The 259,574-nt window shown below is 42.8% G+C and overlaps 6 protein-coding genes and 1 pseudogene across 20 annotated transcripts; 4 read left to right on the forward strand and 3 right to left on the reverse strand.

The window, feature by feature from the left end:
- Nucleotides 1–44,020: 44,020 nt before the first annotated feature.
- On the reverse strand, nt 44,021–59,626 carry FUT10 (fucosyltransferase 10). Of its 3 annotated transcripts, none has more exons than XM_035097329.2 (5): nt 59,352–59,626; nt 56,981–57,289; nt 55,289–55,583; nt 51,181–52,016; nt 44,021–49,922 (listed from the first exon to the last, which is right to left on the reverse strand). In XM_035097329.2, exons 2-5 carry the CDS (start codon nt 57,059–57,061, stop codon nt 49,698–49,700), a joined length of 1,437 nt encoding a protein of 478 aa, XP_034953220.1. In that variant the 5' UTR covers nt 57,062–57,289; nt 59,352–59,626; the 3' UTR covers nt 44,021–49,697. The 3 variants fall into 3 exon arrangements, with proteins under 3 accessions (XP_034953220.1, XP_034953221.1, XP_034953222.2); XM_035097330.2 differs by having other exon boundaries at nt 56,981–57,286; nt 59,352–59,442; XM_035097331.2 differs by lacking the exons at nt 56,981–57,289; nt 59,352–59,626 and having other exon boundaries at nt 55,063–55,427.
- Nucleotides 59,627–66,214: 6,588 nt separating this feature from the next.
- On the forward strand, nt 66,215–86,310 carry FNTA (farnesyltransferase, CAAX box, alpha). Its single transcript, XM_035097122.2, has 9 exons — nt 66,215–66,517; nt 67,523–67,608; nt 69,308–69,422; nt 72,381–72,485; nt 74,621–74,747; nt 75,653–75,801; nt 76,911–76,973; nt 80,115–80,286; nt 83,882–86,310. The coding sequence occupies exons 1-9, from the start codon at nt 66,384–66,386 to the stop codon at nt 84,011–84,013; spliced, it is 1,083 nt and encodes a 360-aa protein (XP_034953013.1). The 5' UTR covers nt 66,215–66,383; the 3' UTR covers nt 84,014–86,310.
- A 2,464-nt stretch (nt 86,311–88,774) lies between these two features.
- KCMF1 (potassium channel modulatory factor 1) lies at nt 88,775–137,594 on the forward strand. The gene is made up of 7 exons (XM_035097014.2): nt 88,775–88,881; nt 119,368–119,535; nt 123,668–123,807; nt 127,326–127,427; nt 129,127–129,301; nt 130,051–130,333; nt 132,831–137,594. Exons 1-7 carry the CDS (start codon nt 88,866–88,868, stop codon nt 133,090–133,092), a joined length of 1,146 nt encoding a protein of 381 aa, XP_034952905.1. The 5' UTR covers nt 88,775–88,865; the 3' UTR covers nt 133,093–137,594.
- On the reverse strand, nt 133,970–197,362 carry HOOK3 (hook microtubule tethering protein 3). Of its 2 annotated transcripts, none has more exons than XM_035097011.2 (22): nt 197,039–197,362; nt 186,463–186,548; nt 180,608–180,680; nt 175,466–175,516; nt 173,012–173,144; nt 172,489–172,556; nt 167,672–167,734; nt 166,329–166,412; nt 164,513–164,676; nt 162,869–163,009; nt 162,083–162,284; nt 160,560–160,670; nt 157,811–157,898; nt 156,867–156,936; nt 156,470–156,610; nt 155,079–155,166; nt 151,878–151,912; nt 151,236–151,318; nt 150,064–150,164; nt 149,538–149,642; nt 147,176–147,247; nt 133,970–145,052 (listed from the first exon to the last, which is right to left on the reverse strand). In XM_035097011.2, exons 1-22 carry the CDS (start codon nt 197,093–197,095, stop codon nt 144,912–144,914), a joined length of 2,157 nt encoding a protein of 718 aa, XP_034952902.1. In that variant the 5' UTR covers nt 197,096–197,362; the 3' UTR covers nt 133,970–144,911. The 2 variants fall into 2 exon arrangements, with proteins under 2 accessions (XP_034952902.1, XP_060125026.1); XM_060269043.1 differs by lacking the exon at nt 197,039–197,362 and adding an exon at nt 194,503–197,021.
- Nucleotides 197,363–197,439: 77 nt separating this feature from the next.
- Nucleotides 197,440–221,516, forward strand: RNF170 (ring finger protein 170). 12 transcript variants are annotated; one of them, XM_060269048.1, is made up of 9 exons: nt 197,440–197,534; nt 198,856–200,258; nt 207,532–207,621; nt 209,740–209,883; nt 211,014–211,089; nt 213,112–213,220; nt 213,836–213,909; nt 215,344–215,448; nt 216,776–221,516. In XM_060269048.1, the coding sequence occupies exons 3-9, from the start codon at nt 207,617–207,619 to the stop codon at nt 217,043–217,045; spliced, it is 783 nt and encodes a 260-aa protein (XP_060125031.1). In that variant the 5' UTR covers nt 197,440–197,534; nt 198,856–200,258; nt 207,532–207,616; the 3' UTR covers nt 217,046–221,516. The 12 variants fall into 12 exon arrangements, with proteins under 12 accessions (XP_060125031.1, XP_034953336.2, XP_034953344.2 ...); XM_035097445.2 differs by having other exon boundaries at nt 198,856–198,905; nt 207,527–207,621; XM_035097453.2 differs by having other exon boundaries at nt 198,856–198,905.
- Nucleotides 211,855–211,973, forward strand: LOC118075501 (5S ribosomal RNA; annotated as a pseudogene).
- Nucleotides 221,517–244,740: 23,224 nt separating the features above from the next.
- Nucleotides 244,741–252,948, reverse strand: LOC118075260 (transcription factor Jun-like). Its single transcript, XM_035097162.2, has one exon. It carries the CDS (start codon nt 249,533–249,535, stop codon nt 248,261–248,263), a length of 1,275 nt encoding a protein of 424 aa, XP_034953053.2. The 5' UTR covers nt 249,536–252,948; the 3' UTR covers nt 244,741–248,260.
- Nucleotides 252,949–259,574: the final 6,626 nt, after the last annotated feature.

Consider the following 259,574-nt stretch of genomic DNA (forward strand, 5'->3'; position numbering starts at 1 on the left):
ATGTTGTTGTTGTTCTTGTTTAGTCGTTTAGTCGTGTCCGACTCTTCGTGACCCCATGGACCATAGCATGCCAGGCACTCCTGTCTTCCACTGCCTCCCGCAGTTTGGTCAAACTCATATATATATATAACTGGGCGTGTGTGTTCCTCTCCAATGTTCAACAAAACCGCTGGACTGATTGCGTTCAGATTTTAACACAAAGTCAAATGTGACTGGAATAGCAAGCTAAGACCGTTTTCAAAGACAAATGTCACACCTTGACCACATAAAACCTCAAAAACACACAACTCACCCCAAAGTGCATGCTGGGAAATAGAATCAGGAGACCTTTGCACAGCAGCAGCCTCTAGCGGTGGCTACACTGGTACTGCAGGTAGGAAAGCTTCCCACTCCACAACAGCTTGGCTCGCCTTTGCAGACTAGGCCGAGTAGAGGTTTGAAGACTAGGCCAAATAGAGGTGGGGGCTCCCCTAGGTGGGGAATGGGGGGAGGAGGGGGCGGGAAAGGTCATGGATCGGGACAGGGTGGGACCAATCACAGGGATGAGCCACGGGGGGTGGGGAGAGGAGTCTGAAGGGGGACTCTGAGGGCCCATTTAACAGACTAATCCACAGCAACGTGTGGCAGGACCGCTAGTTAAAAATAAAATTACTTGCTAAGATTGCATGCCTAGTCAGGCTTGTTGAAACAAAAAGGAAGGTTTTAGCTGGCACCAAAAACAATACAGTGAAGACCTTTCTGGGAAATGATATATAATAAGCTAAAGAAAATGTTTAAAAAATGCATTTGTTAAAAAACCAGAAGCCTTTTTACTAGGTATTATAGGTGAAGAGTTTGCAAGAGAAGATAAAAGACTTTTTATCTAACAACAATGGCAGCAAGAATGCTACTAGCCCAGAGATGGAAGGAAGGAAGAACAAAAGTAGAATAAAAAGTAGAATAAAAGTAGAATGGCAGATGAAATTGATGGAATATGCGGAAATGGTGAAACTGACGGGGAAGATCCAAAACCAGGAAGATCAAGTATTTTCTAAAGACTGGAGTAAATTTGTAATTTACTTTTTTAAAAAACACTGTAAACAGTTAAAATCTTTGGCAGGGATGTAAAGACACTTGTAATGTGGAATTGTTTAAATGGTAATTAATGGTAATTATAATAGCTAGGTAAAGGGACCCCTGATCGTTGGGTCCAGTCGCAGACAACTCTGGGGTTGCAGTGCTCATCTCGCTTTACTGGCCGAGGGAGCCAGCATACAGCTTCCGAGTCATTTGGCCAGCATGACAAAGCCGCTTCTGGCGAACCAGAGCAGCACATGGAAACGCCATTTACCTTCCTGCTGGAGCGGTACCTATTTATCTACTTGCACTTTGACGTGCTTTCGAACTGCTAGGTTGGCAGGAGCAGGGACTGAGCAATGGGAGCTCACCCCGTCGCGGGGATTCGAACTGCCGACCTTCTGATCGGCAAACCCTAAACTCTGTGGTTTAACCCACAGCACCACCCACGTCCCATATTATTACGTATTATGTTATTATAGCTAGATAGAGGTAAAAAGATGCAGTAAATTTAATCTTAAAGATGGAACCCATGGAGGGATGGAAGGAGGTCTAAGAGTTCGAAAGAACTCTGTATTTTAATGTTTGAAATCGCTATGTTTTATACGTATAAAAACTTGTTGAAACTTAATTTAAAAATTATAATTAAAAAAACAATACAGTGAAGACATCTGCCTAATATCAACGGGCAGGGAGTTCCAAAGAGCACAAGCAACCACCCCCTTACGCAGGGGTTTTGTTCTGGGCCTCTGTGGACACAAATGGTAAACAAACAGGTGGCAGCTGTGATGCAGCAGTTGGACAATGGCAGTGAGGAAGCATATTCATGAAGGAGGGAAAGTTAGAGGTGGTGTTTTGCTAAGGGACTACAGAAGCCAGAGCCTTCACTGGAAATTAAGCCTTTTTTTGTCCCATATTCTCCATTGTCTCCTGAGACAGACGGATGCCAACAATAAGAGTGGCTGGGGAAACCCAGCCAGGTAGGTGGGGTATAAATACTAAATTATTATCATTTTTATTATTAAATATTTTCAAAACGTGGTTTATTTGCCATGCATCTGGGCACGTCTTATGAGACTGTCACCCAATTTTGCACAATGGCTCCTCAGATCACAGAGCAGATTTCTGTCTATGCTTGGATACAGTTGGGTGCCATTTTGAATCAAGATGGCGGCAGACAGAACCTTTCGAAAGTGCACAGATTTTAACCACCAATATCAAAACTTTTTGGCTTCATAGAATACCTGAGCAACAGCAGGTATGAAGCGGCTAGAAGTCTATACAGATGACACTCAGGCAGTGTTGCTGACCAAAACCTGCATGGTCTGCACGGTACTGCACGGTACTGCCATACAACGGAAAGCTGGTATTTGCAAAGTCCAACACGTCCTGCTTACTGCAATTTGTCAGAAAATGGGATGTTTCCCCACCTCTCCTTCAACATGAGACCTGACCCACAAAAACCACAACACAGATGGAACAGAATGCTGGGCTCTGCCAGTTTCACTCTCACCTTCAACAGACTCCAGAAGGGTGCCAAACACAGACTCGGAGGGGTGTCAGAGGTCCAGCAGGAGGAGAGGCAGCTGAACAGCTGCGTTCCTTCAGACTGCAGACGGAAAACTGCATGCTCTTGAAATACTCTCCGCATGTCAAAAGCTAGCAGAGGACGACAGAAAGACAAACCTATTTCCAGTGCAACTAGAGGAATGAGCTGTATTGAACGTTTGTCTCACCTGCGATTACCGTATGTTATTATTTGGCTTTTGAGAAATGCACAGGTGACAAGCATTACCTGTTAAGCGTTAAGTCACAACTAAGGCCTGGTGTGTGAATGCAGCAAAACGTGGCAGTAGAAATACTGAGGTAGGAGAATGGACCAGGGTGCTTTTCATTTTAGAATAAATTCATGTTAAGAGTTCTCTGCAAGATGCATTGTTGTTTGTTGTTGTTTTTAAAAGCCTAGCATGTAAGGGAGAGAGGTTCCAGCAAAGCCCACACCCTGCTATGCTAGTTTTCTACATGTAGCGAGTTTTCATACAAAAAGCAACCACAACCAAACCGTTCTGTTGTGTACGTAAACCAGGCCTGCGTTCCACGCAATTGCTTTCAATGGGATATAGATCATGGCGAGTCTTTGCTGCGTTTGTACTTTTGCAACTAAATGCCTCATTTCTTTGCAACTAAATGTCCTTCAGCTCAACTTAAAGCGCTGCAACAGTTGGCTGTGTTTAAAAATGTACCAGTCTTCCTATTCATAAAATCAGGGCTTAATCAGTTGTTTCTCAGTAGCTTAATTTCTCTTAAGATTCATGTTTGACCTCTAGAAAATCTTTTCCCAATCTTAGACAGCACACTTACCTGAGAGAAGCTTTTAGGCAAGACCTTCCAAAGTACATACGGCCTGTCACAGTCTACACTACCGGTCAGTGTCTCCTTCAGCGTTAAGTGACCCCTCTCCAATTCAGAGGTGGCATTTTCAGCCCTCCACAACTCATTTATGGTTGTTTTTCAGCTGCTTCCTGTTTCCTGTGGTTTCACAGGACTATTTCTCCCAACACAGCAGAACCAGACAACTAAATTGCATCAAATCATTACTGATTTGCTCAACCTGAGCTGGCTCAAGTCAGCTGAAACATTTCATTCAACCTGAGCAATCACTCCTGTAATAACACTTTTAATGGAATTTGTAATTTTGACCAAAAAAACCCACAGCATTTCTTGTTTAATAAGCTCACTTACCCATGGTTTAATAGTGTGTGTATTAAAACTTCATTGATCCAGATCACCCATATCAGAATCTCTTTTTTTATAAGCTATGAGTGTTTTATGTCTTCACTTACATGGATTTTTATATGCCTTATTTTCCCTTTCTGTTTCTGAACCACACAACACAAACCATAAGAGCAGGCCTAGGGCTCAAGTGTGTCTGACCTGTTAGGGTCCTTCGTAACACAGAAACAATTAAATTCTGTGCTTACCATGTTTTATTTGCAAACACAATCTTTCTAACACACAACAGATACACTTAATCCATAGATGGGATCACCATTAACAGACCCCCTCAAAGATCCACAGAGGCCTAGGGCTCACTTCCAACTTTTCGGGCTCCTGGCCATGATAAATATTTAAAAATGACAACACACACACACAAAAAAAATACTGTAAGGCACCATAAAGGGTGTGGAGCATAAGGCAGCTGTCACTAGTTGTGGCTTGTTTATATCAGGTGTGGAGAACCTTCAGCTCTCCAAATGTTGCTGAACTACAATACCCATCAGCCTCAGTAGGCAAGCTCAATGGGCAGGAATGATGGAAGTTGTGGTTCAGCTACACATAGAGGGTCAAAGGATCCTCACACCTGGTTTATATAATCAGTTGATCTGAAAGGACACAGTCGTCATAGCCTGCTGCTGTGCCATCAGAATTGATATGTTTTTATATCAATTTAGACCTGAAGGAGTATCTCCACCCCCATCGTTCAGCCCAGACACTGAGGTCCTCCTCCGAGGGCCTTCTGGTGGTTCCCTCACTGCAAGAAGTGAAGTTACAGGGAACCAGGCAGAGGGCCTTCTTGGTAGTGGCGCCCTCCTTGTGGAACGCCCTCCCACCAGATGTCAAAGAAATAAACAACTATCCGACTTTTAGAAGACATCTGAAGGCAGCCCCGTTTAGGGGAATTTTTAATGTTAGATGTTTTATTGTGTTTTTAATATCCTGTTGGGAGCTGCCCAGAATGGCTGAAGAAACCTAGCCAGATGGGTGGGGTATAAATAATTTTATTGTTATTTTTACTTACCTACTTACAATATTCTTTATGGAAAAACCTACATCATTTACCAAAAATCTGTGCCTGTCATCACACATCTTATTTGCAGCTCTAAGCAAAGAGTTTATGTCACATTTTGGTCCACTGCCCATAAGAACAAGTTATTGAATGCAAAAGCATTAACAGGTCTAAATTTGAGGCCCACTTTGAACATAATGTGCAGGCCACACCCCCACCACCAGGGGACCCCTGTAATTGGCCCTGATCACAAAGCTCTCTGCAGAAGAGATGCTTAAGTGTTGAATAATTTCTGAGGGAGAAGCAAGGACTCAAAGCCCACACCGAATTTTGTTCACATTCAGCATTGATGCCTGTAGCAAGGGGGGCTGGTAGATGTGCCAATGCACAGATGCCAAGGAGCAAAGGGAGCTGGCGCATGTGGTGTTAAGGGAGGGGCCATATAGCACAGTCCCATTCCCTGCTGATTCAACAATTCAAGCATTGCTTCTCAAGAAGGCTGCAATGTCAGCTACAGATCGTGGCGACATTTATTCATCTAAGTCAGGCATCCCCAAACTGCGGCCCTCCAGATGTTTTGGCCTACAACTCCCATGATCCCTAGCTAACAGGACCAGTGGTCAGGGATGATGGGAATTGTAGTCCAAAACATCTGGAGGGCTGAAGTTTGGGGGTGCCTGAAGTGGTGAGGAGGATTCTACAACTCTTCTGCATACCCTCCAACATTTCTCCAATGAAAATAGAGATGCCCTGTTTAATAATAATAATAATAATAATAATAATAATAATAATAATAATAATAATCCCCCGCCCATCTGACTGGCTTGCCCAAGCCACTCTGGACGGCTTTCAACATATATAAAAAAATCATAAAACTTTTTTTTTAAAAAAAAAATTCCCAATGCAAGACTGCCTTCAGATGTCTTCTAAAGGTTGTATAGTTACTTATCACCTTGGCTCAAGGGTTGCATAACTCCATACCCTCCAACATTTCCCCCGATGAAAATAGGGACATCCTAAGGAAAAGTGGGACATTTCAGGATCAAATCAGAAACCGGGACAGTTTCTGTAAATCTGGAACTGTTCCTGGAAAATAGGGACACTTTGAGGGTCTGCAATGGGAGCAGTGTTACAGCTAACCAGGTGCTTATATAATAATGAATTCTTGCAGTTTCTTTTGATTCATGTTTGGGGCAGTTGTGCAGTGAAATTATCCTGAGCAACTGGAGGGCGAAACAGGTGATCTACCTGGCATGTGGTTGCATGAGCACTACGGTAAGTTACCTTCCAGGTGGATGGAAGTGGACATTCCAGAGTGAGAGAGCTCCACTCTTACCATAACTGGCCTCCTGGTAAGGGATCTTTGTACACAGCCGCCCGAGTCAGCAGCAGAATGGCATGCGTGCTGAGAGAAATATGCAGTGCTCAGCACCTACCAAGCTTCACATCTGCAGCAGAAAGAGCTGCATAGCTCTCCGAGACTGCAGCAAAAAAAAAGGATGGACAGTCCTCCTGCCAACTGCTAAAAGCTTTTCTCCAGCAGTAACAGACTGCCAAGCACTATCCTTCTGGGATATGGCTAAGTCATGTCAGGGTCAACTGCTCTGACAAATTACTGGAATTCTGTCAAGGTACGGAAACTCAGTACTTCCCCTCCTCCCCTCAGCCCACTTGCGCTACAAGAATCCCCTAGGCTAAACAGTGGCTGCTCTGCTGAATGAATGAATGAATGAATGAACTAATCTAGGAGTTAACACCAGGAGTATGACTGTGTGCGCTGCCGTCAATGGTACTGGATTATAACCACATCCAATAAAGAGGTGGCCTGCAGCATAATCTGGGTTTGTTTGTGTAGAAGAAAATACTATGGAGTTCAGTGGCACTAAACTCCCCCTAGTAAGTAAGGGCACATCCTTAAGACCTTAGCCTTCACAGCGGTTTTTCAGGCACACAATATATTTTCCCCCCAATAGTGCAAATGTAAACGTGTCTACTCAGGAGTAAAAACCCATTGAGTTCAGTGGGGTTTATTCCTAGGTAAATAGTAAAATCATAATATTAAAACAACAAAAATGTAATAAAAATAATAATAACAGACAGCATAATAATGGAATAATCATAATAACAGTCCCCGTCCCCCCACCAAGCTTTAACAGACCTGTATCGCATAAAAATAAATAGTAGTAAAAATGCCCTGGACCCTTTTAGAGTCTAAGTCAGGCATAGGCAAACTTGGCCCTCCAGATGTTTTGGGACTACAACTCCCATCATCCCTAGCTAACAGGACCAGTGGTCAGGGATGATGGGAGTTGCAGTCCCAAAACATCCGGAGGGCCGAGTTTGGCTGTGCCTGGTCTAGGTGAAGGCTCATATGACTGAACCCTTGTTCCATACAAGATTAAGTTCTAGATTAGAGATGGAATCCCCCCCACCCCATACACACTTTCATACGGGTATGCATTCAGTCACACAATTCCCCACCAACCAGTATACAGTACTGTAGATCCAGTCTTGTCAGGTTTTAGGAGGAGGTACAAATATCACTTTGGAAGGTACATGGTCATGGCTCGTAATGCACAGGCTAATAATGGCCGATACAGAATTTCAGCACAGCAAGGAGAAAAACAAATTGGTATTACTCTACACTTCCCCATGGTAACGATGTGGTGGTTGCTTTCACACCCCTTGCCAGACCATCACATCCATCAGTGATTCCTTAAACTACATTCAGATATGCAGTATAGCCAGAATCTATTAATTGTTTCTTTCTGTCTATTTTCCTGAAGCTTCTAACATCACATAGTGTAAAGAATCACTTACTGAAACAATTCTCACATCGCCAGTGAATTAGAGCCTTGAAATTTAGCACTTTATTGCCCTTTCATTATTTTAAGTACTGGGGAGAAGGGGAGGGAATTCAGCATTGAAGACATGACCTGCCCACCAAACATTATTCAAAGATCAATGTAATTTTTTATCGGACTGCCGTCGCAACTGCTTGAATGGCCTTACATGTTCATTACAGAAGGAACAATTCTTCAAAAATTATATTGGTTTCTTCTATTGACTGGTTGTCTGGATAGCATTTCTTCAATTTGGAAACATAAAGGTCACCTAGAATTACAGATATATTTTAGACGAGGAAAGTATCTGTAAAAATATTTATCTGAAAGCCAATTGTAATCAACCCCAGTGACTTGTTTGCGCTAATCCAGATTTTTGCTAGTGAAAGCCCTCTATGCACACAATACAGGCCAGGGAATGTGGTATGCAATCACAATTCTCTATATAACCTGCAAAACTGAGCCAAAAAACTATAGCTCTGCGAGAAGGCTGGGGAGGGGCATAGAGCCCACCTCTCCTAACACTGTGTACAAGGGCACACAGCAATGTCAGAGAATTCCAAAGGAAATGGGAGCAGAAATTGCCAAGGTTTGCTTATTTGCCCCATGCTCAGAAAGGAAATCAATCCAGCGAATACAATCAATATTCACTGTTGCTGTTGTTTTCAATCCATAAATAATATTGATTGAATTTGCACTGCATTTCCTTTGCAGTTAAATAAATGGTGTGGAATAACATGGGAACCCTGTAAGTAATTATGTAGAATTGTGTCACACCAGGCAGTGAGTCAAATAACATGGCTTTTGTCAGAAGCCAAGCTGCAGTGGAATGGAAACAGCGCTGCACGCCACCGGTATGACATGGCACGGAAATCAGTACCTTTTACACCTCCATTAAATGAACTCCCCGTCCTAAGTAGCCCAGTCTTTTTTTCAATTTTGGTCACAGTGGCCACCGTTTCCCTCTCTTTCCTGTTGGGATTGCATGTTGGGAAACAGGCATGCCATTGCATGTTTCAGTAAGGGTCAGAGATCCTTTGGAGTGTGTGACTAGAATGAAGATTCCCAGCAAAGGGCAGAGGATGGTTTTCTGATACATTCAACATTAAACTGCAAAAAGCAGCACAATGTAAGAACATTTATTCTGGTTATATTTTTTTTATGCTACCCAATAACCAGAAACATAGCTACCTATGAAGAACGGGCATACATGATCTGTGAAAGAATGAGAAGTGTTGCTTTCTGTTTAGAGGCTGTTATCCTAATTGCGCTTATGATTAACTGCTAAACTGTTTTTTCCCTTTAGAAACATATTCCTTAGAGAAATCTTAAATTGTTGGTGATTAAACCTTGATGCCTCGATTTCCGTACCATGCATAACTGCCTTAAACAGATTTATCCCTTCACAGAGCTACAATTCCCAGCACCCATAGCAAACTGCAGTTCCCAGGATCCTTTGGGGAGTGTTTTAAATATATGGTAAGTACATGGCCAAAAGCTGGGATAAGTCTGCATGTGTCCGCTTTCAAAACAGTTTTGGGGATTGGAATTTATGACCTCAAATCACTTAAGTTGAGCCTACTGGGGGTCTCGCTCGAAGCTGTGTGCATAGCCCTAAAAATATCTACATGTCAACCCCCTAATTGTAGGTTTATAAATGTGGCCTCTACCACAAGGCAATATAAATCTATAGAACAATTTCATTTATATGAATTAACTGGGCTGACATCCAAAACATTACGAAAAGTGGAATTATTGGGAAATTGGAAGTTGCTTCTCTATAGTACAATCCAGCAACGCTAAGCAGTTTTAGGTCCCATTTAATTTAGAGTTAGGACGCAGGTGGCGCTGTGGGTTAAACCACAGAGCCTAGGGCTTGCTGATCAGAAGGTCGGCAGTTCGAATCCATGCGACGGGGTGAGCTCCCGTTGCTCGGTCCCAGCTCCTGCCAACCTAGCAGTTCGAAAGCACGTCAAAGTGCAAGTAAATAGGTACAGCGGGAAGTTAAATGGTGTTTCCGTGTGCTGCTCTGGTTCGCCAGAAGCGGCTTTGTCATGCTGGCCACATGACCTGGAAGCTGTACGCCGGCTCCCTCGGCCAATAATGTGAGATGAGCGCGCAACCCCAGAGTCGGTCACGACTGGACCTAATGGTCAGGGGTCCCTTTACCTTTACCTAATTTAGAGTTAAGCAGGTGCAGGGCTAAGGAATCGTATGCTAATATTGTAGTACAAGGAAGAGAGGCTGTCACTAAATGGATGCAATGGCTGCCATGTTTTATACTTGCCTAAGATGGGAAACCCATGGCTAGGAAATTCTCAGACTTACAGGAAAAACAGCATGCTCACTGTCCCTAGAAAACGGCCAGTCTCCTCCACAATCAGCAATGTCCAAGCAGCACATGGGCAATAAGAGATCCAGTCTGGAGGATCCAAGCCTCTCAAACCCCCAAACCTCCAACACAAAAAGAAACCAGACTACCAGGTGGCTGCCACAGGTACAACCAGGTAGGACTGGGAGGGACTCCTGCCTTGAAATTCTGGAGAGCCGCTACCAGCCAGTTACATGTTGGAAACCTCTGGAGAAGTCCTCTTTTCATACTGCTTTCAGTTCCCTCGTCACAGCAGCTTGGACGTGTGAAATGTTGGGAAATCTGTGCCTTTCCGGTGCAGATTAGTGTTTTGGAAAAAGAAAGAAATCCGGTGGGGCTGGATCGGGAGAATATGGAGGGTGGGACAACTCAGTAACCTCAGTAACAATTTCATGCAGAATATGCGATTTGTTGTTGAGAAAGGACAGCTGGACATTTAAAGGGCCCCATTACCTTCAGTAGCTTAGGGCCTCATCAAACCTAAATCCGGCCCTGCCAACAACTAAAGAGACTTTATGTGATGTGCCCAAACTAAAGCACGGACCTAAAGCACAACCACTGGCCCAGAATCAACGCTTCAAAAACGCACAAGGGATATTTGCTCCATTCACTTCATGTGAAGTTTTCAGAAAAGTTAATAGCACATTGTTCCATGTCATTAATTCTGGGTCCCACAATGTCTTGTTTGCCTGTCTGTTTACCGTTACTAGGTATTGGGCTGTTGAAGTCAGTCCCTTTCGCATGGACCCCTTCCCATTTGCTGCTCCATCCATCAATTATTCCCTCGACTGCTTCTTTAATTTCAGGCAAATAATTATTTTATCATTTTGCAATGATTTGTGCCATCTGCTAGCCCAGACACTTCGGTAATCCAGTCTTGGCGACATTGTCTCTTAGTATTTGTGCCTGCTTTGCTTTTTTGCTTCCGTGTGTTGTGTGTGTGTGTGTGTGTGTGTGTGTGTGTGTGTGTGTAGGAGGTTTAACTATAAATTCAGAGACCAACTCCACCTTCAGCCATACCAGTGTTTTCGAAACAATTATCTGGCATGCATTTTCAACACCTCTATCCAAGAAAAAGAGGGCTGCGTTTTTATATGTCGGTAATTTACACGCTGTGAACAACAGATGTCCTAAATTTAACAGCGAGGGAAGTGTTTCTGAAACAATCAATACCTGAGGCAGAGGGGCCCCCCTCTCCACTGCCTCGCAGGATATCTTCAGGAGAAGAAAAGGCTAAGGACAAACCCCTACGCAAATCGGAAGTGGAGTCCCTAGGATGGTTGAATGGCACCTCCTTCCGGCAACTCCTGCAGCCAAGCTGGTGCGAAATGCGTTGCTCTGCTTTCCTTTGGACCACATCAGCGAAGCTGAGAGAGGGGTCTTGTTGTCTGGGCAGCCCGAGATCCCCATATTCACTGCCTTGACTTGTGCCCCAGGGAGGTCACTGCTAATACAGCAGTTTTACTTCACCCTTGGAAGTGCACTCCATTCTCTCTTGAGACAGACGGATGCCAACAACATGGCTGCATCATGCATGTTGTTTGATTCCAGCACAGGTTTTGATGCTTAGCAGAAGCCTGAGTTCATTTAATGCTCAGTTTTCCCGCTGATGGAAAGTATATAGCAGTACATAATACAACACTGTGACATGTGTCCAGGAATGACAGTTTATGGCACTTTGTGGAATAAACTGTAAAAAAATCCTGGGAAGCCATCAGTTGCGTTTTGCTGGACAATTTATGCCGGGGTGCCGGGAAAATGAAAGCAGCATTGTTAAATAGTAACCGGCCCCCCTCATCTCCTGTGAGAAATAGCAGTTGGGGGGGGGAGAGAGGAAGCAATCCAACACATTTCACCACAGCACTCCTTATTCTCCTATTTCAACGAAGGTGCCAAAAGTTACAGCCCGGTGTATTTTTATTTTTTTTACCCGTGAATGTGAATGGGCCCGAATAAATGAAGAAACCATGGAGACGAGGCATGCTCAGGATTTGGGGCAATCCATAAGAACTGCCAGAGTTTTACCCCCCCATCAAAGCTGCTATGCGTTTTTAGCATCTGGGTGACAAATCGGGTCCTCCCTAACAAGAGGGCACGCATTGCGGTGGGGCCCAGCAATCAGGTCTAAGTGTTGGGGCGGGGACCATTGGAGCAGCCACAATACCCTATTGGTGGTCCCTCTGACGGGGTGCAATTGGGCTAAGGGCATGCCAGTCATAAGAGTGAGAGGGACCACTATTTAAGCGTGGCACGTTACCCTAAAGATCCTCTTTTCAGGTCATCGTACACTGGAACACCCGCCCACCTCTCCCTAATTTGAGGGCTTTCGCTTGACCTTGCTATGCCATCGTGTGTCGCCTTTCTTTGGGCACGGCAGGAATTTTCCCCATTTGGCTGATTGGCTGGTGCCACTTGGGTTTCAACTGCCACGTAGCAAATCGTCACAAGTTGTAAGGTTGGCAGATAGGCTCTGGTTCCAGTTGATAGGGGTGGCAGGATTCCTAGCCAACCCTATGCATGGGGATTCCTGTAAAAGGACTTCTGGTTGGTCTTCCCCGGTCGAGGTTGTGCCCTAAGCCAGAGTTCAGGGCGCATCTGGGTGGAACCCGGGCTTCTGTCATCTGACGGCTCCCATCCCAGGTGTTCACCCAGGCTGACTTCTGGGTGCTATCCAGAGTCAGAGCTACCTTAGGTAGCTTTTGAACCAGAGCCTATGCAACCACTCACTAGTAGGGTTGCCAGACTCAATAGTGGACAGGACTTCTGTGCCTTTAATTGCCCTGCTCTCTTCTGAGTCTGGAAACCTTAAAGAGAAACCAGCAGACCCTTTCTTTAATTTCCAAGCAAAGGGTCTGCTGGTTTCTCTTTAAGGTTTCCAGACTCAGAAGAGAGCAGGGCAATTAACGGCACAGAAGTCCTGTCCACTATTGAGTCTGGCAACCCTACTCACTAGATTTGTAATCAATAAAGTTGTGGCCTAAATTCTGCCAGAAACCAAACCAAAATTTGAGTCCTGTCTGAATTTATTTCTAGGCCAGGTTAAAGGGTCTCCACACGCAAACTGATACTTGGGCTTTTCTCCTCACAAAGGCCCTGTGAAGTAAGTTAAGTTGAGGGTCAATCATTGCGCCAAGAAGTCCACCCAGTGAATTTGACTGACCTAAAAGAGACGGGGGGGGGGAGATAAGATACAGGGAAAGAAGAATGGATAAATGTGTCAATTTCAGTTTCTTACTTTTCCAATCTTTTTTTTTATAAAGATTTTTATTGAAGTACGAGAATTTTTACATACATTATATTCTCTCCTTCCAATGTTTAATTTCCCGTACCATTTTTTTCTTTCCCTTCCCACCCCCTCCCTCATCCATAATCCATTGGAAGGGTTCAAGCAGTTGTCCTCAGCCACGGGCACAATGTCTTTAATTTCCACTGAATGTCTTCTGGTCCAGTAGTTGTTATCCATTGAAGATAGGGGTTCCATCTGGTCCTTATCACAGTAGACTTGGCCTTCCATGTTATATCCTGTGACGTTACTGCCACGATGTCTGACTGAATAAATTCAAACAGATAATTAGTCCAGACCTCTACTGTCCATTTTTCTCTATCTTTCCAACCTAAAGCTATTGTTGCCTTTCCTGCTAGCATCATTGCTTTGAAGGTATGCTGGTCACCTTTCTCTATGGCCGTGTTTCCTAGTATACCCATTGTCATAAGATTGAAGTCTATAGGTAGCTTCACTTTAAAAACTTCATTAATAACCTTAAGGATTTTATTCCAAAATCCCCCTACCTCTGGGCATTCCCAATACATATGGGAGAACCATCCCTTGGCTTGTTCACAGTGCCAGCAGTTAGGGTTCAATCCTGGTATCATATTAGCTAGCTGGGCTTTACTTTTCCAATCTTAAATTAAGTTCTCCTTGATCCTGAAACCATTACCGGTAGTGACTTTTTTTTAAAGGCTCATTAAATGTTGTCAGCATTTTAGTGTCAATTTCTCCTAACGTATTTTTGCTATGGAGTTTCAACTAATATACAAGCAGGTCCTGCTATCTGCCCACTCATTATCACCCTCAAATTCACTTATGCAAACATAAAGAATTATGCCCCTGGCCAAACCTCACTATACACTCTGGAGATTCAAATAATATCCAAACAGCTGAAGATTGCCCACGTCTTTCCTTGTTAGTGCTTTGCTGGACAGCAGCAGCTATTTTGGGGCAGAAAACTTGGAAAGAGAGCCAGGAGAGAAATTGGACAAATCAGAGAGCAGGAGAGAACAGACAAATCATTTTTTCCCTTTGTCTCTCTTTTGCTCATTGGCCACAGCAATATTAGGAAGAAACCATTTCAGGAGCGGGGGGAGATCACTGATTCTCATTGGAATCAATTGAAATTTTGGGCTCATTAGGCAAATGGGACCCATGTGTACATTTTTGCAACTACCTTTCCCTAAAATAACACATTTTTGTAAGTTATTTTCAGTAATATATGATGTTTTGTGCACTCTTTACCATAGTATATGTGGGTTTTTGTCCACATTAGTTAGCTGGAGAACTGCATTGCAAATTTTAGAGTATTTCAAAGGATGGTCCTCATATTGTTTTGGAAAGTGAGAATTTGGTAGGTTTGCCTTTAAATGTGAACTGAGTTGAACGTCTGCCCCCTCCTAATAATAATAATAATAATAATAATAATAATAATAATATATTATTTATACCCTGCCCATCTGGCTGGGTTTCCCCAGCCACTCTGGGCGGCTTCCAACAGAAAAATGAAATAAAATAATGGATTAAACATTAAAAGCCTCCCTAAACAGGGCTGCCTTCAGGTGTCTTCTAAAAATCTGGTAGCTGTTTTTCTCTTTGACAGCTGATGGGAGGGCGTTCCACAGGGCGGGCGCCGCCACCAAGAAGGCCCTCTGCCTGGTTCCCTGCAACTTGGCTTCTCGCAACGAGGGAACTGCCAGAAGGCCCTCGGTACTGGATCTCAGTGTCTGGGCAGAACGACGGGGGTGGAGACGCTCCTTCAGGTATACTGGACCGAGGCCATTTAGGGCTTTAAAGGTCAGCACCAACACTTTGAATTGTGCTCGGAAACGTACTATGGGGTAATAAGCAGTGGAAAAGGAAAGGTTCAGCTCTTTAAAAAAACAAAACATATATCATATGTGATTGGGACAGACAACGTATCTGCAAGATTGATCCTGACACAGCAAGAAGAAACCCGTTTTGGAAAAAAAATTAAGAATATATCTTTATTGTTGACAATTTATACAACAGACACACTACATATATACATATTACACACCTACCAACATAAAAAACATAACATTCGCCTCATAATAACACAAATCTAAAGTCAAACATAAAAACATAAAAAACACATTTGTTCTATAGTTTTCTAAATTATACTCCGTTTATCAAAATCTAAAAGAAAAAACCTTGAATTCCTTAGTACTGTAACGCTTTTCTGTTGCCGTTCCAATTGATAAATTTACTCATCCACGGCTTACCGCTGCAGGCTTCAACACAGAAACCCTGGACACGTATCTGTCAGTGTTAATAAGTATACATGCTGTGTAGGTCTTTCAGTGCATATAAAGTCCAAGTAAACAAATTGCAGTTCCATCTGGTCATCTCCAAGGCAGGTTGCCATTGGCAAAGTGGTCCATGTGACTAGCAGTCCTCAGAAAAGCTTTCGATTATATGAGTCACACTTTCCACCAATCAGTGCAGTCTATGATGTGGGCGATTGTGTAAGAAAATGTCTGGAATGCAATTCACCTAAGTTTAGAATTGCGTCGCAGGGCATGACTAGGTAAAAATAACAACCTTTGCTCTATAATGGACATGGGAGAGAGAACATTCATTCACACTCACATCCTCTCTCTCTCTCTCAAACACACACTATACCTGCTTTAGTTCTGAACAGCTGAAAGCTCTCTTTAAAAAGTTCTTATAACTATATTTCCAATCTTCCTTATGCCTGTAAGTGGCCCTTAACGGCTGAAATTCCCTGGCATTTTGCAACTTGAACCAGCATGGAAAGAAGCCCTTAGTACAGCAGGTTACACTTAAAGGTTTTTGTTTCCAGTGAATTCTTCTTTCATTTGCTTTATGTGGCTGTATCTAGCATCTTGGACTGCCTCTGGCTCCTCTTCTTCCTTCCAGTTTCCCTTCAACGGCATCTTGAACCAGGCCCTCTTTTCTTAGGATATGTCCTGTCCTGTCCTCATGCTTTGCACAGGTCATAAAAACGCAATTAAAATAATCAAATTCAGTTCAGCCTCTTATCATGCTACTTTCAGGTTTCCGGCAGCCGATTGTCTTGTCTCCGAACCTGCAGCTCCCTCCACCACCGTGCTGCCTTTAAGCAGATCTCTATCAAACCTAAAGCACACAGGGCTTGATTATACTGAACCATTCCTTTATCAAATTGCAACCATAAACCATTTCGGCACATAGCAAACCACAGCCATCCTTGATTCAAATCCCCTCGTCTCCCCTGGCTCTCTAATACTCCAGAAGCTTCTTGGAGTCATGTCATGCACACACAAGTGCCCCTGCTTTCCTCTCTCCCCACCCCACAAGCACTTCGATCCCACATGCCATTAAGTGCTGTCAGAAATAGAACTGACTGGGCTGATCACCATTTATTTCTCATCCTGCAGCAAGATCAAGGAACAAGGTCAAGAGGTTTCTCTTGACATCTTAAAGAAAGGGGGGGAGGGAGGCACATAAAAATCTGTTTGCAAAACACCAGGCATGTTTGTGTCCTGTAGCAAGAACAACAAAAATCCCCGTGGCCCGCTAGAAAAGACTTGAGCAAATTTATCGCTACATGAACGGCTTCAGGATGGAGCCTCTGCCTTGTCAGATTCCTGATAAAGGAGTCTAGAAGATGGTAGGGAAAGGGATGGAGATCTGTAATTTGTTTGTATTTATTTATTTATACATTTACAGAGCAAACCTATATAAGTCTACTCAGAAGCAGGGCTAGGGGAGAAATTAGATTCAGTTTGCATTTACCTGCCCGCACACTTTCTCGCCAGAATGGTACATGCCCTGGTTATCTCCCACTTGGAATACTCCAATGCGCTCTACGTGGGGCTACCTTTGAAGGTGACTCAGAAACTACAACTACAGTGGAACCTCGGAAGCCGAATGCCTGTAAACGTGTACATTTGGGCTCCTGAACGATTGGAAACCGGGAGTGATTGTTCTGGTTTTCGAATTATTTTTGGAAGCCGAACGTCCGGCACAGCTTCCGCGGCTTCCGATTGGCTGCAGTACGCTCCTGAAGCCAATCGGAAGTCGCACCTTGGAAGTCGAATGTTTTGGAAGTCGAACGGACTTCCAGAATGGATTCTGTTTGACTTCCAAGGTATGTCTCTTATCCAGAATGCCGCAGCTAGACTGGTGACTAGGAGTGGTCTGTGGGATCACTGGCAAATTTGCTGTATTGGGTCTTAAAAACCAGGGGTACTTGGGAGAAGCTGCTCCTTCAGATATGGTGATAAATGTCCTAGTCTGGTGCCTGTTCTATGGCTTGTCTGGGATTTTAGCCTGGAACACTTTTTATGTCCTGCTGATTTCAATGGGAGACTTGCCCTAACCTTTGCTGTCAATGGTATTTTTTAAAGGTTTGTTTTGCCTAGACAGTGCCCTGAAAATTAACCTTGTTTAATTGTTTCTCACTGCACAGTTGTTTTCTGCATGAATAATCTGCAATTTTTAAATATAGCTGATTTGTAACACATCCCTAAAATTATTGGTGTGTAGAACCGAATTTTGAATGGCATTAGTTAATGCATATCCATTGCACATAATGCTTTCTGCCGATTCCCTCTATAAACCAGCCTATAATTTTGTGAATATAAATACCTTAGCACTTCATGGGTAGCAATTAACCTTTCCCCAGCAAGCTCATTTATCACTTTAGGTTGCCCATGAAGAAACATCTAGATTCTACTGCTTTCAAATAATTCTGAACGTAAATGAGCCCAGAAATTTGCAGTATGGCATATAAACACTGGGAACAATATAGAGACGTTCAGCATGCTTGCATCTTACTGATTTTACAGGGAAGTATTGAAGACCTATTGATTCGATGGGACATAAAACTTGTTCAACATGTTTCAAGGGCAGCTTTGAGCAATTGTGTGGGAAGGGACCCTATGTCTGAATTGGCCAACTTTATAAATTTGATTTTGCATCAACAGTTCTGTGTGAAACAGGAGTATCAAACACACACACACAAAAATGTATCACTGTATTGCAAACGTGCCTTCAGCAGCTGGTGAAAATAGGCACAGTCCTATCCTTTGGGTTGCCAGAAATGAAATAACTGGGTATTGCACAAGGTGCGGCGACAGAAAGTCCCCAACAGAAAAGGTAAAGGTAAAGGACCCCTGACAGTTAAGTCCAGTCACAGGCGACTCTGGGGTTGTGGTGCTCATCTCACTTTACTGGCCGAGGGAGCTGACGTTTGTCCACAGTTTTTCTGGGACATGTGGCCAGCATGACCAAGCTGTTTCTGGTGAAACCAGAGCAGTGCACGGAAACGCTGTTTATCTTCATAGCTGCCAAGTGCCCCGTTTTCCCCGGGAAACCCCCGTTTTATCTTACCTTTTCCCGGCGGTCCCCCGTATCACTTCGTCTCCCGTTATTCTCCCTTATATTCTCCTGCCGGCTTCGAAAGTCGCATCTACGCACTTCCGGACATGTGTAGATGCGGCTTTCAAAGCCGGCGGCAGCCATTTTTGGTGCCCATAGATGGGCAAAGCAACACCGGAAGTTGCGTCTACGCAACTTCCAGTGTCACACGGCTGCCGGTCCCGGATTCTGCAGTCCGGGACTTGGTGGGTATGGTTTACCTTCCCGCCATAGTGGTACCTATTTATCTACTTGCACTGCGTGCTTTCGAACTGCTAGGTTGGCAGGAGCTGGGACAGAGCAACAGGAGCTCACCCCCACATGGGGCCTCGAACCGCCGACCTTCCAATCGGCAAGACCAAGCGGCACAGTGGTTTAAACCGCAGCACCACCCGCGTCCCCAACAGAAAGCCACCACAAACTCATAGTGAACCTCCCATTGAAGAATGAAGGCACAATGCACTGAAGCACATCTACAGTTGGACAAAGTATGAATTTGCACAAGAGGTGGATCCAATGTCAAGAAAATGCAGGTTGGCCCTTGGATGAGGACGTTAAGCAGATGTCGGGGAAAGCATGCAGGCGTAAGTAGCTCCAGATCCACCGCCATGCGGATGTGCTCCTGGTTCAGGAGGCAAGGGAGATGGACTTGCAGGCATCTCAGAAATCCTCGAAGAGCTGCTGCCAAGAGGGTGCAATGCTGTCTGGGCAGAAAAGCCAGTAAAATATAAACTGAGAATGGCACCTCAGTGATCTGTAGGCTTGCCGCATTTTTCCTGGTCTCGAAAGACGACTCAACCCACTGTTCCAGAAATGACTCTCCTTTCCCCACTTGGATCTGTACTAATTTGCTGACGGTCTTATACAAAGCATCTCGTAAAAGCTTGGGAATTGCTAAGAGACGTTCATAGCATTGCCACCAAGTGGCCAGAAGCCAAATTCATTCCATTAGAAAAGTTGAGACTGAACATTCTTCAGAGGTCGAACACCTTTTCCAATATGGATGCCACAGGCTTGGGGCCTGTGTGAACAGAGAGCAAAATGAAAACCAGTCATTACCTCAGATTGCTGGCCTTGCCTCAATAAGTTATAACTGACACAAGGCATTAACCAAGTTTTCATTTTAATGTGACATCGTATACCAGTTTGTTTCCCCAAAGTTTTATATAGTATAGTGGTACCTTGGTACTCGAACAGCTTGGCTCCCAAACAAATCGGCTGCCAAACGCCGCAAACCCGGAAGTGAGTGTTCCAGTTTGCGAACATTTTTCGGAAGCTGAACATCTGACGCAGCTTCCTCGGCTTCCAATTGAGTGCAGGTAGCTCCTGCAGCCAATTGGAAGCCGCGCCTTGGTTTTTGAACTGTTTCAGTAGTCGAACGGACTCCAGGAGTGGATTTAATTCAAGAACCAATGTACCAACTGTACCTACCATATAATGACTACTCATTCTGATTTGTCTCTACAGAGGTTATATGACACTGTATCAATCAATTGTTATCCTGCACTTTCCAGTGCTCCCCCCACCTGAGACTTTTGCTACTGCGAAAAGTTCCGTTTTTCTTAGCATTGAGTTTGCTGCTCAAGAGTGTCAAATCTATTTTTGTGCACCCTAAACATGCAGTGTATTATTTAATCCCACCTGCCAAAAACAGGCAGCCTGAAAGTGGATTTTTATTGTCTGAAAACGTAACCTCTTATTGTGTGGTGTGAGAATAACATTGTTAGAGCCACAGCCCTTTTCTGTTTCACTGCCTTAATCTTCCATATTTCATTTACATCGTTAAGAATCAAAGCTTTTTTTGGCTGTCCAAGCTTTCGAACTTTCTAACATGCTCACACTAGTGAGTCACAGTTTACCAAGCTGCTTCAGAGCCCACAATTGCTTTCCTTGCAGTAAATAACGGGAAATGGGAGGGGGTAAGAGAAAATATTTGCTTGAGTTATGCATGCACGAAGCAAACGGGGATTAAGAGGCAGAGGCAGTGAGGAAAGAATACAGGCTGGCATTAGGATTTCTACCATGAACCCCCCCCCCCCCCCGCTTTAAAACATACAATGGAACAGGCACTCTGTCAAAGCTTGTGGGGTTTTCCAGTGTCGAGTGGGATCAATGCTTCCTTCCCAAATGCTCGGGGAATGAGTCACTAATCAAATGTCAGCTACAATTTCTTCATTGTGCAACATACCAATTGCTCTGCAAAACTTCACAGAGATGTCATTTTGTAGGAGCGGGTATTCTGGAATGGGTCCCCCTCCCACCAAATCTAGGTCTCCCCCCCCCCCCCCCGCTCCCAAATCTAAGTTTGTTCTTAAATGTCACTTTAAAATATTGACAGATTCTAGGTTTGCCATACGTCCTGACATATCCGGAATACTGCAGTCGTAAGCAGTGTCCATGCTACCAACTACCATATGTGAACCACCAGTGGCTTTTCTGCCTGACTGGATCTGCAGAAACAGGCAGTGTTGGTTTGGTGGCTTATGAACTGTGCAGGCCTATACTAGAAGAAGCAAGAAATCCACTAAATGTTTGGAATCTGTATTTTTAAATGGGTGAGAGGTGGGTGGTGTTGGAGGGAGGTTTGGGAGAGAGAGCCTTACTCTCTTGTGGCTGAAGTACAATGGCAATTGCTCTTAGCACATTAAAACTTGGTTAGACTTACAGTTGCCCTCTCCCACCTTTAAACAAATGTTCCCCACAAAAATACTTAGGCTAGAATAAATCACAGACACTTAGCTTTGCACATAGGTGAATATTTTACATGTGAAGTTTCCAGATGTTATGGCAAACAAGCCTCCATGCTGGCAGTAAAACAAAGATGAAAAAGGTTCCGAACAACTTTTAAAAAAGATAACGTGGTTTCCTTGCAAAAGGGATCCTGCAATCTTTGGGTTGGCAAAGATGCAGGCTTTAAAAGCTCCCTTTGGGGGAGATCCAGTTCACTTGGTTTTTGTTGCAGTTGGGAGCCATAGCCACATGGCTCCTTGCTTACTTGTTCCTGGAAGTTACCTTAGCAAGGATCATGCCACTCTGACTTGTGGCTAGATAATACCTCCAGTACCACCTTTTGGTTGACTGCCTAACTGTCACCAGAATTAACCCTTAAATTACTAACTCAATAATGCCTTCCATTGTATTTCCAACACTTCTCCTTCTTGGCTTCTTTAAAATGTGATAGCTGTGTGTGTGTGTGTGTGTGTGTGTGTGTGTGAGTGATAACTTTCAGGAACCACAGAACAAGTTCTGTATTTATCATTTTCTTACTGCATTATTGCAGAAAATTGCTTGGCACCTGTAGAGCAATAGGAGGGCATGTATAGGTGATAGAAGTTTAAGCACCAGCAGAGGCTCCATTTTAATTTCATTAAAAGCTTCTTGTAAAGTTCTCATTAATCACTTGGTAATGCTTTCACATTAATCTTCCCACTGTGAAGCAACTGCAGCTTTGTGCCTTGTCTTTAAGATGCAGGGAATATAATACTGCCACTGCTTTGCAAAGAATAGAACTTGGAAGATATGATAGGCTGGCCAGGATAGCCCGCCAAAGTCACTTGAGCCAATCAGAAGGCTGCTAGGCCTCCCTATTTAGGCCAGCAGTCCCCGGGTGGCTGAAGAACAACCCTCACATTATGTTGTGCTATGTGTGTCTATTCTTTCACGTTCAAGGTAATGCAATGCCTGATGTGTGTAGTTGTATACTAACCCCTTTCCTTTCCTGCACTACTCAAATGACCTTTGGTGAAATGGTGCGATATCCCTATCCCAAACAGTGTGATCTCAGGGTCTCTGTCCAGAAGCCAGGTGTGGGGCAGATGGACCAAAGAGCATTCAGTGGCAGCCTCAGAGGGCCACCTAGGTAGACTCTCATCTTGAGATGGTCCTTCCATTCCAGGTTTGACCAACAGGGGCTGAAAATGGATATACACCCAATGCCTGAGCCAAAGGCTACCTACATATGGAATCAGTAAAGTTGATACCACACCCTTAGAAACTCTTGGCCCTTCTGCATATTTTTTTTCCTAGGTACTTGCATAGATGTTTGTGCTGTGCTTGGGCTCTGTGCCTCTTTGCCTGAAGGTTATTATTTATTTCATAGCTGTCAAGTTCTCCCTTTTTAAAGGGAAATTCCCTTATGCTGAATAGGCTTCCTCACAAGAAAAGGGGAAACTTGACAGCTATGATTTATTGGTAAAGACTGCAGGCATCACTCCTTAGCCAATTGTATGCCTACATGAGCTGCACTTGATTTTGAAGAAATGCACAAATTTACACTACTGGAGAATCTACTCCATTATGTGAACTGCGTGCGACTCAGTGACAGAAGACATCAGCAATGCAGCAATTTGAAAATGAAATAGTTACTGAGAGAGAGATTTACTAATGGAAAGACCATTTAAAGCAAACTAATGATCTTTTATCTAGACTTTTGTCAGTGTGGTGTAGTGGTTAAGAGTGGTGGACTCGTAATATGCTGAACCAGGTTCACTTCGCTCCTCCACATGCAGCTGCTGGGTGACCTTGGGCTAGTCACACTTCTCTGAAGTCTCCCAGCCTCACTCACCTCACAGAGTGTTTGTTGTGGGGGAGGAAGGGAAAGGAGATTGTTAGCCGCTTTGAGACTCCTTAAGGGAAGTGAAAGGCGGGATATCAAGTCCAAACTACTCTTCTCCTTCTCCTTCTCCTTCTCTTCTAATACCTTGGAATGTCCCTTAATTACCTCTGGTGACTATTTAGTAGTTGCTTAAATGAGAATTTATTGCTGATGGCTACTAGCTAGTGAGCACCACACCACACTCAGTACTTACTTTTAAAAGTTATTAAATTTAGTTACAGGAAGGAATCAAGTGCTTACTGGAAATTTAGCTGAGTAAGTGGATTAAAAGCCCTTTGCCACATTTGTGCAACAAGTCCACTTTTTATTTTTTAAAAAAATCAGCCTTTTTGCTGTTAGGAAAGTGATGGGGAAATGCTCTGAAAGGTGTGGGGTCAACAAACAATTAACAGGAGGCTATATTAACACCCCACAAGCAAAGCAAGATGAAAGCAAGATGAATGCTCTTTGTTGTATAACCCTCTGCAAACAAATCAGAATGAATAAAGACCGGACAAAGTCTAAACTTCCGTTTAAGCTTTGCAAATCAGGATGAATGCTCAATAAAGAGGTTATCTGGAGGACCCTCATGTCCCCCCAGCTTTGGAAGAAGAAGAAGTGATATTGCACTTGATGCTTCAGTTTGTGCAGCACCTCACTTGCTGGCACCAATACGAAATGATCTCACTGCTGCTTTCAAGCAACCCGCTCCTAAATTCACAAAAGCAATCTCTTTTTACGACTCTCCGGTGCCAGATATCTTTGTCATGTCAGAGTGTATGTTTGTTCTGGTTGTTACTTTGATTGATCTTTACAGCTTAGCATTTTCGCTTTTTATTCACCAGCCTTACAATCCCATGTCACGGGAACTTTATAAATGCTCTGCACGACAGCACTCCAAATTCAGGCGGTCTCTCCCAGGAGACCGGCAGCGTCAGCCCTGCCATTCTCCTGCCTCTTCAAGCCAAAGGCTTGTTCCGTCTTGACAGCCAGTAGGTAGGTATGTGGGTGTTCATATCCCCACATTTCCTCCAAGGAGATCAAGGTGGCAAAGATGGTTCTCCCACTTCCCATTTTATCCAGCCCAAGGTTGCTCCATGAGCTTCATGGATGAGTCAGGATTTTAACCTGGGTCTCCCAGGTCCTGCATGGACACTCCACTTTTGGTGCTTCATTCTGCACACAAACTCATTTGGGTATCATGGTGCACATAGGCACCTAAAAACTTCGATGCAAACTCCAAAAAACTTCAATCCTGACTCAGGCGTGGTCACTTTCTATACTGTATTATAACAGGCATACAGAGGCTGCATCTTCCGAGGAGCGTCCTTCCATGGTTCAATCCTGTCCTTTCCACGAGTGAACACACCTAAGAAAGCCAGTGTGGTGCTGCTGGGTGACCTTGGACTAGTCACACTTATTTGAAGTCTCTCAGCCCCACTCACCTCACAGAGTGTTTGTTGTGGGGGAGGAAGGGAAAAGAGAATGTTAGCTGCTTTGAGACTCCTTCGGGTAGTGATAAAATGGGATATCAAATCCAAACTCTTCTTCTTCTCTTCTAAGAAAGGCATCTTTGGGCAAGTTGGGCAGCTCCAGGTAACCAACTTCATCTGAGAATAGCCCTCTAAGGTGTCCTAATTAGGTGCTTAGTTAATAAATGATGGGATGGAGAGGCTGCAAGGATGAGCACCAAATGCCACGCATGCCTGTCTTCACCTTTCACAAGTTATAAGGCGACTGTCTGAAGTGGAGTGCCACTTGTACTTGTGGAGGCTCTCTGCTTGTTTTGGAACACTGAATCACATACTACTACTACTACTACTACTACTACTACTACTACTACTACTAATTAATTTATAGCTTGCCCATCTGGCTGGTTTTCCCCAGCCACTCTCGGAGGTTCCCAACAGGATATTAAAAACACTATAAAACATCAAACATTAAAAACTTCCCTAAACAGGGCTGCCTTCAGATGTCTTCTAAAAGTCAGATAGTTGTTTATTTCCTTGACATCTAATGGGAGGGCATTCCACAGGGTGGATAGTTGTTTATTTCCTTGACATCTAATGGGAGGGCATTCCACAGGGTGGATAGTTGTTTATTTCCTTGACATCTAATGGGAGGGCATTCCACAGGGCAGGCGCCACCACCGAGAAGGCCCTCTGCCTGGTTCCCTGTAACCTCACTTCTCGCAGGGAGGGAACCGCCAGAAGGCCCTCGGAGCTGGACCTCAGTATCCAGGCTGAACGATAGGGGGAGAAGCTCCTTCAGGTATATGGCGGAGCATCCATGAGTACAGAAGGAGCTCTTCTTCAGATACCCTCCAACTCACAGAGGGTGACCAAAGTGGCAACAGTGTTGGGTGGAGCTGGAACTTTCAACTGTCCATACATACACTTGCTTGTTAAGGTCTAATCAGAACTAATCACATCTTGTGGGTTTTCCTCTTTTCTCACCAGCATTATTGTATAAGCCTGGGCAATGGATACTGCTGAATCCTGGATCTCAACCCAAATCAGGCCAAGCTGGGTTGATTGGATGGGGTTGAGGACCATTAGGTCACCTTAGGTTAACCTAGAGTTATCATGGGGGGTGTCAAAATGGGGGGGCAGTCTGCCAGTGTGGAGGAGAGCCTGCTTGTGTCTCCTCGACCCCTCCATCCACATGTTTTATTTGGATTTAAAATCCTGATTAAACATAGGAGGGGGTAGGAGAGGCATGCCTCGTCCCCCTCCCTCTCACCTGACTATGGAAGGCCCCCTAATTGGTTTGGGGCCTGGATCCAGGTAGGATAGGGGCCACTTTGAAGTGCTGGACCGGATCCTGAGACAGGGGTGCAAATGTGCTTTACTGTGCCAGGCTGCAGCCATGGAAGTCAGTGAGGAACTGCAACAGTGTGGAGTTTCCTCTGAGCAAGCTGTTACACCTGGCTGAAAGACAAGCTCGAATATATGGCCTATTGAAAATAAAACATAATGTAGTTTAATATAATTTTAACAGCTGTCAATATATGACACAATCTATGATGCCCATGTTGGGTCCTTTTCCGCATTGCACCCGTGCTAGGTCTGGTGGACCGTTTACGCAGAGTTCCCCTGTTCTTCTCTGCCCCTGCATCTTATTAGCATGCGACAAAGCATTTTTAGAACTGCCGAGTCATCAGATGTCAGCCTCTAATATTGAAACAAATCAATTGAGTGCTGCAGCGAGCGTGCATTTCTGCCAGTTTATGTCACGTCCCCGAGCTTAATGCTGTTGCTACTTTCAAGGCATATTACATTATTGTGCCTGCCGTTTTCATGTCTGCGTCTATTTTTGGATTTCAGAAACACATTGTTAAAGACATTGCCCTCCCATTGAATTACAGCGTTGTGAGATGTTAGCTGTGAATATATGCCCAAGTGTGTTTTCTCTCTCTCAAAATCAAAACAAGACACAGTGCTTTGCATGTAATGACAGACACCTAGATAAAGGTAGGTGTACTCTGTAAAGGTGTAAAAGGTAAAAGGTAAAGGACCGCTGGACAGTTAAGTCCAGTCAAAAGCGACTATGGGGTTGCGGTGCTCATCTCACTTTCAGGCCGAGGGAGCTGGCGTTTGTCTACAGACAGCTTTCCGGGTCTTGTGGCCGACTAAACCGCTTCTGGCTCAAAGGGACACCATGAAAGAAACCAGAGCACACGGAAACGCCGTTTACCTTTCAGCCGCAGCGATACCTATTTATCTACGTGCACTGGCATGCTTTCAAACTGCTAGGTTGGCAGGAGCTGGGACAGAGCAACGGGAACTCACCCCATCACGGGGATTTGAACCGCCAACCTTCTGATTGGCAAGTCCAAAAGGCTCAGTGGTTTACTCGCATCTCTCTGTAAAGGACAATGACCTCAGTGGCAATCTAGCCAGTGGGATGTAGTGGTTAGAGTATTGCACCAAGGCCTGGAAAACCAGGTTTGTTATAAACAAGCAAACAAACCCATTTGCAAACTTGATGCAAAAACATGGAGAGACAAGCTTCAGAATGGAAAAATTGGAAACTGAGAGGAACAGAAATTGACAGATTATAAGGAAAGCCCTGGAGAACAGGAACTGAATTACCAATTGAGTTCCCCAGGCGTCAGCACTCAGAAACTGGTGCCTAGATAGTCACAGTGGGCTATGTCATAGGGCATGCTGAATTTTTCAGCTGTCAAATTCCCAAAATGAGGGTTGCTAGAAAGCTGCAACATGACTTGGGATTCAAAAGGTATTTCGGTTAAATCAACACAATTTAGTTTTGCTTGGTAAGTAAAACACGTGTAAAATTGCATAGGAATCGTTAAAAGTGATTGCCAAGTATTTGCCATTATGTATTCATATTAATATTATTATTTAGCATTGCTTGACATTTTCAGAAGGTAAAATTAAAATTCTTTTTGTTTCCCAAAAGCAGATTATGTGCTTCTTCTTCAAACGTATGCTTACCAAGCTAAATGTTGTCCAGTCCACAAAAAACAATAGCAGGTTCAAATTCCTCACAACCATATTTTTAAAGAAATCTGTCTTACTGAAGAAATGTACAAAAACTAACCCCCGCCCCGTGAAAATGGCACATGCCCTACTGTGTCATTTTGACTCCCCACTATTTGCCTGCAAGGGCACAGGGTCTCTAAGGTGGGTTTAGGCCTGATTCCGTAAACATCTGACCTTGTACATGTACTAGCTAAGTCTAGGAGTAAGCTATACAGCCTAGGCTTTCAGCTACCTGGGAGGTCTGAACTTATTGGTGCGGCCAACTACCGATGCTGAAAATACAGATGATATATTGCAACAGCCCTGAGAAAGTTGCTGTTGTGAGAGGCACACTAACTGCAGAAATGTGCCGAGGTTGATGTGTGCCCAGCAGCTGTTGAGTTTTACATGACCCTTTTCATGAGAGTGTCAAGAAAAACAGCCCCCACCCCAATGACTATAACAGACCCCCCAAAGGCCGCAAGAACCAAGCATTTCATTTCAGGCAGTTAAGGGTGATGCTTAGGCAAGCCAGGCAAGTGATGGAAGGAAATACGCTGTATTGGGCTTGATAAAACTCATTCCGAGTCAACCAAAAGACAGCAGCTCCAGTGGGCTCAGAGAGTCATGAGGTTGCTCCTCTTATTTTAGCATAATTAGGGATTTATTTATTTATTTATTTTTAAAATAGTCTCATAAGTTGTTTCTCAATATGATCCTTTTACATGGTTTTGCATGCATTGTGGCATTTTATGCATTGTGGCTTGCAGTTATTTTTATTGAACATGTTGTTGTTCAGTCGTTTAGTCGTGTCCGACTCTTCGTGACCCCATGGACCAGAGCACGCCAGGGACTCCTGTCTTCCACTGCCTCCCGCAGTTTGGTCAAACTCATGTTGGTAGCTTCGAGAACACTGTCCAACCATCTCATCCTCTGTCATCCCCTTCTCCTTGTGCCTTCAATCTTTCCCAACATCAGGGTCTTTTCCAGTGAGTCTTCTCTTCTCATGAGGTGGCCAAAGTATTGGAGCCTCAGCTTCAGGATCTGTCCTTCCAGTGAGCACTCAGGGCTGATTTCCTTCCGAATGGATAGGTTTGATCTTCTTGCAGTCCATGGGACTCTCAAGAGTCTCCTCCAGCACCATAATTCAAAAGCATCAATTCTTTGGCGATCAGCCTTCTTTATGGTCCATCTCTCACTTCCATACATCACATAGTTTAATAATTTATTTATTGTAATTGTTAAAGAGTGAATTTCTGTTTAATTGTTCTCCGCAGGTGTTTTGAGGGTTAATTTTATTGTGTACTATTATATTCTAATAGATTATTGAATATAACTTGCATTGATATAAGTCATTCCATTTTAAAGTTATGTTTTATTATGACTTTTTGCAGTGGGTCAGATTATTACAAGGGGTTCATGTGGAGTAATATAGAAAAGTGGTATACAAATAAAAAGTGAAATGAAAGAAATGAAATGCCTGTGTTTGGAAATGGCAAAATGCGTGTGATGAAGGCTTTAACGTGCAGGCTTGCCATGGGGAGTGTGGAAACTTCAGTGCAGTTGGAAAGTGCCTTTGATATGTTGTGACTGCCACCGTGGCTATTACAAAACCATTGTAATTTCTGGCATTGCTTGAGGTTTGTATGCTGAATGTCAGAAGAGACAAAAAAGAGTCTGAGTGTACCACTGGCTGGTAAGAAGCTACTCTTGGGGGCTCCTTTTGTTTTTCAGGACTGATGCTACTTCACGAATTAGCAGTGTCCGCAATGGCTTTTCAGCCTACACAGATAAGGTAAAGGTAAAAAATAAAAGACTCCTGAATGGTTAAGCCCAGGCAAAGGCAGCTATGAGGTTGTGGCGCTCATCTCGCTTTCAGGCTGAGGGAGTGGGCATTTGTCCACAGACAGCTTTCCAGGTCATGTGGCCAGCATGACTAAACCACTCCTGGCACACAGAAACACCATTTACCTTCCCGCCACAGTGGTACCTATTTATCTACTTGCACTGGCATGCTTTCGAACGGATAGGTTGGCAGGAGCTGGGACAGAGCAACGGGTGCTCACCTCGCTGTGCAGATTCGAACCGGCGACCTTCTGATCAGCAAGCCCAAGAGGCTCAGTGGTTTAGACCACAGCGCCACCAACCTACACACACACGTATATACAGTGTTCTACAAAAGGTGCCACTAAGCACCAGCATTCTGTCCTCACAAGGAAACTGACCCTGTAAAAGTTTGCCCTTGGGATTTCCTGCTACTTGGGCAGCTGCAAAATGACGTGAGTGGGTTATATTTCACAGAGTTGCAGGGAGGACTTTTAAGCAAAATGAAAGCTAAGTTTTCAGCATGATAAGCTGCTGCTGCTGCTTCTTTTGTTTGCAATCTAGTCACCATTTCATCCGAATCATGGAACCGTGCAAACAAAACCAAGACAAAAAAGGAAAGTCTCTAATCAACTCTGCCTATAATGCCAGCCCTATAAATTGGAGATTGGCTTGCAGACCAAATGTGCTATGATGTTTGCAGATACAGATTATTTGTCTCTTTCATTACGGTTTTCGAATGATTCATTTGTGGTGTATGGCATGAAAATCTCCCTGTCCTATTAAGTGGAATACCAGCAGCCTTAGGCCAACCAATCTCTCTCTCTCTCTCTCTCTCTCTCTCTCTCTCTCTCTCTCTCTCTCCCCTCGGGTTACAGACGCTTCAGGTTACAGACTCCGCTAACCCAGAAATACCATGTTTCTCCAAAAATAAGACACCATCTTATATTTATTTTTCCTCAAAAAAACCACGGTGGCTTATTTTCAGGGGATGTCTTATTTTTTTATTAAGTATGGTACAGTTTAACCTACAAGGTTAAACTGCCTATCACTATGGCTTATTTTCGGGGTGTGACTTATTTTCGGGGTATGGCTTGTTTTCGGGGTATGGCTTGTTTTCGGAGAAACACGGTAGTACCTCGTGTTAAGAACTTTACCTCAGGATGAGAACAGAAATCGTGCTGCAGCGGCGTTTCGGCAGCGGGAGGTTCCATTAGCTAAAGTGGTACCTCAGGTTAAGAACAGTTTCAGGTTAAGAACGGACCTCCAGAATGAATTACAGTAAGTTCTTTACCCGAGGTACCACTGTATTGCCTTCCAGATTTCTATCTTTTTTATTTTATTTTTTTTAAAAAAAACTAAATAAATGCACAATGAAGAAATGTGTGTTCTTCAGCCACCTTAAAAGGATTAGCTGCATCTTTATCTGTAGATCTGGCAAAAAAACAGAAAAAGCTGTTGCAGGGACTGAATACAGTATATATATTTTTAGCAGAATAGGGACCCAGGTAGCGCTGTGGGTTAATCACAGAGTCTAGGGCTTGCTGATCAGAAGGGCGGCGGTTCGAATCCCTGCAACGGGGTGAGCTCCCGTTGCTTGGTCCCAGCTCCTGCCCACCTAGCAGTTCGAAAGCACATCAAAGTGCAAGAAGATAAATAGGGACTGCTCCGGCGGGAAGGTAAACAGCGTTTCCGTGTTGCTGCTCTGGTTCGCCAGAAGCAGCTTTGTCATGCTGGCCACATGACCCGGAAGCTGTCTGCGGACAAACGCTGGCTCCCTCGGCCTATAGAGCGAGATGAGCGCCGCAACCCCAGAGTCGGACACGACTGGACCTGATGGTCAGGGGCCCCTTTACCTTTACCCTTTATTTTTAGCAGATAGGAATGGGCAGATAGGAATGGGCAGGGGGGGGGCTTGCAGGGGAGACACTCAACCAAGTCCTGGCCTGGCACCCAGCAGGCCAACTGGGGACAAACTGGGGACAAACTAGACATTTGTGTGATTGGATCAGTCTGTGTTAAATTGTTTTGTTCTCCTAAGAGGAGCTGGAGGGGTGTTCCTGCTTTCAGTCAGATCAAAGCATGGAGGCTCTAAACCAGTGTTTTTCAACCACTGTTCCGCGGCACACTAGTGTGAGATGTTGCCTGGTGTGCCGTGGGAGAATTACTTTATATATAGTCAATATTGGCACAGAGTTAAATTTTTTAACATTTTCTAATGGTGGTGTGCCTCCTGATTTTTTTCATGAAACAAGTGTGCCTTTGCCCAAAAAAGGTTGAAAAACACTGCTCTAAACAGTGGGCGCTGTTCTGTTAGGGCAAATGGGACACAGCCCCACCTACCTCGTCTGCTTGCCATTCTACTTACAACCAGTCCAGGGGGTAGCACTGGCTGTCAGCTTCCTCCTCCTTGGTTTCGGAGCTACCCTTGCAGAACTCAGCAAGGAGGGCGATGGGGATAAAACTAGAATTACTCAACTCTGCATGTCATTGGCTCTGGTGACTGGCCCCACCTACTGTTTGGCTTCCTTGCCTTTTGCCCTACCAGCCCCAGTGGACACTAAACACTATTCTGCATGAGGCATAGGCAACCTTGGCTCGCCAGAAGGTTTGGAACTACAACTCCCATGATCCCTAGCTAACAGGGCCAGTGGTCAGGGATCATGGGAGTTGTAGTTCCAAAACATCTGGAGAGCCAGGGTTGCCTATGCCTGGAGACGTTGGGGAGGGGGGTGGAAAACATGTGTTTATGAGGTGGAAAGAGTTATGTCCGGGAAAACTGGGTCAGGGGGAGTTTTGAAGCTTTGCCCAGCTCAGAACAAAATTATCATCATCATCATCGTTGTTGTTGTTTTGTTTTCCTGAATATTTACCTGACAGTAAGAGATTTCAGCGGCACCGTTTCTTTTCACACAGTATTTTACATCAAAAAGTAACCACTGCAAGGCCCATTCTCATAATTATTTTTTTTAGTGTGTGGCAAAACTTGTGGTTTTGAGACAATCTGCATGTTTTCTGTGGAGAGGCAGAATCAAACAGACATTCTCTTCCATCTTCAAAGGCCACAAGCAAAAGTGGTTGCATGAATGTGGATAATCTACACAGAAATCAGATGCTAGGATTTTTCGTGCTGAGATTATAACCCTTCCAAATGTAATGAAAGCTTAAAGCAGTGACTGCTCTCCAATTTCTTATAGGCACACTTTTTTCCTGAGTTAAAATTTCTGGTACACTTCACTCTTAACAACCCATGAGAAAGTCATGTCAGCTCCAGGTTCTCTCGGTTTTTCTGTCTTAAAAGTTACCTGTGAGTTTTTGTTCTAGGTCTGGTGTGCCTTCTGAAGGTGGCACATATAGAGCTGTGTGTGTTTCATGCAGAGACACAGTAGGAAGCCATTTTGGAGGGCAGGTAACTATTTGTTTAAGAGGTAGCAGAGCAACTCATTTGGACCTGAGTGAGGCTGAATGGAAGGATAGCAGGCTGGAGCAATAAGCCATGCATAGACGCAGCAGGCAGAAATGAAGACAGAGAACCCATCTCCAGTGATGGTTACCTTAAGTTCACGCAGGAACTTTTAACTATTTTTATTTTATTTTTCGCAGCACACAATCTGGCCTAGAGAGAAGGCCAAGCTTGCAATAAAACTACTGTTTCACATAACGGCTGAAATTGAAGCACTTCTCTCTCTCTCTCTTCAAGACAGCATGTCTTTTTAATGTGTTTTTAGAGGAAACTGTGAAATACAAGTTTTATGTATTATTACACACCGCATCCCTCCTGCCAATCACATGCCTTATAAATGGCAACAGGCATAAAAAAGCAAACCTGTGATGAAAAGTTATGATCAGGATGCTGAGTTTCACGGGGAGCCGTTTTCAAGGCCTTAAGTTTGCCTCCATCTGTTTAAACGCTCCATAAATCTCACCAAGTACACAGATGTACCCGCTGAAGCAATAATTATGTGTGTGAGGTTTGATCCTCAGCTGGTAGAAGCAGAAGTTAACCAATTTACCTCAACTATAGAATCAGCCTTGTCCTGGGAAGGACAATACACCGTATCATGATAAATAAATAAAAAGCACAGTACAGTGAGAAAATGACCTAGAACAAAATAAGGTGCTTCCAGATTGTCATATTCAGTGCTTTTTCCGGGGGGGGGGGGTGGCGCGAAGGGGTACGCATAACCCTACACATTTTGTGAATCTTTGTACTTTGGTCCATTTTCTGTATTTATTTCCGATTTGAACTAGAAAATGGTGATTTTCTTGAGTCAAAAGGAGAGTACCCCTAAACATTTTTAAAGGAAAAAAGCACTGGTCATATTTACATACAATCCTATATTGTTATCCATATCATTATTGTTACATTTCTTTTATTCATACACACCCTTTCCTGCAAAGAGCTCAAGGTGGCACACAGCATTATCCCGGTTTACCTTCTTGACAACCCTGCAAGGTAGGCTGGCCCAGGGTCACCAGGTGAGTCTCATGAGATCTGAACCCAATTCTCCCTAGCCCCAGATCCAACATTTTATCCACAACAACCACAATAAAACTTTTTTTAAAAAAAAAAGTTTTTATTTATACTTTTCAGGTTTATACATTTCATCAATTTTACAATCATTTTAACATTTCAAAGTTTAACTTCCTTCCCCCACTTTCTGCGGTTCCTTAAATTTATTTTTTTAAGTATCTTCCACATATCCAAATTCATTTAATTTGCTCATTTAATTATCTTTTAAATATATACTCTTATGAAACTGCAGGTTATTACAATAATCCTGCCAATGTTTTTATCTGTTTGCAATTTATCTGTAAATATTCAATAAACTATTTCAATTCTTTTATAAAAAGTTTGTTATCTTGATTTCTTTGTCTTCTGGTAAGTTTCGCCATTTCTGCATATTCCATAAGTTTTTGTATCCATTCTTCCTTTGCTAGGACTTCTGCTTCTTTCCACTTTGGGGCGAGTAGCGTTCTTACTGCTGTAATCGCATACATAAATAAATTTCTGTACAATTTAGGTAGTTCTGTTCCTCTAATTCCCAAAAGAAAACCTTCTGGGTTTTTTTTTTTTACAAAGGTTATTTTGAACATCCTTTTCAATTGATTATACTGTATATCATTTTTCGGTAAGTTTTAACCTTACTACAACACCACCACATATAAAAGAACCTTCTTTCTCTTTACATTTCCAACAACCACAATGAAACTTCGGAGGGCATTTCCCCCAAACCTCCCCTGCACTCCTCTTCCTCCCCCTGTGAGTGGAAGTAATGTTTTGATTTGGGATTTCAAGAAAGGCCCGTGAAATTGAGTGGGACTTACAGCGCATGTCCTCTCAGAAGAAATTGTGTGGCGATACCCCGAACCCGGAATAAATAAAAACACAGGACACATTGCATAAGGTTAATGGGCGTAGAAGGCCACAACTTTATTGATTATGGATGTAGAGAGGTATTGGCTTAGGCATTGGATCTAACCGTCTATATCTGACTCCAGCCCGCTCTGCTGGCAGTCTGTGAAGGGTTAACCACCATTGGGTGAGCCCTGTGATGCAGATCAACTAGGAACTCACCCCGGGGCCACCACTAGGGGGCGTGCCTTAGGCCCTCACCTACCACGGCTTCGGACATGGCCACGCCCCGGACTCCTTAAGGGAGTACCCTTCAGCATTTTGGGGGAGGTGATGGCAGCGACCTCCCCCCCCCCACCTGTAACCTTTCAGAGATAATCAAATGCCTACCGCCAAAAATGAAAGTTGTGACAAGTTGCTACGGGGTAGGTGAAAACCACAAGGCCAGAGCCAATTTGCCAAGTGGGAAAATTCCTACCAGGCCCCTCAACGGCGACCCTAGCAATGTCAGAAGGAGAGACCTGCCTAATGGGAGGGTGGGCAAGAAAAAATGCAGCAGCTGGGGGGTCCTGCAAGAAAGAGAGGCTGATTCCCTGCTGCACGCTCACTTAAATCAGCGAGCCGCGCCCCCTTGGTGCGTTCTGATTGGACACGCCAAGGGAGCGCCGTGGCCGGGAGCCGGCCAATGGGCTGGGGGGGAATGGCAACCATTCCCCCATCATGAGTAGGCTTCGTGGTGCCCACAATCTCCCCTCCTCCTACAGCGGAAGGGAATGTGCTGCGGAATTCAGTGGTGACTTACTCTCAGGTGAGGAGGGTTTGGAATGCATCTTAGTCACCAATAAACATGCATAGGTGCAGATCACAACATTCTCAAACACGGCAAGTTGTATGAAGGTGTTTTGTATTTTTTTTAGAGAGAGAGAGGCGCTCACTGTCCCTTTTTAAAACACCAGCCTTAGGTCAGGCCATGCAAAAGCTGCTGGACCAATGCAGCTGAGCTAATCTGAGCCTTCTGTTTATTCACAGAGGAGATAAAAGCAGACTGCGCAAGCCCTGCCAGCTTCCTTAACGCTCCTATGAGCTTCAGTGAAAGACTTGCTTGATGGGAAGAGAAGGAATTTCCGTCTAAAGTAACTCATGGGTCACTGACCTTCCGACTAACGTCGCTTGCAAGCCACATACACACCGCCCAGATTGCTCCTGAATCTTCCATCGTAAGTTTAACTGGTGTGAGACTGGGAAGGGATGGCACAGACAGTGAGAGAAACCCCATTTCGAAAGCGCTGTTCTAATTCTTTCACTTTTCCTGAAGAGCTGTCTCTTCCGGACTAAGAAAATGCCTGTAAAGCTGCGCGTGCATCGTGTTAAAAGTCAAAGCCATTTTTCAAAACTGATCAGATGACAAGGCTGCAAATTGTGCTTCTATGCCCTACACCACAGTGACCCCTGGTGGTCTAGATCCAGACAGCCTCACCTGCGATGTCGAAAAGACCGGGGGAAGTTATATGCCATGAGACCACTTAAAGGCGGAAAAAGCCATGGTAATTTCATTTCAATATTGATCCTTAGGATGCGGTTGGAAACTTTATGAGGAGGAGTATATATATTGTAAGAGCTAATAAAAACCTCTGGAATTAAAATGTTGTTTTAAACATCTAGGTCGCTAAGTCGCTGCTCGCAAGAGATGCAGCTGGCACTATACTGCTAAGTAACATTCTGCTTCGTCCCCAGGTTTGTCTGTGTTAAGAATTTACTCATGCTGAGTTCCAGGAATTGATGACAAGATGCATTTGCACAATTTAGGATGTGCCCTTCCGAAGAAGAAGAAGAAGAAGAAGAAGAAGAAGAAGAAGAAGAAGAAGAAGAGTTTGGATTTGATATCCCGCTTTATCACTACCCTAAGGAGTCTCAAAGCGGCTAACATTCTCCTTTCCCTTCCTCTCCCACAACAAACACTCTGTGAGGTGGGTGGGGCTGAGAGACTTCAAAGAAGTGTGACTAGCCCAAGGTCACCCAGCAGCTGCATGTGGAGGAGCGGAGACGCGAACCCGGTTCCCCAGATTAGGAGTCTACCGCTCTTAACCACTACACCACACTGGCTCTCAAGAAGGTAATATTTTCATCTAAAATTATGCAGAAATATTGTGAGGAGCCAAAATAGTTTTTTCCACAAACATTTTTAGAGTGTTGAAAAACACACACTGTTTTGATGTTCAGGTTCCCTGCCCCCCCCCCCTGATTGTTGTGAAAAGGTATCTGTCCATTTAGGAAGCTCTCAACTGCATTTGTTTCTCCTCGCCGACTTTGTCTCATAGCTAAATCTGGTGATGGCTGGTTCCCATTGGAAATAGCAGTTTAGAAGTCAGGGAGGCCAACAGTAGGCAGAGGCAGGGCCAATGACACCTACAAAGGCAACATTGAGACTAAGGATGTCACAGGAGCGTGCCAATCAGTGATTATGCAGTTCAAAGTTAACTGTATTCGCAAAAACACAATCTTCATAGACTTGGCTGAGTGTCAGGCCAAATGAGCACCGCAGCACATTCCTGGTAGTCCTACTCCATGAAAATAAGTTGCTGAGACTGATAATCCCTGCTCCCTCAGCCATCTATGCCCCCTCTTCTCCAGGGCTTTTCCCAAGCAATTGGAGACTGTGCCTGTGTGCAGCCAACCTCTCTTCCACCCTTTTTATGCCTCTTCTGGTTCTGGGAGACAAGGAGGAAGGGGATATTGTTGCAACAAGAGGGGAAGATACCTATGATGCTTCACCAGCCTGACTCACCTCTGCTTCTTGGCCTCCCTTACCCCACTTTCATGCTTCAGCTTCTGATTCTGGACTTCTCTCTGCCACAGACTCTCCCAGCTCACTAAGCCCTGTTACCCCTTCAAGCTTCCAACACCTCCTCTTCCCAGCCTTCTCCTTCTGACCAATTGTTGTCGTCCCACCACCACTCCCCTGGGTCTGAGACTTTTCCCCCTTGGTGGTTCCCCAGCTGGTTCCTCCCACCATTCCTTTGTGTCCAACCAGTCCATGCCAAAGGAGGAGGAAGCTGGCAGCCAGGGCCATCCCCTGCCCTGGTTGTATGTAAGAAGGTACTGACTGAGCGCAGACTGAGGTAGGCGGGACAGTGCCCCACTCGCCCTAATAGACCAGCCTCTCTGGTCAAATCTGATTGGCTGCAGAGCATCATAACATTCTACCAACTCTGCAGTGTTCGAAACTCCCATTGTTCTAGGCGCATTTTGTGATGGGGGATTTCATTAGTGCGAGCAATTTCTGAGCTCTGGGTGCAGTACTGAGCCTAAGATTTCAGATTAAAACTGCAGAGTGGAAGGAAAGGAGGACCTTTTTCTGCCTCCCCACTTCCAGCTATTCTCTGGCCTCTCTTTTAGAAGAGACCCTCTTAAGAATATTAGTGGGGTGGGCAGGAGAAGGACTGGACCATGTGAAAAATGAACAGAATATTGTAGCTGCAGTTCATTCACTTTCAGCTTTGTATTCTTGTTATATTTTTTAAAAAAAAGTTTGCCTAGACATTCCATTGTTGCGCCCATAACCCAGGTTTAAGGTGCCATTTAGCTCCTAACTTTCATATCTCAGGTTCTAACTCTGCAACTCTGTGGTTCCTGTGTGGCTGAGACTGGCCATGCTACTTTTCCCAGGAAAAGGAGACTCTAATAATTATAGGGGGGAAAGTGGTTCCAGGACAGCAGTAGGTAGATAACAAAAAGCATCAATGAAAGTTGTACCATCGCACCATTTCATGGGGAGCAGGAAACATTTCTGAGCTGTTTTGACCCCAGTGTGCAAGAACATCTGGCACAGCTCTAATTCTTCATCAATCCCCTCCCCTCCCCAATCAGTCGTCTTGATTGCTATGGATTGCTGAAAATATATACCGCAACCCAGAGCCAGCTGTCAAATATCAAAAATATAGATCAAAGTATGTAACGCAGTGAAAACCATGTTTTCATAAATGTAAACCTCCAGAGGTCAACCTTCATTTTAAAACAAAGTGTCCTCATGCAAGATGCTATTGTTTGTAATGCAACCAACAACAACAACAAAAGCTGGGGATCCATATTACATGCGGCTGCACACATGGAGTGAATAAGGCGATGATGCACTAATAATGTGCCGGTGTCAAGTGGCTCTCCATTGGCCCCGCAGTGTGATCAGCCTGGCCAAAACTAAGCTGAGGAAAGCCAGAAGTGTGGCAAGATTGCCAATGCAGGCGTCACCTCATATAAGATGATGCTGTGGTGAGAGCAGTGGGTCGCTGGAGGATGAGGCAGCAGCTGGTTAGAGGGAGTGGAAGGGTTACGTTTCCCAGCCACTTGGCCTTAAGAACAAGGTGAAGGCAGAGCTAAACGGCTTTGCAAAAAGATAAGCCAGGATCCTAAGGACAAGCTTCGATAAAGGCACTTTTCCCCACTCCGCCCTGCCAGGAATAGAAGGTGGGTCTGCTACCTACATTCAGTGGTGTGAGCACTTGCTGGTGGAGCACAGTAGTGGCAGCAAGAAGCAAACATTTGTTACAGTTGCAATCAAAAATATTCAAACCAAACATTGCAAATCAGGGGTAGAATAATAGTGAGACTGGAGAAACCAGTACAGTCATACCTTGGTTGCTGAACGCCTTGGAACTCGTACGTTTCGGTTCCCAAACGATCGGAAACCGGAAGCGAGTGTTCTTGTTTTTGAACGATTTTCGGAAGCCAAACGTCTGACGTGGTGTCAGGAGTATGGGCAGGAGTCAGGCTCTGGGGCCTGTAGTGCTTTGCAGGACTGGGGCATGCCTCAGCTTGTGCTGGAGAAGCAAGGGGTGGCCACACAGGTGAAGTCCTCAGCTTGTGCTGGAGAGGCAAGGAGTAGTCACCCAGGTGAGGCCACTTGAGATTTCACTGCACCTGGTGGCAGGAGCTGGGAGGGATAAAAGCCCAGCATTTCCCTTCAGCTCTTTGCCACAGCAACGCTATCCCTGCCTGGTTGTATCTGGCCTCTTGATCCTTGCTCCGTGGACCCTTGCCTTGCCGACGTCTTGATCCTTGCTCCGTGGACCCTTGTCTTGCCGACGTCTTGATCCTTGCTCCGTGGACCCTTGCCTTGCCGACGTCTTGATCCTTGCTCCGTGGACCTTTGCCTTGCCGACGTCTTGATCCTTGCTCCGTGGACCCTTGCCTTGCCGACGTCTTGATCCTTGCTCCTTGGACCCTTGCCTTGCCGACGCCTTGATCCTTGCTCCTTGGACCATTGCCTTGCTTCTTGTTCCTTGAACCTTCGCCGTGCTTCCTGTTCCTTGAACCTTCGCCGTGCTTCTTGTTCCTTGAGCCTTCGCCTTGCTCCTCGACCCTTGGACCTTCGCCTTTTCAATGCCTTGCTCCTTGACTCCCAGACCTTCGTCTTCGCCTCTGCCTTGCTCCCTGACCCTGTGACTGCCTGCTGCTGGACCCTCAGCCCTGCACCTGTTCCTGCTTCTACACCACCATCTTGCCTCTGGTCCTGACGCCCGCCGACCGGACCGTGACACGTGGCTTCCGATTGGCTGCAGGAAGCTTCTGCATCCAATCGGAAGCCGTATCTTGGTTTTCGAATGGTTCTGGGAGTCGAACAGACTCCCGGAATGCATTCTGTTCAAGAACCAAGGTACAACTCTATAAGTTGCAGTTTCAGCTGAATTTGGAGAAACCACTTGAAACATCCATTGTGTTAAGCTCTTTCAATTGCTTTTGTTTGATTTGCTCATTGCAAACAGCTGAACGTCTGTAAATTTTGATAATAAACCTGATTTGCAATTGGTGGGGTTGAATAGTTTTGATTGCAACTGTATCTCAAGGTCGTAGTATTTAAACTTTTTCTTGTGTTGGGTAGAGAGAAAACAAAAGAAATGCCTACCAAATTATCTTTCAGTTCATTTTGTTTTTTGTGTGTTTGCAGCCCTTTTGGAGGAAGAGTGGAATACAGTTTTAATAAATAAAGTAAAATGTTAAATAGACTACAGCAAGCTCCAGAACACTTCCAGCTTTTTTGGGGGGGGGTCCTATGTTTGTTTGACTCACATCTTGGCCTGGGTGTTTCATGCCAAATACTGAGAAATACAAATTCTGAAAACTGGCTGTGTTTCGGGTCACATATTGCTTCGGGAAGTGTGAATTAGGTGCGTTCACTTTCTGATGTGAACTGCATTGATTCCTCCCCCCCCCCCCGACCCCAGCTTCATCTGTACCTCTCAGTTCCTGCAGAGCAATAAAGGTAAAGGTACCCCTGACCATTAGGTCCAATCGCGGACAACTCTGGGGTTGCTGCACTCATCTCGCTTTACTGGCGGAGGGCCGTACAGCTTCCAGGTCATGTGGCCAGCATGACTAAGCTGCTTCTGGCAAACCAGAGCAACACATGGAAACGCTGTTTACCTTCCCGTCAGAGCGGTACCTATTTATCTACTTGCACTTGATGTGCTTTCGAACTGCTAGGTGGGCAGGAACTGGGAACGAGCAATGGGAGCTCACCCCATCCGGGGATTTGAACTGCAAACTTTCCGACTGGCAAGCCGTAGGCTCTGTGGTTTAGACCACAACACCACCACTCAGGGACAATAGACCCGGCCACCACCATGGATGTGAACTCTCTAGAACAGAACCTTCTGCAACCACACATAAACACACACCATTCTAAGGCAGATGGCTTTGGTCCTCCTGCAGATACCTCAGTTCAGAAAGTATATTAAAAAAATCTTGCTGCAGGAAAGGAGCATTCCACAACTGAAAGATCTCTGTGTGTTTGGAAATCATTTCCCTAAAAGCATTTTTCAGCAATTAGCACACACATGTGAATGTCGTTAAAATGGGAGAGAATGCAGAAGAGATTTTTAAGATCAGGTGTATGTTCCAGGGATTGTAGGTTTCACGTTCCCGTTGTAGAAATGCAAGAAGCGATTTTCCTGGTGCGCGTGAAAGGTGCATATGAAACCTTTCACAGAGTTACAGGAGACTGGAGACAGACTAAGCTTTCTTTTGGGAGAGTAGAACGTGAGGCAGTGAGAGATTTTACTTTCTTGGGCTCCTTGATCACTGCAGGTGGTGACAGCAGTCACGAAATTAAAAGACCCCTGCTTCTTGGGAGAAAAGCAATGACAAACCTAGACAGCATCTTTAAAAGCAGAGACATCACCTTGCCAACAAAGGTCCGTACAGTATAGTTAAAGCTATGGTTTTCCCAGTAGTGATGTATGGAAGTGAGAGCTGGACCATAAAGAAGGCTGATTGCCGAAGAATTGATGCTTTTGAATTATGGTGCTGGAGGAGACTCTTGAGAGTCCCATGGACTGCAAGAAGATCAAACCTATCCATTCTGAAGGAAATCAGCCCTGAGTGCTCACTGGTAGGACAGATCCTGAAGCTGAGGCTCCAATACTTTGGCCACCTCATGAGAAGAGAAGACTCCCTGGAAGAGACCCTGATGCTGGGAAAGATTGAGGGCACTAGGAGAAGGGGACGACAGAGGATGAGATGGTTGGACAGTGTTCTCGAAGCTACGAACATGAGTTTGACCAAACTGTGGGAGGCAGTGGAAGACAGGAGTGCCTGGCGTGCTCTGGTCCATGGGGTCACGAAGAGTCAGACATGACTAAATGACTAAACAACAACACAGAACGTGATTTGAAACAGCCATCACACTGTTTCTGCTCTCGCCCCGTTCTTGCCTTTGGTAGGTAGTAGACAGGCTGCAGGTTTGTGCATTGTTTCAAAAACCTGAATAATCCCTTTGATCGAATGTGACAATCAAACAAAAGAAGTGTGTCTGTGTGCATGTGCACTTGCATGTGTACAAGGGAAGCAAAATGACTATTGAACTGTTTTCAGTTCCCTCTTAAAAACTATTGTCCATCTTATTCAATGTTGGATCAGATGGATGATCTACTCCAAACCCCCTGTTCTAAAACAGGATATTCTATACTTAAGCCTTTCCTGGCAGGTATCTGCCAAACTATCCAAGAAAGATGCTGTACTGACTCATAGGAAGCTTGTTCCATTCACTGCTCACTGGTTTTTGTAGCTAGAAAGCTTTTCTGTGTCTTGTTCATTCATATGCATAAAAAGGGTATACTGACCATGAGTTGGATTTGTGGGCCTGCGCTTGATCACACTGTCTGCATCCCTTTGCAGACCTTTGTTAAGGATGCTGAGAGTTGTTAAAGGTAAAGGGACCCCTAACCATTAGGTCCAGTCGTGACCGACTCTGGGGTTGCGGCGCTCATCTCGCGTTATTGGCCGAGGGAGCCGGCGTACAGCTTCCTGGTCATGTGGCCAGCATGACAAAGCCGCGTCTGGCGAACCATAGCAGCACACGGAAATGCCATATACCTTCCCGCTGTAGCGGTACCTATTTATCTACTTGCACTTTGACATGCTTTTGAACTACTAGGTTGGCAGGAGCAACGGGAGCCCACCCCATCGTGGGGATTCAGACTGCCAACCTTCTGATCGGCAAGCCCTAGGCTCTGTGGTTTAACTCACGGCGCCACCCGAGTTGTTAGGAGACCTCTATTCCCCTGGCACAGCTACAGAGTGGTTTAAAGATCAAACTCTTCTTCCCAGGGTACTCTGAGAATTGTAGGTCTGTGGTGGGAATAGGAGTCACCTAACAAAGTGCCCTTAACATACTACAGCACCCAAGATTCTTTGAGGGAAGCCATGAATGACTGTTTAAACTGCTGAAAAGGATAGTACAGATGAAGCAATGTATCTGCTGAAGATATTAATGTACAGACAGGCACACGTGGAGAGAAACGATTCTTCAGTGTCAGGAGCAAGCCAGCAGTAAATCACATGGAATAAGTAAAGTTAACTCCTTATTAGAAGGGGGGGAAACCATGATTGTACAGGAGTGTCAGGCCTAATGAACACAGCAACTTTTCTTTGGTATGTCTAGCCTCAGCCCAGTATACCTGAAGGAGCGTCCCCACCCCCATAGTTCAGCCCAGACACTGAGGTCCAGCTCAGAGGGCCTTCTGGTAGTTCCCTCACTGCGAGAAGTGAGATTACAGGGAACCAGGAAGAGGGCCATCTCAGTAGTGACACCTGCCCTGTGGAACGCCCTCCCATCAGATGTCAAGGAAATAAATAACTATTTGACTTTTAGAAGATATCTGAAGGCAGCCCTGTTTAGGGAAGTTTTTTATGTTTGACGTTTTATTGTGGTTTTAATATATTGTTGGGAGCTGCCCAGAGTGGCTGGGGAGACCCAGCCAGATGGGCGAGGTATAAGTAATGAATAAATTATTATTATTAGTAGTATTATTAGTATTAGTATTATTAGTAGTAGTAGTATTATTAGCAGTTGTGGAGACTGAAGGTCCCCACCTTTCTAAAGCAATCTGAGACTCTGCAGAAGCACCTGTCATCTGCTCCTCCCTCTTCATACCACTTCTGGTCCTGGGAGATCAGTGGGGAGAGGAGCTTGTCACAGCATGGCCTGGTCTCCATGGGGGAATGTGAGATGCTAAGGAGTTAGAATTTTCGGTAGCAGAGTCAAAGCAAGGCAGGACATGTGCATTATTCCAGGAGGCTATGCCAGGATCAAGGGGAAGCAGGGGACCATGGGAAGAGCCATTCCTCAGAAGACCTATAGACCTACCAAAAAAAAAGTAGACCTGTAAACATTGCAGCAAAAGTGTAGAGCTGGTTGGAGTGAGACATGATTCTTCTGCCCTTCTATGCATCATCAAGCTTACCCACATTTCTCATCTTGCTCCTTCCGTTTCTGCTGCATAGTCTCATCTTTCCAAATCATAAATGTGCCACAAAAGCTCCCCTTCAGTAGAATTCAATTTTTCATGGACACTAAATTATTCATGCCCTAATGTGTCCTCCTAGCAGTTGCTTGCAATTTAAGCTATTTGTTCCTCCAACCCCAACCCTCCGGCCAACACACAATAACTCTGCCATTTTGACTGAGCCAGCAAAAACATATCCTGGGCCTTCCATCTCGATGTACATGTTTACAGTTACCACAAGTGTTCATGCAGCAGCTAGAGCTTTACACTGGTTATTTTACTACCCAAAGTCAAATGGATATTCTTGGATATGTCCTTCAACAAAGATCTCCATTTGTCCTGCTTTTTTTCTTTTTCTTTTACACAAATGACTCAAACATAGAATAGGTTAAAATACAGATTCTGTCACAAAGATTCATTTAAGTGCATCTCAGTAGATGACTCATGCAACGCTGCCTACAGAAAATTACCCGAATTATCATTTGGATCCTAGCACAGAATCTTCCTTTTTCACAACTGCTGCACACTGGGTTGACATCTTCATCAAGCTATCCACCTCAACCAAAGTCAAATTCCTGGTAAATCATTGCCAGTTCAGACCTCACGAGTGTACATGTGAATTTAAGATTATTGTTATTTTGCCTTGATATGCTTTGCTGTGCCCAGCTTTACATTGAATTGCACTTGCCATTTTAGAAAGCCACAGAATTGTAGAACTGGAAGGGGCCATGAGGCTCATCTCGTCCAACCCCCTGTGATGCAGGAATCTTTTTGCCCAACATGGGGCTCGAACCCATGACCCTGAGATTAAGAGTCTCATGCTTATACTGACTGAGCTATCCTACCCTTTAACTACCCATTCACTCAGTTTGGAGGGATCACCATCCTTTTTTGTTTTGTTTTAACTACCCTGAACAATTTAGTATCAGCAAACTTGGCTACCTCACTGCTCACCCCTAACTCTAGATCATAGAATTGAAGGATTAGAAGGGACCCTGAGAGTTGACCAACCCCCTGCAATGCAAAAATATCAACATGCAGTTCCCCACCCAATCTGAAACCATACCAGACCCTGCTTAGCTTTACAAATGTACTAGCAGTTTTACTGCTGCCCACCTGTCAATCAACCAATACCATGATGCCAGATGAGCTGGTCTTGTGTCAGCCATGAAACCATCAGCTCTCCCTTAGCAGAGCAAATTTCAAAGTTTAAATAAACAGTGAGAGAAAGCTTTTCTTTTTCTTTTTAAAGAGCACCCAGAAAACCCTACAGTGAATAAACTGAGAAGTGGGGTGCGGGGTTGTTGTTGTTGTTTAGTCGTTTAGTCGTGTCCGACTCTTCGTGACCCCATGGACCATAGAATATACACCCTGCCTGGAATAGGTGGAAACTTCTTGTGATCCAAAGTCTGTGTTTGTGGCCAGGGGAGCCAACTTGAATAAAATATTCAAAATCAATCAATCAATAAAATATTCAAAATCAAAAAAATATTCAAAATCAAAATATTCAAAATCAATCACAAGACATGGCATGCACACACCATTTGAATGGTGGTGCCCATTCTGAAGAAGTGTGCGTGCACACGAAAGCTCATACCAATGACAAACTTAGTTGGTCTCTAAGGTGCTACTGGAAAGAATTTTTTAATTTTGTTTCAATGCCCATAACGTTGCAGTTTATTTTATTGGAAGGCGAAGGGACCTCGGCCCCTAGGAGTTGGCTCCTATGTTTGTGGCAATTGAGGAACAATGAAAGGCAACAGAGCTCACTCACACTGCTGTTGAAAAAACCCATTCCTCTTTGAGCCGTCTGTGTGAATTTTAATGACGATACACATCGCAATCCCTCCCTCTGTAGATGGAAAGCTTTTTTACAATGGCAGTCTGACTGTCTGCACTCAGAAGCATTCCTGCCTGGACGAAGGATACAGCTTTCACTTGAATTTATAGGGAGCCCTTTGCTAAGCGTTATGGTTGCCAGCTTGTTCTTGAGGTTCTGAGAAATGTCAAGGACCACATCAAAGATGGAAGAGCATCAGCAAACACTGGATCAATGAAACTGATGGATGCTGGAAAGGAGTCCGATTGAAGCCCAAGAGGGGACTGGTTTTGTTTTGTTTTGATAAAAGTACGTAAAGTTAAGATAACCAAACGAAATGTAGTGAGAACAAATGGAAGCATTGCTCCTTTTTTTAAAAAAAAATACTATGGTGGGATTTGGTCTGCATAGACTGGCTAGGAAACCTGTGGGTCTCCAAATGTAGCTGGGCGACAATTCTCATCACCCCTGAGCATTAATGTGCAGGCCTGTGTTAGTGGCAAAAAATTCAAGGCTGCAGTCCCAGGCATTTACCTAGCAGCAAGCTCCACTGAGTACTTCTGAGTAGGAATGCCTAGGGTGCTGTTGTAAACATGCTACCAAGGATATTTGGAATGATGCCCGAGAATCTGGAATGCAGGCCCTGTCTTTGGATGCTTCCTTTTTAAACACTAGATGGTGGGTAAATCTGTCTCTGGATGTCAGCATTTGGGTGCCAAGTGCTAATGCATTTTATATTCTTCCTCCATATCAGGAAATTTCAGCCTGCCAAGTAACAACAAAAACTGCTGATGCTGGGGGTCGGGGTGGGAACGGGTGATGCATAAACATGCTGAGCAAAGGAGCACTCTGGTAGATCCACCCACCTGCTATGAGGTGGTGTTTGGTCAGAGAGGTCATGCCTGCAGTGCAATCGATGTTCTTGCCGCCCAGCATGGCCTCCATCGCTCACCACAAACAAAATGCGCGATCGAGAGCGACAAGCTGTGTGTTTGTGAGCCTTGATTATGCCTTGTCAGGTCTTGATGCTGCAAATAATGATGTAGTTCTAAATTGCCCCCAGTTCCACATGCATAGCTGCCAAGTACCACGTTTTCCCTGGGAAACCCCCGTTTTTACTTACCTTTTCCCGGTGGTCCCCCGTATCACTTCGTCTCCCGTTTTTCTCCGTTATTTTCTCCTGCCGGCGGCCATTTTTTTCTTTCCGATTTGCCCTTCTATGGGCACCAAAAATGGCCGCCGCCGGCTTCAAAATTCGCATCTACGCATGTCCGGAAGTGCATAGACGCGACTTTCGGTGCCGCCGGCGGCCATTTTTGGTGCCCATAGATGGGCAGAGCGACACCAGAAGTTGCGTCGATGCACTTCCGGACATGTGTACAAGCGACTTTCGAAGCCGGCGGCGGCAATTTTTGGTGACCATAGAAGGGCAAATCGACACCGGAAGTTACGTCGACGCAACTTCCGGTGTCACACAGCTGCCGGTCCCGGATTCTGCAGTCCGGGACTTGGAAGGTAAGCACATGCAGTGGTGGGAACATGTTGGCGCCACACCCACAGCGAGAGGAGCAGAGGGGATACCTCTATCAGCCCAATTTGCACTTGTTTACCACAGCTGTTAATAAACAAAACAACCAAGAGTCCTAGCAGGAAAAAATGGTGGCAACACCTGTAGGTACCTGCATATATACAGTTGCCTTTTTTTTTCCCTGGTGGGGATGTTGTACTTTTTTCACAGCTGGGTAAAGAAAACCAATTCTGGCTGATAAAAGGATTTCCCCCTCTTTTATTTCCCCCTGGAATCAGCATGTTGGGAAGAGCTACACTTACTGTGCGTGAAGAATACTTTCGGCCCCGTACTTCCAGTCCGAAGTAGTGAAAACCATAAAGATATATTCAAATTAAACCCCCAATCATCTGATATTGTGCAGGTCTTAATAAAACAAAATCCCTGCCTCCATGAGCCTCTGCACAGTCAGCTCCTAAGGGAAACACTTCAGACATTATCAGAGCATGGACATAGCGCTGTGCCATTGCTGTTTATAATGCTGTTCAATAGATGACATTTGGATTGGGAGAACAGTGGTGTCATTTCCCACCCTTCACTACCTCTTCTTCTCCCGCCATCATCTCCATCACCCTGGCCCAGCCAGAAATGAAAAGAAACAAGGTCCTTCATTCAAACCACAAAGTGGCTCTTTACAGAATTTACCAGAGTGGCACAGAATCCAGTCTCCAATAACACGGACCATACTTAGGTGAGACTTTATTTCTGAGGCCTGCTTTCTGTAAACCAGGGGTCAGCAAACTTTTTCAGCAGGGGGCCGGTCCAATGTCCCTCAGACCTTGTGGGGGGGCCGGACTATATTTTGAAAAAAAAATATGAACGAATTCCTACGCCCCACAAATAACCCAGAGATGCATTTTAAATAAAAGGACACATTCTATTCATGCTGATTCCCGGACTGTCCACGGGCCAGATTTAGAAGGCAATTGGGCCACATCAGGCCCCCGGGCCTTAGTTTGGGGACCCCTGCTGTAAACCATCCCCCGCCCCCCGCCCCCCAGCACAATAGGCACACTGCCCCTGAGGTTGCTCCTCCTACGCTGCTCTGCAATTTATCTACAATGGTCTTCCTTTCTCCTGCGTGGCTTGGCTTCCTGTCAGGTGCAGAAATGACATAAGCAGCAAGGCAAACCCTTTAGACAAGGCCCTTTGCTTGAGAGATGCCAGGAAGCCAAAGCATCTGGATGGAAGACTTGACTCGTATCCAACTCAAGGGTGGGAGCAACTGCAGAGGCAAAATAAACCACACACACACTGGGAAAGTAAAATGCAGATGGCTGCATTTTGCTGTGAATGCTCCAATGTTAATTACACTAATAATTTATATTAATAGTTTATCCTGAACGTTAGTATAAAAAATATAAGATGACCCAATTGGGTCCTTCGTCTTCTGGATTAGTATTCGCTGAATACGATGATTTCTCATCATCTCCATGGTTAAAATTGCTTCCTATCTTATTAAGGCAACCTACAAACAACCGTTCCTCATAGAGGCTCCTCTGTGTTAGTTTGTTTCCCCCTCTAGCTTGAGTCAAGGGCCTATTGTCTCCCTCTAGGCTCATTCTCTAAACACCATAGTCCAAAACTCCTGAGCTGTGAAATTTCTGTTCCTTTCGACCAGCTGCCTCAGCGCGTGAGCTTCTCTCTTGGACTGCTCAAAACTCGGTATCCACATCTCTCGCAGAGCCGTTCTGTGCATATTACGCGACGGAAAAACAAATGCTTGAGGTTTGGGGCAGCTCAGGTGGCTTGCTTCTGCATTCCACTTTTTTGGTAACATTCCCTGGTAGAGAGAGAGAGAGAGAGAGAGAGAGAGAGAGAGAGAGAGAGAGAGAGAGAGAGAGAGGTGGGGGGACACAATCTGAATTTTAACAACCACCACGTAAGTAGGGACGAATATACACTCCCTTCCACTTGAATGGGGGGGGGTATTTGGGAGGAATTCAATGAAGCACTAAGTTAAGGTCCCTTGGGAGTGTAGCCAGTTATGTTAGTGGAATGGCTTGCAGGAAGCCGGAATGGTTCTGATGGCTAGTTGCACAACAGACTGTTATAGGCACAACCTGTTGCACAGCCATCTTCCACTAGCACAACTGTTGCACAGGTATTATCACCATCATGTATTTATTTATGTGTGCATGGCTCCACATTGCGAATGTAGCCCTCCATCTGAAAAATACTCCCCTCCTCACTGAGCTAGACATGAGGTCTACATTTTTCGCTCCATGTAGCTTCGAACGGCTGAAACATGCTTGATGCATTTAATTATTATTATTATTATTATTATTACTGTATTTGTTACTGTATCCCGCCCTCCCAGGCCAAAGCTGGGGATGCAAGCTTGAATGAACGCCTTGCCCGAAATGCTGCCCCAAGGAGGACTTGAATGAAAATGTCCCTGCCACTTCTTACAGTCTTTTTTAATGCTGTGGCAATTCTGTAAACAAGCATTATGTTTCGCTCAAGAGGCTGTGAAATATTGCAGTTTAATCAACTGTGGGCTGTCATTCGATCTAATCATTGCTTGATGTGTGCAACCCACTCCGTAGGTCAGCCTTGACTGCCAACTGAAGACCAAGTCAGCAGCAATTTCACTCAAGGCAATGCCTTATGAATTATTTCGCTGAGAGATTGTAGGCAGCTGGAGAAGAGTTGAACTCACAGAATATGAGACGGGGGGATTAGAAAGCAAAGAACCTGTGGCCCTGCAGATGTTGTTGGACTCCAACTCCCTTCCACCCATGACCATGTCTGTGCTGTTAAGTCTGATAGGGGTTTGAAATACTACCACAGCTGATACTACCACAAGGTCCTTATTCCTCTTATAAAGACTCATATAGACTCGGGAACAACATCTGCCTTCCTTTCCTTGGGAGCTCTCCTTGGTCCTGCAGAGCTAGTCTCTGGCCCTGCTTCTATCTGTCAGAACTCAAACATCACACCTTGCACAAAGTGACTCCACTTGACAATTAGTACCTGGCAAGTCTGACCCAGAGACGGTGCAAGCCTGGCTATAACAGGGCAGATGGCTTTATAATTACCTTTGCTTGTCTCCTCATATTCCCCCATATTCTAGTGCACACCAGGCATTCAAAGGCATCTATGTAATTGTCCTTCATGATATCTTGCACTCCCCATGTGCGTTCCTTTATAGCAGCAAGCAGGTGTTTGTTGGAGATGTCCCCTTTCAGCTTCCATTCAAGGTAGGCCTCATATTTCTCATCATCTGCATCCAAAGCTTTGATGTACTGTGCCAGGTCCTTGGGGTGTGAGAATCCTGTGACCAGGATTGCACTCTTATTGCTGGGAAGCCAGTCTTTGACGCTAGGAGAGCCGTAATAAACCGGTACCACGCCCAGCTTCAGTGGCCTCCAGAGCTTTTCAGTGATATAATCTTCACAGACAGCATTCTCAAAGGCAAGGACAAATTTGTACTGAGCAAGTATCTTGTAGAAGTTATCGTTATCCATGGAGGCAGGGTTTTCAAGCTGCTCCGGCAGATCTCTGTTATGCAAGCAGGCACCATAGGAGTCTACCTCAATGTGAGCCATAAGCTCCTGTACATAGCTGTCCCGGTCAGAGGGAGGATCGCAGTCAGACTGTACATATACGAGGGGCGCGAGCCTTTTCCTCAAGCTGTTCTTGTTTTGCAAAGAAATCATGTACCTCAGGGACTTTAAGGCCTCAATGCTTTCAAGGTACTGTGTGGTGAGTGGCAGATGTGAGTGGCGGCTGAACGTTGCCGTGTGGTTGAACAGGGTGATGGCGGGTCTCTGGAAGAGTTTGTAATTGTTTTTGGGTGACTCCTCATGGAAAAGGGCCCAGTCATGGTGGTCTTTTCGGGGGAGAGGTAAGCTATCTATGCTGAAGTCGGTACCTAGAGGTTGAAAATACAAACGGAAGAGAAAGAAACCAGTATTGCTCCCAGTGAAAGAAATATTGGAAAACATTGTTCAATCTGGCTGTGCTTCCATGAATAATATGAACAGCACATTACCAAGGTAGTATAGTATTTACGACCATCACCACCCCTCTCTTGCCTATGGCTCCTCCCCACAACATCTTACTAACATGCAAAACAAGTGGGACCCACAATGGAATGTTGTGCTTCTGTTGAGAGTGCCATTTTCCAGGATACTCCATTCCGTTCCCCTTTCTCCCTCCCCAAGGTTGCCATTCCACACACACCCCAACAGTTGGACAGCATTTCATGCCTGTTGAGGATGCTCAGTTGTCAGAAGCAAGCCAGCGGCAAGTCACACTGTGCAAGCTGGAGTTAATTAGCAAAAACATGATCACTTGATGGAGTGTCAGACCTAATGAGCACAGCACCCTCTGACCATTCATCATTGTACCACCACCACTCCCAGAGCATTGAGCCTTCTTCCCTTGGTGGTTCCCCAGCTGGTTCTTCCCACCATTCCTCTGTGCCCAACCAGTCCATGACATCCATCCTCAGTGAGCTATATTGTACACAGATATACACTTAGGGGTTCTTCTTAAAGCTTTTTTTTGTACTTCTAGTCCTTGGAGTTCCTCCAGATCTGCTGAGAACTCCCAGTTCTGTGTGGGTGATGCCATTTTAGCTACAAATGGGATCCTGATTCTGCTTCTAAGCAGGTAATCAACAAAGGCTGCAGCAAGGCAGTTCCTAATGGGTCTTCGCAATATAAAACAGTTAACACTGCATTCCTATACACAACTGTAAGACCCATTGAATTCAACAGGACTTGTTTCTGAGTAGACATTTATAGCACTGCACTGTAAGTTTATGCTAGTTTTCTATTTGGACTTCATAAAACATTGTAGAGGACTAGGGCTTGCCGATCAGAAGGTCGGCAGTTCGAATCCCTGTGACGGGGTGAGCTCCTGTTGTTCGGTCCCTGCTCCTGCCAACCTAGCAGTTCGAAAGCACGTCAAAGTACAAGTACAGTGGTACCTCTGGTTAAGAACTTAATTCTTTCCGGGGGTCCGTTCTTAACCCTAAACTGTTCTTAACCTGAAGCACCACTTTAGCTAATGGGGCCTTCTGTTCTCATCCTGAAGCAAAGTTATTAACCTGAGGTACTATTTCTGGGTTAGCGGAGTTTGTAACCTGAAGCGTTTGTAACCTGAGGTACCACTGTAAATAAATAGGTACCGCTCCGGCGGGAAGGTAAACGGTGTTTCCGTGCACTGCTCTGGTTCTCCAGAAGCGGCTTGGTCATGCTGGCCACATGACCCGGAAACTGTACGCCAGCTCCCTCGGCCAGTAAAGCGAGATGAGCGCCACAGCCCCAGAGTCATCCGCGACTGGACCAAATGGTCAGGGGTCCCTTTACCTTTACCTTTACAACATTGTAGGATAAAAAGTGCTGTGACAGGTATCTAAAGTTATATATAAAAAGGATGCTATACATTCTGGGAAAAGCTCAATAAAACTTGATTCCCTTAAACTTCCAGTGTTCAGGTCTATCTGAATAATAAATCTCTCTAGATGTGGTTTTGAATTATAAAGGGAATATCCTGCGGACATGTATTGTGAAAATAATATTTTTATTACAGCTCTGAGGAGAGAGATAATAAAGTCAGTTTTGTGCTTGACAGCCAAAATAATTCAGACCAAGAATCACCAGCTCCGTGGGAATCGTAAAACTTGTTTCAAAACTTTTATCTACTTTTCCTGCTCCTGGATTTGAGTTGCATCCATTGGGGGCAGCTGCATGTTTTTAAAGACAGTAGCTGCATGTTGTGACTTGGGTTTCAGAAACGGAGGCTTTGACAAAATTTGCAGCAAAAAAATTGCAGCGCACCCTCTAGAGAAGTACTGAATACAATTTTTAAAAGCGCATTAAACTGGGGAACTATGAGCACCCTCGAGTGGATATTACAACTTTTAGGTGATATTGTAAACAGACAGAGTCCAATTCTTGCTGAAAAAATAAAGTCAGAGCTGTCTACTAATGGTGAAGATAAAGGATATGTAGAGAGAAGCCTATAAAAGGATACTTCCAAGGTGAAACAATAGGATGACTGATTGATTCGATACACTGCATTAATCTTAGCCAAGCTGATAGACAATATGTCTTAAAGGATGCAAGAGATGATAAAAAATATACTTCAGACCAGAAAAAGATGGAGAGGCATTACAAGGTTTATGATGAGAAAATGAAGAATAAGATTGCAATTATGAGGATATTTCATACTTTAATGTATGTGACAAAATAAATAATGGTCTAAAGCTCTAAGCTATGGATGGGCAACATACAGGTCACTGACATAACTGAAGTTTTCTTTTGTTCCCCATAGGTATTTTTCCAAGACCTTTTATTAAAGAAAGTAGCCAGTCCTTATTTAGTAAGAAGCCAGTCCATTTAGGCTTGAACTGAGATCATGGTTTCCTGTCCCCCTTAAGGTTTAATTAAGATTTGCAATGCTAGGATGATTGTGTTACAACCAAATAGTATTGTTGTGAAAGGTACATAGATTTTTCACAGGCTGTACTTTTTGCATCTTGTTGCCATTTGTCCTCGTTGTTTGCAGCAAAAAAAAAATCCTCTAAAAGTGTGTACGTACATATGTACGTACGCATGCACGCACACATACTTTACAACTGAGGATAACAATTCATGCACCTGAGGAAGTGAAACATAGTTTATGCCCAAATAAATCTGTTGGTCACATAGTAACGATAAAATTGGTTATTTTTGCTTGAAACTAATATGGCTACCTCTCTGGAAACTGACTATTTACATTAATTCTCTGCATTTCCAATGTTCAGCTGTGAGTGCCAATCTTTATATAGCCAAAATGGCACTGTCTCCACATTAAAGGGAGGTTTCAGCAGACTTGGGGAAATCTCAGGGTTTGCAAAAGTACAGAAACATCCTTTGGGAAGGGGGACTTAAGGCAGTAAGATCAATGGCCATAGCATGCTCACTGACCATGGTGGGGAACGGAAAACCCAGAAGAAAGGAGGACTGAAATGGAGTGGCTGGAATCCCAAACAGCAGGCCCTGAAAAGCAGCAGGCCACGCTGCAACATTCTGTTGCAGGCTCCACTTCTTTTCTCTGTTGACGCTTGGCAGCTACAATATAAATGAACCATGTGAGCAAGGGGGAAAGGCAGTCACTCATCATCTTGAAGAATAAAATGAGCCAGCCTCTTACCATAAAACAGAAATGCTTTAGTCATAGAGTTGTGCTGATAGGTCCTGTTGATAGTAAAGAAGCAAGCGTCTTGTCCGCACCGACCAAGCCGCCCTGTCTCTCCTGTCAGCGGAGACCACCACAGCAAGATAGGGTATCGCTCATTGCTCAAAATGGTCTTTGTATCGCTGGGGAGTTGCGGTTTCTTTACAAACAGATAGGTGTATTTCTGCCATTCTCCATCTTTCAATGCGCTGTTTTGTGAAATGGAGGTTTTCGTCATCTTCCTTTCAGACTTTCCAAGCTCTACAACCACCTTTCAAAGGGGGAAGAGAAATCTATCCTTATTGAAGTCTCATTATACATGGCATGAACTATCCTTCTGTATAACAGAGCACCCACTGAGGCCTGCTTTGAAATGGAGAAAATGATAGGCCCTGGTCTCTGTGGTATTTAGTTCCAGTAGATAGTAGTTGGGGACATTATTCAAGGATTGTGACCTTACTATTCTCATGTGATTTATGATGTTGGGTTGGTTGGATTATTGTTTTCATTGTTAGGCTGCCATCCCTGAGAAGGCATTAGCTCATAATATTTACCTCCATACTGCTAAAGGCTTCACATGTTCATATCATGCATGCATCAAATTCCTTTACTAATGAAAAATGGGGGAAGCTCATCAGCAGAGGGCAGAGGTTGGGAGAGTTGCCTCAGGGAAGGGATGTTGCAGCTCCCATCAGCCCTAACCACTGGTCATGCTGGCTGGGGCAGATGAGAGTTGGGAGTCCAACATCCATGGCACCAATAACGGCCCTAGTATTTTGGAACACTGTTCCCATTGGATGTAATGCAATGTAGTGCTAACTGTGGCATGCAGGCAAGGTCTGCTCACGCAATAAGAATCCCCCCCTCCGCCCCCTTTGTCTGGGTATTCCCCCAACCCTCCAGAGCAGATTTAGGGGGGCATGGGTAAAGGAGACAGTGGGGAAATCCTTAGTTCAATCCCAATGAAATCAGTCAAGCACCTACAATTTTGATGCTCTGTCATCTGCTGTTTTTGTTTTGGTCTTGTCGGGAGTTTTTATTTAGAGAAATCTATTGTTGGTCATTTGCTTTGGTGTCTTATTATATTTTAGTCCGTTGTGTTTTGGGTGCACACAGCCACAATATTTTTCTTATATGAGTTGATGCCTTATAAATAAATATACTGTATATTCCTAAGTATAAGACTACTTTTTAACCCAGGAAAATCTTCTCAAAAGTCAGGGGTCGTCTTATACACTGGGTCGTTTTTCTTATACGGCGAGTATATCCCAAACCCTTTATTTTAACTGGAAAAGTTGGGGGTCGTCTTATACGCCCAGTTGTCTTATACGCTGGAAGGTAAATACACAATCTGGGTGGTCACAGAGATGTTGAAAGATAGGCAAAAGAGGATCTTCCTTAGGACCTGGGAACCCAGGAAAAGGTTACGTGGGACTGTGCTGAAGCTGTCTGGGTGTGCAAGCCTACCCTCACTTCTCTTCATGCCAACAGTCCCGCCATAGAATCATAGAGCTGGAAGGGACCACAAGGGTCATCTAGTCCAACCCCCCTGCAATGCAGGAATTCTTCGCCCAATGTGGGACTTGAACCCACGGCCCTAAGATTAAGAGTATGGCATGTTTCAACCTAAATCACTGCTCAACTCCTGACCCTGAGTATCTGTAGTACCTGTAGGGTGACAAGCAGAAAAAAGATGGCCATCAAGCAGAAGCAGGATGCCCAAAATCTCTTCTTCCTCATTGCATTCATGCCTTACGTTTGGGCATAGGAAGCAGGTGTTGCCTCTTCAGAATTGCTGCAACATACTCCACAGATGGTCTTAACTGCTGTTTCCCTTCACCTCCTGGTCCTTCTCCATTGCCACCGATGATGCAGGAACCGATGCCATCAAGGGCAGTGATTAAAAATTGGCCGCATTTCTGATCTTCTACCATGCAGCTTCTTGAACCAATGGTTTCTTGGAAGCGAATGCATCTGCTAAAGGAAAACAGTGCAGAGGTGTGTTTTAGAGGCGCTGGTACAGCCAGTTTGATATACTGCACTTCACTTTATATCAGAAAAGATATTGGACGCAAATGTTATTTCATCGTAATCAAGGCTTTGTGTGTTTTATGTCTGTCACCATACAAGTACAAAAGAGAACAGGCTTTCATTTTAGGAATGGAATTCTGCAGTGCAAGAACTTCAGCTTTCTTTATATATATACTAGTATCATGAAGCCCGTTAAAATAACGGGTGTTAGAGCAGACCTGTTGCTCTAGCAACCTCGGGGACATGCGCAGAGCTGATGAAGTGGCGGGTCTGCGCTCCAAGTCCCAACGGATAGAACTGACCCGATGGGGTGGGAGTTAGGAGAAGGCCTCGCTTTCTTTCCTCCTCCACCGAGGCCAGCAAGCGGCCCTACGAATTCCCTTCCTGGACCTCCTACCTCAGCCTGGCTCGAGCGCCGCAGCGGCCTGCCCGCCTCATTCTCTCGCGCGGATGAGCCGCGTCAGGGCCTACAAAGAAGCAGCAGCAGCGGAATGAGTGGTCCTCGTGCCCGCCTCGCCGCCTCAGCCTGGCTCGTCTCCCTGCCGGGCCGAGCGGGCACCAAGCTCCCCTCTCCAAAGTGTCTCTGCGCTCCAAGTCCCAACGGCTGTCCGTGGGGCACATGCGCAGTAGCGCAATCCCATGGACACACGGACTGGACGCAGAGACACTTGCATATTATTATATAGGATAGATATCAGAGTTTCTACTAATAACCAGTTTATAGCCCATATGGGCATGGGATTATATTTGAGATTGTGCAGGCAGCCCCTTTTTAAAAACTGGTGTTCCACTGACCGCTTTCTAGTCTGCAGGTATGGAGGCTCATCTAAGTGCCAAGATATACATACTTTTGTTAGAAGACTAGTAACTTCACATTTTGAGGCCTTTAGGAACTCTCAACAGAGTGCTGTCTGAGTCCAGTGATATGTCAGTATTTAATTTGTCAGTAAGGCCTAAAACCTTGTCACCACTCACTTCTTCAGGTTCCCTTTCCAAAAAAAAGTTAGTTCAGGCACAGGACTGCCCTCCAACTTCCAGTGTGAACAACTCATTCAATTTCTCTGCCATCTTGTTTGCCTCTTTTAGCAAGTATCTGACTCAGGTCATTGCTTAAAGCCCCCTATCTCATTTCCTGCTAATGCTGTACTTAAACATTTTCTATGGTTGACACTTACATTTTTAGGCACATGCTCCTCAAGCTTCTTGTTGCCCTCATCATTGTTTGATTGCATTTATGTTAACAAAAGTCTGTATTCTTTTTTAATTTGTATTTTCATTTGCCCAAGTCTTCCATTTTCTGGAGGATGGCTTCTTCTTGCCTTAAATAGTTTCATTGACTCTGCTTATTAACCAAAAAGCAGAGTACTGGCATCCTCTTGTCCCTGGATTAACTGTTTGGGACAAAAAACCTGAAGCAATTTGTTTCCTTTTCATGGGATACTCTGGCACAGCACTACTGTTCACCAGCTAAGGCTCACAAGACCCCTCACTTTAAACAGGGTAGTGCGAGGATCGCTTTGAGTAGAGGAAGTTTCCAGGGTCAAAGTTGCCAACTTTCCTTTACTGGCCCTGCTCCTCTACCTTGAACAGTAGTGACAAGCATAACTACTACTACTTTTTAAGTAAAGCTGTTCCTGGCACAAGGATAAAATTAAATGTGAAAATTAAGCAAGCAAACGTTTCCCCATCAGCCTTCTGTTACTGGCACAAGGGACCAGGCAGCAAAACACGATTAGAAATCTGAATTCATATCCTTGTTTCCCGATGGACTGAAAGACTCAAACGGCCCTTTTATCAGGGCAGCTGGGAGGGCGGGGGAACCAAGAAAGTCTTTCTTTTCTCTCTTTCCCCCAGCCCTTTAAAACATACAACAGCCTCAAGCGGCTCCTTCATCTTTCATAGCATTGTGTAACATCCTAGACTGCAGGAGATCTTTCTTTCTCTCCTTCTGTGTACGGTATGTTTAAATATCGATATTTATAGTATATATTTTTTAAAAAAAACTCACCCCGGATAACAGCTCTTCCGTCTTGTTGCTGCTAGGCTGTTTTTTTGTGGTTTGGTTTTTTGTTTTTTACTTTCAGTTTGTACTTTTTTTTTAACCGCCCTCGGGATTACGACAAAACCTGGAGAAGGATCGGAGAGCTACAGTGCTAAGTAAAAACCGTCCGTTTGGGAAAGCGCCTGGGAAATCCAGTTCACGAATTTCCACCTTCCGGGTTTCACTTAGGAGCCAGCTTTGGGAAGCAGAGCCGGAGCCAGGAATTGCGGGGAGAGGCGACGTCGTCTCTCTTTTTCTTTAGATTTTTTTAAAGGAAAGTTAGTCTGATTGCACTAATAGTATCAGCATTTTAGCGAAGTAATTCCCTTCCTGGAAGAAACACACACACACACCGCCCGCAGCCAGGCGATCTCGGCAAGCGGGGTAGGAAACAACAACAACAACAACACGCAATTAAATAAATTAAGCATCAGCGGCAATCTGGGTTTTTTGGAGAGGAGGGTTTCGGGCTTCCCATTAGAAAGAGCGCGTTTAAAGGAACCTGCGGCTGCGGCAGCGGCTCTCGCCTTTGCAGGGTGGACGGCTGCTGCATTATGCTAAAGCGAGTTGCCAGCGGGAGAACTGAGCTGCGTCGGGGAGACATACATATATCTTTACAGGAGCGCTAAAAAGCCCTTTAAGATCATTCGTCACGAACCAGCTGAGGATCACACACCCATCCGAATCATTTAAGGCGGGGAAGTTCCGAATTTTATCGGAAATCATGCTTAGCATGTCTTTATTTTAAGATAATTTGTGCATCTCAGGGAAAGTTCACATAAAACTGAAAATAAGAAATTCAGCAGCCAGCAAATTATCTATCTTATCAACTCTTCAAATATATCTCCATATGCATGGATAATTTGAAATATGTATACTCTTCAAATAGATATTTCAAATTATCTTTGCATGTGAATATATATCTACTCTTCAAATATATATTCATATGCATAGACTATTTGAAATATGCATGATTCATGGAATCAAGGAATTGTAGAGTTGAAGGGGCCACAAGGGTCACCTAGTCCAACCCCCTGCAATGCAGGAATCTTTCACCCAGGGGTGCAACTTGAATAAAATATTGGGAGGAGGGTAAGCCCCGCCCTGCATAATTGATCACATGATGTGGCACACACTATTCGAATGGCAATGCTCATCAACTTGAGGGAGCGGGGGCGGGGGCGGGGGCGGGCCCTCCCTCAAATATTTTATTGGGGGGAGTTGGCACCAATGCTTTCACCCACCATGGGGCTCGAACCCATGACCCTGGAATGAAGAATCTCATGCTCTACCAGCTGAGCTATCCAGCCACTAATGTGGCATTGTGGTGTGCCTAGGAGAACAGGTTCAAATCCCCACTCAGCTATTGAAGACACTCGGTGGCTTAGGGCAGCGTTTCTCAACCACTGTTCCGCGGCACACTAGTCTGCCGCGAGACGCTGGCTGGTGTGCCGCGAGACGCTGGCTGGTGTGCCGCAACGTGCGGCGACGAGAAGGGCGATTTGCATTGTCATGTGCCTGGCGGCCGCCAATAACCAACACTAACCTGCCGGAAAGCAATATTTCTCCTCCTCTTTCCCAAAACTCAGTGCAAACGAGCCTGGCGGCCGCCAATACACAGCGCTAACCCACCGGAAAGCAATATTTGGCAAGTGTTTCTTACAGTCATAATTATAATATAGGGCGGCACAGAGTTAAATTTTTTAACTTTTTTAATGGTGGTGTGCCTCGTGATTTTTTTCACGGAACAAGTGTGCCGTGGCCCAAAAAAGTTGAGAAACACTGGCTTAGGGCCAATCACAGTCTCACAGCCTAACAGGAAGGTCATTGTGAGGATGGCTTGGGGATAGCTCATGTATGTCATTTCGAGCCCTTTGGAGAAACGGTGGGATGAAAATAATACACATTGTCTCTGGGGACAGAAAGGTGCCAGCAACAATATACGCACACATACACCAAACACTCAGGACAGATAGCAGTACACAGGTGTGCTTTTTTTTTTTACTCTGAACTTGTCTCATACCTCCCCATCCCACTTTAAGGGACATCCTTGAAGCTGACGCAGAAAATCCAGCTACTGCAAAATGCAACGACTTGGCAGACTATCAGCACCATGTTACGCCTGCTGCCAATTAGCTACCAAACTACTGAGCAAAATTCAGAGTGTTGGATCTACTGTACAAAGCCCTATACAGTGTGGGGTTGGGATCCTGAGAAAATCCTCTCACCCCTTATGTACCCAGCTGTGCTCTGCAGGAGAGGGCATCCTGCACATAGGATCTTCTCAGCATAGCTGTCAAGTTTTCCCTTTTCTCCCAAGGAAGCCTATTCAGCATAAGGGAATTTCCCTTTTTTAAAAAAGGGAGAACTTGACAGCTATGCTTATCAGGAGGCCCATTACAGGGATCAGGCCTTTAGCCTGTCAGCACCTCCCAGCTTAGGAATTCCCTCCATTATATATCAGGGGTCTCCTTTGCTAATTAATTGTTATTACTTTTCAATTTTTAAAAATGAATTAACATCCAATTAATTCAATTTAATACAAATTTAAAGTTGACTTCCCACCTTGTTTTCTGTTGTGTTGCCCTTCTCTCCGCACCCCACCCCCATTCTGGCTGCATCATACTTTACTCTACTTAAAATAAAAAACTTTTGATAGCACACTGCTTCTGATTGCTTTTAAATTATTTTTAGTTTTCACTTAGATTTTATTAAAGATTTTTTTGTGAAACGCAAACAATAAGTACATATAGCATCGCCACTTTCAATTCATAAGAGTCTTTTTTCACAGTTTGTTTACATTCTACATGAGACACCATTGTCATAGACTTTGATTTTTGAAGATGATTTGATGTTAGGTATTGGTTGATGATGTGATAATGAGATGGAATTCAGGTAACTTACAACCATGTTACTTGACCTGCTCTGCCATCCATAGGAATCAAGAAGTTACTACATTCTCACTATCGAGAAAGTTGAAGTAACATGAACTAAATTTCAAAATTTAATGTATGGAGGGCAGTGTTGAGACAGCCTACAGCAGGGGTCAGCAAACTATTTCAGCAGGGGGGGCGGTCCACTGTCCCTCAGACCTTGTGGGGGGGGGGTTAGACTATAGTTTGAAGGGGGGGAAATGAATGAATTCCTATGCCCCACAAATAACCCAGAGATGCATTTTAAATAAAAGGACACATTCTACTCATGTAAAAACACGCTGATTCCCGGACCGTCCACGGGCTGGATTTAAAAGGCGATTGGGCCACATCCTGGGCCTTAGTTTGGGGACCCCTGGCCTACAGGCTATGAGCTCTTCTTCATGGTACAGTAGTAGAAAAAAATACATAGCATCTGATGTGTGTTCAATGTTAACACTTCAGGGATCTGACAACAATGTTAAACCTTTATTGCAAGCTTGTAGTCAGGGCTTTTTTCTTATTCTATAATGTTTAGAGTTGAGCAGAAATGGAAACATTTTGCATGGCCACAAAAGTGGTCCTTTGTCTCCAGGGTTTTTCCCAGACTGCTAGTTTAACAAGAGGCACAGAACACAAAATCACTCCTCCCAGCTTTTCTCCACTGCCACCCCACATTTCTTATTTCTCACAAATCCCCATTTGCTCTAGGGCAGTGTTTCCCAAACTTGAATCTCCAGCTGTTTTGGACTACAGTTCCCATCACCCCTGACCTGCTAGTTAGGGATGATGGGAGTTGTAGTCCAAAAACAGCTGGAGACCCCAATTTGGGAAACCCTGTTCTAGGAAATAAAAGAGGAGATCCCAGCAAACTCCAGAATTCGGCAATTCAGGTCAAATTGCCGGCCTTTAATAACAGCAGCCCAGCACTATTTTTATTTTATTTTATAGTGAACTATGCCTTGCTTTTTAAGGCGTTTAGGAAATCATTGTTACTGCTTGTTTATTAAACTTCCAGTAGAGGAGATCACAGGGCACAATAATAATAAAAACCACCACTCCCCTGGCAGCGTCTCCTGCCCTGTAAACTAGTTCCAAGTCTAGTCATTGCAAAACTTGTGAGCTCAGATGCAGATGTGCAGAGCTTTATTACATGAGCACAAAACTCATGTAATCCCCTCGTTATTACATGAGCACAAAACTCATGTAATCCCCTCGTTTGGAGGGGATCCCAAAATCTGGGGGTCTGTCTGTGTGCAGGTATGTAAAAAGCCACATGCAGTTCAGCAGGGGTTTGATCTGCATGAGCAGTGTGATGAGCAATCCAGATGTGACTCTGCATGTGTGCATTGTCTGAAGACTACTGCTCTCCCACGGAGATCTGTCTGGACTGGGTTGTAAGGATCTATTTTAGCTTACAGAGAAAACCAAAGCAATGATATAGAAATGCAACATGTATAGATAGCCCAGCTCTGTGCATGTTTACTTGGAAATTCAGGCTGCAGACTAAACCTCATTTGCACTGGGTAATGTTTGTATTGGGCAGAGGCGGCCAGGTGCAAATGAGGGCAGGGGTCCTGCAACCTAACAGCAGGTACAGTGCTGAAATTTCCCTTTTCTGTTGTTTGCATTTATGCAGCCTCTGAGAGGAGTGGATAATCTGTGGTCTTCCTAATGCTGCTGGACTACAACTTCTACTGTTCCTAACCATTGGCCCTCTTTTATGAGACTGATGGGGAGTTAAGGGTCCAGCAACATCAGGATCACAGATCCATCCCCACCCCACCCCGCAACTGTGTTGCAAACCAAAAATAGCCTCTGTTATAAATGCCACCTCACCAACCTCAGACACGTTGCACTCTTGTAAACTCAACTCCTGCATTTGTACCAGTACTTTCTCTATTGAATTCTGTTTAAAATATCAGTCCTCAAAGATATGACACCATGCTAAAGAAGAAAATCTCTCTGTAGGGATGGGATTAACATGAATCTGCCTAATTCACACTTCTTGAAGCAGTATGTGCTCCTAAATGCAGCTATGCTCCAAAATTCACACAACTCTGAATTGTGCAGTGCAGTTCTCCAACCCAAAAATGTGTACAAAATCATGTAAATGAGTTTTTCTTCTTAAAGTTGTATTACTATGCTTGAAAGTAAGCCTCATTGAACTCACTGGGGACTTCCTCTTGAGTACACATGCCTAGGGATCAGGTTGTAAGTGTCAGAATGTGCTCCTGGGGGGGGGGGAATGGCAGACCCCCAGTACCTCTGAGAGTATCTGGGAAGGCACCTCTCTGGAATGGCATTCCCCTTCACTCCAGAGTGCCTCTCTGTGACTCCTCCTTGGAAAAGTGCACACAGTTCTTCTGGCATGTCGCAGCAAGAAGAAAAAGACATCCATAGGTCTACTCTAAACTATGTTTTATTTACAATATACAGTACAGGTGAAACTCAGAAAATTAGAATATTTTCAAAAAGTGCATTTATTTCAGTAATTCAACTTAAAAGGTGAAACCAATATATGAGATAGATGCATGACATGCAAAGCAAGATATGCCAAGCCTTTATTTGTTGTAATTGTAATTATTTGTCGTTAGGCGGGTCAATTATAAATGGAATGTAATTAATGAAATGTAATAGCGATGCTTATTTTTGTATTATTGTAACTATTTGTCTTATTACTGTGGAATTTCCAAAAGAAAGCATTTGTGAAAATTTAAATTAAAAATAACAATAAGTTGCATTACTGAAATAAATGTACTTTTCGACGATATTCTAATTTTCCGAGTTTCACCTGTATACAGAGGATCCACAAGCACGTCTGTGTTCTCCAGCTTCGGCAGAACAGGACTGTTGCATACTGCAAAACTGAAAGTACAGTAATAGGTAACAATAACAGGCCAAGACGGAAGAGATAAAACAGCCTTCCATTTCCACACTCTTCTCAGACATCTCATGTGATTTATACCAATCACACTGCCCAGCATCGGGTACTCAAAATCCTAACAGTAAGAAGCAGGCTGGGAGTAGACCCCATTGATCTTGCTCCTCTTGTCAGTTAGTATTTGGTCATCTCCACAGGTCCTCACTAGCAATGCTGTGCATTCGCCCCCGCCCCCCCCCCGACCTAGAGACAAGCGGCACCACTTGAGCACCTCCAGCCTGTAGGAGGAACCATAAGCCAGAGAAAGAGACGGATTCAACACTTTCCTACCAAGAGACGCGGTTAAAAACATCTTCACAGGCATAATTTCTGGCTCCGACTTAGCAGCCCTCCGATTACTCCACACCTTGGGGGGGGGGATTTTTTTTAAAAGGGTAAATAAAGCAGGTATTTGCAGTGCATTGAAATAATCATGCTCTTCATCTCCCATCCACAAAATTATTTATTCTCAGGAGGGTGATCCTGTTCCCTTGCGAGACATGTAGCTATACTGTATACAATACATGTATGTATATATAATGTACACCTAAATCAGTGGTTCCCAAACTTTTTTGGCCATGCCCCACCTAAGTATCTCTAAAATCCTGAATCCCCCGGAGTGACATTTAATTCTTATTATTCAAAAAGTGAATTCCTATTCACGTGGAGGAAGCCTAAGAGGCCATTAACTGTTAATAACTCATTCTCAATTTGCCCCCCCCTAAAAATCAAATTGCCCCCCTGGGGGGGCGTGTGCCCCACATTGGGAACCACGGATCTAAGTATGCTATTTATCAATATATATATTAAAGGTACAGAAGATGAAAAGCCCTACGATGCCTTGCACATGGCAATGAAGGAGTTCAACTGAGTGCCCGAAGTGGAAGAAGGAGTGCAAAGCTCTTTGGGCATCTTGCTCTTCCTGCACTTCCGGTGCGGCGACTTCCGCTTTCCTATCTCTATGGCAAAAGCCTGTCCTGTTGGCGGAGAGAGAAAGGAGAGCGCTGCGGCGTCGAATCCCTCCCGTTCCTTCCGCGCGGCTCTTTCGTCGTGGAGGCGCTCTGGGCCCAACAGCTGCGCCTCTATGGCGCGGGGCGGAGCTTGTTCCTCATAGGGAAGCCTCCGCCGCTTCCTCTCTTCCGGGGTGGGCGGGAGGCGGCTGTGATGATGGCGGACGGGGAAGGCGGCTTAGACCCGGAGCCCTGTGCTCCTCACCTGGAGGCGGAAGGAGAAGCCGCTGGGGACAGCGAGCTGGACTCCGGGCTTCCCCTAGAGACCGACGGCTACGTGCTGTACAGGTATGTACGAATGTAGGGGCTTTTATACATACAGGTGAAACTCGGAAAATTAGAATATCGTCAAAAGTGCATTTATTCCAGTAATGCAACTTTTTATTTTTATTTTTACAAATGCTTTCTTTTGGAAATTCCACAGTAATAAAAAAAATAGTTACAATTATACAAAAATAAGCATAACTATTACATTTCATTAATTATTGCATTTATAATTAACCCCGCTAACGACAAATAATTACAATTACAACAAATAAAGGCTTGACATATCTTGCTTTGCATGTCATGCATCTATCTCATATATTGGTTTCGCCTTTTAAGTTGCATTACTGAAATAAATGCACTTTTCGACAATATTCTAATTTTCTGAGTTTCACCTGTATATATATATATATATATATATATATATATATATATATATATATATATATATATAATGTTTTGGAGCGCAGTCCTTTGCACGTCTACTCATAAGTAAGCCCCATGAAGTCCAATGGCATCGGCCCCTAGGTAAGCATGCTCAGGATGCCTCTTTTAAGAAAGCCCAAAGCCCCAAACATGTTTGGTTTATTGCTAAGTTTGTGTGTTTTTTGAGTTTGGTTTTTTTTTAGTAAGTCGGGGTGTAAATGTCCAGATAAATGAATGAAACAGATTCGCCTAAGCAAGGCTTGGGTTTGTAAAAGGAAGGATGCCCAGGTCTGTTTGGAAATAGCCTCATCCACTTTCCTGGGCCTCCTTATTCCGGAGAGGGGCTGATCGCTGTGCTTAGCATAGATGGAAAGACACTCTGAATTACTTTTATAATGCTGTCATGAAACATATGGTTGAAAAAAGGGAAATTGTGGATGGGGTGCAGGGCAGTGGGGAAATTGCCTGAAAGGAATCATGCAGTGCTGCTCACATGTGCGAACCAACCTTGGTCTTTAGGCAGTAGCTATGAACTATATATGTCCTAGCATTTCATACTCTTCCCCCTTCTTGTCAAATTATGTTGTTGGTTTTTTTTTACAGGGATAGGAAGGAATGGGCTGATGTTGAGCCAGTACCTCAAGACGACGGGCCAAATCCCGTAGTCCAGATCATATATAGTGAAAAGTGTAAGTTTCAAGTTCTTCAGTTAAAATCAGTAGGCCCACCTAACTAGAAGTGTGGCCACAGAAAGGTGGTTCCTTCTTCATTACTATTGCCTTTATGAGAATTCAGAAGTAGAACTGACACAGTAAGGCAATTAGGATGATTCAGGTCATGAAAGAGGGTGTGAGATTAGAACTGCACTTGCTACTAGCACTTAGGTGGGGCTGAAGATTGTTTACAACCCCATCCACATATTAGAAAGCTATCATTAAAGCTTCGTGTATGTGAGAAGCTGGGACACACATTTAAACCTTATTTGATGCTTGATTGCCCTGGGTTTCTTCAGAAGAAAATAAACAAACAGGTGTCAGAGTTGTTGTTTTTAGTAGATAATCTAGATGCAGATAAATCAGTAGCTTTAATGCTAGTTAATGCTACTGTTTCAGCAAGAAAAAGCAAGCTGCATTAGGTACTTCTCTGTTTGATACACAAACATACCAAAAGAGTATTTACATTTTAGGTGCATTTTCCAGATTACGTAGCTTCAGTGGGTGGGGGTGGGTTTAAAACAATATTTCTGTAAGCTGCTTAGAGGTTTGTTTACAATCAAGCAGTATATAAGTTTTGTCAAGTAAGTAAATACAACACAATAAGGGGGGTGGGGAAGAGGGGATAAGTTCCTTCCTCCTCCGAGCCTTCAATCCAAGTGCCAACAGTGGGAGTGACAAAGGAGGAGGAGGGGGAGGCAAAGTTAACTCACGACAAACGTTAACAAGTTAACTGCAGCTGAAAATGGTACCGTAATTAAAGGTTAAAGCCATTTGAAGGAGGATTTAAAGGAAGAGGCTGGGAGGTGACCCAAGAGAGAGACTCAAACTGTGTTGGTTTTCTGAGAAAGAGTTCCAAGCATAAGGGTGAACAGGCAGAGTTGATGAAGAAAGCAATGTGGACTGTGTGGCACTTCCCTTGCTCTTGATCTGGAAGCCGCAGTTAGTGCAGAATTAGTGCAGAATGCAGCAGACCAAGACCCTATCAGCATATAGCACCTGTGCTGAGAGACCTGCGCTGCTTGCCAGTATGCTAGCAGGCCAAGTTCAAAGTGTTACTATTATTATAGAAAGCCCATAACAACTTGGGACCAGGTTACCTGCAAGGTGGCCTTGCCCCATATAGACCCCACTTGGCTGCTTCGAACTGCGGAACTGGCACTGTTACAGGGGTTGCATCATACTGGAAACGGCTTAGGGTGCCAAGAGTTGGAGAAGGGAAGATCACAGGCAAAGACATGGCAGGTAATAAGGGCAGGGAAAGGGTGGGGCAAAGCTTTGGAGAGCTCTAAAAGGCCACAGGGCGCTTATGCTGGATAGGGAGCCAGTCTAGGGAGGGCAGGGTCTGAGCCATCAGGGATGTGAATGGTTTTGGCAGTAGAACTTTGGGAAGAGATGAGAAGATCTTTGTCCTTTGAGGAGGATAAGACAATTGATGGTCATGGTGGCTGGTGTACTGCCTCCAGCAATGGCAGTGGTATGCCTCTGAACACCAGTCGCTGGGGAAGACTGTTGTTGTATTCATAGCCAGCTTGAGAGATTCCCAAAAACATCTGGTTGGCCACTGTGAGAACAGGATTGTGGACTAGATGAGTATTTTGGCTTCTTCTGACCAAGAAGGAAGGCCAGAGAGTGATTTGACATAAAGCAATTTTTTTTCTCTCTCTCTCTCTAGTTAAAGATGTATATGATTACTTCCGAGCTGTTCTGCAATGTGATGAAAGGAGCGAAAGAGCTTTCAACTTAACGGGGGATGCCATTGATCTTAATGCTGCGAACTACACTGTGTGGTATGTATTGATGATGAAGCTGTAATTTATTGTTAGTTGGGAATTGCTGAGTCTACATGAAGAAAACCAGAGGAAGTTGAGTCTGAATTTCTATTATTTTTGTGTGGAATCTCTAATATTTGGGTAATTTTTATCTGAATGTTGTTGTTGTTGTTTAGTCGTTTAGTCGTGTCTGACTCTGTGACGCCATGGACCATAGCACGCCAGGCACTCCTGTCTTCCACTGCCTCCCGCAAATTGGTCAAACTCATGTTCGTAGCTTCGAGAACACTGTCCAACCACCTCATCCTCTGTCGTCCCCTAGTGCCCTCAGTCTTTCCCAGCATCAGGGTCTTTTCCAGGGAGTCTTCTCTTCTCATGAGGTGGCCAAAGTATTGGAGCCTCAGCTTCAGGATCTGTCCTTCCAGTGAGCACTCAGGGCTGATTTCCTTCAGAATGGATAGGTTTGATCTTCTTGCAGTCCATGGGACTCTCAAGAGTCTCCTCCAGCACCATTTATCTGAATAGCTTGATTTAAAATGCGTTTTAAACTAAGCACAAAAAACTAGTAGTGAAACTGTGCTAAAATGCTACTTCTCCATGCCTTGTTGCAAAATAAATGAGTAGACTTTTTCCTTGCAGAAAATTATTGCTCATGTGAGACTTGTATACCATGAGACATGACTGCCATTAATGCATGGCATTGTAACCTCTAGGTTGAGGTTGGATTACTGTCATGAGCTCTGGGTTTGGCTGTCTTCTTTAAAAAAGAAATGTCCAGAAACTGCAGGTGACCCAAAATGTAATGGCTAGACTCTCTTCTGGAAGAAGCTGGGGGAGAACCATGCAATATCTGTCCTTCAACAGCCAATGCTTGCTGGCCTCAATGAAAAGAAGCGGACACGGTGCAATGGATTCAAACTACCCGTGTTTCCCCTTTTTTAAGACACCGTCTTATAACTTTTTTCCCTTAAAAAAACACAGGGTGGCTTATTTTTGGTGGGGTGTCTTATGGTCTCCTCGGCCGGGCCAGGCCGCTGGCTCAGGGTGCTGCTGGGCGCTACGCGCAGCGCTGCTGAGCTCTGTCCTACCTGACAAGGCTGTTGTATTAGAACAATACAATGTATGCACAAAGATTTCAGCGCTCTGAGGTGCTATTGAGCTTGGACTCTCCTACATGGGAGGTTTTTAAACCCAGGTTTGGATGGCCAAGGCTTCTCCAGCTGTGACTGCCATCTGATGGGAATTATTTTAGCTGTGATTCCTGCATTATTGCAGAGGGTGGGACTGGATGGCCCTTAGGGGACCCCTTCCAGCTGTACAGCACTATATTCCCAGGTGTTCAGGTTCACAGGTCTTCTCCATCGGTGACGGGAAAACCTGTGTCCCTTCAGATGATCATAGAATCGAAGAGTTGGAAGGGACCCCAAGGATAATCTAGTCCAACCCTCTGCAATGAAGAATCATCAGCACCATGCTCTAACCAATGGAGCAAATATAGATATAAATAGGGTTGCCATGTCTCCTATTTTTTCCAGGACACGTCCTCTTTATCACAGGCAGTGTCGTCATAGCGATCCATAATTAAAAACAGGAGTTGCCAAATGCGTCCTCTTTTTTGCTTTTGCAAAATAAGGCAACCCTATTAAATAATGAAATAGAAAGCCCCCATCGGGTGCGCGCTCCAGTCTTCCCACCGCATCCCCCTCCGATCGCCCTTTAAAGGCGTTTTCTCCGCTGCGCCCCTTTTAAGACAGGCCTGACGGAAGAAGAAAGGGGCAAGGGCTCTGCTGGGTGCTCCGAGCTGCTGAGCGCTCCGCGCGCTCCAGCAGCTAGTTCTGGGCAGTGGGACGGCAAGCCTCCTCCTTGGCCGGGCAGAGGCGAGGCCGCTGGCTCCGGCACTCCGTCCGGCGCTGCCGGGTGCTCTGAACTGCTGAGCGCTCTGCCAGGCGGAGGTGAGGCTACTGGCTCTGTCGCTCCGCCCGGTGCTGCTGGGCGCTCCGAGCACTCGGCGCTGCGGAGCGCTCCGAGCACTCGGCGCTGCGGAGCGCTCCGCTCTGCAGCAGCCGGTTCCGGGCGGCGGGGTGGCAGGCCTCCTCAGCCGGGCGGAGGCGAGACTGCTGGCTCTGTCGCTTCGCTCAGCGCTGCAGAGCGCTCCGCAGCAGCCGGTTCCGGGCGGCGGGGCGGCAGGCCTCCTCAGCCGGGCGGAGGCGAGACTGCTGGCTCTGTTGCTTCGCTCGGCGCTGCGGAGCACTCCGCTCTGCAGCAGCCAGTTCCGGGCATCGGGGCGGCAGACCTCTTCGGCCAGGCGCTCTGCGCGCTCACCACTACGGTACAACAGCAGCCGCTTCCAGGCCCCGCTGGCTGGCTGGGTCTCGCTGGCTGGCGCGCTCGGCGGTCGCGCTTTTAAAATCCAGTCACTTAAATAGGATCTCAGTCTAATTCAGCAACATCTTACTGCCAGTAGTGGCCATAAGGAGGGTGTTAGTTTTCATACACGGCATAGAGGTATGTCTTATTTTCGGGGTATGTCTTATCTTTCGCAACTGCTTAAAAATGCTGCCATGGCTTACTTTATGACTACGCCTTAAAAAAGGGGAAACACGGTACAAGAAAGAAGATTCCACCTAAACATTAGGAAGTATTTCCTGACAGTAAGAGCTGTTCGGCAGTGGAATTTGCTGCCAAGGAGTGTGGTGGAGTCTCCTTCTTTGGAGGTCTTTAAGCGGAGGCTTGGCGGCCATATGTTAGGAATGCTTTGATGGTGTTTCCTGCTTGGCAGGGGATTGGACTGGATGGCCCTTGTGGTCTCTTCCAACTCTAGGATTCTATGAAAAGTGCTGGTGTTCACATTTAAATCTCTGAATAGCTGCACCAAGGCCACCTGAAGGAGCAGGTCCTCCTGAGTATTCTTCTTTGGGTCTCGCATTTTGCTGGAGAATATTTTTCTTGTCTGATTTATTGTTTTTTCTTCTGCAGGCATTTCCGAAGGGTTCTTCTGCAGTCCCTGAACAAAGATCTACATGAGGAACTCAATTATATCACAGCTATCATTGAAGATCAGCCAAAGAATTATCAAGTCTGGTAATGTCTGGCTCCTTTTTGATAAGGAAAGTTATTTCCCTTGAAAGGAAATGTCTACTTGCTTGGTCTTGCCTGTCTTTTCTAAATTATAAGTGCAGAATGCTTACATGGAGACCATTGTCCATGGCAAGAATGCTTAAGATAAGATGAGGAGGGTTTTGTTTATGTGATGACACGACATACAGAACACATTTTGCACAAATGCCAGTATTGTAAATGCTTATAGAAAAGCGAGAAGAAAGTAGGAGAGTGTTTGCAAACATGCACAAACAGCAACAGAAAGAAAGGGGGGGGGACCCAAAGCAACATTTCATTGGCCATTTTCTGTATATAATGTGAGAAGAATTACAGTGGCGTGTGTTAATATATTACTTCACATTTTTGCTGTGAAGAAGAGGCAGGTGATCTCTGCTGAGTCAAATTCAGTTTTGAGAACTGCAAAAGTAAACCAAGCATCTGTGATAATATCTTGTAGGCAGAGAAACTGCCCAATAATGTTACAAAAACCTCTAGAAGAGCATGACATTGTGAATGAATTAATGGAATTCATTTACCAAAAAAATTAAACATATACAACCTTATTCTACATCATTAAAAAACTAATCTTTATTTCATGATTACCTTTGGATGGTAATATGTTTTCCTCAAAAAGCATTTTATTTTAAAAAAAACCCCGATTTAAATTTTAAAAAATCTGATTTTTTTTATTTTTTAAAAAAATCATTGATTTTTATCCACCCTGCCATCAAGAATTACTAGTCTATGAAAATCATTAAAAGCCTGCTTACTATTTTTTTATAGCATAACAAATAACATTACCTGTGTAAACTTCCCTGTCTGATCACCTTTGTGCAGTTTGTGCTCGCCATAGATAACTAAAAAAAGAGGCAACACGTCGACCAATTCCACGGGCGAAATATATCTGTTTTTATCTTTGTAAACTATAACAACATGCGAGGAGGTTCCACCGTTTGCAACACAGGGGTTGTTTCATCGCCATAGATAACTACTGTAGGCTGATGGCTGTTTTTATGGCTGCCTTGGTCCCTCTTTATTTGCCCTTGGTTTGACTATGGCAGGCTGGAAGATGCTTTTTGACTGGGTTCTCAGTCTGTTTCCTTTCCCACCCCATGCTCGGTTTAACACAACAGCCTGCATTTCTTTTGTTTCCTCATTTGCTAACGGTGCAATGATAACTCAAACCCAGAAGGGCAGCCTAAGCCCAATGAGGCTGCTTTATAGTCCAGCAGTAGAACTGGTAGCTTACACTGTTACAGCTGCAGCAGCTTCTGGTACTTGACAAAGCAAGACAGTGCCATGTGGGTCTTGTAAAGTGTCTGAAAATCCTTTTGCTAGCAGGAAAGCTGTAGGCAAGAGTCTGTTGGTTTTCCTGAGATACCAACAGATTGCATGCATTGGGATGTTGCATCTCTGGGTTTGACTGTGTGCCTCATCTGATAAACTTAATACTTTGCACAGAAAACATGGCAAATTCAGACATGTACATCACTTGCATGGTGGCTGTGCCATCAAATGATGAAATTGTGCACATGAATAAGCTAAGCGCATTAATCACTGCAAGGGCAGCTTTCTTTCTGCCTCGTATGAACTCAAAACACAATGCTCGTCAATGGGTGCAACTCGCACTTTCAGCAGGAGAGTTGCCGAGCGGTGTGATAGAACATTGCGACCTCTAATGAGCTGTCTCGCACTACAAGATCAGAAACAACCAAATGTGACGATGTGCCACTCATTCAATTACCGTTCCATTGAACGTTTTTGTTTTTGAGTGCAACGTTTTCCAACGTTACGCTACTGAGTTAGATTTGTGGCACTGCAGGGGGGTTATTTTGTACTTGTTGGTGCAGCACTTTGGTTTTTTGGGTGTTGAGTGATAGGCCAAGCTTTTCATAAGCTTCTGCAAAGGTATTTAGGATGGTTTGGAGGTCATCCTCTGAGCGTGCGCACACTACGTTGTCGTTTACGTTGTCATTCCGAGTGCAAATGACCATTATCCATCACTCTTGGCAGGATTGCATTTCAATTAAAAAACGACTAAACAGTAAACAGACACTGAAGGGATGCTAGGTTTTTTTTAAAAGTTTTGTTTAAATAAGGATTTCTTCATGTTTTAGGCACCACAGGCGAGTGTTGGTGGAGTGGCTGAAGGATCCATCCCAGGAACTTGAATTTATAGCAGACATTCTTAACCAGGATGCCAAGAACTACCACGCATGGCAGCACAGGCAGTGGGTCATTCAGGTATTTTGATCTTGCTCTTAGCGGGGGACCTTTTACAGTTGAAACTCAGAAAATTAGAATATTGTCGAAAAGTGCATTTATTTCAGTAATGCAACTTACTATTATTTATTTTTCTTTTAATTTTTACAAATGCTTTCTTTTGGAAATTGCACAGTAATAAAACAAATAGTTACAATAATACAAAAATAAACAAAAATAAACATCGCTATTACATTTCATTAATTACATTCCATTTATAATTGACCCGCTTAACGACAAATAATTACAATTACAACAAATATAGGCTTGACATATCTTGCTTTGCATGCCACGCATCTATCTCATATAGTGGTTTCACCTTTTAAGTTGCATTACTGAAATAAATGCACTTTTTGACGACATTCTAATTTTTATTTCCAAACCCTGGGAATGAATGGCAACCACCCATTGACCCAAACTGCTAAGGAAGCAAAAAGGTGCCCCAAATTTGGGGTTCAGTTTCTTGGTCATACTAGAGTGTGGCAGAATGTAGGGAACTGTCGTTTATGTATATGGGTTATTACTGGTTTGAAATAATAAATCCTAAGTCAAGGTTGCATTGCAGGGGGTTGGACTAGATAACCTTTGGGGTCTCTTCCAACTCTATGATTGTAAGTAATTAATCGCATGATTAATGGCATCCTCACGACATAACTCATGACATTCTCCTGTGTATGGTATTCAAGATGCTATACCATGTCTATCGTTGCTTTTCTCATGGGCACCTTGGCTTGCTAAAAACTGGCTTGTTGTCCAGACATTGTTCTATTCATTCAAGAGTTAACTCTTAAAATCTAGAATTGCTTCAGTTGCGGCTGTGGAAATGAGGCTATTTCGCAAATGTACTTCCTCCTTCCAGCTTTTCTCCTTTATTGTTGTGCTTTTAGGAATTTAAACTGTGGGATGATGAACTGGAGTATGTGGAACAGCTGCTGAAAGACGATGTCCGAAACAATTCTGTCTGGAACCAAAGATACTTTGTCATTTCAAACACAACTGGTTATAACGATCCTGCTGTTTTAGAGAGAGAAGTCCAGTAAGTACAATAAATACTCAACTTCATTTGAGGCCATTTACACTTGTCAAAGGCAAAAGGGTACATCATAGAGGCTTGCTTATATATCCTTGCATGGTTTTTCTTCTGTTTTAGTGTACAGTGGTACCTTGGTTTGCATACATCTTGGTTTGCATACGTTTTGGATTACAAACATGTCAAACCCGGTAGTGCGTGTCCCGGATTGCAACCTTTTTTTGGATTACAACCCATTTTATTTTTATTTTTGGATTACGAACAATTTTTTTTGGAGGCCCCATTGGTAAAAGCGCGCCTTGGGTTACAACCTGTTTTGGTTTACAACCGGACTTCCGGAACGGATTATGGTTGTAAACCAAGGTACCACTGTATTGGGTTTTACCATTAGATAAGGTAGCCTCTGCCAATCTGTCGCCTCCAGATGTTTGGGACTACAATTCCCATCAGCCCCAAACAGCACAGTAGAGTTTGAGAGTTGTAATCCTCAAAATTTGGAAGGCACCAAGTTGGTTAAAGCTGAGCTAAGGACATAAAAACTCATGCTCTTGGATTATTTCTGCCTTGTGAATAAATCTTTCTACGGTATTAGCTTGAGGTATTCCCCACTATTTTCTTTTTCTGTTTTTTAAAAAATAATCTGTGGAACATTTTTTCCTTGGTATGAAATTTATTTACTGGAGAGAAGACATTTTTAGTTGTGTTCAGCTAAGTCATACTTGGAGTAGACCCACTGAAATTAATGAGCCTGCCAGTCATGTCCAGTGGATTTACTCTGAGTAGGACTGGTGTTGAATACCACCTACTCCATGTTGAACGCTGTTTACTCTCTGCTATTTGGGAAAAAATGAATACTTTGATATGCATAAAATATGACTCCATATTTATACTCTTCTTTATCAAATACAGTGGTACCTCGGTTTAAGTACACAATTGGTTCCGGAAGTCTGTACTTAACCTGAAGCGTACTTAACCTGAAGCGAACTTTTCCATTGAAAGTAATGGAAAGTGGATTAATCCGTTCCAGATGGGTCCGTGGAGTACTTAAACTGAAAGTACTCAAACCGAGGCATACTTAAACCGAGGTATGACTGTACTCTGCTTTTCTTTTTCAGGTTTACCCTAGAAATGATCAAGATGGTGCCCCATAATGAAAGTGCTTGGAACTATTTGAAAGGGTGAGATACATTTGTTAGCGGCTTTGGCTACTCTGAAGTGCAGAATATGCTAGTACAGTGGTGCCTCGCTTAACAAATGCCCTGCTTAACGAAATTTCCGCTTAACGAAAGGATTTTTCGAGCGGAGGTTGCCTCACTAGACGAATTCGTTTTATGAAAAATTCGTCTAGCGAATCGCGGTTTCCCATAGGAATGCATTGAAATTCAATTAATGCATTCCTATGGGCAAAAAAATTCAGTGCATTCCTATGGGATTCGCTAGACGAATTTTTCGTTATAAGAAAAGACCCGTGGAACGAATTAAATTCATCTAGCGAGGCACCACTGTATTTGTTATTATTTATTACATTTATATACCACCTTTATCTTCTAAGGATCTCTAGTTGGTGTTCATGATTCTCCTCTTCCCCATTTCATCCCCACAACAACCCGGTGAGGTAGGTTAGGCTAAGAGATGGTGATTGGCCCAAGGTCACCCAGTGAGTCCAACACTCTAACCTAGGAGTTAGCAAACCTTTTCAGCAGAGGACCGGCCCACTGTCCCTCAGACCTTGGGGGCGGGGGGCGGACTATATTTTGAAAAAAATAAAATAAAAAATGAACGAATTCCTATGCCCTACAAATAACCCAGAGATGCATTTTAAATAAAAGCACACATTCTACTCATGTAAAAATTCCAGGCAGGCCCCACAAACAACCCAGAAATGCACTGATGGGCCAGATTTAGAAGGTGATTGGGCTGGATCCAGCCTCTGGGCCTTTGTTTGCCTACCCATGCTCTAACCATTATGCCACACTGGCTTGTTGTACTAGTAGTAGGCCCAGGGTTCAGCTTCCTGAAAATTTTTCCTTTCATTTTTAAAACAAGTTTCCAGTCTTTCACTGTAGAGGTATTTGTGAAAGTACATGGGCAGTGCCTATTGCAACTGATGCAGTTGCGGAATAAGATTTCCTATGGTTGGTTATGGAGCTCTAAGTGCTTAGCAAAGCCAGCTAAGAAATTGTGCAAAAGAAGACAGAAAACTTAAAACTATTCAGTTTGCCTAATTGTTATAAGATGCAGAACCTATGCTTTTCCATTTGTTTTTGATTGCATAACTTCTGCATTTTTAGCATGGTGTACATGGAGCCCTGGATATTTTGTAATTCCAGAGACTGTAAGAGTTATTCGGAATGATTTTCTTCTCCTGGTTTTGGCAGGGGTAGCAAACTGTAACACAAGTAGAGGATGACTAAGTTGCAAAAGGGAGTGCAGAGACAAAATGGCTTGCAGAAGGGCTGTGTCTTCCGCACAGCTTTGCTACAGGGGTGGAAGTTCTTCAAGTGCTTCAGGCGCTGTTGCATGTGCAGAGTGAAATTGATCAGCTTTGGGTACCAGAAAAAGACTTTAACTACCCAGCTCTGGAGGCTTTGCGTTTAAGATCAGAAAAGAAAATGTCAGGTGACACATGGCCTAAAGAGTCACATTGTAGATGATGCACATTAGGGTGGGTCATAAAAAAACTTTTTTTTGGAAAATGTTTCCTCCCTTGATCTTATATCAGGCGTATGGTATAAACATAGTCAAATTTCAAATTTGGGACAAATCGGTTAATATTTAGACCCTGCTCCTACAGATTGAAATTTTGCCTCACTACGAGTGATGAAAACATCGGAATTTGACTCATTTACTCTCAGTATGAATATAATTTGTTCAAAACCATTGGTTTTTCATGTAAATTATCAACATGTTTTATCTTAAATAAATATTGCAGAAAATAATAGTATGCAACTATTATTGCTCTACATAAAATCTAAAATTTATGTTTATTAGTTCACAATTTAACATACTGAGAATAAAAGAGTCAAATTCCTATGTTTTCATCACTTGTAGTGAGGCAAAATTTCAATCTGTAGGAGCAGGGTCTAAATATTAACCGATTTGTCCCAAATTTGAAATTTGACTTTGTTTATACCATACGCCTGATATAAGATCAAGGGAGGAAACATTTTCCAAAAAAATGCACATACTGGAGAGGATGTGGTTGTCTTCAGGGTTTGTTTGTTTTTTTAAAAAATTAAAATCATGTAATTTTTCGAGCTGCCCTTAGCATTCAGGGATAGAAGTTGAGAAGAACTGTTGTACATGGTGTGTGTGTGTCTTACGTAATGTAAATGGCTTACATAAACATATTTATATTGATGTAAGCCATTTTATTACATAGAGCAAAGTGGTTTGCAGTCAACATAGTCTTCTTCTTTTTTTAAGGCTACAAAAAATAGAACGAGACCAGGAACCACAGGTCCAAAAGAGCCTAGAGCCTTGTTTGTTTGTTCTTAAAAATAATTTTTATTAAATATTTTCTTGGTTTACAAAAGTACGTGCAATGTGTCTTTTTTCAGGTTGTAAAGTCTTTTCTGCAGATCAGTTTTGAGACATTAGTGTTGTATACAGTATAAGGTTGGGGAAGAAGAGGAGGAGGAGAGGAGGGGTGGGGTGGTGAAACTTTTATTCTGTTAATATAGTGCATGTGTGGGATTTGTGTGTCAACTGAGTAGGTTCTCCTTCTGACTTGTTGAATTAAAGTTGTACCTGGTGCCCAGATGACACCTGGGAGGAGGCCAGTTGGATTGCACACGCCACGGAGTTCCAGATGTTGTTGGACTCCAGGTCTCCCAACCTCAGCCAGTATAAACTGTGGTCTGAGATGATGGAAGGTAGGGTCCAACAATGTCTGTAGGGCCACAGGTTGGTTCCCCAGCCATAGTGTAGACTTTGGTGCTGAGCAAATTGCTGAATCCTGCTAGGTCTGTTGAGGCGCTTTCCTGTGCCTTGTTTCATTTTCCAGGACTTTCTCAGCTGTGCACATTTCCTTTTGCACTTACCTCATTGCCGTATTTCAGGGGCAGGGGGATCTTGCCGCTTGTCCTCTGGATATCCGGCACTGATTCATGATACTGGTTGAGATGGGTTGCAGGTTAATGATACCTGACACTATTTATACTGTACAGTAGTTGCTTGCTTGCTTGCTTATCACTCTATACAGTATAGGCTTTAGGAGATTTCCACGTTCTGTAGGAAGCGTCAGATTCGTAAATGTACAGCAAATGGCATGGTGACCGCATGCAAAGTGTGGCATTCACAGCTGCCTTTTATTTCAGGATCCTGCAGGATCGTGGCCTTTCGAAACATCCAAACCTCTTAGGACAGCTACTGGAATTGCAGCCAAGTCATAGTTCCCCCTACCTGATTGCCTTTTTGGTGGACATATATGAAGACATGCTGGAAAACGAGTGTGAAAACAAGGAAGAAACTCTCTGCAAAGCATTAGAGGTTAGTTTTTAAAAGTTGTTCAGCCTCTGTGTTACCCTTTTAATAGACTGGTTGCAATAAGCAGATGGGGAACTTGATCTCTTTCTCCAGTCTTCTGTAGAATTTAATCTCGCATGTGGATAAATAATCTGTCAGTTTGAATGTGGTAGCACCAACTTTTGGTACCACAAACAAATTTTAAGGAAAGGACAGTGATGTTTAAATTAACATAATTGCATAATGTTATCCATTTTTGCAGAATTAAAAATTGGACAGAAATGCCACAAACCACTTGTTTGCCATGCACTGCAGCCTGGAAGTTATAATTCTGAGGAAAATGCTCGTTTAAGATGCAGTATTAATATGCTGTATCACTGCTGTCACTATTACTTTCATGCATGCTGATTATCGGATTGCCAACTATTTAATGCCAGCTACAAAGGAAATGTAAAAATTAAAGGGGTTTCACTTTTTATGTAACCATTTTGCCTCTTTCCATATATGCTGTTCTGTGTAGCAGCTGACTCCCATGTCATCCCTAAAATATGCCGTCAGAACGTCTTATTGTTATGGGCTTTCAGCCAGCTGCTATCAGTCAACACATGAGGGACAGGATTTGCCTTCCTATCTAGATTCAGCACTATTTATTATTATTATTATTTTGGTTAGAACTTTTTTTTAAGGCTTGGTTATAACCTGTGGTACATCAAGAAATGCACAGTCTTCGGTTGACAAAAAAAAAACTAGACTGGAAGGGTTGGAAAGCTGTATTTTAGTGTCCATTAAGAGAATTAGGCTTGTATTTTATCCTGCCATGTAGGCGAGAGAGAGAACTTTGTGTATTTCATTTGCTTTGCCAAATCTTAAAAGCCAGGCTGAGCTGCCAGATTATCTGGATAGAGTATTTTGCTTTGAGAAAAGGAAAGTTTTTTTTTACATGCTGATAAAGCCCTGTACCAACTTCATTTGCACTCCAAAAGATACATTTTAATTATTATACTATTATTACGATATTGTATAAACAGTGAAAGGGCAGGTCCCTGCCCAGTGGTGCTTACAATTTAGAAGTAGAGAAAAGGGAAGCAACAGAAGGTTAGGAAAACTGAAACTGGTAGGGGAATAATGTGAATGAATACTCCAGTTGTACATTATTCCACTTCATTGTTGATGTGTATGGACTTGGAGCACATGCTAAAGGTTATATTCAAATTAGGTGACAAAATAGTGAACTGCCCCGCTTCATTCTGCAAGAGGTGGGATGGGGTATATATAAATTTAATTTCTTGCTGCATATACTAAGCCTTCTCCTTTCTTTTGGAGATAACAATTGCTTTGCCATTTCAGGATGTTGTCACTGGTACTCTGTGTGTGATGTTTCCAAAGGAATATGAATTACTGCTAACTATTTTCTTTCTAAGCAAAATAAATAAATGTTGTTGTTGTTGTTGTTTAGTCGTGTCCGACTCTTCGTGACCCCATGGACCATAGCACGCCAGGCACTCCTGTCTTCCACTGCCTCCTGCAGTTTGGTCAAACTCATGTTCGTAGCTTCGAGAACACTGTCCAACCATCTCATCCTCTGTCGTGCCCTCAATCTTTCCCAACATCAGGGTCTTTTCCAGGGAGTCTTCTCTTCTCATGAGGTGGCCAAAGTATTGGAGCCTCAGCTTCACGATCTGTCCTTCCAGTGAGCACTCAGGGCTGATTTCCTTCAGAATGGATAGGTTTGATCTTCTTGCAGTCTATGGGACTCTCAAGAGTCTTCTCCAGCACCATAATTCAAAAGCATCAATTGTTCGGCAATCAGCCTTCTTTATGGTCCAGCTCTCACTTCCATACATCACTACTGGGAAAACCATAGCTTTAACTATACGGACCTTTGTCGGCAAGGTGATGTCTCTGCTTTTTAAGATGCTGTCTAGGTTTGTCATTGCTTTTCTTCCAAGAAGCAGGTGTCTTTTAATTTTGTGACTGCTGTCACCATCTGCAGTGATCAAGGAGCCCAAGAAAGTAAAATCTCTCACTGCCTCACGTTCTACTCTCCCAAAAGAAAGCTTAGTCTGTCTCCAGTCTCCTGTACCTCTGTGAAAGGTTTCATATGCACCTTTCACGCGCACCAGGAAAATCGCTTCTTGCATTTCTACAACGGGAACGTGAAACCTACAATCCCTGGAACATACACCTGATCTTAAAAATCTCTTCTGCATTCTCTCCCATTTTAACGACATTCACATGTGTGTGCTAATTGCTGAAAAATGCCTTTAGGGAAATGATTTCCAAACACACAGAGATCTTTCAGCTGTGGAATGCTCCTCTCCTGCAGCAAGATTTTTTTTTTAATATACTTTCTGAACTGAGGTATCTGCAGGAGGACCAAAGCCATCTGCCTTAGAATGGTGTGTGTTTATGTGTGTTTGTAGCTTCGAGAACACTGTCCAACCATCTCATCCTCTGTCATCCCCTTCTCCTAGTGCCCTCAATCTTTCCCAGCATCAGGGTCTTTTCCAGGGAGTCTTGTCTCATGAGGTGGCCAAAGTATTGGAGCCTCAGCTTCACAATCTGTCCTTCCAGTGAGCACTCAGGGCTGATTTCCTTCAGAATTGATAGGTTTGATCTTCTTGCAGTCCATGGGACTCTCAAGAGTCTCCTCCAGCACCATAATTCAAAAGCATCAATTCTTTGGCGATCAGCCGCCTTTATGGTCCAGCTCTCACTTCCATACATCATTACTGGGAAAACCATAGCTTTAACTATACGGACACATACAATCTACTCCATAAAACAATTTGTTTTTCTCATTTGGGGTAAGTTTGCACCCTGCTCAGTGTTATATTTTAAGGTGTAAAAATACCCTAAATATGTTTACTTTGTGTTGCCCTGCTGACTGTCATTTCATCACCTCGGCTAAATTTCTGTTCTTTGCTGTACCTTAAGATTTCTTTCTTTCTGCTGGAAAAGAATTCTAAATCAGTTAGTAGTGTTGAGTGGGATGGAAATTGGAATATTGTTGGGTATTTGCTACTGGAGAATCAATAGTGATTTCAATTACCTGTCTCTCTTGAATATTTTAAAATAAATATCACTGGTGAATACTACACATACCTAACTACGTCAGGCTTTCTAAAGGCACTGATGAGTCATTCCCCAGGGAAACGACAGCAGAGGATTCATTCCTTTTTGGGTCAAAAAATATTATAGAAACTTTTTTATAAATCATTGGCTTAAAAACAATCCCTGTAGAATTGGTCTCGATAAATCTTGGTAAGGTTACGATTCCACTGCTGAGAAATAGAAAACAGTCCTGGCAGGGGCTGGTGGGAGTTGGAGTCCAAAACATCTAGAGGGCTACCAGGTTGTGGCAGGCTGGGCAACATTAAACCCATAGTTTGACTTGGCAGACTGTAGCTTCAGATCCATGCACCTGCTGACCCAGCAAAGTTCTTCCAGTTCCACTATCTGTGTTGTCTTCTGGTCTGGAAGTTTCCAGAGCAAGGAACTGCCTTTCTGCTTATAATATTTGGCAAAACACCATGAGGGTTTGGGGTGCTATAGAATAAACCAAATGGTGGGTATAAACCATGCAAACTGTTCAAACTTGTAATTTTCCTTTCTATAGCTATGTGAAATCCTGGCTAAAGAAAAAGACATAATCCGGAAGGAATACTGGAGATACATTGGACGGTCCCTTAAGAGCAAACACAGCCCAAGTGAGGAGCAGAATGTGCCAACTTACAATGATCAGGAGTAACTCCATGTAAAGCAGGAAGGAATATGGCATTCGGCTCTGGATTAACTACAAGAACTTTTGAGAGTGGAGATAGCTAGGCAGGCAATTAAACAGAGTGATGTTCTCCACCCCTTCCCAAAATATGTTGCAACTGTACATTACTACAGAGGTATTGCTTTTAATCTCACCAGAAGTGTAAACCACTCTCCGTAACATACTGACCCCTGGTTACTGCTGCTGTACAGATTAACTGTGGGGGTGGTCCAAAGCACTGTGCATTTAAAAAAACACTTAGCAGTTACTTGAATTGTACCAAATAAAGGAATTGTTTTCTTCATTTTATGTGAATAATGCTGTACTAGTGATTTTAATGCCCTAAATTGGTTCCCAGTCTTGGCCTCCACAGGTTCTCATAAAGCAAGCGCATGTAAGATTCTGAAAGTATTTGAGTTGGATTGCAGAGTCCTCGTTTACAGTGGCTATATAGAGTACGGTAACTTAATTTCAGTTACTTGAAAGGAGGGAATGAAGTTGTATATCTGAGCAGCTATGCAACACTGACGTGTGTTTTCATTGTATTCAACTAATGCCATCAATAATTTGTATTAAAAGATATAGAACTTGTACAAGGACTTGATGTGTGTTTTGAGATTTGGATGTTTTTTTAAAAAAAGAAAGAAAGAAAGAAAGAAATGGTGTCCCATACGAAGTGGGAATGGCGATGCTGTTGTGAACTCACTGCTAGCTTTGCAGTGCAGGGAAAATGCCTGATCTTGCCACCTCGGAGGCCAGCCTTGCAGCAAACCCACTCAGTACAGTCAAACCTCAGCTCCCGAACGGCTCCATTTTTGAACGTTTCAGCTCCCAAACACTGAAAACCTTTGAACATTTTTTGGAAGCCGAACATCCGACGCAGCTTCTGTTTGAGTGCAGGAAGCTCTAGCAACCAATTGGAAGCCGTGCCTCGGTTGTCGAACGTTTTTGAAGCCGAACGGGCTTCTGGAACGGATTACGTTCGACAACCCAGGTTTGACTGTACTCTGTAAAGACCTGAGCCATTGTTTACAAAGCCTGTGTGTTCTCTTGAATAATCGGGTCACAATTTAAAAAAAAACTTAGGCAAGTCAATTTTCTTTTAGCCTCAATATTCCATTTGCAATATGGAGATGATAATACTGATTTAGTTTGCAGAGTTCTAAACATCATGATGTGACACTAAAGAATTACAAAAATGCTAAATATTAGTATTCCTTTCCCTAGAGTGCTTCTATTAATCACAGACAACGGAGTTACTTTCATTTCATGAAGCTATTATTATTTCTTAAATTTATATACCACCGTTCATCTGAGGATCACAGAAGCTAAATCAAGAACAATTCTGGATTATTCCACCTCAAACCCAATATGAGTTTGCAAACCATGATTCTCTATCTGGGGCAAAATCAACATTTTCTTTTGCTGGTGTATGGGACTTCCCCTCCATTTAATCTTAATAATATCCTAGAACTGGCTATTTCTGTGTAATCTTCCTTCCAAACATCCTAATTTTAACGGAAGCATCTTGCCACTTAAGTTAATGAAACCAAGGGGCATGAGAATATTTCACTCCAGCATGTGGAATTTGAGAGTACTTTCAGCTTCTAATACAGTGGTCCCTCGACTTACGAACTTAATCCGTTCCGAATGCACATTCGTAGGTCGAGAAGTTCGTAAGTCGAAAAGTGGTTTCCCATAGGGAAAAAATATTCAGAAAAATTCATAAGTTGAGGAAACCACATTTAAAACATTTAAAACCGCCAACGGTTTCTGTTCGGATGTAGAAAAATTTGTAAGCGTGCGGCCATTTGTCCCGTTCGTAAGTCGAAAACTTCGGATGTCGAGTAATTCATAAGTCGAGGGGCCACTGTACTCCTATATTTTGTCTTCCCAAAGGGCCATGGTAACGGAGCCATAAAGCTGCCCTTCGTAAAAATGGTTGGCCACTTTCCTCTATTCTTTCTTTGAGGTCAGGCTGCCACTAGCAAAGATGGCCACTTTTTTGTTGCTTCCAAGAGGACCAGATCAAAAAAGAAGAAAAGTGTCACAATTTGGTCAGGGGAAACTGGGTAGAAAATCTCTGAAGGAAAAGAGTAGGCAGTGAAATGCGGGAAAGGAACAACAAGTACTGTGGCATCTTAATGACTAACTCTTATGGCATAATACAGTAGTCCGCAAAAGTTTATGCATTGGTATAATAAATTTGTTAGCTCTAAGACACCATAAGTCTGGTTTTTATTGCAAGACGCTAACACACAGCTACCCCACTAGAAAAAGAGATGAGCGTTGGAAAGGATACAGGAAATGGGTAACAGGTCTTAAGAGGTGTGAAGAAAAATGAGTGGGGTCGATGAAAATTTTGGGGTAAACTGGGACAATAAGAATCAAAGCATGGTGCTAAAAATACGTAAATTTAGCCTATTTGAATTATTTGTAAATAAATCAAAAGATGCCTCGTGCCTCAGCCCTTGAAGGGCCTCCAAGACGTACGTGACAAGGGCAGCCACAGACGCACAGTGACACCAGCAGCCTCCAAGTAGGATGGGGAGAATGGAAGGTGATGGGTGCCCTCGTGTGCAAAGGTATACCTAGGGATTGGTTAGATTGGCCCCTACCAAAGGCGCAGGCCCAGGGGGTTGCAAAAATGGTGCCTCTCACTCTGGCTCGGATTGACTAGGAGCCCGCCCACCCACCATCCAATCACTCCATGGACTGCTTTGCTGCTTTGGGTGGCCAACATCTCCTTGCCAAGGGTGCAAGGGACCGGGTGGGGGGATAATCTTGCCAAGGGCCCAAGGGAACCTAAATACGCCTCTGGTCATGTGCCAATATATAAGCTTTTTTTAACTACCTATTCATTTTCAGCAGTTGATGTGGGCTATTAAAACAGAATAATATAATACTCATAATAATATATTTATACCCCGCCCATCTGGCTGGGCTTCCCCAGCTACTCTGGGCGGCTTCCAACAGCAGAATAAAATACAATAATCTATTAAACATTAAAAGCCTCCCTAAACAGGCAGGGCTGCCTTCAGATGTCTTCCAAAAGTCTGGTAGTTGTTTTTCTCTTTGACATCTGATGGGAGGGTGTTCCACAGGGTGGGCGCCACTACCGAAAAGGCCCTCTACCTAGTTCCCTGTAGCTTTGTTTCTCACAGCGAGGGAACCACCAGAAGGCCCTCGGCACTGGACCTCAGTGTCCCGGCAGAACGATGGAGGTGGAGACGATCCTTCAGGTATACTGGACCGAGGCCCCAAGAAGTACTTTATCTATCACTGTTGCCGCTCCCCCCCCCCACATATTAATCTTACATAAAATCTATGTTTATTTAGTATTGATATTACCTTAGTAATTTGTGTTCTCTAGTGCTCACATACATTATTTTGTAATAAATAATGGCAAATAAAAAAATGGGGCAATACTAAAATGGAGATTCCTATGGCAAAAATATCAATACAGTCGTACCTTGGAAGTCGAACGGAACCAATGGATTCAAGCTACCAGAAAAAGGAGATTCCTACTAAACACCAAGAAGAGCTTTCTGGCAGTAAGAGCTGTTCAAGAGCGGAACAGACTCCCAAAAGAGGTGGCAAGACTTAGATTGCGATCCGCCATGCCTAATTTATCTGACATCCTTGCATTGCAGGGGGGTTGAACTAGATGACCCTCAGGGTCCCCTTCCAAGCATTCTCTGATTCCAAGCCAAGCCTCCCGGGTTTACTCAGAAACAAACCCTACTGTGTTCAAACCATGCCTTCCTGAGATGTAAATTAACGTGGTAGCCCAGTGTGTGCTGCTGGGACCCCCAAAACTGCAAGGAGAAACCAGAGCTTGGAGTTTGGACCGGAGTCCTAGTAAAAATAAAACCCCTAAGCGATGTAGGAGTTCCCCACCCCCACCCCCAAATTCTGCACATCTCCCAAGCTGTACATCTATGGGGAGTGCTGTGGGGCCTGGTCTTCCAAGGCTGAAGCCCAGCTTCACTATTATTATTATTTTTTCAAACGAACGGTTGTTGTCGCCGCCCAGAGAGGGAAAGCGCGTTTTGTGAGGGAAAAGAAGCCGGTTTTGTGAGGGGAAAGGATTGAGAGCCGAGAGCGGGGCTGAGGTGCGTGAGGGGAAGGCGAAACCCTCCTCTCCTCAGCTGCCCGGCCGGCTCTTTCCTCCCTCTCTGGCCCGCTGTGTTATTTCCTCTTCCTCTCGGCGGGCGGGAGGAGAGACAGAGAGAGAAGGGGAGGCAGGCCGGGCTAGGAGGAGGAGGAGGAAGAGGCAGCGGCGGCGGCGCTGTTACCGCCGAGCGTGGTGGTAGGACGACGACGACGACGGACGACGTGGGGAGGGGAATAGACCAGGGAGACCGACGAGACCCGCCGCCGCTGCTGTCGTCGTCGGGCGGGAGGGCGGCGCTAGGAGCTGGCGGGGCCCTGAGCGAGCTTACAGAGTCACCGTGTCACGGCGGCGGCACCCGCCCGCTTGCTGCCTCCCGGGAAGGCGGGGAGGGAGGAACTGCAGCCGCCGCCGCCCCCATCCCGGAGAGGCCTCACCATCACTACTACTACGAGCGCCGCTGCCGCCAGAGTCGATTCGCCTCCCTCCGCCCGCCCGCGCCGAAGCGAGCCGCCTCCTGCACTCGGAGGGGGTGACTTGGGAGAGGCTAGGCCGAGCCTCGAGCCTCGCCCGGGCCCAGGCTGCGGAGCCGGTGCCGGACAGCCAAGACCGGGGGTGGGTGGGTGGGTGGGGAGGGAAGTGGGGGGGGGAAGGGAACTGGAGCCCGGGACGGGCCTGGGCTGGGCCGGGCCGGGCCGCTGCCGCCGCCTTCTCCTCTGAACTAGGATGTCCCGACATGAAGGTGAGTGAGTGCGGGGCCGCTGCTGCTGCTGCTGGCCGGGCCTGGGCGACGGCGGGCGGGCGGGGGATGGGGAGAAGGAAGGGGAGCCAAGGAGAGAGCGAGAGGTGGATCATCATGGCGCCGCCGATGCTGCACTAGGAGGGGTGGCGGTGGCGGTAGTTCGTAAGTCGGCAGCGGAGCCGGCGGCTGAGCCGGGCCTCGGGTAGCAGCCGCAGCCGGCGGTGGCGGGAGAAGGGCGGGCCGGAGTTGCTTTGCATTGTCATGGGGCCTGTGCCCGTTACGGCTCCCTTTTCGTCCCAGACCAGGAGGTGGCCTGAACTGCGGCCTAAAAAAAACGAGGCCCAGGCGGTTGTGGGCGCCTCAGAGCCTGGCCTGGCTTTGGCCCCGCCCTAAGGGGGGGATATAGTAGTTATGGGGCGAATGAATGTTGCCCCGTTTCCCGGGACGATCTGCGCCTTTATGGCGGGCGTGATTTGATACGGAGGGGAAGAGTGGACGTGAGGGAGCAAGGCCCAGCTGGCAGGGGCAGGAAAGTCCACGTCTTGGCGGGTTTGAGGGGAGAATAGGAAGGGTGGGTTTTAGGGGCAGGCTTGCATTGCCGGACAGGGTTGGGGGTTGTTGTGGGGCACGTGGGAATGGCGTACATAAGGCTTCAGGGTTAACGGCAAGTGAGCGTTTGGGACTGAAGCCGGAGGGGGAAAGCTACATTTTGGTGTACAGTAGAGGCTTGGTGAACCAAGAGGAAGGGAGAATGGCAGGTAGGGGTGGCTATGCGCAAGGAGAGGATGTTGGGAAAGAAGTGGGGGCAACGCAGAGTGAGGACAAATGTAGTTTGGCACTGTATTGCCAAAGGAAAATGGATGCATGCTCGTCAAAGTTATGGGTGGGGTGGACGATGATTAAATGGTGGAGAAAAACTGGCAGCAGTACCAGTGGGGATATATGCCTGGCCAGGAGGGTAATGTATGGGTACCAGAAGCCTGAAGAGTGCACAGGGGGCACTTTGTGTATGTGTTAATTTGGTAAGAGAAATGTGTATACAGAGTTGTGCCGAAGTGAAGTGTGGACATGTGAGGAAGTGAGTTTTGAAGAGGAAGTTGAAATTGGGAACACTTCAGAGTTGGTGTGACTTGCAGCATATGCTTCAGGAAATTCTTACTTTGGATGGCAGAGAAAGGCTTGCGATGGGTGGTAGCCACGAAGAGCAGAAAATAATGTAAAGTTGAAAAGGTTACCTAAGGGAGAGGGAATATTGTTGATGTAGATAAGCCAGGGCTTGGATGATATTCTAAGGTGGTTGAATATACATTTTCATACTTGTTTGCTGTAAAGTTGTGCCTTTTTCTTCAAGTTGCCCAATGTGGTTCTCCCCCTCCTCATTTAATCCCCACAATAGCCCTGTGAGGTAGGTTAGTCTGAGAGGCAGTGGCTGGCCCAAGGTCAGCCAGTGAACTTCATGGCCAAGTGGGAATTTGAACTCTGGTCTCGCAGGTCCTAATTTGACCCTAATATACCACACTGGCTGACCATTCAAGTATATATCTATTCAAGTGTCTTTGTGGCACATAGGTGCATATGGGCTGATAAATTCACAATAACTATTTACAATATGACACCTTAAAAAATAAGTGTCTAATGTGTGGTCCTCCTGATGTTGCTCCACAACAGGCACCCCCAAACTTTGGCCCTCCAGATGTTTTGGACTACAGTTCCCATCTTCCCTGACCACTGGTCCTGTTAGCTAGGGATCATGGGAGTTGTAGGCCAAAACATCTGGAGGGCCACAGTTTGGGGATGCCTGCTCTACAAAGACCTCCATCTTCCTTGATCATTTACAGTTCTGGTGGCACTTATGGGAATGGTAGTTCACCAAGTTCTGGAGGGCCACACATTAGCCACACCTAACTTGAAACTTTCTTTCTTGGATATAATTGTATGCTGCCTTCCTCCTTTTGTTTACTCACATTTTGCAGCACCTTAGAAGGCAACACGGACAATAGTTCAGTTTACACTTGATACTCTTTTTTGTTGTTGATGTGGAAGTAAATGGATGATCAATAATAAACAGTGAGAGGAACTGAAAACTTGGAAAAGGTTTGTGGGTAATAGGAAGAATTATGTGTGACTATTGGACCATATTTTGTTTTGTTTTCATTTTTCTGGTGATGTTAATTAGCAATAACCGTGTTTCTCATATTTTAAGGCATCCCCAAAAAATAAGCCATGACAGGATTTCTAAGGGTTGGTGAAAAATAAGACATACCCCGAAAATAAGCCATGTCGTGTAGCCCTGACCGAGCGAGAGGCGAAGGCGCGGGACCCAGCAGGAGCTCCCTGCCTGCTTCCCCGAGCCGTCGCGCATCGGGGGACAGAGCCGAAGATCGGCGGGCGCTCCTTGCTGGGCTTGACAAGCCCGGCAAACAGCGCCCGCCGATCTTCGGACCTGTCCTGTGTGACAGGCGGGGGTGGGGGGGGAAGCGGAGATCGTTCTCCGCTCTCCCCCCACCCCCGCCTGTCACCAAAGATCGGCGGGCGCTGCTTGCTGGGCTTGACAAGCCCGGCAAACAGCGCCCGCCGATCTTCGGACCTGTCCTGTGTGACAGGCGGGGGTGGGGGGGGAAGCGGAGATCGTTCTCCGCTCTCCCCCCACCCCCGCCTGTCACCAAAGATCGGCGGGCGCTGTTTGCTGGGCTTGACAAGCCCGGCAAACAGCGCCCGCCGATCTTCGGACCTGTCCTGTGTGACAGGCGGGGGGGAAGCGGAGATCGTTCTCCGCTCTCCCCCCACCCCCGCCTGTCACCAAAGATCGGCGGGCGCTGTTTGCTGGGCTTGACAAGCCCGGCAAACAGCGCCCGCCGATCTTCGGACCTGTCCTGTGTGACAGGCGGGGGTGGGGGGGAAGCGGAGATCGTTCTCCGCTCTCCCCCCACCCCCGCCTGTCACCAAAGATCGGCGGGCGCTGTTTGCTGGGCTTGACAAGCCCGGCAAACAGCGCCCGCCGATCTTCGGACCTGTCCTGTGTGACAGGCGGGGGTGGGGGTGGGGAAGCGGAGATCGTTCTCCGCTCTCCCCCCACCCCCGCCTGTCACCAAAGATCGGCGGGCGCTGTTTGCTGGGCTTGACAAGCCCGGCAAACAGCGCCCGCCGATCTTCGGACCTGTCCTGTGTGACAGGCGGGGGTGGGGGGGAAGCGGAGATCGTTCTCCGCTCTCCCCCCACCCCCGCCTGTCACCAAAGATCGGCGGGCGCTGTTTGCTGGGCTTGACAAGCCCGGCAAACAGCGCCCGCTGATCTTCGGCCCTGTGCTGTGTGACAGGCGGGGGTGGGGGAGAAGCGGAGATCGTTCTCCGCTCTCCCCCCACCCCCTCCTGTCACCAAAGATCGGCGGGCGCTCCTTGCTGGGCTTGACAAGCCCGGCAAACAGCGCCCGCCGATCTTCGGACCTGTCCTGTGTGGCAGGCGGGGGTGGGGGAGAAGCGGAGATCGTGCTCCGCTCTCCCCCCATCCCCGCCTGTCACCGAAGATCGGCGGGCGCTCCTAGCTGGGCTTGACAAGCCCGGCAAACAGCGCCCGCCGACCTGTGCTGTGTGACAGGCGGGGTGGGGGAGAAGCCGAGATCGTTCTCCGCTCTCCGCCCACCCCCGCCTGTCACCGAAGATCGGCGGGCGCTCCTAGCTGGGCTTGACAAGTCCGGCAAACAGCGCCCGCCAACCTGTGCTGTGTGACAGGCGGGGGTGGGGGAGAAGCGGAGATCGTTCTCCGCTCTCCCCCCATCCCCGCCTGTCACCGAAGATCGGCGGGCACTCCTAGCTGGGCTTGACAAGCCCGGCAAACAGCGCCCGCCGACCTGTGCTGTGTGACAGGCGGGGGTGGGGGGGAAGCGGAGATCGTTCTCCGCTCTCCGCCCACCCCCGCCTGTCACCGAAGATCGGCGGGCGCTGTTTGCTGGGCTTGACAAGCCCGGCAAACAGCGCCCGCCGATCTTCGGACCTGTCCTGTGTGACAGGCGGGGGTGGGGGGGGGAAGCGGAGATCGTTCTCCGCTCTCCCCCCACCCCCGCCTGTCACCAAAGATCGGCGGGCGCTCCTTGCTGGGCTTGACAAGCCCGGCAAACAGCGCCCGCCGATCTTCGGACCTGTCCTGTGTGACAGGCGGGGGTGGGGGGGAAGCGGAGATCGTGCTCCGCTCTCCCCCCACCCCCGCCTGTCACCAAAGATCGGCGGGCGCTGTTTGCTGGGCTTGACAAGCCCGGCAAACAGCGCCCGCCGATCTTCGGACCTGTCCTGTGTGACAGGCGGGGGTGGGGGGGAAGCGGAGATCGTTCTCCGCTCTCCCCCCACCCCCGCCTGTCACCAAAGATCGGCGGGCGCTCCTTGCTGGGCTTGACAAGCCCGGCAAACAGCGCCCGCCGATCTTCGGACCTGTCCTGTGTGACAGGCGGGGGTGGGGGGGAAGCGGAGATCGTGCTCCGCTCTCCCCCCACCCCCGCCTGTCACCAAAGATCGGCGGGCGCTGTTTGCTGGGCTTGACAAGCCCGGCAAACAGCGCCCGCCGATCTTCGGCCCTGTGCTGTGTGACAGGCGGGGGTGGGGGGGGAAGCGGAGATCGTTCTCCGCTCTTCCCCCATCCCCGCCTGTCACCGAAGATCGGCGGTCGCTCCTAGCTGGGCTTGACAAGCCCGGCAAACAGCGCCCGCCGACCTGTGCTGTGTGACAGGCGGGGGTGGGGGAGAAGCGGAGATCGTTCTCCGCTCTCCCCCCATCCCCGCCTGTCACCGAAGATCGGCGGGCGCTCCTAGCTGGGCTTGACAAGCCCGGCAAACAGCGCCCGCCGATCTTCGGACCTGTCCTGTGTGACAGGCGGGGGTGGGGGTGGGGAAGCGGAGATCGTTCTCCGCTCTCCCCCCACCCCCGCCTGTCACCAAAGATCGGCGGGCGCTGTTTGCTGGGCTTGACAAGCCCGGCAAACAGCGCCCGCCGATCTTCGGACCTGTCCTGTGTGACAGGCGGGGGTGGGGGGGAAGCGGAGATCGTTCTCCGCTCTCCCCCCACCCCCGCCTGTCACCAAAGATCGGCGGGCGCTGTTTGCTGGGCTTGACAAGCCCGGCAAACAGCGCCCGCCGATCTTCGGCCCTGTGCTGTGTGACAGGCGGGGGTGGGGGAGAAGCGGAGATCGTTCTCCGCTCTCCCCCCACCCCCTCCTGTCACCAAAGATCGGCGGGCGCTCCTTGCTGGGCTTGACAAGCCCGGCAAACAGCGCCCGCCGATCTTCGGACCTGTCCTGTGTGGCAGGCGGGGGTGGGGGAGAAGCGGAGATCGTGCTCCGCTCTCCCCCCATCCCCGCCTGTCACCGAAGATCGGCGGGCGCTCCTAGCTGGGCTTGACAAGCCCGGCAAACAGCGCCCGCCGACCTGTGCTGTGTGACAGGCGGGGGTGGGGGAGAAGCGGAGATCGTTCTCCGCTCTCCGCCCACCCCCGCCTGTCACCGAAGATCGGCGGGCGCTCCTAGCTGGGCTTGACAAGTCCGGCAAACAGCGCCCGCCAACCTGTGCTGTGTGACAGGCGGGGGTGGGGGGGAAGCGGAGATCGTTCTCCGCTCTCCGCCCACCCCCGCCTGTCACCGAAGATCGGCGGGCGCTGTTTGCTGGGCTTGACAAGCCCGGCAAACAGCGCCCGCCGATCTTCGGACCTGTCCTGTGTGACAGGCGGGGGTGGGGGGGGAAGCGGAGATCGTTCTCCGCTCTCCCCCCACCCCCGCCTGTCACCAAAGATCGGCGGGCGCTCCTTGCTGGGCTTGACAAGCCCGGCAAACAGCGCCCGCCGATCTTCGGACCTGTCCTGTGTGACAGGCGGGGGTGGGGGGGAAGCGGAGATCGTTCTCCGCTCTCCCCCCACCCCCGCCTGTCACCAAAGATCGGCGGGCGCTCCTTGCTGGGCTTGACAAGCCCGGCAAACAGCGCCCGCCGATCTTCGGACCTGTCCTGTGTGACAGGCGGGGGTGGGGGGGAAGCGGAGATCGTGCTCCGCTCTCCCCCCACCCCCGCCTGTCACCAAAGATCGGCGGGCGCTGTTTGCTGGGCTTGACAAGCCCGGCAAACAGCGCCCGCCGATCTTCGGCCCTGTGCTGTGTGACAGGCGGGGGTGGGGGGGGAAGTGGAGATCGTTCTCCGCTCTCCCCCCATCCCCGCCTGTCACCGAAGATCGGCGGGCGCTCCTAGCTGGGCTTGACAAGCCCGGCAAACAGCGCCCGCCGACCTGTGCTGTGTGACAGGCGGGGGTGGGGGGAAGCGGAGATCGTTCTCCGCTCTCCGCCCACCCCCGCCTGTCACCGAAGATCGGCGGGCGCTGTTTGCTGGGCTTGACAAGCCCGGCAAACAGCGCCCGCGTGCACTTTATTAAAAAATAAGACATCCCTCAAAAATAAGCCATGTCGTGTTTTTTTGAAGAAAAAATTAATATAAGACATGACTTATAATATGAGAAACACGGTAAGATGACGTGCAGCAGTTATATGTAGTAAAACTTTTAAACAAGCAAGTACGAATTTAACAGCCAATGGATATGGAACATTGTCATGGTGGCAGATTGTATATATTAATGATACTGAGGAATAAGTAATCTATGACAACCAAAACTTTTGTATTTAAATGTTAAATGTTGCTGAAAGTGTTAACTTCAATTACATGAAAAATAATCTTCCATTTTTTTTTACTAATGGTTGGTGTCTTTTTGATAGTTGGAACTCCATTAGCAAATTCCATTAGCAAATTCCAACTATCAAAGGGCACGACTAACCCAACAGTAAAAGATAGAAGATAGTTTTTCAGTGTTATGTAAAGTCCAGTCTTCCATATTTACTATTGGTTAGTGCCTTTTGACAGTTGAAATTTCATTAGCTAATGGAATTTGCTGCCAGATGTGTCAATGAACACAGCTTAAATAACTTTACTAGGGGATTTGATGAATTCATTGAGAGGTATGCCTATCATGGAACTTCCCTGTTCATAGACAGTAAGCCACTGAATACCATTTGCTAGGGGCCAAATGATATGGGAGTGTTGTTTCCTTTGTGCTCTGCTTGTTGGCTTCCTGCAAGTCTCTGATTGAATACTGTTGGGGACAGACTGTGGACTAGATGAATCCTTGGTCTGACCCAGCAGAGCTGTTGCTTTTAAAATAGTGACTAGTAAGTTATTTTACTGTTGTCCTTTTGCGGCTGAATGGTTCTTACATTGTTGTTCAAGGGCTGCAATCCAGTTGTGTGCAGGCTTCAGGTATTGTAGCGGAATAAAGATCCATTGTAGCTGTGCTAATTAAAATTATAACGGAGAGATGCAAAGTACCGTACGTCTGAGGTTTATATGTATCCTGTAGGTGCCAGCTCTTCAAAGTGTGAGCACTTCCTACTATAAATGACGGTAATAATAGCTGATTTCAAAGTATTTGCTTAAGTGTGGGATCTTGGGAGATTCTGCAACCACACAATCAACTTGGTGCATGTGCACATGTCCTTGTAATTTGGGAACTTCTGCTGTTTTATAGCCTGATTCTGTGCACTTTTACTTGGAAGCCCCAGTTCAATGTTCAAAGGGCTGCAGCCTTAAATTCAGTTTTAGTTCCTGCAATGAGATGTCAGTGATGAAGAGAGATAACTTTTTTAAAAAATTAATGTGGATCAACCTAAACTAGATGCTCTAAAAAAATGTGAAAGAAGTGTGATAATCTGGAGTGTTGTTGTTTTGCAAATTATGGATATTATTCTTAGCTGCATCTTGTTTTAGTGTTTGCTGTGTAAGTGTTTTGGCTGTTGTTTTTGTTGTGGTCAGTCCATAAGAGAGGACACTAAAATACGATGCAACCACGGCTACAATGCTTGTTTTAGCACCTTCTGAGTTCCATGACCTTTCTGTCCTCTAATAAATCTACATCAGCCGTGAAATTACCTGAGTAACTCCTGCTTCAGTGAGTAATGTTGATTTTCTCACAAGTAGCTATCTGGACACAAACTGTGGACACACAGTTTGAGTCTTAGCAGGAAGCAAGTAAGAAGACAAATGGAAATGCAGTAGAAAGTTTGTGTGTATCAGACAGCTGTTTGAGAGAACTATGTGTTAATAATCTGAGAAGCCTTGGGTTACCAGGGTCCTGTTGTTCAGGAGTACGGTTTGGGGTATATTAACTGGTGGCAAGGACTTGGGAACCAAAACTGGAGTTCCAGCCTACTTAACTTGTAGCTGATCTGATATTGGATGTGGCCTCAGTGCCTACTAGAGCATGCTGACAGTTTATGTAGTGTGGCTGCTCAGATCCCTGCTGGTAGCTTGGTAAAGGAAAGCTTTGATTCTGCAACTAGTTACTGTATTGGCTTTCAGTGAAACTGCTTGCTGAACAGTTGTATTTGATATATTTTTCAGTGCTCAGACCATATTTTTTGTGGCTCCCTCTTTGGGTTATGGCAGCTGAGCAATCTTGATCCTGGCTGTAGGTTTGTGGGAACATTTGTTGAGGAAAAGTATATATCTGAAAGGCAATTTCTCTGTTTTATGATAGTTCTGATCTACATCATGACATTGCCATTGTTTTTAAAGAAATTGTTCTCTTCATTCTTCAGTGATGGTGGGAGTTCAGGAGGATGCATTGTAGTAGGGATGGCTTGTACTTAGCTTGATTCCACACTTATTTTGGCATTCTTTGGCTGGTACCCGGTTTTGGCACTTAGGATGCACAACTCCAGAAATAAGTAGATAACAAGTTTGAAACAATGTCTGTAATAATGTGTGACATTGCAGGTTTGCTTATTGCTCCAAATATTGTACAAATTGGTCTCTGTAATGTATGGATGTTGAGAATTGCAAAAAGCCTATCTCATCCAGAATTCTATTTACAACAGCAGTTAACCAGATGACCGTGGGACAAACAGGGCGTCAAGCTAGCAGGGGTATACTGCCTTTGAATAGGAGGAGGTTTGTTTTTAATTCTCATGGCTCATAATCAGTGAGATTCTTGATGCTCCATGAATTCTTCTCATTCTCTTTTAAAACCATTAAGTTAATGGAAACTACATCTTGAAGTAGTGGGTTCCTTTTGATTGTGCTGACCCTGTCCTAATATAATGAAAAAGAGGAATAACTTGATTCAATTTATTCTGTGTACAGTGCATAACAGAGTCTGGATCCCCCGTCCCTGGCCCCTAGTGCATAGGCACTCACAATTGGGCTGTTGCAGGGGATGGGAGACATTGTAAGCAGTTTACTCTGCTTGCCCTCTTGTAGCCACACTGACATTTGACATCACAGTATATAAACAATCTATAACTAAAAAAAATGAAATAACAGAGGTGAGGGGTGGAAGTGAAGGCAGGGGTTAATAAAGGAATAATGTTTTTTCAGTTATACACATTTAGGTTGATTAGTTACAGGTAGGTAGCCATGTTGGTCTGACGCAGTCAAAACAAAATAATCCTTCCAGTAGCACCTTAGAGACCAACTAAGTTTGTCATAGGTATGAGCTTTCGTGTGCATGCACACTTCTTCACATAGTTTCAGGTTGAGTTATGGAGGGGATCGTGAGTCGTGTCAAAGTCTTAACAGAAAAGCTTGGTTTTGAAGGAAAAGAGAGGGAGGGCACCATGAAGTTTTTCTGGAAGGCAGTTCCAGGGGAGAAAGTAATTTCAAGGAACAGGGGATCTTGGGCACCTGCAGGTAGTGGAGCTGGTGGAGCAAAGGTCACGGGCAGTCATATATAGACATGTAAAAATCAGAGATAAAGGAGGTTAAGGCTATGGAGAGGTTTGCAGGTAAGGACAAGGAGGTTATACCGGAGACTGGAAACCAGTGTAGGAATATAATGAGGGGAAATATGAGCTTATTATCCACGTGCCTAAGCAGGAGGAGGAATACTGATCAAGGAATGCTGATCAATTTCCTAGACTAAGCAGAGTGAGGAGGGCTGCTAGGGAATTAGTTGTATCATCATACCTCATGTTACGTCTGCTTCAGGATGCGTCTTTTCAGGATACGGATGCTCCGAACCCAGAAGTCCCGAAATGGGTTACTTCCGGGTTCGGCGTGCACACATGTGCAGAATCGTTAAATTGCGCTTTGCGCATGCGCAGAAGCGCTGAAGTACGTCACGCGCCTGCGCAGATGCAGCGCTTCAGGATGCGGCCTTTTCATGTTGCGAATGGGCCTCCGGAACGGATCCCGTTTGCAACCAGAGATACCACTGTATTAATAAAACCCACTTTTCTGTTAAAACAATAGAAACAGTTTACAGTAGGAGTATAAAAACACATTAAGGTAATAAAATGAAACAACTTCAGAAACACACATTATAACAATATAACAGCAGCAATTAAAACTATCAAAAAGCGAGCTAAAAACTCCAGGAAATAACAGTTCATATATTGAACCAACCTGGGATTTTAAAAGGCTTTACTGACTATCTGAAAGTAGGAGGAGATAAGCATGGTGGATTTTCACCAGGAAGAAGTTTTCCTAGACCTTTTACAATCTTGGTGCTACCATTGAGGAGGCTCTGTCTCAAGGACCCACCTATCTGATCTTATGTATGAGTAGCACAGAGAGCATGATGTCCAAGGTGGGTTTTTTTTTAATTGACATTTTTAATAACCCAAAAGTGCAGTAGCAGGATTTTGCATTGTACCATATAGGTGAAGGTGAAGGTCATGTGGCCAGCATGACTAAGCCACTTCTGGCGAACCAGACCAGTGCATGGAAACGCCATTTACCTTCCCGCTGGAGCGGTACCTAGTTATCTACTTGCACTTTGCTTTCGAACTGCTAGGTGGGCAGGAGCTGGGACTGAACAACGTGAGCTCACCCTGTCATGGGGATTCGAACCGCCAACCTTCCGATCGGCAAGCCCTAGGCTCTGTGGTTTAGACCACAGGACCACCCACGTCCCTACCATATACCCTGTTTCCCCTATTTTAAGACGTAGTCATAAAATAAGCCATAGCAGGGTTTTTAAGCATTCAAGTATTATAAGCCATACCCCAAAAATAAGACATAGTGATAGGCGCAGCAGCAATGCCTGTCGCGGCAGGAGGAGGAGGAAAAAATAAGACATTCCCTGAAAATAAGCCATAGTTGTTGTTTTTTGAGGAAAAATAAATATAAGACGGTGTCTTATTTTCGGAGAAACATGGTACATAACAACCAATAAATAATAAATACAGAAATAGTGACATCCATGTTTCCTTAGCTGGCATGAATGTTGAATATTGAACACCTGAAGCAAAGGAAATAAAAGTTCCACCAGATGACATAAAATTGTTCTGGATCTTCCATCCTCCTGCAAATGCTGTATGCAGTTTTGATATGCAGGTGTGGTTTTTGGGGTAATCTGTCCTAATGTGTTTAGGGTTTTTAAGGTTAGTATGAGCACTTTAAATTGAACCCAGAAACAAATGGGCAAAGAATACAGATAGAACAACATTTCTTTTCTTTTTTTGTCTCGATCCTTGGATATGCCAGCAGCATTTTCCATTAATTGAAATGTCTCTGTTTTCAAAAAGGCAGCCCCATGCAAAGAACTATTGCAGTTGTTGAGTCTGGAAGTACCCAGGGCATGGGTAACTGGCACTAGGTTCATCTTCTTCAGAAAAGGCTGCAGCTGATGAACCTGCCAAAAATGATAAAAGGCACTGCTCATTGCCACCTTCGTTATCAGAGAGGTAACGGATGAAGGAGTACTCACAAGCTGCATACCTTCTGACTCAGGGGAGTACAGTGGTACCTTGGTTTGCAACCGCTTTGGATTACAACCACGTCAAACCCGGAAGTGTGTGTCCCCTTTTTTTGGATTACAACCAGGGGTTTTTTGGGAGGCCCCATTGGTGAAAGTGCACCTTGGGTTACAACCTGTTTTGGTTTACAACCGGACCTCCGGAAAGGATTATGGTTGTAAACCAAGGTACCACTGTATGTCTAAAATAGGTTAAATACCCTTATGAAGAAATATTGATGGACAATATTTTTATTTTATCTGTATTACATGTGAAGTTAGGATTTTTTTGGTGCTGAAGTTGAATCTGTTTAAGTTATTCTGTTTGCTTTAAAATTTTCCAAATGATTTGGTGACACAATTACAAACTTTGACTATCAGTGCTGTTAACTCCGGCTTGCATTCTGTGCATTAACTGGCACTTGCCAAGTATACATTGTTGTTGTTGGAGTGTTCACTGTTTACTTCCCTCTACTGTGAAAACTATTCATGTAGTCCTATCCCATGCTTTTAGCTTTGCTTACCTAGTTACTAGTTTGCAACACCCACCTCCTTATCCTATAACTGCTAAATTTGCTTAAGAGCATTTAGTAATGCTCAAAGTCTCTTTGAAAGCTCAAGCACAAAATGTCAAGACTGTCTTTGTTCTTGACATCCTCAATGAATCTTAAGAGGCTGGTGAAGCAAAACATCCCATTGCAGACTGCTGATTTCCCCCCCCCCCCCCGACCCGCGAATGATTTTTTTCCTACCGATATAAAAAGCCTTCATATCCTTAAGTTTACTTTTCACTAATTTATCTGATGGACATGTTATTTCATGAAGACTCTCTTTGAAATTGTACACAATTGGCTACTACCCTATTGGCAAGGAGACAGGCAGATTTATTAAAATCAAGTGTTAACATATTTTAGTCCTTAAAATAACTATTAAATTGGATTGATGACATTCCAACCCTAGTTACTTGTTGCATTGAAATTGAAATTTGAAATTGTCAGTTCTAAAGCTTCATCCTTTCTCACCTCTGTCCTGTTTTAAGATTAAATGCTTGAAAATAATGGTTCACTTGTGACCATCTTTCTAGCATCTTATGCAGTAAATAAACATGGATGCAAATGACTTTGCTTCCCCAGTTTCCCTTTCATTAGTACTCCTCACATATCTTTGTTACCTACTGATCTCACTGCCTCTTTGATGGGATTCTGGTTACTAATGTGTATTTTTATTTAAGTTCTGGACTTGATTTATTGTACTGTAGTTTTATATGTTGAAGATCTTTATCAAGCAGAGGCCCTTGGCTTTTGTTCTTTAGTTAGCATAAGACATTGAAATTTGTGGCCCCCAGGAAGAGAAACTAAATCTTCACATCCTTTGTTTTAAGACAGCCAGAGCACAATCTATTCATATATATATATATGGCCAGGATGTGGGCATATTACATATTGGAATATGCTGAATGTGTATGTCTACATTTCCCTGTTGGTGCAGTTTAGATTAGCAATTCAGCTATTAATGAATTCTATTTATCAGTAGCTAATGGGATGAACTGCACTTTGAACCATTTTACTTGCTAAATGCCTGTCTTGGAAGGCCTGTGCAACATCATGGTTATACAAACGTAATGATCTGTGCAGAACAAGGACTTAATAAGACATTATTATTTTTTAGTCTTGTCTGCTTCTTCTAAAGACCTTATACCCAAGGTAGAAGTGGACGCTGAGCGGGGTGAGATATATTCCTGATTCTCTGGTTCCTGCCATCTGTGATTTTTTGGAACATTGTCAGCTATTGGCCTTAAATGCACAAAATCATGGGTGGCTTATGAACAGAATTATAGAATAGGCATGAGTCCTCGGTTTCATACTTTTCTTTATAACCCTTCCTGTCAGTATTGAATGCATATTGAATACTGTATATTCCTGCGTATAAGACTACTTTTTAACCCAGGAAAATCTTCTCAAAAGTCAGGGGGTCGTCTTATACGCCGGGTCGGTCTTATACGCCGGAATATACGGTAAATACTCCAAGATTTATTCTACAACTTTGTTTACTAAGTGTTTACCTTCTTACGCTGAAAGCTTGAAAGTCTTGTAACTTCAACATATGTACATATATGTTGGAATTCAACATATGTACATGATGAATGAGGTCTACTCGTGCAAGAGGACTTCCTCCCCCTGAGGAATGTTTCTGAGACATCTACAACTTCTACACAGAAAACTAATTCAAATTCCAGAAAAATAGTATCTGTGCAGATTACTCTACACACTTCACAAAGCCTAGAATATTAGAATTATAGAGTTGGAAGGGAACAAAAGCGCCATCTAGTCCAACCCCTGCAGTGAAAGAACCTTTTGCCTTACGCTGGGCTTGAACTCATAACCCTGAGATTAAGAGTCCCATGCTCTACCAACTGAGCTATCCTGTTTTTAATCAAGGAGTAATTTGCACTGATATTTTCTGCGCTTAATATAGTTTGCATCTGTCGTTTGTTTCTTCTTTTAAAGAGACAAGATAGTATTATTTAGTAAGGCCAAGTGGGTTGAGCAAGTCCTGTGCTTACCTTATGCTGGGTCGATATATATCACAGAATGATAGAGCTGGAAGGGACCACAAAGGTCGTCTAGTCCAACCCCCTGCAATGCAGGAATCTTTTTTGCCTAGCATGGGGCTCAAACCCATGACCCTGAAATTTAAGAGTCTCATGCTCTACCAACTGAGCTATCCTTCTTGCGTGCTGTTGTTGTGCTGGCAGAACGGCTGCCATATCCAATACAGGTCAAGCATATGTGAATAGGGCATATTCAGTGGAATGGTGGTCTCTCCCTGTGTATTTTGCCTGCAGCAGCCAAGAGGCCATCTATTTGGGACACTCATTCACCTTATTCAGGTGATGCCTTGCAGTACCGGTAGAAGCTGGCGCAGCTGCTGCTGCGGCTGCTAATGGCTTTTCTCTCAGAGGGGTAAGAAGTATCTGGCAGATGGCCTTAATGGAAAACTTGTACTACCAGAACATACAAATGCAATGAGGAAAAAAGCAACATCCACCTGCATCATCTCTTGAAATGCAGCCCATTGGTGGGTACAGCCCACCAACCAGAGACACTTCTAACAGCAGATGAAATCACCATGATGAGTACACACTTCTGCACCATCATACATGCAACAGCCAATATTACACCCCATCAGCCTCATTGACACCCCCAGCAGTTAGCCCACTATAGCCATTCTCCAGACATCCTAATTTGCTTAGGAGAACCCACATCATGGCTTCCTCTTGAGATATTGGAATAATGAAAGTTGTCCTATCTGGGGTAGTTGTAGTAGTTACTGTAGTAGTTACATGCGGGTGAAGCACTCAAAATTTGCTGAATAAAATCAGATTTTTTTTAAAAAAAACATTGTTATTGGTCTTCTTGCCAAATTGAATTTATTTTTAGCCTTGCACATCTTGGGGTAGTTCTCAGATCTTCCACTTCAGCTTCTTATTAGGCTTCTGTGTAACTTACCAATATGTTTCTTCTTGTTTAATTTAGAATCATTTTGCATTTGAAATCTTTTGCAGTTTGGAATTATTTTGGCCCTTTTTGTTGTAAGTGTGCCATGCTGTTTACAGTCTCCATGCAGCTTGCACGCACTTCTAACTGCTGATGGCGCATTGGGCAAAAGATTCCTGCATTGCAGGGGGTTGGACTAGATGACCCTTGTGGTCCCTTCCAAGTCTACAATTCTGTGGTTTGATGATTCTGTGAATCGCAATGCACTACCAGCCCTCATTTGATTTTGTTTCAATTCAGATGCTGCACTGGATTTTATAGTTGTGTTGTCCAGCGACACAATGTTGAATTTGACCACTGTTGTGCTTCATTATGGTCAATGCTATATTCCTTTATTCAGTAAACAGACACAGAATCATTGGGTTGGAAGGGGACAAAAGGCCTCTGCACGGTCTTGTTTGGTATCATTTTCTTTTATTAAAAACTGAGACAAACAAGACAAATGCTCTTTAATCTCCTTTCCATCCTTTAGGTACAGTGGCTCCACATGATTTCTGTTCTTTTTATATATGAAACTGCAAAGTTTCTTGCTAGCTTCAAGGGATTCTTTTATATTCTACACAAGGATGAATTTTACTTTGCCTTTAGCTCTTCTTTCTACTTACAACTCCTAGTATAGGCTTCTTATATCACACTGGGCCAGAGCAGACTTTACATTGATAGAAAGTTCACCCATATTTGCATACATACATCATTTTATTTGTATGCTGCCTTTCCATAGTTAAAACCAGTTCAAGGCAGCTTACAACATAAAAATAATATAATTGCAAACATAGCAAAAGTAGTTGTAAACAATAAATAAAATGTCAAAAATTACACAACCAAATTAAACAATTTCCACATAAATTGTGATAGGATCTAAAATAAACGTACAAAAAATTAATATTTGTAGCAGCAGCAACTCCCCCCCCCCAAACCCACCTAAACAGTACCCCAGTCCAAGGGTCTGTTCACTAGCCTTAGCTTTTGTAGGTGGAGTCATTTGGGGCCTCGCCCTTCCAGGGCAGGTGGGAAAAGGCTTGCAAGGCAGGGAGCCGGTATTCCAGGGCTCACAGCCAAGATGGTCTGATAGTTATGAGATCATAAGTGGGACATGAGGTTGCCTGTCCTCTATCCCCGCTTACCCCCCACCAACATAATACATTGGTGCAGATATTTACTATTGTTAAGGTTAATTAGTTCCCTCTTGTCAAGATGTCAGGATGTCAGACACCTACTGATGAATATTAGCCACGGAAATATCAAATCTGGATTGAAGAGTGTAGCCTTTTCTGCATCCTGTTTCATTTTGAACGTTTTGCTCCTATTCTTATTTTTATTTATTATTTGACTAATAATATAGCTTCTTACCTGATCTCTCCCCTCTCTCAAAATGCAGCTCTTCAGCAGTTCAGAATTGTCATGTTTGGACCAGTGTTCTTGCGTGTCAGGAACTGCAATTCTTGAGTGACAGTGATGTACTGGCCTGGGCGTTAGGCTTGCACCTGAAAGATCTTGGTCAAATCCCTAATGAGGCACAAAGCATACTGATGAAGTTAGCCAAGTCACTGTGTGAGTTGATTCTATCCCAGAGAGTTGTTAGGAGGAGTAAGGAGAGGGGACCCTACCCTGTCTTGAGCTCTTTGGCAGAAAGATAGGATAAAACTTTAATTCTGAAGAACAGAATTAAATTGACAGAGACACAGTTTTTGAACATCTTGTTGTCTGAGATCTCTTATACATTGTAGATGTAAGAAGTATAATTATTTGTTAAAACTTTCTCATTTTTCTAAACCTGTCAATTTGGTAGTTTATGATAGAGTAAATGGTGTCCAACCTGTTTTTAAAATGTCTGATTTCAAGAGAGAATGGAGGTATATGGCGGAAGGGGTTTTCTTTGAAAACAGTTGAAAGAAAATTCAAAGTACAGTGGTACCTCGGGTTACAGATGCTTCAGGTTACAGACTCCGCTAACCCAGAAATATTACCTCGGATTAAGAACTTTGCTTCAGGATGAGAACAGAAATCGCACAGCAGCGGTGCGGTGGCAGCGGCAGTGGGAGGCCCCATTAGCTAAAGTGGTACCTCAGGTTAAGAACAGTTTCAGGTTAAGAACGGACCTCCGGAACAAATTAAGTTCTTAACCCAAGGTACCACTGTACAGGAACAGCTTACAAAATCCACATACTTTGCAGGCTCCTGGGCTAGACTACTCTGTATTATTTTGGAGATTACAAAATCTGGATAGAGAGGATTTCAAGCATTCCCTAGGAGACTTGGTACAAAAAGTTTGATGGCCCACTCTCTGTACTAATATAAAAAATATTGTGGCTTGTGTGGTTTACGATTATGGGAGCTGGTGAGAATACAGTGAGTGTGTTTACAAGCAGTGGGTGGGGTGGTGTAATAGGGTGCTTGACTGATGATAAACGATTCATAAGTCTAAATGCAGGATGAATTGGAATGGGTCTTTTGTCTTTAGGAAATGAGACTTGTGATCTGGTGCAAAGTATCCATAGGCATCAGTTTTGGAAAAAGATTTCATGTAGTCTCTTGAATTTATTCCAATACATTAAATTGACGAGGAGTTCAAACTATTTGAGGAAAAGGTACTAAATACAGTAAAACAAGGAAGCATATGGCCTGTGGGCTGGATTTGGCCCACCCATCTCCACAGCTTTATCTCCAATTCCTGGAGTGATCTTTTAAGGGCAGTGTGCATTATTCTTTCATTTCAGGAGAAAACAGAGGTGGGAGATGAAGCCCCTGCCTGCTCTTTAAGTGTAATGGGCAGCATTTTCACTCACTCCAGCACTGGAATTGTTGTCTTTTAGTTTGCAGATCCTTTAGCTGAGATTCAGGAAAAGCAGAACTAAATGCTGTTGAAATCTTCACAGTTGCATGGGAGGAGACAAGGGAGAGGGGAAGTGTGAGAGCTTGATACTTGCTTTTATCAATATAAAAAAGAAGGAAAAAGAATAGTGATCAAGTAATTACCTGAAAACCAGTAAATTTCCTCCAATACTTTTGTTTTAAAAATTGGAATTGAAAACTATTTTTATTGTGGAACTGAAGTTAAGCTTTCCCCATAATTGTATTTTCATGCTAGAAAAGGCTTAACCTGTTGAATTTCTGCATGCCATATAGTTGTTAAAGGCACAAGAATCCTGCCCCCCCTCCAGTGTCAAGCATAAACCAAAGCCTAGGTCAGTGATGGCGAACCTTTTAGAGACTGAGTGCCCAAACTGCAACCCCAAACCCGCAAAGTGCCAAAATGGCAATTTAACCTGAATAGTGAGGTTTTAGTTTAGAAAAAAACAATTCATACATTAACATCTTTTGTCTTAAAAGAAAAACACAATAACAGAGCTTTCAATGATACAAACACCTTTTTAAAAAAGGGTAAAAGTTTGCATTTGGCATACTTTTGAACAATTAATGTGATTTTTGCTGTTGTACGCATGCTGATAATTTGTCCAACATTGCTGAACTCAAGGCGGCTTACTCCCGAGTAGGAACAACAGACTGGTGGGAGGCCCTGGCGCATCAAAAGTCGACCCCTGCTCAACCACTCACTAGGGTTACCACAGCTCTAAATGCGTCCGAGAACAGAACAGGAAGGCGGGTCGGGCACAACTGAGCTTGATGGCGGGAAGGCGGAGCCAGCCCAGAGGTGGCCGTCAGGTTTGGTTGCGGTGGCAGATGGGCTTGATCGGTGACTTGAGTAGCGGTGGCACAGGCTTTGGATGGAGAGGCAGTTTGCTAGCACAAGCCCTCCTCTCCTCCCCTCACCCCTGAGGCTGAAAATGGTGCCGTAGCAGCGCTGGGACCATGCTGGAAGCAGTCAGGAGCCTCCTGTAGCGCTGGAGCACCGGTTTCACCCCCTAGCTATGGCCCTGCTGCGGCGACGGTGCGCCTGCCCACAGAGAGGGCTCTGAGTGCCCTCTCTGGCACATGTGCCATAGGTTTGCCACTCCTGGCCTAGGCTGTCAAATATTGTTGGATTACTGTAGGTCTCATAAGCCTTAATCATTGACCAGCTCTTAGGGGCTCCCTGGTACCCAAACAACTCGCATATGAATCACAGCTCTGACTCCAGTCATTGGCCAAAAGCACTGATACTAAAAACACTCAGAGGTCCTCTTAACATTAGGTAATTTTAAATTGAAATACAGTCGAACCTCTGGTTACGTAAACTTCGGGATGCGTGCACAGTAAACCTGAAAGTATTTTACCGGGTTTTGCCACGTGCACATGCGCAGAAGCGGGCTGCACATGCGCAGAAGCGGTCCTCAGGTTGCGGAAACCTCAGGATCTGACCGGACCTCCGGAACGGATCCCATCCACAACCGGAGGTACCACTGTATTAAGCTATTCTAGTCCCCCCCCCCCCAAGAGGAGTAACCTCTTTGCAGCAGAAAGAACAATCTTGTAGCACCTTAAAGACTTAATATGGCACTGTTTATATACTTTAGAAGCTATATATATATATATATATATATATATATATATATATATATATAATGACACAGATTAAATATTTGTTTTGCAACTATGGTTACTAAGAGCATTTAGTATGTGCATGATACAGTTAATTGTGTTGAAGCTGCATTTCTTAGTGATGGCAAATTTAAAATCTGGTTACAGGTAGGTAGCCGTGTTGGTCTGGATCGAAGTAAAATAAAAAAATTCCTTCAGTAGCACCTTAAAGACCAACTAAGTTTTTATTTTGGTATGAGCTTTCGTGTGCATGCACACTTCTGGTGGGATCTGGTGGGAGAGTCCTAATCATTCTTCTCATCTCAGAGCTCTGGTCAGTAGCAGCATCTTTTATTTCCAAAGTGCTCCTGTTCCATTTTCTGGGTGCTTGGTGTTCTGTAATCAGTTCAAGCTTTTTATGAAAGGAAGACTGCATAGAAGACATCTCTTTCCTGTCTATGGTCCATAGCCAATGGTAGTGAAGAACCCCATTGTTGTAGTATTATTGCTGCTACTACTTCATCCATGTACAAGATGTTTTACAGAGAATGAGAGGACAGGCCCATTTCCCAAGGGGCTTACAGTCTAGAACAGTGTTCGAAACCCCCATTGTTCTAGGCACGTTTTGTGACAGGGAATTTCTTTAATGCAAGCAGTTTCTGAGCTCTGGGAGCAGTACTGGGCCTAAGATTTCAGTTTAAAACTGCCACTGCTGGAACGAAAGGAGAAGCTTTTCTGCCTCCCCACTTCCAGCCACTGTAAGAGGACTGAAGAAGAGACCTTCATAAGAATATTATGGGGGCGGGCAGGGGAAGTATGTTTTTGTTTTTTGCAGTCTTCAGATGAGGGCTAGACCATGTGAAAAATGAATATAAGATTTTCACTGCAGTTAATTCATTTTCAGCTTTATATTATTATTATTTTAAAGCGCCTAGTCATTCCGTTGCAGCAGCTACCGTGTTTCTCCTAAAATAAGACTCGTCTTATATTTATTTTTCCTCCCAAAAAACACACCATGGCTTATTTTCAGGGGATGTCTTTTTTTTTTTTTTTGGTGTCTTTGCGGAGGGCGGAGAGACGGAGCGAGGCAAAACGGTGTGTGTGTGTGTGTGCAGAGCACAGACTGCCCACCTCGCGGGGGTAACCTCCTGCTGCTACACCTGGGTAAGGAAAAGGGGACTTCTCCCTCGCGCGCGCGCACACACAAGAGCACCAGAAGAGTGCTCTTCGCGCTGCACTGTGCTCCCCAAGCGGCAGCGCGAAGAGCCTGGTGAGAGGCAGCTGCGGCTGCAGGTGAAGCGCGGGATCTGCGTGGGCGACTGTGGGCGAAGGCACTGAGCGCTGCGGCGGTAGCGAAGAGGCGCCCGATCAGCTGAGAAGCGGGTTGATCGGGCGCCTCTTTGCCACCGCCGCAGCGCTCAGTGCGTTCGCCCCCAGTCGCCCACGCAGATCCCGCGCTTCACCTGCAGCCGCAGCTGCCTCTCACCAGGCTCTTCGCGCTGCACTGTGCTCCCCGAAGCGGCAGCGCGAAGAGCCTGGTGAGAGGCAGCTGCGGCTGCAGGTGAAGCGCGGGATCTGCGTGGGCAACTGGGGGCGAACGCACTGAGCGCTGCGGCGGTAGCGAAGAGGCGCCCGATCAGCTGAGAAGCGGGCTGATCGGGCGCCTCTTCACCACCGCCGCAGCGCTCAGGGCGTTCGCCCACAGTCGCCCACGCAGATCCTGGGCTTCACCTGCAGCCGCAGCTGCCTCTCACCAGGCTCTTCCCGCTGCGCTGCACTCCCCGAAGCGGCTCCCACCCCCGGCTTATTTTCGGGGGATGTCTTATATTTATTCTACTAATTAAAAGCCTGACATGGCTTATTTTTGAGGACCGTCTTATTTTAGGAGAAACACGGTATAACTTAGTTTTAAGGTGCCATTTAGCTCCTAGCTTTCATATATAACGCTGCTCTAAAAATGGACATGAGGGAGACAACAGAGGAAGGAGAGGGAAGCTTATGTGGAATAATTAAGTGGCAATTAATGCTGTTATTTTGGCTTTAGGTGTCCCTGGTCTCAAGAATGCATACTAGTCTAATGGTTTCAGTTCCCTGGTTTCCCTTCTTATTGTGAGGGTGGGAAAATGCCTGAAGACAGGTACAAACAGGCAAGCTGTTCATCAAGGGGGGGGGAATTATCATATGACTGAGCAGAATGAGGAAGCAAAGCCAGATTGATAGATGTCCAGTGGGAATTGGGGACCAATTTTCGAGTGCCAGGAAATGAAAGCAGAGTTGTCTTTAGTTTCTGTTTGTTTAAAGAGTTAAAACACTAAAAAAAAACCTCATGAAAGTATTCCCCACATTGTTTTACCATTATTTGAAGTTAAAGACAATCATAACTATTAGGGATTTTCATATCTTTGAGATGCATTTGTATTCAGTAAATGTTTTGAGATCATGCAGGGCAGATGCAAACTGAAAAAGTACTGCAGTTGTTTGTTCTGGCGTGTTTCTGTCATTTTACTGATTCAAGAGTGTATGCACTCCATTAATTGGGTGACCTGAGGTTATAATAGTTTTCCGTCTGTCTGTCTAATTCAGTTTGGAAATAGTTTTCTAGTGTAGACCAGATTTTGTGCAGAATTGTGCATCTTAATTGAAGTCCTAAAAGGGGTAAAGCACCTTGTCTACTTTGTAAGCCTCAATAAACAATAACGACACATCAAAATATGACAATGGTAGTATCAGTTGTGTCCAATGGTAGTATCCTGGTTGTTGTGGACGCAAGCAGTTTTATTCTCCCAATTTCAAACTTGTGCTATCAAAAACTCCTTCACCAGCCCCACCTGGTCAGACTGCAAAAGACAGAACCACCCAGAAAAGGTCTGTTGAACAGCACTTTGTAGATGTTGGGGTGGTGAAGAAATCTTTATTTGCCATAATCACTGCCACAAGAGGATGAGCTGTGTTTGATCAGAATTGCTGTGATTTTTTGCCACCTGGGTTCTAGTACCCTGAAGCTCTGTTGTATACCAAAGATTGGAGCAGGCTCTGTGAAGCTGGAGAGGGAGCTTGAGAAGAGTCACACCAGCCACCTGGTGTTGTGTCTCCATTCTGCAGAGGAGACAGTAATTTGACAGGACTGTTAGCCATGCCTGCTGGAAAGCCCCCTAGGGTCCCCAGTAATGGAGAGTCCATTAGTCTCCCTGTATCATTCTAATAAGGCCACCATCCTTGCATGAAGGAGAAGCTACCAATAATCTAAACCTCAACAGGAACTCATCTTGACAATGACAAGGTGTTTGCTAATAAATCCCTCACCCTCAGATTGCTGTCCTCCTGCTCAGTTGAGAGAATTGAGTATGTCTTGCCATATGTTGGTACAGTACATGCCTTTGATTGTCATGGTTGCAAAATGGAGACAAAGCAATATTCCCCTCCTTTACTTTGCTGTAAATTACATAAGAGTATATTGAAAGTCTCACTGAAGTTAATATCCCTTGTAGAAAGATTATGCCCGAATCCGTTTATGTGTCACTAGCTCTGCTAGAATGTGGTTTGCAATACGTATCTGAGTGCACATCTTGTTCAAAGTAGTGGAGTGCATTGAAATTACATCTGCTTTTGGATGTGTGTTTGATTTAAGCTCTCAGGTGTGTGTATAAATGCTAGTATGTATCTTGGCTAGATCATTTTCATTTGCATGGACATTCCAGCACAGCTAGAACACATAGCCATGACTAGAGTTAGAATATGGTAATTGTGTATTGTGGTTTTCTCATTACCCAACTTTGTGCACTCTAGATGCTTTTGAATACAGTTTCCATAAGCCCGAGCCATCACAGCTGTAGCTGCTATAGTGAATATTTGTTGTTATTATTATTTCATTTATATCAAACCTTTTTCTCCAAGGAACATTTTCTCCAGGTTTCTCTCCCTTCTCTGATAATCCCCACACAAACCCTGTGAGGTAGGCTAGCTTGAAAGGCAGTGAGTGGCCCATGGTCACTCAGTGAGCTTTATGGCCAAGTGGGATTTGAACCCTGGTCTCCCAGGTCCTAGTCTGACATTCTAACCCAGGGGTCCCCAGACTATGGCCCGGGGCCACATACGGCCCCCGAGGCTCTTTTATGTGACCCCGGGGACCCCCGCCTCCCACTGCTGCCGCCTGTTCTTACTGGCGCGCGCGGCTGCCCACTTCCGATCCGGAAAAGCGATGGAAATAGCTTGCGCGCACGCGCAAGCATCATTTCCAGTGTACTTCAGGGTCGGATGAGGCTTCTGCACATGCGCACAAGCTATTTCCGGCACTTTCCAGGTCGGGAGTGTGCCAGAAATAGCGTTTGCACATGGGAGCGCACGGCCGCCCGCGCATGCACGCCCCCCCCTCCGGCCCAAAGCCGGGTAAGTTGGGGAACCCCTGTTCTACTCTCTCTATACCACACTCATAGTTAGTGTTTTCATCAGTTGGGGTAACTAATGCTACAGTGTTGCCCAGTTTTCCCTGTTGTACTTTCCCTGTCTACTTTGAATGAAAGATTAGGTTGCCATTTAGAAGCCTTTTTAGAAAGACAGTGGTACTGTACCTCTGTTTAAGAACAGTCTGGTTTAAGAATGATTTGGTTTACAAACTCTGCAAAACAAGAGTTTGAGAACTTTACCTCGGTCCAAGAACGGAATCCGAACGGTGGAAGGGCACCGGCGGCGGGAGGCCTCATTAGGGAAAGCGTGCCTCGGTTTAAGAACGGTTTCGGTTTAAGAACGGACTTCCGAAATGGATTAAGTTCGTAAACTGAGGTACCACTGTACCCTTAAATTGAATGTCATCATAGTTCAAATGGACATAAAATCTTGGTGCATGGTACCATGATAATGGGCCAATCAAGCAGACTTCCATGGGATAAATATTTTTGTTCAATCTTATCCATAGGTAAGGATTTTAAAGTGAAGTCCTATATCTTCATTGATTTTTTTAAAAAATATAGTCTAGTTCAACTAGTAAATTACATGTTCAGTGAAATCCTGTGCATATTTGGAATGAGACCCATTGCTGCTCCCTAAGAAGTGTTCATAGTACTGCAGCCTGCATGTTAAAATGTCCAACAGGAAAGCTCTTTTTGCTTTTGTATCAGCTGAACTATAAGAAATTAGGCCAGAAACCAGTAAGAGATGGTCGCTCCTAAGGTATTTGAGGATAAAGCTGATAATTGATCTTGATTATATTGCTTCCTTGTCTTCAGCATTGGAAAGTAGTTTTAATGAGTGAGGTTGCACAGTTAAAAACAGGAAGCCCAGCTGAAATTAGTTGGACTTAACTTCTGAATAAACATGCTTGGGAACTCGCTGCATATATGACTTCAGCATATAAAGTGTGTCAGAATTGTGAGAAAATTGAACTATTTCCACTACATTATTTTCATTGTAGCATGTTCAGAATCATAACTTGTTTGTATTTCTCCTCTGCTACTCGTATCTGTATTTTTGTTTTTTGCCAGAACCATTTTATTTGCCCTTCCTGTTATTACCTTGCAACTTCTCTGTTTTCCTTCATGGCAGCAATTGTTAGGTCCTACTCAATACAAATCAGCCTGTTGTTTCTGCACTAGGACTTCCCCTCATCCCTAGTTAGAACAACTGAAATCTGTTTTGTGCTGTTTTTCTGGCACACCAGCAAGCCTTTCAGTCCATGGATATTGTTCAGTGATATGCCTTCTTGAATTAATTATAAGAACGAACATTTCAAGACATTATATTGGGTGCTTGTGAAGGAGGCTGTGGAGTCTCACATATACAGACTCTTTGAATTCATATTTTTATTGATAACTTTAATTATCAAATAAACATACATTCAGGAATCCTAGCTACAAAAAACTACATTTATAAAATATTTACAGTGGTACCTCTACTTACGAATTTAATGCGTTCCGAACGCACATTCATAAGTCGAAAAAAATGTAAGTCGAATCCCATAGGAATGCATTGGGAGAAAAAATCGTAAGTTGAAGCAACCCTATCTAAAAATTTGTAAGTAGAAAAAATCCTATCTAAACTGCATCCAAGATGGCGGACGGAGCTCCATTCGTAAGTAGAGTTTCATATTCTGGAAGTTGAAGGGGGGGACCGTTGCATATCCTGTTGCCTTAATTAATGCAGTGTCGTGTGATGCTTGTGAGTCAGTGTGAAATGAATTTCCCTATAACTAGGGTTGCCACATTTCAAAAAGTAAAAACCAGGACACCTCAAAAAATGGTTGAGCTTTTTAAAAAAATTGTTCAGATTAGACATTTGGGTGCATTTACGAACACTGATTACATAATTTTTAGTTAATGTATTTTAACTAATTGACTTAAATTAATATTGCCAAAATATCATTTATATGTATTTTAATAGATACTGTAAAAAGTTTTAACATACAAATATATTAACCCAAAACTACCATGTAGTATTAAAAATCACATTTGCTTCTAAAAATAGTTTTTCAATCTCTACTGTAGTTGCATATTGGAACCATAGTGGTCTCAACCAATAATTGAGTGTAACCTTCACTCTCAGCCACATCTATTACAATTTGATTACCATTGTTTAATTAGGAGAAATTCTCAAATTGTGGTCTACAAGCTTTGTTCAGGTGGTCACAGAAAGGTTGCAGAAGAGTCAAGAATATTTGACCTGGGCCCTATGCTTGATTAATTTTTTTCTGATGGTGGAGATTGAGGCTGTTTCGACTAGTGCCAGATTATTGAATTAGATAACAAGGCCCTGGCCCATGACCTTCATAGTATGTTGCTGGTGATTACTGATTTCTCCCTAAACACCTGCCAGTTAAGGGACTCATCTTAGCAGTCTATCCTGGTTTATTATGAGATCCACAAAGAACCTCAGCAATTTTCAAGTGGCCTATGGAAAATATAGGGGGGAAAGGAAGAACGATTGGTCATATGACACTTTATCTCAATCTGCCAATTTAAAATTGTTCGCTCAAACAGAAGAGGATTTCCACCTTCATGGATTGGTGTAGTTTGGGTACTGGAGTCTCTTGAACATCCTTGCAACAAGTGATCAGGTTCTTGAACTTGCACTCCAAAGGTGTGTAAGTGGTGTAAACTGGGCCATTCCCACTTCATGAATTGTAAATCAGTGTTAGAAACTCGGATCCCATCCACCCCCATTGCAATGCTGAAAATAAATTGTGTATATCATCGGTACAATAAAATCAAAAAAGCATAATGTGGTGTTTTTCCACACTTTTGCTGCTGTTTTGATTCCCTTGGGTTATTTCAGGTGTCTTTTGTGGCCTTTGAAAAATGGAAGCAATTAACCATTCTGAAAAGAAAGCATCAAAAGGAGCACCCGAAACTGCACAAGGTTGCCTGCCTCCTCCTTCAGGACCCCCCAATAAACCGTCAGAGCCCAGCCTGGCCCTGCAACTTTTTTGGGGGGAGGGTGCTCTTGTAAAGGAATCCAATTAAGTAAACATTGCTCCAGAGCCTTTAATTACAAAATTGAAATACTGTGATATTGTATATTGTTGTTCTCACACAAACATTATTTACGCCTTCATTATAAGAAAGCTTATAACATTTTGGTGAGAAAGCAAACCCCTTTAAGTTCACCCTAACATTTCTAGACAATACCAAAAGAAAAAGCAGCCTTTTAAATTTGGACGTGGAAACGTTAGTGGCTGAATAATGCTGAAAACCTCTAAGGAAAGTAGTCTGTTCCATTATTTAAAATTAGAATGAGCCATTTTTATCTTTATCCTTCTACCCTTCAGTGGCATAGCTTTCAGTTGTTCTGCCCTATTTCTATTGGCAATCTAAATCTGTTGGGGAAGTAAAAGTGTTTGTGGGAATTGGGGAGACAGAAAGTACCTTGGCTGAAATTCAAGGGTGCATGGTCATAGAATGTTAGAAATTGGGTCAGTGTTCTGGAAATCCAAAGAGAGGTGGTTTTATTGCTGATAAATTGAGTCCTTGTATGTTGATTGAGGCCTGCCATTTAGTTGGAGGAATGTTGGCTGAAAGTGTGGGTGTGATTTTTGTTAGGAAAGCAGTTCTATTGTATTGTCACTGAGGCACATTTATATTTCACTTATCAATAATTTACTAGGGCTGGCAATGTTTTTTTGGGGGAGATGTCTTCATTACTATTGTTCATCCAGATAGTCTGAAAGAAGAAAATGCAAGGTGCATTCTTGGTACAAGCTCACTGCATAGCAAGTTGCTCTATTTTCTCAGCCTCGGTACTCCCTGCCCTCCGCTGCATTGTGTCGTCTACGTTACAGTGTTGCTGTAAGCGTTATTTTGAGTACCTTGATTTGTAATAAGTGATCCGTGGCAGTACTGCCTTGTGAAGGCTGTGAGCTGGTGTTTGCCAGTTAAGTGTGAGAGTCATTGTAGAAATACAGAACCAGCTGCCAGGGTCTTCTGAAAAATTGTTGTCGTTTTGAGAGATTGGCATGGGTTGAAGTGAGGTACTGCTCAATATCTTTGCTCTAGATCTGTAACTGAAAGAGAATGTTCAGTTCTCTTTGAACTTTTGCATGGCAATTACAGACAGGCAATTGTGCAATTACTATGAATTAGAATCTTGAGATTTTAAAACATACCTAGAAACATTTTAAAGTTTGTTAAAAGTTTGTGGCTCTTAAAAGATACATAAATAAGATTCCTATTCATGCAAACTTCTAAATAAAAAGTGGGAAGGTTATTACACTGTGAGGTTGTGGTTTGTTTGTTTGTTTTGTTTTGTTTTTGCAAATTGTTATCTTTAGGATTATGTGTATGTTGGGTTGGATCAGGATATACTCAACTTACTCTGTTTGGTGGATGGGATTCTGCTCTAGCAGTAGCTCTACTTTAAGGACGAAGTAGGGGGAAGTGATTTTTGTAGATTTGCCCACTAGCACTAGCATCTCCCATGCTCTTCCTCTAGAGTTGCTTTTCAACGGGCTGTAGGTGAATGAGAAATTGGTGAAAGTCTTCTTACCCTTCCTCCAGCAGAGTGTTCCAGGAACAGCATTATCCTTGGAAAGTCTGCATCCAAATCCCTGGCTGCAGAAACATTGCAGGATGTGAAGAAAATTTGTATTGTAGAGTGATGAGATCTCTGGAATGTTCAACTGCACCTGTTGTGGGTTACTGTGTGTTTTGAAAGGGAAGGCGAATGATTTTTCTGTGTTTTATCTGACAAATGTTGACAGAAGAATAACTTGTTGCTACTTGGGTAACAAGGACTAATAGTGCGGTTGTGTGGTTGTGTCAGATGAAAGATGTGGAGTTGAAAATTTCCTTCTACCGTGTTTCTCATATTTTAAGTCATCCCTAAAAAATAAGCCATGGCAGGATTTTCCTGAGTGGAAGAAATATAAGACATACCCCAAAAATAAGGCGTAGTGGTGGGAGCAGGTCTGGATGGCGCCATGGAAGAGGAAGATGCCTGTCAGCGCCCGGAACCGGATGCTACTGCCCCTCCAAAATGCCCAGCAGCATGCACCGCGCCAAGCGCTGACCCGGCGGCGGGACTGGCAAGAGCCACAGCACGCACCGCTCTAAGCCCCGACCCGTCGGCGGGACTAGCAAGAGCCGCAGCGCGTGCTGCTCCAAGCTCCAACCCGGCAGCGGGACGCAGCAACAACAACAAAAAACACCCGGCCGAGCCTTCATTGGCCGCCGCGGCTGCCACTCGCTGGTCCCTCCCGGAGCTCCTTTGCGAAGAGGCTGCCCCACCGGAGCTTTGAACTGCTGCGCGCGGAGGCAGCAGCGGCGGTGAGTCTCGCTGGGAGCTCGGCGCCAAGCAGGAGCGAGTGAAAAAAGCCCCGAGCTTGAGTGCGCTGCGGCTCTTGCTGCGTCCCGCCGCCGCGTCAGGGCTTGGAGCAGCGCGCGCTGTGGGTCTTGCCGGTCCCGCCGCCGGGTTGGCACTTGGCGCTGGCGCTGCTCCAAGCCCCGACCCGGCGGCGGGACCCAGCAAGAGCCGCAGCGCGTGCCGCGTGGAGCCCCGACCCGGCGGGACCCAGCAGCGTGCCCTGCTGAAGTGCCGACAATGCGCCCAGCAGCGCAGCAGCAGCCAGTTCCGGGCGCCGAGCCGCGACAGGAAGAGGAGGTACCATATCGTTTTTGTTTTTTTAAAAAAGACACACACCCCCCCCGAAAATAAGCCATAGGCTTATTTTCTTGAGTACAAATAATTATAAGATGTGTCTTATAATGTGAGAAACACGGTACTGTACTATATTCATCTGTTGAAAAGTTTCTCTTTTTAGAAAGTTATTATTTCATTTTGTTATTGACCATTCTTCTAAATTAACACATTACAAGTCAACTGAAGTGGACACAATAGTAGTTATACTTAAACTCAAAGTTACCATTAACTTTTAGGTGACTATTAGTAGGAAGCACAGATATTTATCTACACTTTTCTTCAAGCATGCTACAATTAGTATGTTAATGATATCCAGTGATTTTCATATTTGAGTTCTAGTTTTCAGGGTTAATCAAGAAGATGCTCACTAAGCAACCCAAATGTTTCCTTCACATAACTGCAATAAGTACACCCAAATTTGTTGTTTGTTCATCCAGTTTATAGCCCACCTTTCTTTCCCAATAGAAACTATGTGGCTAACATGAAACACTTAACAGTGGAGTTAAAATTAATTTGAAAAGTTGTAGGTATTACTAGGTTCACTATGTTACATTTAAATATAGTATAATGTACAGTTAATAACCATTTCTTTTTGTTTGTAGGTGTCAGCTGCGATGCATGTTTAAAAGGAAATTTTCGAGGTCGCAGATACAAGTGTTTAATTTGCTACGATTACGATCTGTGTGCATCTTGTTATGAAAGTGGTGCAACGACGACAAGGCATACAACTGACCATCCAATGCAGTGCATACTAACAAGGGTAGATTTTGGTAAGTGATTATTGCTTTTTTTTGTCACAATACATATATCGTGATTTTTATATAACTTAGAATGTTTGCCAAACTAACCTTGCTCTTTTCAGGTGGCATATGTATGCATTATTTTGTTTTGCTTTTATTTTTCTTCATTTAGTTTTGATTGCATTTAATATGAGCACTATTCAAACAAGCAGGGAATTAAAAAAATGTTAAGCCCCTTGCTGACTCTTTATGATTTTTAGCCTCCCACCCAATCCATGTTTACTTGGGAGTTAAGCCTAACTGGACTCGGTGAGACTTCTGAGTCAACTTGCATAGAATTGGGTTTTGTGTATAAGAAGAAACAGGAAGGTGGGAAGGGATATTCAATTATTTATAAAGCACATGAATTTTCATAAACATGAATAATCAAATACAGGTTGATTCCTTTTTATTGTTGCTGTTCATCAGTGGTTTGTTTTGTTTTGTCTTATTTTGTTGAACCCGGAATTAGAAGGAAAAACAAGTGAAGTTAATTCCTTAGCCTTTTAAGAGGAAGTAGTAGTGTGGCAGATGGAAGCAGAATGCAAATTGTAGATACAGAATTCAAAGTGTAGGGAGATGTAAGAGCGAGAGAAAATATTTCAAAAATGAATTGCTACCTTTCCCCAGAAAACCGAAGGTATAAACCTGTGCAATATGGCTATTCTTACTTTAGTGGTACAGAAATTCAAATGTTTAATTTAAATAATATATATGAAAAGCCCACAGCATAATCAGAGCAGAGTAAAAGTGGCCAGCAATCCATCAAAAACAACAAGTTGTTCCGTTTCGGTGGTCAAAACGTGTTGGCTCAGCTGGTGTATGTTTTGACCACCCAAATGGAATTAGATGTCTAATTTGTAACTGTTTCTTGTTCTCTCTCTCTCTCTCTCTCTCTCTCTCTCTCTCTCTCTCTTGGGGGGGGGGAGAGAACTGCTGTAGCTACTGCACTACACCTTTTCACTTTCATACACAACATATTCAATTGCTTAAACTATGTAATTTTGCTTTGCTAGACATACTACAGGTTTGTGCAGCCTCTGTAGCTTCAGTGCACCTTACTCATTTCTTGTATCTCCTTGGGACATACTGCTACCTGGGTTATAATGGTGCTACGGGAGTGTAGCTACAAAATACCTTCCAGTGATGTAAGCAGATTCTCTTTTACTAATTTTATAGCTCTCTCTTACCTTAAGGTTCTGTGACTTTATCATTGTTGAATTGTTAATTTCTATGATCAAAATTTATTTGTCTGAAGCATTTTAAACTCCACTCTTCAGCCAGAGATAAGACTTCTTTGAGGCCAATATTTTGTTTTGAAGTGGTATTCAAACCTTTAATAGGGGGCATATTAGCTCTCCAGACAAGTACCAGAGCCTATATTTAGCAGAATACTGCCTCCAATGTATGTGGTTGAACATCTGTCAAGTACAGGTTTGTTTAGTGTGGTTTACCTGCCTCCTCTCAAGCTTGTTTGGTGGTTTGATAAAAATAGGAGAGCCGCAGTTTCTTCATTCACACATTACAGTGTTTCCTCCTCATCCACTTATGAATTATGTTTGTCTCCTGTATTCCAGGTTCAACTTAGCTTGTCCTGTCCCTATTCTCCGAGTGGAGTTGCAGGAAGTCCAGTCAGAAATTTCCCTCAATTTATTCCCTTCCTTCTCCCTGTCCATTTCTCAGCCAGGCTTTCTGTGAAATCTTTGGGAAAAAAGGATCTTTGAAAGGGCCTGTGTTGGGGAACTGGGGAGACCCAGGTCCAAGTTTCCCCTGCACCATCAAGCTCATTGGGTGACCTTTGGCTACTTGGCAGCTTGTTGCAAGGATAAGATGGGGTTGAAGGAAATCAAGAAAATGGGTTCATCCTGGAAGTGCGGTTGTTGTTGCATGTCAGGATTCCAGTCATGGAATATCTGTAATCGCCTTCCTTCATGGATAGGATGGTTTGCATAGTAAATTGCCACAACCCGTGCCAGTACAGGGAAGTGTATCATTGGTATGGTGCCTTTTATTATAGAAGAGTCTGCACAGGACATAGATTACAGATGGTAACTATATGCACAACCAGCAGAGGGTTGTGATTGTGCCAGACTGTGCTTTGAGAAGAACTGAGAGGTGGCAAAGTATGAGTTACGAATCAGGCCTGAGTGGAACTAACTTGCTGTTTACAGACCAGCTCATATCCTGTTCTGCTTTCTGGTTTGTTTGCTGTGGTGTAGAAAATGACTTCTGGAGCTGCAAACTTCTTGCAAAAAATGACGGGACCAAGTTTCACTTTGTGAAATGTGACTAATGTCTACTGTGGCTTATAATTTTTCCCATGTTGCATTTTGTTCAGACATGTATCACTGGAAGACCTGAGTATACTGGGCCTTTCCCGCTATATTGGCATATCATTTTACTTTGCATATCATTTTAAAATAAGATTCAGGAGTGAGGAGCAGGAACAATTCATAAACACAAAGGGACAGGCGGCTCTTTGCGGTTCCTTCTCTTTGATGAACCAATCTTTTTTTAAAAAAATTAATTCATGTGTTTTTTTAAAGAGAAAAGAACAAAACAACAAGACCGAGACCACATAACACTGGTCTTGAAAGACCTGCATTGGCTCCCAGTAGGTTTCCGAGCACAATTCAAAGTGTTGGTGCTGACCTTTAAAGCCCTAAACGGCCTCGGTCCAGTATACCTGAAGGAGCGTCTCCACCTCCATCGCTCTGCCTGGACACTGAGGTCCAGTGCCGAGGGCCTTCTGGCGGTTCCCTTGCTGTGAGAAGCCAAGTTACAGGGAACCAGGCAGAGGGCCTTCTCGGTAGTGGCACCCACCCTGTGGAATGCCCTCCCACCAGATGTCAAAAAGAAAAATAACTACCAGACTTTTAGAGGACACCTGAAGGCAGCCCTGTTTAGGGAAGCTTTAAATCTTTAAGAAATTAGTGTATTTTAATATTTCTGTTGGAAGCCGCCCAGAGTGCCTGGGGAAGCCCAGCCAGATGCACATTTAGATTAAAATAATGAAAGCGTTAACAGATTCTAACTGTAAGGAAGAGAAATTAGGTCATGGGTAAGGTAAACAAATGGAGAAAATACTAAAGCTACTTTCAGATAAATGATTTGTGGGGACTATATTGAGCTTGGGTGATACTGAGATATGTACTGTAATGAAATTACAACAAATATCCGCATAATCCTCAGGCTCTGCATTTTCCTGCAGCATAGACCGTTGATGAGCAATTTTTCCCATGACTGCAGCATGTACAACCCTTTTGAGCCAGTTATTGATTGTAAAATTTGAAATCATCTTTCCATCCCTGAGCCCACAGCAGGGCAGGTTTCCGCTACCAGTTAAAGGACAAATGGTTTTAATGTTACTGAGGAGTTGTTGCTTTAAAATGAAGAGAGGAAGTACCAAGCTTGAACTGGCTGGACTAAGTTACCAATAACGTTGCTAATTTTCCCCATAACTGCAACCCAGAAGGAGGGGTGACTCTTTGCATTTCCTTCCCTCTGATGAAGCAACCTTTTTTAAAAAAAATGATAGTAGGGTCTAGTATATAGAAGACTTCTATCTCACTTTTAAATATGGGTTCTCAGAGCTGCTTGCGAAAGAAAAATAAAACAATATAAATAAGCATCAAATGAAAACAAATAGCATAAAATGAAACAACCCCATCACAGCCAGCAGTTAAGTGCCTCAGCAAATTGATTCAGCTGCAGGCTGCTTCATTCTTTCTCAATTCTGAATAATAATTATATAAAAAAAGATGATGTGGCTAACAAAACACAAAATGAAAATCCTGTATTGTGAGAGATGATTAATTGTGTTCGATTGGGTGTGCAGAACAACTTGTGTAAACACAATAGAACTTCTCCCTCCCCAAAATCTGCTCTGGAGAGTTGGGGGCAAACCCAAAGCAAATTTGGGGGCTGCAGGGGGAAGAAAAAGAGGGAAAGTTGTGTTGTACTCATGGAAGTTCCATACATACTGTGAATTAGTTGGATGCAACTCTTGATAACTGAATTGCACATTAGACCATATGTTTAAGTTAAGTTTGGTGTGCCCTATATTTGTAACCATGATCATTTTTTATGAAGGGAATTCTCACATATCTTATTTCCCCCTCAGATTTGTACTATGGTGGAGAAGCTTTCTCTGTAGAGCAGCCACAGTCTTTTACTTGTCCTTATTGTGGAAAAATGGGGTATACGGAAACATCTCTTCAAGAACATGTTACTTCAGAACATGCAGAAACATCAACAGAAGTGGTAAGCACAACCAGTCTTCTGAATAACACCAGCAATAACTTAAAACTTGAAAAACTGCCTATCGTGGAGGTTTTTAAAATAGAAAATTAGTTACAATTTATAAATACTAATTTAATATTAAAAGTCTCAGGAGATCACTTACCAATGTCTTTCCCCCCCCCCCCAATTGACAATTTTATTTTCAGGTTTTCTCTTCTGGTCCTCTCCCCCTGGAAAATCCTCCCATGGAAAATAATACAGACCTTACCTTGAGAATGCTTTGTACCATATCTGATCAAATGCAGTTGCCCTTTCTCCATTCTGAATGCAAGGCCATGCTATTTACACTTGGAGGAAAAGTGTGACCAAAAGGCTTTAAAAGAGAACCAAGCAAATTCATGGAGCAGAGGGCTATGGAGGGCTAGTAGCCAGGATAGCTATGGTCTGCCTCCATAGCTGGAGGCAGCAGAGCTTTTGAATATCAGTTGCTGGAAACCACAGGAGGGGAGAGTGCTCTTGCGCTTGAATCCTGCTGGCTGATTTCCCACAGGCATGAGTTCGGCCACTGTGAAAACAGGATGCTGGATTAGATGGGCCACTGGCCTGATACAGCCGGCTCTTCCTATTTTCATTGTTTAGAAAAAAATACCCAGCGTTGGAAAGAAACACTTCAGCCGAATATTTATCTTTAGGGTGTTCAGAGACCTTCACGTGCATTATCTTAATAATCCTTACAACTACCCTTTAAGGTAGACCAGTATTACTATCCATGCATTGCCAGAGGCTGCCCGTGGAGCTCATTTGAGCCAGAGACTTGCTGGCTTGTAGCTCATACTCTTAACTATGCAATATGCTAGCTTTCAGAGGATAGCATGCATGGGAGAATATTCAAAAATATTTGGGTTGTGATTTTTGTTTTCCTTTTTTGTGGGGGGGACATCAGAGGAAACCTGGTTCTCTCATTTTCTATGCTTTGGTTACATTAAGATTCCTATTCTTTTGTTAACATTGCAAGCTTGAGCTTAGTAGGGTGCAGTTTCACTTTTACGTAGGGAAAGGCACCTATATAGTGTTGCCATTGAATCAGCGTATTCTGAGTCCATCAGCCTGTGGACAGTTTGGTGGTTCGAGAATAAAACAAATTTTGCTTCCAAGTGCAGGTTTAAATAAGAAATTTGGTGCTGAAATTTGCTAGTTTTCAGTTAAAGAATGTTCAGCTGATTCATCATTTTCCTTTTAATTGATTATGTGTAACTAAATATGCACATTATCAAAACCTCCATATGCTGGCTTCAAATACTGGACGAAGAACATCTGTTCCATTATTTTCTTTATAGCGAGGTGTTCCAAATATGCACCTTTCTGCAGTTGTGGTATTTGTATACCTTATTGAAAGGCTCAGTTAATACTCAGAGTTCAAGCTTTTTTGACTAATCTACCAATTAAATATTGCAGCACTACTGATCTTACAATTCAGCCTGTAACATAAGTTTGGATTGATTCCACAGGGTGGCAGTAATGTTTCATAGATGTGAAACCAGTCTGAATGGTGATGACAGTGCTGAGCAAAGTACTCCATTCTTCCTGGTATCCCAGGCATTGAGCTTGAGAGTTTTCTGTGCAATGCCGTAGGGAGGTGGGCTTATTCCAGAAGTAATCAGAGGATCCATAATCCTGTCTCATTCACTTAGAAGTCTCTCTGTCTCTGCAAATGTGGCAAGTTGCTTTCAGGCAGCTCTTAAGGTTTTTTCCCCATGCTCCAAACTGGGGAAAAGGCAGTTCAGGCAACAGCAAAGGAGAAGACTGGAAGGGGAAAAGGTGCCTGAGCAAAATCAGAACTTGTATATAGGTTTATTAAAAATTGTTTTTATCAGATTTGATATACCAATAGGTGTGGCACAGAAAAGCTTTGAAGTCTTGTATGTATTGGTCTCCTGGACAAACTCACACAGGATTATCTGTCATTTATAAAAAAACCCTTGGGTTTAAAGAGACTCTGCATAAATGGATAGAAGAATTATTGGGAAGCAAAACTTTGTATGTGTCAGTGCATGTTCTTGCATAGTCAGATAAGTCTGCATTTTGTGTTCATTTTACTTCTCATTATTGAAAGCAGAATGGCACAAGAAGACACAGCAAGCTTAAAAGTACGGAGACATGGCTGAAGTTGTTTCCTGTCCCTTTATCCCTTTAGTAAAATGATTGAGCTAAATCAAATCACTCATATTTATTGAAACATGTGCTGCTCAATCTTCCCTTTGTAATTGTTTGTTTTCTGTCTAAAGTGGTTGCTGTGTGCCATGTTTCTAATTATTATGATTGTTTTATGTATTGCCTTCTAAACCACTGAATCAAGACAATTTTCACATAGGATAATTAAAAACAGTTAAAAACACAAAAAAGAACAGATGCCTTTAAAACAGAACTAAAACTTTTAACAAATGGACACTCGTAGTAAACACCCATCTATCCATCTGGGAAATATATTTGATGTTGCATCTGCTTTGTGGTTTGTTTGTTTTTTGCACAAGTCCTACTTTCAGTACTTTTATCTGGCTTGAAAACAACCTCTTGGCTGGGGTAATAATTCTTTTCAGACAAGAAAACCCTGTGTTTAGTATCGTCCTGTAATACTAGTACAAGTGGTAGGTGATCTGCTTTTGTCTTCATCTCCTCCTGGAAAGGAGAAACAGCTTCTGTGTGCTGCCTCCAGAATGAAGATCCTCTGCTTTCAAGGCTGCTTACTATGCTTTCTGTTTCTCTGCCTTTCTAAAAAAAAGGGGGGGGGGAGTGCAAACCTCCAGAATGGAGCTCTCTCATATGGAATTCTGTTTGGAAGGATGTGCCCCAGTTGCCTGAACTGACCCTATATTTTTTTCCCTTCGCTTTCTTGGTAGCAGAGTTTTAGGGACAAAGTAGTTCTGTTAGGGAGAGATGGCTAGAGAATCCGTCCAACCAAGCCCCCTCCCCTGGAGTTTGCGAGGATAAACTAGGTGGAGCTGATGAACTACTTCCTCTCTAGCAAGGAAGAATATACCAGCCCACACTCTGTCTCCATAGCAGTGCCATGGAAGCTGCCTGCAGACGGCAGTTCTTTTGCCTTCTTTTAGACATAAAGTCCTCTGTGTTACATCTGGGGGAGTCAGAAAAGAAGCAGCTGCTTTAAGAGCCATGGTATGCGAAGAAACTATGAAGTACCAAGGACAGTTGCTCATCTTGGCTCTTCCCTGTTCAGGAGCATGAAAGGCACAGAGCTGTGCCTGTTTTTGTGATAGTCGCTCCTTCCTGTTTGTACTGGCAGCAAGGAGGGGAGCAGTGCTCAGGCGACCATCAGGTGAATGAATCTGGTTGAGGACTTTCACTGACTTCCTGATTATTTGGAAGGCTGGTCTTGAGAATCATTATGAACTGGAGGGTGAGTTGTACAAGGGCTGCTATTTTCTCAGCATGTGATAGTAGCTTCTGTTCAGCGAGTTGGTCATTTTTTTTGGCCTTGAAGACACTTGCTCACATGGCCTTTCTTACTTCTGTCATTACAGATTTGTCCGATATGTGCAGCATTACCAGGAGGAGATCCCAATCATGTTACGGATGACTTTGCAGCTCATCTTACACTGGAACATAGAGCTCCAAGAGATTTAATATCCTTGCCTAAGTCAAGAAGAAGCAACTGAAGAATTTTTGCCTTCTATATTAATAGTCACCCATGTTGATTCTGAAATAGGTGCTTTTGTTAGCATATTACATAGTTTTCTTTGAATAGCTAGATAAGCAAGAGAAACGCTGCTTGGAGCACTTCATATTAATTGCACCACTATTGGCTAGTATAAATTAGTAGGATTTATTTTCCTTTCTTTTGAGGAAAGGAAAAATACGTTCTGTCTGAGCAGGTAACCTCTCCTCAGGTTTTGGGAATGCTGCTCCAAGATAGCGTTCAGAAGAATACATTCCTGTAGCTTGTAATTCCATTGGCATGTTGCCTCTGAGATTGTTAATTTTCTTGATTTGCTTTATTATAGTTCTATGCCGCATTTCATTCAGATGTATCCCAAAGTGGCTTATAAACAATAAATGACAATAACATGATAGAACATCACAAATGCAGCACAAATTATATAGAATAATTTACAAATCCTCAGTGAAACCATTACAATCTATAAAACACTATTAGCAAAGCAACAACTGAAAAAATAAGCTAAGCATCACAATTAATGTAAAAATATATGATTAACAAATACACATTCCCCACCCCATGACCGATAATCTTTTACTGTATTCAGCTCATTAAAATACACATACCCATAATGCCCAGGGGAGCAACTCCCTTCTGAAGGTTCCTTGGGCTGGAACTGGGGCAACATGGGTGAAACTAGCCACCCCCTGATAGCATACAAAATATCTTCCCCCCTCACAGTTCTCCCTCTGGATTTCGCATTTGCTGCGCATTGCTCTGCATCTATAATGCTAATATTGTGCAAAATTGTTTTAAGTACACCCAGTGTGATTTTTTAGATAAGGGGATCTGAAGATAGAAATGCAACTGCTAGGATAATTTTATGACCTTGCTAGTTCCTGGGGTTGTGCTTGGTTCACACCAAGCTAGGCTTGAGAAGACACATAATAGCAGTGGTTCCCAATTGGGAATTTCATAATCCACCCAGGGGGTCAGTAGCACCATTCACATAACAAAAACTATCTTGGAGATACAAAAAAATTCCAAAGTAGGGGGAGGGGGAGTCCATGGCTTGACTTTTAAATAACAAGAAATCCACGATACTTAGCTAATTGGGAACCACTGTGTTATAGCATTGGGAGCAGGCAAGCTGGAGCATGCCTCTAAGCAGAGCAGAGCAGTGCACCCCAAACTCAACATGTTTGGGATGCCAGCATCACACTAAGCAGAGCCTGCATACTCTCTGCATCTGCTTTATGTGGCCATAATGGTGTCGAATAATTGGGCCCTTTCACCGAGTCTGGTGTTCCATTCCTCCCATGCGAGTCATGCAATGGGGAGGGAAATTGCTGTGTCTGCTCTTCAGATGTCATGATTGCAGCCCTAGGCTGGGAGGATAGATTTAGGCCTCTCAGCCCAGCGCTGGCCATGAGTGTGGTGTGTTCCAATTAACGAGAGAACTGTGTGCGAGGGTGTGGGTGTGTTTACATACAGTATTGGATACCTGGTGAGTGTAGCGCACTGGCCTTGGAGGGCTGGCTAGCCTTGAATGTGGCCACTGCTCCTCTAAACTAAAAAGGAAGCTTTGCTCCTGTTCTTTACAAGTCCATTGTCTTAGTGGCTAAGACGTTACCTGTTTGCGTGTTGACCCTTAACGTATTGCTTACGATGAATCCAGTGGTGTTCGGCATGTACGTAGAATGTTTCACCCAGGCCGGGGTTTGGGTGGCCCTCGCGCACGTAGATCCAACATGCACTTTACTAGCAGTTCCACTGGTGGTTTTTCATCTTCGCAGAGTTCATATTCTCCAAGCAATAGGGAAGCCATGGATCCTATAGCTGGTAAGATTTGTGAATATCTACATACCCCTTTGTATTTCTGTGCACTTGCATTATTTAACCCCCCTCCCCAAAGCAGGAATATCTGTTGTTAGATTTTATCTCTGTTCCCTCTGGATAGCCTTCAGTGAACCAGAGCTTTAAATATCCACATGGATGTTTATATTTTTAAGAAGTTGCTGCAACGATGAACTATTTGGGCTGGCTGAGAAAGTTTTAAGGAACTGCTGCTTTGAGCAATAATTCCAGCCACTTCAAAAGTCTCCTCAGGGCTTGTTGAATGTGCTAAAGGTAAAGGCAAAGGAACCCCTGACCATTAGGTCCAGTTGTGACTGACTGGGGTTGCGGCCCATCTCACGTTATTGGCCGAGGGAGCCAGCGTACAGCTTCCAGGTCATGTGGCCAGCATGAGAAAGCCACTTCTGGCGAACCAGAGCAGCACACGGAAACACTGTTTACCTTCCTGCTGTAGCAGTACCTATTTATCTACTTGCACTTTGACGTGCTTTTGAACTGCTAGGTTGAATGTGCTACTGTACTGGTAAAACCCTGATGATGTGTCAGGGTAGGGGATCATTGGGGCTGCATTTTTGGGATTATGAGTGTACCACCGTTTGTTTTACCTTGTAGTAGCAAAATGGGAAGCTTATGGAATAGATACTGTGGCAGAGTGAGGTGGTAGTGGTAGAGGACTGTTTGGTTATAGTAGATTTCTCTCTTAATTCCCAAATCCTTTTTTATATTGTCGGCAGAGCTTTTATCTCAGTTGTCCGGTGTGAGGCGTTCTGCAGGGGGACAGCTCAATTCCTCTGGCCCTTCCGCATCTCAGTTGCAGCAACTGCAGATGCAACTGCAGTTAGAACGGCAGCATGCACAGGCGGCACGGCAACAACTGGAGACTGCACGTAACGCGACAAGGCGCGCCAACACTAGCGGCGTCACCACTACTATTACACAATCCACAGCAACAACCAACACATCCAACACAGAAAACAGTCAGCAGGCTATCCAGAACTCTCAGTTCCTCCTTACAAGGTAACTCGTTCTAGAGGGTCGGAATTGCAATTATTGGTTCTGAATCACTCCAGGAATTCACCCCCGCTTTTGAAATTTGTGTACTATTTTGATGGCATCTTCCTCCTCCCCACAAACAGCTTTTTAGCCACCTCCTTCAGCAGTCATTATCTGCAGCCAAGCACATGTAAACTTTTGTGCCTTTTCTGTTACTGCTTGTATCTACTAAAAAGTGATTGTTGGCTTAAGTGGCAAAGGGCAGAGAGGGGATAGAGTTTTAAAGTGGCTCAAACTAATTTAAAAGTAGGCGTTGAATACAAGTTTTTCTTGCAATTTGCATTCCTGGAAAAATCAAGGAAATTACTGAGCAATCTGAGGGCCGTTTAATACACTGCTGTTATGTGTAGATGCAATTCATTATGAGTTAAACTCTGAATTCCAAGATGCTGGTATATTTTTAAAAAAATTATGAATAAAAATATATTACAACAAATTAAATCTTCATATACATATTCTCAAATTTGTACATTACAAAAATTGTATCCATTGTAAAGTAGAAATACCGAGATAGTAATGGATTCATCAAATATTTCTCTTTAATTCTTTTTAAACAAAACTCTATGAGAACACATAATATAGAACAAAAGGGAACCAATTAATAATGGTCCTCCATTGTAGACTGATTATAATATTTTACATACTATGTTATTTTAAAATCATTTTCATTTCTTCTGACACCTTCCAAAGACATTACAGTGGTACCTCGCTAGACGAATGCCCTGCTAGATGAATTTTTCGCTAGACAAATGGGTTTTGCGATCGGAGGTTGCCTCGCAAGACAAATTCGTTTTGTGAAAAATTTGTCTAGCGAATCGCGGTTTCCCATAGGAATGCATTGAAATTCAATTATTAATGGGCCAAAAAAAAATTCAATGCATTCCTATGGGATTCGCAAGACGAATTTTTTGCAAAGCGAATTGACTCACAGAACGAATTAAATTCGTATTGCGAGGCACCACTGTATTTTACTGAAGGAGACTGAGTGTGGTGTCAGTGTCAAACTATGGCTGTCACAATTTACATTATATGCTAACTCTGAATTAGTTTATAACGCCTAAAAGGAAAGTTACATCCTGTAGAACTGAGACTAATAATCATCTGCTTGCTACATGTGCCTTCTACCGTCCATATGATTAGTAGCTTCCACTGTCTGTACAACATCTCCCAACAGCCTGCTTTTGTGCCATTAGAAGTCTTAGGTAACTCCAGTGGAGTAAAATACCACATATGGAGTACCATGGCATGGGCCTCACAAATCTACACAGATAGATACACAATTGCCATATTTTAAAAAGCTTAGCCACATATTTGAAAAGAGAATTCTTAAGCCACTTTCCCACTTCCTCATATTGGCCTCAGTAACTTTGGCCTTCAATTTGGCCCTTCAGCTTTGCCTTGCTTACAAAGAAGTTCTTCCTCTGTAAGATTATTCTTCCTTCCTCAATTTTATCTTAAGGGAATGCCTTCTTTAAAAAAATAGAGAAGGAGCCTTGTTTTAAACATCTCGTTTGTTTTGATTCCTTCATTAAAAAAGGTCTTCTCCTTCTTTGCTTACATCTCGGCAACTTTTATACTTTTGTTCAGATAAATTCTAAAAGATACCTAATACCATCTTTGGGTCAGAATAATCCCTGTGTGACGATTCCTGGGAAAGAGATTTTAATCTCAGCTCCTGCCTATGTTCCTGGGGTCCTCCCTTTGTAGCAGAACCCTCTATTTTGTTACATTTTCACGCAAAAAGTACCAAGGTGGCAAACTATCTGATAGCAGAAGATGTGAAAGTTGAATGGCATGTGCCGCATACATTCAACTAGCTGAGCAGTAATCCCTCCAGTTACGATGCAGGTTTGTTAAAAGTTGTACTACCCTGTGGTAAACCGAGAATTTGAGGTGTTGTGGTTCAGGGGAACTGAATGGGTTCCATAGAAACAGCATTAGAGCAGTTAAGTTCTCCAGAGCGCTGGTGGGTAGGGACTCAGTGTATTGGATATACAGCGAGAGGAAAAAGTATTTGATCCCCTGCTAAATTTGCCCGTTTGCCCCCTGACGAAGAAATGACCAGTCCATAATTTTACTTATTTCACTCATTATAATGCACATCAATCTCTGACTTTTGTCTTCTGGGTTTCTGGGGTTTCTTCCTGTTGTTATTCTGTCTCTCACAGCTACAATAACCCGACCATTAAAATTATGGACTGGTCATTTCTTCGTCAGGGGGCAAACGGGCAAATTTAGCAGGGCATCACATACTTTTCCCCCTCGCTGTAAGCAAGGAGTGATCACTGGCTGTCCTGATCATCTCTTTCCCAGTATAGAAATAAATCGGATGCATCTTTTCTGAACCCAAGACATCCACAGGTCTTTTCATAATCTTGTAGATTATTAGACTCTTGTTGTGTACAGTGTTCCTGAGCCTCAGAATTTTCAGCTATATCCTGCTTTGTCTCCCCTTGTGCAGGTTGAACGATCCCAAGATGTCTGAAGTAGAGCGTCAGTCAATGGAGAGTGAGCGAGCTGACCGCAGCCTGTTTGTTCAAGAGCTTCTGCTGTCCACTTTAATGCGGGAAGAAAGCTCCTCCTCTGATGAGGACGAGCGTGGGGAGGTTGCCGATTTTGGTGCTATGGGCTGTGTAGATATTATGCCTTTAGATGTTGCTTTAGAAAATCTAAATTTAAAAGAGAGTAATAAAGGAAACGAGCCTCCTCCACCTCCTCTTTGATGACATCCCACTTCGCAGACAATGTCCTCTGTGCTGTATTTGCCAATGAAAGTGGACAACAACTATCTTGGGTTTGTTTTGGTGATTGTAATTTCAGGTCTGTCACTCTTGTTACATTGTGTACATTCAAAGGAAGAGAGAAAGATATATATGATAATCATTTCCACTTAAAAATAATTTTTACTTCTAGCAGGTAAATGTAGGTTGCAGATCAGAGGGAAATCCTCTGTGCCCTGTACTTTTTGACATGCAAAAAGGTTCTCCTAATACTCCACATTCAAACTGAAGAGGAAAAAAAATGAAATCTCTAATGAAGCTGCTGTGTGTATTTATGAATATTAATGAATAAAAACTGCTTGGATGGTTTACCTTTACTGCATGAGGTTTTTTGCAGCGTGCATGAGTTTTAGTGACCTTGTCATTTAAAGAAAATTTAAATACAAGGAGTAAAACTATAAACGACTCCCTCCCCCTCCCCCAAAAGCTTTCCCATTATTCAGAGGTTACAAGGCAAAGAGGTTAATGCTCACTTAGCATTGTGTGGCCATCAAGTAGCTTTTGAATAATGTACGTCTGAACCACTTTTATTACATGTGCCGTTTGCACATCATGCAAGCTCTACAGTGGGACAGCTTGTTTCCAGGGTGTGACGTTTTGCTCAGTGTGACCCTTGTGTTGCTCTCTTTAACCATCGCACATCCACGTGGAGTTTCAGCCTGCTTTTTATGCATCTCTAGGAGACACAAAAGTAAGGCCACTGCCAAAATCTTCTGGCAAAGGGGGCTTTTTGTGTGCCCTATAATCAAAATACTTGTTCAACTTTGTTTAAAAGGTTTTTTTTCCTTTTTGTGGTTGTTAAAAGAAAACCATTTTCAAACTGTTAAAACATGTTTTATTCAGGTGTAGATTATTCATTTGCTCATTGTCTTAAAAGAAAACAAAAGTTAACCTGGATTATGTTGTCTTAGTTTTAAAAAACCTTCACAGTCTCAATCATATGTTTTTGAGTTATTTATGTATTTGCTACCTAGTTTGCAGAGACTTGTCAGCAACAGGAGAGCTTGAGGAGGTTGACTTCCCAAACTTTTGTCAATATATTACAACTGCATTCTTAATGCTAATTCTAGCACCTTTTTATTTATTATTTCTTGATTTTTTTTTCCTGGTATAAAAAAAGTAAAAAGCCTTTTTAATTGAATCATGCCACCTACATGCCTATACTATTAATCCTGTATGTATAAAAATGTACAGTGTTTTTGTGCATAGACTTTCATAATAGCCCCAAGGCAGGGACAGGAGGGTTTTTTTTTGTTTTGGGGGGTTGGGGTGGTGGGGAAGGGAATGTAAAGTTAGATATAAAGACAAAATTGCACACAGCTTCTGATTAAATCTAAACTAGGCTTAGACAATAATCATGTTTCTCTCTGGTTCTCTCACTTTCTTCATCTCTTATCTCCCTTCTCTACCCTTTCCACTTCTGCTACATAGCAAGCATCTTAGAATTAAATTGCAGACTTGAGCAGTATGGTGGGGCTTTAAAAGGACAGATTCTCATCAAAAATGGTAAAAAGCCCCACCCACTGGTTTTTGGTTTTTAGTTTGACTCCAGTTATTTCTATATAAAATACAGTACTAGATTTGGTTCTTTTTTTTAGTCTCTGCAACAGAATGTTCTAGGGGGGTATTTTACAGCAGCCCTCTGGTTATCTTGGGAGTTTAACCCAGCTAGGGATTTTTTTTTTAATTGTTGAGGATTTTCAAAACCAGTTTTCAAGCTGTAGTCTTTTCAAACACACCTGCACATTACAATAAGACACGCAGTTCAATAAAGCATTTTCAAGACTGTTGTTCAGTTGGTTCTTCTTTGGTGTTGGCGTGTTATCCAGACCCATTGATGCCAGGCATTCTTTTTCAGTGATCTTTTAATAAGACCTACACTGGAGAAGTTCTTGGTTCGTAAGATGACGTTGTTTTTTGTGAGTTTGTTTTGTTGTAAAATGTAAACCTGCAGTGTTGGGGGGGGGGCAGCATCTATGTCAGAAGTACGGGTTTGAGACTGTTCCTAACTTAGGCACCCACAGCATTCCGTCACCAGCTGATAAAAGACAGATTCAGTCTCTAAAGCCTCAACTACTGCGAACTCCCCAGAGTGCAAAGGTGTGTTACATTTCAGTTTTTACAGGCTTTGTTAGATGTTTGTTGGCATCCTGCTCTTCAATTATGCTGCCAGTGTCACTACAAATCAACACAATTCAGCACATGAAAGCAGATGGCTATCGCAGTAGACTAAAATTAGATCTGTTAATGGTTATCAGTGTCTGACAATTTTGGGTTTTTTAAAAACACATTTTTGGCAGGAAAAGGACAGAAGTGTTGGCACTAACCCAAGCATTTCTGGGGACAGCAGTCCAGAGATGGACAGCTGTACCCACAAAGGCCTTCACCACTCACTTAACAGGTTTGTGAGGGAGCCAAGGCACTTTCAAAACCTCAGTGAAACTTGCAAGTAGGTGTATAGATTCTGATGCTGAGAATATAATCGTGACACTGCACTCCTCAAAAATGCATTTCAGGCATTGTATGTGAACAATTTGGGGGGACCTTCCAACCTACCTTTAATATTGGGATTAGGCTCCATATTTCTGAGAGGTTCTTGGTGAATGGGTCAAGTGCCATTTTTGCTTGGACGCACCACTAATTGCTGCTTGTTCCTGGTGCTAGGCTTCATTCACGGTACAGGACAGTGGCCAAAATGATGTGCTAAAGTTGTCCACTGGGTGCTGATTCCCTTCCAATAATGTCTCTACTTGTACACTGTTTAAATTCTTGCATAGAATTATGTTTTAAAGAAGTGTGCAGTTGTTGGAAGTAATGTTTATGTACTGTTTTGAGATATTTAAAAAGGTATAGAACTCACATGTCACAGGTTCACCAGTGAAATGTATATACGTATACTCTTTTGAGCTGGCTGCAGGTAGGGCGCCCTTTTTGCCAGTAACATTTTGCTTCCCTTGAGTCAGTCCAAGAAAAAACACCTGGCCTGACTTCCAGGTACTGTAGTTGACAGCCCATCTGTTCCAACCAGCTACTGTCCTGGGTATAATACTGTAATCAGGTTATTTGGAGAAACCTGTATCATGGCCAGAAGGGCTATGTGTTTATGAAAAGTGATTTTATCTACCATACTTTTATCAGAAGTAATCCATATTAGCACGAGAGGCAACTTAGCATCTCCTGTGAGCAGTCACAATGTGCTCTTTATTGGTGAATGTTGTGTTTAGTGTTTTGACATACTCCATACTTCTCCTTCAACACCAATTAAGTTCAATCCCATATGACACATTACTAACTTTTGGTTAGGCTTTTTTGAGAATGAGATAACAAAGAGAAGTCTACAATCTTACCTATTTTATGAAGTTTATCACTGCCTTCGAGGATGCCTTCACACAATGCAAATACAAGCTCCTCCACAATCTGTGTAGATGAAAATTACCTATTGCCTGCTTGTTCAAAGCAACATAAAGCAGTTACCACCCAACCCAGCTACATCTCTTAACTCATCCCAAGACAGCTCTTGAGGCAGTGCTAATAGACTATTTGTGGTGGTGGTGAAGAGTTCTGCAAAACCAGTATTAGAGGAAGTTGCTAACCAAACCAAGATAACAAAGCTTTTGCTATAAAAGGCATTTTCAAAACGGGGGTGAAAAAATCAGGAAGATAAACGAACAACAAATAAGAGTGGTGTTACAACTTCCTCAGACAGATTCCCTCCCCTTCCAAATTGGGGTTTGATGCTCCCATTTTGGGGCTAGGGTGGCATGCTGATTGACATTTGGCTCTCTTTCCTTTGGAATACATTTCTTCTGTGCAATAAGATTTTCTCGCCTCTATCACGGTTCTAGGTTGATAACTTTGATTGTCCCACTGTTACTACCTATAATTACACTGCCTTTAATAGTGTTGCACACTCAGTTTTTAACATGTTCAAACGCCAATTTTCAACATGGATAAATCATATCAAATAGCCCCTCTTTTCTTAGTGGTGAATTGTCTTGACCTACCTTCACAGGACTATTTTGAGGATAAAATGGGAAAGACCGTGCACAACAACCTGTGTTTTCTAGAGAAATGCCGGGATATGTGTGTGATAAATAACAATTGCTTCATGTAATAAAAATCAGCACCAAGTTTTATATAAGCCTTTATTTACAACTTGTTTAACAACTGTACACTGGTTTTGTAGCCTTGGAAGCATTATTATTTGAATGGGGAAGGGGAGGGTGCTTTGAACACCTGACCATATTACCTTGTCTTTACACACATTCATACCAAAACCACTACCATGGCAAGATGGTAGATACAGGGTAAGATTCATAGGTGGGGAGAGAATTAATATTTGGTGGTTGGAGGAGTTTACACTCTTACAGGGGGGGAAAATATCACTGGCGGTTTCATAAACAGTAATTTTGGTAACCAGTCAACATCTAGGTCAGGACAGTCAAGTTGCTATTGAAAAATGGGTGGGGCGGGGGGGGGGAGAGAGAGAGACAACGCAAAAACTACATAACACACAGTAACCGATATGTTTAAAACATGCTTAGGATCTCAGAAAGTTGCATTTGCACAAACCCAAACCGTTTCAAATAGACAGCCAAAAGTGCCTATTGGAGCTTTTACTATAATCTCACATTCCTCTACGACTCCAGCTAGTGGTCTGACATGTTTTAGTAGGCAAGAAAAAAAAAAGACACAAGATACAAAAAAAGCCCCTGACCTCAAGCCATGTATGTTAAGAGCAGCAGCAAACACAAAACAAGAAGACTCCAAAAGCAACCACACCAGACAACTACAAGGCAATTCCTTGCAAACCAGTTAACTCAAAAGTTTGTGCAAGAGAAGAAAAGGTAGGAAAGGATATTGATGCCTCATGATTAGGTATTGGAATAACGAAGGCAGCAGACACCTCCCCCTCGAGTTCGGAACTTACATAGTACTTGTCTATCACAAGTATCCGGCAAGTCTTACATTCAAATGTTGAACATCAAATTTCTACTACCAGGTCCTACACATCTGCCTAATTCAATCCTAAACCAACAGCAACCCAGCTGCTTGATGTCAGAGATCCCCACATCGAAGTGGGCAATGGTGAGTGACATGGCAGACCTCATCATCCTTGACATTCGATCTGAGCATGCAAGGGAACCAGGATTCAAACTGGACCTCAATCTTCCCCCTCCCCTGGCGCACACATTCCTTAGTCAAGTTGGGGTGAAAGCGAACAATGGAGAGAACTTTTCCCACCGTGCCTATCTTGGAGGTAGCTTGGGAGAGCTGCACATTTTCACTACTTTGGAACTGATCGATTAGTTTATTTCCACCTAAACTACGTCCTTGAATCATCAAATTCAGAGCACAACCAATGTCGTTCGGGGGGCGGGGGACTACATTTATAAGCTGCTGGTGCTCAGCAAGAAGAAAAGTCCATTCAAGCCTTGGATCAAATAACTTGTCCTGAACAGAGAGAGGGGGGGGGGGCTTGGTTCTGCAGAACAGTGTCTTCCCCTCTGTTTAAGCAGGCAGAGGCTAAGCGACACCAGGACTAAAAGTGTACGACTGCTAGAAAAAGCCTGCTAATCAAACCCATACAGCGCTTAGTAACAGTTTCTTTTTTCACTTGACTGTGTAGATAATTCCTATGGCTTAAAAGCAGAGACCAGCATCTGCATGCCTTGAGGCCAAGTCTGTCCCCTTGAGCAGAACCAAGATGAAGGCCAGCTATCAACCAAGAGGCATGCAGAGTGGATGTGATAGCCCTGCCAATGGGACTTGCTGGCATTTTGGAAGCACGGGTTGAGAGCTGGCCTGCCAATTTCTATTCCATCCTCAAAGCAGCCCTCCTATAAAATGGTTGCTGACCAGAGGCTTGGAAGGATCATTCAACATTCCCGCAGGATGGCTAATGTAACAGTAAGATACTAATGCAGCCACAAATCAATCTTTCCTTGGGTTTTCTATCACACTGCCACATTTCCTAGGTCTGCTTCAATACAAAACATTATCTAGAGCAGCACAAGCATGTACTTAAAAGAGTATAACCTTTTTCTTTTTTAAAAAGGCAGCTTTAAAAATAGTTTAAAGGCAGCACAAAGCATTCCAAGTTACACTGTCAACATAATGTATTGCATGGATGATAGCAATAATTCATAACATAAAGACATTAGTGCAATCTGAAAGGAAGTTAACGCAGGGATGAGGAAGAGAGAACATAAAAATACAGAAAACCCTAAATATAATCCAGAAAGGCCATGTCACGTATAATACTGAAACTAAGGAAGAGTATGCTTCTTTGATATTAGTGATCTCCACTGATGTTCCTTTCTAGAGCTGCTTGTACACATCTGCACAGATGGGAAAAGAAGCCTTTAAAAGGAAATGTACAAGTCTGCAGTGGGAGAGGGGGGAAAGCAAGAAAGGATATATACACATTAAGACAGGATGCAACATCAATAAATAAAATATTGCATATATGTCAAGCCTCAGAGTTTCAAATAAAAAACCTGGAAGAGGTCAGGCACCACTTCCTATCTGCTTTCTCCAAGGAAAGATCTTGCTGGTATTAAAAAAAAAAGTATATCTATATATCTATATATGTATATAGTATTGAACAACATGGCTCCTTTAGTGCACTTTTAAAATAATAGCAGTCAACAAAGGTGCATATATAAAATACATTTAAGATTAAATGTTAGCTTAGTAAATGGAAGAAGTTGCAAGAGACTTGCATGTTAATACTGTTAACAGGAAGAATTAAGTAGCAGCGGCAATGGATGTTAACATACGAAGTGCTACAGGAGCTCAACAACCTACCCAACACCCATTTTTAGAACTTAGGAATACTGTATCAAGTTTCACTCTCTCGGTGGCTGAGAAGAATTGGGGGCTTTATAATGTTGGATGGGAAAGTGGTAAAATCCTACGCACAAATGGAGATAAGCATCTTTGCAAGCAAGTTTTTGCTTTGGAGAAAAAGGTGCCAAGACCTTTAAAATGAGAGGTTTTGCTTACGTTGACTGAACAGGAGATAAAAAGAGAGATGGCGTAGAGACCAAAGAGCCCTTGTTTGATAAACTGCAGCAGGTTAAGCAGCCACATATCGCATATATCCAAAATAAAAGGGAGGGGTAGAAGCAGCAAATATTTAATTGCTGTTGAAATGTTTTTGTTTTTGTTTTAAAAAAAAGACATTAAAAATGATGACTACCCTGTTTAGAGACATTTTAAGAAGTTTAGCAAATATGTGTAGTTTATGGACTTACACACTGCAACATTGCTGTGACAAGGAAATGGTTCGTAAAAGATAAGCTACGGTACTAAGTGTTGAAAGCTCATTTGCTAATAAATCCACATAAGATTTTACCAGCTGAGTACCTGTGCACCCCTATATTAGATAGGATGTCAATGTGCTGAAAGAAAAAGAAAAGAAATTGCTCTTGCAATTTAAAACTTTCCTGACTGGTTGACTGGAGGAGATCCTGACCATGGGCTCCCCTCCCCGCCATACCATTGTTGAGAGCATATAAAAGTTGGTCTTTAATATACTAAAGGATATTTTGTACATCTTAAAAACCCATAATTGCTTCCAATGCAGAAACGTCAAAGCTTCTCTGACATTGAGGCTGACGTCTTTTCTCCTAACTGGCTGGGGTTCTATCCACGTAGTTTTATAAAAAATCTCAACCCAAACTGACAGTGTTTTGAAAAGAGCCACCAGTGTCAGTCTGCTGGCAGTAAACACAACTAAGTGTCTTGTAGCACCTTAAATACTAAGAGATATATTATGGCATAAGCTTTCGTAGACGAGTGTCCATTTTTTTATATTTGATAACGTGGATCAGCCTGAACCATTCTCCAACCCAGACTTCCAGCATCCAACACAGAACCAATATGGGAGGATAGTTCTAGTCTGTCTTCAAGCCACAAACGCGTCTTCAGATTTCACCTGTCTGTGGAAGTGGACTGGGGCTATTGTGTTTAAGTGACCTGTAACCTGAATACAGGATAAAGGCAGGTTCAAATGTATATTAGTCTGAAAATGAGCACTTCCATTCAGGGATAATGTCCCTTTCTTTCTTTCCTTTTTTAAAAAAAGGTGTCCCGGGGATGAGTTCCACATTTACCTTTCTCTTTCCAAGGTGGAGGTGCAGCACATGAGCCTGCTTGCATGCACTGATTCACACAAAGAACTTTGTCAGACATTACCCTATGGGTGGGGTGTGTGCACACAGCTAACCCAAAGAGAATTACGTTTCTCCAGTATCATCTATTTTAATGGCTAGGAGACTGAAGGTTTCTCTCTCTTTAAACCTCCCAGTTAAAAGACTTACTAGGTGACCCTGTCAAAAATGCCGCATATCTGATCTGTTTGCAAGCCATAAAAATAATCTAATACACATTTCAGAGGGTCCCTTCACTTTCCAGTATTCAACTGCAACTGCATATCGTAATTGGTGAAAGACCTAATTCGACAGGAGGAACACAAGAGACAGATTAAATCTACCAAAGTCCTAAACTGGAGAAAAATACAAACATGAAAAGGAAATTTTTGGACTATAAGAGGGAACATTGCTTAATTTTTAAGTTAAAAATCATACAAGCAAAAAGCTACAACCTACACAACTGTAGGGTGGTTGTTTTTCTTGCATCAAGCCAACTCATCTTACCGCCCCCTCCGCCTTCCTAGCCTTCAATACCTGAAGTAAACCTAGTTTAAAAACAAGCCTGGTAATGCCCACACAACTTGCTGCTAAATGTTCCTTTTAGAAAAATATGAACTCCATTCCATTTGGCTAGCCCAAATTTTATCCATCGTTAGAACACATACTTCTCAAATAAGGAAGTACAAGCCAACATTGCTGTTGCTCTATCGGAGGCAAATTCAGTGGACATGTTTATAGAAATTAGCAGACTTGCTTGGTTTATGAATTGTTTCCATTCCACCCAATATAAATATTTTAGAAACAAGCCTTTTATTTCTGTCTTTGCCACAAAAGCTGTATACAGCAGCAAGACACAGTGACCTTGATATGTAGAAAGCCAGTTGCACTTAAGTCCTCTGGAAATTAGAGACACTTAATTTAACCACAACTGTCTTTATTCCTTTCAATGGGAATTAAGTGCAACTGTCATTCTGGGAATTTCGTCCTTGACTGTTGCTCTCCTTGGTTTTTAATGATCAACAAGAATGTATGTTTGGTTCTCAATGCATCAAAGTAAAATTTAATAGTGTTTTTAATGAAAGGTCCTTGACATTTCAGAATACTGATAATAAGCCTGCCTTCCACTTCAATGCAAACAAGAAATAAGGCAGCCAAAGTGGAGAAAGAAGTTGCTTTTGCTTTCATGCTAGATGAAAAACGGAACAAAAATATGCTGTGGAAGACAGGCAAAACCACAGCGCCAACTAACAGAGAAAGGAAAGCAAGAATGGAAATCAAAAACAGAAAAAGAAAAAAAGATGCGGGTCCAATTGTAAAATTAAAGTTGTCTTCAAGTTTCTTTCAGGCACAGAACAAACAGGAATAGTTCTATCAGATGCACAACATCCTGCAGAAAAGAAAAAAAACACACACACTCCTGCCACTCCCAACAGAATAAGAGGTTTTTGCCTGCAGAAGCATTCAGCTGGCAAAATTAAGACTGCTGGAGATGTTATCTGACCCGGAATAGCAAGTGTAGTATGCATTGCACTAAAACTGGTTAACTCAGTACTAATCACTGCTCGTTTGCTTCCAGTACACTACTTGCCACCAGCAGAAAAAGACAGGATGCCAATCTAACACCTTTGCTTGTTAGTGCAATTGAAAACTATGCACAGATACTTCCCATACTTTGCCTCCTGCTTCAAATTCACTATTGCAGAAAAAAGGCAGATTACCAAGTGAATGATCCTTTGAAGGATTTTTTAAAATTTACTTTTATGCCTACTGAGGGAAATACCTGGCTTACTTCATCTAACATTGAAACCATACTACAAAGGGCTAACAACCGCACCCTGCATTTTAATTATTATTCTACACATTACTGAACTTTAAGAACTCCTTTTATGTACTAGGGTGGTGGTGAATAAAGGCAATATTCCTTTTTTTAAATTAAGATGTGCTGTGCATTCTCGCACAAAATGAGGATGAGAAGAAAAACATTTTATACTGAAAATGTGACCATAAAAACCAGGTGGACTTCCAAGTTAAAGCCATCTCTGATTCCTTTCCCCTCCTTGAAAGGAAAAGGTCATTATGGTCTACATTTGGAAGGATACACAACAAAAGCTGTTCTCTGCTGAACGTTAAGAGACACTGAATTTTTATTTTAAGGTGAAGTTTTCCAACAAAACCTCTAAACTACTTCCATGGCGGATCCATATGGAACTACTCGTCTTGAGCAACCCCAAACTTCTCACACATTAATTTGAAAAGGGTGCAAGTGGCTCAACATCTAGAACACAATACTTGGAAGGATCAGAATCTGAAGGGGAATTGCTAGCCTTCCTTCATGACAAAGACCCAGGCATGTATGAAGATTTGGCACAAAAGGACAGCGAGTTTTCATGTTAGAATCACCAAACCTGAAGGTAATGGTACCATCTGTAAGGCAATGAATGGACTCTCCCTCCTTATTGACCTATTAAAAATAGTCCTCAGTGGTAGATGGCAATTTGAAGACAGCATCCACCAAAGACATCCAATCAAAACCAACTCTATACACCAGGGATGGGTAAGTTTTTGAACTACAACTCCCATCATCCCTGACCATGTTGGCTGGGACTCAGGAGTTTGAGTCAAATGATATATGGGGGGCCAGAAGGGCACTGTTCTACACAGTTCACTGCTTCATAAGATTTCTCCATGATGGTTTAACCATGTAGAATACTAGGCATCTGTAGGATCAAGGCACACAGTAAGTAGAATACTACTATGGTCCCATCTCCTAGGATTTCCAAGCAGGTGGAGAACTTCGATAACATGGCAATGAAAAGGATGGGTGCTCCACTTGGTTAAGAGTGCAGAGAGGGAAGCTTTAAAGCAATTGGCCATGCAATGAATGTTTGTCGTATTCCACTGTGATTGAACTAACCAAGAATGGAAGAGGAACATCAAATCATTTTTAACCTTAGTAATGCTAAAAGGAAAAAAGGACATGGGCAAATAAGGACAAAAATCAGCTTGCCTCTCCAAATTAAAGCCAAGAGAAGGACATGAACACACACGATCAGGTACTTGCAGCCAGGTTACAGCTTCCGCCAGCATCTGACTATTGCTGCTAACACATTTCATAATAATTCTATGCAACACCATTGCAAATTCCATCACATAGTTTAAACAGATCAGACTGGATTTAGAAAGAAAAGGTAATTCCCTTTATACAATGGTAGCCTTGGAAAGGATGGCAACATCATTTGCCAATGGGACATTTTCGGTTTGCTACTTAGCCATCATCAGTTTTCAGGCGAGACAGGACAATTCCATATAAACAAGGGAAAGAGAGGGGGAGATTCCATTATTACATTCCACTAGGTGTTTTCCAACATTTTGGCACATCAAAAGACAAAGGGAAGACTCCAGAAAGTAAGACTAAAAACATTGAGGAAGTGTTTTCTTAAAAAAGAAAAAAACAACCACCTTCCTGAAATGAGAAGTTAACAGCAACCGCAAGGAACAAAGATACAGAAAGGATGCTGGCTAAGTCTCCTGAAATGCTGTCACTCGTAACAGAAGTAGGCCTTGATCCCAGGATGGCTTCCATTCAAAAGGTAGGGCCTTCTTCTACCTTGCTGTAGCTGGCTGGACATGCCCAGGATAGGCTCTTCTTGTGCTGGTGGCTTGCCTTTGTCTAGCTAGGAAGGACTGTCCTGAACCTGTGGTAGCAAGTCTGTCTTCTGCTGCTTTTTTATGAAGAGCCATACCCTAGGAAAACAAAAGGCAGATAGATTTAAGAGCAGCCTTGCTGGATAGTATCAAAGGCCCCTCCTGTCCAGTATTCTGCTCTCACAGTAACCAGCCAGATGCCCATGGGAAGCCCACTATGAGGACATGAGTGCAACAGCAAACTCCCATTCATGCTCCTCATCAACCAGTACTCAGGGAGACAGTGCTTCTGATACTGGAACTAATGCAACTAACATGACTGGTAGTTATTGATAGCTTTATCCTTCATGAATTTGTCGAATCCCTTTTTAAAGGTGCCCATGTTGGTGGCCATCACTATAAATTGTGGTAGCAAATTCCATAATTGAACCATGTGCTGTGCAAAGCAGTAATTCCTTGGTCTGTCCTGGTTCTGCCATGGATCAGCTTCACCGATAACCCTGGGTTCCAATATTACGAAAGAGATAATAACTAAAACATACATTACGTTTGCTCTACTATGGTGTGTTGTCTGCGCTGGACCTCCCTTTCCCAAACAGGGCCACCCAGATTTGGGGCATGGAGCCACGAGTCCACAGTAAAACCCAAATGTTCATCCTCAAATTTAGCATTTCCATTGCATGTTTTGAGAGTTCTGGCTAAAGCCAAGAGAGAGTAGTTTGCTTAAGGCCATCTGCCAGTAATAAATTCATGGCAGGGATGAGATGAACTGGCAACTTCCCAGGTGACATTCTTAGCCCCACTGCACCAGCATGCATGACCTCTATCAATTATCCAGCGGCAGTGGTGAACAACTAAACTCCAGAGGTATGGCAACTATAGCAGCATGTCTGTGACTAGGTTGCTTCCTGCGGACGTGTGCAAAGCTTCCACAGATGAGCTGACACTTGCTGACCAACCCCTATGTATGGGAAACTCCTGGAGGAAGACAAAAACACGCCCCTAGATCCAGCTTTAAGGTTATCAAAACCTTTCCTTTCACACTGCTTGACTGGTGTATCATGATTCTTGAATTATGGAGGCTATGACAGTAGGAACCTGCCACCCTTTATTTCCAGGATTGCTTTCTGATTAGGGTAGGAATACCTACAAGCATCACTTCCTGGCCTGTAGAGAGAAAATGGACTTTGGAGAAGACAGATGCTTATAAAAGAAAGGCACGTAACGCAGCACAGGGCCACCGTGAACACCGTTTTTCAAAAGCTTTCCACCTTAGCTTTTCTGTGTGTTGCTGAATACTTGTTTACATCTCACAGAATATTTGCCTTTTCCCATCCAACAGCTAAGCTGGACATGATGGGGTAGCAATGTGTCTTTATGCATGTGTCTGTCCTGTTTGCGTGCAAAGCAAGAGGTGGTTTTCATATATCTATATGTACATAAATGGAAGTATGTATGGCACATACACCCTATCCTATAATGACCGGAAATCTTATTGAGGCCTCTGAAATTTTATCAGCTGATGTACTTTCAGGTGTATCTTCAGAGCCAAGAAATATAGGGGGGGGGGGGAAGCTCTTTTAAAAAAACGAAAGCCGAGATTCTCAGGAAGCTGGATTTTGTACCCTGCTGTTTCAGGCAAAATCAGCCAGCCATTTAGAAGGGTTTTTGAATTATGTTTGACAATTATAATGAGACAGTTGAAAGAAATAGGCCTGGATACAGAAGCCACAGAAGGATGAGTCATGTTACAAAAAGAATTTTAAAAATTCCTCTAGCTCACACCCGCAACTGATCTAGTAATCAGAAGGAGGGGTGAAAAGTAGTATTTAGGTGGCATTTTAAAAATCAAATATGGGTTCAAAAAAAACCTGAAAGAAGGTAGGCTTTTCACACTTTTAGCCACAGTTGACTATCTCATGTACCTCCGTTATGGAGTTTCCAGGAATGTTTGGGGCTTAGGACCAATGCTGTGCTCTCCCACCCCTCTCCCACCTGTTTCCTGCAGCATCACAGGACACACACTTCCTCGTGAGGCCTGGAGCAGAGATCCTGAAGCAGCAAAGAGAGTAAAAACATACCACAAACTACAAATCTCTATGGTAATCAAATGGACACCTCTGCACTTAAGACTCTCAAGTCTGAGAGTCATCCTTGTTCAGGAAAACCTATTACAAACACAAGTCATATCTGAGTGTTTATTTTCACTTTGGACTACTTACCATATTGTACCAGGCACTGACAAGGTATTTCTCCTCCATATCTCTTTGAGTTTTCGTTTTCTCGTATTCTTTCTAATTAAGAAAAGCATTATCAAGCGCTTTTAATTATTTGGCATTCGTGCTAAAGGTATTCATGCAGTATTGCAGGTTCAAGTGCATAAATTTTACTCCCCATTAGTCGTAGCAACATGTGCTGGAGACCACAGACACCCAGCTCCTCACGTCATTAGAGCCATCATAAAATAACATTTTCAATTAGAGACCACATGGTGCAACTGCTCTGTCCTAGCTCCTGTCTACCTAGCAGTTCGAAAGCACACCAGTGCAAGTAGAAAAACAGGTACTACTGTGGCGGGAAGGTAAACAGTGTTGCCGTGCGCTCTGGTTTCCGTCACAGTGTCCCGTTGCGTCAGAAGCAGTTTAGTCCTACTGGCCACATGACCTGGAAAGCTGTCTGTGGACAAACGGAGGCTCCCTTGGCCTGAAAGCGAGATGAGTGCCACAACCCCATAGTTGCCTTTGACTGGACTTAACCATCCAGGGGTCCTTTTCCTTTACCTTTACATGGTGCACGGCTGCCTGTTTTTACATTCATGCTGCTACTTCAAATTAGGAGCCCAGGATGAAAACTTAACCCAACAGTGAACATTCAAGAGCACAATATAATTGCCAACAGTGCTGCAATTCTATGCACAAGGATAGAGCAATCCTAACTTGGGGCCAGGAAAGGGTGAAGTGGCAGATCTCCTGCTGCATCTGGAGCTCTGGCACTCACACCAACCAGGGCAAAAGGTTTGTGAGTGGAGGTGCGCTTGTGAGGGAGCAGTTGTTCATTATGCCAGCTCCAGAGCTGCAGGCATTGCACCCCCCCTTTTTGGGGGGGAATGCCAATTGCTACCACTGGAAGGAGATCTGCTAGTGGTGGCTTTCTGCCTGCCTGGGCAAAGCTGGGACCTCTGACAGAGAGGAGAAGTCCCTCTGACTGGCAATATTCCTCTCTGTGATGAAGAGGCAGATGCTCACAATGCAAATCTCGCCCTCAACCATCAGCATCAGGGGAGGGACAGGATTGCTTTCTTGCCTGAGGATAAGCCCGCTGGAAAATCAGTGGAACTTGCTTCTGAGAAAACATGCATAGAACTGATCTGCAAGTTAATACTACAGTGGAACCTTGGTTCTCGAACGTCTCTATTGACAAACGATTCAGAACCCAAACGCCGAAAACTTGGAAGTAATTGCTTCCGTTTTCAAATGGCTTCTGCTGCATGTCTTTCCATTTTTTTCAATGGATTTTGCCGACTGCCCATTGGTCCTCAGTTTTTGAATGTTTCGGAAGTGGAACATTCTTCCGGAATGGATTACATTTGAAAAGCAAGGTTCCACTATACAGTGGTGCCTCACTTACAAATTTAATCCGTTCTGAAGGCACCTTCGTAGGTCGAAAAATTCGTAAGTCGAAAAGCGCCATTGGAAACGCGATTTCCCATAGGAATGCATTGGAAATGGAAAAATTCATAAGTCTAAGCAACCCCATCTAAAAATTCGTAAGTCAAAAAAACCCTATCTAAAACCGCCGCGGTTTCCATTCGGATGTCAAGAAATTCGTAAGCGTGCGGCCATTTGCCCCATTCGTAAGTCGAAAAATTCGGTTGTCAAGTCGTTCGTAAGTTGAGGTACCACTGTACTGCTATTTATTACAGATGTCTTACCCACCCTTGGCAATAAGGTGTCAGGGTGGGATAAAGGTAAAGGGACCCCTGATCATTAGGTCCAGTCGTGACCGACTCTGGGGTTGCGGCGCCCATCTCGCTTTACAGCTTCCAGGTCATGTGACCAGCATGACTAAGCTGCTTCTGCCGAACCAGAGCAGTGCACGGAAACACCATTTACTTTCCCGCTGGAGTGGTACCTATTTATCTACTTGCACTTTGACGTGCTTTCGAACTGCTAGGTTGGCAGGAGCAGGGACCGAGCAACGGGAGCTCACCCCGTTGCGGGGATTCGAGCTGCCGACCTTCTGACTGGCAAGCCCTAGGCTCTGTGGTTTAACCCACAGCGCCACCCATGTCCCTCCAGGGAAAATTCAATGTAGCCCCATGGCAATCGTTCCATCGGTGCAAGCTTTTCAGCTTCCAAAACAGAACCCCCCCCTTCTCCTCCTGCTTGCAAACTATTCTGGGGTGTGTTTCTCCTTACCCCCCAAGTCAATTTTGAAGGGTGTGGTGGTGAGCGGGGGGGGGGGGAGCCCCACTGCACAAGTAGACATCTTCGTACAGGCTTCCATTGGCGGGACTTGTTGGTTGAATCCTGCCCAATGTTAAACGCAAGTGAAAACAATTTGGGCTAACCCAGCATAAGTTACCTCTAAAGAATGGAACATCCTTTCACGCTCTTGCAGCTGATTCTTCAGTGCCTGAATCTCAGGTGCCGACCCTTGGTTCTGCTTGGGATCTAAAGTACGGATCACCTGCAAGGGGCAAGAACCATACAGCTCAAAGTAGGAACGCAGGAAAATGCCTTCTCCTCGGTCACACTATTTCCCCATCTATCCCAGCACTGTCTGTTATTCTTGGAAGTGACTCCGCAGGGTCTCAAGGCAGACAGACGTCTTTCCCATCACCTACGTCCCAATTCCTTTAGGTGGAGATGCTAGAGATTGAACCTGGGAACCTTCCGAATGCAAAGTATGCATTCTACCAACTGCGCTGTGGATCCTTAACAAGGTACACAGAGCTTGCAGAATTAAAATAATAATAATCTTAAAACATTATCTAACTCATTCTTGGGATTGGCATATTGTCAATTCCAATTGATAATTCTGTGGGGCTACAGAGGGAGGAGAAGTCTCAGCCCTCTAAGGAACATGGTGCAGAACAGAAGATACTCACACTTTTAGCCTTTTCCAAGTATTTCTTGTATCGTTCCTCCATTTGCTTCATTTCTTCTTCTTTTTTACGCAAAGCTTCCTGCAATTCTTCTATTTTGAGAGCTTTATTGGGAGAAGATGTCACATTTCAGGTATTGCTGACAGCTTATAGGAACACTTTTTAAAGTAAGTTTCAAAAGATAGGTGCGTTTATGGGGCTATTAAGAATATTTTAAAATGAAAATCCAATCCCTTTCACAGGGAAGATTGCTGGCTTGTAAACACTCTCCCCCAAGAACACGCCCCACATTGCACATAAACATGATGTTCAAGTCAGACAGCTCTCTCTATATATACCTATAGTACACCTACACACACACACACACACACACACACTCGGTGGGGAGGTTGAAACCCCTCCACCCAGCGTAACAATGGAGATGCAGAGTAAAACTTGGCAGCAGAGTTCACCAAACCTTGTGTCCTCCTCTTCCTTTGGATTTAATTTGCGTGGATGTTTTTTTTATCGCGAGTTCTTCAAGGAACGTGAATCAATTAAACTGCTGTTAGGGAGTTTAGTACACCATTTAAATGATGTTGTGCAAATGGATTTCCGAGACTGGACAGGATACTCAAAACTAAGGTGTTGACAAGCCTAATTCTGGCATATGTATTGGGAATGTTCATGGCAAGGAGAGTGCAGTGTCTACCTCAAGCAGAAGATTTGAGGTGTAATTAAGGGGCAGCAAAATGTTCTTTGTTTATTTATTTATACTCCGGGGGAGAGGTGTTTGTAGGATTTTCTTGCATTGGGAGGTGGGGGAGTTAGGGGATGTAATTTGCTGTTTTGCTACAGGCAGCCAAATGTCTTGGGACAGCCTTGCAATTACCTGTCTCCACACAGTGGTGGTATATATTACAAATGGAGGCTACCTATGACAGACTATTTAATTTCTGCCATTTAGAGTGAGTGCCAGTTACAAACATACAACACTGTGTTCTAACTGAAGAAAAGAGCCAAACAATTATCAGGGTTTAGCTGATTTAAAGGAAAACAACTGGATGGTAAATAAACCAAATGCAGAGTCCTAAATTAGCTGTGTTAATACATTTGTTAATACATTCTGAAAGAAGTTTTATGATTATAACAATAAAACTCAGTTATGAGGCAAAATATAAAACTACCGTACTTACAACTGTTGTTATATCGAGGCTCTAACTCTTCGATGATAGCTCGCTTCTTCTGAAGCTCATTATTAGCTTCATGCAGCTTTTCACTATTAAAAAAAGTAGAGCCAGAGTATGACTGGTTGCTGAACTACTTTCCCCTGGAAAATTCCTATTTCAGAATAACACTCTAAAACTTCTGTCAAATTTAACAAAATATATGCCACCTGATCCCTATCGGTAAAATTCATTAAGCTAACAATACAGTCCCAAGATACCCTGAACTGGTGGTACTAACTTTTCAATAAAAAATATTTAGGGTTAGGATCTAAAAAAAAAAAATGCTCAATGTATTAACCATCTTCAGCTGGTTCACTCCTAACTACGCTGCCTGGGATAAGAATACAGTGGTACCTCTGGTTAAGAATTTAATTCATTCCGGAGGTCCGTTCTTAACCTGAAACTGTTGTTAACCTGAAGCACCACTTTAGCTAAAGGGGCCTGCTGCTGCTGCCGCGCTACAAAAGCACGATTTCTGTTCTCATTCTGAAGCAAAGTTCTTAACTATTTATGGGTTAGCGGAGTTTGTAACCTGAAGCATTTGTAACCTGAGGTACCACTGTACAGTAATTGTTTTACATAAGTAGTAGAAAACATTTTACTACTTACAGATGTTCATCCAGCTTCTTTTTCAGAATGCCTGACTAAAAACAAAAGAAAAAAGTTTTATTTGAAGCATTCATTGCAGCATAGATTTGAAAACTGAGGGTAGAACAAAAAAAACAAAGCAAACAAAGCAAATGTGTGCAACAAAGCGTAAATGGGCGGCCTCAGGTACTTAATATTTTTCAGCTGGACCCTCTTAAGTTCCTTTCTTCTCATTGTGCAAGGCATGTGAAAGCAAGGAAAAACAAATATAAACCTGGAATCTTACTAGGGGAGGCGTGAGAATTGGAGCAGGGAAAGGTTAAGGACCACCTGCTCTTATTCCAAATATCACCCCCTTGCCAAAAGTAGCTTTTCTCTGACAAAAGCACACCACAGGGTTTTGTTGCCAACATTAGCATATAGATGTATTTTATGGGCGGAACTAACATTTTTACAATTTAACAAAATGTTTTTTTTTAATTAAGGTTGTTCTGCTTTGTACCGCTCATGTACAATGTAATGTGCATCGATAAATTCATTTCAAGTCCAGTTCACACAGCAGCCCCTAAGCAAGGTCCTACGTGACCCATTCCATCTGTAGCAGCTACCTGTTCACTCACCCACCTCGAAAGATGAAGGAATCCTTGAAGCTGTCAGAAGGTCAGTGAAAAGTAGCGGCACCCTCCAAGCTGTATGCATGGCCAGGCAGCGAGGTCTCCTTTAGTGCCTGCTGCATGAACTGACCCACAGCTGCATTGGGCATGCTATGTTACAGGCTGGGTATGTGGCTGCTCTGTTCTGGAAGCAACTTTGTCAATTGTCACACAGCTACTACCCTCAGCGACTTTGTAAAAAAAATGAGATAAGGTCTAGGGAGTTAACCGGTGCCACACAAGCCAAAAACATAGCTGCTACATACATGCAACGTATGTTTCAAGTATGTAGACAAGGCTCATAGCATATGTGCAGTGTTGATCTAAATGCACTAACTTGACCAAGTATGGAAAATTTTTGCTTTCTAAATACATGTGAAACTCGGAAAATTAGAATATCATCGAAAAGTGCGTTTATTTCAGTAATGCAACTTAAAAGGTGAAACCAATACAGTATATGAGATAGATGCATGACATGCAAAGCAAGATATGTCAAGCCTTTATTTGTTGTAATTGTAATTATTTGTCGTTAGGCGGGTCAATTATAAATGGAATGTAATTAATGAAATGTAATAGCGATGTTTATTTTTGTATTATTGTAACTATTTGTTTTATTACTGTGGAATTTCCAAAATAATGCATTTGTAAAAATTAAAAGAAAAATAAGAAATAGTAAATTGCATTACTGAAATAAATGCACTTTTCGACGATATTCTAATTTTCCGAGTTTCACCTGTATATAAGAATGCATAGTACATAAATTTGTTAAAACCACTTCTAAATTGTTAAAAAATGTATAGCTAGGTTTTGATGAGCATATTGCAAGTCTCATGTAAAAATCTTGCACATGCAATCGACATGTACATTGCCGTGTGCAACATTTGCAAAGGAGCGGTGATGCTCTCCAATGCCCTCCCCTTCAGAAGGTGCAGCTGAGTCATATATGGGTTTCATGCCAATTCCTACACAGAAGTGTGTTCATTTAGGAATGTTATAAAATATTAAGGCACCCCTATTTAAGAAACAAGGGATTTACAGCCCATGTCATGATTTGTATCATAAGAACAATGTGAGAACACCGCAATAAATGTAAAATTTAATGTGGCTCAGTCCTGCATGGAAACGCCTACATGAAAATAATGTAAAAGCATTAACTACAAATTAAATTCTGTAATAACTGAAATCGTGTTGTTTGCAGTTCTTGCAAACTTCTTCACCTGTGTCTATGGAAGCATACAACAAACGCAGCTGAAGCATTGCCACAACGACAACACACATAAAAATATTTGGGAGATGCACACCCCTAAAGTTCTGCTAAACCACAGGTGCACAACACATAGAAAGTGTGAGACATAACATGAATAAGAACGAAAACTTTATCCATTTAAGTTTCTCTTAAAAAGAAAAAACAGAGCCACAAATCGACATTGACTGATTAAGAGCAGATTGAAGTAAATAGGAAGCCATACTCACAATAGCCTTCAGCAGAAACCCGTGCCGAGAGACAGAGGCAACAGATTAGTACGAAGCAAACAGCAGCCAACAGAATAAACTATCTTAGTATCTTTCTGAAGAGAACACATTTAAAGCAAGGCATTCTCAGAGCATGCACATTTTCTTCTCTCTCTGCTCTCTAGCGTCTCTTCCTCCTCTCTCATCCTCTAGAGAGCTGTGGAAAGCTAGCACAAACCCGTTTCAAGTATATGAATAAGTGCTCTATTTAAAACACAAATGCTGCAATGAGACATCTTCAAATAAAACACACACACGGATATCAACTCGACCAAGACTTTCAAAAAAAAAAGATGGCTGAGGTCACTCATGGCACCATGAGAGTTTCACAGGAAGGTAAGGACTAGATGCGAAAGCAACCAAAAGTAATTAGATGAGGTGAATGGCATCCCACCTAACAATGATACAAAATGCAAATCTTTTTTTTTCCATTCTAAAGTGGCTGGGGTTGTACAGCATATACATCCAAAGAAAAGTAAAAAAACCCAAAACTGACACTTTGTTGAATGCTTTTAAGAGCATGGGCTGCTAGTCTGTGGGCCTCCAGCTACTGCTGAATCACAACTTCAAAGACTCAGAGTGGGAAGGGACCCTGAGGATCATCTAGTCCAACCCCCTGCAATGAAGGAATATCCTGCCCACAACCATCCCTGGGTGGGCTCGAACCAACAAACTTCTTGTTAACAGTCAGACACACTGACTCACTGTGCCACAGATGATGCAAACTGTAGTTCTACAATGCCTGGAGGCCCACGAGTTAGCCACCTATGATTCAGTGTTTACATGGTGGTCCTGCACAGTGAACCCACCAAACAGATGATCAACCCAGTTGCTCCATATTGCCTAGGCTTGCCAGCAGGAAACTTCTTAGTTGAAACTGGGAACTCTGCTCCCATTTAAAAATAGTTAGAACTAGGGACTCACATCATTTTATTTTTACATGTGAAAGCAAATGAAGCTTTGCAGAAAATTTAAAGTCGATTTGAGTTAGAATATCAGGCGCTGGAAAAGTTAGCATAAACTGATTGCAAGAAGTTTTTTGTCTTTTTCCACTTACATCTTCTGTTTTTAAACCTTGCTCCTGTAAGGATTTCTGCAGTTCTTCAACCTGAGATTGTACTTCAAGCAGTCTCTGATTTACAAGCCTAGAAATAATAATAAGAAAAAAATCACTTTCTTCTCAGACACAACTATTAAGTCTTATTTATTCTCCTTAAAAAAAGAAACCATAGTTGCCCAATTTTGTTTACAATTCAGTGTGCAATTCATACAGCATTTGAACAAGTGGCACAAAGTATTATTTTTAAACACACTGATAGCCTCATCTTTCCTTGTGCATTTCAAGGTGGCTAATAGAGATCATAAAACATGTGAAAAATAGCAAGGTAGCAATTGAAGAAGTTAAACATAGCAGCAATAAAAATCTAATAGACAAGTAATTATGATAAGGCCAAAGGCCTTAACACTAAGGTGGCAGGCCAACAAGGAGGCAGCAAAACAAACCTCTGTAGGCAGGGAATTCCAAAGTCAGGGCATGGCAACAGAAAAGACCCTCTGTCATTCCAACCAAATGGGGAACTGACAATAATAGGGCCTTGTTAAACAAACTTTATAGTGTGATGAATTAAAGGCCATCTAAAAGAGCATTATTGATTGCCATCTCTTGCTGAATACAGCACCTTGCAAGCTGCTTCCAAAGGAAAATTACTAAGAAAATATTAACACAGTATAAGAAAACCCCTCTGACATTAAAACTTTTCCAGAATCCCATTGTCTCAGTCTTCAATAAAGCAGAGCTTGGTAGGGCATGCCTTTGAACTCCCAGGGATAAAGCTTGTGGCTAGAAGACTTCCTAGAGCCCCAGTTTAGAAGCATAATTTCACCAGAGAGTATGATCTTTTGTGGAATGGAGAGAAGAAAGGAGAAACCGGGTCTTTAAGCTTGAAGAATTTTAGAGATACCTTAAAAAACATATAGCATGTGTCATAAGACTTCAATAAGACCTACACTTCAAAGACCTACACTTTTTGCATTTTGTACAGATTTAGGAATGCATTACACAGTACAAACATAGGTGTATGCGAAAAGTGTCTCCCATGATGACCACAGCAGCATATGAAGGGGGCAGACAAAGATCTTCAAACATGCAATAAACATATCCCAGGGTCAGCTGTGGCTTATAAGTGTGTTTACCAAATATCTGCAGACACAATGGCCTTCTTCAAAAAGTATGCTCTTCTTCCTTTCAAATATTATCATGTTTACCATGGGTACATGCATCTCCCCTTAAAATACTGTGGAATTCACTGCAGAAACAGAACTTTTGTCATGTCGTATGATCAGTGAAAGGTAAAGCTATTAGAGCCCATAACCTTTGTCACAGGGCAAGTAGAACTGAAGAAAAGAGGAATATGGCCCCATTTTGAAGGAAAAACAGCCCTTTCTTACCTGTTCTCAGTCTCCAATTCATTCTTTCGGAGATTAGCATCATCCAGAAGGCTCTGTAACAAGGCAATTTTTTCATTATCAGATCCTTCTTGGTTCAACTTTAGTATCTTGTTTTCGTGTTGAAGGCGAATGAGTTTTTCCCTTGAATAAACAAGATGAGAGCCAGGATTAGAAATTTAGCAATGGGACTCAGAAGAGCACATCAGTAACATCAACACAGAAAGAGCAGTATTTTAAGAACTGCATTACCAAACGTTGGGGGGAGGGAACATTATAAACTGAGTGGAGACTGATAACAACAGCTTCTCTTACTACTAATGAAAACTTTAATGAAATACAATGCTAAATGCATACCTACACATCCTGACATAAAGAGGACCATATAATTCAGACTTACTTGATTTCAGGGGTACTAATTTCAGCTGCTAAACTGTCAGAAGATTCCTGACCTCCCAGTGGCAACAATCCTATTTTAAAGAGTGAAAAAGGAAATGCTTAGATCACGTAGGGCTAATCTAGGATGCGACAGAAATAAAATATTTCAAATGTATTTCTATGCATATTCCAACTTTCATGATACAATAAAAAGACGTAAAATGTAACTGATATAATCTATAACTTAATTTTGATTAATGAAACCCAGGTGCTTGACAAGAATTCCGAATTAAGGCATTTTGAGCTCAAATTGCTGAATCTGCATGAACCATTGCAGGACTGCATAGCTGCCAAGTTATCCCTTTTTTAAAGGGATTTTCCCTTATGCTGAATAGGCTTCCTCGCGAGAAAAGGGAAAACTTGGCAGCTATGGGACTGCTCCAGGTGAACAGGCAAATGAGCTAGATTTCAATAGACTGTTATACCTTTTATCATCAATGAAACAAACCACTGTGAAATTTTTATGATATTGTGAGAAACAACAGCCTGATCCTCCAATTCTCTAGAATTCAAGTGCTCTGAAAAAAGCAGTTTATCTATAACATCTGAAGTCTCTCCCTCCCTCCCTGCATGTTTTATCTTCCATATGGAAGGAACCAACTCTTACACCCCAGGACCATAAAGCAAATGACCCTCTTCTCTGGCAGCATCAACCAATTTATTTATTCCATGCAATGTAAACCAAAATGTGGGAAGAGCAATAAAGGAATATTAATGGAAAAGAGACCCAGCAAAGGATATTAAATTGAGGCACACAGATTATTAAGATATACTCATGAATAACAGCACCAACCTATGATTCTATGATTCTATTCCCCGAAATGCCACAACAAAATCTTGTATTTCACACACCACACTCTCTACATGATGTTTTAGGTGAAATCTCATAATCTTGATTTTCTTTACCTGAAGTAGTAAGCTGCCCCTCTTGTGCTTGTACACATCGAATCTCTTCAATGGTTTCTTTCAGGGAATCTCTCTCCGTTCTTAACCGCTACATAAAAAGAAAAACATAGATAAATATTTGACAATTCTACAAGTCAACTCATAAAGCACTGCTAAAATGGCTACCATTGCATGTCAGGATTTTAATCATCTATGTATCCAAAAAAAGTCTTCCATGTGAAGAACTTCAAAGCAAAACTAAAAGAAATGAAATGAAATATCTGCTAGTTTGTCTTCTGAAAGGGCTTAATATGCAGTAGGTAAATATATCCAGACTACACAGACTTGTGGAATCTCAAACCCATCAACATCATGCAGGGCTTTGAACAGCAGAGGAAAAATGTCAGTGCCAACTATCAAATAGTTCCTTCCACTAACTGGAAAATTGTATTAGCAATTCCAGAAAGTTATGGGGAAGGAAAACGGGCAATGTAATGCAGTGAAGAAATATCTGATATATTCCCCATGGCACTTTTTGGGGGACTGTGGCATCAGCAGCATTGCTTTAAAGTAGAAAGAGATTAACTCTTTGTGAGCCCCAGAGCAATAATGCCTGTTTGCCTAGCAGTTTAGAGCTGGCTGTATCCATCTACTAAACAGAAAGAAGACAAAGACCTCCCACTGCTATATATTAATTGAATGTCCCAACAGTCCACCACCTCCAGTCAAACCCTCTTTTACACTGAACGAGGGGTTGTTGCCAAAAACCAAGAGTTCCGTGTCAGGTTCCACTCCATAGCAACTAGTTCAATTTTTGTCAGTGTTCCAACATCATACAATGTGCATTTACTTGCCCGCTGTCAACCTATGAAATGGAGTGATGCAGCAAAATGCACAACGTAACAGTGTCAAGGTCAGACAAGTTGAACTAATTGTTAGTGGAGGGAGGGTTGAAGGGCTGGGGCCGCCTTGGCAAGGGGCTGCCATTTTCAGCCACATCTCAGTGTTCTAACATGCACTCAGTAATGTATTTGAATGTAAAAAAGCTAGACAGCCACTGCTCTAGAATGCTTGGCCCTTTAGAACCTGAAATTAATATACGTTATATGTTTTGAATGTATGAATGGTATGTCGGTTCAGAAATGGCCCAATCAGGCCTACACTAAGGTGGCAGCAGGGGCCTTGACAATAAACAACAAAAAAGGAATCATGCTGAAATACGTTGAAAAGAGATTTAATTTCCACCTAGGAAGCAGACAACGATGAAGCAAGAACCAAGATAAGGCTTTCACACAGCAGTTGCAATTGTGGGAGGAAGGGGAGACAGCATTAGGCTGGAGAGGCAGAGAGGTGCCTCCAAGCATAGGGAAGGCGAGAACGAGACAGACAGTAGCAGGGAGGAAAAGCAACGAACACAGATGTTGGAAGAAAATATGTGCAGCAGGAAAGGGTCAACTTGTGCCAAGCCGAAGAGATGAAGATGGAAAGTGACCCAGGTTTTTAACGAGTAGATTAAGAGCAAGACGTTGATGTACAGACAAACCTCCCTTTTTCCACAGAGCCTGCTCTAGTTAATGAAATAAGGGTTTTTCTACCTAAGGTTGTACAACTACTCATGTATATCATCTGAAGAAGGGAAAAGTAGTGTTGATGACAGCTGAGCTGGCTCTGGTGTTACAGTCAAATCTATTTTCTCCCTGCACACTGAAAGCTTTTTCAAGTTTATTTTATGTACCTTGTCAACAGAGAATCAAGGTATAGAAGCATATTTAAATAGAAGAGTACAATGACCTTAGTGATAGGATGTTTTGTGAAAGGTATTCTGAAGTTTTTATGTAGGATAGTGAAAGTGGCAGGAGAAAATGCCAGCTCTGGGGCATTGCCTGAAAGTGTGTCAAAAAGAATGCAGAGATGAGCTAACTAACTATAGTTCTGGTAAACAAGAAAGATAAATGCATCACAAACAGTGATGGAAAAGCATAGGATAGGGAAAGATTAAGGTGGACTGTGAACATTTCAGTTTCCACCACATTAAATCTGAGATGAGAGACACCCACATCCAGAAGGAAACATCACAAATCAAACAATCACACGGAAGACAAAAAGTCAAGATATGAGAAAGTAGATCTGGGAATTATTTGCATAAACCTAAAACCACAGATGAAAATGCGAGCACAAATAGACACCATGGGTTGGTTGACATGTAACTCCAAGCTATGGTTTTATGCCAACAAGAAAGAGCCCTGTGCTCACAATGCTCTTTCATCCCAATCCCTGTCTGAATTGCTAAGTTATTTGGTTTGTGGCAAACCATGGCTTCCACAGGCCCTCTAAACCCACAAATAAACTGTGGAGTGAGAGAGGGAACAGCATGCAAGCTTGACCCATAGACATGGGGTAAACCATGTTTTGGCAATACATATGAACTGACATGTGAAACAGTGATGGAGCCTTGTACAAAAACCACGCAGAAAGTAAGACAACATGATCAGTTGCAGTAGTTAAAAGAAGTTACTAGGAATTGTCATGGAGACTTAGAGTGGGAGAGGAGGTCAAAGAAGGTAGACAAAGATAAAGAAGGCAGGAAACCAATAGAAGAGCTGGAAGAGGCTTTTAGAAGCACCCCGGAAATCTACTACATTACATCACAGAAAAAGACATTTAACCTAGGATTTATAAGGGGACAACATAAAGAACCAACTCTTTTAAGAGATAAGAGTTTATAAAGTTGCTTCTATCAAGGATGAAAAAGCAACATTTAGATACATACATCTTTTTCTTTTTGCAGACTGTCTACTTTTTCTTTCAGCATCTTGTACTCAAATTCTAATTTGTCTGCTTTCTTGGATTCTTCAGACAATCTATTCTGGAGTTCAACTACCTGTAAGAGCAAGAAGGGATCACGTCACCAATAACACACAAATGTATGAATCATCGTAAGAGCCAATGGCACATTCATTTGCAACAATAAAAAATGTTTTATCGTTACAAAAATGAGCCCAGGTGAGTCTTGGACTTGTGCACTCCCCTGCCGCAATCTTCCTAGGGTGCAGTAACGACAAGTTCAGAAATTTTCAGTTAAGTGCAGATTAGCTTTAATGTATATCCCAACCCTAAACTGGTAAACTTTACTATGGTTCATTGAAATGAACTGACTGATAAGGGAGCTGTATCAACGGTCAATTTTCACTCAATGGCAATCACAGCTGCCTTCCATTTTCAAATACTGAAATTGCTAAACTGAGATAAATACAATTATTACTCAATTTGTTGCTTTACTGGTGGTAATATCAGCAGATATGGAGAAGCAAGTATTAATGGAAATGAAATTGGTGTCCGGCTGCTGTCTCCTGCATAATTAAGTACCCAAAGATATAAGCAGACTGCTACTGATATCTCACAACTTACTCCATAACACAGCTACATTAATGCAGCTGAATCTCAACTCACTCTCTTCAACACACTGTCTCAGAGTATGACTTGCTTGCTTTTCTTCTTATTATGCCAGATATATAAAATAAATGCAATATTTGTTCAGCCCTATCAGGGACCCTTAAGAAAGACAAAGCTGTTGTTTCCTCAGAAACATGGAGAAAAATCAGGTGGATGATTTTGCAACAAAGGATAAAACTAAATCAAAATGTGGCAAATTGGAAGCTTTTTTTGGACCATGGGCCCAGAGTGTCCTGTAAATAACTCATTTTAACTCCCTTCCCCATTTTACTTTTTTAAAAAATTAAAAAATTGATACAACAACTGAAAACATTTGTACAAAAGAATATAATTACAACAAAAGGCATTGTATTTTATCTTTGTTTATAATTTCAAAACATTATAATGACCGCCGTTTGAAAAACTATTGGCTGTTCATTACACACTCATCTAAAATGTGCCATTTTAATAATAATTATAGTTGACCAGATTCTATCAAATATGTCTGTTAATAATTGCTTTTCTTCTAGTTTTTACTTGTTCACAAATTCACCACTATTTCTAAGTTCGCTTCTAAGGACTGATCCTTTAAAAATAGCAGTCGCCAAGCAAGTTTTGTAGCTGTGGGAATTTAAACCTAATCATCCCTAGTCCAAGTCCAACTCTCAATCGAAAATATCATATGGATTTTATGAAATTTGGAAAAGTGTTTTAAAGCATTTATGTGAAAAATTCCATGAGGGATTTTTTTGGTCACTGGCTTGGCTGAGGAACAGAAGAAACTGTAAGGTGACTGGTATAAAGTGATTTACAAGTGGGGGGAAATGCAGTGGCTCCAATTTCACTCACTCCTGTGCTCACCTGTCTCTTGTACGTTTCCAGCTGGCTGCGGGCTGCATTGGCTTTTCTCAACTCTTCTTCTAAGCTGACAGTATTTTGCATGTACATTGTGTTCTTCTCCTCCAAGAGTTTCACTTGCCGCCGTAGATCTCCAAGCTCTTCCAACTTCTTTTTGTATGATTCCACCTGGCCTTCTAACTTGTCCACTTTGTCAGATGAATGTCTGGAGGGAGGGATGTTGCACAGATTCCATAGGTGGAAAACCTTTGCTGAATGCGTTTTAATGCAAGCATTTATTAGCTGCTGCTCGGCCAAAGCTCTTAGAAAACATTTTTTTTTTTAAAAAAAAGCATACTACAAAATAACAACAGAATTTCAGCATAATATAAAATCAAGCAATCAAAAAGACAAGGGCAAACAAAGATATTTTCACCTGGCACGAAAGGAAGACAAAGATTGCACCAGGAAATCTCTCTGGGAATTCTAGAAGCAAAAGACACATCTGAATATGCCCTGTCTCAGTTATCATATCACCAGCCTTAGTTCAGATGCTGGGAGGACATTGAGGCAGATCTTAAATGTTGAGGGAGTTATACAGACAGAGGCAAGCTATTAGGTAGGCTGTTCCTAAGCCATTTAGGGCTAGGTTTAAAACCAGCACAATGAATTGTCTCAGTAATGGACAGGAAGCCAGTGTAGCCTCTTCAGAACAGGCAACATCCATTAGAAAGCTGTGTATAGAATGTATCACTTGAGAATCAGCCCCATGAAGAAATATGCCTTCTTCTGGGCAGAGAACTGGCTTACCTTAAAACATCCATTTCGTCCTTCAGAGACTGTGCTTCTTCAGCCAGGTTTGTTAATTCTTCATTTTGTTGCCGCAAGTCTGCAATTTCCTTTTCCAACTCTTCACAACGAATTCGATAATCATCCTTTGCTGCTTCTAATCTGTAAACCACAACAGATTTCTTTTTAATAAACAAATAAACAAGGCAACACACACAAAATGCTTAGCAGCTCCTAAGCAAGATTCAAATTTTCCTCTTTTGCAACCTGAAAACAAAGAAACACAGATAGGACACAACTGAGTTGTTTGTTTCTTTAATAAAAGAAACTTAGATTACGGTGGCTGAAAATACCAAAACAGTGTGCCAGAGTTGCCTCATTCAAGCTCTATCCTCCAGTGACCTTGCAACCAAAACCATATTTTGCTATATAAATTGATCAGGAACTCAAGTAAGTTGCTGCCATCTTGTAGTAAAAACTTCACAGTTACAAAGCACATTCGGCCAGGCTGCGCACAAAATTGAAACACAGCAGCATAACATGAAAGTGTGGAATTTCTTTCTCTCGCACGCAGGCATTTAAAATAGTTTTCTCTCTTTAAAGTGAGGAAAGAGATAATGGGCCTTGCTCTGTGGCCCACATCCAGCTGACAAACTTCCATCTAGCACAGGAGTAGGGAACTGTAGTTGGTCAGCAGGCCAGATCCTTACCGCCCCCTTCACCCTGCCAGAGAACAGATGAGAGGGGGCACTCCTTGCAAAGAGCCCTACACGGTGCTTTGAAACACCACTGATTACTGGTGCTTCAAAGAGCTGAGCAGGACTCTTTGCAAGGAGCAAGGGGCTTTCAAAGTGTCGTGCTCAGGTCTTTGCAAGGCCCTTCAAGAATTGGTCCCATGGGGAATTCAGTAGTGCAGCCAAGCCCAGGAAACTTTTCTGCTGCAATCAACTGGCTACAGAATTTCCCACAGGGAGATCAGTAGGGCAGTCTATCCCAGCTCTCTTGCTTTCAACAAGCCTCCCCTGCCAAGGTACAATCAGGAGTGTATTTTACGGCTCCCCATTATGCACTGGAAGCTGTGCCTCTTCCACCTGCCCTTTACCTTTCAACAAATTACATAATAATGCCAGGTCTGAGACAGGTGGGTATGGTTTGGAGGTGGCCTTGCAGGAGAAATCAGGACTGCGCCAGACCTAATAAGGTCTGTAGTCTGAAAGTTGCCCACCCTAATCTAACAAATGGGAGGGGAAACAAGTGAATTTCTGATCAACTTTAATTTCTTGTTTAGAAAGTGAAATTGTGCTAGTTCTCAATGCAACATTCATAGTAAGCTTTCAGTGAACATTTCAATTGCTTTCATTGTCAAAATTATGTGCCACTGTGGAAGTTCTTTGATCTAAAACAAATGAAAGAAGATAAACCATTGTGTTCCCTATTTCTTAAGTCCCTTGTGCAAAGGACGTTAGGTGGTGGGATAGCAGATTGTTGAAAGGTAGATTGTCCCACCAACCTGTATGGGAGGTGAGGACAGATAGTAATTCCACACTCATGAACTAATGTGAAGTTATTAAAATATAACTGAACAAGTTAATATAGTTGGACAGAATTCATTATTTTCCAATACATGGTGGCTGCTGTGACTTTACACCACCATGAAACTCGTACCTGAAAGTTTCTTCTTGGAGTTGCTCTAACTGTGTCTGTAGCTGCAGGTGTCTACGTCCCGCTGGGCTATTGGGATCTTCTATAGAATCAGACTGATTTAGGCGTTCCATCAAGACCTGGTTCTCTGCTAGCAAACTACTCTTCTCTTCTTGCAGTGTAGCGACCTATTACCAAAACACAACAACGGACAAAGGTACAGCTAAAAGCAAACGATGGTGCCACTAATAAGTCTTAACAAAAACTAACGTAGAGGTGCAGAGCCAAACTACATATTAACAATAAAATCAGGGGGAAATCTGCTTGGGGTATATGTGTGTAATTCTCATAGCATAAACCAAAGATAACTCTATACCCTCTAAGCAACTCAAATAGGGGTTGAAACAATTCTACAATGGGACAACCAAAGGAGTATGAAGGAAGAAAAATAATAATAATAATGGTGCCTTACAAAGGCAGGCAGGAAGAGCATAGATAAATTCTTTTATCAATAAGGAAAGTGAATGCAACTTCAAATACAAGTGAACCAACAAAATATATGGTTGTATCCAATGTTAGTCATACTCGGAGTAGATGCACTGAAAATAATGAACATAACTAGTATGGGTCCATTATTCTAAGTGTGTCTACTCTAAGCAAAACTTAGTTGGCTAAAATATACAGTATGGACTGTAAGCTACCGTGTTTCCCCCTTTTTAAGACACCGTCTTATTCTTTTTTTTACTCAAAAACCCCCACGGTGTCTTATTTTCAGGGGATGTCTTGTACCTTAAGGCCTCCTCGGAGGGGCCAGGCAGCTGGCTCGGGGTGCTGCTGGGCGCTCTGTGCGGTGCTGCTGCAGCAGCCGGTTCCAAGCACCAAGGCAGCAGGCCGGTTCCGGTTCCGGTGGCGAGGTGTCAGGCAAAAAAAAGGAAGAAGAAGAGGCCAGGCTGCTCCGCTCCCTCCAGCGCTGCAGGGTGCTCCGAGCGATCGGCGCTGCGGAGCGCTCTGCTGTGCAGCTGCCGTTTCCGGTGGCGGGGCGGCAGGCAAAAAAGGAAAAAAAAGAGGCCAAGCCACTGCGCTCTGCCCGGCGCTGCGGAGCGCTCTGCTCTGCAGCCGCCGGTTCCGGTGGCGGAGCGGCAGGCTGCCTCGGGCAGGCAAAAAAAAGAGAGGCCAGGCTGCTGGCGCGGGCACTCCAGGCGCTCGCTGCTGCAGCAGCAGCCGGTTCCAGGCCCCTCTGGCTGGCTGGGTCCCACTGGCTGGCTGTGGCGCTCGACGGTCTCGTTCTACACGGCATGGAGGTATGCCTTATTTTGGGGGGGTGTCTTATGTTTCACTAATGCTAAAAAATGCTGCCATGGCTTTACTTTCTGACTACGTATTAAAAAAGGGGAAACACGGTACTAGTAATGGGTGGACAGATAGGAACACCACAGACATGGTTCAGATCACATCCTCCCTCCTCCCTGACTTCTTCTTTTGCAACAAATCATGACTTGCTGTAATACCTAAACTGGGCAGATTGGTTTGCTATGAAAGGGGAAGTCAGGGAGAGCACAGGGGAAGTGGGATGTGAACCCACAAACTTGAGTTTGCTTCATGTAATGCCAACAATAATAATTTTATTATTTATATGCTGCCTATCTGACCGGATTGCCCCAGCCACTCCATGTCAAATCATAATTGACCATGCTCAAATTAAGACACATAATTGTGAAATGCACTTTAAATATACAACTATATCTGTAATATGTTATACAAAAATATTTTATTTCCTACAGGTTGAGATTTATAATGCCAAAAATCTTATGTTACATTTACTGTGCTGTAGTCTGCTTACCTGCATATCAAGTTCATGGCATCTCTGAGAAATTTCTTCTTTGGTTGCTAAGGCTTCATTTAGTTCTTCTGTTGTTTTCTTCAACTGTATTTTTTAAAACACAATATATTTCCATTTCCATTCATGTACAAGTAAAAGAAACTAGGCATGCAAGGCACAGCTTAGTTTTATTTTCTAATCATTTTTCTGCAAAATCTCCCAGAGAAAGGCAAAAAACCTTGCTTATTTTGGGCTAGGAGATGCTGCAGAGAAATGTCTGAAAGCACCAGAAGTATATACAAATGATTTTTGGGAATTACAATACACCACTGTATTGCCTAGTTACAGTATCTTAAAAGGGCAACTACTATCATGGTTAGACCACTAATTATATGTAAACAAGAAATAGAAGTATTTTACATATTCACACTGAGCCCTATGATCTGTACATTAAGAACACTACAGAAAAACATTATCATGCAAAGTTAATACAAGCTTTTTTAAAAAACCACTTTTCTTTATAATTGCAAGAAATGAATATTGTTTGCTTGAAGTCTTTTTCACACAACAAAAAAGACTGGGAAACAAAACACAAGGAATAGACATTAAAGGTAAAACCTGCATAGACCCCTGGGTTCTATCCTTACTAGGAGAGACAGTGTGCTGGGTTATTTAGGAACATACCAAACCATTTTACATCAGGTCACACAACTTGTCTATCTAATCCAGGAGTCAGCAACCTTTTTCAGCTGTGGGCCAGTCCACCGTCCCTCAGACCATGTGGGCCGGACTATTTTTTTTTTGGGGGGGGGGGGAAATGAACGAATTCCTATGCCCCACAAATAACCCAGAGGTGCATTTTAAAGAAAAGGACACATTCTACTCATGTAAAAACACGGATTCGCGGGCCGGATTGAGAAAGCTATTGGGCTGCACCCGGCACTTGGGCCTTAGGTTGCCTACCTACGATCTAGTCCAAAACTGTATCAGGTAGAGGCCTTTCACCTGATACTTGATCCTATTTAAAGTGGAATCATCCCAGATTGAACCTGGGACCTTCTGCATGCAAAGGATGTGCTCTCCTAACTGAGCTACCAATTCCTTCCAAAATGTTACAGCACTTACCCATTTTCTATAAATAAAATGGCCCACATCAAGCATTCTACACATAACGCTTATATACAATTAGATTCAGATGTGTTGTATGCTGCTCATTTTGATTTTTTTTTAAAGATACAAACTCAAAAAAGCAAAACAAAAAGCAAAAAAAACCCAAGCTGTAGCTCATTTACAATATGCCAAGAAAATTGCATACTGAGTTCCACTAATAAAAAGAAAGAAAGAAAACATCTGGCATTAGGTACCTGACGGTCAAGATCAACGTAAGCATCATTTCCAGCAGAGACTGGAGATTCTTTACTCATCAACTGCAATTAGATTACACTGGATTAGAAAAAGCAAAAGATGTATTTTTATTCGTTTAATAAACAGGGCAGTCTAAAATGTTCAGAAACTTTGGGGTTTGTAGATATATATCCCAAAAAGAAAGTCAGAAGTAAGCAATCAGGAAAATAACTTACTTTTACTAGTTGATTTCACAAGAATAGATACTCTTTTGCATCACTGCTTAGAGAGGGGGCTCAGGTGCAGGAAAGAGACCTTTTCGTTAGGCCGTGTCTATGTGTCTGAGCCTGCCACATTCCTTGTTACTTTATAGTCCCTTGCTATCCCAAAGTTATCTTTGTACATTTACCAGACAGAACACTTCTCACTCCTAGAACTGAATGGTCAAGGTTTTCGTTTGTTTTATTAATTATCAACGCCATAATTTCATGACTGGGCTTGCAACTGCATGCCCTTATTCACGTTCTAAGTTTTATGCTGTGCGGTGATCAAAAGCAGAGATTACCTTGAGGCATGATCATAAATCAGACCGTATCCAAGGTTGTGGAAGAGCCAGGTTGTCAGCTTCTACTAGCAGGTGCAGTTGGATAACTCAGTATGTGAATGGGTATGTGTAACAGCGCCCACATACAAAAATGACCAGCGCCAATGGTAAAGGATGAAGGGGAAATAGAAGGCTGGGATGCTTGGATGTCTTTTTTCCAATTGATCTTGCAAAATGAGCACCTGGGCTACAGCTTATACAGTGACAGTTCATGGGATATAATGAACATTAGGGCCGGGTTGTATGAAAAACTGCAGAAGCAAACAGAACCTTAGTATTTATGATCAGGACAGGTCTGTAACAGATGAAGATATACATAAGACATTGTTATTGTTGGAGATCATGTGCATTTTAAACTCACATGAGGTCACCACATGAATGAAGTGTGCCAATGGCATGAAAATTCACTTCTCCGAGCAGTATTGTAGTTTTAATATTAATATTAATTGTGTGCCATGAAGGGGAAGAACCACATTACACCATCTTGGAATAAAAACAGGACACAACTTAATTGACTATAGATGTGAGGTGATATTTTGGCTCAGGCACTGGGTACTTCCTAAACCAGCCAGCCAGCTAGCCCACATGACAGCTGCTCAACTGGGGTCGCTCCTGAGTAAAGGATAGCCCCTATGACATACATCAAATAGGGGCAACTTGTCAAGAACACTACCTTTTGAGGTGTGCCATGGCCTCAGCCCCTATCTAGATGTTTGAACAAAAGCACCAAAAGGTTCAGGATACTCTGTTACCATAGAGGGTGAAAATAAAGACTTACAACCCCATCAACAGACTAAGGATCCTACCCAATGCCTTACAAATGGCATGAAAGTTAACTTCTTTGAGCAGTAGTATATTTTTAATATAAATATTATACTTTACTATATACAGTACCTTCAAGGATATTACTTGGCATTTTGTGCAATATTCCAATAAGTGGCTGAATTATACATAGATTTCTAGTCTAGACCCATATAAATTTTGTCTGAGGGACTCACGCATGATCCATTATTATTTGTTTGCCATTTGTTGCTTGTCATTTATTGAAGCAATCTAGAAAATGTGATGCCTGATGAGTTTCAGGTGTGGTATAAAGCTTTTCATCACAGCAATGGTCTCTGCTTTTCCTGCTCAATGTACTTTCAAATGTGTGTAATAATAATAATAATAATAATAATAATAATAATTTAGTAGTTTTTGGAATTGTGTCTGCCTTCTTTCTTCACCTTAAGGCTTTCCCTAGATTTCCTGGATCCCAGAAAGTTCCAAACATTTTAAATTCTGGGGTCTAGAGGAATGAGCATCTTAAAGCACAATTTAAAAACACAATGTTGAAAAATAAGCACACCAGAATGGTTCTAGTACCTTCCCTGTTGACTGCAAAAGAACCTTAAGTGCTATAAAGAAGAGATTGGGAACCTGTGACCCTCCAGACATTGTTGGACAAAAGCCATCAGCTCTAGACAGCATGGCCAATATGGGCAATGCAGTCCAAGAGAACCACAGGTTCCCCACTCCTGCTATAAAGGGTCCAACACAGAAAGTGCGATGCACTGACTTTCCCTCACCTGTTATGCATGTGCTTGTTGTCAACATTGCACTCCTGCTGGACAAAAGCCAGAGCCAGTAAAACTAATTACTGAAAATTAGTGAATGCTCTCTTCAGGACCAAGGTGCTTTAGCTTCATAGTACCTAGACTGCTTCCATGCTGTTTTCTTTGCAATTTCTATCCTTTGCAAGAGACTTAGCGCTACAATGAATTCCACCCTTGCTCTTTGCAAATTCCCTCTTTTATACTACTCCATGCTCTGGGCTTGGAGATTAATGATGAAAACCCTCTTGAAATTGCTCCAATGATGGGGGTTTTTTCCTTGTGAAAAGGTGGAAGGCTTTAATTACTGATTTGATTTATATTCTCATTTTACTATTTCCTCTCAGAATTTATTATATTTTTAGTGGCAAAACAGTACGAAGAAAAATGCGAGGAAATCAGTAAATAAAGCCATACAAACCCCGGCAGGAGAAACTGACACTGCAGCAATTCAGAGAGACTATTCAAGATGCAAATCAAAGTTACTCATAACTAATTCCCAGATGTGATCAAGAGGAAGTGAAAAACAAAGGCTGAAACTTGCAAACAGGAAACTTTTCAACTGGCATTTGAAAGGACATTTGTTGAATGGAGCCTGCAAGCAGACATTTCAGAAGGATAGGGAAGGGCACTGCTGGAATATACAGTGGAATATTAATTTTTATGTGAAACCTTTGCTACTTCCAGCTAATTGCAGAAAAGCAGTGCACTAGAGTAGAGCCCTTTTCTGCAAGTGTGGAAGCACTCCTAGAGTCCTTCTTTTGTCTCCAGGAGTCACAGGGCAGCTTACTAAGCTGTTCATTTTCTCTAAGCATGTTGGATGATGTTTTAGTAGGAATGTAGCTGTTTCATATGGACTAGTTTGCTTTAAGGCTGGTAAGACATTCAATAAAATTACCTGCCCCTCCCAGAAAAACCTGTTCAGTGTTGACCAACCAGTTATGAATCCTGTTTCATGCCCTATACAGAACTAGCAATATGCAGCAGGGGTTGAAAAAAACAACTCCACTTAAATTCATAAATCGAATGATCATTCAGAAGCAGCAGGGTTCAAAGAAAACATTGCCTAACACACTGCCCTATGAAGTATCCAAATCAACATTTACATCATTCTCAATTGCACCACTTGCAACATTAAAACAGAAAGCTGAAATGGCTTCCCTTCACTTCCTTTCAATTAGAGCGCATCAGTTTCTAGTATTTCTTAAGCTGCTAAACTGAACTCGGGGACACAATCCAAACAACCTTAAAACACTTTTCATCCCTATTAATTTCAGTGGTAATGATTTAAACAAATTTTTAAACATGCACTCTTAAATTAAGAGGACTTAAAAGTGGATCATTGGTTTTCCTACTTATTCCAATACTACTAATTACTCATAGTTCACCTTTATGCTGAAGGTAAAGGTAAAGGGACCCCTGACCATTAGGTCCAGTCGTGACCGACTCTGGGGTTGCGCGCTCATCTCGCATTATTGGCCAAGGGAGCCGGCGTATAGCTTCCAGGTCATGTGGCCAGCATGACAAAGCCACTTCTGGCGAACCAGAGCAGCACACGGAAACGCCGTTTACCTTCCCGCTGTAATGGTTCCTATTTATCTACTTGCATTTTGATGTGCTTTCGAACTGCTAGGTTGGCAGGAGCTGGGACCGAGCAACGGGAGCTCACCCCGCCACAGGGATTCGAACAGCTGACCTTCTGATCAGCAAGCCCTAGGCTCAGTGGTTTAACCCACAGAGCCACCTGGGTCCCTTTATGCTAGCATACTGCAAATAGTGCTATCAAATCTAATTACAATTAACCTGAAAACCACTCATCCAGTTTTAAAAACAATGTTCAAATAACATTTAATGATTATCACAGCATAATCCTATGCATACCTACTTAGAAGAAAGTCCCATGGAATTCAGTGGGATTTACTTCCAGGTATGTGTGCAGGTGGCGCTGTGGGTTAAACCACAGAGCCTAGGACTTGCTGATCAGAAGGTCGGTGGTTCGAATCCCTGCGATGGGGTGAGCTCCCGTTGCTTGGTCCCAGCTCCTGCCAACCTAGCAGTTCGAAAGCATGTCAAAGTGCAAGTAGATAAATAGGGGAAGGTAAATGGCGTTTCCGTGTGCTGCTCTGGTTCGCCAGAAGCGGCTTTGTCAGGCTGGCCACATGACCTGGAAGCTGTACGCCGGCTGCCTCGGCCAATAATGCGAGATGAGCGCACAACCCCAGAGTCGGTCACGACTGGACCTAATGGCCAGGGGTCCCTTTACCTTTACCTTTTTATGTGTGCACTGAATTACAGCATCAGTGAGCCTAGTTACCCTTAATGGAAATGAAGTTCAATCGCCAAATCTTCTACTGCAAACTAAACTAGTAGTTCTAAATTGTTGCGGGAACCACAGGGAAGGAAAGACAAGAAGGGAAACTAGTATTGGTAACCAGAAGGTTATATCTTCTAGATTTAAAGAAAAGTGGAACAGTTTATGAAATATTCAATATACATTAGAAATTTTAGTTTGCTTATCAGAGGGTGACAATATTTCTCATTTTTACATACCATGCCCTTTTCTGTTAAATTACTTCTTTCCACTAAACTGAAGCAGTTGTAACAAACTCAGCCTTCCATTTACCACCATCCAATTCCTTACCTCCTGAATGGCTGTCATGACAACATGTTGAACAGACTCCTCCATCATCATGATGGTCTGGATATACTCTGTACGAGAGAAATTTGGGCACGTAATCATCCATACTTACAAAATTCAGAAGGATAAATAGCTCTCTGCTTCCTGCAGTATTTAAAGCTTCCATCTATCATATCGTAAAGATCAGCTTTTTGTTTATAAACATAAATGAGGCAGAAGAATAGTTTTCAATGCTTGCTAAAAACCTTGTTACTTAGGCAAGCCTACTCAAACATGAAGTTTTATTATGCATTTTTAAAAAAACCTGTTGATTTTATCTATATTTTGATCATTGTATTGTCTACATGTTTTTGAAGTCTGTTAATTTTATTGATATTTTCTAACATATTTTTGTTACTTTATGTAAACCACTTAAGAGGGTTTTTGTTTTTATTAGGTGGTATATAAATATTGTTAAACAAAGCAAGAAAAGTTGTTTGTGTGTCCAGTTTGAATGATGCACCCTTTCCACCAAAGTTTAACTGACCTTGTTTTTGTTCACAGTTTACAGCACAGCCCAAAATAAGCTGAAGCATTCTTCCAAGCTCAGCAACTTCCGAATGCTCCCCAATCAGGTTGACATCAGGAAGGATAAAATCATTGATCTGTTGCCCCAAAATCTGTGAAAATACAAAGATGCAGACATGGTGAATAGTATAGGGAGAGAGCACATCTATTGAACTTGGCAAGCCTCCACATCTCAAGGACACTAGATCTTCAGATGCAGTTCTGGGCCAACAAGGAACTAACCAACAGTACAGAAGGGGTCTATCTATAGTGGAGAAAAATAGAAGACAGTAACAAGAAAACCCTCCCCTTGCCCGCTAATTTCATTCAGTAACTCACTCTGCCAAGATGCTGGGAAAAATTTAATTTTAGTCATGCTGTGCTATACGTTCAAGCCCCATGACGTGGGTGGCTCATTTGGTCTAGACGCACATGCACATCGAACCAACTAGTCCACTCTTTCGGTGAGAACAGTCTTCTCTTATGTAAACAGCACAGTATCTCTTCTAAGCTACAGCTGACTTTTAACAAGCACAGTATCTTGAGCCACCAACGTTCAAACACTTAGCTCCATAAATATTTGTTGTTGTTGTTTACATTTATTGGTTGCTTTTTTTGCCATGGCAACTCAAAGCAACTTACATGGGTAATTATTATTATTTGTCCAAAATAGTGGCATACCAGAATATTCTTACCGGTATATGTATTTGTTGTAGATTGTTTCTCTTTGTGAAAATAGAAAGCAGAAAGAAATTTTCTGAAGTGAGAGACTCTCCAATGGATATACATAGAATTGCATTAAGGACTTTTTTTGTAGACTACAAAGCTGTCTACAAAATCAATTAACGCTGAACACTTAATGTTCCCTATCTTTCCAAAATAAATTTGAATTCTGCTACTGATGGGAAGGCATAGCTATTGCTGAGATAATAAAGTTTAGCCTTTGTGGTTCTATTGAGAGATCTTCCAAAAGTAACTATTTTAATTGCTCTAAGAAAAAGAAGCTATGTGAGGAAGCATTCATCAGCTTAATAAAGGTAAAGGTAAAGGGACCCTTGATCATTAGGTCCAGTCACGGATGACTCTGGGGTTGCAGCGCTCATCTCGCTTTATTGGCCAAGGGAGCCGGCGTATAGCTTCCGGGTCATGTGGCCAGCATGACAAACAACTTCTGGCGAACCAGAACAGCACACAGAAACGCTATTTACCTTCCCACCTGGAGCAGTACCTATTTATCTACTTGCACTTTGACGTACTTTTGAACTGCTAGGTTGGCAGGAGCTGGGACCGAACAACGGGAGCTCACCCCGTTGCGGGGATTTGAACCGCCAACGTTCTGATCAGCAAGCCCTACTAGGCTCTGTGGTTTAACCCACAGCGCCACCCACGTCCCTCCATCAGCTTAATAGGAGGTACATAAACAATGGACAGCATACCGGGGTGGGGTGGGGTGTGTGTGATTCCTTTTCTAAAAATTACAAATTTGGGGAAAGATTGTCAAAGGGCCATCTAAAATATTCATAAAGTATCAGTTTTCTGAATTAAAGAGCTATACTTTTAGCCTTAGTACTGTATTTTTTCGCTCCATAGGACGCACCTGACCATTGGACGTATCTAGTTTCGAGAGGATGAAAACAAGAATTTTTTTTTTTGCTTTCTTGAATTGTCCTAGGCATAGCAGCCAACTCCTAGAGGCCTAGCTGCCTTTGCCCCCCCCCCAAAAAATTAAATATTTGAGGAAGCTTCTTTTGCAAAGGGGGAAAGCTCCATTTTTTTTAGGATCAGCTCAAAGTTGTGCAGCTTTTTTTGCAAATGGGGAAAGCCCCGTTTTTGGGGGGGGGGTCAGCTCAGAGTTGTGCATCTTTTTTGCAAAGGGGGAAAGCTCCATTTTTTTAGGATCAGCTCAAAATTGCTGAGTTTCCTTGCAAAGGGGAAAAAATCCTGTTTTCATGGGGTTCAATTCACAGTTCTGCAGCTTCTCTAGTTTCCAGACAGATAATCTAATCAGCCAGTCACATGTCTCCCCCTGCAGACAACAACTGAGGCCTAGGCAAGGGGCCGGGAGGGGCCAGGAAGGGAGCTAGCTCTCTTATCTCCCTCCCCGATCTCTTGCAATCAGCTGCTGAGTGGGTTCCTTTCAAGGAGCTCATTCCCTCTTGTTAGCCTTTAGCTCTTACTTTTTTCAAAAAAAAAAAGCACAATCTGCCTTAAGCCCCTGGGAAATTCGGCTCCAGGGACCACACATTCGCTCCATAAGATGCACAGACATTTCCTCTTACTTTTTAGGAGGAAAAAAGTGCGTCTTATGGAACGAAAAATACGGTAATCCTTATTTACCTGTTACACAAACAGAATAATGAAAATGAAGCATAACAAGTTGAAAGGAAAATGAAGTTGAAAAAATCAGTTTGTATAAGCAAACAAAAGACCTTACCTCATGATTGTAATCCAAAATTCCTTTTAAAATTTTCTTCAGATTGCTCACCTTTTAAAAAAGGAAGGAAAAAAAATGCATACTGAGAAACTGTGAGAGAAGGCCACACCGAAGCACAATCTTACGTTGCTATCTACAATAATTAATCTTTCTAGCCAAAAGCCAATTTTTGCCTAAAACAGCCAATCGTTAATATTTTTTTCGACCTAAAGCAGCCAATCATCAAATCAAGATTTTGCAATTAATTATATTTCTCATTTATAGTTTTTCTCTGCTCATATTCATAGGGACGGGAAAGCAAATAGATATAGAAACTACCTACACCAATGAGTTTAGGGACTCAGGCTTATACCCCCATGGTGCTTCCCAAATATAATGATTTCTTTTTGGGCCACACTGGGAACACAGCAGGGTTTCTGAGCCCTTTCTTGGCAGTATCTGCTTGTCCAAATTGGCAGAGCTTCAAAAGCAGCATCAACGCAACAGGAGTTGGGGGTGGGGAGGACAGAAACAAGTTCTTACACACAACAGAGCCATTAGACAGGCTTGAAACAAGTATGTTCATTTTTCTACCCCACTTTTGAAACTCTTTGGACCTTGCGGTCCTTTTAAGTTGATAGCAAGATGTCAAAAGGCCATTAAATTTTAAAAGCTGGATGGCATTTTGACATCTTGTTTTTAGGATATCAAGACCACAAGCTCTCAAATAATTTAGACTTCCTCGTTAGCCAATACACATCAATACTTAGGCTTGCTCTCGTTCTCAAATTCTTTAAACAGGCAATGCCAAAAATTATACCCTAGGCAAGAATCAGGACCCATGAGAATGGATTCAATACCATGTGCCAGTACTATAATAAAATGCTTGAAATGATTGTGCAAATAAGCATAATCCTTGAAATGAAAAACTTTATTGGGCAGATAAATTAGTGTAAACAGAAGAAGTTAAGATTCATTACCAAACTTTTTGAATTACACATAATTTAAGGAGCGCAGTTCAATGGGAAGACATGATTTAGTCAGAAAATTATATAAACTGATTATCAGAAAGGTATATATGGATCATGCACAATGCTTGCTTTGTCAGATGATAGATCATAGAATCACAGAATTGTAGAGTTGGAAGGGACCGTGATTGTCATCTAGTCCAACCCCATGCAATACAGGAATCTCTTGCCCAATGTGGGGCTCAAACCCACAACTGAGATTAAGAGTCTCATGCTCTACCAACGGAGCTATCCCAGGCAACATGCTTCTTTAAAAAAACCAACAACCCTCAATTATCTAGACAAGTTATTTCTAAATGGAACACAAGGGAGTAAATGGTACCAACACAGGATGCAGCCTTGAGTGCCAGAATATAATAGAATTCCACCCAAGAAGAGCAAAGTATTTAATGTCCCTGATGGCGCACAAAGCAGTCATTGGGGCAGTTTATCTTTTACTCTTCTGTCGGCATGCTATTGGTTGCTCCATATTACCATCAACCATATCTTATTTTTGAAATACTGAAGTATCATTTCAAATAGTCGCAGGCAGAACATTTTGACTGTACTGAAACAGTTTTTCTTCTCTGCCTTTTCCCCCCAAAGGGAAAGCCATCAAACCGTTCCTTGCAAGCAACTGTATACATAAGAAATAATGCAGCTTGGGTTTCAATGCTGCTGCCTAAGCCTGCAGTGTGAATTCCAAGACAGATTTAGACAACCTGGGGTGACCCACTGACAATACTGCTTCCATGATTCTACTGTGTATCTACTGTTAATATGGAAAGGGGTAAGACCCCTGGCCGAATGCTAATCTTTGATATGTCTTCATGAGAACATTGCCCACGTATGGAGAGGCTGCTCATGCAGGACATGGAGAAGTGTTCAAGTTGCCTCAACCCTGAAACCATTACAGATATTCTGGCTATGGGTCTCAATGGCTCGTTTTCAAATATCTTTCAGGGATCAAAATGCAGCAGCAGCACCTTAACTGTTTAGAAAATTGATTCATGTGTTGAACATTCCATACAATTCTCTTGAACTTTCCTGTGAACTTTCCCATCTTCTAACTGCTCAGATATGTAGGAGGGGCAAGTTTTTAATCTTCTGTATAAATAAGGAATGCAAGCATCTATTTGTACTAGAGCATTTTCACTTGGGAACAGATGGGTAGAAAAAAGTATTTCCGCCATCAATGCAATTGTCTCTCAACTTTTTACATTCATAAGTTTTACAAGGACAAAGCCAGTTGTGCAAGTAAACAAGAACTGTCAAGGGTTCTGTTTTTCTCATCCATGAATCACCACAAGGCCAGATTATACCCAATCAAATTTTAAAAGGTAATTCGTAATGTTTCATTTCCCCCTATGACAACAGTACCATCAAGAAGCAAAGATTTCAGCAAAAGTTCTTGAGACTTGAAAATCAAAAAATGTGGAATAATGAGAGTAAGGTGTAGCAGTTCCTCCCCTCTGATTTTTACTAGCCAAGAGGAATCTGGGATTCAAGACAAAAGCTCCCATTTTACCTCCAGATCAGCAGGTTAGACTGAAAAAGACTCCAATGGAAAGAATTTTAAGCCTTTGCCTTCTGCAAACATGAACTGCAAACATAAAGAGGATTAATTCAGTCTTTTGGCCTGTAGTGTACACTCCTCGTCAGCAACTGGTATGATGAATATGGCACGTGGAAGGAGTGGAGAGCAGTGGGAATGAAACCACAACCTCCACTTCCTCCATGCATCTTCCTGCCTCCAGGTTGGCAATTTGGGGCCAGCTGTACATTTTGGGGTAGGAAGAGAAGAGAGTTTTGGCTCTGCCGTCCGGATGTCAATCCCTGGCATACACACCACTGTGTGAAAAAACATGTTTTTAATTGAACTTGTAGATAGCAATGGTTCAACCCACATCTATTGCACCAATACACCTAACTCTTTCTGTATTTGATAAAAGGGATTAAAATAACTCTCATTATATCCACAGGGTAGGGCTATGGTACTATTTCACTAATATGGAATTCTTGAACCAGAAGTATTCAATTCAAAGAAGGAAACAGTAAAAAATAATAAACACCATAATTATATACAGTCGTACCTTGGAAGTCGAATAGAATCCATTCCGGAAGTCTATTTGACTTCCAAAACATTCAAAAACCAAAGCCCAGCTTCTGATTGGCTACAGGAAGCTCCTGCAGCCAGTCGGAAGCTGTGGAAGCCCCGTTGGATGTTTGGCTTCCAAAAGAACATTTGAAAACTGGAACACTCACTTCCAGGTTTCGATCGTTCAGGAGCCAAAACGTTTGAGAACTAGGCTGTTCGAAAACCCAGGTACGACCTTACTTTAATTCAGCAATTAAAGTCCTTTGGGGGATGAATGAATGAATCTAGTTCCTCTCTGCATTACTGTTATATTCCTTCTGAACAGGTTTTTAATGTTTTGATTTATATCTTATTTAACTATTTAATTGTTATTTTGAAGTGTATATATCCTGGTCTGGAACCAGGTAAAGGATGGATTATAAATTTTATATATGGAACAGGTTTTTCAAACCCGCAACTGGATTCTAAAGACAGTGTATTATTATTATTAATAATAATAATAATAATAATAATAATAATAAATATACTGTCTTTAGATATATGTATAACAACAACAACAACTTGTTACCCACCCTTCACCCTAAGGTCTCAGGGAGGGTTACAACACAAAATGAATATTAAAACACAATATTTCACAGTATTAAACCAGTTTAAAACTACAAAAATGAAGTGTATACAAAGCCACAGTAGAAAGGGCACCTCATTTGATAGATAAAACGCGGCTCCGCTTGACTTCAGAATCAAGAGCAATGGGTGAAAAAGGAAAGGAGCGTAGGGAAGTTTGAATACACAATTGTCACTTTATTCTGTTTTCCATCTGGCCTGCACACAAAGCCAACTCTGACCTGAACCAGACCTTGGAGTTTGTGACCACAATTGTGGCAGAAGACTGTTTCTAAGATGGAAGGAGATCCAACCTAACAGCAACACTTTCTAAAATATCTGCCTCCTTGTGAACAAACTGGAGATCAAAAAACATTATAACTATTCAAAGAGACTGGATACCTGTCTGTTCTAGTCATGACAAGGAGGCAATTGATATTTAAGTACCATAAATGAGTGTGGCCCAGAATACTGACTAGGTCATGGAACCCACCAGAGATGAGGTGACTCCTAGGCTTAGTGCAAGTTGAACTGACTGGGAGCTGTGACCACAGTGCTATCAAATTTAACATTTATGTAATTGGACAATTGCCAAGAAAATTCACACAATCACAATTTATTTCAAAAAAGGAAACTTCTTGAAAATGAAGGATTGGTAAAAAGGAAGCTGAAAAGAAAAGTCAAGAGGGTCAAATCTCTCCAGAATCCTTGGGAGTTATTCAAAACCACAATTACAGAAACTCGGCTAGAATGTACACCATAAGGAAAGGTACCCCAGGGCCAATACAATGCCAGCATGGTTGATGAGCAAAGTCAATAATAAAGCTATTAGGCATGAAAGTCTCTGATTTCATGCAAACATTGAAAGTTCAGAGGCATATGGCATACAGGGATATTAGCTGAGGGTCTCTTAGTTTCCATGTTGTCCAATAGAACCCCCTTTACTGTGCTACTTTCAACTCAAGATCTCCCAAAAGAATTCAGAATTTTTGTTGCATTAACACTTCACTTCTGAATCAGCATAGAGTAGGGAGTGGTATATTGGGGTAAAAAAAAAACACCTATACATAAGAAGAAAGATTTCGGTATTATGGATGATATTGAACTAATCAAAGCAGACCTACTGAAATTAATGGACCTAGTCCAGTCCTTTTGATTAATTTCAAGGGGTTTACACTGCATAAAACATCACTGAATACCACCCTATATATTTATTTTGGCTTGATCTTATGTCAGTTGGGTGCAGAGAGTCCCATTGTGCAAGCAGAAGTCCTTCAGCAAGGCTTTTGCTGACGGGACCGGTTAGGTAAAATCAGCCCTGATTCAGTCTTATTCCATAACCAACTCTGAAACTCTGGAAAAGGCAACATAAAATTCATAAAATGCACATGCACATGTATAACTGCAATACTTTGTGTACTGAAAGTTAAAATCAGAGTTAAACTGTGAAAATACCTTTAGTCTCCAGTTGTCCCCTACTTCAGTTTTGATTCTGTTTAACCAGTTTTCATCAAAGTACGTTGGATCACTGGAAAAACAAAAACAGAATATTAGTTAGCAATGTCTCTTACCACCACCTATAGTTTTTTTTACTAAAATATTACAGTAAATAAAATATTAGGCTATTACTTAATAATATTACAGTGGTACCTCGACTTACGAACGACTCGACAACCGAATTTTTCAACTTACAAATGGGGGTAATGGCCATGCGCTTACAAATGTCTTGACATCCAGAAAAAAACCGCGGCGGTTTTAGATAGGGATTTCTCAACTTACAAATTTTTAGATAGGGTTGCTTCGACTTATGAATTTTTCCGTTTCTAATGCATTCCTATGGGAAATAGTGTTTTTCGACTTACGAAGGTGCCTTCGGAACAGATTAAATTTGTAAGTCGAGGCATCACTTTCATTTCTATGTGGCTGTCTGGAATAGATATCATAATTGTCAATTCCAACAGAGCTTTCATAAGTGTATTACTATTACTGACATTTATGAGTTGCATGTCTCAATTTCATGTTATATGTTTACTTTCATCCAAAAGTTCTAGAACATTAATGAATGTCTTATGGTTCCTATATTACTTATCACAATGTTTTTCCAGCCCCCCCCTTTTTTTAAAAAGCTACTTTATTTGAAGATTTTCCTGCTTTCATTAACCACCATTAAGCCCTCTAATGTTTCTATGAAGTACTAGAATTCCTCAATTACAAGATCAGCTTCCTTGCCCACAATTACCAATGCACAGTTGAAGGGAAATATTGGGTGTGTTCTAGCACACACCATTTCATTGAAGGAAAGCCAAACTGACATGATCGACAACTTATATAACTGGATGAATGGAACATTTCCTAAAGTCCTCTGCTGCAGTTTTCTGAAATAGTTGGATCACAAAGTTTTCTGGTGCCCTAGAGTGCTTTAACGGAGCATGTTTATTTTACTTGTATTTATTGTCTTGTGGGGTTTGTTTCGTTCTTGTTTTTATAACTCACACTCATTTTATTTAAAAATCCACACACTGGCCAACTAGATCTGCTATGGAATTACAACTTAAAAGCATTTTTGGTTCCGTTGCCTGTTCATACTTTATTGCTAGATAACTCACCCTCACTTTCTTTATGAAGGTTTATAACAGTGTTTCTTGAGCTTTTGGAAGCAGAGGCATCCCTTTTTAAGACGTAAAAATCAGTCCTATACTTCACTCACACCTGCAAAATTTACTTTCAGTGTGTATAACAACACTAAGAACTACTTACCCACAGAGGAGCCTACTCACAGTTTTTTCTGCACAAGTCATTGATCAGAGTGTGCCTCCTAACTAGAAAGAGCTAAGACCACCGCAGTAGTTCTTTCAGAGAGGAAGCAGGAAGCCCTTGCTGCAGCTGGGTACTTTGGGCTACAGGCCCTTAAAATATTAAGGGTGGAATTCAACTGGATACTTTGTGCTCACAGAAGAAATTTTCATCTAGAGGACATTTCTCCTTATGGAAGAGGAGGGGAGGTGAATTTGCTGATTTGCCTTCATGCCTGAATTCCCTCCTCTTCCATCAGAGGTGGCATCCACTGGGATAGCTCAGTTGGTTAGAACGTGGTGCTGATAATGCCAAGGTTGCAAGTTTGATCCCCATATGGGACAACTGCATATTCCTGCATTGCAGAGTGTTGGACTAGATCAGAGCTTTCTAAACTGTGTGTCGTAACACGTTTGTGTGTCGGCTGCAGTGTCGCAAAATGATATATGTCCAAAAAGTGTGTCCCCAGCATGAAAAGTTTGGAAAGCTCTGGACTAGATGATTCCCAGGGTCCCTTCCAACCAGATTCTATGAAAGAACCTTCTGTGAGTACAACAGCACCAAATGTATTCCATCTTTAATTTCTTTCTCATAGCGCAATAGTGCACTCTGGCACACAGATTTAGAATTTCTGGTCTAACACCTACCTTCCTGCTGTCATGCCTTTTTATGCTTGCAGGTTACCCCCCAGAACTGCTTGATTTTCAAATAGCAAATTATGCTACTGATCTAGAAGCATGTCAATCCCTTGAACACTCTCCTTTACTTGAACAGTCTCACCTGCCTCTGGACTAAGTCTTTTCTGTGGTACCTGTTTGGAGGAGCAGAAGGAAGAGTAATTTGGATATAGTATAGTAGTTCATAATTTTTTTAAATCACAATTTTTAAAATCATTGTTGGGAGGGGAACTTTTTTGCTTACAATCTTTTAAATGCTCTGAAAACATGTTCTGTATTTTTCTGTTTCATTATGCTCTGGGAGGATTCAAATTCAGTTTTTGCTGTTTGTTTTCTTTGTTCTAAAACATATTTCTTCAAAGTTATGCAAGTTCCTACTATAAGATTAATGTAACTCACAATGAATGAATTATTGTATCAAGTGTAGCTTTGTACCAGGCTGCAATTAAGAACAACTAAGAACTACAAAATCCATTGTATAGAGACCAAATAATCTGTTATGAATCATTTCTGGTAAAAGATTCATACATAATATTCTCTCTGCCAGGCATCCCCAAACTTCAGCCCTCCAGATGTTATGGACTACAATTCCCATCTTCCCCAACCACTGGTCCTGTTAGATAGGGATCATGGGAGTTGTAGGCCAAAACATCTGGAGGGCCACAGTTTGGGGGTGCCTGCTCTATGCCTAGAAGTCTCTTAGAAACTGGTTTGGCAGATCCATCTGCAAAAATGAATTTAGTATATACTTGTATTATCTGAAAGGGAAACTTCTGACATTACTCTCAAATTACACAAATTGGAACATTCAGATGAATGTCGATCCATTAGGAGCTTATACCTGGGCTTAAATCTGCAGATATGTTTGTATACTGTAGCAGCGTGAAGGTCAGAGTTGTACTGACCTCATTGCCCTGTGCACTCTTTTCTGGTTCTGACTGCACACATTACTCTTCAAGCATAAATCACCATCTTTCTGCTCTAGAGCATGAGATCCAAAGTGTGATGTGCAAAAATGTGATTAGCCAATGATATGTTGGGACAGCTCTACAGTTGTAATGGCTGTCATAAAACTCTGAATTACCTCAAAAGGGCTCCTCATGGAACTAGAGGTCCCCCACAACCATCATTTTGAGAACATCTAGAACAAGTCAGTTCGGAGAATGGTGGGAAACAGGAAAGGCTTGCTTTGGGTGAGGGGGATAAGATTTAACTGTCAAAATTGGAGTTCAACAGGACAGGAAGCCTGGGGAGCGTGATGGAATCCTTCCTCCCTCCACCCCCACCCCCATCATTAAGCCAAGGCTCTATGTCTCATTTATCTCATAATGCAATATTCTTAACTTGTTTCCACTGAAGAGGAAGTTCATCTCATTTCACACACTCTTTAATTTGTAGGAATCTGAGTTAAATTTATTTTGAGCTTCTAAGATAATAGTAGCACAAAATCTTTGAAGATGCAATTTAAACCTGCTTAATTACAGCTTGATTCTCAGTGGTGAATAATAGGATGGTTACAGATGAAGTACAGATGAAGTGCTGGTAACAAAGCCCCAACAAACTGGTTTGGTTAGTTTAAGCAGTGAATGAGCTAGCTTCCACTCCATTTCTGGCATGTTGTGGAGAAAGTACATTCACAATTTCTGTGAATAAGTTCTCTGCATTTTTTACATAAAAGTGAGACAAAATGAGCATAAATGTTTTATGCCATATATTATTATTTTATGCCATGGCGGGTAGCGCTGTGGGATGCAGGTGGAGCTGTGGGTTACGTTAAACCACAGAGCCTAGGGCTTGACGATCAGAAGGTTGGCGGTTCGAATCCCCGTGACGGGGTTAGCTCCCGTTGCTCGGTCCCAGCTCCTGACAACCTAACAGTTCGAAAGTATGTCAAAGTGCAAGTAGATAAATAGGTACCGCTACAGCGGGAAGGTAAACGTTGTTTTCGTGTGCTGCTCTGGTTCGCCAGAGGCAGCTTTGTCATGCTGGCCACATGACCTGGAAGCTCCCTTGGCCAATAACGCGAGATGAGCACCGCAACCCCAGAGTCGGTCACGACTTGACCTAATGGTCAGGGGTCCCTTTACATTAACTAGCAAGATGTCTACCAAATGGTGGGAATGCCTAGATACAACTTGGGATATAGCCAAAAAGAATGGGTAAAGGAACAAATCAACTTCTTTTCCTTGATAGCTTTGATCTGTCTTTATTTGGCATACCCCCACTTCATTTCACTCTCTGGGCCAATTTCTTCTGCCTCATCTTTGCTTTACTACAGCTGCATACCCCTTTTTTCAGTCCCATTAAACCGTAGTCCACCTACACTGTCACATTATTCAGGGAAAAGCCCAGTACAACCAATCCCCACCAGGAAGTCAATGTCTCTTTCTTTTTTTAAGTATTTTTTTATGAATGATTTTCTTTCTTTCTTTATATTGATTGCTAAATACAGATCCACGCCAAAAGTAGGGATTAATGTAGCAACTGCTGATGTCACAAAGAAAGTTCTTCATCCTTAATACAAGAGAAATCTGTGCTGTTTCCCTTCACAGTTGAAGGGGCAGAGTCTTTTTGTAGGCCTCTCTTGCAGATGAAAGGTTGTAGGCCCACCAAACAATAGCTGTTACTTTTCTCTCCCTCTGGTTTCAGACTATACCTCTCCCAGATAAAGGGAGGGCTCTTTGGGAGGAAAAGGTAGAACAGTGACAGAGAGGTGTGAGACATTATTATATTCTAAATGCTTTTCATAAATATTACCCTCAACAGAAAACCAAGTACTGGGGGGGGATTAGTCATCTTCAAGCACATTTAATGTCCTTGAAAGATGCTAGATGTAAAAGTGCAAGAAACAGAGCCACTCTGTTTCTAACAGAATGCATCTTATGTAAGCAACAACACTTCCCCCAGCACTGCCTTGACAGAGTCATGACACTGAAAGGCTAACACAGAGTGGGGGGTGAAAGGGTAATTTAGACAGTTTTCAATAAACAAGGTCATTACCAATGCTACTTATGAAGAATAGCAACATGGAGACATCATTAACTGAACTCTTAGTCACACCAGCTCTGCTATTTCTTTCACTACAGTGTAATTTACTGAGCAAGCAGTTTTATTTTTTATTATGCATGCTCTATATAAAAGCCCATCAACTACATTAAACATCCATTCCCCCATTCCCTTCCTCTATTGCCAACACAACTGTCAAAATATGCTCTTCTGGGTGGAGATCCTTATTCTTTAGTTAAATATGCTATCTTGCAAGACACCATGTACATTAGTCATAGTCTATAAATAGATTTTAATTTTAAAAACTGCTACTAAGAACTGGCCATGTTTGCACATAATGCTAAACCATAAAAGCCTGGGTTAGCAAACTATACTGTGCAGAAATGCCTCCCTTCATGAGAGTGGATAAACAAACCACAATAGGGATAGCTTACCATACCAGATCAATCTAGCATTGTGGTTCCACTTTAACAGTCTTGAACTACAGTTTTCTGTTGGATTGTCAATTGTGGTTTCCTGGGTCAAGGAAAACCAGGTTTGGATGTTACACCAAGCCACGGTTTACTTGCTCATGCAAAGGGAAACACACAGCTCATGCACAGAATTGTTTTCTGTGTTTGAAAACAAAAGCTTGATTCACCAACAATTACATTCATTAATAAAAGTAATTAATGTTTTGTTGTTAAACAAAACTTATTGTTGAGCAGTAAAAACCCTTAAGATCAGAGTATAACATAGCAAGTTCATATTAGGTGGATACTTGTCAGGGGCAAGTTACTTACTTACTGAGTAAGTAAACACATTCACAATGATTTTTTTAAAGTGTTCTCTTACATCTTTTGCAGGACTTGGGCCATCACGACTCCATTGGTTAAATCATCCACAGTCTGGCATGGTGCTTCAACATTAAATGTCTGGATCTGAGGAGGAACAGATATATTTAGTCAAGTTACATCTATTGCGTCATGCCAGCATATCAAGAGATTTCAAAAGCGCTGCAACTCTTACTAGCCAACTACAATACATTATATTATTTATACAATGCAGAGAAAAGTAACAAACGAAAACAATTTAGCCCAAAAGGATAAATACTCTGTCCCTACTGGTAATCAAAATTGTAAATAAAAAACTAATGACTTCCTCCGCAAGGCAGTAACTCTCTCAGCCCCTTTAATTATTTTACAATTTATTGATTATATTTATATCTCACTTTTCCGCCAATAAGCTCAAAGTGGCATACACAATTCTCCTCCCTCTCAATTTTATCCTCACAACAAATCTGTGAGGTAGGTTAGACTGAGAGAACATGACTGGCTGAAGGTCATCAAGCAAGCTTTAGGGGTGAACAGTCAAGAACAGTCCTCATAAAGTCATGGAACCTTTAACAGGGTATCTACATTAGATTTCCCCACCCCTCCAGTCACTATGAAATTTACTTTTTCTAGGTGGTATGGTAGCTGAGCCAATGACATCTTGGCCCTTTTAATACCGGTAAAACTTCTGCTATTGCCCTCAGAAGGTGACTGTTAAAAATCACAGTAGGTAAAATGGGTCAACTGAACTTAACTCAAGAGAAAATAAACTTTATGACCTGCACACAGATCATATAATGCCACATTAGGTTAAAGTTTCTTTTTATGTCACTTTTTGAACAAACATGACTCACAAGAATAAAATACAAAAATGCAAACTAAAAAGCAAAAGCAAAATACAATTAGTATCGATCAAATCCAACGACAGTGACAAAGTGCACATTATCTCACACAAGAACCAATGTATGTGTGAAGTTGAGCAAGAGTATCCATGCATAAGCAGCCCTTATCAGGATATTTCTGCATGCTGTGTCTTGGCTCTTTCCCTCAATTAATACTTCCAAACTTCCACACCATCCAGCATATTTTCTTATTTGGAGATGCACAGGTATTTCTATACCTGGAGGCACACACCTTTAAAAACAATTTCCACAGGATGGAAGTGTGCATAACGAAGATTGCATCATGAATTTATTAAGCATTTTGCATACTTTCCCCTAAGTGAATGTTGTTTTTCTCTGCACATTGACATGCTATAAATAACCACTCTAAGCTTCTTTGACTTTGAAATTACACCCCTTTCCACCTTTAAAATACCGGTACATATTTTGGCCTTCCTGATGTGCTGTGATGGAAATGCAATTCACCTCTTCCCTGTCTGCAGCAGCCACCTTTCCTGCCTTCTAGCCAAGTGTGCATCACCAACTCTTTAATATTGATAATAGTGGTGATTGCAACATTAATACAAAGTCTGCCCATCATCTCCTCCTTTGAGTGTGTGCATGTCTTCTCAAAACTAAGTCTCTGCATTCCCAGTATGTGATATTCAGGAGTAAGTGGCCTCTAAACTTGAAACTTTTAGCTAGAATTTATTTAAAAAGTGACCTTTCTCCCACAGTTCAAAAAAGATAACCTCAAAACAAAACATTAACAATAATAAAAGATACTGTTACACACCACCCAGTCTTGAAACGAGGTATCTTTAGGATATATAGTTTATTTACACACATTTAAAACCTGCAGCTATGATAGAGGGGCTCACACCATTATCAGTCCAGCAGAGTGCTGTTTTTCCCATTGCCTCAGCCTTGGATTAAAAAGGAAACCATCCTTTCAACATATGGAAGTCCTACTCCCAACATTAGATAACTCCTAGTTCCACAAATTTTTGAGTCAGTGGACTTAGCTGTTGGTACAAGCTCCCTTCCACATTTAAGTTCATCATCTCTTGCGCTCTGGGAAGGACTAAACATTCCAAGATACTTGTGCATTATGTTTAAAATGGTGATTAAAAACACAGCTACCTCCTCCCCTTTCATAATAGGTGCTGGCATTGCTAATACCTGCCTTGATTCCTCCTTTTTAAAACTTGCAGTTTTCTGGCCACTGCGTGTTTTTGTAGTGGCAGCCATGTTCTTAACATATAATATCTTTTAAAAAATGAGAACTAGGACATGAGGCGGGATGGGGGGAAGAAATGAAAATGGCAGCGGGAAGCCACTTGACAGTGCTCAGTACTGCCTACAAGGTACCTACTTTGGCTGAAAGCCCATACAACCTTGAAACCATCCCTGGTTTTACTAAACGTTGTGGCAAGGGATGTTCCTTGGCAGCAGCTGATTTTTTTATATTATTTTTATTGTTGCAAAGTTCCAGTTTTGGCCTCATCAGATTGCAAATGAATGGGAAGCACCTGGAATAGCTAAGGGATGGCTACTTCCTGCTTCGGATATTTTGGACTCTTACATTTGAGAAATCATAAAACGCAAGGCGTGCTGGCATGTGTTATACTGCAAACAAAGTGGCTGCTCTGAAACTTTGCCCAAAAAAACAACCACTCATAACACACAAACTAGTTCAGAAACTTAATTCCTTCTGTAGAATACAGTATTCTACAGTGCATGAACAACAATTTTCAAACCTATTTCCTAACCCTGGAGAGTAGAAATATAACAGGAAGTTAACACCCTGGAAAAAGATTGGGAACACATTTGAGTCTGCCCATCTTCACCCAGCTGCTATTTTATATATATATGGAGAGTTTCAGCTAAACAAGCTTGTCGACTTGCTGATCATTTAATCTACCCTAACCAGTTCTTAAAATGTTCACAAACAGGTTAGAGTGCTTGGGTGGATGTGGAAAGTTTCACAAGCAGCTTAAGGACAAGTTTAACTCATTTTCTCACCCAAGTTATAAAAAATACATTTTGGAACACCCTTCCATCCAATAATTAACATACACGCTTTGGACACAAATGTTAACACGGGAAATTTCCTTTCAGTTGTTCCTTTCAGTTGATATCTAAGTGGCTCAAAGCCTTTAACAACAGGAAAGTCTTCTGTTTGTATGCAGCCTCTTCTTGATTTTGATTGCACATTGTTATTCTTATTATCCATTGTTAGGTGCCCTGAAAGGAAGACTGACAGGTTTCAGTACATATTTTAAAATAAACAATGTACTATGACTTATTAATATCTGTTACCTCATCTCAATGTGAATGGACACCCTGGGCCCAGGAAACACCCTTATGCATGCCCTTTCATTTCCAGTTTGGTTCAGATGTTACCATCTCAGTCCAATGAACCACAATTTGTGTAATTGGAGACAAGCTTTGTACTCACATGCTCCCCCTCCCTTCTCTTCTGCATCTTATTTAAATATTTACAGGCTTTATTTACCCACAGTCTGTGACTTTGAAGCCAAGGAAGCTATTGTTTAACACAAAACGCTTCTTCCAGATGTTTGGACTACAATTCCCATCATCCAATGACCCTTGGCCTTGCTTCCTGGGGCTAATGGAGTTTTAATTCCCAACCAATTAGAGGGGTACCACGCAATGTTAGAAACTCAGATATATAAGCTAATTGCCAAATGACACCTTAAAACTAGGTTGCAGTCACCACAGCAGAATGTCTAGGCACCATCCCCCCAAATAAGATTTATTATTGTTATTATTATTTTTCATTTCATTTCAATACTGCTTTATATTTTAAAGGGAAAAATCTCAGTGGTTTACAACACATTAAAACATCAAATAAAGCAATCCAAATAAAACAAATTCAAGCTTCAATGATAATATTTCAGATCATTCTGTAAGTGACATTTTTCTTTCTCCATATTTATTTACCTACATAATTTATATAGGTGCCCCATAGCAGAAGTACTCTAGGAAGCCACTATGGTATAGTGGTGTGAGTGTCGGACTAACACCTTGAAGATCAAGGTTCAAATCCCCACTCAGTCATGAAGCTCACTGGGTGACCTTGGGCCACTCACAGCCTCTTAACCTACATCACGGGGTCATTGTAGGGAATAATCAGGAGGGGGTGAACCAAGCACACTTTAGAGAGAAAGGTGGGATATATATGCAATAAATAAGCTCTTCTGCTTACCTGCTTAAGAAAGCTGGAGGAGCCAGCCAGGTGGAGATGTCAGTCGCCAAACTGGCATCCAGAGATCTCCACATGGTCACAACTGGACCCACCACACCAGTCACAAAACACACCTGGTACATGGCTAATTTCAAACACTGACACCAGGTTAAGCAAAGCTGGTTTAAGTAATCCCTACTTTGTGATTCCTCCATCATGGTTTGATATCCTGGGCCATAGGAATCACCTGTACAGACACCACAAGAAAGTGTGGTTTCTCCAACCTCTGGAAATATTTAATTAACGCACACAAGATAAGTGAACAGACAAATGGATTTCTCTCGGTCCGATATACTATGGTTTGTTAAATTCAGATACAGTAATTATGTCTTAACTGACAAGCCACTCCAACAGTTGACTTTCAAAAGCATTTGCAGGCAGCCCTGTATCGAAATTTTTTTAATGTTGATGTTTTAGTATGTTCCGATATACGCTGTGAGCCACCCAGAGTGGTTGGGGAAACCCAGCCAAATGGGCGAGGTATAAATAAAATAATAATAATAATGCCTACAGTGCTACAGACACACTGTGACTGAATGTGCATGAAAGGGTGCATGCACTATTCAGCAGTAACCTCCATTGTACATTCATGACATTTCTTCTTTGGATCCCAGCCCATAATTCCAACATAGGCATGTCAGTGAAACAAGAAAATCTTCTGAACTAGTCAACTCTAAACAGAATTCAAGGCCACAGCAGGGACAGAATGACTCAAGTTGGTATGTAACAGACATATGACACAGACTCCTTTTTGTCAATTTCATTCCTACCAAGCAAATATTCTGAAGAAAAATCATTCTCTCTTGCTTACAACTTACTAAAATGTGTGTGCAAATATACCTTCTTCCCATCATTGAAGAATAAATACGGTAAATAAATAAAAAGAATAGGAAGCTGTTAAATCAGTTGCTTTGCAGAACCTTAAAAATGTAACTTTTTAAAATAAAAAGAACAGCCACCACCTTACAGATCATAATTATAGTAGGACTGCTGCAAATATGTTTGAGAAACATTTCTCAAAGGCTGTGCTGCAGTCCAGAGTGCTATAGTTCACAGATATGAAGAATTCAAAATCTGAACCTAATAACCACCTTATTTAAAGTCTCCATTGCTGATTGTTGTTAGTTACAAACCACATACTATCCATAATGTAGTAAGTTGTCTTCCTCAGGCTGTACCAATTAGCACACACAGATTTTGTAAATCCTTCTAATATTGGTCTCCATGAAAACTTCAAATTTATCATCCAAACAAAAAGGTCCTGCAAATGCCTTTATTTTAAAATGCTTTTGTTCTATTCAATAAAAGCAACCAAGAGAGTTTTCTACATAGGGTTGGATCCAGACTTATGAATGCAAATTAACTTTAATTGATGTTTTGGGGCAGCCCCTCACTCCATCTTCCCTGGAGCTACTTAAGTCTTGAGAGAACTGAGGAAAGGCAGAAGAGAAAGAGCCCAGGTAAGAGTCCTTGAGTCATCTGAAGAGACCACCACTTGGCCTTAGAGGACTCTCTTGCTCTACATTTTATACCATTTATTCTTTCGGTATTTTAAAACTGTATACCACCTCAGGTGCCTTGGTATAAAAGTGGCATATAATAAATGCAACAAATAAGTATCGCAAGTGCCATTTATTTCACTGGGTTGACTCTTAAAAATAACTAAATATGCACCCAACCCATAAATGTTTCTCATACTGATGACAAGTCAGTTTAAGAAGAAGCACTGTGGTGACGTCAAAACCTGTGAAAGTAGTAGCAAAGTAGTAATTTGTAAGATGAACTAACTATAAAGTCCTGGGTATTTACAAGCTTATAAACAACTGTGTGACTTGAAGAACACATCATACCAGTGTGTCTGGATTTAGGTCTCTGCTTCCTTCAGAAGTGCCGAGTATGATGTACAAAATTAACAGAGAGCTTCCTCTTAAACCTACCAGCTAAACACCAACATAGGATTGCAAAGGCATTCCTGGTAGCTGACTCTCACCTAAAAAAAATTATTCCCCTAGAGACTCACTAAAACCCAAGCTTATTTCAGAAGCAGCATACATGATGTATCAAATGATTCCCATTGACAAGAACTAAAGTGCTATTAGGACATAAGAAGGAACATAGGAAGCTCTCTTATACAGAGTCAGACTACTGGTCCATCTAGCTGAGTGTTGTCCACATTGACTGTAAGTGGGTCTCCAGGATTACCAACAGGGTTCTCTCCCAGCTGTACCTGCAGATGCCAGGGGACCAAACCTGGGACCTTCTGTACATGCAAAGCAGATTACCATATATTCTGGCGTATAAGACGACTGGGCGTATAAGACCCCCAACTTTTCCAGTTAAAATATAGAGTTTGGGATATACTCGCCGTATAAGAAATACGGCCTGCCGTATAAGACGACCCCCGACTTTTGAGAAGATTTTCCTGGGTTAAAAAGTAGTCTTATACGCAGGAATATACAGTATCTACCACTGAGCTATAGCCCTTCTGCAATTTATGCTACTCACCCATCCATAACTATATATTATAATTTTAAAAACTTATCTGAATTAAACTGAAAATGGAATGGGCTTGCTTTATCCCTTTTCTCTCTCCCTTAAAGGTCATGCTGATTTAGGCAATGAGAAAGACAATGCACATATGGGATACATCTGTCTGCAATGTAAATGCAGAAAACATGGCCACTGAAATAGGGAAAAGAGGATAATTTATTCTGAAGTGCATTTTCATAATATAACAACAACAACAATACAGTAATAGGATCTGATGTGTATCCCACAGCCATTTAAAGGTTCCAACATGCAAGGACTTTCTACCAGTTAACGTTGGTGCAAACACTGCCCGTTATTTATTTCTGTTTCCAGAAAATGTAGAATGCAATAAGTATTCACTTCCTTATTAATTACTTCTCCGCTAGAGAAAGCAGCCAGTTGGAGGGGAAAGTACCAGCAATTATGGACTCAATGTAAAGCAGTGGAACAGAAAGCCTGCCCTCCACATTGTAGAGTTTACACACAATGAAAGGTTTCTCCCTCTCTCTTACAACACTAAAACTTGGGGAAATTCAATAAAGCTGAATTTTGAAAGATTCAGAACAGACAAAAGTGTGCATAATGAATTTATACAAATCGTTACCCCAAGTTGTAGCTGATGGCTACTAACCTGGATGTTTTTAAAAGAGGTTTAGTCAAATTCACAGTGGATAACCAATGTAAAGTCCCACAGATTTCATTGAGTCTAGCTGAAGCATGACTTAAGTTTGGAACAAACACATAAAGTTTAAGATGCATGCTAACTAAAACAAAGAAAAATCATAAATGCAGAATACAGTAGCAGGAAAATGAAACAAGCAGTCAAATTAAAGATTACATGGAAAATAAAGGTTGCCAGCTCCCTTTGAAAGTCAGCATGTATGGACAGCATTCCAGAGATATACTGTACTTTCCGTGTATAAGACGAGCATTTTTCACCCCAAATCAATTCAAAATTGGGGAGGGGGGGTCATCTTATACATGGGTAGCATGTAGTTTGCCCATGCGATTGGTTCTTGCCGTGAGCCTGAGATTTTCAGCGGCGATTGGGCGGGTTCTTGGTGACTGCGGCAAGCTCAGTTGTCTATTGGCTGCTACTGTGTCAATCAGGAGTGCTCAACAACTCTGGGCAATACCCCCCCACTTTCTTAATTTAGAGCCCCCCAAAATAGGGGGTCATCTTATAAATGTGGGTGTCTAATACACGGAAAAATACAGTAGTACTGCAACATAAAAAGTTAAATCTGGACTCTACATAAGGGGAAACTAAAAGCGGTCTCATTTGAAAAATATTAGTTTCCAGGAACTCGGCCTGGAAATGAATTGGCAGCCAGCACAGGTATTTCAGTCTAGCACAACATCTGAGTATGCATTCTCAAACCTTTCGTTAGACAGAAAGCAGTATCTTGAACTAGCTGGAGTCTTATGAAGAGTGCACTGGTGTGATCTTCTGTAGCATGGTGAGCAATACTTGTACTTTGCTAACTGGAAAACATCACAGGATGTTGCAGTAATACAGCAGAATCAAGCCTGCACTGGCAAAAGTCACCCTCCAGACACCCAGCATTACAAACACAGAAATGGACATAGCATGTGGTTGGCAAGTACAACACTGGAGACAATTTATGCCCCCTTTCAGCAACCACAAAACTATCTATGTCCGAACATAACGCATTCAATATGTAGCTGTTAAAAATCAAAGTGCAGTAAGACAGCACAATAAACTCTGCATACATTCATTCGTTTATTTATTTGTTTATTTATTTATTTATAGGTTCAAGGTTTATTTATAGGTTCAAGAGACAAATTTTCACCCAGCAAAGTCCTACTGAAGTTGTATAACATCCCTGGTATCCATGTACTTTTTGCTGACAACCTGAAGGTAATTTAGTTCTAGGGATAACAGATCACATGTTCTTGACTGGTGAGGCAATTCTAACCCCTCAGATATGTCAGCTGGAGAGGTTAGACTGTGGCATATCTTCTCACCCCAGAATAAACCATGAAATTGGCTACAACTATTTGTTTCTTAGGGACGCAGGTGGCGCTGTGGGTTAAACCACAGAGCCTAGGGCTTGCCGATCAGAAGGTTGGCGGTTCGAATCCCCACGACGGGGTGAGCTCCCGTTGTTCAGTCCCAGCTCCTGACAACCTAGCAGTTCGAAACACATCAAAGTGCAAGAAGGTAAACGGCGTTTCCATGTGCTGCTCTGGTTTGCCAGAAGCGGCTTTGTCATGCTGGCCACATGACCTGGAAGCTGTACGCCGGCTCCCTCAGCCAATAACGCGAGATGAGCACGCAACCCCAGGGTCGGTCACGACTGGACCTAATGTTTAGGGATCCCTTTACCTTTACCTTATTTGCTTCTTAGCCATGCAGGTTGCCTTTATTTTCTCTCTGCATAGTGCTCTACAAAAGACTGAAAAGTTTGACAACATGGAGGTATACCCCAAATATCTCCAACAGTGTATCTCTGTGTTCGTCACTCCTAGCTCTAGATTTGTGGGAATAATGCTCCTCTAATCCCAAATACCTGAAGTCTCTTTAAAATGGAACAAAGACAACCTACTGGTTTTAGATAGACAAAGCACACTACAACAGGATGTGTGGGTAGATTTCTCCCCAATGCCTAAATTGCTTGGATGTCAAACCACAACTAGATAAATACTCACTTCTCTGAAATTAGAAGATTATAAGTAATACCCCACCTTCAAGAGAGAGAGCTATGTTAGTCTGTTGGAGAAAAACCAAGAGTCTTGCAGAGTCCAAGCAATACCCTGTTTCTCATATTTTAAGACATACCCATAAAATAAGCCATAGCAGGATTTTTAAGCATTCAAGGAATATAAGCCATACCCCGAAAATAAGACATAGTGATAGGCGCAGCAGCAATGCCGGCCGCGGCAGGAGGAGGAAAAAAAATAAGACATCCCTTGAAAATAAGCCATAGTGTGTATTTTTGAGAAAAAAATAAATATAAGACATGTCTTATAATATGAGAAACACGGTAGTAGCCTTTAAGTAGTTTCTCTCCAAGAAATATGATTAGGTGCAAACTGTCCCGCTGGTAACCACAAGTGCGAAGTTTTGCACAAGTTTATACAAACACTAAAAGAGACTGGTGAGATTTAAAGGGAAGCAGAAGCTGCATTTACAGCAAAGCTGTGAAGGGAGATGGCGAAATGAGCAAGCCCAGCCCTCTCATGGCTTTCTGCTTGATGACATGAACGCCTTCAAAGGAAAAGAAAGATGGGGCTGCATCCAATATTAGTCATAGTCCATACAGACCTATTGAAACTAATGGACATCAAATAGCTTAGATCCATTAATTACAGCTGGTCTACTCTAAGTAAATTTTGCTGGATACAATCCATGGGGGGAAGAAAGGAGATATGAGGTGTTCTACTGTGCTTTTTCACACACTAAAAAAAACAAAACAAAACCAGGTGGACCTTCACAGGGAAACCAATGGCTGGTTCCTTGAGACTGTGTACCTGCCCAATACATGCTTTGCAGAAACTTACTTGCCACATTCGCGCTCTGAATGTTGCATCTGAAAACAAATATATAGAATCATACCACTCACTATATGCGCAGAGTGAGTTGGGAGTTAAGCCCGGATGAATCCAGAGGGTTACCTGCATCTGAATAAGCAGGATGAGGCTGGACACATATTAGGGGGCCGAAGCCCATAACCGGGGTGAGCGAGGCAAAGCGTGTGGAGCCCCTCCTAGGAACAGAGAGGAGCAAACCAGGCATTGCAGGGCCCAACTGGGAGCTCGAGTTAGAGACAGAAGGAAGCCGCCCAGGCACCAAACCGGGAAAGGGATGGAAGATGAGAAAGCACAGGCCCAGGGGGCAAAAGCTCCCGGGGAACAGCACCTTTCCCACCCCCCACAAAGCCTCGGTCACTCACCCAGGTGAGCAAGCTCTCCCCGAGCTCGGCCCGCTCCAGGCTCTCCACATTGAACATGGTGCAGGCCGGGCGGGGCTTTTTCTTACAGCCGAGGAGCTGCCGCCGCCGCCGCCTGGGCCTCGCAAGGTAGAGTCTTCGAGAGGCGCCGGCCCGCTTTCCGCCGCTCCCTTTCCGCCACCTCCTCTTTTCTTCTCTCTTCCCCTCAACCCAGGCCGGCACAGCCGGGCCGGGCTGCTGTGCTCTGTAGCGCAGACACGTCACCCGGGCCCCGTCGTGGGGGATCCGCCCGCTCCGCTGGCACACCGGCCGCCGACAAGGCGCAGGCGCCCGCCGGCCCACTAGGCCCTCCTTCCCTCAGTCACGCCGCGAGGGAGGAGCAGCGCTCGGGTTGGCTGAGGCGCGCGGGGGGGAGCGGCCGAGGCTGACACTGCCGCCGCCGCCGCCGCCGCTGCTTCTGGTTGCCAAGAGGCCTCGCTTGAGCCCGTCAGGAGCTGAGGTACTGAGTGGCCGAGCGCTCGTGAGGCGACCCGCCGCTCTCACTTTGGCGCTCTTTCCCGGCGCGGGCCGGCTCCTGTCCCGCCATATCCTTTCCTTTGAATATTCTTCCCACTCGTGTTCGCTTGGGCTGCGGCAGCTTTTCCTGAGCCCCCTCGGCGGGACGTGATCCTTATTCCGAGTCCTGACGGTTCTCAGGGGTGACTAGGTCGGAGAAACGAGATTTTTAGGAAAAAAACTTAGTATTTTTTTTGGGGGGGAGGGAGGTAACTTTAGGGTTCCTTCGCGCCAGGCCTCTCAAACGGTATTATGAAATATTTGCTAGGGGAGAGGATGCACTGAAATGAATAGGGGGAGTTTTATCCCACACCCCGTTGGTTTTATTTTACTGTATTTTTATTTGGCAGGGCAGAAGTACTTCGCTGTAAAGGGGCGTTTCCCCAAACTTGGGTCGTCGGCTGGCTTTTTTTTTTTTGGACTACAACTCCCGTCATCCCTAGCTAGCAAGACCAGTGGTCAAGGATGGTGGGAACTGTAGTCCAAAAAAACAAAACACAGCTGGAGAAACGACACAAGTTTGGGGAAACGCATTTCTCGTCCCCATAAAGTATTGAAATGCTTTATTCCATGCCGCTTGCGCTAGAAAACTTTGATTTAAGCGAGGCTGGTTGTTTTTTTACTGCTGAAATTGCTTTTCTGGTAAGCAGCTGCGTTTTGAGTGGGTGGGTGTAAATTTACCTTGAGGTGGTGGGGGGGGTTTGCACTCCTTATGGTGGTTGAGGAAAGAAAGGAGATCTGAAAATGGATCTGGTCTATATGCAGTCCCAGTTTTGAGTCTTGTGCACTCTGGAGGGTAAACTCTGAGAACTTCTCTTTTGGGTGGTGCTGTATTAGGGTGTGTAAAAAATACAGTGAAACTCCTATCTGGGATTAACTGGGAATAACGTGGCGCTTCTCAGCCACTAGTGCTTTCGTGCCTTCAAGAGTTGCCTTGTTACTCTTGCATTTTCATGCGTCTCCTCACTCCAAGGTAGAAAATGACACACATACACACTCGCCTTCTACCTGGTCACACCGAATATCCATCTAACCTAGTATTGTCTACTCTGACTGGCAGCAACTCTCCAGGCCTCAGAAATCTCTCCAAGCTCCTGATACCTGGTGCCTTTAACAGGGCGGGCTTACTAGGGAATTGAACTTGGGACCTGCTGCATATGACTCATGCTAACTACTACTGTACTGAATTATGGTTCACAAGGTACAATTTATTGGAAAACTTGCTCTTGCAAGCCCCACTGAAATTAACAATTGTGTTCTTGCAGAAACTTTATTAAATATCAGTTGGGATTGCAAAGGAGAAAGACCTACAGAGGTATGTTGGGTTTATTGTTGCTTTCTGACCCTGGGGGAGGGGGAATTTAGGAGTCTACTTCTGTGCTTCAAATGAGAGCTTGTGGTCCTTTTGGTCATGGGGGGTGCAGCTGTTTGGAGGCCCAGGAGGATCTAGAGGGCCAAATATTTGCTACCCCTAGAGAAGCTTTACACGGCTTGGAGTTTAATGCTCGTAAAGCAGCTTCAGCAACCAGTTCATTAGTTGATTCAACTCTCTCACCTACTGTAATTACAAACTACTAAGTACAAATCATTGCAGACTCTTTATACCAAGTTAGGCCATTGGTCCATCAACCTCAGTATTGTCTACAATGACTGGCAACAGCTCTCTGGGATTTCAGACTAGGGATATTCCTAATTCTACCTGGGATTGAAACTGGGACCTTCTTTGTGCATAGCAGAAGCTGCACCACTGAGCTGTGGCCCTTCATTTACTGACACCTCTGCTCATTCTCTGCTTATTTATTAAATGTTCTAGGTAGATACCTGTCTAGTTTATGTTACAGGTAGGTAGCCGTATTGGTCTGACGTAGTCGAAACAAAAAATAAAATAAAAAATTCCTTCCAGTAGCACCTTAGAGACCAACTAAGTTTGTTATCTAAAGAAGTGTTCATGCACACGAAAGCTCATACCTATGACAAACTTAATTGGTTTCTAAGGATGCTCCTTTAATTTAAGGATTTTTTTATTTTTTGTTTTGTCTCATTTATGTTAATCTATAAAGGACCATGTAGACAACTATATAATAATATAAAAAACCAGCTAGAATTCCTGCTGTATCCGAAACATGCACCGAGAGTGGTTGGGGTGGGGTGCACCCTTCAGTAAAATACCATGTATACATAATCACAACGTTATACAGTTCTTCATGCTAATGAACAGGAAATAGTTTTTGTTTACAGTATTTCCTTTGGATACTTGTATCTTGCTTTATAACCCAAATAGGCTCTCAAAGCAGTTACAAAGTATTTTTATAATAAGAATAAAATTTGACTCAAGTTACCCTTTAGAAGTTACTCTTTAACTTGAACCAGCTTTCTGTTCCACATATAAGCTGATGGTGAAATACACTCCTTCATCATTTAGATTTTGAGTGTGCCAGGGTGGTTAAAATTATGTCCACTATGTGTCCTTATTGTAGTCACAAAGAGATAGTGCACTCACATTTAGAATTTGCTAATACAGTATGTAAGAAGCACCTCAATCAAAATAGTATAGGCCAACATTTATTGGAGATTCTTGAAATCTAGTATATCCTGCACTGAAATGGAGGTTGCATTGGGTCCTTCCAGATTGTTTTATTTTCTTATTCCAAAACATTGAATGTTGTAGGTAAGTTTTAAAATGATTTTCCTAAGTCTTTACCTGGAACATTTATTTCAATGTTTAAGCTGTATTGCATTGTTATATTTAATTATCCTTTAAGATCTATATTGTATAGATTCAGTTTGTATATATTTGTGTCTCTTCGTTTATTGTGTAGATAATTGATGTGAGGCTCTTAACAGTGTAGTAAAGACACTGAGTAAATGAAGTACAGTACATGTAACTTGCAACTTATGCAATTAAACTTGCCCACATTCGGTTTTATGTGCTCTGTAAATAAAAAGGGGGAGTGAAAAGGGGTGGTTGTTCAGGGAGGGGGCGGGATTTTGACAATCACACCTGCCATGGAACCCAATGTGTTTTGACTACTGTGTATTCCTGCATATAAGACTACTTTTTAACCCAGGAAAATCTTCTCAAAAGTCGGGGGTCATCTTATTCCCCAGGTCGTATTTCATATACGGCGAGTATAACCCAAACTCTGCATTTTAACTGGAAAGGTTGGGGTCGTCTTATATTCCCAGTCTTATACACCGGAATATACGGTATATGTGATTTTGGCTTTACATGCTATCCTTGGAACATAACCCCTGCATAAATTTAGAGTTACCTGTAGACAAAAAAGGATGTTTTCTTCCTAAAAAGGAATATATTATCAAAGATTCCAGGCCATTCTTAGTTTTCAGCATTATTTTCAGCATTATTTGCCAACCTCTAGGGAAGAATAACTCAAAATGCTTATTGGAACCTTCTAGTTCCCTGTTGTGCCTTTGTAAATATGAAAGAGAGTAAACACACAGTATGAGAAGGTAGCATCAAACCTTTGAATTGTTGTCAATGGAGAAAGAAATCATTCAGCATGAATGTAGTTTCTCTTTCTTGCCTGATGAGAGGTGTGGTGGCAATTCATACATCTTCCCTTCTTAAGAACAGTTTTAGCTACCATATACAGGATGTTCTTTCTGGATGTCCTCCGGCTTAGGAAGGGATGCACCTTGGTGCTCAGAACAGTGAGAACATTCTGTGGGCTTTTCAGAGTGCTAACATAATACATTAACATATCAATAGATCAGACATCTTTTCTGAGTAGCATGAGTCTTGAATTCATCTGTGCCTTTAGTAGGACTGGGATACACATACTGCTTGTTCTTGGTTTTCTTTGCCTTTTGGTTCCCATGTGTAAACAAAAATATAAAAGCATTAATTTTGGGGGTTCATGTTCAGTTGCTCTGGTTTGGTACCAATTCATGCCAATAAAAGTTCAGCAACTGATTTGGTACACATAATGTAACTAGTACAATTCAGGTTCACATGAGAAATTTAAAAGGCACATGATGCTCATTGCAATGGAGCAAGCCAACAGTGTTGCAACTAAAGGTGTCTTCAGGCATTTTGCTGAACACACATAGCCAAATCCAGCAGTGGTATCTTTCCCCCTTTTCTTGGAGGAAGGCTTGTTACCTCCTCCATCAAGATATAAACCCTCCCACACACTGGGTTTATTTTATGCGCTTGTTCTGGTATTGTGTGAGTCAGAGAGTATACTACATCAGGAATTTTGTTGCTTAGATGAATACTTATTTTTTTATATTTGTTTTTTAAGTTCCGTTGTAGCTCATACTCAACAGAGACTTTCTGTTATGGTTCAGTTCTCTTATGGTTTAGGGGAGGAAATGTTCATTCTGGTTTTTGATTCAGGTTTGATTTGACTCCCTATTCTAAACTAAGTAATGTCTCTACCATAAGGGGTTCTCCCCACATACAGGCTGAAAATTATTGAGCACCCGCCCCAACCCAGTCACTAAATGGTGCAGGAGCAGAGCTATTAACACAAAGGAAGCAGATAAAGACAAAGATTGGCATAATCAGCTGGCAATTACTAACTGCATATTCTATTGCTATACAATCCACTTTGGAAATTGCCATCTGCTGCCATTATGTTATTGGTTCTGCCCAAGCACCACCATTTTGTGACTGATGGGCCTCGGTAATTTTCAACCTCTCAAGTGGGCCCTGAAGGTAGAAATTTTGAGAACCCCTAATACAGACCACTGTTTTCCAAACTGTATTATAGGAAACACTTACGTTCTTCAGCAAAATTGTGGAATTCCATGAAAAGGTATCCCTACCAACCTTTCTCTGCTATCTTGACTTGCAGAGTTAAGATAGGAATGGGAGGTTCCTGCGGGAGCCATGCTGCTTCAATAAGGCTGCCATGATGACCCACAAGCTATCTACTCTAGATAACAGATTATCAACAAATTAAAAATTGGATTTGGGTTCATGGGGTTAGACTCTAGCTTTGCTTTGTTCTCAGTGTCTTGGGCAAATTGTTAGCAAGGTACCCGCACCAGCTTTTATAACTAGCAAGTCCCTTGATATCTATTTTGTGACAGTGATCACTAGCCCCAAAAGGTTGGCATTCCATAGGCCTAGGGTAATTTAGTTGGTATAGGCTGCTGGTGAAGCAAATATTTGCCCCAGAAGAGGCCCCGGAATTCTCTGCAGTACACAGAGGGTTCAATAGTAGATGCTCAGGTTCCTCAGCAGACAGGCATTCTTTAAAAAGTTTTCTGAATGTAGAAAATCTGAAAGTCAGTGGTGTAGAACAGGGGTCCCCAGACTTACCAGCGTTTGGGCCGGTTCCCACCGCGCCAATTGCGTGGCGGGCCGGAGGGCGGGGGAGTGCGCGCCCGTGCGCATGTGCACGGGTGCTTACTGGCGCGGCGGCGCGCTTCCAGGGTGGGAAAAGCGCCAAAAATCTGTTGTGCGCATGCGCGTGGGCCTCCCCCGACCCGGAAGTGCACCAGAAATGACTTCTTCCGGGTCGGGAGAGGCCCATACGCATGCGCACAAAGGATTTTCGGCGCTTTTTTCCCAACCCGGAAGAGCGCTGCCGCGCTGCGCACCGTAAGAGCGGGTGGCGGGGGTCGTCGCGGGCCGGATTGGCAGGCTAATTGGGCTGCATCCGGCCCCCGGGCCGTAGTCTGGGGACCCCTGGTGTAGAAGATAACAGTTGGTTAATCTTCAAGGAACAATCTTATAAAATGTGAATTGCAGTAGAGAAATCTTTCTCTAATTTTAAGGCTTTAGCTTTAATTGGTCTTATCTGAATGTTAAATTAATTGATTGAAATTTTAATCAGAAATTAAAATTTTATCACAGATTGAACTTTGTCTGATGGAGGTGAATATCGTCAGTTTGACATGTAACCACTCACCAGGGTGGATTTGATTTAAATCAAACTGATTTAAATCACGATTTAAATCACTAGTCAGTAAGGCTTGATTTAAATCATAGTTTTCTACATAAAGACAAATTCTTTATGTAGAATAGGCTAGTAGGTGAAGGCTGGTAGATGTAATAGGCTAGTAGATGAAGATTTTTAGAATAACAACTTTTCATATTAGTTTTTTTATCCCCAGTTTAATAGGTTAATCATTCATATTTGGACAACCTTTTCTGTTGTACTTAGGAAGGAGAAAAATAATCATTACCTTAATAATAACAATTTAAATATTTATTCAACTGAAACAATAACATTACAGCATATGTTATTTGCTTTAAAAAAATCCAAAACAAAAAAATCCTAAACAAAAACAAAATATATATATTTAAAGAAACTTAGACTGTCAGCCCAGCCTACACATGAAAAACTTAAATACTGTCCACTCCAAACAATCAGAAAAATATTGTTTCTATTCACTGAACTTGAAGCTTAGCACTGAAGGGCTTGATTCTGTATTCATAGGTTTGTAGAACAATAGGATTAAGGTCTCTTTTCTCAACTCTGCTCATGTTATAACATTTTTGCTGTGAAGAAGAGGCATGTGATCTCTGCTGAGTCAAATTCAGTTTTGAGAACTGCAAAAGTAAACCAAGCATCTGTGATAATATCTTGTAGGCAGAGAAACTGCCCAATAATCTTACAAAAACCTCTGGAAGAGCATGACATTGTGAATGGATTAATGGAATTTATTTACCAAAAAAATTAAACATATACAACCTTATTCTACATAATTAAAAATCTAATCTTTATTTCATGATGGAATAACCTTTGGACGGTAATATATTTTCCTCAAAAAGCATTTCATTTAAAAAAATCCGATTTAAATTTGAAAAATCCGTTTTTTAGTTTTTTTTAAAAAAAATCATTGATTTTTATCCACCCTGCCACTTACGCTTGCCTAATTTGATGGGCAGAAGATCCAGGCATGCCATATAGTGGCACAGCAGCAACTGTACCTCTCCTAGTATCTTTCAAGGATTTGAAAAACCGTGAAATGAGCAACCCATGTGAAAAGTGAAGCAATGAAACTGAACAGCAGATAACAGAAGTTCTTGGATTGTGCTGCATGCATGATGTAAAAGGGTAGCTAAAAGAAAGTGAGAAGCAGATAATTTTTCCGTACTCGTTCCTACTATTGAACTTCCCACTCGCTAGAGAGGAAATGGATGCTACAGTTATAATACTTTGTAAAGTTCTGATTGCTGCACATCAAAAAGGATATTTGGTCACTTGGAGTTTTTTAACTTAGAAAAGAGGTTGGGAGACGTGTAAATTATGCATGGTGTGGAGAAAATGGCTAGGGAAAGGTTTTACTGCCTCTTGTATGATACTAGAACCTGGGTTATCTGATGAAGCTGAAATCTAGACAAAATAAAGTACCGGTATTCACTCTTATCTGCACGCCTCTATTTAGTTTTTCTTTCTTGGTCATGCTAAAGTGTGATCACACCTTGGAAGAATGGGACAAAATGTTGGCATTTTGCTTTTACACTTATTGGTTAGGTGATCAGCATATTTATTTAAGCTCACTTTCTTTAAATTATAATGGTTACACTATAGACACCCCTGCCTGTGCTTTACTACACAGCCAAACTATTCAGGGCAAAAAAGATTCCAAAACAGTTAATTATAGGAGTTTGCAATCAGTTAAATGTTATAAATTAATTTTTCACCATGTTTCTATTGTTCAGTTTAAATTGATCCTCCTGGAAATAGAAAATGACAGTACAGAAGATAACTCTTACATACATTTTTGTTGCTTTCCCCATCACACAGATGTGAGCCGCAGAAAAGCCAATTTAAGTCTTTTTTTATTAAAATGGCCTTGATGAACTCAGGAATGCAGATTATCAGACAACAAGTATTCAAGGCAGCTATAGAAAAGGGCTACTTGTATACTCAAATATTAAGAGTCTTACATACCCATTGTGCATTTTACATGAAGAGCAGAAGCTGTGGTTTGCCACTGCCATCTGACAGTGCAAACCTATAAAGGTCTACTGAAAACTATATTTAATTGAGTTCAATGGGACTTACTCCCTGGTGAGAGGGTATAGGAGTCTTTTATCTAACATTAAGAAAGGAGTACAATAAATGTAGTTACTCTGGAAGGATATAAAAAGATCAGGGCACATTATTTGAAATTACGTAACGCTTGTGCTGAAATTAGCTGGACCTGCCTCTAAGGCTAAGCAGATGCAATTAAGATTTCATTTTATTTTGACTGGCCAGTTACAATTAGTTATTGTATTCCATCAGGCACTGGAGGGCATTCTAAGTATTTCTGAACCATGCCATGTGGCAGATTTCCAGCTTTACCACATGAGAAGCATTTAACAAAGTATTTTCAGTGTCTCTTATTACCGGTAGCTATCTACGGTATTCAAAAGCCTAGTGAAATAACACATATGCACCAACATGTTTTTTGTGACCTTAAAATCCAGTGCTTTTTTAAAAAAAACTTTGCTCACAATAATAAAAGCATCTGTTGTAATTAAAATGTAGCTGTTTTGTGGTGCTTTGTTCTTATTCAAGAAGCAATGGAAATAAAAAAAGAATGTGAAGAACTTGAGTTTTTTGCCGTAGGGCCAGTAAACTAAATCAGCCTTCATAAATTCTATTAGCTAAAGGCAAGAAAATTGTTTTTCTCCCCTGCACTTTGCTTTCTTGTTGTGTTTTTGATTTTCGTAGCAAACTGTCATCCTGGTTTTGCTAGATATAAGTAAATGCTTCTGCTTTTAATAGCACTCACCAGTATATGTATGTATATTTGTAAACACTGATGAGACTGCAGTTGCTTTTGGTCTGTCTCCTTTCCTTGGATGCATACCTTAACCAAGTACTGTTCAAAATATTGTGACTCACAGGTTATGTGCATATTTTCTTCTCCATACTCTCTTCCTTTTTAAATGCAATTCCCCTGCTGGATGTACCTTTGCAAGCTGATCAGTAGTAACATTAACCCAATTGTAGTTTAGGGTTAACTATGGTTCCTCTTTAACCAACTTGAAACCATGGTTTCAGATCCTATTTCAAGCACATCCCTGTTAGGGTTAAGTAAAGTTCATCTCACTTCCCACGCAACAGCTAACCATGGGTTAGGCCCAACAAAACATTTGCTCCATAGGGAAGGAGTAGTTGTTCTTGATTGCTTAACCCATGGCTTTGGAACTGGCAGTATTACATGTTTGCCAGCTCCAATACATGAAGAAAAGGAATTGTCCCATCAAATATAGGACAAATATAGGGCAAATGTTCTTTTCTTGGATAAAATAACTTTTACCATCATTTTTTATATACGTCAACTGATTAAGCACTGTTCTGTGTGATTCAGTGAAGACAGTTTCTCACATCTGTCTATTCCTTTCACTAGCCCATTATGTAGGAGACCTCAGTGAATTGGAGGACAATAGTGAAAGATCGTCTCCATGTAGCTATGGCTCAGCTTTGTACCGGAATGTGTTACAATAAATGTTAACAGATTATAGGGAGATCCTATTGAGGTACAATAAAATCCAGTCAATCTCAAATATGCATTTTTAAAAGCAGCCCCACGTCAGTGTAAACCTGATTTCTTGTCCCACAAAAACAAACCCAAAGAGGTAAATAGTTCTTCACATTATGTGACAGCTTGGACTTGGCTATGTCTCTGACAGGAAGCTCCATAATTTTGGGCAGCCATTTAAAAAGCCTCTGCCTACTTGTTTATATTGTTTCAATCATGGCTTTATAAATGTTAGCTCTTTCTAAAGGTAGTCAAATTTCACCTCAATTTCTTAATGTTTGCACCTCTGTATGTTTCTTGAGTGGATAGGGATGATTCCATCCAGACCTGACTTGTTTTATATACATACAGCTGCACTTTACTCTATGTGGGCATAGAAATGACTCAAGCCTATATCTGCAGGTGCGAAAATAATGTAATCATATGCTGCGTTGAAGTATATTTTAAAAAGTAGCCTGAAAATATTCTCTTTTTTCCAAGTACAGCACAGCGGTTTCTCAGATACTGTGTGTGAGACATTTGCTGTGGGCCTGAAGAGAGCTGCTAATGACATGGTGCTGAGTCTTCCAGATGAGGTAAATAGAAGAAGTTGATGTTGTCAATGTCATATCACTAAACAAAAGGATTTATCCATTAGCATTTTCAGTTATGTCCTTTGAGGAGGGGAAGCTTATCTGAAAATCAATTTATCCAAGCATAAAAAGGAAAAGGGAAGGCAAGCAAAGAAATTGGCATAAAATTATCATTTTAAATACATTTATACATCTCACCACTGCTACTACCACTAATTTTTTTTTTCATTTGTACCCCGCCCATCTGACTGGGTTGCCCCAGCCACTCTGGGCTGCTTCCAACATATATAAAAACGTAATAAAACATTGCACATTAAAAAGCTTCCCTATAAAGGGAAGCCTCAGTGTTATTAAATGCATTTAAAGGTAAGGTAAAGGGACCCCTGACCATTAGGTCCAGTCGTGACCGACTCTGGGGTTGCGCGCTCATCTCGCATTATTGGCCGAGGGAGCCGGCGTACAGCTTCCAGATCATGTGGCCAGCATGACAAAGCCGCTTCTGGCGAACCAGAGCAGCACATGGAAACGCCGTTTACCTTCCCGCTGTAGCAGTTCCTATTTATCTACTTGCACTTTGACGTGCTTTCGAACTGCTAGGTTGGCAGGAGCTGGGACCGAGCAACGGGAGCTCACCCCGTCACAGGGATTCGAACCACCGACCTTCTGATCAGCAAGCCCTAGGCTCACTGGTTTAACCACAGCGCCACCTGGGTCCCTTATTAAATGCATTTACTATTAGCTAATTTCCTCCCAAAACTGGGAAAGCCAGCTGGCAGTGCAACAGAAGATTGAAGTGGTCAGGATGGAAGATAGGAGTAGTTTGGATGAGAAAAGTGCTTGAATCAGTCTGCCATCAACTTCTCTGATATCTTGATAAATTGCATAAAAATGGGGGTGAAAGTACATTATTGTACTTCTGTATTGCAGAAGGAGTGGCTTTTTCATCCATTCAGAAGGAACTTGAATTCTAAGTGTGTGAGCAAACAGGAGACCACGGTTGTTCAGTGGGAAGGGGAAGGTGGCCTGCATATGCTCAGATGGACTTCCCCAGGACTCAGACCTGGTGTGGAAAACAGACTCCTGGGCTAAGGCCTCGTGATGTCTTAGCACAAATTAAGTTTCCAGACTTTGGGGGAGGAGTTTGGAAAGGAGAACAAGTAAGGACAGCCTGTCTGTAACACAAGTGGAGGGAGAAAGAGCATGTTTTTTGTGAAGAGTTGCTGGAAAACGGAAAACAAAGCATGGATTATTGTATGGAGGGGGACACTGTGTATATGTTCTCTGGTTCAGTTGTCTGGCAATGGAGGTGGAGTTAGTACTCAATTTCAAGCTGGAGCTTTAATCTATAGGGCAGATATACCATTACCCTGTAATCCTCTTAATTCTGTGATGACAGGGAAGGCTGCAGCTTTTTAATGCTGGGGGGAAAGCACTCTGTATATGCCCTGAAGCACACACCATTACTACTTGTTTCTGCTTCAAAAATTCTGTGCCATAGCTTAACTGACTGATTTTGGACTAATAACTTATTACTGTGCCTGTGCTGCCTAGCTGTTAAATGGGACTGACCTCCTCTAAAGGATAATAAGTGCCGTATACTGCATATATGCATATTATATGTGCTTCTCTTACTATGTAGCACATGGCTTGTCTATCTGCTTTTGATTTTTGTCACTTCTAGTTCATACTTTCCAATGAGACTGGATTGTGTTGGATGTGTCATTAGGCTATTGGCTATGCCCACTGACTATTGTCCCGGTTGTCTCCATGAAGCACATGTCACCACATGAAATAATAATAATAATAATTTATTATTTGTACCCCGCCCATCTGGCTGGGTCTCCCCAGCCACTCTGGGCGGCTTCCAGCAAAGATTAAAATACAATAAAATGCCATGGAGTTTTAGAATTCTAGCAAGGTATGTGTGACATGGTGTTTGGCCATGTGGAAATCTACCAGTGTGCCAACTTGTCACAGAATACAGTTTGATTTTAAAGTTTGGAGACCAGTGGCAACTTCAAGGGTTTTTTGTTTAGCCCTCTTTAGTTGTAGATGTGAGCTAAGCATGAATAATTTTATGTGCATGTATAAATCCGAATGCATGTCTTTCCTGGGTTCTAGCTCTGGAATGGCCAACCAAGAAACAGAAGTTCAGAGATTGATCCTAGATAGTGATTCAATGATCGAAGGAATAAGTGACCAGGTCCTGCTGGCAGTGGTGCTCAGCATCACATTCCTTGCTGCACTGGCATACATGCTTTTAAGGTGAGATACTGGTAGTATTTGACAATGACCTACTGTATTACCTACTGTATTTGTAATGTGTCAGGCATATATATTTAAAGTAATTTAAAATATTTTTAATGATACAGCACACCTGTTTTTGACTGCACATTATTGGAAGCAGCACTTCAAAGAATCAAACTATAAAGTCAATAGTAGACTTGGGTTGATTAAAATCTCCCTTCACCCACAAAGTTTTTACTGAGCTTGGGGCCAAATGAGATGACCTCCAGTCCTGCATGCTACTCATACTTAGTATATTTACAACACTAGCCAAATTGGGGAAGGAGACAGAGAAAGCATCTTTGCACTGCAGAGTTACAAATATATATACATATCTACACCCTAACCTGAAAAACCAGTCATAGAAATTGTATATGTTAACACCCTTTGCCTAGCTAGCTTGGAGCATTAACTAGCATAATAAAACTGATATTTTCCCACCCAAGTTCTCTGTTTCCATAGCTGCTGTTACTTAAAACTGAAAATTCAGCTTTAAGATAGCCCATTTTCAAAATTAATACATGAAGAAAACTAATGAAGAATACTTTGACGGGGATAAGAAATTCATTAACATAAAGGAAAAGGGAATGATGGCATTACTTTCATCCTAGAGCACAATCATGTGCATGTCCGCTCAGAAGTAACTCCCACTGAACTTGGTGGGACTTACTCTTAGGTAAGAATTAGTAAGATTGTATCTTTGAACACAGGGTTCTTTTTTTAAAGCTTTCCATTTATGTGCTAATAGTATTTTTTTAAAAAAAAAAAAAACCCCACACACATAGGGTTAGAGTTGTGTCTAATGAAGCTCTACCCAGAGTAGACACATTGAAATAATGGACCTAAGGTAGTCACGGTCATTCATTTCAGTGGGTCTACTTGTGAGAGTATGACTAGCATTGGATACTACCCTTACTATTTGGGTCGGGGGGGATTTTGCTCTGAAGTTTGGATCAAGTGACTTACTACTGCATAAAATGCCATTGTCCTGTAGTTAATTGGAGTATCTTAGAATTTTGAACATGCTAGATGAATTCCATTGTGTATAGCTCTGATTTTGAAGTGTTTTGTTAGCATGTTGTGTTATGCACTGTATTTTCTCTTAACAGAAATGCCCACCCAGCTATTCATCCAGAAAACCAAGAGCTAGTGAGAGCAATTAGACAACAAATACAATCAGAACAGGTATAATGCTATCTGCTCTTCCTTGCATAAATTGCATTTGGTGCCAACTCTCAGATAATTGCTCATGTGATGACCAGGAGGTAGATAAATCTGAACCTCATGGATTATAACATAGCTGCCAAGTTCTCCCTTTTTTTAAGGGAAATTCCCTTATGCTGAATAGGCTTCCTCGTGAGAAAAGGGAAAACTTGGCAGCTATTATTATAACCAAATCTGGTTATAATTACACGGATGCTGGAGAATAGAATTCATGTCTCATGAACCTTTTGTAATAGCTGGAGACTATTCCCTCTGTTTTCCAAGTTCAAGGATGGGTGCTGTGACTTATGAAAACAAAATGGCATAGCATATGCACAAGAAGGAAGCATTGGCATGCTTGAGGCAACACCGAGAGTGACAGAGGTACACATTTAAAAGAAAGGAAACATTTGGGGGTTGGAGGAAGCCCAAAAGAGGGAGGAAACAATGACTCTGTATGTGTGCAGTCCTATGAGGGAATGGTGCTAAGGAAGAAGCAAAATAAAAACACAGACACAACCATCCCTCAGGTGAGGAGACTTCCCCATTCTCAGCAGGCTCCTTGCTTGCCTGAGAATGGGGAGCTTTGAAGGTGCAGGTGGTGCCAGCTGACAGTCAACCTGATCTGCAACTCCAAGCAAGTTAGAACAGATAATCATGCCTCCGGTGTGGTGGTGTAGGCAGCAAATAAAGTTTACTTCATAGCCTCCGTCACATCCCAACGTAGCAACTTGGTAGAACTCTTCATTCTATGGGCATACTACCCTGAACAGGTCCGATCTTGTCTGATCTCGAAAGCTAAGCAGGGTCAGGCCTGGTTAGTACTTGGATGGGAGACAGCCTGGGAATACCGAGTGCTGTAGGCTTTTGCCTCCTTTGTGGGACATGGGTGGCGCTGTGGTCTAAACCACAGAGCCTCTTGGGCTTGCCAATCAGAAGGTTGGCAGTTTGAATCCCCGTGATGGGGTGAGCTCCTGCCAACCTAGCAGTTTGAAAGCACGCCAAAAAAGTGCAAGTAGATAAATAGATACTGTTCCAGCGGGAAGGTAAACAGCGTTTCCGTGCGCTGCTCTGGTTTCAGTGTTCCGTTGCACCAGAAGTGGCTTAGTCATGCTGGCCACATGACCCAGAAAAATTGTCTGCGGACAAATGCAGGGTCCCTCGGCCTTAAAGTGAGATGAACACCACAATCCCAGAGTCGTCTGCGACTGGACTTAACTGTCAAGGGTCTACCTTTACCTTTTAGAACTCTTCAGCGAGTAGTCCATCATGGTCTGATGAAACCAGCTTCAGTACACAGAAGACTTGAACTTTCTGGGAATGTGCTGACTCTCTTTTGCTAGGCACTTTGAGGACAAAATCACCTCCACAGCAACCTTTATGGTGTTGTTAATGTGGCCTTTCCTTGTATCATCCTGCTTGAACCCTTAGGTCAAGTTTATTTAATTACCGTAGTACCCAGGGAAGCACTTTGTGTGGTGGCACCCATACTTTGGAATCCACACCCAACAATTGGTTCTTTTAGCCAACTCCTTAAGACTTTTTTTAATCCAACAAGGCCTTTTCAGGGTACATTGTTAGATAGTTTTCTCATTGGTTTTACAGATTAATTTAATAAATTCTCCTTGCTTTAATTATCTTAGTGTTTTGTTTTTACTTTTTTAGACTCTGTAGACCAGGCATCCCCAAACTCCAGCCCTCCAGATGTTTCGGGCTACAATTCCCATCATCCCTGACCACTGGTCCTGTTAGCTAGGGATCATGGGAGTTGTAGGCCAAAACATCTGGAAGGCCGCAGTTTGGGGGTGCCTGCTGTAGACTAACAAGTTGGGTTTCTGCCCTTCATTTTCTACTGTATGATTGTTCTTATGTAAGAATAAAGTCCAGAAAATATACTTGTGAGAAACACATTCTTCAATTCTTGCAATAAGGATTAGTTTGCAGCTTCTGGCAGGTACAGCAATTTGCTCTGCTTGAACAGGTGACACATCTCATTTCTTCCAGCAGAATGTACTTGAAGACAGACAACGTTTCTATACTGATATGTCATGCCCAGTATGTTTACAACAGGCTACATTTCCCATTGAAACAAACTGTGGACATCTTTTTTGTGGTAAGCAAAATATGTTTTTGCATTACTTATTGCATTCTGTTACACTGGTAAGATGAGTTGAGTAAATGATGTGCAGAAAAAGGTGCTTATGAAAATGTGGATTAGTTTTCCAGCAGCATGGAATTCCCCTTTGATTGTTTTCATTCAGCTGACTGTGTTAGATACTAGTTGTTTCTAACAGGTATTTAAACTGTGTCCAAAAAATAAATGATAATTGCTATAGCGAATATATCAAATTACTGCCCATTTTTATTCCTGTCCCACTTCATATATATATACCGGTATTATGTATATTTGTGTAAGAGGCTCACAGAAACTCATAATACCAGTTTCATAAGAAAGGTTAGGCATCATTGGCATTTAAAGCTGACAATCACTTAAAAATGTAGATTGACACCTATTTCAATATTGTTTGTAAAGATTTCTTAAGAAATTGATTTGCACAGATGATTTTATGTGATTTGGAGAAAATAGTCATTTCACCCCACAAAATGACACTTTTGCTTCAGCTTATCATTTGGATCAGCTCATCATTTTTGAGTGTTTGTTGAAATAGCAACTTCTATTTGGGATACTGTCAGTTTAAGAAAATTGTAATGGTATCATTTTATTTAGGTTCCTGCATTATTGCATACTGGAGGTGTGGTCCATGGGGAGGTGCAATTCATTGTCCTATCTGCAGGCAAACGGTAATACGCTGATATTCAAAACTCTGGTGTTAACTTTTGGTAACTTTCTCTTCAAAGTTTTTACATGTTTATGTTTCAGGAATATACAGAATAACATTGATACCTGAGTAGAATAGCATTTGCTTTAGAATCTAATGCTAGGCATCATTTTAGATTATGAATCCCAGAGCAGTATCTACCTTTGTAGCAAAGCCAACTAATAATCCCTTAGCACCTGCACATTTTTAAAAAATTTTTTTTAAAGACATTTATTTCAAAAAAATCTCTTAAGTGGGGAGGATAGCGATGTCATCATCAATTACAAAACAACCTACTGCTGTGTCCCAGCTCACGAAATAATAGCAACATGCTGCCATCTATATGTTTTATAGTGTACTCAAAGTGAGCAGTTCTTATGGTATATGCCTCATAGCAAACACAGGACCGAAAAACTCCTGGATTTCTTCCTCCCTGGTAATTCCTGTTTCAGAGAGAACATCATAGCAGCTAAGCATCTTAAAGGGGGCAAAGCAGACACAGTGAAACAAGATGAAACAGATGCCATGGCAAGCTTAGTCTCATAGATTTGTGAAGAACTAGCATAAGATTGGTCTAAAGTTCTTCTATCTCTAAGAGAAGATATCGCTAAACTGACAAAACCACGTTTATATTCTACATAGAATTTAATACTATATATTCTTATATAGTCTTGCATTTCTGTAATAATTAAAAGCTCTGATTCCCGCTGCATGGGGATTCAGTGGCCTGATGCTATTCCTCCTTTGTAATCAAAATTTAAGGCAAAGTTCCCATGGCAGAATACAGCTCGAGGCTCAAGTTCTTGGGAAATCATGCCTCTGTAATGATACATGTGTTTGTGTAATAATACATGTTTGTGTGTAATGTGATATGGGACATGTGTAGTCTTGGTAACATTTTATGCGCAGGTAATAATTTAACATGTTTTAAAATCTCCTTTGTGCAGCCATCCAGATGAATATTTATAGTGAGATGCTATTTTTATCTTGTGGGCTGTTTCCTGTTTTGCTTCGGACTATGGATAATGCTACTCTAGTGTATGGGACTACTTTGCAAGTGCTTCACACCTTTGTTTCCAGAACTGTCAAATTTGTTTGATCTGTATGGTATGTGTAACCCCAGTTACACCTAGTAGGAATATTTACAGTACATATTTTGTTCTTATGCTAGAGCATATCATTTGTTAGGGTATGGCTTTTCTGTAACCTTTTAAAATTTAGGTGGGGAACCTGTGGCTTTTCAGCTCCCATCATTCCTGAGCAGTGGCCATGGAAGGAGCGGTGGATGGAAGTTGAGAATCCAACAACATTTGGAGGGCCAACAGGTTCCTCACCCCTGTTTTAAAATCACTGCAGTGGAAAGGAGGGGGGGAGTTTGCATGCAGGTATTAAATGATCTATTCTCTATTGTGTTCAGGTAACTTTATTTTTACCACTCTTCAATGAGGAACAAGAGGATGCTATGCAGGTGCTTCAGGCTGTTGACGATTACAACAGGAGATTCTCAGGACAGCCAAGATCGGTATGTGTGGGGATAGAGTCAGTGGGACCTGGGGTACAAATTCCATTCACCAGTACAACATTACAGAGCGCTGGAGTATCTCTGAAGTGGCTTGCAAGCACAGGCGCCAGTCCCTGCCCTTCCCCACCATTAAGGTTGGAAGGAGGAATGGGCTTGTTTGGCTATAGTGCTTTGAAGGTACTCAAGAGGATAGTAGCAAAAGGACAAGCCCTACCTTTGTTCTTTAGCTCTGGAGAGAAAGGCCTGGGTTTGTGGTTTTGCAACTGGGCTTCAGAGACAGGTCCGGTCGTCCTTCCAACCTTGGAGATGGAGAAGAGCTTGTCCCCACGTTTGTGCTAGGGTTAGTCCCCACCTCATCCCTTTCTAGCTCCAAGATGGAGAGGAGAACTGAGGCTGCTTCCATAATGCACTGTGTAGTGTAACTCTAGGAACAATCTTCCCCGCCGCCTTTCCTAGCCATAAGCTTGTATTTGCGGTGAGGGAGCAAGGGATTCTCTTTGCATTTGTACTGTGTTGCAAAGGTGAAGGAAGTAAACAATGACCTTTGTGGTGAGGGATCCAGAAACTACATTTTTTTTGGTCAGCCAGCAAAACTAGCCAGATTTGTGGACCCCACAATAATAATCCCTGTTGATGTGGTGAATTTTCGGGAATAAAATAAGGAATTTAATTGAGAAATACCAGCTTTAGAGGCCCCAGGCATGGAGTGTTCCCAGCTTTTGTATGTCTTACAACCCTTTAGAGACTCACCAAACTTAGTCAGAAAAGAGTTTATGCTATGTTACAGTTAAGAGAGGGAGCTGCAAGCCTAAAGGCTCCTTGTTGAAATCTTGCCCCAACCCATTAGCAATGCTTTGGCAAGCCACACTCTCTCACACTCCCCCTCTGCAATCTATTATGATTAATAATATTGGTCTGCCTTCTGGGTTCTTTTGGGTAAGCATTGTTGAGATATAAAGAATTCTAACACTTAGAGAAAGTGATGTTTCAATATTGAGTCTTATTTAAGTATGTTTTGTACTGAATGTAAAACCTTGAAAAATAATTTGTTTTTCCCATGTGTTTGTTTAATCTTGCACTTGGTATATATAAAAAAACCTGATCCAAGATGCTGTTTATATTCACAGTCCCAATGAATGAGAATATAGATCTTTAAGAGGGAGGTACTGGGGGAAAGGGTCATGGACACAGTCCAAGAAGGAATTATACTATCATGCTTTTTCACCAATATTACAATTTGTGTAAATGCATGTGAGCTTGTAATATATGTGTCAAAAGTCCCTGAGATAACATTTACCAAAAATTGGTATTTCTACATTTTGTTTAGATTATGGAAAGGATTATGGATTTGCCCACGTTATTGCGCCATGCATTCAGAGAAATGTTTTCCGTTGGCGGTCTCTTCTGGATGTTCCGCATCCGAATATTCCTCTGCCTCATGGGAGCTTTGTTGTACCTGGCATCCCCCCTGGATTTTCTCCCCGAAGCCCTGTTTGGAATTTTGGGGTTTTTAGATGATTTCTTTGTGGTGTTTCTGCTACTCATCTATATATCTATAATGTACCGAGAGGTTGTAACACAGAGACTGAACAGATGAAGGCAAATGTCAGTGACCAACATTCAGGAGCACTAAGGGGGGGGGGTGCTTAACTAAATGAGCCACTATGAAATAATCATATTGACACATTTTCAGCTTCTGCTATTAAATAGCTTCTAGCCAAACATCTTATGTAAGCACGAAAATTGTCATAATGGTGATAGCTAACTGGATTTTCAGTGTTTGTTATATAAAAAGAGATCTGATTCAATATGTAATATACTGCTTACATATGTTTACAGTGGATGAGTAATTATATGTTATTCAAGGTACCACCAATTATAAGGGAAATTCTTTTTGAATGTTTAACAAAAAAAAGTATTTGGTTTAGCTGGACATGTATTTAAGGCACTACTCAGTGTACAGGTTTTTTTAATTCAATGTACAGTTTCAAAGACTGCTTAATGTCTCACTGTGGGTGCTGAAGTGGGAGGGAATTGTTGGTTTTTTAAATAAACTAGTTTAGCATCTCTGCCTATGCAGTAAGTGCTCAAGCTTGGGCAGCAGCATACTATTGCACAAACATTCTAAGTACAGTATTGTTTTAGCTGCAATTACATACATCTCTCCATATAACATTTGTACCTTGCTATGTGTCCATGCCATGATTCATGATGGTATGTGTTACAGATAATTGCTTTTTACATTGCAGGTTCAACATGATGGCTTGGATAAAATAAAAGACAGCCCATCTCAAGAGGGGAATATATAGTATAGTATAATGTAATCTTAACTAAACCTTTGAACTTGAATCAAAACTAGGCTCCCTGATCATGTGAAATGCTATCTGCTAGTGATTAGCTGAAATCTAAAACTGAATGTTATACTTGAAATAACTTCTCGTAATGGGGCCTATCACTGCCTAGAAGATATACCGTACTTACATGTGTGCTTGCTTAGAAGTAATCCTTATTAAACTCACTGGGACTTGCTTCCAATTAAGCATGCATAGAATCGGGGTGCGTACCTTCTAAGCTTGTATCACATGGTGTTTTCTGAAATGCTATGAAACACCTTGTTTGAGATGCTTACCCTCCATCAAATTTAAATGGTTCTTGAGGCAGGAGAGAAGTGTTGAACAGGTGCAGAAGCACTCCTGATGCTATTGCGTTTGAGACTGCACTTGGGCATGCACTGATCTGTGAGCCACTTGCCCCCTTATATCTTGGACATACAAAGAACTTTGGCACTGGTGCTTTGAACAGCCCAGGAAGAGAAAAGATAGCATCCCTTTATTATATTCCTATGTACAAGATTTACAAAACACACCCCAAAATGCACAAATTAGATGAAGGGACTTGAGGCCACTGTGCCTGGAATGCTCCTTATCATTTAATCAATCATGAAGTCACAGCCTTGTTTGGCCAGTTCTTGCCTCAAACGGTCATTGGGAAGACAGCATTTTGGCATCACTAGAGACAGAGCTCCTTAAGAGAGAAAGATATGGGATCTTCTGGAGCAGGCTATGGGATCTCACCCCAGTCCTCTCCGGTATGAATTTTCCTTTAACATGTTGCTTTGTTTAAGGCAGTAACTCCTTCAATTTGATAAAATCCTTGCCAAAGAAAACTCATCCCTCACTTACTAACTCTACTCTTTTTCTATTAAAGTCCCTAAGTAATTGAAAATATATTTGATCCCCTTCGTTACATATTCCAGACAAGAGCATATTTTGAAATATTTGTGTTGTCCATGCATCCATTTCCTTGCAGGGTATCTTGAGTGACAATGTAAACATATGAACATGTATCAAAATATAAGTTAAGTGCATTGAAATACTAACTTTTGTAGAGTGGGGAGGTTTCTCTCTAGTCTCAGTTTAAGATCCTGTGCATGAACAAGGCAAAGGTTCTCTTAAAATGCAAAGGCGATTTCATTCTCACAAATGTTAATTGTTTCTATGAACTTAGTCTTAGATCTCCAAAATCATGGCTGGGGGAAATGTTTGAATGTATTTAATTCTGTTTCGAGATTTACATTTGGTTTGTTCTCTCTCTACTTGACATGAATGTTAAAAACAAGGGAAGGAAAGAGAGTTTAAAAAGAGAAAACACCTCCATCAGTTTTACTGTTTTGTAAGGCTGACTCTAGCTCCTTTCAATACTTCTGCTTACTCTTGTCATCACTAGTATGTGATAGTGATGTGTTGCCTACCTCGGCTATGATGCCAGCCTGATGCACTATACAAATCTTGGTTTCTTTTTGGTCAACCCAAACTCTATGTAGAAGTCGGGGAAGAAAATATGAAGGCACTACTGCGCGTCAAGAAGTGTAAAGCCTAAAATAAAGTATATAAGAATATAAGTGGGCTGTTTCAGTCTTTGATGTTCCTCTAAAACATCCAAAAACAGTTGCAAAAAGAGGTTGAGTCAAACCCTAGTACATATTGCCTTATTTATTTTCTGGTGGCTGAACAGTCTTCTTATGCAACCCATTTTTGCTTTGAACAAAAACAGATTTCAACTGATTACAGTAACCACAGTACGGTATTCTTTAGTAGCCTTAATGCCCTGTTTGCTACCTGTGCTGATAATTCTCTTCATTCAAGTCTTACCTTGTATCATCAGTGGAAGTCCCTTTACATAACTTTAGAATTTCTTCCAAGTGGCTTTTGTGTGCCTTCCTTGTCTGTCACTGGTGCTGATGTGAGAAGTGGGCTCAGTCCACATCACACCTCGTCACCTGTCACTCTTCAGCACTCAACTTCTGGAATCTCTGCAATCATTCTTCCACCTCATAAAAATAATACAAATATTTTTGTTATACTTAGCTATCCCTGTTCGCAGCGCTGATACTATGCCCAGCCTTAGTTATTGGAGCCTTATGCCTCACCCACGCTCTTGCACCTGTTCCCTATAGGGTACCTTGTTCATTTTTTCTGCTCAGTTGTTTTAGCTTCAAATGATAAGGCTTTATTTCTTATTTTTTAAAACTGGAGAAATCAACATTTTATATTCTCAGTATATAATTTTAATATGGAATCAGTCATATGATCTCTGTATAATCTCAAATGCATGCTGTTGCTGCCAACACAAAACTGTGGAAGATAACAGGAAATTTTTATTTCCTATTGTGCATTCTTCTGCATTGCTCTAGAGATGATTTTCTTCCAGAAGGAAATCTGCTTCCTCATCCTTGATGGATAATGTTTGATGTGGGGCATGAACAAACTAATACTATTTTACAGGAATCATTGCCCTTTTTGCCTGCATATTTTAATATATCCCTCTGAATCGTATCTGGGGACCCTACATACTGTAGCAATTTCATTCATTCCTAATACCGGTAGTAATAAAAATCCATTAACTTGGGGAGAACATTTCAGCTCAAAAGCCAGATGCAGTATTACAATCAGATAAGAGAGCTTTTCTGTTTTATTGCAAGGCACTTCTCATTCAGAGGAAAATATGGATTTTTACAGTATTAGCTTTAAACATTATCTGAAAGAATCACTAACCAGAAATCCTAAAGTTTACGAATGAATCCTGTAGAAAATAAATGATTGAAGTAATAACTATAAAGATTTGGACAAGAGAAAATATTCCAAACAGAAATCTTGTCTTGTATCTCTTTATCTTCCATTTCCCTGCTAATTAATGGTCTGTATTAATAAAGACACTAGTGGCTACACAATGCTTTCTGATGCACACACACTCAATTTCCCAAAACAACCTTGAGGTCACCTACTGATTTATTTGCTGCAAGTACTATGTCAGTTGACTTTCATATGAGGAACAATTAATGACCAAAGTTGGTGTAAAAAGGCTGCCAGAGATCTATGCAGTTGTAAGCAGCATGCTACCATAGACGTTTTACACAAAATGTAAGCTGGCTCATGTATTTACTGAAAATAAATCATCTTTGAAATAAGATTTTTTTTTGTCCATTTACTGTATTTCTGCATATTTGTAACACTATAATCTTATGCTTTATTCCTTGAAACATGTTTACGGACACAAAAAAATTATTGCAGACACTTTCCTTAAAATATTAAAAATCTAAAATGTTTGAATGGTAGCTTGTTGACTTAGTAGGTTTTTCTGAATTTTCTCAGGCCTAAAAAACATTTTTGTATTGCAGTATGTAAAGGTGGTGGTGGTGGAGTTTATTAGATACCTTACCTGATCTTGCAATAAGGTCCCAGGACAAGTTAGAACAATATAAAATTCAATATTAAGTTCTATTAAAACACCACCTCACTTGGGGAAGCCCCTTTTCCATTGATGTCTGCCATCCTTCACTTCCTGTGCATTTGCCACAATAACCCCTTCACACATTACAAAAGAGAATAGTTTATTTTAGGGCACATACTCAAATCAATGATTACATTGCCTAAACCACTTGGGTATGACATGGACAGAGAGTACATTCCAGAACACACTCGGAATTCCCTGCATTGCTGGGGAAGATCACTAGTACTGGGCAAGCTGTCACTTAAAGAATTCCCAAAAGAAAAGCTGCTGGGGTTTTTTTTTAATAGAAGTTATTTTGAACATCCTTTTCCATTCATATTTCCCAGAGGCTCCTTGGGAGAGTGGATGAGATAAATAAGAGTGTTATCAGAGTAAATTCAGGTAAGAAGCCCTTTAGGAGCCCACAGTGCTCCATGATAAATTAAAGCAAATCTAAATTTGTTGTGTACAAATTCCCCCATATGCTGCGGAGAAAAGCTGTGAGTCACTAAGGCTCACTAGGACCCAAATCCTAGAAAGGAACATTCCCCAACTCAACAGAAACTTAAAAAAAAAAAATATGGAATGACTTGGGTGACAATCTGGTTCTTCTATTCTTATTGGGGGAGGGGGAAACACTGACTCCTTAATTATTATTTACAGTAGATTTCTTTTTGTCTGAAAATGAAATGTTTTGTGACTTCATAAGGAGATGATTTGTTTTTGCCTGGCGAACAGATGCTTAATTAGCGGCAGAGCAGGAGAGGGAAGAGCAAAGTGGAGCAAGAATGCTAATGGAATGGCTCATTGCTGGCAGGTGACTAATGAGCAGTAGGGGGGTATATCAGGTGTTACTAATAGCTTGGCTCAGAAAGCTGTTGTGCTCCACTCAAAACATATGCTGCATTTCAGATAACAAATCTATTTCTCCCACTCTTCCCTGAAAACCCAGGCGGCAGTCAACAAATGGTTTGCGCTTTGGGGTTGCCAACTGACCAGCTTGCTCTTGTACCTTCAGTATGGGTCACCCCACTGTGGTAACGGGGCCTGCATGGGTGCCAAAGGGGCTGACCCAAAAAAACAAGGAACCGAGCAATGTTTTTGCTCCCGTTTCTTCATACAATGTCTCACTTGGGGCAGTAGAGAGGGGCAGAAGCAGCCCCTCATTGTCCAAGAATTCTAATAATTCCTTCTAAAACAGTTCGAAAACACCCTGCAGGAGTCCCAATCAACAAGTAGAAGACTTAAGGTGTTATACCAACCCTTCCTATTTCACAAGATTCATTTTTAAAAGTCGGGAAAGAAGAGAACATGGCTGAGACCTTTGTCTGGAAAACTAACCTCCATTCCAAGGGGGAAGATCAGGCAAATAATGCTCATCAGCCCTCCAAAAGTAGAAGCATCATTTGCTACTTGCTCACCAGCTCCAAAAGCTCAGACTGTCTAGTCCAGGGGTCAGCAAACTTTTTCAGCAGGGGTCCGGTCCACTGTCCCTCAGACTGTGTGGGGGCCCAGACTCTATTGGGGGTGGGGTTGAACAAATTCCTATGCCCCACAAATAACCCAGGAATAGACATTAAAGGTAAAGACAGTGTGCTGGGTTATTTAGGAACATACCAAACCACTTTACATCAGGTCACACAATTTGTCTATCTAATAGTCAGATTCAAAAGCTACCCAGCTCCTGCCCTTCTGGTCTTTGCCATGGGAAGGTATGACCTGCCCTGCACCACAATCTGAAGATCAGCTATCAAATGTCCATGAAGCACCCTTAGCTATCAAGCTGTACAAAAAACCAGAGAGTTGGTCATCTTTGCATAATGCATGCCACAAATTTGGTTCTCTCCCATTATTGTAGGCAGATGCTGGAGCTTCCTCTGAAGAAGGAGGGGAGTTGCTGAAAATTCACGAGTCTTGATCTAGCTAGGGAGAATAGTGTGCAGAACCAGACTGATGCAAGCACAACTGTACATAAAAATAGTCATCAGGATCCTGGCCGGATACATCTTTTATGCAGATGTGCAGCAACATCTGGGGACACTCTTGCACATGGCTAGGGCTGGATAGAGGCCATGGGTTTGCATCTGCATGAATTTATTGACTGAAGATCAGACACATTTTCATGTATTTAGGCTCCAATCTGACAGCTGCTTAGGAATAAGCCCCATTCACTGTAGGACTTATTTCTGAATATACTTGGCTAGAGTGTATGGCTGTATACTTCATTTATTCCATACCTAATCATGACCCGTCTCTACTAAAATGAGCAAGCGTAGCTACAAAAACACAATAGCTCAGCAGATGAGAGCAAAGTGTTTCGTGGCACCCTTTGAACAACTACCAAAAAAAATCCACTAGAAATAGACAAACATTTCCCTGCTACTCTTAACAACTGGCAGTTCTGCTTCTCTTCCTGAAAATGTGTTCCATGAACAGCCTAAAAGAAGTTTCGTTGCAAAGGCCCCATTTTCCCATTAAGAACCAGTTTAATTTTTGCTGATCTAGGACTCAGATTTAGTCTCAACTGACAACATATGATCCACTGTTACGTTCTCACATATGACATTTCCATCATTATAGCTCTCTGGGTTGCAATCCTATTCATACCAGCAGCGTGGCCAATGGCAGTTATACTGTAGTTCAAAACATATGGAGAGAACCAGGTTGGAGAAAGCTGGTTTAGATCTACTGTTTCGCTTTTTCATCTCTTCTCTCCTGGTTTCTCCAAAATGTTGTCTTGACCTACCAAATTAAGACCAACTATCATATTCCTCTGAATTGTTCTTGGTCTAATCATTCATTCCTACTCTGTTTCCAGAGGAGGTGACTCCCTACAGAAATCAATCAACCAGGCCTTTATACAGTTTAATTTCTGTCCAGCAATGCAACTCCCAAGCAGTTTAAAAGCCAATAATAATATAAAACAACTTTAAAATTGCAAACACATGCAAATAAAATCCAAGGATTATAGAATTGTAGAGTTGGAAGGGACCACGAGGGTGATCTAGTCCTACCCCCTGCAATGCAGGAATCTTTCACCCAATGTGGGGCTTGAACTCACGATCCTGAGATATCTGTTGTATCTAATGAAGATATCTATTGTATCTAAGGAAGTCATTCAGTTAGCACAAGCACCTCTACCTGCACAACAGAACTTTCCCCCCCTCTCTTTACACAATCCCTCCCCAAAATATATTCTGGGATCCCTCCCCAATCATCTGGAGCAGACTGGAGGGGTGTGGAGACACACAGGGAGAGGAAATCCCATAGCAGGCAGCTGTCCTTGCAGTAACGGGACAACCTTTTGGAGACGTACTAAAAATCAGCAACTTCCAATGCCAGTAAAAAAAAAAAAAGGTGAAACATGACTGTTTTAACAATAATTTTGAGATATTAAATGAAAGAGCCTGGTGAGGGGGAGAGAATAGAAGAGCAAGAGTGCCACCACTCAAAAGACCCTGTTCAGTGGGAATAAAGCTATTGACATCATCAGTGTTTATAGCTGAATAAACAATTATCCAGGTTAATTCCTGAAGATCCAGGCCACTAGGACTTTGCAGGTCAGGAGTCAGGACTCCGTTGATTTTTGCTAAACTGGTAGCCAGTTAAGACAATGAAGAACAAGCATTGTTCTCTGTTTGCCACTCTCTAGAGCCAGGCTGCTGCATTCTGCACCATTTCTGAGCATCCTTCAAGGCAGCCCACATACATCACATCACATTAATGATGTTTAGATGTCACCAGAATGTGCTAGAGAGAGTGGCCAAGCCTTGGAATTAGTTACAGCGAACTCATTCTACACATCAGCTGGTGAGCAGCCTGCATCCCTCCAGATGTTTTTTACACTCTTCACACCTGACAGCCAGCATGGAAAACAGAGCTACCGGTATTAATTAAGAGAGCTGTCCAGCCACATCTGCAGTGCTTCACCCTTGCTATACATACTTCCTATAGTTAAACTAAACAAAAACTGCTGGCAATGTGGTGTTAATAAAGCAATCAAGATCGGAAAGGTGAATCAACTTGGAGATTAGTCACAGGGTGAGTGGGCTTTAGAGAGGCGTGAAATAAGACTCAAAATGTAAACTAGCTTGGCGTCCACCCACCCTCCCATCATTAACAAGATATGCTTTTCTTGCAAAGAAACAGCTATGCAATAAAGCAACTGGCTTCTTACCAGATTTTCTGCAGTCAGAGGTCAGTGCTGCCAGCTTGTCTGATGGCTGTTCAAGGATGCTCAGATCAACACACACACTTAAGAAGGAAAGCTTCTGGCATGTTATTTTGACCTCGAGTGGTTCACTAGCCACTAAGGGGAAGCACAAACTCAGTGGGAAAAGCATGAGACTTTTAATCTCAGGGTCATGGGTTCGTCAGAGTCATGAGTCCCCTAATGTGCCATTTTCAGGTGATCAGGTGCAACTGAGGACAAGAAGAAGAGGGGATTCTAGCAGGTGAAGCTTTTCTTATGCATGAGTAGGGAAAACAGCACCTGCCCCAAATCTGCCCATCTGGAAAAGCAACACACAGAGAGTCTTCAAGGTTGAGAAAGCGTGAAATGAAAAGCTTATCCCTCAGCATTTTTGCTAATTGCTGACAGGTACTGCAATGACTTCCTGGGACGCAGGTGGCACTGTGGGTTAAACCACTGAGCCTAGGGCTTGCTGATCAGAAGATCGGCAGTTCGAATCCCTGTGACGGGGTGAGCTCCCGTTGCTCGGTCCCAGCTCCTGACAACCTAGCAGTTCGAGAGCACATCAAAGTGCAAGTAGATAAATAGGTACCGCTACAGCAGGAAGGTAAACAGCGTTTCTGTGTGCTGCTCTGGTTCACCAGAAGCGGCTTTTTCATGCTGGCCACATGACCTGGAAGCTGTATGCCGGCTCCCTCGGCCAATAACGCGAGATGAGCGCACAATCCCAGAGTCGGTCATGACTGGACCTAATGGTCCGGGGTCCCTTTACCTTTACCTTACTGCAATGACTGGACAACGCAATCAGCGATCTGTGATCACTCTTACCTATTAAGATTGTCCACTGGTTTTTAGTTGATTAGTCATCGCCAGTTAAGGAACAGTATCATCTTTAACTAAAGAATTTGGAGCTCTTCAGTTTCAGGATGACTAATGGGGCATGTGCCAGAGGCTTATAAAATTAGGAACAGTGTGGGGATGGTACAGAAAGAGACTTTTTCTCTCTCACGCACACATAATTGGAAGGTGCACCATCAAAAATGATGATGGAAGTTGATTTAAGAGCAGGATCAGGCCAGGTCAAAGCTGAAGTGGTATTTCATTCAATACATAATTAACCTGTGGAATCGCTACCACAAAATGTGATGTGATTCAGGCAGATCATGGCTTTGGCTTAGACTTAGAGAAACTCATGCAGAACAGAGCTGTCCGTGGTTATGTGAGCCAACAACTTTATATTTATTTAGTCTATTTTTACTTGGCTCTTCAGCTGAAAAAAGGCTCTCAATACAGCCTTTAAATGTTTTCAATAAGACAGTTCCTGCTTATCTAAAAGATGTAGCACCAAAGGATTTAGTGGGAGGAGGGAAAAAGCCAAATCTGGCACTAGTTATTAGTAGTTACAGAGTACTTGTAAGGACCAACAAGAACAGAAACAGTTCAAGGACAAAAGAAGCCAAAAGTTGCAAATGGAGAGCTCTGCCATTATCTATTGTATTTGCAAATTAAGAATAAATGAAGTCTGTGTTTACTGGCTGTATCTTTCTTGAGGAGCAGATGCTAGAAACAAACTAGAGTCCTTAACCTTCATGCTTTGCTTGTGATCTTCCAGATGTGTGTGTCTACCTGCTGTTAGAGACTATTGGACTGATCTAGGAAGGCAATTTGTATGGTCTTAATTGATTATATGATGAGATGGTTGGACAGTGTTCTCGAAGCTACGAACATGAGTCTGACCAAACTGCGGGAGGCAGTGGAAGACAGGAGTGCCTGGCGTGCTATGGTCCATGGGGTCACGAAGAGTCAGACATGACTAAACAACAACAACAACAACTGATTATATTTAAATAAATTTGCTAATTGCAACATCTGCAGTATTGGTCGCTTTTTGAGATACTGAAGGAAGATTACACCAGTTTCTTTGTTTTATAAAACCAAACAGAAGAAAAATAACAGCTTACCATTTAAAAAAAATTCCTTCCAGCAGTACCTTAAAGACCAACTAAGTTTATCATAGGTATGCATAGGTATGAGACTTGGTTGGTCTCTAAGGTGCTGCTGGAAGGAATTTTTTTTTATTTTGTTTTGATTACGTCAGACCAACACGGCTACCTACCTGTAACTAGCTTACCATTTTATTTTTCATTCCCCTTTACAGTAAACACTCACACCAAAGGTCTGCCCTTAAAACTGTCAGACCCACTAGTTAAAAATATTCCATAAACTGTATACAGTATTGCTCCCTACTGATTAATCAGCTAAAATTTAAGTTGATTAACCTACATTTAAAATGCTCACACACCTAATTCCGATAATGGTTCAACACAGGTGATTAGCTTCCTAGCTACTGAGAGCCCAAAGTAGAAAGTATCATGGACTCACAAGTATAAATATACAATTAGAAAAAAATAAAGTTAGTTATTTTTTAAATATATTTTCAAAAATGATGCCAAGCCATCTGTGGCTAATGTAAAAAAGAAGAAAGAGATGTAAACAGATGACACATTGTTTACTGTATGCCATGTGAGCGCTCCATCTGCCACAAGGAAAGTCAACACTCCTCAGTGGTAACTCTCAACGCTTTTAAGAGTACTCGGTGGATAGAGAGATAAAACATTTCCAAAACTTTATAGACAGTTGAACTATCCCCTCTCAGAGAAGAAATCTTATCACCACTAGGCAGGTCACACTGAAAAACTAACACCCCGTCATGATTTGCAGGTATGAAACAGCTGCCACCCAAAAACAGCTCAGAAAGGCATTTCGTAATATTAAGTCAAACGCAATGTTTTCCTCCCAGTAGAAGTTCACACAGCTGCAGATCATCCAGAATAAGAAGCTGAGCTATATCTATGCCTGTGTGACTCAGACTTAAAAGAAGGCTGTGGGCCTTTGACAGCAAAACGTGAGGCTCAGCTGAGTGCTAGAGTAGGCTACCTGCTTTGCATGTAGAAGTTCCCATGTTCTTCTTTAACACACACACACACACACACACACACACACACACACACACACACACACACACAAACTTTATACAAGTTTATACAAAGTTTATACAAGTCACTAATTTTACAATCATTTTGACATTTCAAAGCTTGACTTCCTTCCCCCTCTTTCTGCCGATCCAAATATTTATTTTAAACGCATATTTTCTGCATATCGAAATTTACTTAATTTGCTCATTTATTCATCTTCTTTAAAGATATACTCTTATGAAGCTACAGGTTATTACAATAACCCCCTAATGTTTTTATCTGTTTGCAATTTATCTGTAAATATTAAGTAAACCATTTCGATTCTGCTATTTAAAAGTTTGTTATCTTGATTTCTTATTCTTCCAGTGAGTTTCGCCATTTCTGCACATCCCATAAGTTTCTGTATCCATTCTTCCTCTGCTGGGACTTCTGTTTCTTTCCATTTGGGGGCAAGTAACATTCTTGCCGCTGTAGTAGCAGACATGAATATGTTTCTATACAGTTTAGGTAGTTCTGTCCCTGTAATTCCCAACCTGAGAAGGTCCCAGGTTCAATCCTTGGTGGTATCGCCGAGGAGACTTAGGAAAATCTCATCTCTGCATCTGTAACGGATTAGCCCCAGGATGGGAGATTTATTACACCCTGGATTAGAAAGAGTTAATCCACCTCCAACTTAACTGACAGCACATCTTTAGGAGGTGGGAAGGTGTCTGGTTTAAAAAGGAGGGAATAACCGTTTTTTGGCAGTTGGAAGAGGGGGAGAGTGTGGTGACGAAGAGGGAAGGAGAAGGGTGTGGGGCCAGGATAGTGGTGGTTTAGGTTAGGCTTAGGATAACTTGAAGTTAAAGTCTGACAGTGTTAATGTATAACTGTAACTAAGAGTGTAAACGTATGCATCGTTAAGAAAAGAAAAACCTATGTTCTCAAAAAAATAAATTTCATCTTCTTTTGTGCCAAAGAGTATTGTATTGGTTATTCCAGCAGCGTATTAAAACTCACAGAGGTGGAGACTCAGTAAAGGGCAAAACTTACCTGAGGAAAAGGGGATAATTTGTGTCCTAGAGTCACACAGAAAGGGCAGTATGGTGAAAACCTAGAGTGCCACAAGTTTGCTAGGGTGATATGGCAGACTGATACAAAGGGGATCCGAGTTGAGGGAGTCCCTGTTCTGTAGGCAAGAGGTTGTTCATTCAAATAGCCCTGAGTGTTTGTGAGATCAGGCCACGAAAGCTGGAATTAGACTATCTTTACTGAGAAGCCCAGAATTGAGGGGTACATTTTAAGACGTAAGGAACTGAGTGGGGATTGCTTTACCCCTGTACCCTTTCGTCTCATAATCTATCGGCAACGTCAGCGAGGGGGTTCGTTGCAGCATCCTTGGAGAATTGCGGCCAGTCAACACAGACAATATTCTGCTAGATAAGTTCATGTCCTGACTCAGAATAAGGCAGCTTTCTATCTGAACTGGGGAAGAAGGCAACAGTCAATGTAATATTTGCATCTGCAGGTGGCATCTTATTTAACACCAAAGCTTCATTTACATTTCTCATTTGCATTCAGTCATATGAAGATGATCCAATACTTGCTTCAAATTAATTTCAAAGGGAATGGAACTCAGAAAGCTGTCAAGCCAGGATAGCTAATTTGGTTAGAACACATTGTGCTGATAAGCCTTTTTATTGGATATAGTGGGTGAAGAGATACCAAGGGAAGATAAAATACTGTTTATGCATGCAACAACCACGGCAAGAATTCTTTTAGCCCAGAAATGGAAACAACAAGTAGCACCAATGAAAGAAGAGTGGCAGATGGAGATGGTGGAATTTGCAGAACTGGCGAAGCCGACAGGAAAAATCCGAAACCAGCATGATCAAGTATTCCAAAAGGACTGAAAGATTATTGTGAGCAATTAACATCACTAGCAGGTCTATCTGAAGACTTGTAATGAGAAGTTTTCTACCTTTCTATATTTATTTAAATTTTGAGCTATTTTGTAATGAGGAATTGGGAAAACGTACAAAATGCAATGATATAAAGGTTAATTTTGGAAGCCCTATGAGGCAGGAGGGAAGGAAGTTGATAGGCTCTAAAGAGCCAGGGAGGTAAAGTGGATAGTAATGATGTGAATGTATATCATTAAATGGAATAATAATAATAGTAATTTATTATTTATACCCCGCCCATCTGGCTGGGTTTCCCCAGCCACTCTGGGAGGCTTCCCACTGCAGCAGTACCTATTTATCTACTTGCACTGGCATGCTTTCAAACTGTCAGGTTGGCAGAAGCTGAGACAGCAGGTGAAGCAGGTCCCAATTCTTGAACTAACTTTCTCAGGAAGCGTGTCTGAACAACTTACGGGAATAGTGATGGCAAAATACAAAAGTTCTAGGCGTTATGGATAAAGCTAAAACTGGATAATTGCCGGGGACAGATGTCACCCACCTGTGAGTTCTTAACAAATGTGTAACTGCTGGTTTTATAACAAAAATATGTAGCGTGTTCCTAAGATCAGCTTCTGTACCTGAGCGGTGGAATTTGGAAAGTGGTCAATGTAACACTGATTTTTTTTTAAAGGGCTCCAGGCGGAATCTGGTCAGCTTAACATTTCCCCCCAGGAAAACTGGAGAGGCCCCTGTCTAAAATCCTTGAGGGCTGCTGCCCGTCAGTGTAGATAAAATTGAGTTAGATGATGGTTTGATTCCAGTTACGGCAGCTTTTGTGTTCCATAAGGCAGAGGAAAGCAATTGTCACGGGAGGACAGGCAAGTTGTCAGTTAATTTGGGTTTCTGAAGTAGAAAACATGTTGAAAACCATTTGTGTTTGCTACTCTGGGTACGAAAATATCTTGGGTGGGTTGGACCCGCTCCTATCATGGGGGTGAAGCCAGCTGACAAAAAGCTAAGCCTATTGTTAGATTGCTAGCTACACTTTTAGGGTGGGTCAAACACCAGATTGCCTTAAATCTGTTCATGCACACCCACCACTATCACAACAGCTCACTGCTGCAGTTCCTCCCTCTCTCATTTCTGACAACCTCCAAATGGGTGGGTGGGTCTTTCTTTGCTTCTGCAGTCTTGGAATATCCAATTCCTAGCCTAAAGCACAGGCAGATTCCAGAGGTGCACCTCCAATCTGGAAAAATGTGATGGCTGTTAAAGCCAGGGCATTTTCCCCCAGGCGGAACTCGGTTCCAGCACCTCTCAGGTGGGCGCCATTGCCATCCTAAGAGAACATGGGAGGGTTTCACGGTACGTTCCGGCACTTCTTTTCCTAGAAAAATAGCACTGGTTAAAGCCTTTATCCCACCCAAAGTCTTTTGAAATTGAATACTTGACCGTGTTAAAGTAAATAGAGACAAATTGAGGAAAGAGTAAGAACCCAATTTGAATCCCTTTGATGGACACTGTTAGGAAATTCTTTGCCGTTACTACCAGGATATAGACATATCCTCACATGTAAAAGGTAAAGGTAAAGGACCCCTGGATGGTTAAGTCCAGTCAAAGGTGACTATGGGGTTGCAGCGCTCATCTCACTTTCAGGCTGAGGGAGCCGGCGTTTGTCCACAGACAGCTTTCCGGGTCATGAGGCCAGCATGACTAAACCACTTCTGGCGCAACTGTGATGGAAACCAGAGCACACGGAAAAGGCATTTGCCTTCCCACCGCAGCAGTACCTATTTATCTACTTGCACTGGCATGCTTTCAAACTGTCAGGTTGGCAGAAGCTGAGACAGAGCAAGGGGAGCTCACTCCGTCGTGGGGATTCAAACCACTGTCCTTCCGATTGGCAAGCCCAAGAGGCTCAGTGGTTTAGACCACAGCGCCACCCGCATCCTTCACATGTACACATATATACACCTCCAAAGTCCACCCCGCCATTTTGCTGAATTAGATAGATTGTGGATGGGCCAGTGGGTCCAGATTACAATGAAGTTTCATCAGGGCTCAGAAGCCTGACCTAACTGCAATAAAAGTGTTTTTTTTTTTAAATGGATGTTTTCCTGATAATATTGTCATGGACATAACTTCAGAAGCCAGAGGACAACTTGCATGAAGCATATTTGCTCAAAATCATTGGCCTCATATTATTGGAGTGTGTGTGATCTCTATAAATGAACCTCCTATTGCTAGGTGCTGCCCATTTTATTATACTGTAGATGCTGACCATGTGTAAGGGTGGTTGCCAGAGTTCTATCGTGCCTATAAGAAAGAAACTGACACAAATGATATTTGGCATATCCACTAGTTGTCAGCTTGCATCTGTACACTGGGGTTATTTAAACAGGGATCTGGACCTATTCAGCTTCCGTAGCTTCCAAACACACCCTCTTTGCAATTGCTTCTTTACAGGATGGCCTTAATTCTTACCACCTGGACAAGTAGAGCCTTGTTTCCTTGCAAACTGCAGCTCCACCCTGCACAAGCCACCCTTCAACTATCTGCCAAAGTACTTTATGGGTAAATATTTGCTCTGCAGTCTCAGACACCACCTCATTCCTGTTTGTCCAGGCTCCTCTTAATCCAGGACTTTGAATGTTGCGCTTAGTCCATCAACGCCCTGAGGTGCTTACAGGAAAATTTAAGTATTTAATAACAGACGTCTGTGCGTCTATGTGTGCATTTTCTGATACCGTACCTAAATCTTATAAAGAAAATTCTATTACTTTAGGGCTCACCTGAGATCACAGTTCTCTCTCTCACTACAGATGTTAAATAAGCAAAGCTAGGAATTGTATGATTTATTATTGCTATTGTTGTAAATGATCATTATGCTTAACTGAGATACATCTAGGGCATTCACAGAAAAGGCAGAAACCTCTTGAATATAATGGATTTTGGGCTCTGTTTACCCTTCATAAAATGTTAAATCAGCCAACCAAAAATAACACTTCATGCAATAGTACCATGATAACTGTCAAGCATAGCAACCTTTCTGAAATTATTTATTCCAGTATACAGACTTCAGGTTCAGAAGAGTTACCTAGGAGGTATGGTGTTCATAATTATTTGAAACAAATCTGCCCTCTTTTCTCTAAAATTAGCATAGAATACTTGCCTGAAATGTGTGCAAGAAGTTTTTGCTGCTAAGATGGTTAATATTTCAAAGGGAGGAGGGATTAGCCAGGTAGTTGTCCTGTAGTTTTGACCCAAATTTATTTGACACTCCTTTTGTAAGCTGTGGTTTAATATCTGCAAGTTCCCCTTTGGCACTGAGATATTGCTAAAACGGTCTTTATAAATTGTGCCTGTTTTCTTTGCAATTGTATGGACTAAGAGTAAACAAAAGCAAGATTGGACCAGGAAATTTCCATCTGCAAACCAATTGCAGGAGAGCTTCTGGGTCCAAAAACATCGCCAGAACCAGGACATTTCTAAGGAAAGCAATGCTAGCTGTGAATACAACCTACAGAACATGGAAGGGGGGGGGAATTACTGAACATGGCAAACACTACCAATCAAATCCCAATCCAACTATGGTGAGTCCAGTGGGGACCTAATAAACCAGCCATGTGTCCTGCAAATACGTAAGCTGTCAGGCATTTGGCAGGCCACAATATATTGTTTGATAGATTCCAGGTTGTGCATGCCTGTTATTTAGAATACACTTCCATGTGATTCATCCTATGTAACATGAACTTGAAGATATCCTGGAAATTGCAGCCAGCTCCAAATATGACAGCCAGACTATCAAATAGGTCTGACGGTTGTAAGTGTATTATGCCGTTGTTGAAAAAGCATCACTCGCTTCCGATTTCCTTCCAGACTTTATTTCAAAGTGCAGATATTGGGCTTAAAAATCAGGTATTTGTTGGAGGTCCTTCTCCAAGTGCCCCTGCTGTCCAAGGGATATCACCAACTCTCAGCTTAACCTTCATGAGTAAATAGTTGTCAGGGTGAAGGAGGGTACATTAAAATATATTTGCCTCTTCCCTAAGGCTTAGGCCTTTCTGATCCGTTAAACCAGGCTTCCTCAACCTTGGCCCTCTAGATGTTTTGAGACTACAATTCCCATCATCCCTGACCACTGGTCCTGCTAGAATCATAGAATTGGAAGAGACCACAAGGGCCATCCAGTCCAACTCCCTGCCAAGCAGGAAACACCCTCAAAGCATTCCTGACATATGCCTGTCAAGCCTCCGCTTAAAGAAGGAGACTCCACCACACTCCTTGGCAGCAAATTCCACTGTCGAACAGCTCTTACTGTCAGGAAGTTCTTCCTAATGTTTAGGTGGAATCTTCTTTCTTGTAGCTTGAATCCACTGCTCTGTGTCCGCTTCTCTGGAGCAGCAGAAAACAACCTTTCACCCTCTTCTATATGACATCCTTATATATATTTGAACATGGCTATCATATCACCCCTTAACCTTCTCTTCTCCAAGCTAAACATATCCAGCTCCCTAAGCCATTCCTCATAAGGCATAGTTTCCAGGCCTTTGACCATTTTGGTTGCCCTCCTCTGGACACGTTCCAGCTTGTCAGCATCCTTCTTGAACTGTGGTGCCCAGAACTGGACACAGTACTCCAGGTGAGGTCTGACCAGAGCAGAATACAGTGGTACTATTACTTCCCTTGATCTAGATGCTATACTCCTATTGATGCAGCCCAGAAGTACATTGGCTTTTTAGCTGCTACATCACACTGTTGACTCATGTCAAGAGTGTGGTCTACCAAGACTCCTAGATCCTTTTCACATGTACTGCTCTCAAGCCAGGTGACACCCATCCTGTAATTGTGCCTTTCATTTTCATTTTCATTTTTGCCCAAGTGTAGTACTTTACATTTCTCCCTCTTAAAATTCATCTTGTTTGCTTTGGCCCAGTTGTCTAATCTGTTAAGGTCATTTTGAAGTGTGATCCTGTCCTCTGGGGTATTAGCCACCCCTCCCAATTTGGTGTCATCTGCAAACTTGCTCAGGATGCCCTCAAGCCCATCATCCAAGTCATTGATAAAGGTGTTGAATAAGACTGGGCCCAACAACCCTGTGGCACCCCACTAGTCACTTCTCTCCAGGATGAAGAGGAGCCATTGATGAGCACCCTTTGCTAGCTAGGGATCATGGGAGTTGTAGGCCTAAAACATCTGGAGGGCCAAGTTTGAGGAAGCCTGTGTTAAACCATGAGCATGTCATATGTAAAGCTATGGTGAGCATCTTGCTCAAGCATGAGTGCTGGCAGACCAACACTGGAGAGATACTGTACATCTGCTTGTTTAATAAATGACCTATCTACTTACTAAACCAATGCAGCATACCATCTCAATTGCATCCATATCAGCTCTAATGTGGTTTGGAATTAATCTGCACTTATAACCAGTCCAGAGATCAGTAACACTTGAGAACCATGGATAACAATATATATATATATATATATATATATATATATATATATATATATATATCCTAGTCTTGCAGAACTAGGTTTTTCAAAACATTACAATTACTACCTAACTTGGAACATTCAAGGCATCTACCTGACAGGTAGTTGAGCAAAACAAAAACACAGGAGCTAGAACTTAAATTATCTTTACCCGGTTTTCTTGTACTGTATACATGTGGAAGCAATTGTGGTCCTGTTAGCAAATCAGTTATTCATTCTGCACAGAGTAGTATATAGAACAGTTACCTTCAAAACAAGATACTCACAAGCAACTGAGCCAGTCACATGGCAAGTGTTTTACAGCTGAAGATAACAGCAGGTGTGGGCCTGGAAGCTACTGGGATGGGCAGTTACCTGGAAACCCCACTTGTATGAGATCTTTAGAGGAAGAGAAAGGTACAGTGGTACCTCGACTTACGAACTACTCGACAACCAACTTTTTCGACTTATGAGTGAGGCAAATGGCCGCACGCTTACGAATTTCTCGACATCCGAACAGAAACCGCGGCAGTTTTAGATAGGGTTTCTTTGACTTACGAATTTTTAGATGGGGTTGCTTCGACTTACAAATTTTTCCGTTTCCAATGCATTCCTATGGGAAATCGCGTTTCCAATGGCGCTTTTCGACTTACAAATTTTTCGACCTACGAAGGTGCCTTCGGAATGGATTAAATTCGTAAGTCGAGGCACCACTGTATAAACATCACAAATAATAAAATAACTGCAAGCCATCTTGTGGGTAGCTGGTGTAGATAGAGATTGGGTCAGTGTTCAGTTTTGAAATCTGATCTTTATAACTTTATAACTAGTTCCATAAAAGGTTGTAAGGTTAGACACCAGTTACCTCAAATGGATAATCACAGCAAGTTTTGCTGCACAGTAACCGTGTTGTTATCTTTGGAATGATTTACAAATGATTCTAGCTTTGCTCCTTTAACTTTAGCAGGGCAAAATAAGAAACACCAACAAAAATGGTATGAATATAAAGCCATTTTAATGTTCTGATATTTATATCAAATACTCAGTCAAGTATTTATACATACAGTATCTTATAAACTTAGTTTTAACACAACATGTACAAAATTGCACGTCGCCGATTACAAAGTCATAAATGTAATCTCTTTTTTTCATGTAAACAATTTCAGCATGAGAATGTTCTACATTCCAGAATGCCTACCCCTCCCACTTAAGAATGTTCACTTCAGTCTCTATTAAAGATCCACAGAGTGATAAAGACTAGAGAATGTTCATGTGAGCCACTACAATCAGATACACTTACAAGGCAAGTCGCCTTTTAGTCTTAAGTGCTCAACATAAAGTTTGGGAGATCTGATCCTGTTCCTACAAAGTCATTGGCAAAAGGCCCGCTGTTTGCAACAGCAGCAGGACCAACATTACCATCCTAAAATCTCCACCTGCCATACAGTATAATAAACGTCATCCACAACCCTCAGTTCATAAGAGACAGAAAAAAGAGGGGAGGCAGCTGGCTGCTGTTTGGCAGTAGGAATTGGGAATATTCTTGTCAACATGGATTTAAACCATTAGACAATTCCCGAGGTATAACATTTTACCTCCTCAGTCACACACACACACGACACAACACGACACGACACAAATCAAGCTGTACATTTAGTCAAGAGGAAGTATTAGTTTTTTTAAAAAAACTTTATGTCTATAATCATCAATTTCAACAACTTCTAGTTCTATGCTTTATGAGCAGTGATGATAAGCCACAATGGACAGGCTCTGGGCACATTTTTATTAAGCCCTGTATTTTATGTATGTTCACATGCCATCCCCAATCAATTTTTTGAATTCATTCTTTGTCAAAAACCAACCACTCAATACAAAAACCATGAACGAAAGCCTAGCTATTAACCTTTGCAATGCTGCAATCCTATACACACTTACCTAAGTTTAACTCCAATTGAGCAAATTGAGCAAATTGAGCAAATTCCCATTGAAGTTACAACAAGGTAACACCCAATTACTTTCAAGTAGACATGCAGAAGATTGGACAGCAAGCCATTATAAAAAAACCACCTTTTCCCAGTGAATTATTCATTTGTCCAAACAAACTGTTAAAACGCAATTTTTCAAAGACCTCTAACCTCAACAAGTAAAAGTTTGCAACTGAACTCCTCCCTTCTTTGCTATTACTACTAACAAACAGGAAACTTTTTGCAGATGCTGGCTATCCCCCAGGCTTGAGTGTTAGAACTAGTAACTACCGGTAGTATCTTTGTTACTGTGCAATAACTGGCTGTGTGAGAATGATCCTGCCCGAGCTGTTTCTAGCCTTCTTTGGGACACATTCCCAGTGCATGCCCCCCACCCCTCACACAGCATTTTGCACCTGTCTATTGGCTACTTGCAACCAAGTGAAGATGTCTGTGCCTGACGTCTCTGCCATCTGGAAGTGCGTGCTTGGGGATCCTTGATCTTGACTGTTTTCACACACTAGCAACACATCCTGTAGAATTCTATCCGTTAATATTTCAGTTGCACAATCAGAATGAATTTCAGGAACCAAAAAGTCGCATTGAAACAAAAAATGGCAACCAGGCCTTCCGTTTTGGCGACTGTAAACCTGGTTTCAGGAGCCATTTGGTGCCAAGTTTATATATATCTGAGTTGCTAACACTTCCCCTACTGATGAAATGGCATTTCCCCCATACACCTAAGCCAGAGACAGCTAAACTGTGACACTCCAGATGCTTTTGGACTACAACTCCCATCAGCCCCTAACCAGCACAGCCAACGGTTGGAGGTTATGGAGCATGCGGTTCAGCATCTGGAGGGCCTCAGGATAGTCACCTCATAAACCTTACAAGCCTGGATGTTATCTATGATTGCAACACAGGATAGTTACAAGCTGCTGTTTTGAAAGAAGGGTTGAGAGAACTTCTTAATTTCGCCATACAACTATGGAATGCTCCCCTTGGTTGTGCAGGTGTATCCCAAGAAGACAGCCCATTTAAGAAAATAATAAAGCCCAAGTTTACTGTTACACAGGTCAATTCCAAAATGAAGAGGTAAAAATAGTGTTTTGGTCATTGAACCTGAAGCTCCAGCACAGGGACTACTGGAGTATCCCTCCCCTAATACGGATGGGCGTGTGCCAGTTACTCCAATGCCACAACCACTGATCACTGGGCAGTCACTGGGTTGGCAATTCCTGTGCCACCTCTCATTGCTTTCCTCCAAAGTAGGGACACCACTCTGCAGTTATCAGCATCCACCGCTTTTGGGATTTACAGTTTGGCTGGGAAATCAGGTGGGCAGCTACCCAACATCTGACATCAATATATAATTCTAGAGAAACTATAAAAACCATTTCATTCCCCCTTTTACAATCTTTAGTTCTGAAACTGTATACAGTGGTACCTTGGTTTAAGAACAGCTTAGTTTATGAACAACTTGGATTAAGAATGCTGCAAACCCGGAAGTAGGTATTTTAGTTTGCAAATTTTGCCTTGGAAGCAGAACATGCTTCGCTTCCTGTTGAGTGTATTCCATTTGTAAATTGAGTCCCCCGCTGCTATGGGAAAGCACGCCTTGGTTTAAGAACGCTTTGGTTTAAGAACGGACTTCTGGAACAGATTAAGTTTGTAAACCAAGGTACCACTGTAGGAAGATATTAAAAGGATGCATTTGATTAAAGATGCAGGACCTACCCATCAACCTAGGTTTTGCTATAACAATAAAACTGTCTTGTCTCAATTGCATTTAGACTAATACTTCATTTGATTACATTTCAATATGGGGTTATTGTGGCTAAGTTTAGGTAACACTGAAAAATAACCAGTAGTGAAATCAATACTGGGAGAGAAACACTTCATAAGGAAAGCCAAGGTGATACCTACAATGATACTGCCCCCGCCTCCCACAATAAAAATCCCCCAGATTTTTAAAGAATTAAATAAATTATCAAGCACTTTAGTTTTTGTAGCTAAATCAAATTGTCCAAAATTCTAGGCAGTACAGTCATACCTCGGTTTCAGTATGCTTCAGTTTGAGTACTTTCAGTTTAAGTACTCCGTGGACCCGCCTGGAACGGGTTAAGTACGCTTCAGGTTAAGTACAGACTTCCGGAACCAATTGTGTGCTTAAACCGAGGTACCACTCTACTAAGCCATGAAGTGGTGGACCAACAACCTGAGAGGGCTACACTGCTCTATTCTCCAGGGATCGCTTACCAATGGTCCCCTGCGATGTTGTTGGACTCTTAACTGCTTTCTGCCCCAGAAAAGATGGGAACTGAAGTCTGACACCATACAAGGGGCCACTGGTTAGAAAACGTAATTACACAAAAAGAACGTCAAGATTAGGCTGAATACTTGTTCCTGATATGCTCCTTCTTAGCTGCAAGGTTTTCTCCTCACACACAAGAACATTCAAACATGCAGCCCCCAACCTGCAGCCAGAAGAGGTACAATCCTCAAAAAGTTTTGCCATTTGATTCCTCTGAGTTATAAAATTGGCCCTAAAGACCTTCTCCTAAAGCTTGCTGTGAACCCTTAAGTTCTCAAGATGAGACATGCCGGCTTTTGTGCCAGCACACAAGCTGTGATAAATGGCAACATTTCGGGCAGATATTATGGTACCGGCATGTAAAACCTTAACTGATGTTTAGGAATACAGTATCTATAGCAACTCTTTTACTGAAATTCATTAAAATGAAGCTCGTGCACCAATTAAGAACCCCACTTTAACAACATAATACGAAGTGACAGAATCCAAGCTATATCTCAACTGCTATGATTAAGTTGAAAGATGTCTGCGAGAGACACAGTCCGAAGAATCTATATGAAATGACTGGCAACAGTGTTCAAGTCAACAGTGCAGAAAATTGCATTTCCCAAAGATACTCAGACTTTCAGCATCACCTGAAAAAAAATGTAACATGAACAACTGTACCCTCAATAGTCTTTCCTTCTTGGAAGAAACACTGTTTGGAAGAACTTTAACAAAAAACAAAAAACCTTGCAGTCTCAGTGAGATTTAACATCCCTTGATCTAATTTAGTGGAAGGGGACTAAATTGTGCTGGCTCACACAATTCTCTTTCACACTTGTAGCCTACCATTGCTTCAAAACACTCACAGAGGTGTACGTGAGGTTTACTCCTTTAAATCCTTGCAAAAATCTTGAGAGGTAAATTAGGCTGAAATACAGTGAGTCATCCAGAGAGCTCCGTCACAGCCAAGCTGAGATTTGAAACCAGGTATGTACCTCCACTCCAAACCAAGTCTACCCAACAACATATATATCCTCCAGTATATATCGGGTTCTACCTGTATATTCTAATGATGAGTGGATAGCAACTCATTTGCTCATCATCAATAATCTGTACAACTCTTACTTGAACACATCCCAGTGATTAAAGTCTTCCTGTCTCTATGCTAAAGACTCTCAAGCAGGTGTGGGCAGCCTGTGGCTCTCTAGGTGCCTGCTGGACTACAACTCTCATCCTCCTGTGCATTGGTCATGTTGGCTGGGACTGTTGGGAATCAGAGTCGAACAACATCTGACGGCGGAGGGTGGGCACAGGTTCCCCATCCCTGAACTAAAGACTGCAATCCTATGCACACATATCTCAGACAATGCCTCCCTGAGTTGAGGAGGACTTGCTCGTGATAGTAAATATGCTTACAGTTGGGTTATGAAGTCTTTTTATATGAAAAGTGTGGGATGTGATACATAAGTAGCAGTCAAGTACAACATTCCTTGTTCTCCTAGAGTGGACATGCGGGGGAATGTTTGGTACAGCCAGTCGAAAACTTCCTGTTTCCTCCTGGCTGGGGCATCCTTCCTTTGCATGTGACTAGAGGTGGACGTGACCTTACCTGTTCAAGTAACAAAAGGACAAGGCATGCTGCCACTCTCTCTCTCTTCCATCTTCCTTTCGTCGTGTGAACTGCAGTGACTGCTAGCTTGCAGTCACTGGGATTATTCCCCCTCATGGGGTAGAGCCACATGTATATACTTGTAACTAAGTCTGCCCTTCAGGGATCCAACCGTGAACTGATGATGTGAGTAAACTTCTTTTATTGACTTTAAATAAGATTGTTGTGTGTTTATTCTTTTAAGAGGGATATAAGGGAACTTACCAGGAACCTAAAAGTGAAAGGCTTACACAAGCCTGCAACCAGCTACTCGCTGTGCGTTTAAAGGGGGAATGTAAAACTCTGATAAGTAAAGGAACTTGCTAGCACAAGTTAGGAAGGATATTAATAAACAATATAGCCTCTCCCGCCTCCCTGAACATTCCCACAAAAGGTTTGACAGGATTGAGGACAAAAGCTACAAAAAAAGGAAAAGGTCACATTTATGCTCTTCTCACAATAACATGCACATTTTTACAGCATTCCACATCAAGCCATTTGTCTTAATCTGCTTCAAAGCAGTTTGGTACAGGTGCCATACTATAATTCAGTATTGCACTGCTAAGGATTATCAGGAATGCAATTATTTTGGAGGCAGCTGACAGAGACCAAGCAGGGTCCCCATTTGCTTTACTGTTTTCTATTACTGGGTCTCAGCATGCCTACTTTGAAAAGAAACAAAAACAAAACTGTAATGCAACAGACAACTTACAGTGAATGCTATTCAGCAGCATACGGCATAGCGGGATGGAAGCACTTGTCTGACTTCCCAGCAGATGACTCGCTGCCATTAACCGGGAGGGCAGCAGAGAGCAAACGCACCAGCAGAATCACTGGGTTGACTCTGCTGGTGGCAGTTGCACCATTGCCACTCCTGGAACGTAGCGGCGGCTCACCTTCTGGGCCAGGCATAGGCAAACTTGGCCGGCCAGATGTTTTGGGACTACAACTCCCATCATCCCTAGCTAACAGGACCAGTGGTCAGGGATGATGGGAATTGTAGTCCCAAAACACCTGGAGGGCCGTGTTTGCCTATGCCTGTTCTGGGCAGTCAGGTAAATGCCTCTGCCCCATCACACTTTCCCACTGCCGGTACTATCTACTATGGGAAATACGTAGTAAGCAGATTATGAAAAACAGGGATTGTGGTATGCTAACAGAAGAAGGCATCATTCAGTAACTGCAGCAAGTTTTTAATCTTCTGATGTAAAATACAGAACAACGAAGTCACACTCAGGAGTAGACCTACTGAAATCAATGGACAAGTGTGACTTAGTTGGATATATTATTATTATTATTATTATTATTATTATTATTATTATTATTATTATTATCCACTGTTTAAACATTTGCAAGCAATTAGAACCGGAATATCTGAAATAACTCCTTACCCGGCATGGCAGGCTAGCTTGTTTGTGTTCGTATGAGCAGGATACCTAGAACATGGACTGACGATATAACTCAAACTAGTGTGAATACATGTAGTCTATTTTTTCATGCTTAACTCACACAAGGTTAAGTCTTGACAATTCTCTCATTCCCACACAACTCTTCTAGTTACCAGACCAGGTCTTGCAGCCTGATCCTCTCTAAATGCATCTTCACAAAAGGCTGCAACTTTGCTGATCAGCATTTCTAGGATTAAGCATGCATAGGAATCATGGAGTCTTAAATTTAAAACCAACACATCTTAGAACACCACTTTAAAATGCAGACAGACTATATGCTTGGAATGATTGCATCCAAATGTTGGATTGGAAACCAGCATTAGTAATCTATGAAATTATAGCTAGTGATCAAATCAAGTGTCTCTGCCTCAAAGGAACAGGTTAAAAAAATCAGGGTATCAATACTAAACAGTGATCATTATTTTTAACCCCAACTGAAATGAACAGAAATCACTTTTAAGTTTGCTGCCTCTGAGCTAGGCCATTTCAACATTCAATCCCAACCACAGTGTATAACTAAAAATGGATTCAAATTTGTAACAGAAAGCAAAACACACACACACACACACACACACACACACGTATAATAAGCCTCACTTACATCGCTTTGTGCTTTATATATTCTTCCTCTCCAGGGAAATGTTATTAAAATATATTAAAATATAAAAATCCAGAAGTTGTTTCAGCAAAAATTAGTACTTTCATATCCCACTGATTTCAGTGGCAGAGTTGAGAACATGTTTAAATCAATTGAAACCTAAGTACCGCCAACATCTGCCCATTGTATTTAAGATGTCACTTAGTGCAGATCTGCTTTTGAGTACTTAAAAATGAAAAACACCACCCTACTAGTATTTATGGCAACAGTTCAGCACTGGTTAAAAATGGAAAGCGCCACCACCATTCAGATAGTTGACATTTTAAACCCAGCAATTCATTTTTTTTGTAGCTGAAGAAGATACTTGCTATAAAATCACGCACCATTCTGAGCATCTAGGTCCACACACACACACAAAAACCTATCATGTTATGTATTTGAAGATCAAGTCCACACCTGAACACGAGCTTCCACCCAACAATAGAAAAAAATATATTTTGAGAGCCAGACCTATACCACCAGTGTGTTAAAAAGAGAAATTGGGTAGGAGTTGTGACACATCGTCATTCACTAAGTTAGCAGCAAATTAGTCAGCTCTTCTAGACACACAACCATGCGAGTTACTACCTGAGTGTTCATGTGGGCTATGTAAGTGTGCAGGAAAACCAGCTGCCCTCCGTCTACTTAAGGAAACAGTCCCTTTAAATCGCCTTTTTCACTAACAGAAAGTGCCATGCCAGTTCAACAATGGACATCACCCGGATCACCAAGCTCACTAGAAACTGGAATATTTGCCCAATGAAGTGCTAATGCAGGTGAGTACCGTTCAGCCTAGAATTTTGTGTGTGCATGCCTGTGTGTGTATATGGTGGGTATTCTTAAAATTATCAAATGTGCAGGAGCCAAAGACAGCAAACCAAAGGCTTACTATAATACATGCACACAAAAGAGCAACCAGAAAGGAGTGGAAAGGTGGATGCAGATGAGAAAAGTGCATTTTAAAGGAATGATCAATCAGGTACTAACTCACCTCTGTAAAGAGAGAGAGAGAGAGAGAGAGAGAGAGAGAGAGAGAGAGAGAGAGAGAGAGAGAGAGAGGAGAGATTCTCAGAACTGGGTGGGTGAGAGGATAGGGACAGACCACGACATGGAATGGGCTTGAATGCATCTGAGGCTGGGGAATGAGAGGAATTCTATTGGTGGGTCAGAAAGTAAAATGTTCAGTCGTAAACGACATTGCATTTAAATAGGTTTGCAGGGACACTGACAGGGCGACTGGTACTTTTAGAAAAACAAGAGCCATTAATACAAATATGAGGCAGATAGCAAACACAAAGTTGTTAACTTTGTGTTACTGACTTTAGCAGAAAAGGCTACAAAATGGGTGAACCACCTAGAACACTGAGGATATTTCAAGAAGCAAAATATGCTTTTGGCAGAAATGATGCAGCATGCAGCCCTACCAATCGCAACAGGTAAGAAAATGTAGGTTCTCAGCTCCAACCTCTGAGACAGCCAGAGTTATTATGTACCCTTATCAGAAAAGATAAGAAACAAGTTGCAAGAAACATGCAATTTCCAGTTACATTTGAGAAAGAGCAACAAACGTGGTTTATCTAAACCTGGGCTTTTTTCCCTTAGATTTAATATTCCAGATTAGAACCCACCTGAGAAAAAAACATTGTCACACCATCGGGCATTTTCAGCTATATAAATGTAGTAGCTGCTCTGGTCCCAGCTAAGATGATACCTTTTGTACAACTCTTTATCTAATTTGCATCCCTCACACTTAAGGCACTGCTATAAAGTCTCCACCTTTGCTACATTATCCTTTAGGAATACGGTATGCGAGCTCAAGTACTTTTTCTGCCATATTGATGAAACTCTGGCAATTAATGCAACTGATCAAATGGACTGATCAAACGAATTAAGCTTTCTTCCCAGTTTCTCCATTTCTAAAAGGATAAGACTGGTTATTTCACATATTTGCAGCATTATGATTCCAAATACAAAAAGCTCCTGATGTCATTAAGTTGGAGCTGCAATGCTATGCGTACTTAACTTGGGAATAAGCTTGACTTAACTTATTGGGACTTACTTCCAAGTAAATATGCAAAGCATTGCTCCAAAGCATGGAAATGGTGCTGTGTAATATAATCTATGACATCTGTTTATACTTATTTATCAAGCAAGGTTGTCACAGTACTGCCTTATGGAAAGTAATATATATATATATACTGCCACAAGCTCATTCACATGTTATATCCAGGCAAGGATTGTTATATTTAAAGCTCAAGTTTAAAATAAGCCACAGAAACAATAAAACTGCATTTTGAGAAGCATCCAAACTGTACTCTATACAAGTGGGGACGGGGAGGAGATTATGCACAGAACACTTTGACCAGAAAACTATCAAAACTCTCAGTTAAACAAATTGCAGGCAACAGTTTCTTTTTACTGATCCCACTTCAAAACAAATCTCAAAGACTTCAAACTTCTCTTTCCTCCTCCCACCTGGAATCACAAAATCACAGAATTGTAAGTTGGAAGGGGTCAGGATGGTCATCTAGTCCAACCCCCCTGCAGTGCAGGAATCCTGCCATCCCTGGGTGGACTTGAACCACCAACCTTCTGGTTAACAGCCAGACACACTGAGAACTAGAAAATATTTACAATGGAAACTGCAATAAAATAGCTTATACGCTGTTCTTGGAAGAAAAACTACCCACATTTCTATGTGTTATTCAAAACACAGTACAATAGAATTGTTCTATTTTTTTAAAAAAAATTCAAGCCTTTTCTGCATAGCAGTGGCAGTGCAAGCCTAGACATGTCTACTCAAAGGCAAGCTCCACGGAGTTCAGTGGGACTTAGTCCTTAGTAAGTGGACATAGGACTGCAGCCTCAGCCACTATATACTTCCATCCATACAGAGCAATTACAGCTGGAATGTACATCATGAAGGATAAATCATCTGTTATTATTTACTCTTCCAAAACTATTTCTTTTATCATTCTGCACATTATAAAAATAAAATGTGACATTCCAAAGCATTTCAATAAATAAGCCTATCAATGCCCCAGATTTGTGCTGGCACAAGAAATAAAATGGAGCTCATGAGTCTAAAAAAACCCATTTTTTTAAACACTAATTTTTAAATAAATAGTTTTGTGTGGCACATCCTCTTCTGTTGCTGTACTTTAGCACTACTTATTCATGATGGGGAAATTATCTAGCATCAGAAATTCAACCAAAACATTCTCACAGCAACTACAGTAATTGTTTTTAGACTTTCCATTATTAAACCAAGAAAAACTACACTGTCATATCTTCCAAAATATTTATAGTATCTTCCTAAACAATTACATTTTGGCTCTCTCAAGGTCTGAGGAATTCTATAAAACTTCTACAGCAGGAAAATAATGTTCTCTCTCTGTACATAAGACTTGACAAGCCCTGTATTAGCTACAACCATTTCAAATTCTTGAGAAACATTTCACAAAACTACCCCATGTCTATCTTTTAAAAATATTACTGCTCTTATCAAAACACCTAGCAATCAACATGACATACATGCCCCTTACCAAACACTTACCAAACCCCATCATAGAGAATCTAAAGCCTTTTTAGAAATAAATAAATAAGCCTGCAGCCAAAAAATACTGGAGTTTTTAACAACCCCTGGCAACTTGAAGAAAAAGCTATACAGGTTGACTCTCACCACCTTCCACCACAAAAATAAAAAATAAAATTCAAGAATCTCTAAAATATATAGTCCTCAACAAAGACAACTTCCGCCCACACCATAAGCTCAGGTGGGATCATTGAAGAGATCTTTAGACTTCCAGCAACAATCTGGTGCTTGTTTTTTTCTACATCTGATCTGCAAAGCTTTTCAGCTTTGTTTGAGTTGGAGAAGCTAGAAAAGTGAGCACATTTTCAAGCCGGAGGTTTTTTTTGGAAAATCACCAGCCTCAGGCTTCCTGATGTAACTGGGGACTGTCAGAACGGGCATCAACTGGTGCAGCTTCACACACCCTCCTTCCCCTTGATGTTTGTGCACTTGACCCTGTGCTCCTGAAAGAAAACCCAAACACCACAATCTGGTTATTAATCACTTCAGCGTCACTTTCACGACTTGGCAGGAAAGCTATCGATGCTGGAAATGATCTCAAATTTGTTTCGACTGAAGAGTACTTGTTAAAAGTTTTGTTTCCGGAGTAAACAACATTCCCTGGCTGCCCAAAGCGACTGTTGTCCCATCCTGTCCCTTGAGGAGCAGAGACTGTTGCTCCCCACACTTCCCATTACACCGCGTTTCTCTCTGGCTCTTGCGGCCCCTGTAAGAGGGCACAGGGATGCATATGGGAGAGGAACCTCTTCACCCATCCGTTCGCCAAGCTCCTCGGGTGACCGAATGGCACCTTTGGGAACCGAAGAAGAGGGAACTGAAGGTGGCTCTATCGTGGCGCCACGATCAAGGGGTCATCCTTCCCGCTATGCCACGCAAGGCAAGCTTGTATGCGCATCGGTATCTCTCCCCGTCCCGGGACTGTCGAGCGGCTTCAACAAGCGCTGGTCTCCGGTTCTGTGGGTCCTTCTCTGCCGGGGGGCTGGCTAGCTGCTGCTGCCGAGGTCTGCGTCGGGGCTGCAGCCGCAGCGTTAATGTGGCAGCCGCTGGAGAGGTGGCTCCGGACGCGCCCTTGCAGCTGGGTGACCTGGGCGCGCAGGAGGCTGGCGGTGGCGGCCAGCTCGGCGTTCTGCCCTTTAAGCGCCTTGACTTTCTCCTCCAGGCGGGCGATGCGCTCCAGCTTGCGCCGACGGCACTTGGAGGCCGCGATGCGGTTGCGCAGCCTCTTGCGCTCGGCTTTCAGGCGCTCCTGGCTCTCGGCGTCCAGTGGAGACAAGGAGGAGGCCGGCGGCGGCGAGTCTCCGGACGAAAGCGCCGGAGGTGGAGGAACGGACACCACGGCCGCCTCCGGCACCGTCTGTGGCTCCTCCAAAGCTCTGCCCGTCGAGCCGGGCGCTGGAAGGCGAGCCACGACTTGGGGAGAGAAAAAAGTGCCGCCGGTCGACGGGCTGGCCGGGTTGAAGCCGCCCAAGGTGGTGTAGACGGTGGGAGACTCCTGGCGGGACGGAGGGCAACAGGGACCCCCCGGGTGCTGGGTGGGCGAGAGGGGCGCCGGAGACACGCCGAGCAGCTGGTTCTGCTTGTGCAAGTCGGCCAGAGCTTTCACGAAGCCGTCGGCGAAGCCCTCCTGCTCCTGCGTCACCGCCTGCTGCTGGGCTGAGGGCTGCGGAGACCGGTACAAGAAGGAGCCCCCGGCGGCCGCCGCCGCCGCCACCGAAGGCCCTCCGCCGCTGGGGCTGGCCGGACCGGCCAGGCCAGGGCTGGCCGCTTGGATCAGCAGTTGTTCCAGATCGGCGGCCGCCGGCAGCTTCAAGAGAGGCTGCAGCACGCCGGAGCCCACCTCCTGACCGACTCCGGGCGCGTCGGGCATCAGGCGGTGCACGGCGTTGCTGGTGCCGCACCGGGGGCGCAGCGAGGTGAAGGGACCGGTTGGCGGCAAGGCAGCGCCCGGGGTGGCCGCCGCCGCCACCAAGTCCCGCTGCTGCTGCTTCTTCCCAGCCAGGAGCAGCTTGTGCTGTTGGTCCGCCGCGCTTTCCTCGGCCGGATCCAGCCCCGCAGGTACCGCTGCGCCGGACCCGCCCGCGAAGCCTGGCAGTTGCACGAAGTCCGGGAGCAGCTCCAGCCCTTCCTCGCCGTAGAAGGGGGCCACCTCCATCTTCACGGCCACGCGGGCGCCCGTGCGCCCGCCGCCGCCGCCGCCACTGCTCATGCTGGGTGCGACGGCGAGCGGGGCCGGAGTTGACGTCGCTGCTGCTGGTGCTGCCGCCGCCACTAACTGAAGCTCCTTCGTTCCCAGGAGGGGAAAAGAGGAGGCGCGCAGCCTCGAACGCGCCTGCCGCCTCGACCGCGTCGCCTGCAGCAGACTCTCACCGGGCGCGCCGGCTTGCCGCCTCCTGCCCCAGGGCAGCCGCCCGGGGCTCGCCGCTTTCTACTTGTGGCATTTTCGGGAAGAAAACTCTTCCCACCCACCCCCCACTTCCAGCCAGAGGAACTGATGTCAAAAACGCCTCGCCTTAGCAGTTCCTGCCGCTCCGCCTTTCCAGGCTGCGGCCGCGGCGCTCACACTGCCCTCTAGGCTCTGGCGCTGCCGAGGCCGGCCGAGCGGCCTTGGGCTGGCTCGCCTTCTGCTTTCCCCCCTCCTCTTCGTTTACGGAAGGCGATCGCAGACAAAACAAAGGAAAAGGGGGCGCTGCTGCTTCTAGAGAGGTGGCATGGGAAGTCTAGGGGAAGCATAGAGAGAAGAGAGATTAATACAGTACAGTACTGTAAATCTGAATGTGGCTGGGGAGGGTTCTTTTTAGATCCCCGCGCGCCCATACTACAGTAGAATATCTTCGGCCGCAAATCTCTTCCAAGGCGCTTTGCAGTTAACACCGCAGGCTTTTAAAGACGCCTGATGACGAGTGACAGAACACGTGCCTGCTTTACCAACCAAAAGAAAAACCTAATGCACAGAGGCATGTGGATTTAATTTCAGATCTTTAAACAAAAATGCAGGGGAAAGTACGGGAACTTTTAAGATGCTTGAAACGGTGGTCACAGCAGGTAGGCAGAGGAATAGCAAACAGACTTGTACAACCAACAACAACAACAACCAACAGCCTAAAGCCACCCTTCATCTTGATGATATTCAGGGACCACTCAGGCTGTTTTGTTGTTGCCATAGGTGAAAATTAATTTTGTCCTTCCCCTTCTCTGATTGCAGTCCCTGTTCTCTACATTGCATACTCATCGTCATGGAAAAGGGAATATTGCATTCAGGAAAATAGAAGCTTAGGGAGCTGCTGCCTATCATGCCAGGCCATTTGTCCATCTATGAGAGTACTATATACATGATTGGCTAAAGCTTTCCAGGGTTTCAGACAAGAATTTTCCCCAGTCTTATATGCCGATGCAAGGCAGTCAGCCAGGGACCTACCAATGAGATACGAGTTAAAATAGGTCAAAAGCTAGGCAGAACAGAAAACATCTAAACCAGGCATCCCCAAACTGCGGACCTCCAGATATTTTGGCCTACAACTCCCATGATCCCTAGCTAACAGGACCAGTGGTCAGGGATGATGGGGATTGTAGTCCAAAACATCTGGAGGGCCAATATTTGGGGATGCCTGATCTAAACCTTCACCTAAAAATCTTCAAAGGAGTCAATAGCCTTTCTTGGGAAGAAGGTCCTCAATCATGATGGGCCCAATAAAAAGACTCACATCCCAGCCAACTTCATCACTCTTGCCAGCAAAATCAGGGCAGGGCTTCCAAATATGAATGCAATTGATGGATAGCTTATGCAGGAGGAGGTGACCCTTCAAATATCCTAAGTCCAGAACCATTCAGGACTTCAGAGGTAATAGCCGGCACCTTGAATTTAAACAAGGCTTTTTTTTTAATGGTCAAAAAAGCAAGCACCAAATATTATTGTGGCATCAGCTGTAATTTCCCAATATTTTCCAAGGGCAGCAATATGGCACATTTCAACAATTTACCTTGGGTGTGACTAAGGCAGGTGTGGGAGTGGGCAGGTCTGTTTTCTGTTGGGCATGTTTAGCCTGGTAAAGAGGAGACCAAGAGGATAGCCGTCTTCAAATATCTAAAAGGCTGTCACATGGAGCAAACTAGTATTCTTCTGCTCCAGAGGCTAGGACCTGAACAAATAGCTTTAAGTTACAAGACAGGAGATGCTGACATCAGGAATAACTTTCTGACAGTAAGAGCTGTTTGACAGTGAAACAGACTCCCACAAGTCTATGTTCTGCCCTCAACACCACAGTTCAGTCAGTAGAGCATTAATCTCAGGGTTGTGCATTCAAACTCCACATTGGATGAAAGATTCCTACACTGCAGTAGGTTGGACTAGTAAATTGTAAACTGTATGGTCTAGCTTAGAGGACGCACGATCCAATATTACTCCTGAAGTCCAGCTGGTTGCTATCGTAGGAAGTGGTTTGTTTAACACTGGCTGGTGCCCCAACTTACTCCCCTCAACTGTTCCTTATAAGGCTTGGTTTCCAGTCCCTTGATCACCTTGGTCACCCTCCTTAGCAGACATTCCAGCTTGTCAATATCCTAAAACTGTGGTGCCCTGAACTGGACACAGCATTCCAGGTGCACTCTTTTCACATGTAGTACTAGCAATCAAGGTGTTCCCCATCATATTTGTGCAGCTGGTTCTTCCTGCCTAAATGTAGAACCTTACACACTTATGACACTCCTCTCTCACAATGGGCAAGTTCCACTAATGGTTTCTCACCCTAGAGCAGAAACCACTTCTCTGTCACAAGATATCCATCCAACAATATACTTGTTAACTCCACATTAACCAGAGCCTAGAGAAAAATAAATACACATCTACTAACCCAGGATACAACACCCACTCCCCTCCTGTCTCCCCATGGGTGTTGGGGGGCGGGGGCGGACAGGACCCACAAGAACAGGCTCACATACTGGAGCGTGAAACAATTGTTCTCCTTCTACTAGCATCTCCCATCAACAGATAATGAACATTCCATACAACTCCATACTTTTTACCTAATGGCCTAGATTTTTTAAAAATGAAACAGATATCTGTGATTTCAAACGCAGAGACACCTGCAGCTCAATTTTTTAAGCTACTTTTGACTTTAATAATTTGTTTTTAAATACCTGTTTCTGGCTCTCTCTCTTTTTTTACTGAGAATTCTAATGTTTTATATCTTTGTAAGACAACCACTGCACAGTTCACAATTAAGCAATATAGTCTGTGCAGTTTACAATAAAGTGATATATATGTCTTGTTGAGTTTAAAAAATTCCTTAGTACTGGACTTCTGGCGTGGTGCGCTTTTTGAGTGGGTCGGGAAAATGTGCTCTTAAAAAGTGCCATTAACGTATGACATCCCAAAAGATAAAAGGAATATATTTCTATACGGGACAGCAGCGGCAAGAATATTAATTGCTAAGAGTTGGAAAACATCAACAATACCAGAATTGTCGGAATGGAGATAAAAAATTTGTGAGTTCGTGACAATGGCAAAATTAACAGTATTAGTATCCAGAAAGCTAATAAAGAATGGGAAAGTGTAGAATTATATATGAAAGAAAGAAAATAAAGAATTGGAAAGTGAAGAAAGAAAGATGAAGAAAGAGGAAAAAGGAAAGTAGGCAATAGGATATAGAGTAGATTTGAATCGCAAGGTTAATGGATAATAATGGAAAAGAAAGTGTACATTAAGATTAAAATAAAAATAAGCAACATAGCAGAATAAAATAGGCAAATACCAATAATATTGCACATAGGTGAGGGAAGTAGGGAGGGGGAAGAAAGGAGGGGTGGGGGGAATTATGAGTAGTAATTGAAGAGGTAAAGGTAAAGGTAAAGGGACCCCTGACCATTAGGTCCAGTCGTGACCGACTCTGGGGTTGCGCGCTCATCTCGCATTATTGGCCGAGGGAGCCGGCGTATAGCTTCCAGGTCATGTGGCCAGCATGACAAAGCCGCTTCTGGCAAACCAGAGCAACACATGGAAACGCCGTTTACCTTCCCGCTGTAGCGGTTCCTATTTATCTACTTGCACTTTGAGGTGCTTTCGAACTGCTAGGTTGGCAGGAGCTGGGACCAAGCAACGGGAGCTCACCCCGTCACAGGGAATCGAACCGCCGACCTTCTGATCAGCAAGCCCTAGGCTCAGTGGTTTAACCACAGCGCCACCTGGGCTGTGAAGAGGTATTAAATATTAAAGATCAAGGTGATGGAGGTTGTTAAGTATCTGATCTCTTCTTTTATGGTATTGATGTATAGTCTATGTATTTGTGTTGTTTTTTGTGTTTTTCTTTATTTGTGTTGATATAATTTTTAATAAAGATTATTTTTAAAAAATTCCTTAGTACTTGGTTACTTAGGAGTAAGCACAGTTCAGTTCAACGCAGCCCTAAAAGAACAAATCATGCATAAATTCTTCCATCTGTCTCCCGCTTGTTTCAGAACGATTTAAAATAGGCATCTGCGTGAGGCCACTCTGTGCGCAAGCTCAGCTGTCAAACCAGCCCTTTTGAAGAGGGCAACAAGCCACAGCTCGGACGCACGTACAGTTACGAGCGAGGCAGCCAAGGTAGGCACGTCAAAATCTGAACGGCCGCTCCTATTGGACGCGGCGAGCAGAGACGTGCCGCACCCAAACCATCGCGGGGCGTGACCAATAGCAAAGCACGGTGCGACGCTCTCGCGAGAGTTGCTCTGAAGCTGGCAGCGCCATATTGAAGTAGGGAGAGGCCACATCCAGCTTATGTCGTTCTTCGGGTTTTTTTAAATTTTAAAAAAGGGACGCGGAGGCCCCGGGGTGGCATTTGGATCTTCGCGGCCTTTTAAGTGGGTTTTCGAGCTCCCGAAAAAATTTACGGCGGTCGAAGAAGGGCGGCAGCGAGAGGATGGTGCAGTCTTGCTCTGCCTACCGTTGCCGGAATCGATACGACAAAGAGAAGCCCATCTCCTTCCACAAGTGAGTAGGGGCGGTGGCAGGGAAGCTTGAAAGGAGGGAGCGCGAGGAGACAAGAGAGAAAGGGAGCGGGAGAGCGCGCGCGCGCGCCCGCCCACCCGGCCGCCTGAGCGGGCTGGAAAGGGAGATGCCGTTTGCTTCACGAGGCGGAGCCAGAGCGCGTGCGCGCTCCGAAGCGGCGAGGGGGAGGGGGGACTGTTAAAATGTACGACGCTGCGTTGGCCTTGACTGAAGAGACGCGGAGGCAAAGAAGGCGGGGCTAATCGCGCTCCGGTCGTTAATTAAAAACAAAACAAAAAACCGTGATAGGGGGCGGGGCCGGGATTCGAAGATGTACTTTGTGATGCGCGTGAGGCAGATTAACCGTCACTGACAGGGTACCTCAAGTGCCATCTCCCTCGAGGCTAATTTCTGGCGGTTTCCCCTCCTTTTTCTTTTGGTACAAGCCGTAAATAAGCACAAAAGCGCCGTTTTTAGTCCGTTTGCAGCAGCAGCAGCAGCATTAAAAAGAGTTCATGGCTTCACAGGTGTATTGGTTGCTTGAGCTGTTGTGACCCCCTCACGGGTTCTAATCCACTGACGTTTACGACACAACAATAAACGACTGTTTGTCTTCAAAGCGTCCCAATGTTTTGTGTTTTTTTATTTTAGCCCAGGGGACGCGCGCTCTCCTCTTTCCGTTCTGCAGCACCCCATTTATCTCGGAACCACTTGCTGTACTATCATCACCCCTGCTTCTTCCATAAATATTCCATAAATATCTTTGTATTCCTGCAGGTCACCTATATCTCTTACCCTCCCACTTTTGTTTTTCTCCTCCCTCTTCCCCCAAATCTATGTATCTCCACCTGTCAACTGACCTCTTTTTTTTTTCTTGCCCAACAAGACAGGTTTTTGTTTTTTTTAATCCGCTACACTGAGTTTCGTGGTAATAAATAACACCATTTCAATGAGTTTGGGTAGACCGGTGTTTCCCAAACGTGAGCCCCCAGCTGCTTTTGGACTATTATTATTTATTTATACCCCACCCATCTGGCTGGGTTTTCCCCGCCACTCTGGGCGGCTTCCAACAAATACCAAAATACATTAAAATATCACAGATTAAAAACTTCCCTAAACAGGGCTGCCTTTAGGTGTTTTCTAAATGTCAGGTAGTTGTTTATCTCCTTGACCTCCGATGGGAGGGCGTTCCACAGGGCAGGTGCCACCACCGAGAAGGCCCTCTGCCTAGTTCCCTGTAACTTGGCTTCTCGCAGTGAGGAAAACGCCAGAAGGCCCTCAGCACTGGATCTCAGTGTCCGGGCTGAACGATGGGGGGTGGAGACGCTCCTTCAGGTATAGAGGACCGAGGCTGTTTAGGGCTTTAAAGGTCAGCACCAACACTTTGAATTGTGCTCGGAAACGTACTGGGAGCCAATGTAGGTCTTCCATGAATCAGTGTGCTATTCAAAACCATGCAAATCACATGATTATCAAGCATCCTTCCTGGTACAGTGGTACTTCGAGTTACAGACGCTTCAGGTTACAGACTCCAAGCAGCCTGTCCACATCCTCGGAGGTAACAGATTGAAATTGATCCCACAAAACTTGACTAGACAGGACTCTAGCACTCCCCCGCCCCGGCCCTGCTCCCACGGTGGAGTCTACCTCTTCCCGAATCTGAGCGACTTTATCTGCAAAAAACTTTGCAAAATCATTGCAGGAGATCATGTGGCCCGTACTGGGCCTGGATGGAGCAGGTGGTTCCGCTAAAATGCGAATCACCTGGAAGAGTCTCCTGTTGCTGTTTTCTGCAGATGCGATGGAGACGGTGAAGAAGGTCCTCTTCGCCGTCGCCATTGCCACTTGGTAGGCTCGAAGTTGAGCTCTAGCCCGTGTCCGGTCTGATTCAAAATGAGTTTTCCGCCACCGGCGCTCTAGCCGTCTCAACGACTGTTTCATCGCCCTCAGCGCCGGGGAAAACCACGGGGCTGTCCGGGCTCCATGCAATCTGAGAGGGCGCTTCGGAGCCAGACAGTCAATAGGCTCGCTTCGGAGCCAGACAGTCAATTTTATCAACATGGGATAAAACATCCCCTACCACTCTCTGGAAGCCAATTGGATCCATTAAGTAGCGGGGGCGGACCATCCGAATCGGTCCCACCTCCCTGCAGAGGGGAAGGGTTGCGGAGAAGTCCAGTTGCACCAGAAAGTGATCTGACCATGGCACTTCTTTTGTTTCGCTTTTACTTAATGTCAGATCACCAACATCCATAGAGGTAAACACCAAGTCCAAGGCATGTCCGTGGCTATGAGTTGGGCCAGACTTATTCAGGGACAGCCCCATGGTGGCCATGCTTTCCACGAAGTCCCGAGCGGCTCCTTGTAAGGTCGTGTCGGCATGGATGTTAAAACCAAGCTATGCGTCTCTAGGAGCGCATCCGACACCACCTGAAGCAGCTTGGGCAGTGAATCCTTGGCGCAGCGGGGAGGTCGGTACACCAAAAGGAATCCTGTACTGCCTCTATTGCCCAACTTCCAGAACATGCACTCAGAAAACTCGGTCTTACCAATAGGACGCCTGGTGCAAACTAATGACTTCCTAAAAATCACTGCAACACCCACTCCCCGCCCAGATGGCCTGGGTTGCTGTGTGTAAGAGAAACCTGGTGGACAGGCAGCGGCAAGGACTACAATTCCCATCATCCTTGACCGCTGGTCCCGGTAGCTAGGGATGATGGGAGTTGTAGTCCAAAAACAGCTGGGGACCCAAGTTTAGGAAACGCTGGGGTAGACCCAAGATCAGGGATGGGGGATTGGTGCCCTCCAGATGCTGCGGAACTTGTGTTGGCCCCAGGCAATGTGGTCAGTGGTTACTGTTTATAGCAGTTGCCCTGCAACATCTGGAAGGGCAGAGGTTCCTCACACCTAGATCTTTCCACAAAGAGGTAGGAAAGAAGCACAAAAACAGCCATTTTTCACATCCAAAGACCAAAATCAGAAAAAGGTCCACAGCTGTTTCACAGGCCAACCAGTTGTTCACGTTTACTGACTAGCAAATCATTGCAGGCATTATTTGCTGAGGGGTGAAATAATACAAGTCCTTGAGAAAATCCAGAAGTCCTATTTCGAACTCCCCTAATTTTAGCGAAATCATCACTGCCATGTAGTCACGGCCTGAAAACTGCTAAGGGGGCTGTTGCTAGGTAATGGGTAATTCAAGTGCTGCCCCTCCTTGGCAGGACCAAGAAGTTGCACTCTTAACAGGATTTCCAGTTGAAATCCAGTTTGTAGAACCCAAAATGAACTTTTTTTTTTACAATGCTTTCTTATAGCTGTGCCTCATTAAACAAACAAGCAAACATTTAAAGCTAAGCGAAGATGTTTTAGTTTTGCCTGGCAGGCTTTCTGAGCTCTGAAATTCCTTGAGACAAGCACAAATTCAGTGATCAGAAAGTTTTTGGGTGTTGAAGCTGCACGTGTTGCTTTGCTTTTTTAAAAGGCGCACAAATTCATTTACAGGCTCCCCTTTGCTGCACTGCTTTGAAAGTTATCGCAACTTAAGCTGCATTTGAGTTAATGAGGACTTTGTAATCAACTAACTCACTCTGGATCCAATCCCATGTTTTCTAATAAATTAGAAAGTGTGTTGAATATGGCTAAAGGGACAAGGGCTGTCTTTAAAGGCTGTATGCCTGGTAGAAATTCAGCAGGTATAATATTCCCAACATAGATATATTTGAGGTGCAGCATATGGAATGTCTTGTCTATTATGTAGCCTTTTAAAGGCACAGAAGGTTTTTTCCACCTCATGTCCACCAGCAATATGGAAGCATAATCTGTAGTAACTAGTGGAATTCAGCCCGTTTAAAAACGGGCGCTAGAACGCTGCTCTCGTGCAGCGCCGGCATGGGACGGAGCTTGGAAGCGTAATCTGTAGTAATTCCTCTTGTATCAAGTGAACAACTCATGCTTTGATTTACCAGTATTTTATCTGTAGAAGTGTTAGCTGTTTTTCTCATTCTAAACATCTGTTATAACCATCTTCCTTCAAACCATTTACTAAAACTAGTATCAAGCGTATCCAGGCTATCTTAAGATTGCAAAACCAGGGAAATTTTCACAGCATACCATGGCTTTGTGGATCTCAGTGCCCAATGTTCAAGATCTCCTTTTGACAACATTTACTGTTAGGATATGGACAGCCCACAGCCTGGCAAATTTTACAGGCTTGAAGAAATTTCCCTCACACTGGTCATATTGCCCTGCCCCTGAGCCAAGTTGAAACATAATCCTGTAAACTTTCAGTGGTACTCTGTGTTCCCCATAAAGCACATTTGCTTTAGATTTAGCAGGTCAAACATGCACTTTAGTTTGACAGTCCTCTTCTCATTTTTTTGGCCAAAAACACAGTTCTGTTTCAGCTGTTCCTTCTTACTGCCCAGTGACAACCTATATTTTCAAAGGAGAAGTAAAAAAGAAAGTAAAATCTTTCAATTCTGTCAGGTGGTTAGAATTACATGGACTGAAAAGAGGTAGATCTCCTGAGTTTTGTTTTAATTCTTTGTATTTCTTATTTATAAACCAAATAAGTAAAAAACATATGCTGAATATGTTCTCTTATTGTCGTCTTTTCTGCACTCGGTAAGCTATCTATCCTTTTCTTTTTAAAAACTCCAGAGTTTTATTCTGTGAGGATTTTTTATTTTGTGAAAAGTCTGTTAATGTTTTGTTTGCCACCTCAGGCTCCTTTGGGAGGAAGGGTGGAATAAAGGTCTAATTAATAATAATAATGCAACAATCAGAGAGCAACATTCAAGGGCACTACAATAAAATGAAATCTCCGGCCCTGCCTACTTTATTTGAATTTTACATTCATTCCTGTGTACTGCCACCATTTTTCTACAATTCTGATTGGAACCAGAAACAAGTCCTGTGTGGAACTCCTGTTATTTATATCTTTTTTTTTTTATTGAGCATCAATCTTTGTACAACTCAACATAAACAATAAACAAATAATCTGTAAATCAATGAACATAAAAAATAATCCGTAATATCCATAAATAATAATAATAACGATAAAAACAAACAAACAAACAAACATACAAACAAAAACAAAAAAAAACAAAATATACAGAGTTTCACCATTTACCAATCACCAATTACCAATCACCCCCCAGCACCTACCCACCCCCATAAGCTTCCCTCCTTTATTTACCCGACTTCTATTTTCACTTTGGTTTCAATTTCTAATTATAGTCCATCACTTATATATTTTCTCTGCATGCATTCTGTCTTTCCTGTA

Source organism: Zootoca vivipara, chromosome 16 (assembly GCF_963506605.1).
Source record: "Zootoca vivipara chromosome 16, rZooViv1.1, whole genome shotgun sequence".
NCBI classification, from domain to species: domain Eukaryota; kingdom Metazoa; phylum Chordata; class Lepidosauria; order Squamata; family Lacertidae; genus Zootoca; species Zootoca vivipara.

Excerpts from the sequence above, each read along its gene's own strand:
- FUT10 (XM_035097329.2), bottom strand. The coding sequence starts at position 57,061 with ATGAATGCAATGAGGAAGAAGAGATTTTGGGCATCCTGCTTCTGCTTG. Across the intron at positions 52,017-55,288 it reads TAAAGCATTTCTGTTTTATG|GTACCGACTTCAGCATAGAT; the intron begins GTAAGAGGCTGG and ends TTCAACCTCTAG. Across the intron at positions 49,923-51,180 it reads ATATGAGGAGACAAGCAAAG|GGAATGTTACCAAAAAAGTG; the intron begins GTAATTATAAAG and ends TCTCTCTACCAG.
- FNTA (XM_035097122.2), top strand. The coding sequence starts at position 66,384 with ATGATGGCGGACGGGGAAGGCGGCTTAGACCCGGAGCCCTGTGCTCCT. Across the intron at positions 67,609-69,307 it reads GATCATATATAGTGAAAAGT|TTAAAGATGTATATGATTAC; the intron begins GTAAGTTTCAAG and ends CTCTCTCTCTAG. Across the intron at positions 75,802-76,910 it reads GTTTTAGAGAGAGAAGTCCA|GTTTACCCTAGAAATGATCA; the intron begins GTAAGTACAATA and ends TTTCTTTTTCAG.
- KCMF1 (XM_035097014.2), top strand. Across the intron at positions 123,808-127,325 it reads CAGAAACATCAACAGAAGTG|ATTTGTCCGATATGTGCAGC; the intron begins GTAAGCACAACC and ends CTGTCATTACAG. Across the intron at positions 130,334-132,830 it reads TCTCAGTTCCTCCTTACAAG|GTTGAACGATCCCAAGATGT; the intron begins GTAACTCGTTCT and ends CCCCTTGTGCAG.
- HOOK3 (XM_035097011.2), bottom strand. The coding sequence starts at position 197,095 with ATGTTCAATGTGGAGAGCCTGGAGCGGGCCGAGCTCGGGGAGAGCTTG. Across the intron at positions 173,145-175,465 it reads TTTTGGATTACAATCATGAG|ATTTTGGGGCAACAGATCAA; the intron begins GTAAGGTCTTTT and ends GTATTTTCACAG. Across the intron at positions 156,937-157,810 it reads GGGGCAGCTTACTACTTCAG|GATTGTTGCCACTGGGAGGT; the intron begins GTAAAGAAAATC and ends TCTTTAAAATAG.
- RNF170 (XM_060269048.1), top strand. Across the intron at positions 211,090-213,111 it reads AACAAATACAATCAGAACAG|CAGAATGTACTTGAAGACAG; the intron begins GTATAATGCTAT and ends CATTTCTTCCAG. Across the intron at positions 215,449-216,775 it reads TCTCAGGACAGCCAAGATCG|ATTATGGAAAGGATTATGGA; the intron begins GTATGTGTGGGG and ends CATTTTGTTTAG.
- LOC118075260 (XM_035097162.2), bottom strand. The coding sequence starts at position 249,535 with ATGAGCAGTGGCGGCGGCGGCGGCGGGCGCACGGGCGCCCGCGTGGCC.